This window comes from Molothrus aeneus, chromosome 14 (assembly GCF_037042795.1).
Source record: "Molothrus aeneus isolate 106 chromosome 14, BPBGC_Maene_1.0, whole genome shotgun sequence".
Taxonomy (NCBI): domain Eukaryota; kingdom Metazoa; phylum Chordata; class Aves; order Passeriformes; family Icteridae; genus Molothrus; species Molothrus aeneus.
This window is the reverse complement of record NC_089659.1, coordinates 2,613,729-2,899,277: the sequence shown is the minus strand read 5'-3', so window position 1 is coordinate 2,899,277 and position 285,549 is coordinate 2,613,729. Positions and strand designations below refer to the sequence as shown.

General features: G+C 45.0%; 7 protein-coding genes and 1 non-coding gene across 10 annotated transcripts; 3 read left to right on the top strand and 5 right to left on the bottom strand.

Moving 5' to 3' along the window:
* Positions 1-47,209: 47,209 nt before the first annotated feature.
* On the bottom strand, positions 47,210-108,182 carry AMOT (angiomotin). Of its 2 annotated transcripts, none has more exons than XM_066559238.1 (13): positions 108,089-108,182; positions 83,013-83,178; positions 80,698-81,616; positions 73,585-74,041; positions 72,046-72,190; positions 70,624-70,716; positions 67,951-68,096; positions 58,316-58,465; positions 56,639-56,829; positions 54,628-54,750; positions 53,764-53,996; positions 52,785-53,009; positions 47,210-51,809 (listed from the first exon to the last, which is right to left on the bottom strand). In XM_066559238.1, the coding sequence occupies exons 3-13, from the start codon at positions 81,567-81,569 to the stop codon at positions 51,709-51,711; spliced, it is 2,736 nt and encodes a 911-aa protein (XP_066415335.1). In that variant the 5' UTR covers positions 81,570-81,616; positions 83,013-83,178; positions 108,089-108,182; the 3' UTR covers positions 47,210-51,708. The 2 variants fall into 2 exon arrangements, with proteins under 2 accessions (XP_066415335.1, XP_066415334.1); XM_066559237.1 differs by lacking the exon at positions 108,089-108,182 and adding an exon at positions 96,338-96,852.
* Positions 108,183-111,235: 3,053 nt separating this feature from the next.
* PGK1 (phosphoglycerate kinase 1) lies at positions 111,236-122,989 on the bottom strand. The gene is made up of 11 exons (XM_066559589.1): positions 122,854-122,989; positions 120,317-120,367; positions 119,297-119,452; positions 119,036-119,180; positions 116,898-117,001; positions 116,074-116,193; positions 115,330-115,444; positions 114,870-115,049; positions 114,141-114,318; positions 113,866-113,964; positions 111,236-111,701 (listed from the first exon to the last, which is right to left on the bottom strand). Exons 1-11 carry the CDS (start codon positions 122,916-122,918, stop codon positions 111,661-111,663), a joined length of 1,254 nt encoding a protein of 417 aa, XP_066415686.1. The 5' UTR covers positions 122,919-122,989; the 3' UTR covers positions 111,236-111,660.
* A 6,126-nt stretch (positions 122,990-129,115) lies between these two features.
* On the bottom strand, positions 129,116-161,166 carry ATP7A (ATPase copper transporting alpha). Its single transcript, XM_066559346.1, has 23 exons — positions 161,130-161,166; positions 154,934-155,100; positions 151,959-152,448; positions 150,079-150,810; positions 149,143-149,349; positions 148,063-148,226; positions 147,278-147,439; positions 146,572-146,648; positions 146,157-146,382; positions 144,994-145,227; positions 144,246-144,337; positions 143,681-143,808; positions 143,382-143,536; positions 142,946-143,080; positions 140,994-141,188; positions 138,504-138,686; positions 137,379-137,592; positions 136,570-136,716; positions 135,975-136,117; positions 135,472-135,675; positions 134,848-134,965; positions 133,811-133,913; positions 129,116-132,465 (listed from the first exon to the last, which is right to left on the bottom strand). The coding sequence occupies exons 2-23, from the start codon at positions 155,039-155,041 to the stop codon at positions 132,189-132,191; spliced, it is 4,494 nt and encodes a 1,497-aa protein (XP_066415443.1). The 5' UTR covers positions 155,042-155,100; positions 161,130-161,166; the 3' UTR covers positions 129,116-132,188.
* An 811-nt stretch (positions 161,167-161,977) lies between these two features.
* Positions 161,978-164,569, bottom strand: COX7B (cytochrome c oxidase subunit 7B). The gene is made up of 3 exons (XM_066559494.1): positions 164,440-164,569; positions 162,718-162,842; positions 161,978-162,177 (listed from the first exon to the last, which is right to left on the bottom strand). Exons 1-3 carry the CDS (start codon positions 164,474-164,476, stop codon positions 162,103-162,105), a joined length of 237 nt encoding a protein of 78 aa, XP_066415591.1. The 5' UTR covers positions 164,477-164,569; the 3' UTR covers positions 161,978-162,102.
* A 187-nt stretch (positions 164,570-164,756) lies between these two features.
* On the top strand, positions 164,757-164,873 carry TRNAL-CAA (transfer RNA leucine (anticodon CAA)). The gene is made up of 2 exons: positions 164,757-164,794; positions 164,828-164,873. It is a non-coding gene; the product is annotated as a tRNA-Leu (tRNA).
* A 2,594-nt stretch (positions 164,874-167,467) lies between these two features.
* On the top strand, positions 167,468-178,567 carry MAGT1 (magnesium transporter 1). The gene is given in 12 exon segments (XM_066559675.1): positions 167,468-167,500; positions 167,502-167,581; positions 167,583-167,700; positions 168,819-168,988; positions 169,819-169,936; positions 170,878-171,018; positions 172,102-172,242; positions 172,581-172,670; positions 173,872-173,935; positions 175,537-175,611; positions 176,024-176,114; positions 177,099-178,567. Coding segments are annotated over 12 exon segments (1,137 nt in total). The 3' UTR covers positions 177,115-178,567.
* A 5,184-nt stretch (positions 178,568-183,751) lies between these two features.
* On the top strand, positions 183,752-254,150 carry ATRX (ATRX chromatin remodeler). 2 transcript variants are annotated; one of them, XM_066559688.1, is made up of 35 exons: positions 183,752-183,859; positions 194,867-194,979; positions 198,260-198,315; positions 199,176-199,228; positions 200,762-200,886; positions 202,084-202,203; positions 205,208-205,317; positions 207,313-207,380; positions 208,358-211,311; positions 214,481-214,559; positions 220,484-220,614; positions 221,114-221,326; positions 222,850-222,943; positions 223,472-223,580; positions 224,199-224,378; positions 224,734-224,875; positions 225,267-225,376; positions 227,267-227,413; positions 227,616-227,793; positions 232,710-232,847; positions 233,483-233,658; positions 234,813-234,930; positions 235,495-235,625; positions 235,918-236,006; positions 236,170-236,339; positions 237,183-237,336; positions 237,643-237,746; positions 239,232-239,340; positions 240,303-240,480; positions 242,230-242,424; positions 247,009-247,158; positions 249,192-249,314; positions 249,856-249,951; positions 250,430-250,558; positions 251,294-254,150. In XM_066559688.1, the coding sequence occupies exons 1-35, from the start codon at positions 183,840-183,842 to the stop codon at positions 251,570-251,572; spliced, it is 7,341 nt and encodes a 2,446-aa protein (XP_066415785.1). In that variant the 5' UTR covers positions 183,752-183,839; the 3' UTR covers positions 251,573-254,150. The 2 variants fall into 2 exon arrangements, with proteins under 2 accessions (XP_066415785.1, XP_066415784.1); XM_066559687.1 differs by having other exon boundaries at positions 221,111-221,326.
* A 4,727-nt stretch (positions 254,151-258,877) lies between these two features.
* Positions 258,878-270,038, bottom strand: FGF16 (fibroblast growth factor 16). The gene is made up of 3 exons (XM_066559588.1): positions 269,762-270,038; positions 263,505-263,608; positions 258,878-259,896 (listed from the first exon to the last, which is right to left on the bottom strand). Exons 1-3 carry the CDS (start codon positions 270,036-270,038, stop codon positions 259,651-259,653), a joined length of 627 nt encoding a protein of 208 aa, XP_066415685.1. The 3' UTR covers positions 258,878-259,650.
* Between the last annotated feature and the right edge of the window lie 15,511 nt (positions 270,039-285,549).

Below are 285,549 nucleotides of genomic sequence, written 5' to 3'. Positions count from 1 at the left end.
TGGGGAGGGAGCTGGGAGTGCTGCTCTGGTGGTCAGAGGTGCATCAGGCACACATGGGCTCTTTAATTGACTGCATAAATAACAATACAGAGGATCTGGGAATGCAAACAGCCCAGCTGTGATTTGTGCCTCCCACAGAGCCCATTCCCACCAACCCACCCCTCCCCAGACTCCTCTTTCAAAGGTGGCACAGTCCAAAACCCTCACTTGCCAAAAAAAGTTTGAAACTGGCAGGAGCCTCTCTCAAATCCCTTCTCCACAGCTGAATTCCCATATCCTCCTGCAAGTGCCTCATGTGCTGTGAACGTTTTATTGGCTCATTCCCTGGAGCAACCTACACAGGCTCCTGCCCATCCCTGCTGGCTCCTGCCCTGGGGAAATGAGCCTGGAAACTCAGGAGAACCCTGCCAGGCTCCCACTCCAGCCCCAACAGCGATGTGCTGTCCACTTAAACAGAGAAAGGTGAACTTCCATGTGAGCAGAATGGGAAAATAACAGAAAATTGCAAGGAATTTTTTTTTTCATTTATTTTTTAATTTTTTTTCTTTTTAATTTTTTCGGGGTTTTTTGGGGGAGGGCGTGTTGGGGGTTTTTTTGTTTGGTTTTTTTTGGGTTTTTTTTTTTGTGTGTGTGTATGTGTTTTGGTTTGATTTGGGTTTTTTAGTTAGTTTGTTTGTTGTTAGTTTTGTGGTTTGGGGGTTTTTTTTTTGCTTAGAATACATTTCCAGGTGATACTGATTTCTCTCTCAGATTTTCTCTTGCTGGACCATCCTGGCTTGCTGGACATGCTGCTTGAGCAGCTTCTTCTCAGGGCTGATGCAAACCCAAACCCCCCCAGACCATCCTCTCCCTCCCTGGGCAGGGAGGCAGGCTCAGCAGCAGAATTCAGTAACATGAGGATTTTCAGCCACACCGAGGTGATTGCAGCCAGAAGGACCAGAGCAGAGATTTAATCAGGGCAATGTGCTTTTAATTTGGGAGTTTTCTTTCCCTCTTTGTAACAGGCCCACAGAACAGCTTGGGAAGAGGAATAATTAATACATGAGGCCTGAGAGCAGCCTGGGTAGCAACTGCAAAAATTTCATAGAAAGCCAGGTTTAATTGTGCCTGCCAGCTCCCTTCCAGCAAAGCGCTGCCACACCAAGTGCTGTGCAGGGAAAAGGGGACATTTGCTGAGCAGCTTTGATGTTGTGGCCTTGCTCAGGCTGCCCTGGAGGGCATTTCAGAGAATCACAGGAGGGTTTGGGTTGGAAGGAACCTTAAAGACCATTTCATTCTGCCCTCTGCCATGGCAGGGACACCTCCCACTGTCCCAGGCTGCTCCAGCCCCAGTGTCCAACCTGGCCAGGGATGCAGGGGCAGCCCCAGCTGCTCTGGGCACCTGTGCCAGGGCCTCAGCACCCTCCAGGGAGGGATTTCTTGCTGATATCTGATCTGATTGATGGATTTTTTTCTCTGCTGGGGAGCCACAGAGAGCTCCAGCTTCTCTGCCTCAGTGTCTGAGATGAAAACTGGGATGAGATGTTGGGGAAGCATCCATGGGGCCTGAACACAGAGCAGCACAGAGCTTTAAAGCACAAAGGAAATCATGACCCAAGGCCTTGCCACAGGCTTAGGGGACAAAGCTGATGTTGTTCTCTTCAGACTTTTTGAAAACTAAACAGATTTTTTTTTAGCTTTTTTTTTGTTTGTTTGGGGTTTTTTTTTCTGTGGAGCAGTGGGATTTTTTTTTTTTTTTTGATGAATATCTAGGAGGTTCTGAACTCCTTCAAAAAAATACAAAATTCCCCTTCTCCCTTTTGGCAAGTCAAAGTTGCTGAGTGCACTAAAATGAGATTCACCAACATCAGTCCTCTGATCTGTATTTTATGAAGAATAAACTCACCTTCAAAACTTTCCTGGCTCTAGGCAAACCTGTAGGAAGCAACCAAGTGAGCAATTTTTGCCTTCTGATGATTATACCATCACTGATATGATATTTTCTTAAAATTCTGGCCTGCCATAGCTACAGATTGCCCTCCCCCTGCCCCAGCAGTGCCTTTCCAGACTGTGCTGTCAGAGCCCTTAGGAAGGGATTTCCCTTTGCCCTGCCCACTCTGCATTTGCCCTGCAAATTCTGCAAGTCTCTGGAGCATTTAAATCATGAAAGAGAAGAGGGAGGCCAGGAGCTTGTTGTGCTGCACAGAGAATATTGCTTTTCTTTGCACCATTTTCTTCACATGCCAGGGAAGGCAGTTTTGCTCCCCCTCCAATCCTCGTTTTTCATAAACTCTCTGCAGCTCTGCTGGAACAGAAATCAGCTCCCAGAAGAGATTTAAAGAGTAAATGGTCCCAGATTTCCTGGCAGGAGCCTGTTACCAGCAGCAGAGCAGCCTTTCAGGGCCACGGTGCAGGGTTGCAGCTGTAACTCAGGTGAAGCAGTGGCTGTGTGTGAGCAGCCCCAGCAGCTCCATGGCTCTGTGAGCACTGGCAGGAGGCACTGCAGGAGCTGCTCTTCCCTCTGATCCCTCAGGAGAAGCAGAAGCTCCCCCCAGGTCTTTAATTAACGCCTGGATAATGAGAAAACCTCAGTGTGGAGCCATGGCAGGAGCAGAGGGCAGAGCTCACACTCATCTCCCAGGGCTGGATCCTCCCAGCAGCACCAGCCCCAGCCCTGCCTGCTCCTCACACACCACAGGAATTGGCACCAAGGAGCTCCCAGCCAGGGCATCCCCAGGGCCCTGCTGGGGCCTGGCTCAGCCTCCAAACCTCACACTGGGAGGGGAAGACCTGGGCACAGAGCACCAACTGTGCTGGCAAGCTGGGGGCAGAGAGGAAATCCAGGGAGGAAATAACATTCAGAGCTTAGTGTGGGGACATTGTCACTGTAGGACATGAAATAACACGACATGGACACGCTGCTCTTTCAAGGTAAAAAGAAGCTTTTTCATTTCTGACTCTAACATTTATAGATTTCCAAAAGTGGACAGTGAAAGTGCCACCTCTCCAATGACCTGGACAAACCAACAGTCTATCAAATTTCTTATCTTCCATAAAAGAATGCACAACAATAAGTTAATTATATAAACTGTGTGAGAAAGTTCATTACAAAAAAGTAAACATCAGAAGGCTTAGAAAATCTTAAAAAATCAAGGCAACAGACATGGTTCCAAATTTCTCTGAGCTGCCTGAGCTCAGTAACTGATTGTGACAAATGTTCCTGGGTGGCATCAGTTTTTCCCAACTTTGTGAAGCATGCCCTGCTTCAGAGAGAGACCTCATCACTCTCTGCAGCTCCTGAAAGGTGCCTGTGCTCAGCTGGGACTGGGCTCTTTCTCCAGCAGCACTGACACAACCAGAGCACACAGCACCAGGGGAAATACAGGTTGGATAGCAGGGAAAAGATTTTACAGAAAGGGGATAAAGTTCTGGACCCATTTGGTCCCATTCCCATCCTGGTCCTGTTCCCCTTCCCGATCTCATCCACCACTGGAGGTGCTGGAGTCCCCATCCCTGGGTGTGTTTAACAAAGCCTGGATGTGGCACTGGGTGCCAGAGTTTAGCTGAGATTTTGGGGCTGGGGTGGACTCAATGATCTTTAAGTTCTCTTCCAACCTTGTGATTCTGTGAATTCTGTGTGAGATGGGCATCAGAAGCCAGAGCAGGGGTGGCTATTTGAGGATTCTTCTCTGGAGAACTGGGAAATTACAACAGCAAAGGAAGTCACGGCAGAGCTCAAAAAATGCAATTTTTGAGCAAGAAGTTGTTACCTGCAAAACCCAGGTGGGCCCTTCCCTCCCCAGCACTCCCAGTGCAGTGTGCAGCCTCCTGCTGTAGCAGTGATGTGATTCTGTGTTCAAAGAGAACACAGAACCTTTTTAAAGGAGGAAATGTCTGCTTCCCTCCTTCAGGAGGAACTGGAGGTCAGTCGTGCAGGGTGACACGGTGAGGCCTGGCAGGGACAGCAGCAGATGGGGGCCATGGGCTGCCAGCTCCCCCTCTGGGCTCTCCCAGCCAAACTCCTGGTGACTCAGGAGGTTTTTTCCATTTCCTTCTGCACCTCCAGCAGTGTGAGCTGTGGGGCTAAGGGCAGTGTGATCCCCAGACCCAGACTCCAAGCAGGTTTCTCAGTTCCTAAATTCTCAGGGAGATTAGAAAGCCATTTTTGTTGTCATATTTAGGTTCATTAGTAGCCTGCCAGATAAATTTTCTCTGATCTTGCTGATGACACTTGGTTGGGCTCCAGCTCCAAGCAAACCACAACACTGCTGGTGGCTGACTGTTATTCCCAGCCAGTTGTCAGCAGGAGGAGAAAAATCATTACAGATTTTGTCACTTTCCTTTGGTCCAGATTGGAGAGACTATGATGGAAACTTTAATGTCTCATGAAAACAGAGCCATTGACTGTAAGTGGCATTTGCTGGCTTTGCCTCTCTGTGCTCTGAGCTGTTTCTGAGCAGCAAGGGCTGGAGTTGGAAGGGCTGTCTGATGGCAAACATGATCAGCCCTCACCTGGCTGGGGGGTTCCTTGGAGTTCCTAGGATTTAAACTACAAGAAAAGAGATTTAGATGGGGAAGGAATTGTTCCCTGTGAGGGTGGGGAGGCCCTGGGATCTCAGGACTTCTGCTGCTCACAGTGACCCCGAGATGAGTTAAAGTCTCTTTTCCCAGCCTGGCACTCGAAGAAGGAATCAGAGCTCTTCAGTTCTCATTCTCAAGGTTGTTTATTGTTTCTTACCTATAAAATTCTTTCTCTGGCCTGCTGAGGTCTGTCCAGCAGGTCAGACAGAGGCACTGTGCCTGCCCCCAGGGCAGTGTTATCTTTTTATACTAAAAACTCCGTGTACATTATTTACCATAACTTCCCAATACCCATCACCTATGTCAGACACTGAACTTCTACTCTAAACCAATCCAAAAGTGCCAGCATCACAGCAGAAGATGGAGGCCAAGAAGAAAAGGAGAAAGGCTGGACACGCCCAGATTCCTCCATCTTGCCCCCTGAACCTCTATTCTAAAAACCACAAAAAAATCTATTTTTCACCCCGTGACAAACTAATTATTATTCTTCTTAGGATTTTGTGGCTTGCAGATACTCATATAAGGTTGGTGATTTTTTCCATGGGTCATAATCAAGGTCACAGGGGTCTTGGGCTCTGTGCCAGGGTCTCTGAGCCCCCTGGGCAGAGGTTCTGGCACTCCAGGACAGACAGAGGGATGTCCTGAATTCCAACACTGGGACAGCTGTGGCAGGAGCTGGGGCTGCCCCTGGATCCCTGGCAGTGCCCAAGGCCAGGCTGGACAGGGCTTGGAGCAGCCTGGGACAGTGGAGGTGTCCCTGCCCAGGGCAGGGGTGGAACAAGATGAACTTTAGAGCCCCTGCCAACCCAAATCATTCCATGGTTCTATGATTTAACCATCAATGTGTGGTTGCAGGGAGACAAAATGAGAGTCAGAAATGAACAGCCCCAAAGCCTCCTGCCTTTTAATTTATTTGTGCCCGATGAGTGACTCGTTGTTAGAACCCACTCCCATTTTAAAGAGCATTTTGGCAGGTTTCCACCCCCTAATACCATATAGATAATTCTCTCACAATGTACCATAGATAATGCAATTAGCCTAGAGTTTCCATAGACATGTTTTATATTATCTACTTAAAATAATCCTGTTTCCTTGCTGTAACCTAATCTAGCTGTGACTTGGTGTGCCCTAAACAAGATATATGTTTGAAGACAAGATAGAAATAATTAACAAGGGGAGGACAGGTGCTGTACCCTTGTTTTCCCATTGAGACACCGTGGATTCAGAGGAGATTCAATGCTACCTCTGCCTTGGGTGGTACATTTGTGTGGCAGTGAATATTTTAAAGGCATTGCTGATCACAGAACCATAGAAATATGGTTTCTATCATATTTCAGAGGTTGGAAAAGCCCTCTGTGGTCGAGTCCAACCCCTGCCAGCCCAGCACTAAACCGTGTTCCTGAGCACCACATCCACACACTGAACACTTCAGGACAATGATTCAACCACCTCCCTGACCACCCTCTCAGGTGAAGAAATTTTCTTCTCCAAGCTCAGAAAGATCAGAGCAGGCTGCTGTTAGAGTGTGACTGAGCCCTTTAGCCAGTGCAGCAGCTCATGGCTTTGGGGAGAGGGCACTGGAATCTGTGCATCTTGTGAGAAACACTACTCACTTCCAAAACATTTTAAAAGTTTATTAAAGCCTTATCAAAAATACAACAGAAGACTGAACAGAGAAAATATTACAGAGCTGGGAGCAGAGGATTTTTCCCACCATGTGCTCACCCACACAGTGGAGGTTTTGTCTTTTGATCCTTTAGCCCTTCCCAAAGTTCTGTCCATCCACTCCTTCACTGCCCAGTGGTGGAGATCACTGCCTGACACCCTGATTGGAGCTCAGGTGCTGCCATAGTAACAATGCCACCCTCCCAAATGTCCCAAACCCAGGGCACCCCCTGATAACAACACAAGGGGGGGTTAAACACAACTGTAAATCTATAAAACTTCTCTTAACATATATCCATGATATTTGCCTTTTAATTGTGAGAGTGTACCATCACATTACTCATCTATCACAATCTGAAGGGTTATTCCTGCTTCAGAGGCATGCAGGACCTGCCAAAATCTGTGAGAAAAGGTGATGAACCAACGTTCATGGCCCCAACCATCACTTCTGCCCTCCCCTGGCATCCATCTGATCCTGCTGGTGTCACAGGGGTGAGCACCCTGAGGAGCATCCATCCTTGCACTGCCAGAACATCCCCAGCAGCCCCTGGGCACTGCCAGAACACAGCTTTGCCCTCAGCTCAGCTGGCACCAGGATGAGCACAGCTCCACTGCCCCCAGAGCACAGGAAGGGCCCAGTGCAAAGCCAAACTTTAACAGTTTTTAGTATTGGAATAAGATTTGATGGTGTGGTTAGCAGGTTAAATAAGGATTGATGGGGCTTAGCTGCCAAGCTGGATGTGTTTGCTATGGGAAACACACATTGCCCACATTTCATGTGCTGGAAATCTGAGTGATCATGTGAAATGTCCTGTGCCATACCCAGGAGTTTCCAAAAATGTGAAAAATTTCCCCATCTGCAACACAAAATAGGTTTGAGGGGTTTTGTTCCCATATCATCCTCCAATGATCTGTGTGCTGCAAAATGAATTTATATTTGGCTGAAAATATGGATGGGCCTTCAGTATCCATCAAAACTTCCCAGTCCAACACCTGCCCTCCTCAACCACAGGCATCCACCCTTTTCCCCCTTCCTGTCTTCAAAGCATGGGCAGGAAGTGTGGAAATTCAGATGGTTTATATGGAAAGAAAGAAAAGAAAGAAAGAAAGAAAGAAAAGGAAGGAAGGAAGGAAGGAAGGAAGGAAGGAAGGAAGGAAGGAAGGAAGGAAGGAAGGAAGGAAGGAAGGAAGGAAGGAAGGAAGGAAGGAAGGAAGGAAGGAAGGAAGGAAGGAAGGAAGGAAGGAAGGAAGGAAGGAAGGAAGGAAGGAAGGAAGGAAGGAAGGAAGGAAGGAAGGAAGGAAGGAAGGAAGGAAGGAAGGAAGGAAGGAAGGAAGGAAGGAAGGAAGGAAGGAAGGAAGGAAGGAAGGAAGGAAGGAAGGAAGGAAGGAAGGAAGGAAGGAAGGAAGGAAGGAAGGAAGGAAGGAAGGAAGGAAGGAAGGAAGGAAGGAAGGAAGGAAGGAAGGAAGGAAGGAAGGAAGGAAGGAAGGAAGAAAGAAAGAAAGAAAGAAAGAAAGAAAGAAAGAAAGAAAGAAAGAAAGAAAGAAAGAAAGAAAGAAAGAAAGAAAGAAAGAAAGAAAGAAAGAAAGAAAGAAAGAAAGAGAAAGAAAATCCCTTGTTTACATGTCAGAGCAGATTCTGCCTCCCATTTTCATGCACCCTGTGCACCCACAGCTCCTGTCCCCGAGGCAGGGACTCCTTTTTGTGCCCAGGGCACTGAGCTCTGTCAGTGAAAATCCTGGGAATGGGCACTCATTCCTCCTGCCCTGAGCCACACAACCTACAAATGAGCTTTCCTTGTAGACATGTATATTTTATAGGCAAACATTCAGCCTGCACACTCCAAACATCCTTTAGAGCTGTTGTTGCAGCTGAAAAATCTGATGGATGCAGGAGGGCTCGCAGGTATAATACAAGCAGTGGTTTTGCCACAGTTTAAAGTCAGATTAGTCAATATAAATGGAGGGCCTGGTTGTGCTTGTAGCATCAGAGATGCATCATCTGCTCAAGCTTCTGAGGGCCCTGTTCAGCCAGGCACTGGTGTGGGAACCCAGGAAATTCCTCTGGCTGCCCTGGAGGACTCGAGACCCTGACCCCTGTGCCTTTGATTTAGCCCTTGGAAAAAACAATTACCAACCTTATATGAAGAATTACAAGCCATGAAAGTTTAAATAGAATGACAGTGAAGTTATCACAGGGTGAAAAATGGATTTTTTGGGGTTTTTAGAATGGGAGTTCAGGAGGCAAGATGGAGGAATCTGGGCGTGTCCAGCCTTTCTCCTTCTTGGCCTCCATCTTCTGCTGTGATGCTGGCACTTTTGGATTGGTTTAAGGTAGAAGTTCAGTGTCTGACATAGGTGATGGGTATTGGGAAGTTATGGTAAATATTGTACATGGAGTTTTTAGTATAAAAAAGATAACACCACCCCAAGGTGGTCAGAGTGCCTCTGTCTGACCTGCTGAGGGGACCTTAGCAGGACAGGAGAAAGAATTTTATAGATAAGATACAATAAACAACCTTGAGAATGAGAACTGAAGAGCTCTGACTCCTTCTTCAAGTGCCAGGCTGGGAAAAGAGACTTTCTGACACATCTCGGGGTCACTGTGAGCAGCTAAAGTCCTGAGACACGGGAGCATGTGCTCAGCTGCAGGAACAGGAATCCCATCCCTGCACCCTGTGGGATTCCTGGCTGTGCTTAGAGATTAAATAAAAACACCTCCAAGCTGGCTTCAATACTCCATGAGCAGGGGTGGACTGGCTCTTTAAACAGGTTTGAGTTGGGAAATTATAACAGCAAAGGAACATTTCAAGATGTTGTGTTTGTGTAGAGGAGGTGAGCACCAGCCCTGCTGTCACCTCAGTGTCTCCAACAGCCACATTTATCCCCCTCAGCCTGAGCAGGCTGACAACTGCCTTGGACCTTGATTTCCACCTGAATCCATTCACTGCTTTGGCTTCCCTGGGCTGCAGTGTCCCAGTCCAAGGGCACAATTCATTCAACTCACCCTCCAAACTGGTTATCTAGCTCATGGAGATAAAAGAATATATACCATAAAAATAATTCCAGATTTAAATTCCAGATTTAAACTCCTGCATTTGTAACATTTCCCATCTCACTCTCTTTTTTTTTCCTTTTTTTTTCTTTTCTTTTTCCTTTCTTTCCTTTTGTTTTTTCTTTAAAATTACTCCATCACCACTGAACTGCAGTGTCTCCAATCCCTGTGTGGATGAGGATGCAGGAAATCCAAAGCACCTTATTAACATACAGTAATTTCCAAAGCAATAAAAGCAGACAGGTATTATGGCAGATGCTGTAAAGCAGCAGAAAAATCTAATAACAAGGAAAGGAAGAGAAAACCATACTCCAGAAAGCTTTTTCTGAGTTGAAGAAGTGTTAGGAAAATATCCACAAACACCAGAGGGTTATGTCCAAAAAGGAGACAGAGGAGTCCTTTTTATTTTATTCAAATACAGGGAGAGGCCATGGGACATTCCCCTGGGGGTCTCTCCAATTTTTGGAGGATGCAGCCTCCTTTTTATCCCAGTTTCCTGGGCACATTTCCCTTCTCTCTTTCCCCATTGGCTGAGGTACTTGAGAGGTTCAGACTTCCCAAAACACCTGATACCAGAGATTTCCCTCTAATATATAACCCTCCCTTTTCATTTTTATGAAATTTAGTGGGTTTCCTTCCCCATTGTTTCTTTCATCTTTCAATGTCTCATTTCATTTATCAGCAACCCTAAAGTTTATTTGTAAAAGCAAATATCTTTTCCCATTCATCAATCAGTGGAATCCTTCCCATTGTTTCTTTTATCTCCCAGTGCTGGTTTTATCCACCAGCAGACCCACAGATTGTTTGGAAAAACAAATCCACTATTTCTCTCAGAAGGATGATGCTAAACCCAGTGGGCAGCAGCATCTGGAGGTGGATGGGCACACGGAGAGGCTGTGGGGAAACGCTGAGAACATCCCTGTGTGAAAAACGCCAATCACTTGTTTTTAAAATTTTTAAAATTTAATAGTAATAAAATGGTTAAAAAATAGTAATACAATTAGAGTAATATTAATTTGGACAATTTGGATTAGGACAATATGAGACAGTAGAGACAAAGAGTTACGGACAGGCCGGGTACCTTTTACTGGTCAGCACAAGCCCAAAAAAGGACCCACGTTAACAAAGGATTAACCCTTAAAAACAACAGCCTGTTGTATGTTCATACACTTCATGATGCATAAATTCCATTCAAACACAGGATTCTGTCTGGGCAGTGTCAACTTCTTCCTCTGAATCCTAACAGTGCCCTCGAGGTGGGAACAAGTTCGTTTCTTCTGATAATGGAGCAATAAATTCTCTTTCTCTGAAAGATTCAGGTGTCCTGTAGCTGCTGTCGTGCTGCGAGTCCTTTCTTTAAAAAAAGTATCTTACATAGCATAGTTTCTATTTTAACATTTTTTCATAACCTAAAACTGTATTTAACACACTACTCAAGAGATTTAATGCAGCATAACTTTCTAACACAACACATATAATATTCATTTGAATATTTGCAAAAAGCCAATCATAAAATACACATTTTTCACACCTGGCACGGCTCAGTCACCACTTAATTCCTGGGGAAGGGTGGCTGGGAGAGGGTCCCGGCAGCAGGGATGTCCCGAAGGCAGGCGCTGATGGCAGGATTCATCACTGCCAGCACGCTTCATTACCCATTGCTCGTTAGTGTTTAATGGAGCCAGCAGAGGCTGCCTTGGCCCCCGGCTGCTGCTCCTGGGCGCTGGGATGGCGCTTTAAGGGTTAATTTAATGAGCCCGGCAGTGTGACAGCGCTGCCTGGCCTCACTCGTCAGGAAATCAGAGCTGGGGCGGCCCTGGCTGGGATGTGCTGAGCCCCAGAGAGGGGACAGAATCACAGGTGGGACATGCAGAGCCCAGGTGGGATGAGCAGAACCTCAGGTAGGATGAGCAGAACCCAGGTGGGATGAGCAGAATCACAGGTGGGATGTGCAGAGCCCAGGTGGGATGAGCAGAATCACAGGTGGGATGTGCAGAGCCCAGGTGGGATGAGCAGAATCACAGGTGGGACATGCAGAGCCCAGGTGGGATGAGCAGAACCTCAGGTGGGATGAGCAGAATCACAGGTGGGATGTGCAGAGCCCAGGTGGGATGAGCAGAACCTCAGGTGGGACGTGCAGAGCCCAGGTGGGATGAGCAGAAACTCAGGTGGGACATGCAGAGCCCAGGTGGGATAAGCAGAACCTCAGGTGGGATGTGCAGAGCCCAGGTGGGATGAGCAGAACCTCAGGTGGGATGTGCAGAACCTCAGGTGGGATGTGGAGAGCCCACATGGAATGAGCAGAACCTCAGGTGGGATGAGCAGAGCCCAGGTGGGATGAGCTCAGCCCAGCTGGGATGTGCAAAACATCAGGTTTGGATGTGCAGAGCCCAGGTGGGATGAGCAGAAACTCAGGTGGGATGAGCAAAACCTCAGGGGGATGTGCAGAACCCCAGGGGCATGGCAGCCCCAGGTGGGACATGAAGAACTCTGAAGCAAAGGCAGCTCCAGGTGGGATGTGCTGAGCCCCAGAGTGGTGACAGAGCCCCATGTGGGATGAGCAGAGCCCAGGTAGGATGTGCAGAATCTCAGAAAAATGACAGCCCCAAGTAGGATGCCCAGAACAATGATGGCAGAACCCAGGTGGGATGAACTCAGCCCAGCTGGGATGTGCAAAACCTCAGGTTTGGATGTGCAGAACACAGGTGGGATGTGCAGAGCCCCAGGCAGGATGAGCAGAACCTCAGGTGGGATGTGCAGAATCCAGTTGGGATGTGCAGAACCTCAGGTGGGATGTGAGGTGGGACAATGCAGAGCCCCAGGGCGATGGCAGCCCCAGGTGGGACATGAAGAACCCCCAGAAATGACAGAATCCCAGCCCAGGATGGGATGCCCAGAGCTCCAGAGTGATGGCAGAACCTCAGGTGGGATGAGCAGAGCCTGAGGGCTGTGGTAGCCCCAGGTGGGATGTGCAGAGCCCCACTGTGATGTCTCATGGCACAAAGGAGGCAAAATCTGGCCCAAAAAAGAGGGAGCAGGAGGCAGACACGGCAGCCACAGCCCCAAGGGACCAGCAGAGGGCTCATCCTGCAGGTCCCTCTGCCCCTGCATGAGGGATTGGAGGATTTGTGGCTTTTGCAAGTTCTCTCTGCTCAGGGCAGGTTTATAAGAGTGTGTATAAACATGAACACTCTGTGATGAGCAAATAATGGAAGTATCTCTGTGAAAAAGGAGAAGAAGGTACAAATGGTTGAGCAAGCAATGAGCAGTTTGAAAAAGTAAAGGCATCAGCCAAAAAATCCTGCTGCATGATGGTGTTTCAGATGCTGGTTGTCACACACAGCAACCAGCCAGGTAATTTGCTGCCTTTAGAACTGAAACAACTTCATTTTTCTTGCTTGAAATGTTATCTTGGTGCCAACTGGTCTTGTACTGCCTCTGTTGTGCACTGCCTCCCATCAACCACGCTGCTCTGCTGTGGGGAAATGTCAGCTTGAGAGATCCCACAATCTATTACTGCCCCAATTCATCCAAATTCTTCCAGCTACTTCAGTTATAGGATCAAAAAGGGCACAGAGAGCCTCAAATTTAGTATCCAAGTCACATAGCACATGTTAAAGAGCTTGGAGAGTTAAGCCTCAGCTATTCTGCTTTAATTTTTTAAATGCCAAAGCTCCCCAGAAAGCATCTTAAAGAGGAGGATACCTACTTAAATCCTAAACACTCTGATAAAAATGTTATTTAAAACATTAGGCTATGTGAAAAAGAGGCACTTGAAAGTGAATAAAACATTCAGCAAAGTAATTGTGCACACACATAAAACACTCACCCCCTGCACACTGCTGGTTTTGCATTCTAAGCTTCAAATGATGGCCCATGAATTAATGCTGGATATAATGTGAAGGTTGTGGAATGAAATAAAGCACAGTAGCAAAAAAAACCCCAAACTCTATAAAAAACCCTGCCTGCTGTCCTGAGCTGTCCAAACACACGCCCTTGTTCCACCCATGAATTGTAGTGCCTGGTATACCGTCCATCAGGGATTTAATTTCATTATTTCATCAAGGGGAGATCATAAAACCTGATTTTACAGCTACTGTAGAGAGGCTGAAAAGTGCCCAGGGAGGAGATGGAGCACACTGTTATTCCTGATTGACTCGAGCACTCAGATTGATTTGACCATGAGGGGAATGGTTATTAATATCTCCTCAGCCAGTAAATAACCAGAGTGATTTAGAGGCTGTGCTGTGGTCCAGGAAGTCACCCCCAGCTCAGCTTAACTTCTATTGATGCCTCAGGTTTGAGATTTTCTATTTTTCAGATTCTGTGCTGCTTTAGTGTGTGGGTCTGGGCTTCGTATGAGGGGATGGTGAGCTCTGTGCACAGAGCAGGGAGACAAAACAATTCCTGCTCCAGCTGGGACCAAGGACAAATGATCCAAATCTCAGCCCAGGAGCACAAACACCGTGGGCTGAGAGAGAAAAACAAGGATGGGACTGCAGGGGCTAAAGCTGGAATGGGACAATGAACTGCAAGATGCAAATGGAGCAGAACTGATCAAAGTGACAGATCCCGTGACCAGGTGGGGATTTTGTGACCATTTTGGTTCATCTTGGGTGCAGCCCTGGCTGGGCTCTTGTGCTGCCCAAGGTGCATCCATTGAGGCCTTTTAATAAATTCCTACTTTATTCTTTAGTTCTGTCCAGCCTCTGTTCTACATCAGCCTTCTCAAGGCATCAGTTCTGGTGACCCAGAGGGGACCCAAGGCACCTGGAAGCCCCTGAAGCTGAGCCAGAGGAACGTCCCAGCTGCACTTTCCAACTGGGTGAGTCACCTGGATGGCCCCAGATCTCATTTCAGAGGCATCTTCATAAAGATACTGAAATAAATGATGAAGAAAAGCCAGCCCAAACCAGCTCTGAATCCAGCTGCTGTCACACTGCTTGGGAAATGCAACTTAGGAATCTTTATTTTTAAACAAAATCAGCCATCTGATTTTTCTCTTCTCAATTTAAACCTCATGGCCATCCCTTGTGCCTTTCCTTACAGGTCCCAGCTCAGATCCCAGATTGTCTGTTCCTGCTGTGAAGGGCAGCTCTGTTGCTTTAAACTACAACTGTCCAACAGGTTTAAGCTGAACCTTTTTGCCTTTCACCTTTGAAAATATTCAGTCCAATATTAATTCAAGGTCTGGTTTTCAGGCTTCTTGTTCCCTGCTCCCCAGGGCTGGACTCCAGCAGGGGTCAGAGGGGCAGAGCTCAGCTCCCTCTCTTCTCTCAGTCTCCATAACCTCTCCATCTTTCCAGTCTGGATTTTATTCCATGCCAGCTGGCCCATGGCAGCCTGGCTGCTGCAGGGGGCAGTGAGGGAATATCCTCCTCAGGCCCACAGGGGATTTTGCCCTGCCCAGCTCTGTCAGTGCCTCAGCTCTGTCCTGGGCTCCTGCACTGAACTGAAGGAGGAGTTTCTCTGCTGGAGTGGCAGGAGAGGTTTCAGAGACCTCTGGTTTCCTTCAGGACTCTTCAGGGTGACACTGAGAAGGCAGCAGGGCCACCCCAAGCCCTTTGCTCCCAGCCAAGCCCAGGCACTGCCAGTCCCAGGGGTTCTGTGATGGTTTCTTTGACTCACAGACAGAAACTCTGCCAGAAATCCTATTGGAAAACCCAACTTTTGTGTCGAGAAGTGGAGGCTCAGGGCAGGGTTACCAACCCAGTTTTAATTGAGAGCCTCCTGATGCCAATTAAGTGACTGAGTTGGACCCTTGCTCTGAGGAGGTTCCAGTGCTGTTAATGTTTGCAAATATTTCTGTATTTCCATCAATCACTGTGAGACTTCTTGTTTCTCTCAGCCTGCCACGTGCTGGAAGCATCCCCCCAAAGGGCTGCCAGGGCAAATTCAGAACCTAATCTTGTAATGAAAAAGCTTCAAAAGGGTCTCAGGTTTGAATACATTCAAAATGAAGATAAAATTCCTGTTGGCATTTGAAGGTGCTGAGTTGATCCCTGAGCCACACTGTGCCCACAGCTCCTCCTGGAACTTCTCCTTTACCTGTGGAATCATGGAATGGTTTGGGCTGGAAGGGACCTTCAAGATCATCCCATTTCATCCTCCTACCATGGCAGGGACCTTCCACCATCCCAGGGTGCTCCAAGCCCTGCCCAGCCTGGCCTTGGGCACTGCCAGGGATCCAGGGGCAGCCACAGCTGCTCTGGGCACCTGTGCCAGGGCCTGCCCACCCTCGCAGGGGAGAATTTCTTCTTAAAACCTAATCTAAATCTGCCCTTTTCCATTCCTGCTTGTCCTGTCCCTCCATCCCTTGTGCCCAGTCCCTCTCCAGCTCTCCTGGAGCCCCTTCAGGCTCTGGAAGGGGCTCTGAGCTCTCCCTGGAGCCTTCTCCTCTCCAGGTGGGCACCCCAGAGCAGAGGGGCTCCAGCCCTGGGAGCAGCTCAGTGGGGTGCAGACCATGGGGTGTAACACTCAATGAGCCCTGAGCTCTAAACACAGATCAGGACTCCCAAAGCAAAGTTTCTTACCTGGCTTTGGGGACTGGCAGCCCAAACTGCCTCTGCTCTGAAGAGGCCAAAGCTGAAACCAAGCTGTCAAAGCATCAAACCAGCTCAGGCTCTGATGGAGGTCTCCAGCCCATCCAGCCCTGTCCATCCCAGCCCTGCTGTGGATTCTCCTGGTGGAGGAGATGTATTTTTTCCAGGAATGAACAGTATCTAAGTACTAATATCTGGCACAGCCCTTCCCTTAGCAGCAGCACTACACAAGAAGAGGGATCTGAGGAGAGCCATCAAACCCACAAGGTCTGGAGGGAAGCAGAAGAGCTCAGGTACACAAAAGCAGCCCAGGGCATGGAATGCACTGCTGCTAAGATTAAACTGTTCAGAGAAGAACAGCAAAAGATTTTCTTGTCTTTTTTTGTTGTTTTCCCCCCAGTACTATTTTAATCTGTTTGGCAGGAGAAATGTCTGCAAGGCACCTCTCACCAGTTTCTGTCTTTTACTGGTAAACATGTATGAAATGACAGATTTTCCTGTGGAAACCTCAACCCTGTGGCCACTTGGCAACTTGTAGAAAATGAGGCCAGGGGCTTGTAACAAGTGATATGCTCATCACCTTGCCTGTGCTGGGAGAGCAGGAAATACCCACCTGGCTTTGAGAGAGAATTTCTGAGATAGATGTGCTGAAGTCTGCAAGGCCCTCAGAGATCCAGCAGCAGTGCCAGGTGTGTTTGGAGCTGGGTTCTATTCCCCCCCTGAGGACAGCAGCAAAGCTGGGGCCCAAAGGTGCTTTTTCAAGATTTCCAAGTGTCTGACCTTCCTACTTCAGCACTGTTTAACATTGCACTCACATACACACACATATATAAGATTTAATCATTTTTTTCCTGGTACTCATGCAGCTGCACTATTCTGGGAATCACTTTATTGCAGCATTCAGGGGCAAATTAGTCTTGCCAATAATTGCTGAGTGATAAGTGTGTTGTGTTTTCTCCTCCTGGATGTTTCCATCTCTCCCTCCCCTGTATTTAAGCACAGAGCAGAATTTCTCCCTTGCTGCTCCTCTGCACTGAGGAGCAGAGCTGTGACTCTTGGCTGGCACTGCCAAGGGAGATGGACACACACTCTCCTCCCAAAGAGAAATGTTAAAGGGTTCCATGACCTGGGATTTGCTTGCTCTGAGATGAGCCTGGTGCCACCCAGGACATTGCTCTGGCTGCCCTGGGTGATTGGAGACCCTGGCAGGGGGCTCAGAGACCTTGGTACAGAGTCAACCTGTGCCTTTGATTATCACCCATGGAAAAAATCACCAGCTTTGTGTGAGGAGTTACAAGCCACAAGAGTTTGAGTAGAACGATAGTGAATTTGTCACAGGGGGAAAATGTAGAATTTTGGGGATTTAGAATGGGGGCTCAAGAGGCAAGGTGGAGGAATCTGGGAGTGTCCTGTCCTTCTCCTCCTTCTTCTTCTCCTCCTCCTTCTCCTCCTTTTCCTTCTTCTTCTCCTTCTTCTCCTTCTCCTCCTTCTTCTCCTTGTCCTCCATCTTCTGCTGATGGTGACACTTCTGGGTTGGTTTAGAGTAGAGACAAACTGTCTAACATAGGTGAGAGGTATTGGAAAATTATTGTAAATAAAGCACACAGAGTTTTTAGTATAAAAAGCCAACACCACCCCAAGGGCAGGGACTGTGCCCCAACCCGACCTGCTGGACAGATCTCAGCAGGTCAGAGAAAGAATGGAACAGATAAGAGAAAATAAACAGCCTTGAAACGCAGAACTGAGCAATCTCAACTTCTTCTGGGAAAAAAAAGAGACTTCCTAATCCCTGGGGAGCCATTTCAACCACAGAAACCTGAGAGCCTCCCTGCCAGCCCTGAGGAGGGTTAGCCCAGAAATGGGATGTCCCAGTCCTCAGAGTTCAACCAGGCACTTGTCCCCTGTGTGGATTCTGAGGCACCCACCCACCCCTGGAGCCGGTGCCCTCTCTCCTGGTCCCTCCACTGCTCCCACAGCTCATGGAGGTCAGCACTGGACTGTGGGGTTTGCATCCCCTGTGCCTCTGACACACTCAGGGTGCTGGGATGCCTCAGGGTTGGGTGTCTGGCCATGCCTGGCCTGGGGGATGCACAAAGTTCACAGAATCACAGAATGCCCCGAGCTGGAGGCACCCACAAGGATCACCAAAGTACACAACTCCCAAGTTCAGTGCTTCTTCCAAAATCCGAGCCATGAAAATTGGGTGACAAGGGAAACACCTTTGGTCTGTAACCAGGAGAGTGTTTGATGCCTGTGGGATGAACAAATTGATGGTTTTCTGCTCCTGAAGATGGAGCCCCAGTGCCTGGGGCAGCTGGCTCAGGGTGCAGAGCCTCTCTCCCCTCTTCTTATTCCCTCCCTAATGAAGTCAGAGCAGCTTTTCCCTTCATTCCCCCTCTCCTCCCCAGCAGGCAGGGCTGCAGAGATTCAGGTTTTATTTCTAGGTGGTTTAGACCAGAAAGCTCAATATTCCTTGGAGTCTCATCCCTCCAAATCAAACTTTGCTCCTCACCAAGGTCTCACTGCCCTCCCTGTGTGCTGTCCTGCATTGCAGGCAGTCCCATCTGTGCTCTCACTCACACCTGCAGCTGAAATGAAATGCTTCTTTGGACAGAAAACACTTTTCCCAGAGCTGGCCACAGCACCATGATAGAGCAGAGGATGTGGATGCTCTCCTGATGGACCATGGCCACTCTTCCTCAGCCTTCAGCCCTCCCTGGGGCTGGGCAGTGCTGGATGGGGACCAAACCCTCTGCTAAAGCTGCTGGAAATGCCTTTTTCAGTGTCAGGGCTCAATCTGTTGGGGAGAAAAGCTCTTTGATCCATTTTCCTGGCATTTGCAACAGAAATGCAGCACAAACCTATTCCTGTGGGAATTTTCTACTCCATGAGCTGGAGATCAGCACGACAGAGGCACCTCAGCTCTTCTTTGGGTCATAAAAATCAGGCACAATTTTGGGTCAGGAAAAGGTGTGGTGGAGCAGGCAAGACCCCCCAGCCTCTCTGTCCTGCCTGGAGGGGCCACGGGGTGCCCTGTGCTGGATTTATTATAAACCACCCCAAAAAAACCCTATTGCAGGACACAACATTTTGGCTGCAGCTCTCCCAGGAGTGGCTGGCACACCTCACCCCTCACCCATCCTTTCCAGCAGCCCTGCCTGCCTTGAGAACAGCGCCAATTTGATCCTGTTGCTTTTTAGTCTCTTGACCAACATGATTCCCAAATTACAGCCCTAGAAAAGCTTTTGGCATCCTCAGCAGGAGTGGGGGGAGTGAGGAGGAGATTGTGAGCCCAGCCCCACAGAGCTGCAAGGATTTAATGAGGAAACTGCCAAGGATGAGGTTAAACTGGGTGAGTTACTCTGAGCACTGAATTCTGGGGTCTGGGAAAGCTCATTTTTGGGCTCCATGGACTGTTTTCTCTAAAAACAACCTTTATAGTGTCTAAAAGCCTAAATATTATCAGCAGATGTATGAAACTACCCTGCCTGCTCATCAAACACAGGAAACTGATCCTTCAGGAGAAATCCACCCTCCCCAGTGCCACTCACTGCCACACCAGCATCCCCAGGGCCCCTGGGTGTATTGGGGTGAAAGGCTGTGTGCAGCCACCTCCAAAACCTGCCAGTGTCCCCTCTGAGACCCCAGCAGGGACAGCCAGGTGAGGCACTGCAGGCTTGGGGCGTCCCCCAAGGGATGCAACCCACAGGGAAGGGAGCAGTGATGGATGTGGCAAAACAAAATCCATCCCCATCGTTTATTTAAAGATGGATCCATCTCCCCCAGAGGTGGGAGGTGCCACTGGCTCCTCCTGTGTCCCTCTCCCCTGGGGGACACAGCCAAGGGTGACACTGTCCCTTCCCACCTTCCTCGCACATCCAAAATCCTCTCAGCCAACCAGGTTAACATTCCCCAGCTTCTCTCTCAGTTCCTGAATAACTAATATATTCATTAATGTTATTAATTAAACAAAATACAAGTTGTAGGTGTTTGATTTCCTTCCTGGGGGAAGGTTGCTGTTCTGTGTCATGGCTTTTCCCCCCCAGCTCTTTGTGAGTGCCCCCCTGCACATCCCTGAGGAGCTGCTCAGGTGCTTCACTGAGGGTTTAATTACCTAGAATTGAAATCTGGCCTCCTTTTCTATTTTTAACAGCGGCCCAAAATTAAGGCATGACTTAGAAAAACACCCCAAAAACCCCATTTTTGTTTCCTGCTTGAAACTGGAGGGGGATTGACTGAAACAAGCTGCTGAAGGGGGCTCAAATTTGGGATAACTCGCCTGGATGTCACTTCCTGACACATGGAGCACACACCCCTCAGCCCCAGCCCTGCTCCAGCATGGGCACTGGGGCTGCAGGACCAGCATCACTGCTCCATGGGGAGGGGAGCCCTTCCCATCACTCCTAACAGCCAAACAACTTCCAAAAAGGACTTCAGTGCTTCCTGGAGCAGAGCTGGAGCTGTGTTTCTGTGTCATCTTCTCTGGTAATTGTCACTTGTTTGGGCCTGTGGCGGCTTGGCAGCCAGGATGGGGAGGCAATAATGTAGCAGGTTATTAATTATGCTGCTTTATAAACTCTCCATCTTATCTACCAGCAGATCTTTACTCTGACAAGGAGCCTGTGCACAGGCACAGCCAGCTACAAGGTGTTATTAATTGTAGCACAGGGCTGTTTACAGAGATACAACCCCGCTCCCACCTCCCGAGGGATTCAACGAGACCTCGCCCAGAAACGGGGGTGAAAAATGGACCCAAAATGAAATTCTTCACCACGATGCTATTTTTAAGCCAGAATTGCATTTTCACTCTACAGGCACATCAGCCCCGCAGCAGGGGCGTTAGATTAAACTGCAAAATTTAAAGAAATGACACTTTAAAAATGCCCTGGAGCCAGGCAGCTCCCGGAGAGGAGATGTCTGCAGGGAGGGAGCGGCAGGGGCTGTGCTGGGATTGGAATCTCTGCTGCTCCTGCTCTGCCCAGCCCAGCTCCCAGAGCCCCCCAGCCAGGGCAAAGCCTCTCCCTCCCCTCTGTTGTGTTTGTGGGGACTCCCAATGAGGGCAGGAATGATGAATCTGACTCCATGTTCTCAGAAGGCTAATTTATTATTTTATGATACTGTATTATATTAAAGAATACTATACTGAACTATACTAAAGAATACAGAAAGGATACTTACCCAATGCCAAAAAGATAATAATGAAAACTTGTGATAATAATAAATAAAAAGATAATAATGAAAGAAAAAAAAAGATAAATAAATAAAAAAAAATAATGAAAACTCTCCTCAGAGTCTTGACACAGCTTGGCACTGATTGGCCAATGAGTGAAAACAACTCACAGCAGAATGCAATGAAACAATCACCTGTGGGTAAACAATCTCCAAACACATTCCACATGAGCAAAACACAGGAGAAGCAAATGAGATCAGAATTGTTTTCCTTTCTCTGAGGCCTCTCAGCTTCCCAGGAGAATAATCCTGGGCAAAGGGATTTTTCAGAGGACATGAATGCCACACCCCTGTGCACTGCCCAGGTAACCCTTGCAGGTCACAGAGCACCTGGAAGGGTTGGAAATTTGCTTTGTAGGTGACCATGGCTCTGGTGAGTGCCTCTGGTCAGAAGTGACCCAGCCCAGGAGCTGGCACAGCCCCTCTGGGCCATTCCCAACCCACTGCCATCGTTTTCCCAACATAAATCCACTGGGGTTTGACTTCTGCTCTCTTCCACTTGCTGCATCTTGCACAGGCTCAGAAATTTGGCTGAAATACAGGAAAGTCCTCAAGACTCAGAGAATAAAGCATTGATAAACTTCTTTGTTCTTATTAGCATTTTCCCAAGCAATGTTTTGTCCTCCCTGGCAGGAAAAGTGTCCCTATTTCCCCAAAATACCCAGGCTGCCCTCAGCCCCATCCTCCCCACCTCGAGCTGTTGTGACAACACAGACACCCATTTTTACAGAGCAGCTCACCCTTGCTGATGTCAAATGTTGTTAAAATAATCTTAGAAAGCTTCTTGATTTATGGTTACTTTTTACTGCTGGGCTTTTTTTAAAAAAAAAAAAAAAAGAAAATCAATCCTTTTGTACTTTCCCCTTTGAAATATTCCTCCAGTAAATTTCCTCCTCTGAACTGCTCTGACAGAAATCACTTCCCTGCCCTTTCTGCTTTTTAAGAAATGGGAAAATCAGAGGCAATAAATGCCAAACCTCTGAGCCTCATTGACAGAAATGGGATGGTTCCGAAAAACAAATATTATTTATAGATATCACTATTTCCTAGTTTGTTCCTGTGTTTCAGCCATGCCTCCTGAGCTGTGCTGCATCTCTGGGGTGGCATTTTTGGCCTTTTTTCTCTTGTTATTGGCAGTGACACAGGATGACATCCCATGTCCCTGTGATGCTGTGGCAGCTCCAATCCCTGTTTTTACTGGAGTGCTCCAGGGGCTGTTCAGGAATTCCCGGGCTGGGGGTCAGGCAATGGTGAGCTGGGATCCCCAGCTGCTCCAGAAGCTGCAGGGTGACCCAGAGCTTGCACCAGGCTGTGAGAGTCCAATTTCCTCTGTCCCTGTAGGAACCAGCGCTCCCAGCCCGGCTGCTGCACGCGACGAGCAGCCCTCAATCCTTTCATGCAAAGTTCACAGCAGGACACTTTTATTTTTGGATATGGCAATGAGTGAAAGTTTGGCAGAAGGAGGCAGGATTTGGATGGAGGAAATCAGACAGGGCTCCACCCCACGTCTCTCCAGCTTGGGGAATTTGGGGTTCAGCACTGTGTTTTCTTTGGGACCAAAGCCCCAGAGGAGACGTTGGTGAAAGCAACACTTAGGAGGCTTTTGGGAGAGCCATATTTTTTCCAAATCTCTCTCTAACATGTCACTGGGAAGGGACACCAAGTGACCCCACCTGGAGGGGCACCAAGGACCCCACCCTGTCCCTCCCAGCTCACACCAAGTGTGAGATCACCCCAAACCCCACCAACAAAACACCGCTGCAGGAAATGATTGCAGAACCTCAATCCAGCCAGGAGCTCTGCTGTCACCTCTACATCCATCAGATGCACCTTGTAGGAGGGGAGAAGGCCTGAGATTAGATTGCACTGCAATCTTCAAGAAAAACTGCTTTTTGATGACAGAAGTGATGAATTGCTGTCTGTTCTGGGAAGATCACATCCGTGTGTGGCACTCAGAGCTGTTCAGTGCTCTGAGGCTGAGGGTGATGAATCAGTGGAGTGGGGCCTGGAACTCATCCAAGGGAGGAAAAAATCTCTATTTTATATATATGTACACACACACACCTCCATACATGGGTATCTTGAGTCTGAAACCCATTTTCTGCTGCCCAAAGAGCAGCTGTTTTCCATTAAACAGCCCAAGGTTTCACCCAGTCCTGCTCATGCCTGTGTTTGCACCCAGGGCAGGATGTTATGAGGATGAGGAGGGAAGTTAATGATGCCCCATATAATGAGGTTTCATTAATAAATTGTTTATCCTCATTTTTCCCCAGACTGTGACTGCTCTAGGCTGGGCAGGGCTTGGAGCAACCTGGTCTGGTGGAACGTGCCCATGGCAGGGGCTTGGAACAACAGGGGCTTTAAGGCCCTTTATGATTCTGTGATTCCATCATTCTGTAATTGTATGATTTCACAAAAGCAGGTAAAAAACACACAGCCCCTTTCCCAGGCAGCGCTGTGGTTCAGACAATAATGGAGAAGAAATTGAAATCTATTAAAAGGCATCTGCTTTTAAAGATAAACCCAGCTCACTTTGCTATTTCCAAGGTGATTCTTTTATTCCCAAGCCACCAGCTGAAAACTGCTTGGAGGGAGACTGGGGGGGAAGCAGGGGAGACCATTCCTCCTCCTCTGCCCCAGCCCTGGAATCTGCCAAAGCCTGGTTTAGCAGGGTTTAGTGCTGCTCCTCATTTATGGTGGCAAGTCCAGGAGTGGCTCTGGCCACATGGGAAGGGGTCAGGATATGCAAAATCTCCTCCAGCATCACTGCAACAGGTTGTAAAATACTCACAGCACCTGCAAGCCCGGGATCTGACACAATACCAGCTTTTCTCTTCCCCAAAGAGAGGAAAAAAACAGCATCTAAAACACTCAGAGCCTGCTAAGATCTGCTGTCAGGGCCAAATGTCAGGTTTCTAAACATCTTTACAGTGGCTTTTAGTGTTGCCTGGAGATTTTAGGGTTTTTTTAAGCCTGTCTTTGATTCCTTGGACAGAAGTGATCAGGAACATCTCCTGGGAGCACACTGCAGCCCCACTGGTGGAGGAACCCCCTTCTCTGAACCTACAATGGTTTGTGCTTGGAGGGACCTTAAAGATCACCTTGTTCCACCCCTTTCCACTGTCCCAGGGTGCTCCAAGCCCTGTCCAGCCTGGCCTTGGGCACTGCCAGGGCTGGAACAGCCATTCCCTGCACTACACCAGGAAATTCAGAGCCTTTGGAATGCAGTAAATCTGGGTACAGGCTGTCTGCATAAGACAGAGGTTTGGGTGGATAATTTATAAAGGATGGTAATAAAACAGACTGCACAGTTTAGATCTTAATAAAACTGTGATGCCTTTTGTCTGATTTTATGGACAAATTTTATTAACTTAGTACCTTTGTACCAGAGAGGTCTGACAGGTTTCTTATGGCTGAGAGCTCTCCTGAGCAGCAGAAGAAGATCAGAAACATTTAGTACCCAACAGCAGGAGATCACAAACCCACCCTCCTTGCAAATCCATCCTCCTCAGGTGGGTCAGGGCTGGGATGGAACTGCAGGAGAGGGGGAATCACAGAATTATGGAATGGTTTGGGCTGGCATGGAGCTGCAGCAGAGAGGGAATCACAGAATTATGGAATGGGTTGGGTTGGGTTGGGAGGCACCTTCAGGACCATCCTGTCCCACGCCCTGCCATGGGCAGGGACACCTCCCACTGTCCCAGGCTGCTCCAAGCCCCTTCCAGCCTGGCCTTGGGCACTGCCAGGGATCCAGGGGCAGCCCCAGCTCCTCTGGAGGAGCCTCTGGCCTGGAGCCACCCCAGCTGGCAGCCAGGGCTGGCAGCACTCAGGGACAGCTGGTGCCTGGGAGCAGCAGGAATTAGGAATGGTTTGCTAACAAATCTCATTCCCAGCCATAATCAGCAGTGCTGAAGCACCCATCCCCAGCCCCCCTGTGTCCCACCCCCACAGCTCACACTGGAGAGGGGTACCCAGAAATGTGGAGGTGGGTCCTGGCTGTGTGCTGTGACAGAGGGGTATCCCTGCTGGGGGATTCATGGGGATGGGTGTGGGATGAGACCATGGCAGCCATGGCTGGGAGGCCCTCGGGGACACCCCAAACCCAGCTCTGCTTGCCCTGCCCATCCCAACCCCTCCATCCAAGGAACAAAATCCAGGTGAGAGCAACAGGTCCCAGTGTGCAGCCCTTCCTCACCCCAGCTGGTTCATGGATTGTTTATCTGCTACTAATTATCCAAATGGTTTGCATCTTCTCTAGGACTGGGCCCAGCTCTCCTTGGTGAGTGATCCACCAGCCCTTTGTGCCTGCCTCATTAAGTTAATTCAGGTGAATTTCTGAGGTGCTGATTCTGACACTTGTGTGCAAGACTTTGCACCTCCACCATGGCCTTAGGATGAGGGAAATGGCCTTGGGATGGGAGAAATGGCCTTGAGGAGCTCCTCACCAGGAACAGCCGTGGGATTTATGGTGTTTTCCTTGGAGAGTTTCATCCCCACACACAACACAGCCTTTATAGAGGTCATCAGAGTGTTTTTTCTCTGCTCTTTCCTGCAGGCAGGACAATTCAGCAGACAAGGGAGGGTGGTGGGGTTTGACTGGGATCCAGCCCCATCCCAAAGCATCCACACTGCTGAAGGACACAGCCAACATCCTCCTCCCTTTTACTCCAGGGTTAAAAAAAGGGGGGGAAGAAGGGAAGAGAGAGCAGCAGCATTCTCGTTTTGTTGCCATAGCAGCCTTCTGGATTATTTAGACTGATAGCATTTGTAAAAATTCAACAAAGGGTAAAGGATCACTTGGAAATGGGAGCAGATGTAACAGTGCGTGCCATATGCCACTGGGAAAAAAATCCCTTGGCAAAGGCAGCATCATCAGAACGAGAGCCTAACCCACATTGTGCCATGGAAAATGTCACTTTCTCTAGATTACAGGGTAGGGTATGGAGCAGAGAAAATTCTGTTCACAGGGATAATTGCTGAAAGGCGTCCCCAGCACAGCGCTGTGGGGAGCGGGGCTCGCCTCCCCTGCAGCCCTGCTCAACCTCCATGTGACACAAAGGAAAGGTTGTTAACATTAAAAATTAATTAACCCTCACACACAGCTTACTGGAAGTCACTCCTGAGAAAGCCTGTCTGCACAAGGGGGGAATTGCAGGGGGCTCTGTGAGGAGCAGAGCCCGTGGAAAGGCGCTGCCCTCGCAGCCTGAGCTCTGCTGCAGCAGCCCTGCAATGGTGACTGCTGTGCTGTGATTTCAGGGTTTGCCTCAGAACCTCGGGTCCCTCCCCTGATAATTCCCTCCCAGGTGTGTCAGTCACCTCTCCTTTCCCTCCCAGCACTGTCTGTCAGTCCTGGCATTCCAGAAGGGCATTGAGTGATTGGCAGATCCAAAGGATGCCCTCTACCCCTGGGGGGCCCTGGGCCATCCAGGTGTCCTTTGTCCCTTTGTCCCTCCCCTCCTGTCCCTGCTTGGTGGCTCCCTGCCCCTTCCCTGCCCCTCTCCCCGGGGTTAAAGGAGCAGCAGCCACGGGCTCAGGGAGTTCTGTTGGAGCTGGTGCTGCATTCAGAGGCCTGAGGGCCAGAATAAAGCTCTGGATCCAAACCCTCCATCAGAACCGACTCCTTTCCTTCACCATCACCTTAGAGCTTCTCCACAGAGGGAAACCTGAGGAACAGCCCCTGTTATGGGGGGAAGCTCCATCCCAGCACCACCAGAGCTCCTGCAGGCCTGGACTTGTCCCCACATGCCCAGCTGCAGCACCCAGCCAGGAAAGAGTGTCTGTGGGGTGAAACACCTCACACCCAGCCAGCCAAAAGTGTCTGTGGGGTGAAACACCTCACACCCAGCCAGCCAAAAGTGTCTGTGGGGTGAAACACCACACACCCAGCCAGGCAAAAGTGTCTGTGGGGTGAAACACCACACACCCAGCAGCCAAAAGTGTCTGTGGGGTGAAACACCACACACCCAGCCAGGCAAAAGTGTCTGTGGGGTGAAACACCACACACCCAGCCAGCCAAAAGTGTCTGTGGGGTGAAACACCATAGTGCCACTGTTTGGTTCAGCACCAAGGGCCAGACAAGCTCAGGCAGGTCCCATCTGGGTATATTGGTAATTATTCCAATAGCTGACGGAGCCTCTCGGAGCTCCAGATCAAAGCCAGGAGCTGCTAAAGGCTCCAGCACACCCGGAGGTGCTCAGGGGAGCTACCCTGAGCAGGGGTCAAGGCAAAAGTCCCCAGCTGCAGAGAGGGAGGGGCTGGAGGTGAGGCTGTGGGTCAGGGGGAGCTGCTCCCCAGCATCAGCCTCGTCCCACTGCTCCTGGAAAGCACAGCCAGAGCTCCTCATGAACCCAGCTAGCGCCAGAGCCCTGCCAGAAAGGCACTGGGGGATGAACAGAGGCCAGCACATCCAGGATGTGGATGGATGAGGGTGGACAGGGCTTGGAGCAACCTGGGATAGTGGAATGTGTCCCACAGAGGGATGGAATGAGATGAGTTTCAAGGTTCTTTCCAGCCCAAACTACTCTGTGATTCTCTGATAATACTTGGGAATGATGAAACCTGGCAGGGGAAAGCTCTGATCCCACCCCCAGAACCCTTCTCTGGAGCTCCCTGCAATGGAAGGCAGATTGGGAAGAGCTCCCATTGCCACTCACCCGGGACTGCATGGGGCTTAAAAGGCTCTTATTTATCAGATCCTTATTATGAGAGGGGTTATTAAATGGCCAGACCTTCCTACAGCAGCCTGGGCATCAATCCTGGCCATGCTCCCTTGCTTGCTTCTGCTGCTGCAATTTTAAAATAAATAAATAAATCAGAATGGCCACGTAATTATAGGAAATGGAGACACACATTAGGCTGGAGCAGCAGGGAATAATTATTTGCTGTCCTTCAGCACCCCAAAGCAGACAGGAGTGGAGGGGAGGCTTGCTGTGGGTAGGAGCTTCTGTTGCCCACCCTGGCACTGGCACAGGACCAAGCCCTGGCAGCCAGGAAGGGGAAGCAGACACCAGGGATGGTGTTTGGCACAGCCAGGAGAGCCAAAACCACGGGCAGAAGGGAGGGAAGTGTGACCATGTTCACAGGGGTTCTTGGATGAGGGAAGAGATGAGGATCTGACTCCATGTTTCAGAAGGCTTGATTTATTATTTTATGACATATATTACATTAAAACTATACTAAAAGAATAGAAGAAAGGTTTCATCAGAAGGCTGGCTAAGAATAGAATAGCAAAGAATGATAACAAAGCTTCTGTCTCACACACAGAGTCCAAGCCAGCTGACTGTGATTGGCCATTAATTAGAAACAACCACATGAGCCCAATCCCAGATGCACCTGATGCATTCCACAGCAGCAGATAACCATTGGTTACATTTTGTTCCTGAGGCCTCTCAGCTTCTGAGGAGGAAAAATCCTAAGGAAAGGGTTTTTCATAAAAGGTTTCTGCGGCAGGGAAGGACATGGCCAGAGGCACAGCAGGGGTGGAGATGGGGAATGGAGCAGAAATATTCCAAAGTGGAGCACACAGAGCCCCTGGGGCATCCCGAGCAGGGAGCCCCCAGCCCAAGGGCAGCGGGACACAAGGGCTGCCCCTGCAGCTCCTGTGTGTCCATGGGGCTGGGACATCGCCACAGCCAGCCTTGAGGCCAGCAAAAATCACCTCAGCTGCAATTTCCAAGGAAAAAAGGTGCTTTGTTACATTACCAGCCTGTGGAAAATGTATGTCCTGTTCCTCTCCAGAGGAGAGAGACACATAAAATTTGGGCTCGTTTTGACAAGATCTCTTCAGTGAGTGTAAATCACTCATGGGTTGATTAACTCCTCTTCTTAGGCAATTCTGCAAGTTAAATGACAAAGCTTCCTCTCCTCCTGAAGGCTTTTACTGAACTTGTAATGAATCCAGGTATACTAATGTCTTTCTTTATTATTCTTATTCTTCTTTCAGAGCCCAGGCAGCACGGCAGCGTTTCTGCCTGGGAGCTGTTTGTCATTGCACAGGACACCACTCGCTGTTTACCTTGTTTTCTCCTCAAATACCAGCAAATTAAAAAAAAGGGGGAAGAAAAGGAAAGATAATTTTGTCAACCATGACAAATGATGTCATTTTTTGATGCATATGCAAAACAGCAAATGAGGCATTTGCTGATGCTCTTCCATTTCAGACACAAAAGGGATGGGATGCTGGATGTGGCCTCTGGGAGCAGCACAGGAGGGAGGGGTGGCTGGGGTTGCCAGAACCAAAATATGATAAAAATATTGTAAATCCTCAGAAAACTCAGAAATTCCCCAGTCTGGCCACAGCCACTTCATGCCTGTGATAGCAGTGGCAGAACAATCCCTCAGGGCTGGGAGCCAGGCAGCCTTCCCTGCCCATGGGATCTTCATCTCCTGGCCCTGTCACAGCTCATCCCTGCTGAGGTGCTGAGGCACTGAGAGGAAGGTTTCAGGCTGCTCAGGAACTATTTAAATTCAGGGCATAATTACTTGAAACAGCAATTATGTGCTTGGTGAAGCTCAGAGACACCTGCCAGGTGGTGTCTGAGGGAACACTGAGCGCCCTGGGTGGCACCTGTGGCATTTGTGACCACCCTGGTGGCTGGGGAGTTTTGTTCCCCTCGTGACTGGAGGAGGAGGATGAACATCCCTGTTCCTGGCTCTGCACACCTTCATCCCCACTGCTGCACCAGGGTTCTCCCCTGGGAAGCTGCCTCCAGGATGGAGGAACTCATTTCATCTCTTGTCGCAGACATCTTCTATGGAAAATCCTTTCCTTAGGATTTTTCCTCCTGAGAAGCTGAGAGGCCTCAGGAACAAAATGTAACCAATGGTTATCTGCTGCTGTGGAATGCAACAGGTGCATCTGGGATTGGGCTCATGTTGGATGTTTGTAATTAATGGCCAATCACTGTCAGCTGGCTCGGACAGCGAGCCCAAGCCACAAACCTTTGTTATCATTCTTTGCTATTCTATTCTTAGCCAGCCTTCTGATGAGAAAATTTTCTTCTATTCTTTTAGTATAGTTTTAATGTAATATATATGATAAAATAATAAATCAAGCCTTCTGAAACATGGAGCCAGATCTTCATCTCTTACCTCATCCTCAGACCCCTGTGAACACCATCACAATATCTCAGCTTCACCTGCAGCATTCTGCTTGTGAAATCACCAGGGCACAACAAAAAAACATCTTTATGTGTGAGTTCTGCTCATGTCTCAAAGTCTGCAATGTAAAATAGAATCATTTTTAAGCCCACTTGCAGCAATGTTTCTCTCGTGCAGGGCAAAGAGCTGGGGCTGCTTCCCTGCTCCTCCTCCCTGCAGAAATTCAGAGAAAAGAGGGGGAAAATCCTGCAGCGTCCTACACCAGGCTCAGGCAGAGCAGGGATGTGCTGTTAACACAGAGGAGTGATCCTGTGAGCTGCTGGAATGTTTTCTTGGATTGACAAATAACAAATACTGATTTCTCTGGGCTCTAATAAGAGCAGGGGCTGCAGTGAGGAGGGATGGATGAGCACCCACGCTGAGAAGGGCAGCTCCTCAGCGAGGCTGGCACAGCCTCTCACACACACCTCATACAGAAAGTCCAAGTATCTCTGTGATGAGTTTGATAAATGATGGAATACATCCTCCAAAATAAACTCTGTCAAGGAAAGCTGATAGCAATAAAGGAGTTATGAGAGGAGAGGAAATTTGCCATTCAGAGAGAGATAACCTTGCGAACACTCTGTATTCCTGCCGCGGAGAGAACGGAGCCGACACGCTCCCTGCTCTCCCGCCCATCCCAAAGAACCCGAGCTTTTCCACAAGCTGTGAAAAGGATCGTGCTTTATCTGCTCCTTCCCAGGTTCAGCTGAGGTTTCAGCAGGAGCTTGCTGAACCATCAGTGCCTGCAATTAACACTTGCAGCTATTTTTAAGCGGGATCTGGGCTGGGTGTTGGAGAGCCCCCGGAGGGAGGCTCAGGCTCAGGCGCTGCTGCGGGAGGAGCATCACCCTGACCCCGCAGCTGCTCCCTGCCTCCCATCCCCACTGTGGAACCTCTGGAAACCTCTAACCTCAGCCTAGCCCTTAGGGGGACCCTGCTGGCGACCCTAAACCAGGGCTCAGTGTGGTCCCCACTCCCTGCTGAGGGCACGGCCAAGCGCTGCTGCCCCTGAACCTCATCACCAAACACAGCTTGGGACATCCAGAGGCTGGAAAATTGTCCAAAAAAAGCTCCCAGTGTTATTTGGGCTGCAGGGCAGCCAGCCTGGAAGGAAGGGGCTGGAGCCTGAGGGCTCTGCTGCAGGCTGGGGCTGGGGAAGGCTTTGGGCTGTGCAGAGCTGAGCTCTCCTAGCAGGGGCTTTGTGTGCAGGATTGCTGAGGGAGGCAGGGAGAAACTGTCCCAAGGGTGAGATGCTGGTTGATTTTGTAGCAGAGCAAACCCAGTGCGGCTTCAGGGAGCTCTGCAGCTTTACTCCAGGTCCCTCAGCCAGGACATGCTGGCAATGCAGGTACAAGGTGTCCCCTCATGACATGGCAGACCCTTTCCCTAAGCAGGAACAACAGGCAGGACCTGGAAGGTGTGGGTTGTTAAATCTGGAAGTGAATCCACAACCCAAAGCCACCCCTGGGTACCCCAAGGTGCCATGGGGCTGATGGTGAACACAAAACCAGAGGTGATGTCCAGTGCTGTACCCAGGCTGAGGGTGTGAGGAACATTTTATTATTCATTATATTATTCAGTTCCTGCAGTGACCCAAGTGTGGATGGTAGGTCATGCTGGGGATCACTCACAGCCACAACAATGACATTTTTTTGTCTCTTTATTTTTTTCAGGCTCTGCAGAGCCAGTGACCACTCACCCTGCCCCAAAGGGCACTTGCTGGAAAACCACAGGCCTAGCAGGAACAAATAAAAGAGCTTTCAATACAGTTTTCTTTTTGGCAGAAACTCAGGAGAAGCTCCACTGTGAGTGGAAGGAGGCAGGATGGGAGGCATGGAATGGGAGGAAGGTCTCAGAGCTGCCATGGGCATCACTGTCCCACAGGAAAGCTGCGGGCACCACCTCCAACTAATTTAATTTGTGGAGGGATGGGGCTATATTTGTATTTGTGGCAGTATTTCACACCCCTTTGGTGGCAAGAAGGGGCTCCCTCTCCTCCCTCAGCAGCCTCACTCCCTGGCAGCCACAATCCAATGATTCTCCTTTTTAATCTGCCTGGGAGAAGGGGGATAATTAGTAACGAAGAACACGTGCTAAGAACATGCAATTATAACCATTGGGTTATAATTTATGTCTTATCCTTCTGTGCAAAGTAATTAATATAGTAAAAGATTATTTATACCTAAGTGAGTAGAAGGCAAAGTTAGCTCTGCTCAGCAATGGACCCAGCTGAACAGCCTTGCCCAAAAGTGGCTGGGGGCTGGAAACCCAGGGAGAGGCAGAGAAATTCCTGAAGGAACAGGAACTTTTTGGGAAAGCCTCCTCTTCTGGGCACCTTACAGTGGAGGGATAGCGGGACCTGGCTCTGCCTTTCCTCTGCAGCTCCTCTGTGGGGCTGCCCTGCTGAGGTTCTGGGCTTTATTTTGGGATTGAGATTTACTAAAGAATAATTTAGAGTCTTTTCTCCCCAGCCAGTATCCAGATGTCCATGTTTTCTGGCCAGGGAAACAAGGAGCAAGCAAGGTGAGGGCTGGCCCATCCAGCAGGGAGGAGCAGGGCAGAGAGGGGACAGCAGGGACAGCAGGGACAGGGGGTGCCAGCCAGCCACCAGTGCCACTGGGAAGGGAAACTGGGACCAGGAACCAGCTCTGAATGCAGTCATGCCCATGCAGCAGTCCGAGCCAATTAGCAGGGACTGATTTGTTTCTGAGGATGCCCAAGCACTCAGGGCCCTGCACTTTAATGAGTTTCTCCCCTCAGCTCTGGCCTGCAGCTGGTCCCCACCAGAGTCAGTTCAACATGTACATTTTTATTAAAAATCACTGCAAACTCCTGCCAGGTCACAGAAATAGGGACCATTAACCCTCAGAGTCCCTGAAACATGCCCAGGGAGCCCTGGGATGAGGTTTCCCTGAGGTTTCCCTGAGGTTTCCCTGCCCTGTCCCTGCTGCCTCTGGAGCTCCAAGCCCAAGGGGCAGAGGGGGGAGGCAGCAGGGATGAACAAAGCCCCTCCCCTGGCAGGACCCCCTCAGTCCAGGCTCAGAGGCAAATTTTGTGTGCCTGGGCTCTGTTTCCATGGCAATTTGCTTGGGAGCACCACTGCAGAGGGAGCATCCCCAGGGGATGGCCTGGGAGCAGAATGGGCTGCAGGGCTGGGCAAGGCTGGGGCTGCTGGGGGACTTGGGCATGGAGAATGTGGGGAAGGAGCAGAAACTTGGACTCCCACTTTAATTCTTTACTTCAATTCAGCTTCCAAACTGCTGCTTTTCTCCTGTGCTGGTGGGGTTTACAGCCCCCTGGCCACTCCACCTCTCTCCTGTGTCCCACCTGGCCCTGGAGGAGCTGTTTCAGCCAGTAAGTCCCAAAATAAAGGACCAAACGCTGCTGCCAGCCCATGACAGGGACAAACCAGCCAGGCAGGAGACTGAGGACATTGGCTTGGCCACCAAAACAGCTGAGGGGGTTCACCACTGTCATTACCTATGTCTGTGCAAGGCAAAACCTGGATGCAAAATCAAGGTGTGCCAAGCAGAGCTCAGCAGCAGAGCCAGGTTTTAGAGCCAGCAGAGCACCCAGCAGTGATGCAGCTGTGAGGAAAGAGCCTCCAGCTGAACTGTACTCAGGTGAATTCCCTCAGTCCAAGGGGTGTAAGAGCCTGAATGAGGGATGTGGGACTCCAGGGGCTCTCCAAAATGCAGTTTATTCCATCCAAGAGGTTACTGCAGTCCAGGGTTGTGGGTGACAGAGCTGTGCCCACAGCTGTCAGCTCCAGCTGCAGGCAGCCCTGGACACCCTTTGGTTTAGGTTACAATGCATTTTATACTTTGCTGAGCATCTTAATACAGCAGAACCAATCTATACCTTAACTATTATCTATAGCCTATCATAACTACTGTAATTACCATATTCATGTTACTGTTCTCCAATCACTCAAAGTTAGTACATTACTTTTAGTGTAATATAATGTAAGTTAGTACATTAGTAAGTACATTAGTACTTACTAATTAGTTAGTACTAATTAGTTAGTACATTAGTACTTACTTCTTTTTATACTAAAAACTACGTGGACATTATTTACCATAAAAGTAATGTGCTAACGTACATGTAATGTATGTTAGTACATTACTTTTAGTGTAATGTGTAATGTAATCTAGTTTAAGCTAGAAGATGTTTTTCAGTTTTCTTGCAGTGGAAAATTCTGAGACCTTTTTCTACCTGCAGCTTTGCTGCCTTGTTTGCCTGTGCTCTCTTTCTGCTTGGTAAAAACATCTTCTTGTTTGGGGTGGGTTTATCCTTTGCTCTAAGCCATAAAAACCCCTTCTAACTAACACACCCTTGGTTAGCCAGTCAGACTGGCTCAGCAATTCTTTTCTTCTATATCAAAACTTGCTTCCATTTCTATTCCTTCATCAGACTCTACATTTAAAAAACTTCCTGCCAACACACATATTGTGAGACTTCCTTGTCAAGCTTCCATCCTTCCCAACATCTGGGGTTCAGCCCAGGTTTGGGAGTGGCTCAGGTGCTCCTGTCCTGCCCTCCAGCAGCTCCAGCTGCTCCCTGACCCCCCAGGCCCCTCTGGCACAGGGGTTCTGCCAGCCCAGGTGGGATAAAGCAGAACAGAGGGACACCAGGCTGTGTGCTGGGTCTGTGCTGGGTGACCAGGGGAGCTCAGGGTCCCCTGCAGGCAGCAGGTCCCTCGTGGCCTGGCTGTGCAGGAGCCTCCCCAGCCATGGGATGCTGCTGCTGGAGCCACCTTGGAGCAGGGGGCACTGTCAGAGCCTGAGCTCTGCTTTCTGCTGCTGGACCAGCCCTGAGCATTTCACCCCAGAGAAAAACCAGGCATGAGAAAGCAAAAAATAACTTGGGGCAGGTGGCTGAGGAGCAGATAGGCTTTGCTTTCTTTTTTTCTGTCCCAGCTTCCAAGCAATTTGCAAGAAGCCTTTGATAGTCATTCTCCCTGCAAGAAAAACTGGCATTTTTACAGATGATTAAAGGATTATCGCTCTTTGACAGTGCTGTAGACACACAGGTGGTGTGGTGGTAGTGCAGATAAGCAGCCCTGTCCATCTGGCTGTGGCTCTGCCTTGGCTTGACCAGCCCTGGGCTGTGACATTGGACTGATGATGATGATGAGTGTGAGCATCATCACCTCCTGGAACAGCACTTGCCCCTCAGCTTTGTCCATGGTGGCACACAGTTTGTGCCCTTGGCACCAGCTCCTCACACACAGAGCCCACCTGGGGCACTTGTGCTTCTCCTGAAGGTCACTGCTGTGAGTCAGGGTGATTTCTTCTCCCTCCAGGCCTCCTGAAATCCATGAAGCTCATTCAGCAGGGAGAGGGGAGCAAAAGGATGTGCCAAACACCAGCAGAGAGTATTTTGAATTCTTTCATCTCTGTAAAGATGGGGGATTCAGCAGCAGGCTCTCGGGGCCCTGGCTGGTGCTGGCCTTTGCTGCTCTGGGGTGCCCTGGGATTTGAGGAGACACAGCCACTCCCTTCTCCCTTCAGCAAGGAGAGAGGAGGCACTGAAATCCACCCAGCTCTGGGCAGTGCCTCTGCCCAGCTGCTGCCCTGGCTCCAGTGCTTCTCTCCAATTCTGGTGGCCATGGGGGTTCTTGTCAGCAGATGCTCCTCTCTGCTGCCTGCAGAAATGTGCTGTAAAGCACTGTAATGAAAAATGGATAGAGAGGGGCCTCCAAACACTGCTCTGCCAGCAAACACCTGCTCTGGGGTTCCTTCTGCAGCCTCATTTCAGAGGAAGCACGAGAGACAGAGAGCATCAGCCCCTTGAAGGACCCTCCAGTGCCCCAGGAGCAGACCTGGGCTGGGTTCTGCTGCTTTACAGTGAGCTCAGCACAGGGCAAGGTGAAACCTGGGGTGTGAAACCCCATTTTCATTCACAGCCCTGCCAGGAAGGTTATCAATCTGCTTTGCCCTGGAATAGCCCCGTGGTGCAGCCTGTGGGTGCCCCCAGGGTGAGGGGGGAGTGAATAACTCAGAACTCAGTGGTGCTCCTGCTGAGCAGCATCTTCCTGTCCATCATCCCCAGCTGGGCTTTTCCCATGTGGAAACTGGGCCAGAGCAATCAGCAAGCCTGGGATGAGGGGAGGGGAAGCAGAAGCAGCTGATGTGCCCAGCACAGCCTGTCCCTCCTGGTGATCAACACCATTGATAAACACTTGGAGCATTGACCCAGAGGTCTCAGGGCCTCTCGCTGCTCACAGTGACCCTGAGAAATGTTAGAAAATCTCTTTTCCCAGCCTGGCACTTGAAGAAGGAGTCAGAGCTCTTCTGTTCTCGGTCTCAAGGTTGTTTATTGTGTCTTATCTATAAAATTCTTTCTCCTGTCCTACCGAGGTTCATTCAGCAGGTCAGACAAAGGCACTTTCTGCCTCCCCCGGGGCAGTGTTATCTTTTCATACTAAAAACTCCATGTACATTATTTACCATAGCTTCCCAATACCTATCACTTATGTTAGACACTGAGCTTCTACTCTAAACCAATCCAAAAGTGCCAGCATCACATCAGAAGATGGAGACCAAGAAGGAGAAGGGCTGGACACACCCAGATTCCTCCATCTTGCCCCCTGAAGCCCCATTCTGCTCTGGCCCCAGTGGAGCTGCTGCCCTCTGCAGAGCCCCCAGAGCCCCCCTGCAGGACCCAGAGCCAGCAGCTGTGGGCTGGGCTGTGCCCAGGTTGGGCAGAGCAGCCCATCTCAGACAGGGTTTGGTACCCAGCCACAGCCTCTGCTCTGCATCCTCTGCTCTGACCAACACATCCCTGTGCCCAAACATTCAGAAAAACACTGGGAAGGGAAGGATTTGGGAGCACAGCCCCAGCTGGGAATGCTGGTGGCACGGTGCCCTCACAGCTCTGCTGGTTGTCCTCCTGCCAGAGGCACTGAGAGCTCCAGGAGGATTCTCCAAGGCCAGTGGCTGCAGATGGGAGGGCAAAAGCCAAGCAGCACTCAGAGCTGACAGCTCTGCATCTGGCTTCTGCTCTGAAGGAAGTAACTAACAGGAATAATCACCCAGGAGCAGCAGCACACCCGGGAGGGAGCAGGGGTTGTCATTGCTGGACAGGGGGATGGTGCCACCTTCTGCAGGGGCAGCAACAGCAAAAGGCAGATTCATGCAAAATAACCAAAAAAGGAGAGAAAAAGAGGTTCCAGGCAGAGCCTGGGGAGTTTCCCTCCATGCCAGGCACTGGGCAGATTTTTCAGAAGAGATTAAATAATTCAGTGGTGGCCTGGCAGGGAAGCAGCACCGTCATGTTCTGAGTCTTTCGCCTTGCAGAGCAGATGATGAGCAAGATAAGGGAGAGGAAAAGTTCCCCTGTGGGATTGCTGGCTGTCCCCATCACTGGGACCCCTGGGAGGGAGCACAGCCAGACCTGGCACTGTCACCTCCTGTCCCATGGGCTCTGCAGCACGGGGGCACCTCCCACTGCACCAGCCTCGCCGTGTGGTCACAAAACTCCTCCTCACCTGGCTGACACCTGCAACACCCACTAGGGAGCAGGAAAATCCTAATAAAATTCAATGAAAGCACTCAAGGCACTCCTGGGAGCTTGCAGGTACCCCCAGTAGGGTGTGCTCCCCAAATGCCACCCCCTGGGGGACAGCATCAGGTACCAGCAGCAGACCCAGGATCCTGAGTGGGGACATGGAGCCTCTTGAGGCCCAGTGGGGAGTGGCAGCCACTCTGCCTCCTCAGCCTTGCCAGCAGACCTGCAGATGGATGTTAAAGGCATTTAAGTTTTAATTTTTTATGGTGCCTGACAGTTTATTTTTTAATTAAAGCTGTGCCTGTGTGGAAATAGCTGGAGCTGTTGCTCCTGTGGCTGAACTGCCCTGGCAGATGCTCGTGGTTGTGTTTCACCCACAGGTTTGGGAGAAGGAGCAGGATGGCCTCTGGGGGCACAGCCCTTTCCTGGTTATTTCAATAAAAATGCTCAGGGTGCCATCTGTGCTTCCTAAGAAAGAAGAACTGAAGAAACTCCTCCAGGTTCCATCACCTCCAAGGTACCAGACACAACAATTCATTAAAACCCATCCTTTGCACTTAAAAATGACATTACACACGGTGCAGCCCTGCAATGGCCTTTCTAGTGCTTCTGAGGGGAAGGAGGATGAAAAATCAGCCCAGGATGAAAAATGCTGCCCATTTCTAGGAAAGAGGAACAGAAAAGCTCCTGGTTTGGGTGCCCAGCACAAGGCTGGAGCAGTCACCCCTTGCTTTGCCTTTCACACCAGCCCTGCTCTCAGCCAGTCGCTAAAACCAGGCATGAAACAGACTTAATTACGTTAGCAAATGGCTCCCAGGAAATAATTAACTCTTTTATGGGAGTGACCTCATTAGGCACCATTAAAGCGGGCAGAGAGGAGCCATCTGGTGCCTCTGACATCACGGCTCCAGCCGGGGCTGGGATGCAGCCACGTCCTCCCGGGGTCACCCAGGGGTGATGGTCCTGTCCCTACAGCTGATCCCAACACCCGTCTGTGCTGAGGGACACCTGGTGACAGCACAGGCACAGCGCAGCCGTGCCAGGGAGTCCGGGAGATGCGAGTCCTGCACGGACCTGCAGCACCGCAGGGAAGGTGGAGGAACACAGATCCTGAAGGAGTCAGGGCTGCCTCGGCTGGGAACACATCTAAATCAATAACCAGGCAGCCCAGCATAAATGGAGATCATTAATTACCTCTTACTTCATTATTTATTATTGCAGGGATTTATCATTTTCTATCATGATTCATTATTTTCTGCTTGCTCCCTTCTGCAGCTCCTCATCCCTGGTGCTGAGTCAACTCCAGCCCTGGGCAAATGTCTCACCAGGGAAAAGCAGCCCTGCAAAGCTACTGGGAAAGCTGCTTGGTGTCCAGCATGCCTGCAGCTCATCCTGTTCCTGAGGCAGGGAAAGGGAGCAGCTCCTTTTTCTGCATGTGCTGCACCCTTGTCACTGTTAGGTCAGACGTGGCATCCACGCGTGATCAGGGTCCAAGAATAAAAAAGATTTTTATTCTGTGTGTTCTCCAGCTTATATACTCTTCACAAAGCGTGATCTTAAGTCATTAACTACATCACAATAACTTATTCTATTCATTGGTGCAAAACAATTAATGTCAATATAATTGGCAAAAGTTCTACAAAAATTTTAAAAAGCACGTATACACATCTACTTATGCACATAGTCTAGCTTACAAATATTTTCATGTGTCTTTTCTAATCTGTTTCCATGCTGACAGCCTTGTCTTCTTGCTTGCTATGGATACACTCAAAAATCATCAATTGTTATTTCTTTATTAACTCAGCTTTGCTTGCAGGCCAGCTCCATACACCCTTACCTGCCCATAGCTCTGGTGGGGGTGGGAAGAGGGGCAGAAAAGAGCCCAGGCACCTTCCTCACAAAATATGAATCCGTGGAAAAGTTGTTGAAACTGAAGGAGGGTGTTGGTTTTCTTAGCTTTACAGAGATGGGGCAACTGAGAGGCATTTTAAAAGATTTTATTTTAATTTTCAAAACCTAACAAAAAGCTCACACAACTTATACATCTATATATGAACACTAAAATAAAACCTAATAACTTAAAAAAGATATTATTTTTTAAAATTAAAATAAGAACAATTTTCAAGAAATTTCAAAATACAACCTTGCAAAAAACCTAAGTATTTTTAAAATTAAAACTATAAAAATACTATAAAAATACTACTAAAAATACTATAAAATTATAACAAAGCCACGTAAAGAAAACATATATATAAGTAATATTAAAATAATAACATTATATAACAAAAATTAACTAACTAAAAAACATCTATGAAATATTATAACCAAAAATAAATTAACTTCTGATGGAATGGCATTGAGTGTTACATCTCTTGTGTCTCACTATTCATCGAGACTGATAATAGAATAAAACCTTTTAAAACACCTCTCAGTTGCCCCATCTCTGTAAAAGCTGGGAAAACCAAGAGGTGGGCAGTGGGATGGGATGGGATGGGATGGGGCTGTAGGATGGGATGGGGCTGCAGGATGAGCCAGGGCAGTGGGATGAGTCAGGGCTGGTGCTCGGCTGGAGCCAGGATGAGGCAGCAGACGGAGCAGACCCAGGGCCTTGGTGCCCCTGCCTGGCTCCCCCAGCAGCCCAGGAATCCGCAGGTGGAAATCAGGCAGCAGCAGTGCCTAAGCGTGAGCATGAGGAAGCACAGCTGGAAAGTGACTCTTGTCTTTCCCCACCTCCCACCAGCGAGGCTGAAGTCTGTGATTATGTTTTACCAGAGAAAGCAGCAATATTTGCCCTGTTACCTGCCTGGCAGCTGCAGTGAGAGGCCCCGGGGCTGGGAGATCTCCTCTGAGCACAATAAATTCCATTTTCTGCACCCATCGCCGGGGACAGCCAGGGACAGACGAGATTTGCAGTTTCCCGGCTGGAAGCTGCTCCAGTCTCAGGTTCCACAGCAGGGCCCCGCTGGTCCCTGTCCCCCACGGCCCCACAGGTGGGGTTGGCCAAATCTGGGGTGCCCTGGGCTCAGTCCTCCTTGGCACCCACGGCAACAAGGCAGCCTGCCAAGTCCTCCTTACCTGGCCAGTCACTCTGCACTTAAAAATACACTTTCAAGTTTAGTTACAATGAGAAAATCCTTTCTAGCCAGCTGGGAATAAATTGGGTGACTTGATTGTTTTTCTCCAGGTGTGTTTGTCCCCCATGAGACACAGGAGCTGATGCCAGGGTTAGTGGCCCGTCCTGTTTGTCGCTCCCAAAGCCCCGTGTCGGGAGCAGGGAGGTGGGGAGCAGGGACAGAGCCCCAGGGAGCCCCAGGGAGCAGGACAGGAGGGACGCTGACAAATGGACCGGGCTCAGAGCATCTGCAGGCGGCAGAAGCCGGGCTGGCTCCAGCGAGCTGCGGGAGGAGGCTCGGCAGGGCTGGGAGCGATTGCCATCTAGAGGCTCTGGGGAGAGCAGTGTCCGACCCGACAGGCCCCAGAGGCACAGCCCGAGCCCTCAGCACCGGCCCGGGGCTGACACCGGGGGTGCTCCAGGACCGGAGGTGGCCGTGATGTCCCCGGAGGCCCCCGGGCCTGCCCGGTAACGCTGGGGTGGCTGCGCCGGGCCAGAGCACGGAGGAAAAGCTGATGGTGGCTGGGATAGAACCATGGAATGGTAGAGTTGGAAGGGGACCTTAAAGGTAACCTAGTCCCAAGCCCCTGCCATGGCAGGAACACCTTCCCCTGTCCCAGGCTGCTCCAAGCCCTGTCCAGTCCAGCCTGGGGCACTGCCAGGGATCCAGGGGCAGCCACAGCTGCTCTGGGCACCTATGCCAGGGCCTGCCCACCCTCCCAGGGTGATTTTCCTCCTAATATCTAAGCTATATTTCTCCTTTTTTAATTTTTACCCATTCCTCCTTGTCCTGTCACTGCAGGACGATGGGGGCCCAGAGAAAGGAGAAGCTGGCATGAGCCAGGAGATGTGGGCACAGCCTGGGGCACCCTCAGGGCTGTCCTGTGCCTGTTCCCAGGCCATGGGCACCTGCCCAGTTTTAACCTCTCTGCCCAGGGATGGGTGTGGGCTCTGCTTCTGAGATGGTGAAGTGCAAAGATACTCCAAAACGGATCAGCTCACAAAGATGCTGTCCCCAGATCCACATAATTTCACTATTACATTGCTCGTGAAGGTTTTTTTTGTGTCACTGTGGCAAAGCTCATCTGTCCTCTCGCAGTGTGTGCAACCCCCCTCCTCAGGTTTTGATGTGCTCAGCAAGTCATCGGTGTGGGGTGGGTTTGATTTGATTTTTTTTTTTTTTTTTTTTTAAGTTAATGACATTTGAGGCTTCTCTGCTCCTTGGTGTCCGCACAGAGCCCCCAGGGCAGCGCTGCCTTTCCTGCCTCCTCCAGAGCAGCGCTTTGCAGCTGTGGAACCAACGAGGCGCCGAGTGCTTTCAGGAGCACAGATGAATTTAATAAAGGTCTGGGCGAGTCCGTGAAACCGCGGCTGCCTTGTGGCACCTGCAGCCCCGGGGCTGCTTCCCTTATCTCTCCCTTATCGTTCCCTTATCGATCTGTTTATCTGCGGGGCTGGGAGCGCCCGCAGCAGTGTGGACACCGATGGCGCTGTTTGGGTGAGAAATGGGATTTGCCTCTCTTCCACTGCTCTCTGAAGCATGAAATGCTCATTTTTAAAAAAGCACGGATGTCTGGGAGAGTCAGTTCCTTCCTTTATGTTGCCTGCTGTGCTGAGCTGCAGGTGGAACTGTTCCCAAAAGCCCAAATCCTGCTGTTTAACTTCTGTGTTTTGCTTGAAACTCTCGAGGAAAAATGCTGCTTTCCAAAATCCCATTCTTGCCTTCCTTCATGTTCAAAAGCAAAGTGAGAAAGGTGCATTGGGCACAGGCTCCAGCCCTGCCCCGTGGCTGGAGGGGCTCAGGGTGACCTATCCTGGTTCACTCAGGTCTCCCTGAAGGGCTGCACTCTGGAAAATGTGATTTTCTTGCCAGTCCAGTGCCTGAGAGCTGGGTGGTGCCCTAACTACCTAAACTGAGAAATTTCGGTTTTTAGAGAATAATTAAAATCTCTCATGCAATATATGTGTTTTAAGAATCCATTAGCAAAGGGAGGATTTAACGCAAGTTTCTATCAACAGTAAACCATGGTTGAAATTTGCCGTTTCTCTTTTCTGTGTCCTGCTGGGTGTTGAGTTTTCTTTGGTAGCACATCCTTACCTGTCAGTCTCTTGCTCAGGCAGAGCTGAGTCAGACCTCAGCTCACAAGCCCACGTTTAGAGTTGTCCCCAGTGCCCCTGGTTTAGAATTATAACAAATAAATACATGTGTTAGCATCAAAACCTTTTCCTACACATGGTAGATTCAAGCCTGGTTTGCTCAGCCACTCCATAAAGAGCTTTGTTTTCCCATCCAGCCTGGGGTATCTTTTTTTTTTAATTTTTTTTTGAAGACTCAGCAGCAGCAGCATTTGAGGGTTAAACCACCAAAAAACCCCCCGTGAGTGGAGCTGGCATGGCTGCTTATCCTCACTCCTCCTGGTGCTTGAAATGGAGCAGAAATCTAGGTTTCATTATCCCAGCAGGCTGTGGGAAGGGTTAAATTTGGATTTTTGTGATGTGGGGTGTCACTCAGCAGCCTTGGTTTGGGCTGTGAGAGGGGGAGAGCAGCCCCTGCCCACTGTGTCTGTACAGGCAAAACTGTTTCACTCTGCAGGTCAAACTGAGTTTGATTTGCAGCACCTGGCTGTGCCAGCTGGGCATCTCCAGCTCCTATTGCTTATTTTCTCAGCTTTAACCTTCATTTTCTCCTCACAAGTTGTTCACAGTTGCCACTAATGCAATTTCTTTAATTTAAATTGATATTAGAAACAAATTCTGCCCTGTGAGGAGGCCCTGGCACAGGGTGCCCAGAGAAGCTGTGGATCCCTGGCAGTGTCCCAGGCTGGGTTGGACAGAGCTTGGAGCAGTCTGGGACAGTGGAAGGTGTCCCTGCCCAGGGCAGGGGGGTTTGGAACAAGATTCCTTCCAACCCAAACCATTCTGTGATTTTATGATTTGGGGACCAGTGGAAGTTTCAGGTTCTCCTTCCAAGGACTTAGTCTGGCAGTGAAAGATTTCCCATCAGAAATCGTTTAGAGAGTGCAGGATTATGGCTTGTCCAGACTTTGGGGTTTTAAGTGCTGAAGAGTTCCAGGTTTGCCATTTCTTAGCAGCAGGGACAGCAATTTCTGCCCCACTCCACATCCCATCTCTGAGCCAAGCAAGGCCCACACTGGGATGGCTCAGAGGGCACCAGAGGCTCAGAAAAAAAGGAAAACAGAAGGATTGGGAATTGCTTAATTAGAAACAGTTTTCTCCTTTAATGTTCTGCAATTACTTTGAGGTCAGGAGAATTATTAGTAATATTAATGGCTGTATTTCCAGAGAACTAAAGTTAATAGTACCCTAATTGGGCTGTACCGTCCAGCACTAATTGCTGAGGGCCAGCAGGCAGCTCATTAAGTCTTCCAGCCCTTCTCCCTTGGCAAATCTCATTCCTCCTGAGTCCACATCCCAGATAATGTGGCTGCAGAGGGTTAAAGTGTGGGGATAAGTGCACCAGACCAAGAGGCTGAGGACTCTGCCTCTGCTTTCAGCCTCCCAGCCATGCCAGTGACATCTCAGGCCTCTTGCCTTTGGTTTGTGTCCCCAGGTGGGCAGGGACAGGTGTTTGCTGCTGGAGGTGGCCCCAAGTGCAGATGTTTTGGCTCTGAACAGGCTGGGATCTCATCCCACCCCTGCCATGGGCAGGGACACCTTCCCCTGTCCCAGGCTGCTCCAACCCTGTCCAGCCTGGCCTTGGGCACTGCCAGGGATCCAGGGGCAGCCCCAGCTGCTCTGGGCACCTGTGCCAGGGCCTGCCCACCCTCACAGGGGAGAATTTCTTCCCAATATCCCCTCTAAACCTCCACTCTGTCACTTTGAAGCCATTTCCCCTTGTTCTATCACCACATTCCCTGATCCAAAGTCCCTCTCTGTAGCCATGATATTTTCTGAAAAATCCTTTCCTTAGGATTTTTCCTCCTGAAAAGCTGAGAGGCCTCAGGAACAAAATGTAACCAATGGTTATCTGCTGCTGTGGAATGCAACAGGTGCATCTGGGATTGGCTCATGTTGGATGTTTGTAATTAATGGCCAATCACAGTCAGCTGGCTTGGACTCTGTCTGAGACACAAGCTTTTGTTATTCATTCTTTCTTTTTCTATTCTTTGCTAGCCTTCTGATAAAATCCTTTCTATTCTTTTAGTGTAGTTTTAATATAATATACATCATAAAATAATAAATCAGCCTTCTGAACCATGGAGTCAGATCCTCATCTCTCCCCTCATCCTCAGACCCTGTGAACACCTCTCCAGCTCTTTTGGTCTCTTTTAGGTACTGCAGGGCTGGGTGCTCCAGCAGGGAAATGCTGGTGCTTCCCACAGGAGGACAGGACAGGGATTTTCCTCCTGCCAAAGGGGATGGATGTGCAGACAGGGATATTGTGGCTGTGAATGAACATGACCCAGGCATCATCCTGTCCTTTGGGGTGACCGGCAAAGGAAAAGCAACCAAAATACACTCAAAATACTGAAATAAAGAACTGAAAAGCTGCAGACAGGAGGGGTTCTTTCTTATTTTTGAGTTTTGAAATGCAGCAACAGGAAACAGAAGGGTAGAGACACAATGAAGTTCCAAACCCGCCCATTTATGTTTGAAAAACATGACTAGGGAGGAAAAGAAAATTTCATCAGGTACAATTAGGTTCTCAAAATTACCAGTTTTTATAAATTGCATGTATTCATGTGTGTTTATATATATATAAAAGCCTAAAATTTAAAAGATTAGTGCCCCTTCTGGCAAGGCATCAATGACAATTTTCCTCTCCCATTTACCTCCACAGTACAAAGTGAAGATTATCTCATTCCAACGTCACTGTACATAAATAGCATTGTAAAAGCACTTTTACAGGGCCAGTGTTTTGCTGCCATTTTATATTATTCTTCCTAACAGAATTCAGATAAATGCTCCAAAATACATAAAGTGCTCCAATTTTGCCTTGGGGAGCAGGAAGGGGAGGCACAGAGTTGTTGCTGGGAAAGGTCCTGTGGCACTATGGAATTTTGCTTTTCTCTGGAGGTGTTTAACAGCAATAACAGGCAAGACTTTTCAATAAATAGAATAATGCAGCCCTTGGGAATGTGCTGTACTCACTGTGCACTGTTTTAGCTTCTAACTCCCTCCTCCCACCCATGGGGCTGGCGTGGAATCAACCACTACACTGAGTGAGGATTTGGAGCAAAGGAGCTTTTTCACCTAAAGGCTGGAGCCAATGGAGAGGGGGGAAAAAAACCCCAACTAACCAAACCTAAACCACCAGCCTTTTCATTTTTATTCCCTTTTAAGCCCCAGCTCTTGGCAGGCTGAATAGCAGATAATGGGATTGAAGGAGGTGCCTTTCCCTTGCAGGTGTTCAGCAGATGCAGCAGCAGAACAGGGATGGCCTCTGGGAGGGGTTTAAGGGCTGGTCAGCAGGAGAGGTGAGGGCACGTGGAATCCCAGTGAAATCCCAAATCCTCCCTGCATGGCTCCTGGCTGCTCCCCACAGAGCAGGGGGTGGATCTTTGCTGCCCACATGGGCTTGTGAAATGCCCAACTACTCCTCTCACACCCCTGTGCAGATGGGCCACACTTGTGTTATTAAATAAAGCAGCTATTAGCCAGCTCCTGGAGCTGGGGGGTTTTGTCTGGCCAGGTTGGGGTTTTTTGGGGGGTTTTTATGGGTTTTTTTGGGTGGTTGTTGTTGGCTTTTTGTTGGTTTTTTGGGTTTGGTTTGAGGGTTTTTGTGGGTTTTGTTTTGTTTTTTGTTTTTGTTTTGAGTTTTTTGGGGGTTATTTTTGTCTTTTTCTTTCTGCTCTGGCACACCAGAGAGATTTATAGAAACAACATCAAAAGGCCTGAGAGTGGAGGGGATGGATGTGCTGAGCTGACCACTGGCCCCAGGATTTGTCAGGCTGGTATTTATTACAGCCAGGGAGGTGACAGCTATGTTAAGATCAAACTCAAAAGTCAACAGTGAAATTGCATCAAGGCTGACAACTTTCAAGCAGCTTCCCAGTAATCCCTGCTCCTTCCCTCCGACAGCACCGGGAGAGGGGAGAGATAAATTAGGAGGCAGCAAAATGCAGCAAGAATTCAGGAACAAAAGGCACAAGGGTCTAGTGCAGGCTGTGATGTGGGGAATACTCCCAGGGCTGAAGGCTGCTCGTGTGCTGATGCCCTCAGATGTCTGGAAAAGGGACCAGCATCAAAGGAGAGGTGGCTCTCACCGCAGCTCCAAGTGCTGCTAATCTGCTGTTAAAAGGTGTGAGCTGTGGGCAGCTGCGGGGCTGGCCAGAGGGAAAAATAATTCGGGATGCTTAAGGGAATGACAATGACTTTATCGTGTAAAATCTCCGATTAGGAGTTGAAAACCCAAAAACAGAGGCCAGGCAGTAGTGAGGAGGAGGGAAGGTGAAGATTGTTTTTGTTTTGTATTCCATAAGCTTCTCATACCAAACAAATTTACTGCAAAACAAGAAAATCAGTGGAAAAAAGCTGAAAACACAGGATCCATTCTTTAAAAATACACGGATACACAACATTTACAAGACTTCTTAGTGCATATTTACACTGACTATTTTGTTTTCTTTCTAGAATTAAAGCTGCCATAAACCTTCAAAGACTTAAGGGCTGTTTCAACAGCTGAATTACAAAACAGCCCAGTTACAAATTACAAAATAAACTTGGATGGTTTAAATAAAGGGGGAAAAAATAAACCACGTGCCTCATTTCAATATAGATTGATATAGGAAAGATCATTCTCTTGACACACTGTCTATGGTTGTGAAATGGTAAACTTTAGTATTTTAATTCATGCTTTGATATTTTGGGTCCCAAAGAGAAGCAGCTGACTGGGCCCCTGTTAGACCACAACCCTGCTGGGAGGGAAACTTCTCAAAGCCATTTGCCCCCCAAAAACCCTGCAAGATGATGGTGGTGGAAACCAAACTCTAAAACCAACTTAGAAGAAGATCTTTTTGAAAAGAAATGTATTTTCTTCATAAATACAGTACAATTACATTTTACAATGTCTTTTTACTTCCTAGACATAAAACCACTAACTTTTACAAAAGAGTCCCTATACAAATACATGAAAAGAGACCCTCCCCCCCTCCCAGCCCCTGGCACAGAGCACAGCCAGGGCAGCAGGGTGAATCCAGGATAAGCTGTGCCAGCCCTGGGGAGGGGAAGCTCAGCTACCCCGGGCTGCTCCTGCCCTGGGCACTCCGGGTTTGGGTTTGTCTGCTGTGAATTTGGGTTTGCCTGGTGAGAATTTGGGTTTGCCTGGTGAGAATTTGGGTTTGTCTGGTGTGCAGAGCCTTGGTCAGGGGGTGTCACACGTGTCCCACACACTGCTGGCCCCTGGAGCAGGAGGTGGCCTTAGAAATGGGCCTGGATAAAACTCTGAGAGTGTCCCCCAGCTCTGAGAGTGTCCCCCCAACTCAGGCAGCCCCAAAAACCACAGCAAAGGCCATGCTCAGCTTCCAGCACAGCCCACACGGGCAGAACTTCAGCCCGGCACACGTGGTGACCTCAGTGTCCCCCTGCAGACTCCTCACACATCCCCTTGAGTCCCCAGACATTAAATCCCTGCTCTAACCCCCCCAGGAGCTGCCAGGTAGGAGCTGTTGAATTTGATAACAACCTTGGGCCAGGTGGAACAAAAGTCTCTGGATCTCAGGCAGTTCCCCGAGCAGTGAAACCACAAAGGAACTGCCCAAGGGAAGGACTTGGGAGTTTGGCCTTTCTGTAAGCAGTGAAAGGAAAGAGGAAAAATAACTAAACTTCATTTTCTTGTTTTGCTCTACAAAGAATATGTGGCTTTCTTTATAAAAGCTACAATTCTGCTTCTAATACCCGAGTTTAAGAAAAACTCTTAGTCTAAAATTTTGGTTTGCAAAGGTCGTTGCAATCATTGTTAAAAACCACTTTCTACTAGAAATAAGCTCTACAGAAGGCAAAGGAACTAGGTGTGCAGTTTGTCTCCTTAAAGCAGGTTCTGTTTTAAAAACAAAATAAGAATCTGTACAGAGACTGAAGACTATAGTACACATCCATCTTCCTCAAAGCAAGCAGCTCGTTTACATTCACATCAGGATGGCTCTGAGGAAGCTCCAGGGGAAGAATACATTCCTGATGGCTCCCAAGAAAACAACCTCCAGCTTCCACAGCAAAGTTTTGGGGTTTTGCTTTTTTGGAAGAAATTGAAATTACAAAATAGGGCAAAGAGCCCGACCTAAGCAGTGTGAAACGGCACCATCTTCCAAAATTACTTCAATGGGGAAGGAACTGCCAAGGCTGCTGCAATCCTGATGGTTCAGGCTGTCAGAGACAGCCTGGCTTCCATTTCTGGAGGAGATAGTTGCTGTATTTTATTCACAAAAAGCTATCATGTCCTTTTTTGATTTGTAAAAATAAAATGCAGTGGCCCTCCACTTGAAAACAGTGAGCTGCAGGGAGGATAAACCAATTAGTTTCACCTGAACAGCCAATACTGATTGGGGAAAATCAGTTTTCTGAAAGAGGTTTTATCTGTAAAATATCCAAAATTTCCCAGACATTTTAGAATTTATGTGAATCAAGAGAGTTGTAACTGTTTATTTAGAGCCCTACAGTCATAAAACTTCTTTCCAGATGCTGAAATGTATTTGTAATGATGGAATATTACTTTTCCTGACTCTAAAGGAAGAGAAAAGCATTCAAACAGTTCTCCCCCACCTCACACTGCCACTCAATGGCATTTGATTTCCCTTGCTCATTTTAAGCCAAACTTACAAAATATAATATAGATACTTATGCTGAAATGTCAGAAAGGTGGACACCTTGAGCTAATGAGAAAAGCTGAATTTTTAACAACTGTGGAGGAGGAAGAGAAATCAAATCATCCAGGGTGGGCATTACTTCATAAACTGTGATGGAATTAAGCCAAGAGAAATAAAAGCAAGACATTGTCAGGGATGAGAATGAAGTGGTGGTGGACAGAGTGCCTGGAAAAGAGTGGGGAATGGCTCAGAGGGAAGGGAGGTCTGGACCTGTCAGGACAGACCTTGTCCCACAGGACAGACAGAGCCTGGCAGTGCCTGGCTGATGGAAGGGGTTTGTGCCTGGCCACAGCATCTCCCAGCCCACCCCTGGCCACCTCTGCCTTCTGCAGGACTGGGAATGTGGCCTGAAGATCCCTGACCAGCAGCAAAGCTGCCAGAAACAATGGGAAGGGTTTTCCTTGGATTTGAAGTGATTATTATCAGAAGGAAAGCTCAGGGCTGAGCTTTAGGCACCTCCTCTGCCCTCCCACTGAGGAACTCCTGTGATCCCTGGTGGGCTGGTGAGGCCATTTCACTTGAACACCACAGCAGCAGGGTCAAACAGGAATTAAAGACATTCACTAACTCTGTGATAATTAATTGCTGGATTTCCTTATTTCTGGGGTGAAATTATCTGAAATGAAAATTTTGCTACTCTAATGCTGCACAGAAAGCTGAAACTAGCCAGGTTCCCAGTGTGTGACCACTGGCTAATGAAATATTTTAATTTTCAAGTACAAAAAAAGAGTAGGTTTTAACAGAAATTAATATTGAAGTGTTTTAATAAAATGCAAAGACAGTAACAAAAAAAAATACTCATGTACTTCTATTGGTCTTAATATCTCCTTATAGTTTCTGTAACCAAAGCACTGCTGCATCTGTGCTAGTTCCCAAAAATCTGGAAGTGAATCTCATGACTTAAATATGGAACTTTCTTCTGTAATGCCTCTGGGACTTTCTTTAAACTGCTCTCTCCACTCAGATGAATTAAAGAAGTATTTTGAAAGGAGAGAATCTGCCATCTGAACCTTTACACAGAGCTTCTCTTTAAAGCTCTACCTCTGAGGCTTTGCTATGTGAAAAAGAATCCAGTCTCTCCAGAAAGGAGGGATATACAAACTTGAAGGGCATTTGAAATATAGAAAAGTCTGCTACAGAGAAAAATCTCCACAGATGCAGTAGATTAAGTTGTTATATCTACAACAGGGCTTCCCATTTGAGCTATGGTAAATTTGAAGTAGTTTCACTAAAGCCAATGGAATTATGATGTCAGAAATCTGATCTAACAGATCAGGGCTGGGCCTGTAAATTCTCCTTATTAATTTATGTAAAACACAAATGCAATATATTATTTACTATCCACTGTAAAAATTATTGAAAAAGTACTTAAGTATAAAAGTGTGGCAAATCTTGCAAAAGGAACTACAAATATGAAATGTGACATTAATCACCAGAGTAGTTTGTTTTGATAATGAAATAATTAAAAAAGGAATTTGGGAAGTAAAAAAAAAAAAAATGTTACCACACTGAAAATGGAGATCTTTTCAGCCTATGAACATGAAACACCTACTCTGAGAGAAAAGAGGAAGTGAAAGGGAAATCTCCCTTGATCACAGCTCAGACTTGTCAAAGCTCCCCAGAACACCTGTATCCCAACACCCTTAAGGGATGCTCACAACCACGTCCCTGGTTCTGATCATTTTAAGGCCATTCAGCTCACCTCACTACATTCAAGCTAGACATGTATCAGCACCTGTGAGAGCAGGTACTTCTGCTTAAGAGACTTTCAAAACACTGAAATGAAATATCAGATGTAGTGTACTTAAGCTCTAGTTTTTTTTCTCCAGATGTTACCAGATCCAGTATTTAAAAAATAGAAGGGGAAACTTTCAAAGAACAAGTGTTACGGGTTTTTTATAATTTAGAACAAATTATAAATTAACCTGTCCAAACTTTTGAGACATAATATACAAGAGCAAACAGCTGAGTGTTCTTTTATTACTCAGGTACTACATTTTTTTTTTCCCAATAAAAATGTCTTTTAAAAATTTCTTGCTACTGTTATCCCAGCTCAGATCCTGGTACAGCCTTTCAGATGAGGTATTCTACCATCTCTCCATCTGGGAGGTCCTGCCCCACAGTCTGAACAGGGGCTTTTCTTTCAAGAGTGCTGGAGTGGAAGAGTGGCCCATCTATGTGATGAGGAAAAACAAGAGACAATTAAAGGTGTAACTTCAATGAGGTTAAAAATGTGACATTAACATTTTAAGTCATCTTGTATCATTGGCTAAAGACAGCTAATAACTTATTTAGTTTTAAAAAATTCAATTCCCACGTATGCAGCCAGACAAATAAAGCAATTTTATCAAATTCCTTTTGGGTACCTCCCACTGATACACAAATCCACACAAAACTGGAATGACTGCATGTAAACCAATGCAGTCAGGGTGGATTTTCACCACCAGACCTGTTCTCCCTCAATACCCATTAAACAGCACAGCATGGGCAGGAGGCAGAGCCCAGCCAAACACTCTCTGCCATGAAGAACAACAGCATTGTAATGTGTCTGTAAGGAGAAGAGGCAAGGTTGTGTAATCTGCATTGATTTGGCAGAGTGGGCTGGAAAATGAGCAGCTCCTGCCAGCTGGGAGCTCTGTGGGAAGCAAATTCAGCTCCTGGGACAGTCACTGTCAACTGGATCTCCAAGGCTGAAGCTGCTCCTGTGACTGGGATGGTACCAAGACAGCTTTATTGTGATAGCTCCCTCTCCTCCTTCTCCCTACCCCTCTCTGAGTCCACCTGGCTTTGGATGCTCCCTCAATGCAATAGCCAGTTTGAACAGCCCATTTTCATGTGTTTAAACCCCACATCCTACTCACAACTTACTTCAGAGCAGACACTGACTCAGAGACTGCCCAGGGATTTGCACCTCCCCGTTCTCAATTCTCAAATCTTGCTGCACCTCCATGCCCAGCGTGCCCACGCTTATGCTGCCACTCCTCAGGCTTTTCTTTTATTCCTTCAGTGTGTTTGAGACCACTCAATCACACTTGTCCTCACAAAAACTAACCCCAGTTGGCCTGGAGGGAGGAAGGGAGGTCAGGGCTGCCCCAGAGATGGTGGGTGGGTGGCAGGGTGCCCCTGGCACTGGGGCTGAGCTCTGTTACCTGTTTTCTCTGCGCTGTAGCTCAGGTTGGTGCTGGGGAGTCGTGCTGGGGTGGGAGCTGCAGGGGAAGGAGCAGCTTTGCCCTGCTCACTGCCCCTGTCTGTCTGGGTGCTGCAGTCTCTGCTGCCTGTCTTGGAGTGGGCTGACAGCAGTGGTGTGGAGGGCAGGACAGGAGAGGGGGTGGAGGGGATGGATTCAGAGCGATATTCTGTTCCCAGCAGAACACCTGTGTGGGAAAAGGGAAGGAAATGTCACAGTCACAGCAAAATAACTGGTATCAGCTCTGCAGCACTCTGCACTGATTGCTCCAGGAGCTGGAAAGTGTTCCCTTCCTCAAGAGGCAGCACTGGTTTGCCTTTGCACAGCACCTTCCTCTCCTGGGTGCTGAAGTACCTGAGCAATAGCAGTGTCCCCATGTTGCTGCTTGCAGCTGGGCACTACTCTACACACTCTGCAACAGGTCCTCATTTACATTTCAGGGGGTTTTACTCTCAGTTCTGAGCCTGACTTCTCCCAGGGAAAAAAAAATCACCTGGGATTTGCTTTGTTACAGCTCCATTTCTCAGAACAATGCTGTTGAGCCATTCCAGATAGGAGTCATGTTGGTGCAGGCACAACACTACAGGATAGAAATCCTGATTAAAATCTCTGCTCCAATTCAAGGAGACTTTACACCATCATCCAGCTGAAAGCAAGTGCTTGGGAACCCTGAAAACTGTATCCCAGACATCCCTAAAGTCAGGTGGCAAATTGGGAATAAAGGCTGACATATTTAATGGCAAAGCCTGAGTATCAGAAGTCACTAATTGCCAGAAGTGATTAAAATAAGCAGCTCTTTCCAATGTGTCCTATCTTGCAGCCAGCTTTACTGCAGGCCAGGCCAGCTGCTCTATCTGTCCAACACACCCTCCTGTGCTGCTCCTGCCTCCCCTCCAAGCACTGGCTCTGAATCAGAATTGCCACTGGTAGCTGGAAATTACCCAGGCTGCCCTTCCAGCTCTTGTCCTCCCTCTTCTCCTCCAGGATGGGGGTGCTGCTCAGGGTTGAGGAGTGGGACAGCAAGCCTGAGCCAGCATTGGAGATGGACATGAGGGACTTGGCAGGTCTCATGGAGGAGAGCTGCTCTGTCTTGCCAGGCTCCTTGCGGGAACGCTGCTGCAGCACTTTGATCATGGCATCCTTCTCGATGATCTGGGCGTGCAGGGTCTTAATCCTTTGGGGCAAAGAAAAAGGACAGTTTAAGAGTCTCCCATCCCCCTGGATTGAGGCCTCAGTGTCCCCATGGCTGTGATTAGGGCTCCCTAGGCACTTGGAGAGTGGAGGGAGGATGCCAGGAGATTGTCCTGGGCACTGGCTGCTCTCTGGCCCACAGAGCAGATCATGTGAGAGAGTGGGATACACCCACCCACCTCTGGATGCTGGAAACTGCTCTAAACAGCCATGGAAGGAGCTCTGAAACAAACCTGAGAATAACACGAGACCAACAGAAAGAATTAACACATTTTGGGGAGTCTGCACTGGGGGCCTAACCCCAGGGAAAACAGCTCTGTGAGCCTGTTAAAGGGTGGCTGGAGCCTGGGGTCTGATGAAGATGCCCTGAAGAGAGAAGAGGAACAAGCTAGATGCAAAAAAATCTAAGACAAGACTTTTTTGCATTAGCCCTCAGTATCAAGACAGGTTTTGGATTGCTGTGTTTATACTTCCTTGGCCAAATGAGTGTCTGGCATTTGCAATGGCTGCTGCTGGTGAAGACACAAGAATTTCTGGTTCTGAGGCGTCTACCCAGGCAGTTCATCTCAAATCCCTGTCCCAGAGAAGCCAGACAGGACCAAAGTGCACTTCACCTTCCCTCCATGTCGAGACATCTCCTGTTGGCCAGCAGGATCTCCTCCTCCTCCTTCTGGATTCGAGCTTCCAGGGAGGTGTCGTAGCTGGGGTTGGGCGAGTGGTTGATCACCGTGGTGTCCCTGGAACAAGCAGCACAGCACATGAAGGACCTGACAGCACATGAAGGACCTGCTAAGTTTGCTGCTTTCCACCCTGCAGCACAAAAGTACTGCTCAAATGGAACAAACATGGGTATCCACTTCTTTTTTTTTGAGTTTAAACTGGCTCAATGTCTTCCAAAAATCCAACTCCTAATTTTGTCTGTGTCCTAGTGAAAAGGGATTACAAAAATATGCAGATCATTACAACAACAACCTCCTGTCCATTTTGGGACAGTGCCTCACCTAAACTGAGTGCACTACTCTGAAGTGATCAAGGAGGCAAATCCAAGGACAGAAGGAGGGGAAAGGAACACCAGGCACTTTTCTTCAACTTCAGATTAAAAGCTTTTTCCCTTCCCCTTCCAACAGTATCATACAGGGGATGTGAATATCAAAGGGAACAAGGCATGGAAGTTTCTTAAGCAATCTTAAGCAGCTTGATCCAAAAAATCTGGAATAAGGTGAAAAGAATGCTAGGCTGATTCCATATAAGGGCTAATGTTAACACTGTGATAGTTGGTCAGTCCACTAACCAAATAATGAGTATTTCATGCTACTTGTGAATGTGGCAGGGCATGAGAAGATCCTTCACCAAAGAAACCCAACCTGACCCAGCTCCTGCCTGGGTTCTAAAGCATCCTTCCTGCAACCTCAGCTTCCCAAGGGATGCCAGCTTCCACTGGTAAAGGAAAGGGAAAGAAATCTGGACAGTGTTGATGAGGTTGCCAATGGAATTAGTGGAATCTAGATGGAAATGGAAAAGCAGAGGCTCTTTCCTGACTGGACAACATTCTTGTTCATTTAGTGAAACCTGAGCAGGCCTAACACATCCCCTCCCAGCCCATGATAAACAATAGACCAGGCCCCAACTTATCAGCCCAGGCTGAAAATATAACATGGCCTCTAAGCACAAGCAGCAGCTGGAGCCTTTAGGGAATCTCTGGGGAGGTGGAAAACAGTGCACAAGAAGCATCAATACCTAAAATAACAGCTTCCTTCTGGAGCAAGATAAGATAAGTCTTTAAACACTAACACAGCAGATCTGCAGCTTCACCCCTGTAATTCCAGTGTGATCTTACAAGCTGGGAAGCCAGTTGTGATAACATCCCTATCTGGATTTGGCTCATGAAACAATCTACAAGAAAATCTGCTGTCCAGAACCATAAACTAGTGAGCAATGAAGTGACATGCAAGCAAGGCCTAATGCTAAGGAGATGCACCCCAGTAACAGCTCTTGTTTACCAACCAGCTGAGGCACTTGGCCTATTCACAGCCATAATAAGTGTTTCTGTACAGTTGTCTTGGAATGGGAGCTTGTTACCAAATTTCAGACACCCTTCCCACCCCCACAAGCAGTGCTTTCCATACACAGCAGAAATGTTTTGAGCAGAATTTCCTAGTAGATGCTTCTGGTTAGTAACCAGACAATACCACAAAGTAATTTGCAAAAACATTCTGGAGAACAAGGAAGCCATTCAGGGTGAATGATGTGAATCACCAAGCTCACCCCATCTCACATGACTTCAGCAAGGACTGATTCCTGTTTTAAAAATTAAAAAAAAAAAAACCCAAGCCTCTTCTCCTTTGAATCAACAGCATCTAGGAATGGCTCAGAACAATTTTAGTCTGGAAAATGGATCCTGCATGGGGAGGAATCTTCCCCTGGAAAAACATTTCTAATTGCTGGCAATTGCACAGCTCCCAGGAAGAGCAGCCAAGCTCCACTTGCTTGCAGAGCTCTGAGGAGCTGTTCAGACCACAGGATGAGCAATCACAAGAGGATGGCATGACAACATTCCCGGGTGGGAAATATGACATTCAGCTGGAAAAAGAAAATAATCCCAGTCCTGTGAAAAGTCCCATTTACCTCTGAGCAGCCACAGTCGCAGCTGCATCCAAAGCAAACTGTCTCATCACACTTTCCTCCAGGTATTTCTGTTCCCACTTGGTCATGTCAGCTTCCAGAGCCAGGATCCTCTCCTCCTTCTCACGCAGGAGCTCCATCAGCGCTGTGGCGTTGTACTCAGAGACGTTGGCAGCCTGAGATGTGCCCTGACGCTGATCCCCAGGAGGAAGAGAACAAAGCAAACAAAAACAGGAGTCTCAGGATGCAGCTGTAAGGATCAGGGTTGGCTGCTTTGCTTTTTGTCACTGGTTTGACACAAGAACCCCCCAGAGGGAAATGCAGTGGCTTTATGCTGTGTTGGGCAGGTTAACAAGAAAATACCTGAGATGCAAAATACTCCTACCAAGGCCTTTTTTCCCCAAAAGTATCTTTTTTTCCAAAGCTGTATATTTGGGCCTTTCCAAAGTCCCAAATATGCATCCCAGAGCTGGACTGTGCTACAGAGGTGTGATGTGCACAGCCTTTCCATAATGCCTGGTGTAACACAGACTGACTCCCAAGTGTTCAGCAAGGCACTGACTAGTGTCATCCCTTCAAAAAATATAATCCAAAATATTTTTAAAGCATTTGATTACTACATTAATATGATCAGTGTATAGCTGGGGACTGAAATAATTCAGTTCTAAAGCAAGATTTGGAAGGCAGGCAGTGTTCCCTTTTAAAGTAAGGAAACGTGGAGATTTGCTCAGATAATAGTTCAATGAATAAAACTTGCAGTTTTATATGGAAGTGTCATGTGGGATTAACAAGACATTTGACTTAAAAAATAAAATAAATAGTTTAAAGGAATAGGAATAGGGCAGACTAACTATTTTATTCTGAGCTCAGAATTTTAACCATGACAGGAAAACAATTTTGGTGTTGACTTGGGCTCGATGTAAAAAGCTGTGGGGTTTAGAGTACCTGATCTTCCAAAAAGTGTAACAGAAAAGTTTATCAAATTACTGTAACTCCTACTAAAACCTATGCAAAACCCCAATATTTAAATATCTATTCCTATGCAGAGATGGAAGTTAGGGGATAAAAGTAAGCTGAAAATAAATGTGATTTAGAACACAGGCCTGCATCCTATTTCCAGTAAAATTCAGACACCTGACAGTTCATCTGTATTTAACATAGGCTAAAGTTAATGCAATTCTTAACACATCTGCACAATCTACTTCTCATTCATTCTTTTCATTGAAAAAGACTCATAATAATACTGCAATACAGTCTATATGAAACTCCCATCTATTTCCATCAACTGCATTTGTAGAATTGGCTTTACTAGTTTAGTCTTGTGTGCTTTTTCAAATTCAAAAGGTTTTTGAAGGGCCTCTTTTCAGGCCAGTTGTTAATGAATTTTATGTAAAATCACAAACTGTGAACAAGAATTTTTAAATCATTTCAAGTAACATAACCATGGTATTTAAAGGTACAGCAGCATGTAGCTATGAGGCTGATCTCAGGATGGATCCCCTATTGCTCCTTATCTAAATTCTCTGATTGAAACAGAATTAAATCAGGTAAAAGCAATACAATAGCCAGGAAATCCATGAATCTAACTAGTGAAAAAGAAGTTTTTTAAGAACAGAAGATTAAAAATTGCAGTGCCTTTCTCCTGTGTGTGGGGCAGGAGCCCAGCAGGGCCAGGGGTACCTGCTGCATGCGGAGAGATTCCAGCTCCCTCTCCAGGCGGGTGCGCAGCCGGTGCTCCAGCTGCTCCCTCTTCTCACACGCTGCCTGCAGCTGAACCAAGGCCTGCTGCATCTTCTCCACCTTCTCAACATAGACCTGCTTCTTCTTCAGCTGAAACAAAGCAGGAAAAGGCAGCATAAACAATGGGAATGAGCGAGGGAACTTCGGGCTTTGCCAGCAGCCGGGAAGAAAATGTCCAGGTGACTTCCAGCACCTGAAGGGAACCCACAGGAGAGAGACAGGACAAGGGGAAATGGCTTCACATGGCCAGAGGGCAGGCTTAGAGGGGATATTGGGAGGAATTCTCCCCTGGGAGGGTGGGCAGGCCCTGGCACAGGTGCCCAGAGCAGCTGTGGCTGCCCCTGGATCCCTGGGAGTCCCCAAGGCCCAAGGCTGGACAGGGCTTGGAGCAGCCTGGGACAGTGGAGGGTGTCCCTGCCATGGCAGAGGGTTGGAACTGGATGATCTTGAAGGTCCCTTCCAGCCCAAACCATACCATGATTCATGGCAGATTCCATGCTGTCAGGGGGCCCTGGCCTCCTGCTCTGGCCTGGCCACTCAGGAGGATGTTACAGCTCTGTCCCAGCTCTGCTTTCCTGCTGGGTGTTTTTGTCCTTTTTGTCCTCAGTGACCCCATGGTAACGATGGGGAAACAGAAGAAATTATCTGTGGCAAATGTTTGACAGCAGCAATGGACTAGAAAGGGCACCAGGGACTGAAACTGAGTTTGAGTGACTTGACACACGTTTCCAAGGTAACTGCAGCAGTGTTTAGAGCTGATCCCCAAGTTGGGAACACTCTCAGTGCAGAATTGAAAATTGCTGGCAGCATTTTTACAAGATTAAGCAGAAACTGAATCAAAATTTGTAGCATCCTATTGCTTTCCAATCACAATAAAATATTAGGATCAAAGCACGCACCAGCCATGGCCCAGGCTCTCCCCATGCCAGGTTTATCCAGATTTATCCCAGCAGTCTGGACATTCTTCTTGGCCTGAGAGGCCCTGCTCTGTTCCTGCCATTGCCCTTTCATCCTCCTCCACTGTTCATCCTGCAAACCAAGCTGCCACCCTGCCTCACAAGAAGCAACAAAAAGTACCACACTGAGCCCCCAGTAACTGTCTTAGCAAGGTTAATCCGCAGTTCACACAGAATAAAAACTAAAATATTACTTAAAAATAAAACAAAATATATCCAGGGCCCAGATCTATTCAAATATAGGGAATACTGCACACCTGTGGGCATTATTTTCTGTTTAGGAAAAGATTAACAACTGCAATTAGCTGGCTCTGTGCAGCAAATCTGGGCCACTGCTTTTGTAGCTCTGATTGTCATAAACCCTGAAATACAAAAATAGCAGGAAGAAGGCAACTTTTCCCAACAGTCAGAGCCAAAGTTCTAGACAAGCACCACAATGCAAAACACAGACTCCCTTATGTGAGTTCAAAGAGCTGCTCTACAGCTTGATGGAAGAAAAGTCCACTGAGGGATATTAAAGACAAAAGACACCACTTTTGGCTCAGGAAGTCCTTCTTGGAAGCGGAAAGTATTCTGGGAAAGTATCAGGGCTGGCTGGCCCCATGCTGACAGTGCTCCCTAGGAATCTGCTCTCAGCCTCAGCACACACAGGATACTTTGATCTGAACAACTCGAGCTGTTCTTACATCACACCTTTGCTCCAAAAAGGTCTTATCATGTGTTTCTTAAAAAATTTGCCCTTTTCTCACTCCTCTTCCTTCAGGCAATGCAAAGAGCAAAGACAGAAAAATCTCCCAACAGTATTAATCTCAGACATAGTATCCTTTTCTTCTCTCCATAAAGTCAGCAGGCATCTAATCTCACAGCGTGAATGCTGCTGCCTTAGAGGATTTTCCCCAAACAAGAATTTTATAATAAAAGTTACAACAAACAGTGAGCAATCCAGCCAAAGGACTTCCCACCAGTGCACGTACAGTAGAAAGGTATTTTTATTCTTTGATTGCTCAAGATTTCAAGCTTGTTTGGAATGGGAGGGATGAGAACATTTAAATGTAACTTAATAGTCCACTGCTGCTCTGCAGAAAAATCAATAAATGTGTTATACTTAATACATCTTTTTATTGCAGATCATAGTACTTGACAACACCAATTTAAAGTTTGTCAGACTCCACTAAAGTGTGGATTAATGCATCAGTTTTAAACTTAGATTAACAGCAGCTCAAAGTAGCAAAAAGTTATAAATATAGGGTCAGCAGCAGAACCCAGAAATGGGGAGCACTCAGTATCTTGGGTTTTGACCTGGACAAGAGTGAGGAACAACTTGATAAACTCACTAGCAGTGAAACACCATACATTGAGCTGAAAAATAATCTCTTCAAAAGCAGCTCTCCTCCCTCTAACTTCTTTATAAAAGAAGTTAAGGATGAGGTGATGGACATTTGGTCTCATTACCTATGCCAAAGCATTTCAATTCCTTAGCAGCTTTTTAACACACAGGTAAAATCCTGCAAAAGCAGCAACCAACAACATTTTACAGTTTCACAATTAAGAAACCTGAGTATGCATATGTGTGGATTAACACTCTGGCCTGCATTCAAAGAATACCAAGAGCCCAGCCAAAAAGCAGAATTAGGACACAGAAATTCCACTGAAACATCCACTTTGAACGTTCTCCCATCAGCCAAACCTGCAGGTGAAAAGTTGCAACACAAGCTGTTGCCCAAGCTCCCAGCACTGCCTGCACACGCCTGACTCAGGCACCAGCCCCAGCGTCAGGCACAGCTTGTTCAGTGGCTTTGCAGAAAGACATTTTATTTATCCCTTCACAAGGTGCACTTCATCTTCCAGCATCAGGAAGAATTAGGAATGTTGGAAGATTTAGGGATAGTGTGTGTGTTCTTTTCAACAGCTTAAAACCAGAATTAATTCACAAATTCTTCAAATGATTTTCAGGTTTTTGGAACCCAGGTGTTCAGTAAGCTTTAAAGGCATGGGATGTGCTCCAGACAACTCAACTTTCCTGATGTCTTTTGTCAGAATTATCCTTTCTCTATAAGTTAATCTCACTTCATGCACTTGCTGCCCTCAATGAAGTCACTGCATATTCTTGCACTCTCATTCATTTCCAGCTCTGCCACTCTGCTACTGCAAGTATTTGTGAGAAAAATTTACTTTTCTGTGAACCAGGATTCTCCAGAAGTGGTAGAAGGGAAATTTAAATTTATACATTTTTGGTTTTCATCTCTCAGAGTGGATCTAACTCTCATTGTAAAGAGGATCAGGAATGATTCTTCCAAGCACAGAGGGATTTCATTACCAGAAATCAAGAATATGATCTTGTTTTCCTAAGACAGGAATTGGAAACAATTTCCTGAGAATTGCCAAGGTGCTGAAGACATAACTAAGATGGGAAGAAGGAAAAAAGGCAGCGAGCTGAGGCTTGTTCTTGGTCATTTGCCATGGATTCCCCACCCTCCCTCTCCCAGCAAAGAACCAAAATTGGCTGCTCAGTGCCAAGGGCCACAGCAACATCTACCAGGGCAGGGATGGCATCAAAGGACACAGGAATTCTCTCCTCTGCATCAGGCCTTGCAGAGAACACGTGCTCCAGATAAGAGTTCATTCCTGAAGCTTTACAAGGATGCAGTCACACCCTTTGGGATGTAATTTTAAATAAATTTGACAAGATAGTAATTTTCCTTTTGATGGTACAGCATTTAACTAAGAAGCAAGCTCATGTTCACTTAATGTATCATAACTGCTTTGCCTCCAAGGGTGCTCTGAAAATGCAGAGCATTTTGCTAATGAGAATATCTTTATTTTAACACCTATTTACGATGTAAGATCTCAAATAACCTCAGTGCATGTCTGGAAGCACAGCAGGATGACTGTATCCACTCCCAGCATTTCCTTCAGCACAATTTCAATAATGTCCTTATCATCTCCAGGTCAATCTCTGACTGCTTTGGAAAATGTCCTAACCAAGCATCAGAGGTCAGGCTGTAATTCTAACTAAACCAATGTAAACAGGAGTAGCCACTATCCAGCTGCCATTTAATACAAAGTTTATGTAAATTCTGCAACAGGACTGAGGACAAGAAAAATAAAGATGACCATGACTGACCTGGGCTCTGCAGAAATCCAGGGCACAAAAAGCAAAGCAATGCAGGGAATATCCCTGAAAGATTCCCTGGTTGCCTGATCAAGTATTTCCAGCTCCATTTAACTTCCCCTCTCCCTTGGCATGTCCTTGCACGGTCTAAAATCAATGGCCAAAGACAAGTTTTCCTCTCAGAAACAGGGGATATTTGATTATTACTACAACTACCCAGCAGAAAAGGAATTAACAACATCCTAAAAGCCAAACAAATCCTGCTCCTCACTTATTTAGGCTTTGACAAACCATGCAATGCCTTCCAGGGATCCCAGGTCCTTGCAGAAGGAAGGCTCTGAGGAGGGCACAGAGGTTCATGGAAAGGGAGCAGGGGCACACAGGAATGAGGAATTTTCAGTCAAGGCACAAAGGAGGCTGTAACATCCTCCAACTGGAGCTGCCTGTGCAGGACAAACACAGCCCTGGACACAGCAGGTGAGGGGGAAGGATCTTCTTTGAGGAAACAGATTCATTGCTTCCAGATGAGTTACTCAGCAAAGATTTTTTTTTTTTCTGGGGAAGAAGAGAAGACTTCCTGCACTGATTCAGAACTCTCCCAGGCATTTTGTCAAACCCAGCCATTACCCTCTTCATCTTGGACAGCTCCTATTTCAGCAGATTGGTAACACTCATCAGCATCCGCTTGTCTCCCACCCACTATTTCTGATGTCTTCAAAGTCCTTTGTTTAATATATTCAGGGTGTTTTCATAACACCCTGAATATATTAAAGGTGAATATTTACCTATTAAATAGGTAAATATTCACCTTTAAAGGTGAATAAAGCTGAATCCATTCAGATGCAGCTGAAAATGTGTTTCCCCACAAGAATTTGCCTGCTATGGCAGAAATGTAGTTAAAAAAAAAAAGAAAAAAAAAAAAAAGAAAAATCCAGCAAGCACGTTTACATCACCTCACCCTCTTGCAGTTGGAATATATTCCTCTAGGATGCCTTTGAACCCTCAGTTTGTTTGAATTCAGGCCCAACAAGGCGCCAGTGGCCTGAGCAAGAATTCCTGCTGAAACAATTTGGTAACACTATCCCGTGCTAGGGAACAGTGCTTGTGGCATGGCAATGGCACAATGTCCTCGGCCTGTTTGTTTGTGTTAAAATAAAGTTCTAACTCTCAAAGCCACCGCTGGAAAATCACTAACAGGCAGAACATGTGAGACAGTGACATGGCAATAAAAAGGCAGCTCTGTCACAAGAATGCAGCTCATTAGAGGGAAGCAGTTACAGGGAGAACAGGGAGGTTTCTCTCCTCAGCACCCAATCCATCCAGGAGTGACAAGCCATCCAAAACTTGTCCCTTTCAGAAGTAACTCTTTCCTGAAAGGATTATTAGGTAGCTCTCAGTGAGAGTCTATGTGAAACAAAGCTGTGGAGACCAGGAATATCTTTTTATAGACCCAGGGAAGTGACTGGAAAAAACTAGAGCAGGCATCAAGCAGACAGCTCTCCTTTGGGTCTCCTCCCTACAAGCCAGGGCTCTGTTCTGAAAGTATCTCAGGCACAGCATAAAAAGTACAATAGATGTCATTGGGAAATGTATTTTTGCATTTCCACCCAGAGAGAACCCTCAGTGTTATCAGAAATAGAGCATTTTTTCTCTCCACAACAGCACAGTGAGAAATGAACACATTATCTCAGCTGGTATCTGCTCAATTTGGAATTGTGATGGCTGAAGGATCTTAGAACTTCTAAACACAAGCAATTTTAGAAAAGATATTTCATTCAAACTTGTCCCCTGCCTTATCCCCCAGTTTCTACCCATTAGAGAGGTGGTCTGTCTCCTCTTCCCACTGCAAGGTGTGTGTCTGAGGATGGCAAAGAGCAGATATTTTTATCTTCCTGGTGCTTGTCATTATTCTTCAAAGCTGTCTCCTTGAGGCACTCGGTAAAAAAGTGATTTGTAAAGCAGTGGAGCAAAGGAGTACAAGTTACACTACTATCAAAAACCCACAAACTTTTCTTAAGTTGAAATGTGGTCTTCCATGGTATAAATTAAATAGGGTAAGCAGAAATGACCAATTTGAGGGAAAAAAAAAATAAATAAAACCAGTAGCACTTGTAGCCTCTGCACTCAGCAGTTGTGGTTAGATAAAGTATTTGGCACCAAACTCCCTCCTGCAAGATCCCAAGTCTGGTAAGGACTGGCAGCAAGTCAGCATTGACTCAGTCAGGTGGGTCAGGATGGTCCTTTCTGCAAAGCCAGCAGAGCAAAGCCCAGCTTAACTGCTCCAGGCTGTCAAGGTGGATGTGAGCAGATGGGGTTAAATCCTGTGTGAGCAGCCACAACCCTGCTGCCATCCCACTTGAAACCCTCACAAATGCTCCAAAATCAGAATTTTTCATTACTTTAGCTCCAAATATTAGCACTAACTCTTTCTGACTGTGATATACATTTTTAAGCCAACTTTCATTTTACCTCAAATATGTTCAATTTATGTCAAATGTATTACATGTAATGAAAATAATCTGCAGTTTTGATTTCAGAAACCACAGACCAATACTTCACTAGAAACAATTTTAGTAAGCTGCTGATTTATGCAAAACTGTGGAACATTTACTAAAGGGAAGAACAAAAATAGAGAAGTGAAAATAGGGGTTAATAACTGTGTATCTTTATGGAGAGTAGAGAAGTAGTAAAGTTTAAACATTATATATAAAACATATACATACTTAGCAATTCTGTTCGTAGACACATTTAAGTTTGCTTTAAATATTTATGATCACTCACCCTATTTTGCACCTTGCAGAAATAAACCCCACACTATCAAAAACTTTAATGGCAGCTTGTTCTAAATTTGAAGAGCCATTTCACCCCTGCTAACAGGAGAAGCATTCTGTGAATGTCTACTTTTGCATCCAACTGCTGCACACTGCACTTCAGTATCTCCAAGATCACTTCTTTCTCCATCACATTTAACATCCCATTATCTCTCCTTTCACTCTAACTTGGATGCTAAAATCCAGCATATATAAAAACCCTCAAAGCTCCACAGGTGTAGACAAATGTCTACATTTTACAGATTTTGTCCAGACTGGCAATTCAAGCCAAGGGATTTGAAAAGAATCTAAAGCTCCAATTCCAATGCAACATTTAAAATCAGTTACAGTCACTTATAGCTTATAGCTCTCCCTAGAATGGAAATATTCATTTATAAAGGATCTGGTGCACACAAGGCAAGGTTACTCTGCTTAATAGGAAGTCAAAATGGAAAGGGTGAAAAGAAAAGGTGAAAACTTACATTACAGGAGGCAACAACTGAAATATGCATCCCCCCCCTCAGGCCCTGAGCCAGAGTAGCTGCCAAACCTGAGCCTAAGAAACTCCACCCTCTGCTGCAGGACCAGTTTGGAAATTCCTCACACTCACAGGGACTAGTCACTCAGATTAACCTGGCCAGAATAAAGAAATAATCCACTAATTGTTCATATCTCTTGGCCACTGAATGCCACTAACTCAGAATGGTGTTTCCAGCTTCTTCTAAAGGTGCCCTGAGCTCTGAGCAGCTCCTTGGCTGCCTTTGGGGATTACCAAACAACCTGGGGATTGGAGAACTTTCCACAGTTCAACACTAATGAGGCAAGAAATGTGTTGTAATCCTAAGTATTTCATTAAAGAGTGATTTGGGAAACCTGCAAAAGTGACTCTTTACCATTTGTTTCCCCTTATTCTCTCTCACCTCTAGGAAAAAGCAGAGTTAATTCCTGCTCCCTCACTGAGACACTTCCATATTTATCTACAGCAGGAAGGGTGGCACTTCCTGCACACCCTGGGATTCGAGCAAAGGTTGGATGCATGTGACCACAAGCCCTCATGCAGATCATTTCACCCTGGATCTGCCTGTGTGTGCTTTTTAAGCTATCATGCAATTTAGCCCAGAGTGACTTCCCTATTTCACTATTCTACCTAGGCAGAAATACTTTGCCACAGCACTGAACCCAATTCTTCTAGTGAAACAAGAGCAGTCTTTAGACTTTGGAAAATAAAACATATAATTATTATTACCCCTCAAGGCTTCAACTTTACTGTGAGGGAGCCAAAAAGAGTGCCTACACAGAGGTTCAACCCAGCCAAGTGCTGTGTGTGCTGGCCCAGCTGATCAGAGCACCTCATCCACATTGACTCCAAGCATTTTCCAGGGAAACCACAAGGATGTCCCATGTACTTGGAGTTAGTGACCCATCAGACTTTTAAATAAGGTGCTGAAATTTGAATGAAAGCCAAAGAGCTCCAATACATTGCAGAATCAATGAGAGAATAGTTTGAGAGCTAAGGAGAGCCATGGCAGATGTAAATTACCCTATAACCTAATGCTCCCTCTCCCCTGAGTGAGTGCAAGTCAGCCATGGCAGGCTAAAAGAGGTTATGACAGCAGATAAACCCACAAGAACATCCTGAATGGCAGAGCAGGTCCAGAGGAGATCCAGAGGGACTGAGGGAAGGTTTCCATGGAGAGATTAAAGGAAGGGCAAAAATAAAGGACACCAGGGAGAGACACAGGAAGGTTCAGGGCAGGGCTATTGAGGCAAATCCAGAGCTCAGAGAAGAGGAGGCTAAAACTCAGGAATGAGCTACGCCTGTACCTGGGAGAGGAGGATATCCACTTAGTATTTGATCATTCCTCCTCTGTTGGCACAATGGGATCCTGAAGGGAGAGAGAAGTAAAAGCAGACAAGGGGAGGGTTTGAGGAATGTCTCTGAAAGCAGCAAAATTCAGGTGGACATAGGCACAGTGCCCAGCTGAGTGCTGGTAGCCAGGGAGATGGCAGGGTTGGAGAACAAATCTGCAGTGAGGAAGTGTGCTTGGTCAGGAGATTTCCTCCTGAGACTCTCCATGGAGGAAGAGTAGGAGTAAAGGAAGCAGAGGCTGGAGTGGGAAATGGGGCCTTTGAGAGGAGAGCGGGAGGAAAGGACGGACATCGTGACGCAGGAGGGACAAAGGTGAGAGCCACGAGTGGCAGGGACAAGGCTGCAAAAGAAACTGCTGTGAAAGCTGCCCAGCTAAGCAGCTCAAATGTATTATCCCCTCTTGGGAGGAAAGGCAGAGAAAACAACTAAGGTCATGCCCAGCTTATTACAAATGCTGGGCACACACGGTGATCTGCACTGTCCCCACACCTGGCAAAGGGACAAGCCACATTCATCTGATATTACTTGAAAGTCCATCCAGATCTGAATTTCTGCCAAGTTCAGCAGGTTTCCAGGGCTGAGATTCCACTTCCAGCCCACTTTTACAAGTTAAAACCAAAAGAAAACAAAATATGGCTGCTTAGACAGAAGCATTTCCAAGGAAATAGAGATTTGTGGCTTATCTGTTTAGCTAGTCAACACAAAGCTAAGCCGATAGAAACAGCTTGGAAGAAAGCAGATTTCCTTATAACTTCCACAAGACAATTCCCACAGCCACTTTTGCTGGCACACAAGCTACCCTGACTCCTCTTTCTCAGCATTCTTACCTCCTCCTCCAGTTTCACCACCTTGGCCTGAGCGTTGTTCAGGGCCTGGTCTCGGATCTCGATGTGTCTCCGCTGGTCCTCGTTGGTGGAGCGGGCAGCAGCCAGCTCTATTTCCAGTTTCTCTTTTTCCCTCTGTGTTTCCTTGTCTATGGATAAAAAAGTGATAGTTGTCAATGCACAGCACTGGTCTCTGCCCAGTTTTCAGGAGCCTTTCACTCCAGAGGTGAAGGGAAGATTGCAATGGGACTTCTCACAAGAAAGAGAATGCAAATCTAGTGCTAAGAGGGAAAAGAAAAGGACATGGCTTTCAAGGAAGAGAAGGACCTGCAATCCTGAAAAACAAGTAGAGTACCTTCAAGCAACAATGTGCCACAAAGATAGTGAGAAGGAACAGAAGGTGCATCACTGAGTACAGTTACTCAGGTAATTTGCTGTGATTATACAGATGGTTAGTGAAACTTGGCACCTCCTCATCTCTGAGCTTTCAGCAGTGGAAAACAAACTGAGTAATTTTAATATCTCAGGCTGGGGAGAGAGATAGCAGACTGGTGCTCCTGAAAAACTTGTGTTCCTTTTTTCCACACTGACCCCCCAAACTGGAAGGGGGTTCTGTCCTTTCTCAGAGGAATACCTTCAGAGGAGTCAGAAAACAAATCACAAATCAGCAGTAAGAACTCCTCAGTCCTCCTCTACTGCCTGTAAAAATGACCCTCTGGGCCAGAAGTGAGGCACATACATCTGTTCTGTCCCTTCCCAGAGCAGACCTGCCACCCCAAACACAGCAGCTCATCCTTTTCTGCTGCTCTCCAGGAAGAGCTGGAGCAGCAATGCTGAGTGTTGCAGGAACAGGGCACTGCCTTCATAAAAACATAGATAGGATAAAAATAATTGGAGACTGGAGAAATTATCACAAAGGGTGTAAGGCAAAGCCACAACACAGAGCTGATGTCCTCTGTGTATGTTGCCATTCCCAGCTCAAGCCAACCAGCTCCAAAGATAACATTAACCCACTTGCTGCATACACAACCACAGAATACTCCCTGGAGTGATCTACACCCAGCACTGATGACACCAGAGAAACTGCATTCCAGAAACCAATATCCCACGACAAAGGAATGAGGACAAGGAGTGGAAGGCTTGAAAAACAGGAACGAGGTGCTGGGTGTTAGGACAGACTGCATATGGAGCACACAGGCCCATTTGTGCAAGCATGTGCATAACTATATTTACAGGACCACAATTACTCCTTTTCTTCTGCCAGCAAAGAGCCAGGAGCAAAGCTTTAGCAACACAGAGTAGCTAAAGATTCCCTTCTGCCAGGGAATCAACACAGCCCACACACTGGTTGCAAAACAAACCTGTCCACCAACAGCACCCAGAGCTCTGCAGAGCAAAGCCTGAGCCAGCCCAGGGCCAGCCCAGGACATAAGGACAAATGTCATCATCACATGATGGGGTTTTTTTTGCCCATCTTCTCCCAGCATTTCTCCTCCACCCAGGAATGAGTTGCTGCCAGTGTGAGCACATTGCACTGTACTGCAGAGACTGAGCTGCATTGAGACAGGGTGGCACTGTGCCAGCAGGTATCAGTCAGTGCTACCAGGCTGTTTGTTAATCTGGAAATGCTTGCAGAGAGGCTTTTGGAGGTTTTGTTGCACACTTTTCTCCAAATGAGAACTGCTTCACTTGACAAGTCCCTTCAGCACCCCTAGAAATGCTGGGACTGATTAAATGCAGGACTGTGGCTTCCAGGTTCATCCAAAAGGAGAGGCCACACAGCTTTGACCTCCCCAGTTTCTGGGTGCACCTGTGAACCTCAATGTCCACCAGCAGAAGGAGAAACTAAACTCCCAGACTTCCCAGTACCACCAGGAGTTTGGAATTCACTCCCTGACAGCCATTTGCTTGCAAGGCAAACCACAAGGAATAAGCAAAAGATGACACAAGAGAGGGACACCAGAATCTGTCAGGGTAGCTGCAGTGTCTATTACACCACAGAAAAACTCTGTTTTGCAATTTTATTGCACTACCTTTTTATATAACAATTGGAGAAAAGTGAGCATTGTCAGAAGGGTGGAGCACACTGTGGGATGAGAGAAAAGTTGGCCCAACGCCGTCAGCCTCAAGACATTTCAGAACAAAGGAAAAGCAGCATTTCACACCCGTCATTTTGGTTTGCCTTGTGATAAATCCACTGCTGTGGACAGAATTCCTGACCCTCACCCAGCCCAGCAGACTGCAGGAGTGTTCATCCCCATTATTTTTGCTCAACAGGATAGGGCAGTGGCAAATTAAAGAGGAAGGAGATAGGAGACCTAGCAGGCTCCTCTCCTGCTGGCCTTAACTCATGCCAGGACTCCTGTTGGCTTGGGAAGGTTTCATTTCAAAGCTTTCAAGGAATAAAACAGATGGATAAAATATGTAAATTATGGGGTAAACACTAATTTTATGGTTTAACTGAAAATGACCTATGCTCCAATATCTCTAATAAATCCCATCAGATGGACTTTAGATACTGACAGAAAAGGAATTCTTGGATCCCTCCTCCTTTCTCCACTGCCAGCTTTGGGCTGCCACTGCCCTGATTTCTGTGCTGATCATTAACCTGCTGCACTGGCCTCCCTCCCAGGTGACTGCAGCTTTCCACTGACCCACAAAGGCTGTGAAACTCACTTTGTGCAAAGAGCTGGGAGATGGTTTTCCGATTGTCTTCAGAGCCCTCAAACTCCTTCTCTGCCAGCTGCTTGTTGGCTGTCTCCATGCGTTCTGCAAAAAAAATCAATACAAGCAAAAGAAATAATTAACAACTTTCAAGCATTAAATTACATCTGCTCAGGGCATTCCTGATGCTGGGGGAATGGATCTGCTAATTCTACAGCCTATCAGAAGTTGGCACTCACTTTTGAAATGTTTTTAATTATGTCCTTAAGGAAATACACTCAATGAAACAAAAAAGGTTAAAGTTCCAAAGAAATTATTTTAAACTTCTATAACACAGAAGTTTATTTTTTCAATTTATACCTTTATTTTTTCCACACAAATAAATCCCACCATGCAATTAAAAGATCTCTTATAACTCTCCACTAAATCTTAACAGGAGATTAAATTACTGTTGTCCAATTACCTGACTTGAGGGAATAGTGTAAAACCCTAAAAACAGCTTAACAGCTCTGCTGCTCCAAGCTGCTAAAAACTTGTATCAGTCTGTGAAAATTAGAATGAAATGTTTATGCTGTGTTTTATTATGAATAAGATTATTTAAAGCAGGCTTTTGTGGACAGTACTGGGAAATGTATGGGTTTACTCCCTGGATGCAAACAATTTCTGTGAGTCTTAGTAAAAGACATGAGGCAGTGAGAGCATGCAGGACAATCAGAAGCCTTTCTTAAAAAAAATTAAACTTACAGTTTAAACAACTGTTTGTGCACCTTCAAAAAATCTCAAATTGCAGATGATTTCCACCTTCCAAACTAATGCTTAAACTTTTCCCCCCAGTAAGGTCAAATACCACTCAACAGCACTCTGCTGCCAGCCATGGGGCTGCCTCAGCCTCTTAGCAAGAACCAGACACCAAAAACAGTTCACTCTGGAAGAGGAAGGGAGATCCAAAAAACCAGATGCCTACACTGATAAGGAATGACAAGACCTTCAGGAAGAACAGACACTCTGCAGTTTGTATGTCAGTGCAAAAAGGGTCACTGGACAGGAAATAAAGTGAACGTGCCTGGGGTGGGATTAGGCAGTCAGCAAAACCTCTTTCCATTTGTGTAAACTGAACAAATTGTACAAATTGTCTCTAGGATATAAGACATGAGAGAATTCCAGGCTTGCATCTGGTTTATGGTATTTGGCTTATCACATGTTTCTTGTCAATGAGAAACAGGCTGGAAATGAAAGACTGCAGCCCTCTCCTAAACCTGTCTTTTCCATTCCTCCAGCAAGTGCTTAAAATCTCTGACTACTGAATGCACCTGAGTATTCTGTCATATTCCAGTCATGTCAGACACTGAATTCTGCAGCAAAACTCTGTCCTGCCAAGTAAGTATAACAATAAAAACCCCCAGCATTGAAGAACAGAAGTTTTACTTCAATTACCTCTTAGATCCCTGTTGAAATCATGAAGCCTACGAATTTCTCCTTCCAGTTTGTTTCTCATGGCTTTTTCCAGGGCATCCCGCTTAGAGGATGATTTCTCTAGGTTTTTGTAGGCCTCTGAAACTTGCTGAATTTCTGTTTCCAGCTGCAGTGGAAGAGAAAACAAGCACTTACTATTTTCCACTAACAAATTTCATTGTCTCAGACAGGAGATTACTTTGTCTCAAGTGTTCTTTATTGAGGGAAACCTACACTTACACACTAAGTAAAAGGAAGTCTCAGGTCTGTGATGAATCCCTCTATAGAAAGAATACCAGTGGCTGAATAATTCTGCAATAAAATATGCTTTATCCTTCCTTTAGGATATGCTTTATCCTTTAATGTAAAGCTTCTCTGATCATCCAGAGCAGGTGATTCTCTCCTAACTCTCCTTGCTGGGCATGATTTGCTATGGAAGTGTGGATCCAAACCATAGCAAACCCCATCAGCACTGTCTACAGCAAGTGATCAACAGGGAGGTGGAGGGAAGTGCATTTGTATCCTTCTGTCATTATCAGGAAGCTGTCAAACAATTCTCTCAAGTATTTCCTGGCCAGAAACATTCCAAAAAAATACAACCAAACGAACACATGTCCCTGATAAGAGGTAACATGGGGAATAATGAGTGTGGAAAGCCACACTGGTCACCTGAACTCAAGGACAAGCAGCCACACATTCCCCCAAACACAGCTCAGTGCAAAGAGTACAGCAAGGCCCACAAAGTCCTAAATTGCTAAGCAGTATCAGCTTTTCCACAGCTGCAAGGCAAAAGCAAAGCTGACCTGCTGCCCAGCTTTAAACCACTGGTCATCAAGAAGTTATTTCTGTGAGACAGCATGAAAATACCTCCACACATGCACGTTAATGATGGGTCTCACTGGGGTATTTCCTTTTAAATGTCTTAGCATCATTTATTCTGCTTGTTCCAGAAAGCCAAAGGTGGCAAATAGCTGGGTCCAAATCAAGACATTAAGTTTTCATGGAAATTGTGTGGTGTTGAGAGAGAGACAAAAGGAGTGTTAGTCCCAGTCCTGCAGTCCAAATGTCTTTAGTGTAGCCATAGCAGCACTACTTGCCCTGCACACTGTGGTGCCAACCCGTTTTGTAGCCATGTCCCCTGTGCCTCCTTGAGTGGCTGTGGTCTCCTGCCACCCCAAGCAGGCCCTTCCTGCAGCTCTGAAGTCTTTTTGGGAAAATGAAAACTGCTGCTATCCTGGACAAGCCTTAACTTAGCCAAGCAGTCAGCCCCTTCAGCAGCAGAGGAGGAGGATGTGCTTCTGAGCATGGTCAATGAACTGTTAGCAGAAAACTGAAGGCTTTGATTCCATCTTCTGCCAATACTTCAAAGGCACAGGATACAGACTAATCAATCTGCATACCAAAGACTCTAAAGTACCTCATCAATCCCTTCAGCAAAGGAATCCAACACTTGCAGGTTAAATGATTCAATCAGGGACTAGACTAGAGACAGAAGAATGCCTGAATTGCACAACCACCCACCTTCTGCAGCCGGGCCACCTTCTCATAGCAGCCATCCAGCTCCTGCCGCAGGGACCGGTTCTCCTCGGACAGGATTTCCACCATTTGCTGGGCCCTGGACACGATGGCAAAAGGATCCACTTGCACCTGCTGGTAGGGGGAAGGGATCTGCTGGGCTCTCATGGAGTAGGAGTCTCCTTGCTGCTGCTGCTGCTGCTGGGGGCCCAGGAAGGGCTGGCATAGTCGGTACAGATCCCCCTGCTGCACTGGGTTGGACAGGAAAGGCTGCTGGGGCCGGGGCAGAATGCCAGGATCTGCCTGGCTGGGAGTCAGAGGTTGCTGGTGCTGGGATGGGGACAGCCTAGAGGGTGGTGGAGACTGGAGCAAAGTCAAAGATCCCAGGGATGTCAAGGAAGAAGTTGGGCTGTGGTGGTGAGGTGGTCTCTGTTGTAACTGCAGCTGCACATCTGGGTTCTGCCTGGAAAACAGAGAGCACAGGCTCCATCACAGTCATGCAGAGCAAGGTGCACAAACCAGGGACAAGGTGTGTAGCTCCCATGCACAGGTCTTCCCATACAAAAGGCTCAAGTGAGGCTTTCTTCCATTTTAGAAGTCTGTTTTTAAAAAGCATTTCAAAATCAAATCTTTAGCAGAAAATTTATTCTAAGGGCATGAAGGTGTTTCCTAGAAACTAATTTTTTACAGAAGTACTAAGAGAAAGTTCATCAACAATTACTGGCCAAAATTATTTTTGTAACTTTTCTCCACACTTTGTGGATAGAACTGCTCAACTAAGGACTGCTAGGAACAGGCTCTTTTGTTCTGGCCTTAAATTTGCCATCTGCCATCAAGAAAACAATTAATTTTCTTCTGCAAGCCAGGATAGAGAGTTGAAAGCATTGCTAAGCTTGATGCTAGTATTCCAGCATCACTGATCTGAGCTTTCTGAAATATCAATCAATAAACTGCAGCTTGGCTAAATGAGACAAATAAAGGATCTGAAAACCAGTCTAAGAATCAGAAGCAGCACTTCATTCCAACCTGCCCTGTCCTTTGCAGTAGGTGTGCTTACTGCTCCTAACAATAACCTCTGCAGGCTATCAGAGACACATCTAACAATCTATAACCTGCCTGAGTCCACCACAGAACTAAATCCAAGCTACACCCTCTCACATTTCCCAGGCTCTGGAGATCCCCAGCTCAACTCCTGCTGCATCAGCCAAGTAAGAAGAGTGTGTGGATTTATCATGCTTGGATGACCTCAGGAGGCAGGATTTGCTTTCTCCTCCAAAAACATTCAACCTTTAACTTCTCTGGATGTTCTTGATTCTAACAGTTGAAATCCCTCCCTCTCCATGCTGCAGCCAGTCTCTTCTTGAGCATGGAGCTCAGGCCAGGGCAGACCCAGCCTGGCAGCTCAGCGTGTCCTGCTGCTCTGACAAAACTCCCACCCTTTGGGATGCCCTTCAGCCCTGCAGCTGGAAAAGCACACATTGCTGTTCCACCTGGCCAGAGCTGCTACAGAGTACCCCCCTGGCTGCCTGTGCTCCCAGGAGGGACTCCTGCCCTGCAGAGGATGGACAGGCAGCTCACAGCATGCCCACAGCACCAGGAACTGACAGCAGCGAGCAGGAAGCTGAGCTGGGAGCTCAAGGGTTACACACAACAATTCTGAGCCCCAGTGCAAACACTCAGCACCAGCCTTCCTGCTCTCCAAGAAAGAAGGAATCACTCCTTGCACCCACCACTCACATCTGGGCTTTACTCACATCTGGCAGCAGCACAGGGGAGTTCAGCAGCTCTCAGCCCAGCACAGGGTTCACTATTTCAGCATCATGCCCTTCATGTCTCATTGCCCTGCTTCCCTGCAGAGAAACCTCCAAGTTCCCGTTCAAATTCCTTAATGGGGAAACAAATCTAGCCTTTGTTAACTAAGAAAAAACAAAGAATCACTACTCTAGCTACTGTTTCTCTCCTTCTACATTCAGGTGACTGTGGTCCCTGCCAGCAGCATCATTTCAGGAGCTGTATTTCCCCAGAAATGATCATTTGCAGCATGAGGATTTCAGGGGTCATGCAGAAGAGTGATGTGCAATTAATTTCCTCAGGAATGTTCCGTTTAGTAGCAGCAATTTGGTTCTTCTCCTCCCAGGGGGGCAGCTCTACTTATTGTTGCACTGATTTCATTAACTTCATTTGCCAGTTCTCATAATGAAGAATGAGGCAAAACCATCACAGGCCATGCTCAAGGTCACCTGGTTTGTCTCAGGTGGTTTCCTGCTGCTTTCTCAGCTCACCCAGTTGTGTGCAGAGTTAAAACTTTGCATCCTCACAAACCACTCATCTCCCTGAGTTTACTCCTTACCGATCACCACAGCTCTGCTTTGATGTTGTAATCAATTAGGGAATAACCTTGCTGTGACATTTCATCTGTGATGACCTACAGTGTTAGATCAAAAAGAAATACGTCGCCAGTCTGCCTCATGAGTGCAAAAAAACCAATTTTCAACCTACAAAACACTCTTTTCCAGTCTGAAAACAACCTGGAGCAGTTACTCAGGGAGACTGGTGTCAGTGAGTTAATCTTAAAAGCCTCATGAGGACGATTTAGATGCCAGTGTTAACATTTTGAGCTATTTGACTAAAAACATCTTGTTATTCTGTCAACAGAGACCCAGTGGCAGAACCTTGCCATCCTAAGCACCAATGAGATGAACAAAATAATGGTCAAAGAAACACAACAGCAGCACTTTCATTCTGAAGGGCCAGTGGAACTGACGTGCCTTGTAATGATCCTTTTTTTTTAAACCTATTGTAAAGAGCAACTCTAGGAAATCATGGCTGAGCATTTCTAAACAGGATACATTTCCAAGAATTCCAGCATTTTGGCACTCACATCCAAAGCCTCTCATAGTTTTGAAATTATACCAATCTTGTGGGCTCAAGCTAGAACATGACAGCTCGGAGCCTCAAGTTCTATGGCATTACCAACAGCATTAGGGCTTCCAAAATGTCACAAATGCATTTATATTCCCAGCAGAATGAGACAGCACAGCTGGGTTAATACATCCTAAAAAATTATATTTAAAAAATATCATCTTTTAAAAAATTGCATTAAAAAGTCCTAGTAACCTCACAGTGACACCAGACTTTTAAAGATCTTGCATGCAAACTTTTACATGCACATTCAAAGAACTTTTTGGCATTCCCACTACTTACAATTTTGTCTTATAAAATACTTACATACATTTTGTGGGTAAAAAATACCTGGCTCTGGGATTTCTTTATATTAGCAAGAGAAATGAAGAATTTATTTCTCTGGTAAAGCAATTTTGGGTTGAGAGAGTTAGAAAGGCAAACGAACACAATTTGGATTTTTCAAGATTTTTATGCTACACTGCAAAATGTAAAGGTAAAAATGACTATTTGTGTCACTTAACAGTATTGCTGATAAAATAGTAGCAGAAAATTCCCTTCATGAGAGAATGAGTCCTCAGATAACCCCGCAATAGCAACCACAATTTTATCTGAACCAACCACTTCAGAAAAAATGTAGACTCTCAAAACACATATACAACAAAATTACACAATCTCCTTCCATTTGCCTCAGTGTCACAGAGACATGAAAAAACCAAATGCAGGAGGAAAACAAAATTCAGAGCAATTATCCCCACAAGTGTTTGGGTTTGAAAGCATAACTTTAAGGGCCACTTCTCTGTGCACCACGCAGGAATTTCTGCTCTCTGGCACGGAACCCCACACAGGCCAAGTACAAACGTGGATTTATGGCTCTGCAAGCAGCAGGGTGAGCTGAGCTTTTGGGGCAGGAAGGCAGAGCCAGGGAGCGAGGGCAGCTCTGCAGCCATGGGATGCTCAGGCTGCCAGGACAGAGGGACACACACAAGGTCTGTGGCACAGCAGCACAGTGGGCAAGGCCAAGAATGAAGGGACCAGGAAAGATCTCTGGCTCGTTAAGGTTTTTTCTAATGCCTTCCCAGCCTCTCCTGCCTGTTTCATGTTCAAGAAGCTCCAGTTCCCCTCCTGCACCGAGCAGGAAATGCTGCCCGCGGGAGGGAGCAGGCTCCACTCCATTACACAGCCGAAATCAAACCCAGGAATTTTTGTTCTGCTGCCCAGTCACACCTGATTAGCCCCCACTTTGATGCTGCTCAGGGGAACGCAGTGCACACGGTGATTTGCTAATTATGGGACAAATTCTGCAGACCTCCCTCTCAAAAACTTTCTGTGAAGTCGATGGGATTAATCACCACAGCAGGAGCTCAGTCACTTGGGCTCCAGACAGAGGATGGCGCTTGGATCAGAGAGACAAGGAGCTTCCTCTGCACCTAGAAATGTATCAGACAGGGGCTTCCTCTGCACCTAGAAATGCATCAGGCAGGGGCTTCTCTGCACCTAGAAATGCATCAGGCAGGGGCTTCTCTGCACCTAGAAATGCATCAGACAGGGGCTTCCTCTGCACCCAAACCTACATCAGACAGGAGCTTCTCTGCACCCAAAAATGCATCAGACAGGAGCCTCCTCTGCACCCAAACCTACATCAGACAGGAGCTTCCTCTGCACCCAAAAATGTATCAGACAGGGGCTTCCTCTGCACCTAGAAATGCATGAGGCAGGGGCTTCCTCTGCACCCAAAAATGCATCACACAGGAGCTTCCTCTGCACCCAAAGCTGCTCCAGCCCTCGCTGTGCTGCCACAGGAGCAGCCCCAGGACATGGAACCCAAGGCACCCATGCTCTGCTCCTAGACTGGAGAGTTGTTTTCACAACCAATGCTCAAGTGTAGCTGAAGTATTAGGGAGAGAACTCAATGGAGCTTCATATGTGGCCAGCCCTCTTCTAAACTTTCTGTAAAATTTCCAAATAACAGCAGAGATGCCTCCGGCATGCCCGGTATTTACATTAAACCAACATCATTACCAACATACACTGTTCCCAAACTTACACCGCCCAGGAGCAGGTGAGGCAAACTGTTTGCAGACTGGTTTAAACTTACCACACAGCCCATTCCTTTCCCAGACTGGGGAGGGTGAAGCATGAGAATGCTGTGAATTCCCCAATGTTTATCTTGCTCAACGAGTTTTATTTAACCGCATCATTAGGTCACCCTCAAATTCCCCCGAACAATGAGGGGAAAAACCCGCAGAAAAGGGTGTGGCTTCGGGAGCACAGAGAAGGGGCTTTGTTTCCTTGACGCACAATTCAAAAAATGCACACATTTACCAACCCAAATGAATCCCGATAAAGGCTGAGCCGCGGTGCAGGAAAACTGGAGACTGCAAGGACGCTCCTGGAGAGAGGCAAAAGCTCTCCCCGGAGCTGTTTGCCTTTAAAATCCCCACACCATCACCCAGCTGCACCTTTAGCAACACAGAAGGTTTCTTGTCTAAATGACAGTTTCTCTTACAGCATGTGGGAGAGGGAGGGGAATAGAGGACTCGCTGCCTTCCTTTGCTACGCTGCTCTGTAATTTATGGATTAGTCTTGCAATTGTTCTACTGCTCCAGCATTTGCCTGCAAAGGAAACCTCTCCTCTGTGCAGCTATTTAGGTTAAAAAGTAACCTCATTAGATTCCCAGTGCTTTGAAGACAAATTTCAGTTGCTTCCCCTACTGGAAACCTTGCCAGCTGAACCTTTCTCCTCCCCCTCCTTCCCCCCACCATGTTCTTTCAAAGCAGCCAGGATCCATCCAATACAGACAAAAATCACCCTGTCTAGAGGAGCTGACTGTTGGCGTGTTTTCAAATACCTCTCCCTTGAACAGCAAGCAGGCTACATCTCACTGCATATAATATAAGGAGTATTTCTGATGCAGCAGAACCACTGAGGAGCTCTTTCCCTGCCCCGTGTGCACAGAGGTTTGAGGCCTTTGAATTTGCAAAAACATTTGCAACGAGCTTCTACAATCATTACCCCCCCTAAACCCTTTACTTCCCCTTTTCCTGGCCTCTTTATTATTTATTTAGCCAGATCAAAGGGCCTTTTCATCAGGCTTGTATGCTGCTGAAGTCATTTCAGATCACAAACAATGGTGGACAAACTGAAAATAGCTCCTCATAGGGCTAGGGAGGTTCTGAGCAGATTCAAACTCCCTAAAGCTCAGACTCTGCTCCCAAATACTGACTGGTTTCTTCATGCTCCCCTCAAAATGTGCAAATACAAATTCACAGAGACCTCTCCATTTACATCCTCCCATTGCTCCTCTGAATTACCATTTTAGCTTCAAAATGAGGCCAAAATCATTACAGCAGATCCCACCTGGTGTCAGGCAGGGATGAGATGGTATGGGAATAGGTAAAGTGAAGCTGGGGTTTTAGCCCACCTTAATAAAACTTCATCTTCCCACACGGACATCAGTGTTTGGCTCAAGCCAAATCCAGCTCCTTATCTAGAGGGAACCAGAACAGGCTGAGATTTCAAATGATGAAGAAAAATGGCAAAAGCTGAATAAGCAAGCCTGGGATGAGGCACAAAGCATATTCCATTTTCGTCTCCTACACTTCAGTCCACTGAAAATAAAATTCTGAAAACTCTACAGGACTCTCAGAGGTGATTTTTGCTACCTGCACCATTATTGCTTTCATTCATTTTCTCCTTTCCTACGTGATGCACTTTTAAGAAAAATCTTTTGTCTGGCTGATGTAATTAAAGAACAACTTAAGTCTTGCAATAAGTATCTGCAAGTTTCTACAATGAATCACACCATAACTTTGGCTTTTGTAGCAAAGCTTTTGTGAGGCTCTGGAGCCTCAGCATTGAACTTCCCCATACCATAAAATCAAGCTGGCTTGTTTTGGATCCTTTTTTTTTTTGTAAAAAAGCATCAGGCCTCTAGTCAGCTACTGAAGCAGGTAGCAGTCCTTCCAAACAGTCTGCAGCTGAACACAACACGTCATCTCACCCATTTAATGAAAATGGGGTCTTTGTGCCTCAGGAGTTTTATACTGTCATTCCCTACGTGGCTGTTTTAGTTTTACATTGTCATTCATGGACTGAGTTTTATATTGTCATTCCCTACGTGGCTGTTTTAGTTTTACATTGTCATTCATGGACTGAGTTTTATATTGTCATTCCCTACATGGCTGTCACAGGGCTTGTTTCAAGGTCTCTCTTACCTGACTGAGCCATACTCAGGGGGATGCTGATACCTCATCATAGGCCCATCAGATCTTCCCTGCTGGCTCACGCGATGGTCACTATAGAAATGCCCCGAGTCCTGAGGCTTGCAGTTCATAGACGGGGTGGACACGTTTTTGTAAGGGTACTCTGGGGGAGGCCCCCGCTGCTCCATTCCTTTGATGCTGGGCTGGGAAGGGGGCTGCACCGAGTTCTTGTAGAACTCATTGGAGCCAGAATTTTTGTAAGGGTCGCTGGACTGCTGGGGAGAGAGCGGGGACAGCGGGGACAGCGGCGCGCTGGTGACGGGCGCGTGGGCCTTGACCCCGCTGGTGGCCAGGGACAGCTGCATCAGCCGCTCGCTCAGGGAGCGCACGTGGCCCTGCTTGAGGTCCTTCAGTCCCTCGTCCTGGTGCACCTTCCCCGGGCTCACCCGCTGCACCGTGGGCCTCCCCTCAGTCCTCATCTTCTGGTTGGTGACGCCCGTGACGTAGAAGGCGGCCCCGACGCTGGCGTGCGGCTGGCCCCGGAAATACTGCGACTGCACCTTGGCCTCCTCGTAGGTCGGGAGGTCCTCGCTGTTCTGGAGGCGTGGTGAGAGCTGCTTCTCCATGATGCTGTTGTCCACCTGTATCTCCTGGCCCTGGGGCTCCTGGCGGGCAGCATGAGTGACCAGCTGGTGCTCCTGGGAGCTCAGCCCTTCGTTCTGAGAGGCCGGGCTGCCGGTGCTGCTGAAAGGGGGGGCATTGCCTGTGGCTTGCTGGTGTAAGGCCAGAAGGTTGCGGTTGTCATTGGGGTTCCCGTATCGGAGCTGCTCCTGCAGCAGGCGCTGTAAGACTGTCGTAGCTGCTTGCTCTTCTGAATTCCTCATCTCAAACTGTGGTGCCTTTTGGGTGGAATGTAAAAGCTGCCCTTGACCTAAGGAAAGGAGACACGGTTATTAGCGCCTGAGCGGATCGAGGGAGAGATATTCAGGAGCAACGGCTTGAAATACAGAAAAAAAGCAGGTTAGATTACCAAAGGTTCCCATAACAATGGGGGTCATCAAGGACCGTGGAGACCTAAGAAGGACGTGCATGCCCAGGGGGCAAAGCCTCAGAAAGGTGATGAAAGGTGACTTGAAAGTTTATAGGCAAATCAATCCGCTGCAAGCTGTAGGGATGCGTGCCAAATACCTCAGACAGCATCTCGGGCAAAAAGGAGACGTGGAATTCACAGGATGATGGTAAAAATGCCTGAAACCTGTTTGCTTTATACTTGGGAGTTACCAACAGTGAAATACACTTCCCATATTTGTAGGCAGACAAGGATTGAAGTGTGAAATCAGCAACTCGTCGGTTTCAAGGGAAAGAAAAAAACAAAAAAGAGGCCCATTGAGATAGAATATGGTTCAAAAGAAGTAAAGAAATCTCTCGGCTTGGATAAAGCAATTCATTAATATCTAGTTAGCCAGCAGGTTTTTAGAGTTATGAAACGCCCAGAGTGAGATCAGCACCTCTTCTCCCTGCTGCAGAAAACCCCAGGCACGGTGCAAGTGAGGACTCGGGAACTTCCTGCTGTACAAAGGCAACCAAATGCTCACACATCTAAATATCCTCAGCGGAATGCATGCAAATGCAAGGGGAGGAAAAAGAGATGCCTGATCTAAGGAACAGAAAAAGACCTCTGAGTGGCAGGAAAAAACACTGTGTCCCAATGAGAGAAACACAAAGAGCCAATGTCAGGCACATCCTAAGTACAGATTAAGCCAGTGACCAACAGCAATTGCATTTTGCTCAGTCTCCCAGTGGAATCAGGAGTGTGTCATGGAAACTCAGGCCCACTGGCCTTGCCTGAGTTGAAATATCAAAAATTAATGATACCTTTGAGACATGTAACTGAAAGCAGAGCTCTTTTTGAGCTAGAACAGCTCAGAATAGAGTTCAGCCTCACTCGCTGGCCAAGCTGCAGCTCTGCCCTGACAGCAGAACACGTGTTGGTGTTCTAGCATTTTCTTTTGTCTCCTTTTTTCTGTATTACATTGTCCCTTAGCAGAAGGTAACTTGTTCCCAACAGTTTGTTCTGTGGCAGAACCAGGAGCCTGAAGGGTCTGCTTTGTGCTGCATCTCCACAACCTCCCCGTTTGCTCCCTCAGACCAGCCAACCCCTGCAACACAAGGACTCCCACTGAGCACACAAAAGCCTCCTGCAAATCTTAATGAAGAGAAAGTTAAAATCCACCTCATTCCAGGCTGCCCACCACGGCAGGAATTCAGGCCCTGTGAGCCGACCTGGAATGTGACTCCTTTGAAATGCTGTTTGAAGTGGCACATACCTTTGTCCTTCACTTGCAGTTCCCTGGGAAGGAGAAGCAGTTCTGCCACATGGGGGGACACACTCAGCCTTCCTCCTGCAAACCCAAGATCTCCACTCAGAGATGGCTTCAGGCTCCTCTTCAGCAGGCCAGATCACTTGATACTCTCCTCGCTCCCAAAATAATTCTGAGAAAAGCATTGAAAACATTTTAATCAGTAGATGAGACCCTCGAAATAATAAACCTTGGCCCACATTTCAGATTTTCCTTTTGTAGCTTCTTGTTTTCTCCCAGAGCCCAACAATTTTGATCCCTTTAGGATGAATGAACCCCCGTGTCCCCAGCAATCTACTCCAGCTGCTGCTTTAATCATGACCATTTCTGCTCCAAGATTAAATGTTGCCAAGTAATGCTTTGTCCCATCTGTGCCTCCAAGTGAAACAGTGATTAAAACCTGCTAATTCTTTAACTCCATTGTTTTATTTTTTGCTCAGAATGAAAGCTGCAGCACAGATGAGGATGCCCTGTGCTTATGGCTCCTTTGCCAGTGGTGCTGAGTATTTCAAACTGTGTCAGCAGAAATCCTCTGCTGGATGGTGACACTGTGAAATGCTTGATAAACTTCAACACACTGTGCCTCAGAAATGACTGTGAGAATGATCAGTTTGTGAATATTAGCTTTATTTTACAGACTGGGAGAGTCAGGGGAAGAAAAGGACACTGACAAGAGTTTATGCCAGAAATACATTGCAGAGCACAGCTCTAATTCCCAAAACACTCTTTAATTACGTTACTTTTTTCCTTCAGAATATGAAGCAGTAAAGAAACTTTAACCATTGAGAGGAGGAGAATACAGAACAATTTGTATTTAGGCACATTACAAGAAGCAGTCACTGAAGGTGTCCTAAAGAAAAAGCAATGCAAAAGATGTGGAACGTGTTTGTGCACTCAGTGTGTTCATACTTTAAGGAAAGGCAATGAAAACAGAACTAGTGAAACTAAAAATATTCATTGATACGTATAATTTAACTTAATTTCCTGGAATGTTGCAAAAAATAAAGTGAACAGATGTAGTGAAGGAATGCAGACGTGGATACTTCTGTCTCTGACTTATTACAGCACAAATCCACACCCAACAAAAACTATCTCAGATCTGCAAGTTAAATACTTGAGGTGTCAACAGCAATTTCAAGGCACATGAACAATATCTAAGGAGAGAACAAGGCAGTGTTGTGTGGTGTGGTACTTCAAGATGGTGGTTGAAAAAAGCAGCTAATGTCAAATTCTTAAGTGGTGACTTAGCTTGAGAGGGATATATTGAAAACAGCTGCCAGCAAATATGCAGTAAAGAACCTTTAAAGCAGGCATTAAAGATAGCAGATAACTAGAGCAATTTCTAGCCTCTTTTCCCAGTGTTGCACAACAGAAGTTAAGGATTCCTCATCCCCCTCACACCAGAATCATCACTGACTCTTCTTTTTGTAATTTTTTCTTAAACCAAGCTGCCCTGAGCAACCCTCTTTATTAGAGTATAAAAAGGCTTTTATTATGCAATATGATGCTGCCTTTCCACCCAAAGATTTCTTTTGTCTCAACTGGAAAAATCTAAGGAGGTGGTGGGGGGGAATTGTTTATTTTTTTAATACAAAGATACAATCCAGCTTGAGATTCTGCCTCTCTGCCTTAAAGATTTTTTTTCAACAGACAAATCCAATCTGTGCATGCTTAACTCCTTCAAATGCTCCAGGAACCATTGCACACACAGAGCTTCTCTCCTCAGCACTACCAGCTCATTCTGCTGAGCTGATGGAGGGAGGGCACAGTTCACACTGAAAACATTTGCTAGAACTGAATACTACTAATTTTAGTGTGGGTGTAAACTAGAAATCAACCTGGAAACCCAAAGTAAAAGGTGGGCTGAGATTCAATATGAAGATATTCTGGCCAACAAATCTGCTTTCTTTAAATACCAACTGGTAGCCTATTTTTTCCAGTTTTATCCCATTATTTTTAATTAACAAAGAAAATCTTGTGCAACTAACTTGGGTGGCAGCATTCCTGGGATCTGCTTTCTGAGCAGGCTGAAAACTCCTGGCAGAACCAGTGAGTTAACTTTTCTATTAACAAAACACAAAAATGAACAGTACAATTGGTGCTGAAGCCCATGTGTTATTTATTTGGACACCAAACTCTATTTTCTTGTCAGGCTCTTCCAGCAATTTCGGTTTTCACTGTGCCAAAGATGGAAATTAGTGAGATGCACTGGAAAAGTTGTTATATGATAGAGCTGGAAGGAAATCGGGAAGGTTCTGTAGATACTTTAAACAGACATATTTGGGGGTTTAGCCTACAACTATTATGATTGATAGGGCTGAAATCAGACTGCCAACAACTCTGCCAAACTGTATGGATTGGATGGTGCACTCTCCATAGCCACAAAGCCTAGAAACACCTTTTCCAGTGGAAAATCCAGGTTTAGATCAAGTCTCATCCAAGCAACCACAGTGAGATTTCCCAGGCTGAATCAATTTTGCAATTTGCTCCCAAGCATTGCAGCTCTGTCATCTTACACCTCATTCTAAACTCTGGTCTGAAATTACTGCTGGTAATTTGAGGGAAAAGCTCTGGAGGAAACATCAGAACCTAGAACTGGTAGAACTAAGACAGGAATTGCAAATAATGCTTCACCATGCTGAGATCAAGAATGGGCACAAAATGGGGGTAGTGTAGGTACTATTTAAGAAAGAAAAGCCTCATGTTTGCAGGGCATTGTGTAAAAACCCAGTAGCTGAGGCTTCTGACTTAAACATCATGTAATTATGCACAGGAACCTTGCCAGTCCCTCGTGAGGAAGGAAGATTAATGAAGAATTTAAAATGATAATACTGCCAGGCTGTAGGGAACCAAAGCAGCACATTTCTGTACAGCATGCAAATATTTTCCAGCATTATAAAAATAAACAAGCTTAGACAAGTGAGCGACTCACCACTGTTTGATGAGTGGCTCTAATGCTATAGCTCAATTAACCTGCATGGAGCAATAATAACCTCACAAGCAAAGAGAAGCATCTTTCTTTAGCTTGTGAAACCAAGAGGAATGCAAGAGTCCCTGTGAGGACAGCCTGTGCATACTTGCCCAGAATTACTGCTTAGTTAAGGAGCTAATTAGCTTACACATCAGGTGGGATGGGAACAGGTTCACCACCTCATCAGGGCTGCACTACAGTTAAACACTTTCAGTTTTACTCCTAAGTTTTGTGTCACTCACACCTGAAACAATCCAGTGTCAGACTTCAAACTCCAGCAGCAAATTCTGCAAAGCAATTTTGTGGTTTCTTAAAGGATGTGCTCGTGATACTGCCCATCCTGGCTGGCAGCAGGGGATGGGATGCTACCAGGAAGATGAAGTTTTTGGCTGGTTTTTAGGTGCTGGGCTCTCTTCAGACAGACCTGCACTCTGTAATAGAGGAGGGGACAGGAAACAGTGTGGAAAGGAGCAGCTGTGAGGTCCCTGGGCAATACTCCCATGCTGAGTCACCCCTGGGTAATGGAAACACTCTGCTGCTCCATGGCCCACGCAAACCCCAGCAGGCTGATCCCTGATCCTGCAGAATTCACTCAACCTGTGTCCTTGGAGCCGTGGCTGTTCTGCACCAGGGCTCACTCTGCACTGGCTGGGAGCATCAGGGACTCAGAGGCAAGGTCCCACAGTATTTAATGAACAGTGGATGTTATCACTGCTTTCTTCCAGTCCCTACCCAACAAGGGGGAGGAGGAGAAGGGAGAGAATACACACCAAGCTAGTCCTGGAGAATAAAGGTTCCCAACGTCTGGCGCCAACACCCAGACCTGCAAGGCAGCACCCAACAAGTCCCAGCGTTGTGAGATCACTTTAGCACCTGCTCCTAACCAGGAGGAGTTCCAGACTCCAACCATAAACACCTCCCCAGCTCCCATTCAACCCTCCTGGCCCTGCCTGCCTCCATCTGCTGCCCCTGGCTCAGGTGATCCCGCAGGGTGGCACCCAGCAGGTGCATGGAGTGCTGCCAGCATTACTCATCTTCATTCCAGAAGGGCAGAGTCACCGGGCAAACAAGAAAAACTTCCTTCTTTTAACGAAAAACAAGAACAATGTCACCCGGAGGGGGGCAAATAAGATGCATACCCATTGTATTAGATCATCGTGCTACAGGAGGGAAAGGCCAGGAGAACAACCAAAGACTGGTCCTGGTTTTAACAACTCTCCCAGCCAAACTGAGTCCACCTGAGCAAGGATTAGACTGTCCCTAATCCTGCCCCTCAAACACGTCACTGGCACAGGGAAGCCTGGCAGGCCTGAACAAAAGGCAGCAAGTTGCTTGGCCTGGCTGGACATAAATAAGTCATGACATCAACATGGGAAGATCCCCTCTAAATTACATCTCCATGGAAAAAACTGACAAGACCTTACTTGACCTTTGAATTACTGCTCCCCTCACTAAAAAGTATCAATTTCTTTACAGGGAAGTTCTTATAATCTTCACCAACATAATTTAGGCTTTATATTACAAAGGAAAAAAAAAGAATAAACACTTGCAAAGCCCAGTATAAATAGGAATGTGTAGTTGCTTTTAAGCATTTTGAAAAGAATGCTTTGGGATTTCAAGTTCCTCCCTAAAATTTTAAAAGTGACAGGAGCCGGACGATTTATTCTGAATATATCAGTTTAATAGGAAAACCAGCTGTTTTAATTGAGAATATTTCTACATGAAGACATCACACCACCCAATTACTTACACTGTTATGCAGCACTACCTAACACTGCTCACACATCTGCACAGTCACAACCCTTTAGGGGCAGGTACTGCCATTTCTGCATCATTCATGAAACAAAAATTCCAGCACAGGCAACGGAAGCTCTGCTACCAACTCCAGAAAGGCCAAGATCTCACCTTTTAGATGTCTTCTTGCTAAAACCAGCTCAAGCTCACGCAGCTTCAGCCACACCAGGTCTCATTTCAGAGGGCTGCCTCCCAGCACAGAGCATGCAAGATTCATCTGCCTCAAACTTCAGCAATTTCCAGTTATTATCCCTGCAGAACTGGGGAATTGCTGCAGTTTGAATTCAACATCAAGCTTTGTTTTGTGTTTTGAGAATGCTCCACTTGTGGCTGCTGCTGGCACTCAGGCAGCGCCCTGCTTCTGTCGTCAGCAGCCCCTGTCCCACAACCATCCCAACTATGCCTCAGCACCAGTTTCATTGCATTGTGTGGTTTCTCCATTCCTCCCCTGATTTAGTCCAGGCCTCTCCTCGGGGCTCTCAGATAATGAAAACCATGTGAGAGTAAAATGTAATCTTCAAACACGCAAACCAGTTTCATGTGCATTATCAGAAGGGAGCAAAATGTTGACAGTGCATCATTTGTCCCTACAGATAGGATCAGACTCTTTTAATTGCTGCTGAGATTAAAAAAAAAAAAAAAGAAAAAGATTGGAATCACCATCTACATTAAAAATAAAGTCAAAATTCGAAGCTAAAAGCTTAAGCAGTCCTGAAAACAATGGAAATATGATCCTCAAAGAGATATATGCATTTTGTGCCACCTTAAGGTAGTTTTTCCTTATATGTCAGTTGTGACATCCTGAAAATTTATATCATAAGTTGACACAAATAAAAAAACGTAGGTGGAGGAGGATGCAGAGAAGAAAACAACCACTATGGCCTAACTTTAGCATGGAATTTTCTGGCTTTTTCTACCAATACCACAATTTCAACTATTTTAAGGCCCCATATGGAGGAGCTCTTCTTATTTCAGAATGCTGTTTCACAGAATTTAAAGGGACTAACCACAGAATCCAGAAATCAGCAGGAATGCCCCCTCCTTTGGTCTCAGGTCTGCTTTTTGTTTCCTTTAGAAAAAGAAACAGCTAAAATACAGATAAATTGCCAGTTATCAGCCAGAGATGGTGTGGCCCAAGGAAGGGCACAAACCCAGTGCAGTACTGGGACAGCCCAACACCACTGAGAGTTCTCAGTGGGTGCCATGGGTTAAAAATATGAATTAAAACCAAAACCCTACAGAAGATCCAGCCCACTGCATTTTTAGACAGCAAGGATGTTATAAAAGTGGTTTTGGTGTTGGTCTTTTATCATAACCACCTGGGCTTTTCATGTGCACCTTGTAAAAAACCTTTAATTACCTATAAGATGATTAATTGAGCCTCACCACCACACTGGGAGGAAGATATTACTCCATTCATTTTAGCACAGTGGTGACTGGCTAAGCCTTGGCCTATACTGATGTGTTTGTTGCCACAACTGTGTCACTCAGGGAATTGATTTCTTTTAATGTGAGTATTCCAGCAACCACTCTAAAACAGATGCAGTTACAGTAGGAAATAATTGGTTTTAGGTGTATTGCTTAGGAAACCTCGTGCAAACCACACCACCACGACTTCTGCCTTGTTAATAGAAAGTTCATCACTGCTAGGAAGATTTTCTGTAGTAGCAGCAAGCACAGATCCTGCCTAAATGGATCAGGGATGTTGGCACCCCAGGACTTGTGCAAACAGAAGGCAGAGGAACCCTCTGAGTGTTTTCTACAGCTGGAGAAGATACTTCTGCAAAGGATCCTCAGCAGCTGCAGAAAAATAGTTAAAGATTTAGAGCCCAAATGAACAAAATGAACTTGACTGAGTGCACAGAAAGCAGAGGTAACACACAGCTCCTGGAGCACAAATCCAAGGGGATTAACCCTCCCTGCTCCCCCTGAGAGCTCAGTCAATGCCAGCAGGGCTTGTGCAGGAAATGCACTCAGCTCTCCCCTGCCTGAGGAATGCAGTGCCAGGGCCTCTCCAGGCAGGAAAAGCTGCTGTCCTGGGCTCCCAAGGGAACACATCCTGCAGTTTGCCTCCCCCCAACACCACCCTCGGCCCTGCCCTCCATCCCAGCCTTTGGAGAGTGCCCCATGGAAGCTCCCCTCAAACCCCTGAGCAGCAGGGGATGGGCCCAGCAGTGTCCCACGCACAGTTCCTATTGCCAGCCCTGCTCCCCAAATCAGAAATCCACTGGGCTTTCAGCACATGCTAAATCCACTCTTCCCCCCAGCAGTGCTAAGCTTTTTTTATAACTTTTTCTTTTCTAAAGAAGATCCAAGTGCTCCACACCCAATCCCAGCTCGACAAGAGCAAAAGCTGCTCTTTCTCATGTAACTTTGGAGTGCTCTTTTGTGCCTGCTCTCCACAGATCCCTGATCTTACCCAAAGGAAGGGTGGAACAGGCTATGTAATGGCTCTTGGTCTCTTCAACCTTCATCATTTACAGTAAAAAGTGCTCCAAATTTGTTTTTACCCAGCACAAATATCAGCACTCAGCTGGGATGACTCCAGAAAATTCCAGATTACCACCTCCACAGGCTATCCCAGGGTCCCAGACTGCTCTGGGTTGGAAGGAACATTAAAACCCATCTTGTTCCAACCCCCCAGCACAGGCAGGGATGCCATCTCACACTGGTTTTAAGTTCTGGCTCTCCAAAAATACAGAGGAGGTTTCAGCTTTGTTTCTTTTCAAAAAGACAATGGGAAAACAAGGAAGATATATTTTCCCAAGCCCCACAACAAGACAGGCTAGCCCCAGTATGAAGCAATCAAATTTGTTTCAGCTGAATACAGAACCACCCAAATTAGAACAGCAGGAAAAGTCCACCAAACCCTGATGGGAACAAAGTCACTGAAATGTGGAATTACTTTCCTTGAGGGTTACAGTAAATAATCCTAATATATTAAGTAATTCTTTCAAAAAACAAGTTCTGTAGAGACACAAAACATTTTAAGAAAATATTACTGTGACACAACTCTTAGACAAGGTCTTACAAATGCTAATTAATTCATTAAACAAAATCCTAAACTGGCTTAATTCATAAACATTCATATAAGAGAACTGTTCAACAACATCTTGGTCTACAATTGGACACTGTAAGTGCTTTGCTAATACAAATAAGCCTTTAAAAACCAATTTTATTGGATCAGAGAACTTTTCTGTCATTTACACAAGGTCTGGTTCTGTACTGTGACCAATACTGATGAGCCTTAGCCCAACAGTGGTTACCAAGGAAAATGACCAAAGACCTCTCCAAACTCCCCAGGAATTTCAAACATTTCGTATTAAAAAAAAAAAAAAAAAAAAGTTATTTTAAGCTGAGACACAACCAAACTAGACAAGAGTCATTCTCAGAGAGGACGAGAAAGTAAAAAGCAGCAAGTCTGAATGGCAGCATTTATCTGAGAAGCCCTTCTGCAGGACCAGGAATGCAGAGTGCCTGCCAGGACCAGAGGAGACACTCAGCCCTTGGGAACAGGAGGGAGCCCTCACTTCTCCAGGGCCAGCCAAGCCCTGTGGGAGCTGCCCAGGACAAGGATGACACATCCAGCATCAGGGACCCACAGCTCCATCCCAGGGAGACTCCAACACACGTTCCTCATGCACCTAGGCTGAGCTCCTCACACAAACCTCTCCACTCTGCTAAGGCAGGATTTCAAAGCTTTGAGGGGTTTGTTTCCACAGGCCTTTGAATTCTGTTCTCAGGGTTTGGTTTTTTTTTTAATTCATATTTCATTTTCTATTCCTATTCACTCCTCATGCACCAAGCTCTTGCTGACATCAAATGCCTGGTTTGCCCTGAGTGGCCATTTATACACAGGTATGTTTTAAATCTATTCTTACTTTTAAAATGACATCCAAGTGTCCATGTAAACACAAATTCCATCAACCATGAAAAATTCCTTTCACTTACAGGCAAAGTAGGCAAGTAAGAAAAGACTATATCGCATGTTTAAAAAATTATTGCTCCTAGGAACAACTTCACACTATTTTTCCCCAAAGCTGTTGGATCTTTTTCCTGTCCTGAAGAAAACATTTCAAGGCTGCTCTGGAGAGCCAGGTAATATGCAAGATTTGGATATTTGCTGACTTTAGAGTTCTCATACAGCCCATTCCTTTCACATGGACACAGTTCCAGTATCAGATCTGTCCAAAGCATGGACCAAATGCTTTTGGAAAGGCTGAAGGTATGGCCATGGAGGCTGCAGCATGAAGTTCTTCCAGTGGCCAGCACTACATTCCAGAGCTGCTTGGGAATGTACTCTCTCCTGTATAAAAGGGTTTAACAATTGCTGCAGCCAAACTGGACTCACAGGGCAGGTAGGTGCCTGCTCTTTCATAAAAGACAATGATTTAAGTCTACAATATGATGCTGCTGCCACATATGGGGCACGTGCAGAGAGAAAATCAGGTAGCAGGGTATGTAGAAGCCTAACCTAGAAAGTACCTACTCATCAGAAAGTAAGAAAAGCAAAGAATTCCTGAAAGGAATGAGCTTAGAGAAATGGGTTGTGGCCCAGATTCAACACAATGGACTAAATCACTTTGACAAATCCTCCAGTGCTTCCTGCAAGTGTATAAGCCCAGCAACAGGCAGTTTGGAACACTTCTATGAGGAACCAAGTCCTCTTGTATTTCAGTGGACAGAAGAGGAGAAAGAGAGCCTGGACCTGATTGCCAATCCTGAAGAATGGCTGTTCTCACACTTTTATAAACACTTGGTCTCCATGGAAGGGGGACACCTAGCAGCAAACATTGGCAACCAAGGACATTCCACTCCCACTATATTGTCCACAATAGCAAGAAGGGGAAAAAATCCATAAGGCTGCTTTGATTAGGAACCCTTTGAGAGGACATCTTCAAAAGTGAGTGTCTGAAAATACCTTGAAATGTGGGAATGTGCAACAACAGCCAGATAGGGGAAAACAGGCATCTTACTTTATTCGGAAAGCATTTACACTTCAGCCCAAAGTGGGAACATCCATTAATCCAAGAATCTTTTGCCAAGAACAAGGTCATCATTTTCTTTTTAATTCACAACAGAGCCCAGCACACAACATATTCTGCACCAAACAGAGAATCTCATCATTTACAGGTGTTTGGAGCCAGGTTTTAGTTTAATGCATACTCTGAACTTGTAAGAACTTTATTATACTGGGTTTTGTCTTCCCTGCAGGTCAGAGGTCTGCAGCTCTTTAAAAGCCACTAGTAAGAATGAAACAAAAAGTGCACAAGGAGCTCTGCCCCACAAGGGGGGTGAAAACACACAAATTCTTTCACTGCCAGAAGTATTTATACATTAACACACTCTTGGACTGTTGATAATTCTAAAACTGAAGACCTATTCCTGCGTACACATTAATACAACAATCATTAATACAACAATCTAAACCAAGTTCATATTTTACTCCACATTAAGAAAATTAAGCTTTAATGAGCTCAAATGTTCCTTGAGCTATTTGCTCATTGCAGTGACAGTGAGCCCCAGCCATGGAGCAAGGCATCATTGTGCTGAGCCCTAGGGAGAATTAAATGGTGCAAGTTGTTCTATCAAAATAACCACCAAAAAAAATTATAAATCACATTACACTCAACTGGAAACAAAAGGAAGGGCAAGAAGTGGGAGAAGCATTTATGCTCTGAGAACTTGGGGGTTGCAAATTCTCCATTTCACTGTCATGGTTAGGAAAATGTGGCAGCAAAGCAATGCAACCTTATTTCTAAATAAACAAAAAGATTGGTCAGTCTGCTGATGCAAGACAGACTAAAGAGAACAAGAGAACTATTAAATTATCTCCACTTCTGGGATTCTGGCTATTCTTTTGCAAAGTGAATGGCTTATGCTAATCAGGATGCATCTGAAATGCATCATTCAAGCCTTCTTGTGCAAATACAGTTCTTATTTATCCCAAAAGATCCCCACCAGCTGGCAATGTTTGCATACAATGTTAAACCCAACCTCAAGAGCCCATGCATTATGAGTAATTTTACACTTTAAAATATTAGTTCCCTTCAGAGTTCTCCAAAACCGTGCATCCCACGAGAAGAATTTTAGTGGAATTCAGCAATAATACACTATGTTACCATCCAACTTCCTCCAGCACAAAGAAGTTACAAGTTTTCTGTTGTTGGTTTTTTTTCCCTCCTAACAGTGCTTTTCCTCCAGAATATCTTTGGGGAAGGAACAAAGGGATTTGCACCAATCCCTTCTACATGAATCAAATATTTATGCTATACCCTCTTGAAGCACTTTCATCTAGTAACCTATGGAATGTGATCTCCTGACCTCAACACTCAGGCACGTCTAAATCAGCTGCCCTTTGAGCTGTATTAGAGGCCACAGAGAATTTTTATACATTTGTATCAGGCATATGAAAACCTTGTGGCCCAGCTGTGGCACTCTATGCCACAAAGCATTAGTCCAAAGTGTGCTCTGGGAAAGGGGAATGCTTTGCTTGTCCCACCTTTATGGCACAATCTGATGGTTTGTGTCACCAGGAGCAGGGTGATGAACCACGCTATCAGCACATGACCCAGCCAGCACAACTGGAATTCAAGTGTCATGGCAAACTCCAAGATCACAGCCCACCACATGGCCCCTCTGCCCAGCTCCCTTCTGCCTCCAGCCCCCTCCCCAGGGCAGTCAGCACTGCCTGCAAAACCAAATCCAAAAGAATCCAAAAGGCAAAGCACTTGTGGGATGAGCAGGCAGGCACCCCATTCCCTCCATCTGGAAATCCCACCCTTTCCTCAAGAAAAATAAACCATTCTACGTTGTCTTTCTGGCTCGCGGGAATCTTTGAAGGATGGGGTTATGTTGCAAATAAGTGTCCTGGAAGTAAAAGAGAGGGAGACCAGGTGTCCCAGATGAACCTGCAACTTCAACTACAGCACAAATTTTTCCAGGGTCAGCCTGTGACCCTGCTCCCTCGAGGAGCACTCACTGAGGTAACCCTGGTGAAAGTCTGACCCAGAGATTTAACAGGGTCATGGGCCTGATGGTAGGGATCATGTTTTCACAGCAGCCCTGAAAAACCAACGTGATGCTGCCCATGGCTCACACAGGAGCAGCACGAGGGCGTAGGGAAAACTCCAGAACACAGCTCCAGTGTTCCTACCCCGATGTGGCAGAAAAGGCTCAGTGCCCTGAAACAGTCAAGCAGAAAAACGTGAGACAGCAGCCAAAACCGAGCCCCTGTCCTCTGCCCCAGGAGGGATCCTGGTCAGCCACTTGCCCCACTGGCTGCTGCACCTCAGCAGAGACTGAGGCACCCCCAGGTCTGAGGCTCCAGCAGCTCACAGCACCCTGCCTTGCTGCCCCACCTATTCCACCTTCTTTTCCCACACAAATCCCTCCAGGGAAGAGGAAGGGAAAAAAAAAAAACCCTTAAAAAAAGAAAGAGGAACAGGGAGTAGGACAGACCAATATGTAGCATTTCCTGTATCATCCACAGGAAAAACCCACGCAGCGGGGAAGAGCTCAATGTCAAGGCTGGTTTCACCACATGAACAGGCAGTTCCTCCTGCTGGGGGATGCTGTGTGATTCCACAGGGAACAATACAATCTTCCCTGACACAAGGAGTCCCACTAGCAGCCACACAAAATTCCACAGGTCCTTCCCCCTTGCAGAAATGCCTCCTAGCAAAGAAGGAAGGAGGAATGTGGGTATAGAGCTGGGGGAGAAGGAAAATGAGACATTCACTGTGGTATTATCAGTTGTAAACCAGGACACACTCAGCACTTGGCCCCCCTACAGAAAGGAGTATTCTGCAAAATATGTTTCCCTGCACAGAGACTGGGCCTCCATCCAGTTATTATGTGCACATGTCCCTGCTGCATTTTCAGTCTTACTTCGGGAAGAAAAAAAATCTCAAAACAAAGAAAACATCCCCTCATATTCACTGTGCGCAGTGCCAAGCGTGCTCCTGACCATGTTCAATAATCTGTTCAGGCTGCTAATTATGGGTGCAACACTTTTGCACCTCGTGACACAGCAGTAAAGCACTTAATGTAAAACAAATTCCAGTGTGAAACAAGAAATCAGCCCATCCTGGCAGCCCTGTTTGCACGTGTGATACAGAAATGCACAGAGATGCTCCTCTGTGCAGCACGACCAGCAAAGACAATCTCAACACGTGGATTACAAGCACAATGACTGCAATTATTTTCTCAAAAGAAAGGAGCACCACAAGAAACGGCTGCTTTCAAACACAGCCTGACACAAACCCACTTCAGCGACTTCCACCGTGTTTTACTCAATCCAATTACACACAAGTACATCACTATTCGTTTTGGCAATTTACTACCACTGGTGAAATAGGTGGATGAGCGTATTTTGTTCTTTTTTTTCTTTTGCAAGATGAAAAGCAAACTTTACAGGAGAGAGAAGTGATGGACAAAAGCTGACAGAGAAGAGAGCCAGTCTAACTCCCAGGTTAAGGCTGGAGAAAGAATGCAGAGTCCCTTGCAGCATAAGCACATCTCTTACCTACTGATCTGCTGAAGACAAAAGGGTTTTCTTCTTTTCAGAAACTGGACACTTGTAGCTCGTTGGGTCAGTCACACAAAGCTTCCCTGCTGCCAAAGGTATTCTTTTTCCTCTCGGGTTTTTGTTGTTGTTGTTTGGTTTTTTACCCCAGAGAGTAAAGGGCAGAACAGTGGATTCAGCAGGGGCAAAGGGTGGAATTCGAGATTTAACGGGCTGGAGAACTGCAGAGCTCTCTCCAAAAGATGCTGTATTTCAAGGCGCTTTCATTTGCAAATCCTTCTTCATCCTCAGTGTCAATAAAACTGGAGGAGGGGGAGTAAACTTTTTTAACCGCAGAAATAAATCGGACTCCACAGTACGGGGAATGTGATACGAACTGGATTTGTGGCTCGACTTTTTATTAAAAATAAATATACTTTCAGAACAGGCAATCGAGCTGGAAGGGGGGTAAAAAAAAAAATCCCCGAGTCAGCCAGGACCTGCCCGCGGTCGCTGGGAGGAGGATAGCGGTACCTCAGAGCGGCAGAATAAACACAAAGAGGGGAAAGTCCGCGTCCGGCGGTGGCAGCTGGGCTGTCAGTGGCAGCGCCGCCCGGGGCAGTAGCAGCGCCCGCGGCCCCGGCAGCGAAGGGCGGCCCGCGGCATCGCGCCCGGCCGGGCTGGGCTGGGCTGGGCTGGGCTGGGCTGGGCTGCGCTCGCTGCTCCTCCGGTTACCTGTGCGCGGCGGCGGAGCGGGGCCGGGCCGGGCGGCACGGAGCGGGCAGTACGGGCGGCACGGGCTGCTGGGCTCCCTCCTCCGCCTCCTTCCGCTGCTGAGGGCGCGGGCGGCCCGCGGGAGCGCTGGGCCGGGGCGGGCAGGAAGCGCCGCCGCCCCCGGGCCCGCCCCGCCCGCCCGCGGCACCGCCCCCGCTCCGCTCCGCCCGCCCGCGGCCGCTGCTGCTGCTATTGTGTGCGGACACACGGACACACGGAGCGGCCCGACCGCGGGGGGGCAGCGCTGCGGGTCCTGGCCCCGCACACGCACCCCAACAAGCCCACCCTGTGCCCGGAGCGGCGTCCAAACGCTCCTGGAGCTCTTGGGGCTGTGACAATCCCCTCCCCGGCCTGGCTGGTGATGCTGTGCCCGGTGCCCCCCAGGACAGCCCTGGTCCCTCTGCAAGAGGAGCCACTTGGGCAGCTGTGGAAGCACCTACAGGAGTCAGCCCCACCAAACCAACCTGCCAAGCCACTGGACTGAAATGGGTTTATAGCAGCGTAGACCAGCCCAGGACTCACCCCCCTCCGGGAGCTCTTGGGGCTGTGCCCGTTCTCTGGGGAGCCTGGGCAGTGCCCCAGCACCCACCGGGGCAAGAACCTTCCCCGAATTCCCAACCTAAGGCTCCCTGACACAGCCCCAGCCGTTCCCTGGGCTCCTGTCCGTGCTCACAGAGAGAGAGATCGGAGCTGCCCCTCCAGTGCCCCTGGGAGGATGTTAAAGACACAACGAGGTTGAACACACCAAGTGACCTCGGCCAGTCTTCACAAGAGTTTCCATCTAGACCTTTCCCTGTCCTCGTGGCCTCCTTTGTACACTCTTCTAAAAGCTTCAAATCTTTTTTTATATCGTGGCACCCAAAACAGCTCAAAACATCCGAGGTGAGAACACCACGGTGCAGAGCACAGCACAGCACAGCAGGACAATCCCCTCCCTGGCCTGGCTGGTGATGCTGTGCCCGGTGCCCCCCAGGACAGCCCTGGTCCCTCTGCAGGAGGAGCCACCTGAGCAGCTGTGGAAGCACCTACAGGAGTCAGCCCCACCAAACCAACCTGCCAAGCCACTGGACTGAAATGGGTTTATAGCAGCGTACACCAGCCCAGGACTCACCCCCCTTTTTGCTGGCCAAATGCTGAAAATAAATGAAAGCAAGGCAAGAACTGATCATGACCAACCGCATATAGGCAGGGTATTAAAGGAGATCCCTGAATATAATGTTCTACTTAAAACCAAAATGTGTATCAAGTGATTTCCAAAGCTTAGGCTATCCAAATAGGCAATATCCACAGACCTCTACTACTCTGCCACAGCTGGAAATAATGGTCAGTGTGAAAAGGTGAGACTGAAGACATTTCAGTTCTCCTCAAATACAATTCTGATTTTGCTGTGTTTCAGCACTTTATCACATGATAAAAGATGGTGGCCACATTCAGAGGTGGCTTTTGCTGAAGGCTTTAGTGCCTGGAATCAATGTGTGGAATTTCAACTCCTAAAACAGTTTATCTTTAAACATTCCACAACCTTTACAGCAAAGCATGGACTCACCACCTTTGTGCATGTGACCCCATTCAAAAGCCCGTAAAAGGATCCCAAAATGCTGCTAAAAAGGAATACTTAAGGCAGTCTTGTTTTGGAAGATCTAACAGAGGATTAGTAATGGCAGTAACACAGTCAGCTCTGCAGTGGAACCAGTCTTTGCACCAGAGAGGCAAAGCTCTTGTTCTGAAATGGGCTAAGCAACACCAACTTCTCCTCACCCCATCCCTGTAATCAGGGCAAAGCCCCAGTCTAAACAAGGCCCAGAGATAACAAACTGGTCCTTCAGTAGGGACTTATTTGTGTACAAACAATCTACTCTGCCTTTCTCACAATCCACCTCCTCCAGCTTTTGCATAGGGAGCACTGGAATCCTCCCCCAGCGAGGCCATTCCTGTCCTGAACTCCAGAGGAGGACAATCTCCCAGTGACAGCTTCCACTTGGCTCCTGGTCATTACCTCGTAATTTCAAAAAAAGAGCGAAACAGAAAACTGAATGCAGCTGTCACGGTGTGTCCACAGCTGATTTAATGCATAAAGCCTGATCATGCAAATATGAAGCCCACTAAGCAGTACCAATTTGGTAAGGTTTGAGGCTAAGATGCCACCAGTTTCCAAAAAAAAACCTGAAAGTGCAAAAACTGGCCACACGTCAAATCCTTGCACTGTGAAATTTGGCCTTCATGTGAGGAGAGATGGCACGATTCAGCCATTTACCTTTTAATCACTCTGAGCAAATAAATCCTTTCCAACATTCCCAAATGTTAACATTGAAAAGAAAGACTTGGCCAAAAATTCAGGAAGTCAAATTACAGAAATCCCAAATGCAGTATCTATAAACATCTATTTTTTTCCCCCCTCTTAACCAACATTCATTCACTGGAATGTTTTAATGGAAGAAATGCAGAAACACATGTAAACAGCTCATTAACATCCCATAACCTTACAGTTTGAAACGCCAAAGGAAAAAAAACAGGCAGTGGAGAAGCAGCTACTGAAGGCAACATTTGCTGGATGCTGTGGGGCAGCGTTGTAAGGGAAATTAGCACAGCTAGAGCGAGGGAAAGAGTTATAAACTGTGCTTCAGTCACACATCCTGTCTCCCTCCCACATGCTCAAAGAAAATATGGGAGTAAAGAGAGGAGGCAGAGTCATCAGGAAAGCACAAGCATTGCTTCATGCAGGCACTGGGGAGCAGCGAGCCTTGCCCGAGGCGTGTTAACCTCGGCTCCTCTGCTGCCTATTCCAGGAGCACTGCTCGTGTTCAACCCACACAAGTGGAGATACCAGCCTTATCGGGACTGCAAAAGAACAAAGCTGCATCAAATCCAAACTCTCTTCCTTCAAGCACTCTCCCCCTGTATCCTCCCTTCACCCAGCTCCCCGCCCAGGCCGGTGCTCAGGAGCTCCAGAACGCATCTGAACGGCTGCCAGCGGAGGAAGCGAGCAGTTTCCATACACACATCACGCCACAATGTGGGAATTCAGGAAACAACACAAGAAAGGGGTTCCTAATAACTGTTCCAGCGTGCTCGGGCCAATTTATGCAATCACACAAAGGTCACGGTGGTTGTGCTAAAAAGCACAAAAGATAAGCACTACAACAGCAACGAATTCAAAGTAGGAGAATAAATCTCAGGCTTAGGAAAACCTAGAGTTGCTCCACCTACAATTTTTTGAGAGGTTGTCCTTCACATTCTTTAAAATTCCTCCATCTTAAAGTTCCTCGCTCCAGGAACGGCTGTAACTCAGGCGCCCTTTGTCCGCAGCAGCTGGAGCTCAGGAAGCTGCTGATATTATCCCTCCTGTACAGACACAGCTCAGCTCAGCATCCACTCAGCACACTGCACAGGGCCCTCAATTCATTTCCCTGCATCTCTGATCTTGGGCCAGTTTAACAGAGCTTTTCTTCTTGCACATAAAAATAAAGTGTTAGCAGGGCTCAGAAGCGGCATTTAGCTCTTGGGGCCAGACAGGACGTCCCCACCAAAGTGAGGGGTTCTTTGTCTATAAAATACATTATTGGGCAAAATAATGACCCTACAGTAAACAGACAGTAATACAAAGAAACAGGAAAAAACCTAAGAAGAGGAACTGAGGATGTTTGCCAGGAATGTGAGCAGGAGCAAGGAACAGGAATTTCTGAAAAGGGAGAGTGTATTTCTTGTCATAGAAGACAAAGACAGAATCCCAGAATGTTTTTGGTTGGAAGGGACCTTAAAGCTCACCTCATTCCACCCCCTGCCTTGGGCAGGGATACCTTCCACCATCCCAAGTTGCTCCAAGCCCTGTCCAGCCTGGCCTTGGACACTGCCAGGTGTGTTTGACAGATACTCATCGAATAAAAGGAAGTAAGCGAACCAACACCACATGTTTGGGAATACAGATCAAAACAAGACTAAAAGATTTCAAAGCCTTGTAAAAATCACAAGAAATGTGTGGAGAAAGCACCAAGGTACCAGAAGGTTGAGTGGTTGGTCCAAAGTCAGGCTGGGAGTTCAGTCTGCACTTGCAGAGGCCTTGCCTTGCTGCCCACATGTAGTGAGCTCAGACATGCAGTACTGCAGCTTTTGCTGCTCTTTCACCACCTGGTTTTAGCACCCAGCACCTTCAGGCTGGCCATGGCCATCTTTGAGTCATTTGCAGAGGATTTGGTGCTGCTGCCACATGCAGCCCTGAGCTGCACCAAGGCCTGGAAGGCACCCTTGGGTCCTGTGTTGGGTATGGCCGGAGAGCAAGTACGATTTATGAATGGAAAGGGAATCAGACAGATGAGGGATCGAGGCATGAACTACATGAGTTATTATTCACCAAGATGGCAAGAACAGCTATTCACAGATCAAGAGCACCAGAAATTACCACCACCAAACTTGACATGCGTGGAATTGCTAGAAAAGTTCTATTCTCAAAACACACAAGCAGGAACAGTTATACACTACTTATTCCTCTGGCCTTCACTAAGTAACTGCTGTGTCTTTCTATACAAGTGTATTATTTTACCAATTCTACACAATAAACTTTGATGGCCACATAACTTCTGGGAGGGAAGTAACCGATACAGAAACCTCTGCAAAGCCAACTTCATGTCCTGTCTCTCCTGTGATTTACACTGTAACACAGCCCCAGCTCATCTAAGATTTTTCATGCTGCTGCGTGTGAAGAGTTTTAAAAGTCTGTCAGTCTGGGAGGTGCCTCTAATGGATTGTAACTCAAGTGCAGCGTGGTTCCTGGGGTGAAGAAAAGGCCTGCAAGGAAGGGGGAGAAAAGGACCAGCTTACCACAGTGAAACGTAATATAGAGGTCAGCAGTGACATGTCACCCGTGAGGTGATTGATCAGGTACCACCTGTAAGGAGAATTATTCTAACTGCTGAACCTTGGCCCCTCTCTGGGCAGAACTGCAGAAGAGAGCTGTGTATCCAGGAGAGTGGTAAACAACTCCCAACTATGGAAAAACAAATGTTGCAGCTTTGCCCTAAACACATTCACACCTCAGTGCCCTGCAGTTAAATGTAGTTTGGGCAAAATAAGGTTAGTCTGGACAAAGTGATTTCCTTACAAAACACTGTTCTTCTCCCAAAGATGGACCTGTAAGCCTTTAGCTGATGTCTATTATATGTTAACAAATTTAATGTAGGAAAGTTGACCACTCCCTTGCTTCTCTGCACTCTCACCTCTCAAATCTCCTTAAAAAGAGATGTGTCTTTAAAATCTGCTGGAATTAATTGAAAGATTCCCTCAACTTCCAGTGGATTTGGAGCAGAGTGAACTGTAAGAGTAAGGCATGGAGGCACTGAACTTCAGCTTAGTATTTGTGTGCTCTCAAGGACTAAAGATTGTGTGAAATTACAAGTGAACAAGATGTAGCAGATTCTGCAGCAAAAACCAGACTTGCTAATCCTGATATTTTAATGACCATAAAGCTAAGAGGGGACAACCATGGCTGATTTGATACCAAAAAACCCAACCTCTTCAAAGCCTCCAGGCCTTAAAATGGTGCAGCTGTATTGATAAATACCACAGGCATGGGGGACAGGGGTTGCTCTTTGATTTAAAGCTCTTGCAACTCATTTTTAATGCTGAAGTCAGAAGCAGACTCAAAAGTGAGAAATTAAAGAGGCTCAACCAACAGCAATCTCTGGCTGGGAGAAACCTTGCAGTGCCTGGGAAGGGTAGAGGCATGGTCCCAGTGAAACACTGAGTGCCATGTGCAAGCAAGAGCTCTGCTAATTGCAGGAGCAGAACCATCTTCCCCTGCTACAGAGAAGCTGTACTGTAACCAGCTTGTTCTGAACACGAAATTAAAGATGAGAAATGAAAGGAGAAAAATATGTTAGGTACAAAAAACATATTGAAATAAAATAGATTCATTTCTCTTAAACAACTTCTTCAAAAAGTGCCAATTAGAATTTTCATGAATACATAGATGTGCTCCTAAAAGCAATCTTTTCCCTGTAGTAAGCTACAAAAGACTGATAATTAGAGAGAGCAAGATATCAAGTTACAGGTAATTGATTAACATTTCATTTTCATGTAAATGAAAAACTAAAAATAGAATTATGGAAAAAAGTCTGATTAGATTTTACCATCATTTTCAAAAGCTGCTGCCACATTCTGGAAGAGCACCAGCACTCTCTGCTGGTGATCTTTGTTCAACAGTTATCAAGAGAAAAATGAGGGATGAAAGTGCATTATGTTCTTGATATGAAATGCCATTTTTGTTTTAAATTGATGATTAATTAGGTCCCTAACAATTTAGCAAACAGCAACTCTAGGAGCTACCTATGCTTTTGGAAACAACACAGTCATTACTAAGAACTGCATTTACTCTGGGCAATCATCACTCACTGGAATAAATGTCTGTCTCAAATAAACATCTGATGGAAATGCTTCTCTCAGCAGAAAGCACTTCTCTGGTGCTGCCACACAAAGACAAGCTGGTGTGAGAATTCCCATAATGCCAAATCCCTTGGCTCCACCCTGACTTTCCATCAAATTTTGGGCTATGCCAAGATAAACAGCTCTCCTTAAAAAAGTCTTAGCCCAGCTCCAACACCTTCCCCAACGGGAGCCACAGTGGGAATGCTGTGTTTTCATCAAAGCAAACCTGCTCCCAGCCCTGCCTCTGTTCCACCCTTTGCCAGGAAGCTGGAAAAGCTTTGATTCCCTCTCCCCAGGATGCACCCAAGCCATGTCTCCTGGGCTGCCTCACACACCTGAGCCAGAGCTTGCACAGGGACAAAGAGGCAGCAAAAACCTCAGCGCCAGCTGCCCCAGCTGCCAAACTGTGCTCGGATCAGGCATCAGGAAGAAGGGTTAAAAATTGGCAAGTTGAATCCATGTGCAGCTCATGGAAGTGTGGGAAACAAAAGAGACAATGTTAAGGACAGAGTATTCACTAGCAAAGGGCTCAAGTTTCTTGGCTTCTGCCATCTGCTTCCCAAAGGCCATTTTTCAAGGTAGCTTTTTGTTCTTCACTGTTGAATGTAGCTGTGGAAAGACATCCTGCTCCTTCTTAGCTAATGAACTAAAGCTCAGTGCACGTTCAATGGCTTAAAATATTTTGGTTTTGTAATTCCCTGGGGACAAGAAGGGAATGCAATGTCAGAGGTGGGGTTTTTCTCCTGGGATTTGGATCAAATTTTTACCTGACACAGCTGACCCAAAAACCTCAGACACCTCCATAAATATTCATTTACACTATAGTTGTTAAATACATAAAGAAATTCCGTGTTAACAAAAAAAATACACAAGACTTCACAATGCTGTATATATCTGGATATTATGTGTAGAGATATACAGCCCTTTTGACTATATTCCTTTATGAAGTAAAAACTGGGAAGAACAGCTCCTGCATTAGAGAAACAGCTCACAGCCCTAAAAAGAACACACTCTGTGGTAAAAATAAGTGAGTTTTAACATAGTTGTAAGTCAAAGTCAGAAATAATTGTTCTAATGCATTCTGCTCCTGACAGATCTCAAATTTAGAAGAGCTTCACATTTGCTGAGAGTCCCAAGGAACTTTTAAAGCATTCAGGGATCACTGACACTTGGCAGAGTGGGACAGAGTGACAGCCAAATGCCAAGCACAGCTCTGAAACACTGCATGAGGAACAGACATTCCTGCCTAAGGGGGCAGAGCAAGTTTCCCACTGCAGAGAAGGACAAGAGTTTTCAAAGCTGAAGTTTTCTGCCCTTCAAGGAATTTAATGTTGTGCACATGACAGGATCCAGCCAGAGACAAGTGACCTACAAGGGATGAGAAGATGCTCAAAGCCTCGAGAACCTGAGCACCTAGAGGACATTAACATGATTACTTTTTTAATATTATTAACTATACATGCCAGGCTGCTCTTAAATATTTCCTTCCCACATTCCTACCCACACCTTTACCTTTGTGCCATAGGAATTCTGTGTTCAGCTCTGCCCCTTGATCATTAATGCAGACTCCTGAGTTTCAGACTTCAAAGCAAGGCAGGATTAAGAGTCACAGGACTGGGACAGCATCAAACCCTCCCTGTGCAGGAACCTCCACAAACACCTCCTGGGTGGCAGGACTGGGAAATCCAGGGATTTACACCTGTGGAGCTTCCCACAGGTGAAGTTAATAAAGGAGCCCAACAGTGCCTCATCTCCTTCCAAACACTGGAAAATGAAAGAAAATGGGAATTTCTCCTGGGGTTAGAGAAAGAAAGATGTGAGTGCTCTACAAATGTGCAAGGGCAGAAACCAAAGGCTTCATTGTGTGGAAATGCACTTCTCCAGGAAAGCTCTTCTCTTCTCCCTCTCCTCAGTAGCACACGAGAATGTTCTCAGGGAATCCATCATCACCCACAACCCTGGTGGTGGTTGTTTTTATTCCTGACTTTTCTATTTTCCCCCCTAACCCTCCCTCATTCTGCTGCTCAAAATGTCTGCATTCCCAGTTTCCTCATCTCTGCAGGTGCAGCTCATCCCAGTAGCACCAGCATTCCTGGGAGCTCCAGCCATGCCTCACTCTCAGAGCTTCCAGCAATGAGACTGACAACACAACACAAATGAAGACATTGCAGCACAAATATATCAAGATACAGGTCTGCCCAAGACCCTGAGGAACTTTAGGACTCATTTCAATGTAACTTGCAATCAGCATCCCTTTGAGTTACATTTGAAAATTACACCAACTTGGCCAAGATTAAGCTACATCAGGCTTAGGCAGAAAGGCAGTCTGGGCTTTTTCAGCTTTATTTGTAGCTGCTCTTATATCACCAACTTACAACACCAGACTAACACAGGTGCAGTTCCTTTAGTGGTTGAAAGCTGCTAGAGATCACCAGACTCAGGAATTTTCACTGACTGCATGGTCTACACCTGCTCTGAGTTAGACACTGCAATGCTACAGTGGGAGAAGCTGTTGTAGAGACACTCACTGCCCCCATCAGCCTCACCATCCCTCATGAACACTGGGCTCAAGTGATGGTAAGTGGTGTTACAGAGCAAAGATTTACTTGCTGAGAAGGTGAACTGCAAAGCCAAACTCAGAAATTTCTCTGCCTAACGAGAAGGTTGCAATTAGGTCATTGCTGAGAGCTGGGTAAGCACAGATCAGAGCAAAAACATTCCCACAGAATAACTCAGATGTGACAGCAGGTACTTGGAATGAGAACAAGGACTTCATCCACGTAGTCCTGCTGCTGAGTTATGTGGATAAACAGTGATCCTGATGGAGCCAGCCCCCAGCAGGACAGCAGGTGTCAGGATACACAGACCTAGCTCAGCACAAGCAAACCAAATTCCCAAACAGAAAAGCCCATGTCCAACTTTTGAAATTTGACAAAGAGCTCAGAGCAAGTTTCAGGTGAGAATTCTGTTTAGGACATGGATGAACTGGGTCCAGGCCACAGCCTTTTTTTGTATCTTCTGGACTCCAGTTTGAGCAATGCTTCTTATTTCTGCTAAAATACTCCATCAGTTCTATGCCCAACCCTGCTCAGGCTGGATATTTTGGTAAACACAAGACCTTTATTCAAATGCCAAGGAACTTCAACAGAACACTCTCCAAGCTGCTTTTTGGTCACTGAGACTCCCTCCCTTGGATCCTGCACATGGAATTACCTGTCCCAGGAGCACACAGGTCAGGAGAGGGGAGATTTGTGCATTAATGGGATACTGTTCTGATCAGGGAGATTAGGTTACAAGGCCATGCCTTGTAACACACTGCCTTCTTCAGTGTGGCACTTCAGTTTACAACTGGGGATTTCTGCTAATTAGATTGTACTTTTAATTATTTATGGCCTGTATTATCTGTAAAAGCTGCCCAAAACCTAAGCCTTAATAAGGATAATTGGAATAATCATATTTTTCCCTCTTCTGTAAAGCACCTTGAGCCTTACTGATGAGAAATGCAAGGATGTGATTAGATGCTTAATGAAAAAATATCATTAGAAAGTGGAATAAAAATGAAAAATGAACTAAAATGGAATTTTCTATTTTATACTGCATTGGGGCTGAATTAAGAATCATTTATCAGAGGTGTGATGCTGAAAATTTTAACCTGAAAACAGAGTGGAGATCTTCTTTATCCATATTATGATGGGAGAGTGCAGGTGAGGATGCCAGAGTTGGGGTGTGGATGTTGTGAGAAGTCTGAAATTTCAGCTTCAAATTATTTCAGCCCCCAGGAGTCTGAAATATGGAAGTGCTGGGCTCTCCCACCTGGTGCAGCCAGCCCTTGGCTGGTGCCAGCACCCAGAAAAGCAATGGGTGTTCAACATCACCACAGCTCCTGTGTCCACCACAGCTCTTCCACAATGAAGATTTGGCTTTCCAGCCCTCACCTTCCGCAAAAAGTATCCGGGAATTGAGGCAGAAGGGGTTTGACCAGCTCAGACCATGTGGCAGAAGTCACGGTGAATATTTATGGCCCTGCCTGACTCAGTCTGTGAATGAAATCCACAATGCCCGTACTGGGGACCGCCGAACCAAGGCACGGACGCAAAGCTTTTAACCCTTTCGGGATTACCACCCTCCAAATTTGCTCTCCCGGAGATCAAAGCAGGAGGATTTGGAGATATTTCTGTTAAATTCAGAGCTGAGGCAGGTGCGGGAGGAGAAGGGCAGAGCAGGGACCATCCCTGGCGGCAGGGGAAGAGCCCGAGGGTGACAAAACATCCCCGGCCCCACCTGGGCCTGACAGCGGAGCCGGGGAGGGGCCGGACAGAGGAGCAGGGACGGCTCCCCCAGCCCCCGAGCCCCGCCGCCTCCCCACAGCCACCACCGGCGCGGGCTGAGCCCCGGCACCGCCCCACACCGCCCGGGGAAGGAGGAGGAGATGCCCGTGAGGGCAGCGGGAACACCCGGCAGCCCTGCTCCGCCTCGGGGGGCCCGTCCCGGGCGGTGCTCGAGGGGACAGCGCCGGCCTTTCCCCGCGCCGGCCGCCGGCCTCGCCCCGCGGCCGCGCCCTCACCCGCGCAGCGCCCTTACCCCGCGGGCGCCGGGCCCTGCGGCCGCCCGCACATCCATCCCGGGCCGGCAGGGCGCTGGGCCACGCCGGGGAGCTCCGGCAAGGGCCCCCCGCCGATGCCGTGGGGAACTTTCAGCAGGCGGCTGCAACTACGGCGCCCGGCATCCCCCGGCGGGCCGGCGAGCGGTGCCGGCCGGGAGCTGTAGTTCCGCACGGGCGGGGGAGCCGCCGGCGCCTGCGGGCAGCGCGCCTCGGCCGAGGGGAATCGCGGCACCAGCAGGGCTGGAAAAGCTCTCTGAGAGCAGCGAGCCCAGCGTGTGAGCGATCCCCAGCTTGTCAGCCAGCCCAGAGCGCTGGGGGTCCCCTCCAGTCCTTCCCTGGACACCTCCAGGGAGGGGAGTCCACCTCCTCCCTGGGCAGTTCCAGTGTTTAACAACCTTTTCCGTGACGAAATTCTTCCCAATATCCAACCTGAACCTCCCCTGTCCTGTCACTTGTTGCTTGGGAGCAGCCCATTGCAATGTTTAACAACCTTTTCTATGAGAAATTCTTCCTGATGACCAGCCTGAGCCTCCCCTGACACAACTGGAGGGCGTTCCCTCTGCTCCTGTCCCTGGGAGCACAGCCCGACTCCCCTGGCTGTCCCCTCCTGTCAGGAGCTTTGCAGAGCCACAAGGTCCCTCCTGAGCCTCCTTTTCTCCAGGCTGAGCCCTTTCCCAGCTCGCTCAGCCCCTCCCGGGGCTCCAGCTCTTTCCCCAGCTCCGTTCCCTGCCCTGGACACGCTCCAGCCCCTCCATGTCCTTCCTGAAGTGAAGGGCTCAGAACTGACCTCAGCACTGGAGGAGTGGCCTCAGCACTGCCCACTCCGGGGACAGGCACTGTCCTGGTCCTGCTGCCACCCCATGGCTGGGACAGGCCAGGTGCCCGTGGCCTCTTGCCCACCTGGGCACACCTGGCTCATGTTCAGCTGCTGTTGAGCAGCACCCCCAGGGCCTTTCCCACCAGGCACTTTCCAGCCCCTCTGCACCAGTCTGGAGTGTTCCATGGGGTTGGTGTGGCCAAAGGATTTAAGTTCTTTACATTTTATTTCACCTGGCTCTTAGTATCAGCTCCCTAAACCTGCTGTATCTATTACCTCCATCACATCATGAGCTTTCTGCAACAGCTTTGCTTCTAAACTTTCTTCCACCATGTTTCCGATAGGGACCATTCCTCGCCCCAGAAACTCTCAACAAAAGCAATAAAAATGTAAAAAGCCAACCTGTCAAAGAAGTATTAGCAGGCAAAACTTAAAGAAAGACCCTGGAAACTGTGTCAGTGAAATACTCAGCTGCTGGCCATCAAGGGTTCAGCTCATATGGTCTCATGTTTACATGCTTCGTCCATTTTTATCTACAATTTATTTTTATTTAAAGCTGAGTATCTCTCTGGCCCTGCTGTGCCATGTTTCCTGTGTTGAACACAGTACACAAAACAAGCCATATAGAAACAAAAGGATATTTTAGAGATGTGAGGAGGAAGCACCCAAATTCAGGTGGAAAAATGGTTTTAAGCAGAGACATCTGTGTGTACAGAGCGTTATTACTGCTTGCTGTATTTAATTACAGATAGCTTTGTTTTGTTGCTTTTGATGGAGAGAGGAAAAAGCCAGCAGAGGTAGTGGCCACACACCAACCTTCCACTGTAAACACCCAGAAAGGAGGGCTGGGGGAAAGGCTGTTATTGCTCCATGGGAGTCCAGCAGCACAGGGGCACAAGAGTGACACAAAAATGGGCTGTGCTGTCACGAGGTCTTGTTTGCCAGAGCCAGACAACGAGGATCTATTACAAGACATGGTGGAATGTTTGTTTTTGTAGTACTGGATTTCCAAAATCCATGCTCTTTTTGTGGCTGACAAGCCCCCTCCTTTCTTTGCCTCGTTCCTGCAGCTGTCGGAGGTCTGCACCCCTGCCTGGAAAACATGAGCACAGCACAGCAAAAATGTGCATCATTCATGTGCCATCAGACAATGCTTGGGAGAGTTACAAAGGAGGGGAGGAAGAGGAGAAGGAGACCACAGTGCTGCAGTAATTTGCATTATTTCTACTTTCTTTGCAAGAGTCACTTTTAGCTTTAAACTGTAACAGCTATACATTTCATAGCAGCTTTACCACACTTCAGCATTATTGGGTTTTAATTCACAGCCCCTCATGACTAAGTAAAATTTGGCAGAGTGTCTCTGTTCTAACACATACTTTCATTTTGTTTTGGTAGTATTTCATATTAGGAATGAACTAAAAAGCAGAATTTGTGCTGTGACCTGTTGCTTACCTCAGGGATTCCCTCCATGGTTCATCCTTAATGCTTTGTGCTGTGCAAAAGCTCCTGAGAGCACCACTGGGATTTCAGTGGGAACCAGACCAGGCCCTGGCTGCCCCACACCACTCACCCTTCGTGGGTCCAGCAGGAAAAGCCAGCAGCAGTTCAGCTGGAGCAGAGCCTCTCCTCAGAGCACGGCTGGGACTGCTGCCATAACCCAAAGCTGAGCCTGGACAAGTCCCAGGTTTGGTTCTGTGCTCACATTCGGGCCCTGCAGTGAGCACAGGAGCCAGCACAGGGCAGCCCACGTGGAAATCCAGCTCCAGGCACTGGAAGCACCTTGCTGTGCCTCTGCTGACAGTACCTGCAACTCCCACATGTGCTGAAGCCACACACAAACCTCAGTGTCCAACTGTGCAGTTTCACCATGCTACTTTCAGTGGACCACAAACTGGAACAGAGGCACATTGCAATTCTGTTCGCCAGGGACTTCATCTGTACCTGTCTCAGTCTTCAAAATTCTCCCTGTATTGACAGTGAATACATTAGTTGCCCACCATGAGGCAAGTTCTCTAGATGACAAGCAGTTGAACTTGCCTTTTTCTTACTTGCACATTCAAAATTTCATCTTATTTTATTATGAGGGGCATTGAAGTCTTAAGAGCACATCTGTGGCAATTTACTTCCTTACCAAGTTCACTTTGATGATGACTGGGTGCTTATAGAACCACTGGACAAACACAAAAGGAGATTTAGAAATATTGCAATTAGAGCAAATAGGAAAAATAGCTTAGATTCCAGATGCTAGAAGGTATTTTAATGCAGACCATTCTAAAAATCTGAAATAAGGACAACATACAAACTGGGAGCACTTGAAATATGTTTATTCAGCAGCTAATACAACCAACCTCCAAAAAACTGGAGTCCCCTCTGGTTTCTGAACCGTGTCAAGTGATGAAAATGCCTTTAGGATGGAAGCTGGACAGTGCACTCCTTTCTGAGATATACGTCTAACAGGGATTAATCTCTTTGAAAAGGCAAAATATAAATATGTACACTCTAAATTCACAACAACAGCTTCAACTACTTTAATTCAAGTGGGGTAACAGTGGACAAACCCACATCATGTAAACTGCAGTCAGGAAAATCTCTGCTCTCTGCTGCTCCCTCCTGCTCCCAGGTCCCGTTCTGGTTTACATTCTGGGATCTGCCTCTGGCAGAGCTGGAACACGGAAGCGCTGAAGTGCTGGATCTCAGGGGCTGTGCACGGGACTGGGCCTGGGGCTCTGCTCTCTACACATTGCTCAAGGCATCCACACCAGGGAGAACCTTTCCTGGGGGCAGAAAGAACACAGCAGCAGGGTTAAGGACCTCTCAAACAACTCTGCAACGTTCAAAGAGATATAATGTTAAAAAGTGAATCAGGAATTATACTCTTGAAAATGGAAGAGTTTGGCTCCATGTTGACTGTGGTGGTGTTCACAGAGGTCTCAGGAAGAGGGAAGAGATGAGAATCTGACTCTATGTTTCAGAAGGCTTGATTTATTATTTTGTGATATATATTATATTAAAACTATATTAAAAGAATAGAATATAGGATTTCATCAGAAGGCTGGCTAAGAATAGAAAAGGAATGATAACAAAAGGTTGTGACTCTCAGAGAGTCTGAGCCAGCTGACTGTGATTGGCCATTAATTAGAAACAACCAACATGGACCAATCCCAGATGCACCTGTTGCATTCCACAGCAGCAGATCATTATTGTTTCTCTTTTCCTCTGAGGCTTCTCAGGAGAAAAATCCTGGCAAAGGGATTTTTCAGAAAATATCATAGCTACAGTTGACCATGGTGGTTCCATGGACCTGCTCCACACAGTGAATCCACCCAGAGCACAGCTGTACTCAGATGTCAGCAGAGATTCCTAACACAGCCCAGCCATCAACCCTCAATCAACAGTAATGGCACATTTCTGTCCAAGGCTCTGCTGGGGCCAGATCCAAACACCCAAAATCCTTTTCCATTAAATTTGATGGCAAACAGATTTTGGATTGGATTTAGAGTTGCTGCATACTTTCTTAAATCCCTAGTGGCAAGTAAATAGAATTCTGGGGAAGTGTGGTGGATATTTTAAGAATGAATTAAGAGAAGAAGCCTCCTATGAGTCTCAGGTCATTAAAATAACTAAAACACTCAGGTTGAGACATTTACAGATCTCTTTCCAACTGAAGGAATCAAATAATATTCTCATCTTCTTTGAGTACAAGAGCCTGGATTAATAAAGTGCAATGTTTTCTAAAGCATTTTTAGCTTTTTGTCATACTTTAATATAATGAACAGACACCACTCTGGTTTTGCCTTTCCTCACAAAAACAACCTTCTAATGCTCAAGCTGTGCAGCAGGACTGAATTGTAACACTGTTCACAACTCACTAGTTTGCTGAGTTTTCAGGGATTTTTTCCCCTTTCTTCATCTTCAGAAGCTTTTCTAATTAGCCAGACTTCCGTTACATTTAAAAGATCACACACACAAACCCATATTTTGGGCCAAAACTTAGACAAGTTCGTGCTTTTGAATACACAGTGTTTCCTTCGAGCCATCTGCATTCTTTCCCTTCCCCATCACTCCCTAGGCAACAGAAACAAAAGCTCTGTCTCCCATCTTACTCCTGCAAGCAGCAGCTGCAAGGCAGTTTATTGAAGTTTCTCCTCTCCAGAGGAGCTGACAGCATTGGATAATTTACACACACTGGGAAACGGCAAATTACCAGAGGAAATGAGAAGTCGTTTAGAGAACAATGGAACTCGTTACAAGAATCCCTTCAATCCTCACCATTTTGAATTCCAAGCACCCTCGTGCAGGTTTGTCGCTGAGCACTAGAGGGCTCCCCAAAACCAAGGGAATTCCAAACAGGAAGAAAAGCCTTGGCAAGAATTCCAGACTGTTCTGATGAGGTTCCCCTATCAGAAACCGGGCATTTTCAACAGGCTGGTTGGTATGTCCTGAGGGATCAGTGATAAAATCCAGCCCACTCTTTTTTCTATCCCAGTATTTTTGCTTTCTGGGAGAAGCATGCTGTGCTGTCTGCAGGAATATTCCATTTTCCTTCCTCTCTTCCTCTGTGAGGGCTACAGAACAGAAGAGGAGCTTGTAGCTCCAAAGCTACATGTAACTAACTCCACATGGTGGCACAAAAAAGACATTCCTCTGTGTTCTGGTTTGATAAGGTAGTGAGCTTTTTGGGAGCTTGTGGTTAAAATAATTAGTGTTGAGATTTGAATATTGGCATTTGGTGTGGCTACTGAGGACATGGATATGGTTTTGAGAATATAGGGGGTTAAAAGTAGAGAACTTTTAGGGGAATGTTTTTTTGGTTTTGGTTGGTGAAAGAGGTTACTGTCAAACCATGACACTGTTGTTGTGCTTTCCTGATAAGTCATAATGGTTAAGCACCCAGAACTCCACATTTACTCAAACAAATAAAGATAAAAGAGGATTTACCCTCTAGCAGCTCCAGGCTGGCTCCACCTCCTGTGCTGACATGGCTGACTTTATCCTCAGTGTTCCACTTAGCACAGCAAGTAGCTGTATCTCCACCACCTGGAGCACAAACAGAATCCATGAGACACAAGAAATTCAATTTTGTCCAACTGAAGGCCCAAGCTGAAGGACAGAGGAGAACTTGAGGAAAATAATTTGAGCAGTATTTTTATTACGGTGCTGGCCATCACGAGCTTTCTCCATGCATTTAGAAACAGAAGAACACAACTACTTACCAATAATGGTGATGCAGCCTTTTCCAGTAACTTCTACCACTTTGTCCATCAGGGCTTTGGTTCCTTTGGAAAACTTGTCCCACTCAAAGACTCCCACTGGACCATTCCACACGATTTGCTTGGCCCTTCCCACAACTTCAACAAACTTCTTCACACTCTCAGGGCCACAGTCCAGGCCCTAAGGGAAGTGAGAGAAGTCACTCTCAGAATCACTGCTGAGCCCCAGCTCAAATCACCCATGGCCAGCCAGAAGCTTCCTCCCCACCCCAGACAAGAAACAAGAATTTCTCTCTATTCACAGACAGATTTGCCAGCAGCTGCTGCAGGAGGGGGGACTCTGGGGGGGTTTTATCTTCCTAACACTTCTTAATCTTCCAGTAAGTCAATTTTAAATCAATGTCAGATTCTCGAAGCCTTAATTAGAAAACTTTTCCAACCCTACTTAAATTCTAGTCAAATAAAAGGGATTTTTACTGCATTCAGATCTGCATGTTGGGCAAGGAATTTTGCTGTTTTAATCCAAATCTCACAGAAGCTACTTTAGACTTAAAACTTCAGAACAAACAACAGGGCTTCAATTTCATTAAACCAACAAACTCTACACAGCTTGCCTGCCCTCAGAAACATTTGCCAAGGCTCACAATTACTCTTTCTACTCCTTTAAGAGGTGTCCTACCCACACTATTCCTTCCTGCTCCCCCTGTCAGTCCCTTTCCCATTCAGACCTACCATCCAGCCAGCAGGAATGCCTGAAGCCACTGTGGCCTCCCCAGTCTGCGCATTCTCATCAAATTTGTCAGCAGTGATGAAGTCAACAGGCAGAGTGATCTTCACACCATTCTTCTCTGCCTTGGCCATCAGGTCCTTGACAATTTTTGATCCCTCTTCATCAAACAGAGAGTTGCCAATCTAAATTTAAGAGAAGTGTTTGTTTAGGTCCTGGTCATTACAGAAGAGAACATCAGCACCCAAACTGCTCAGACAGCAATTCTGGAAAGATTGTTTTCTTAAAGCACATGGAGAGACATGGCAGCAATCTGAGTTTTGCAAAGAGATTCTCAAGTAATTTCTCAGTGCTCCCTACTCTTGCAGAGAGCCAAGAGAGCCAGTAAGGTGCATTCAGAACATGGAAGGTGCATTCAGACCACATTCCCCACTAGAAGCAGACATGGAATTGTTCTCCTTGTACCTCCATGTTGTTGAGCACTTTGAGGAAGGTGAATGCCATTCCACCACCAATGATCATCTCATTGACCTTATCCAGCATGTTATTGATCAGCTGGATCTTATCCTGAACTTTGGCTCTGTAAGAGAGAAAAGAAAAAAGAATTAATAATGAATATTGTGTCTTTGGTATATCAAGGCTGTTCTAGAGAATGATCCAAGAAAAGAATTGTTTGGAATAGGCAAAAAGAGAATTTTCCAAGTTAGCAGGCCAGCATTAAAATTCAACTTACTAGAGCATTATCCAGCCCTCCATTTCTTCTTTTCTATTTAAATATCAACCTCATTAGCCCTTTAGAGCCTGATTTCCCCTGACTGCCCAGCAGAGCCCCTGCAGCCCCAGCAGGGCCTGTTGCATAATGAGAGGCCGTGTCAATTTACAGAGCCTGAGCACTCCTGTACCCTGAACTGGGGGGAAAGGTCACGGACAATGTCTGGGCCATCACATGGCTCTAACTGCTCTCCTGGCTCATCTGGGCAAAAAACTGCTGGGGACTGTCTTGATTTGGGGAGCAACAATAAACAGCCAGACTGGATCATCACAGGAGCAGAGGTATCAGTCAGCTCCTCTCTAATCCACATCTCACATCCCAGGAGTCAGCTACAAACCTGAACTGCAGGTACACTTGAAAGGAAAGCACTTGCTTAAATAACATGTCATTTGTTAGGGCAGTTAGAGAAATACAGTCACAGTGTTCTTGAGCCTTACCCTCCAAGAATTGCCAAGAAGGGTCTCTCTGGACTCTCTAGGGCCTTGGCAAAATAATCCAGTTCTTTCTTCATCAGGAAGCCAGCAGCCTTCTGAGGCAGATTGACACCGACCATGGAGCTGCAGAATTAAAGTAAAAAGTGAGGAAAGGAAAAATCTCCTTTCCTTTTTCCATGACACATGGGGGTGTAGAAACACCCCCATGTCTCACAGCATTACAAAGCCAACTCTTGAGTCAGCTGCAGCAATGAGAACAGCTACTACCTGCATGAAAACACACACAGGCTTTGTTTTCCTAGTTTGATAAGACAGTTGTGCATGCTTCATTTCTGACATTGGTTCTGCACAGAAATATTGATTTGCAAGACATTTATCATCTCAACTAGTGATCCAACAAACCAGAGGACAAATCAGAATAGCCAAGAGCAGGGATTTCTTCTTCCAAGAGGATCACTACAGTCTGCAAGTACACATATCCAAACACACTCCATGAAATACTAATTTTGGAGTGATTAATCTTTTGGAAAAGAGGGCTGCTGTGATTGCAGGACAATTTATACAAGCCCTAAGCAAGTCATCATTAGATCTTCAAAGTCTAAAAAAGTCAATGCAAGTCTAAAGCTCTTGTTTCAAGAGACAAACCTGAAAGAGCATACACTGGTAACAACTACCTCCAGTAAATCCACTACTGAGGAACAAACACAGCACAATGACAGTGGGGTAGCCCAAAAGGAAGTTAACACTCCTCAGGAGCAGTATTTGATGTGTTTCCACAGCAGATACTGTTCTGCAGTTCTGCCTGTGGAAGGGAAATGGGGACCCACCTGTGAGCTCGGTGTGCAGTGCCAAAAGCATCATTGACATAGACATCTCCCAGTTTGGAGAGAGAGGCTCTGAAAGCCTCCACTTTGGCAGGCTCAGCCTTGATCTAAAAAAAGAGAAACAAGGACAAGTTTGTACCCTGAGACTTTGACTCTGAGCTCAAAGTCAGCTATTTGACTGAAACCCAAAGCAGAGGTCAGCCAGAGGAACTCATCAGTTCATCCAGTGGGTCACTGTCTTCATTTGCTTTTTCCCAGACCAGCAGAAGCAACAAAAAAGTTTAAATGGTTTAAATTCCACCTTAAACTCCCCATGACTGCTATTGCTGAAGACTCTTCCCACTTCTGAACTGCAGCACCACAAACCTTTCAGTCCCTCTCCAACAGACTGTGTTGTGTGGTGAACACAGGTAGCACAGGAAGGGTGTGGAGAGACAAGGCAGTGCTGAGATCAGGCACCACAAATTCATGCTCACTCACAGAACAAAGCAAGCATAATCTCCAAGAGACACAAGTACAAGGTTGAGCTCCTGAAGGACTGATTTAGCAACTGCATTGAGGATTAACCAATGAACAGTCTGATAAAAGGCTGGCACACTACAGCAGGCCACAGTGATAGCAGCCAATGCTGGAAATGCAGCTAAGTGTAGTATGTAGTGGGTAAGAACAGGTGTATTTCTGTGAAAAAACTCCTCTAAGCATCCTACTAAATCCTCACAGGATGGCTTATGCAGGTCAGCTCTCCCTGCCAGCATGAAGAGACAGCAGAGCCCACTGGGGCAGCAGGTGACTGCTCAGGGGTAGCTGGCAGCCACTTGGGGCAGGGAGCAGCCCAGACTGGAGTCAGGCCAGCCCTGCCAAGGGCTCTCCTGCTTGGTCAGCTCAGCACCCCAGGGAGGCCTCTGCCAGCACCACGTGTGACACCACAGGGACAATGGCAGGAAGGCACTCCAAGAGATGGCAGCAGGGCTCAGCACAGCTTTGGGGACCCTTTTTAGCAGAGCCTGAGCAGGAGACAAGTGCAAGGGACCACAGAGATTCTGCAACAATGCTGCCAACTGCTCCTTCACTCAGCAAACTGCCTGGCTGCACAGAGAGTAAGTGCTCAGTTGGAACCAGCACCATCTGTGAGCAGAACACAGGAGGCTCTGACAGAAGGAACCACTACCACTGCATCTACTTTGGAAAAACACAGCTTAAGCAGCAGTCAGCAACCTGCAATCCTGTCCTGCATCACTGTTTCCATAGCACTGCCTCTCACCTCTGTTAGGAGAGGCAGCTCTGACACTGGCACCTCTCCCCTGATGTGCTCAGTGCAGTGTGTGCTTCCATATGCACATACCCACCTAAATCACCTGGGAACTACAGAAACACACAAAACCAAGGGATTGTCTCCCAGAGAAAATGAAATTCTTGCCCCACTCTTCTCCCTGCCACTATACCTGCAGTTCTAGCAGTGAATAATGCCAGATTTGCTCAATTTTCCCCACCATCTGCACAGGCTCACCAACTCTGTGCTGTGTTCATAAGCTACAGGAGTCCTGTGTCAGCCCATAAAGGGCAGCACTCCATGTCAGCATTCCCTCCAAGCACTGGATCTCTGTGAGCCAGCAGGGTCACCATCGCTAAGAAAAGCAGCTGTCTGGAGCAAGCACTCTGCTGACCTTCAACAAAATGTCAGAGGTGCAAGGCAGCCTGGTTCTAGAGAACTGCTCTGAAGAGTAGACAGGCTTAGAGCAGGGTTTGATAATCCCTGTGCTGCAGAAATATTAACCATGTAACCTGAAAAGGAAGCATCATTCTTATGGGCCTGGTGGCAACAAACTGTCTCCAAATTGGTTTTCATTTTAGACACCCAATACTGAAGCCTAACAAGCAGCAGTTTCTTGCACAGCTCTATTTTGTTTCTTTCTCCTTTTTTGACAGAGTCACCTACAGCCTTTCACTTGAGCTGTTTCATCTTGGAAATTCACTGTACTCCACTCAAAGCTTCTGCACAACAGTGGGACACACTGAACTAAAGATCTCTGACATCCTGTTAAGAGCAGGTTCACAATCAGTGCTTTAGAGAGGCTGCTGGCTCCTTGTCAATCTGCAGCAAGGAGCAGGTAAGACCAGAGCAGGCACACATGGAGTTTCACCTTGTTCCCTGAAGCATCCTTGCCTTTGCCTTCCTCCTCAACGTGGAATCTGAGGTTCTCCAGCAGGATGACAGAGCCAGCAGCAGGATTGGCACAGGCATTCTCCACCTCAGCACCAACACAGTCCTTCAGGAACAACACCTCCCTGCAAACACAAGACACACACTGTAACCCCACCAGTGATTTCCTGGTGGAAAGAAAAACATCCAGGTCTCCTGGCAGGGAGGGCCTGGTGCACACCAGGCTGTTTTTCCACTTTACCTGCCCAGGAGTGCCTTCAGCTCCACAGCTACTGGGGCCAGGGAGAACTTGTCAGGCATGGGGACACCGTCCGGGCGACCCAGGTGGCTCATGAGAACCACGGACTTGGCCCCATGGTCCAAGCAGTGCTTGATGGTAGGAACAGCTGCCTTGATTCTGTAACAGCACACAACAACTCATTAATAAGCACTCCATTAGTTTACCAGGCAAGCAGATTAGTAGCACTTCCACATGAGCCCTGGGAGCTGTCCCTCAAAAATGACAAAAGAAACAGAGCACAAGAGCTGGACAGAACAATTCCTTAAAAAAGCATCAACAAAATTCTCCTTCCCAGCCTGTTTGCATGCATTTCACTGTTATCTTCCAAGCAATGTAGGACATGGAATTAAAATGCATTTTGTAATCTAAGTTCTGCTGATTGCTCAGTTAAGAAATGCCAGGACACAGCTGAACAGTACCAGGCTCCCTGGGTTACTCTGGGATCCTGCACCAGTAGAGAAATGAGGAGCAGTGAGAACACTGTGGTGAGCAAAGCTGGCACCTCCTGCAAGTGGCACACAGGCAGGGCAAGACAGCTGGCATCACTGTTTGGAAACTCCAGGGTTTTGTGTGCTGCACAGCAACAATTATTCTAACAAAGACTCCAAGTTACCACAGCCCCAGGGTAAGCAGGAGGCACAGAGACTTCTGGATAGTAAGAGAGACAATTTTCACACACGGCCTAAGGGATGTGGCTGTGAAATGGCAACAGTTTAAGAAGTTTAAGTTAATCTCTAAAATAAGAGATTTTTTCCCATATGCTCTCCACAGCAGCCACAGTGAGTATCAGCCTTGTATTTAAGTGTAGTTTGCTAGCAACTGCAGGGGGTTTAATTAAAAATTGTTGGACTTTCTCTGACACCTTTAATATTCTGGTATGAGCAATAACAGATTAATCATGGTAATGCTCCAGGTACTGGGGCAAAGTCAGCGACACAGTAGACTTTGGGGCCTCCATTTGAGATGAAAATTACAGCTCACCTCTGATTGTTAGTTATTTTGTGATCCTTCATTGGAACATTGAAGTCAACCCTAAAAAAAAAATCAGAAGCAAAATTTAATATTCAACAGATTTATTTTTTTACTTATTTAATTAATTTTAAATATTCAACAAATGAGTGAGGAAACCTGCCAGTAAAGGTGCTGGCTAAAAAAACAGCGTTACAATTAGAGTTAGATGTTCACCTCGGCCCTGCTGACAAGTTCTGTTCTGAAATCAATGTGTTACCAGCCATTTCTGCTTGTGATAACATCACAAATGGAGAACAACCACTACTAGAATGACTCAGGAAAGCTGGGACAGCAACACATCCTAATGCTCAGGACCAGAGCAGCAGTAATGCTGAGCAGGAAATAAACCCAAACACAACTTTTAATTTTTAAACAATATGATTTCAGATCCCAACAGAGGAACATCCAAAGGAAAGGAAATGAACCTCGACTAGTGACCTTGTGTCCTCAAATGAGGCTTCAGAAATGCTTGGCTGGACTACTGTGGCCAGCAGGCAGTTGAAGGAAGCTTTAACTTCTGTCCTCTGCAGCTCTAATCTCCCTGCTGTGGCTTATCACATTCTCCCTGGAAGACCTGACTTGGATCTTGAGGTGACTTCCTGAGCCGTGCCAGCTGGAGCGCTGGCAGGGAGGAGTTCCAGGGCCCTTTCTCCTGGCATCCCTCGTGCCCATGTGCAGGAAGCCGCGTTGCGTAACCGCGGAGGCAGAAATTGCTCACTGAGCCACGGGAGGGAACAGCCATGGCTGGAGCAGAGAGCAGAGTGTGCATCCTTCATCCTTCCGTACGTGAAAAGCACCGCGTTCAGCAAGCTGCGTGAATGCATCCCCCTGCAGCCCACTCAGCACGTCAAACAAACGGGAAGGAAAGACAAAAGCTGCCAGCAAAACAGGAGTAGCTGAGCAGAAAGAAATTGAACTGGCAGCCCCACAGCACAGTGGTCGAGTTCTAGAAGGGGCAAAGAAAAGCACCATTATCCTAAAGGAGAGAATAAAAGGACAGTTTGCTTTACAGAGCCATCAAAACTACAAAAGAAAGGTCCAGCTCAGCCTTCTTCCCCCCTGCAGACCATTGAAATCTGAGCTCCCTGAGCCCTCTCCCCTCCCCATTCTCAACTTTTCCTGAAGCTTCGGCACCGAAGCTAAGCAGGATGTGAGTAAGCCAAAATTACGATGAACACGAGGAGAAAAAGAAGAGGTATCGATTTTAGTACTACTGAGAGCACGTGGTGACTCGTTTCAGGAGACACGGAGCCTGGCAGCTCACCTGCTGTGTTTGGGTAGTCCCTCACGGAACAGCAAAATTAATTAATTAGCATTAATTAACAGAGATTTTGAGCGGGCGAACCCAGCCCACCGCCTGCCAATGCACGGCTGCTCTCTGTAACATGACTCAGAAATGGAAAAAACCAATCAGATGGCCAAAAAAATAGTCAGGTACAGACTTCTACAGAGAGATCTTTTGTTGTATCAGACTTAGAAAGTGCACGGAAATCCGGAGCAAGCTTCTTCAGTACTTGCTACATGGGCTGGTTTCTGGTAATAAAATTAGGGAACTAGTTCAAAACAAGGCTGAAGAGACAAGGAGTAAAAAGAGCAAGTTGTCTGTCAGACTGCGAATAAGAGGAGCTGTATTTTTGCTATCCCTGCCTACTCACAGAGCAGATAACACGCACACGGTAACCACGTTATAGTGACCTTGAACAAACTACCCCATAATTAAAGCATTTCGAGCAGGACATATCACGATGTACCTTCGTGCCCTTATCTCCCAAGACTTGGCAACAATTTTAACATTACGCTTTCAGGCACTGATGCTTTATAAATAAGCAAGGACTGCCTATTTTAGGGTTTCAGACCAGGATGTGCAGAAAACCTGCGGTGACGCCCCAGCCAGGGAAGTGTCCAAGGCCAGGCTAGAAGAGGTTTGGAGCAACCTTTCTAAGCAAAAGGTGTTCTTGCCCTCGGCATGGGGATGGAAAGAGATGGGCTTTAAGGTCCCTCCCAACCCAAGCCATTCTGTGATCCCATTCCTGCTAAGAAATTAATTATTATTGGTATTTGGACAGCTGAGCAGAGCCGTATCTTCACTTTTTTATTGCAATGCTTTTTGAATTTGCATTAAGGAAAAAAAATTAACTGGGAAATAAGCGGTTTTGGGGTAGCTCTCTGGAATAAAAGCACAGCAGGCTGGCTGGATTTGCCCTCCGGCCTCCTGTGGCCGACACACGTGCGAGAGAGCGGGGGGTGATCCAGGGCGGCGGAGCCGGGCCGGGATTTACACCCTGCCCGGCCGCCACGTACCCGCAGGGAAGCCGGGCCGGCTCCACGATGATGCAGGAGCCTCTCCAACACCCAGCGAGCGAAAAAGAATGAAATTAAAACCGCACAAATCGACACGCGCCAGGCTCGGGCAAGGGGCTGCTACCGGGGGGCACCGGCTCGGCCCCAGCGTGCAGCATAGAGCAGGGCGGCCCTCAGGGGACGGACATTCCCCCGCAACGCCTCACCTCATGACGACGCGCTTTCCCTTCACGTCCACCTTGTCGAGGGTGAGTTTGTTGGAGAGAGACATGTTTGCTGCCGACCGCAATCACTCCGCTCCCGCTCAACCCGCTCCGCTTCGCCGCCTCCGCGTTCTGCCGCAGCGCCGCCCGCGCCGCCACCACCCAGCGCGCCTGGCCCCGCCCCTCCCACCAGCGATTGGTCCGTGCTATCCTCTCTGTATTTCTATTGGTCAAACCTCCTGTCCATCAGTGGACATCCCGCCTCTCGGAGGCGGGGCTGCGGCGCCGGCCCCGGTCACGTCCCACACGCAGCCGCCGCTCTCTGAGGGTACTGGGAGAGTGTGGGGTTCTGCCCCTGAGCACCAAATTTACGGTTCCGGACCTTATCTGAGGCAAAATCACCCATAAATGGTCTCTAAACGTGTGTCGGCTGGTACGAATCCTTCAGGTGAAGGGCAGGCACTTTACGGCTGAGCCATAGGCCTGGGGCAGGCCACGCGTCGACTGTAAAGGGTGAGACAAAACCCGGGATATTTTTAAGTGACCTACATAAATACTTCTCAAGACAAGCGGGGACAAAACAACTGTTTGAAGGGATACACCTTGCAGCAGCATGGTTTAGTAGAATCACAGGATGGTTTGGGCTAGGAGAGGCCTTAAATATAATTTCATTCCACGCCCTGCCATGGGCAGGGACACCTTCCGCTATCCCAGGCTGCTCCAAGCCCCATCCAGCCTGGCCTTGGACACTTCCAGGGATCCAGGGGCAGCCACAGCTGCTCTGGGTACCATGTGCCAGGGCCTGCCCACCCTCACAGGGAAGATTTTTTTTTTTTTCCTAAAACCTAATCTCAACCTACTCTCCTTCAGTTTGAGTCCATTCCCCCTTGTCCTGTCACTCCAGGCCCTTGTCAATAGTCTTTCTCCCTCTTTCTAGTAGGTTCCCTTCAGGTACTGGAAGGCCACGAAACCTTCATTTTTCCAGGCTGAACAATCCCAGGTCTCTCAACCTTTCCTCACAGGAGTATTATTCCATCCCTCTGATCATCTTGGTGCCTCCTCTGGACTTGTTCCGTGTCCTTCCTGTGCCGGGACCCCAGAGCTGGAGGCAATCCTAACCCTGCCCTCTGCCAGGTGACAGCCATTCCCTGTGCTGTCACTCCATGCCTTCATAGCAGGTTCTGGGTGCAGCCCAGAATCACCTGCCCCAACATACGTGCAGCCTTTAACGCAGTGCACTGGGCTGTGCATTGGGTGACAATAGCACAGGGCAATGCCCTGTACTGGGTGAAAAAGGAGCTCATGCTCTTTTGTGTTTTGCCCATAGGATAGGCCTTTCTGTTGCTGATAGGGCCATTTTTTTGCCATGCTCACAAAAATGTACAGATACCGCTGAGAAAGTGGTGGTGACAAAATCAGTTCTCTGCTGACAGGATGGTGCTGGAGGGAGTCAAGAGAAGGGCAACAGAGCTGGGGAAGGGTCTGGAGAGTCAGTCCTATGAGGAGCAGCTGAGGGAGCTGGGAAGGGGGCTCAGCATGGAGAAAAGGGGGATCGGGGGGGACTTTGTGGCTCTGCACAATTCCCTGACAGGAGGGGACAGCCAGGGGGGTCGGGCTCTGCTCCCAGGGAACAGGGACAGGAGCAGAGGGAACGGCCTCAGGCTGGGCCAGGGGAGGGTCAGGCTGGACATCAGGAAGAATTTCTCATGGAAAGGTTGTTAAACATTGCAATGGGCTGCCCAGGGAGGTGTAGAGTCACCATCCTGGAGGTGTTCAAGGAAGGAGTGGATGTGGCTCTCAGTGCTCTGGTCTCATTGATAAGGTGGTGATCGGTCAAAGATCAGATCCAGCAGTGTCAGAGGTCTTTTCCAACCTAAAAGATTCTGATTCAAATGAGCATGCACTGACAAGAAATGAAACACCAAGGTACCTAGAGAGCCAGACTAATGCACTGCTCTCACATGGGTGAAAACACCCAGCCTGAGGCAGAAGGGTGGGAGTCTCCTGCTGCAAGACTCAGGAAAGCCTGGATGGGCCTCCCAGACATGTTAAAGGTGTTGGTCCCAACAGCAATAAACTCTGAAATACACAAGTGGGAACAAACTGAGGTGACATGAGATCTCCTGTGAGCTGGTCACCAATTAGGATGGAGGAGACCAGGAACATCCCTTTAGTTTGTCAGTGTGTGCCACTGTAGTTTATCTCATATTGCTGTAAATCTACAATTGAGGGTCAAATTAAATTAGGCCCAGTAATGGTCTCAATGTTGACTGCAGAGTAAATCTGGGGGTACCCAGGGGTCCCTCCTGTGATGTAGCAAATCAGACCCAACCTTGCAGCCACCATGTGGGTCCTTGTAACCCAGAGCCCCTGGACAGTGCTCGCAGTGTCCCCTGTGGGCAGGGACATCTGGAAGTGTCACTGTGAACCCAGCCTTCACCAAGGCCTGAGAGTCAAATCCTGACATGGTCCTGAGCCCAGCCTGCCCTCAGGAGCTGGGATCCCCTGCTCCAAGCACAGCTGGCCAGAGCCACTTCAACTGCCCAGGAGCACAAGGGAGAGCAGGTGAACAACCTTAGAAGCACTCCAGGGAGGAGAGAAGGGAGGGCTTCTCTGGGTCCACAGGAGCTGTAACTATTTAACTGTTCTGAAATGAATCCCTCTCTTTCTTCCTGTACTACTTCATGCTGCGCTGCTTTCTCCGAAGGCAAAGGTTAAATTCTTCAATGGTGACTCAGAAAGGAAAGCTCTTCCCAGCTGCAGCCCACAGCCCTGCTGCCTTCCCTGGGAAATGGCTTCATTCATTAGGACAAGGCTTTCGTTTCAAAAGCGCTCCTGTCACCTCCTAGGGGTAAAAAAGTGTGAAGCAGGAATGTCTCAGTATGTGGTGGCACGAACACAGTAACCTGGGCACCCACAGTGATTTAGGACAGCTGTGTCGCACAGCTGAGGGACAAGGGACAGCAGGACACTGCTGAATCCCCAGGTAGACAGGACATTCAGCAAGAAAGGACCAAGCAAGCCATAAATAAAAATGACCAAGAGGACTCTGCTCCACAGGACCAATTCCACTATATCCCATAGGTTAGGAGAGTATTGGATAAGAAGTCTGGAGCAATCTTGGTGCACTTATAAAGATCATTGTTCTGGCAGAAGTGCAGCTCAGTCTGTGTTGTCTGGTTTTATCCTTGTTTGCTTTTTCTCCTTTATTTTTTTTTTGGTGTGAAGAACATGAGATAGAGGAATAGGGAGGATGTCACATGAGAACTTGAGGTGGCAGAACACAATTACAGGTGGGAAATGGCCCAGGCACGAGAATTTGTGTCTTATAAAAGGAGTTAGAAAGAACATGAGAGAAATACAGACACACATTCAAAGCTCACTTCCATGCTTGAGTCACCTCTCTGTCCTTCCCTCCTGTTGTGAAATATTTAGAATATACTGCAAATATTTAAAGAAAAAAAAGCCGATGCAAACAGTTGAACCCCTGCACTTTTAAATTAACCAGTGCAGCAAAACCAGGAGGGCAAAGGGCTGGTAATGCCAAACCCAAGGAGCTGGGGTTCGACCTGTGGCCATCCTAGGAAGTCATTCCTAGGAATATGAAGCAGCAGCTGTACTTTAGACCTGCACATCCCTCTCCTGCATGATCCTGCTTCATTTATCCAACAGGAACAGGACTGGGCAAGTTTAGGCAGACCAAAGGCTCTGGTGCCCTGGGGTGTGTTTGTGAGGCCAATAATCTGCATCTCCCTCCGTGTCCCGTGACCCAGGCTGCAGAAACTTCCTGCTTTTGGAACCACCCACTGCAGTTTAACCTCCCCTGAAAAACAGGCTGCAGCACAGGGTCTGAGAGCTCTGATCTCCTTGCAGGGAGAGACGGTCAATATCCCAGCACAGGGATTGGGTAGGAAAGAGAAAGAGCAGCCAGTCTGGAAAAGCTGCCTGAAAACCAGGCACAGTGCTCAGGGAATAAGGGCAGACATCTCCTGGCTGCTCCCTCACCCGGCCAATGCCTGCAAATGTCATTCCCAACACCTGCAGGGACAAAGGGCTTCAGGCTGTCCGTGCATGAAATTGAACGAGGGGTTAATGAAAAAATGCTGAAGAATCCTGTGTGTGTCTCTTTTTCCTGCACCTGAGTTTGTGTGTGTGTACAGCATTCCATTTCTCCTTAACAAAATTATTTAGAGATGTGTTTAATGGGATAGAGACAAGCCAGTCTTACCTGGTCAGCAGTTTTCCTTCATGACCAAGAAGACATGGTACAAATTCACAGCTACTACTTAAATTGTCCAGTCAACTGGGAGGAAAAAACCCTCACATTGCCCATAGCACAGCTCTGCTATCAAGGCAGATGCTGAATTTGGAATCAGATCTGACCTTAGGAAGGGAGGGCCACAGTCCATAACGGCATGGATTTGCACTTGTGTGGAACCTTCCAGAACCTTCCCACACATGTGCAAATTTAGTTACTAGATCAGGGTAAAGAAATCCAGTGGCAGAAGGTCCGGTTAATTGTGGTTACTGTGCCACCCTGGTTTTAGAGCACTTTGTGGAGATGTAGTGCCAATAAAGCAGAGGCTGAGGTGAGGTGGAATTCCCCTCTCAGTGCTGTCAGGAGTCGGGGGAAGCAAGGAAGGATTTGCTGATTTGTTTATGCATTTACAAGGTACAAAAGGAATCCCTGCCTTGCTTATTTCCTTCTCTCTTCCTATAACAGCCAGGGCTCAGCCATTCCTCCTCCTCTGATTTAGACTCTCCAGCAAACCCTCTTCATGGATGGATGGCTGAGTGTTCCTTTGCTTTCTCCCTGTTCCCACTGCTCTGCAGAGATGTGATCTAAAAATGTTACTTAAGAAGGGAAAAAAAAAAAAGAAAAAAAGAGCATCCTAAAAGATGATGAAAGATGATGTAGCCAGCCTGAACTGAAAGCATCAAATATCCATGCAGGAACTGCACTCTGGGAAAATGGAAAATGGATTCCCTAAGCCTGCAAAGGTGATGTTTGAGGCAGCAGCTGCAGAGGCTCCAGTGTTAACCCTGGCTGTGGCAGGCTGCAGGAACACAGCACTGCTCTGTCTCTCTAGTGCCAAAGACAGTTTTACATTAACATGAATGCTACCATTATCTCCAGTATAATTTTCTATCAGAGCCCTTAAAGGTGGCATTTGTTGCACTGATTTTTACAATGTAGAGTGAACCTCAGACATGATTTACCCCTTTTTGAACAAAGCAGTGCTATGGAATGGGAGAGCTCTGCTCAGCCCTCACACGTGCTCACTGCCACCAAGGGAGGGGAGGCTCTACCAAACTGAGCTCAAGAAAAACCAAAATCAGGAGCTTGTAACAGAATTGACTCTGGGACAGCTCATGGTTTCACTTAGGAAACATCATTGACTTGTCAGGTTTCAGGAAAGGAGAGACATTTTAAATTCCAGGAGAATCTTAATTTTTAGTTCTATGTTAAGGTTCTATATTAAGTTCTATATTAAGATTTCTTGAATCACAATGAAGGGTGTTGGCCAGACAAATGCAGAGATTTTTGTACAACAGCTTAGTCCATAGGATTTGGGGCCTCATGGCTACTTCATGAGGTTTTTCTTTATTTTTAATTCAGTCAGGGTTAAAACAAAAGTTCAATTTAAAACGAGAATGTTCACACACTGCCTTAACTCAAAATAAATCAAGGCCTAAATTAAATAGTTCCAAATACTTTGGTTACTACTTTTGTGCAACAAACCTGCATTTTCCAAACCAGTGCTAAAATTGTGGGTTTCCATACCTGATGGGGCATACTAGGCCTGAGACAGCCTAAGAGGATGAAATTACAGGGTTGGATCTTAAGGAAAAGCAAAATTGAACTGGACTTGCTTAGTAAAACCAGTGACAGAACCAGGGTTAATTGGCACAAACCAAACCAGGGGAAATTTCATCCCAACACAAGAAACCCCATTTTTACTGTAAGGGTGAGTGGAAACACCTGCCCAAAGGGGCGGAGATGTTACAAACCTCAGTCCTGGGCTCTGCCTGTGTGAGCTGCAGCAGCCTCTGCTCTTTCCCCATCTGCTGACACAGGGATGCTCCTACACGAGATTATTCCACAATTTCCCAACTTGCACCAGCCCCACTTGCCCCCAGCTCAGTGTTTGCTCAAGGTTGTGTTTAGCAGAGCTGGCACTACACCTAAACCCCAATCCTTGGCCTTTTGCTGAGACAGCTACAAATATTTAAAGGGGATGAAAGAACATGCTTTAAGCCAGGCTTTGGATGCTACATTTTTATTACAGAGCTTATAATTGCCATAAGAATGATGGAGGCACAGTCTTAAAAGAATAGGAAACATGAGACAACATGTTCTGAGATGCAAAGAACTGTAACAGCCCTACATTAACATTCCAACCAGCATTCACTTCTCCATTCTTCATCCCCAAAACTGAATAACCAAAGTTCTCCAGTTTAAAACATTTTGTTGGAAGTTCTAAGCAAAAAAATAAGCATAGTTTTGAATAAATAAAAGTTCTTGCTTCCATTGTGTTCTGGCAACTTCATATTCTTTTCTTTTTTTGTATAAAATTTCAAGCGTTTTAAACTCTTTTAAAAGTAAATTTGGTAAGACTCAAAGAGTAACTTTTAAAGCCTGGAGCATATGTACTTTTTTATTAAATAGAGCACAAGTTTATAAATAGCTAGACACAGAAAACAATAAAATAGACAAAGGAGTAATACAATATTGTTTGTAACTGAGTGTTTCCAAGTGATAGTTTAAATTTCTGAATCCAAACTGTCTCCAACAGAAGCAACCTATTTACACATTAAAACATTTACATTTGGGAAAACACTGAGCTCCCACACACGATTCCACTTGCACTGTACATTCAAACAGAAAGGGATTTTGGTTCTTCAACGTAAAGCACCTTTTGTAATATTCTAATCACAAAATAAACATCCTAGAAGTCATTACCTCACCCTTGGGGAGTGCTGGACAGAAAACTTGCTTTCAGAAAATCTGAGTTTATCACAACCACCTTGCCCCCACCCTGGGTTCAGTTATTTCCTCTCCCCAGAGCCTGATCCTCTGGCTGTCCCTACAAGCTGCTCTCACATCCCTCCCAGCCAGCAGCTGCTGTTCCTCACTCCCTGAATATCATCCTGCACCTCTTTAAGTGTCCTGGTTTGGAAAAAGAGCCTTATTTTGCTGTACCTGGATCAAACACTGAATTGCACAGAAAACGATAAAGCCTAGAAAAAACACCTGTGTTGGGAAAAGGCTGGAGGTAAAGCTGTAAACATTCAACCTACACAGCATTTGGACAATGAAAGGAAAGTGCTCTAAAAATATATCTGGAAATTGTTTAACAAGTTTTAATGCTGCTTTATTTACTAACCAGCAATTCAGCCCTGAATTATCTCCCTGTTTCCTGCAGTGGGAGGGGATGTTGCATTTCCAAGCCATCCATTCCCCAGCCAGCACTGAAACTCCCATCTGAAGGAGTGGCTGAGGCCACCCCCAGCACAGACAGAAATATGGAAACACCTCCCTTGCACCTGCACAAGCCTGCCAGGAACACAGAGAAGGAGGGTGCATAAACAGGACAACTGAAATCTTGGCATGATTGTGAAGCACTAAACCCATCCTCACACATCAAACAGCTCTGGACAACAATCTGCTTTGTAAGAACAGCTCTGCTGCTGCAAACTGAGAACAAAACCTCATGGAATGGCTGTGCAGTGATAGATCTCAGCATGTAACACCACCACATATTACATACAAGTGTAATCCAATTTATAAAAATACTCTGTACTCATGTAGAGATATTAAGAGCCCAAATCCTGCTACAGAAATATTTTTCTTCTTGAACCAGCAGCACATGGTACTGCTCCCCTCACTGCAATACAGGTACCCTGATTTCCTCACAACACATCCCCCAGCACAGCCCTTCTGCTCTCACACAGCAGGATTTTTCTGGGGGTTCTCAGATAAAATGCAAGAGCTGTTTACTCAGGACTTTTGACATACACAATCTATGCCCTGACATCAGGCTTTGAGTTCAAAAGCAGAACATTAAAGAGAATCTCTTTGTCTCCTCCAAACTGAGTATTTCTCCTCTACAAGCACAACTGGTACACATTCACATCATGGACTGCACTTAATAATGAAATTCACCATTCTTGAACCCAGCAATTCCTACCAATGACTGCCTCAGAAGGGGATGGGGACAGCAAGGTTCAGTGAGTAACAAACAGGTAACAGCTACTGCTGATGAGCATCTCTTTCTCACTGAGGATATTTCTGATATCAATGATTTCATGATCAAGAGCTGCATTTTGATACGGCAGTTCAGCAACAAATGACAACTGTCTGAAATCATGATGCCTGGATCTGCACAGAACAAACAGAGGGGGTTTGGAACAACCAGTGCAGTGATGCTGGGCCATTTCTAGAATAGACACTTCACAAGCAAAGCCTGAACTGTAAGGACTTTAAAGGCAGTCTGTGACAAACTCCCCTGGTTCATTGAGTAGTGCCAGTAGATCCTGGTGGTGAGCACTGCTCCTTCCTAAAGCTGACCACTTTGGCTAAAACCAGCTCACACTGATATTGCATTCAGGTGTTGCAGGAGTTTTTGGCTTAGGAGAGGTTGGGAATGAGCAAACCTCCCAACCCCAAACCTTCATGAAGGCAGGCAGTCTCAGGGCAGGACGTGCAGAGCTCAGTGTGGGGGTGGCCCCAACCCTCCCTGTTTGCTGCCACGCAGGAATCTGGATCCCATGGACATGATTTGAAGCCTGGAGTGTGAAAAGCTGGAACCAGATGTTGACAACAAGAAGAGGCATTTGAGAGGATCCAAATCTGGCAGAAGGTAGGCTGTGGGAGTGAGACGGTTCTGAAGTAAGGCACATCTCTCTGCAAACAGAACCTTCAGGATTTTGCAGATGCAAATTCACAATTTTTTCACACAGTACTGAACTCCACTATGCATAAAATAGCCTGGTATAAGGCTGGGAAATCAGTTTCTGCTTCCTTCGTTTCCTTAATTGTATTTTGACAATTTGCCAAAATAAATGCTATACTGCAAGCTCCATGGAATGGGAACACAGCCCTGTTTGTGAGCATCAACAGCCCTGCACCAGATATTTTTGGTAAGTCTAGATAAAAAACCACAAAAGACTCTGGAAAGTCACTGCCAAAACTACCTCTACACTGAAGAAGAAATGCATCCAGAAGACCTCCACAAGGATCAGGACGTGCACAGACCTCACGAGAGCTGTTTTGGTTGTGTTTTTTGCTTCAGGGTATTTTTGTTTGGCCTCAGCGGGGTGGGAGGAGCGAGTCTTTATAAGGCTGTGTCATCATCTTCCCCGAAGTCCCCCACGAGCAGCGAGTGCTTGTCCGGCTCGCTGAGGACGACGCTGTTCACGGAGCGCTTGTCGGAGAGCAGGGAGTTGATGGAGGCCCTGCTGTAGGTGATGATTCGATCCATCAGGCTCAGCCTGGGCGAGCCCGGCCCGCTCTCCTCGAGCCCCACGTGCACGCTGATCTCTGAGGGGCTCCTGTGCCTCAGCTGCCCGCGGGCACGGAACTCCAGCTTCTCAGAGCTCGGCTTCTGGTACCTGAGGAAGGAAAAACCAAATCTATTGTTGCATTGTGACTTCAGGATTTACCTCAGAACCTCTGATCCCTCCCCTGATAATTCCCTCCCAGGTGTGTCAGTCACCTCTCCTTCCCCTCCCTTGCCCCCTGCCTGTCTGTCAGTCCTGGCATTCCAGAAGGGTGTTGAGTGATGGGCAGATCCAAAGGATGCCCTCTGCCCCTGGGGGCCCTTGGGCCATCCAGGTGTCCTTTGTCCCTTTGTCCCTCCCCTCCTGTCCCTGCTTGGTGGCTCCCTGCCCCTTCCCTGCCCCTCTCCCCGGGGTTCAAAGGAGCAGCAGCCACGGGCTCAGGGAGTTCTATTGGAGCTGGTGCTGCATTCAGAGGCCTGAGGGCCAGAATAAAGCTCTGGATCCAAACCCTCCATCAGAACCGACTCCTTTCCTTCACCATCACCTTAGAGCTTCTCCACAGAGGGAAACCTGAGCCCCTGCATGCCTGGAATTCTCTCCACGTGCCCAGCTGCAGCACACAGCCAGCCAAAGGTGTCTCTGGGGTGAAACACCACAGTGCTGCTGTTTGGTCAAGCAGCAAGGGCCAGACAAGCTCAGGCACATCCTGTCTGGCTCTATTGGTAATACTCCAATAATATATCAATACTTCTGAAGCTGAAGTACAATGAAATATGAACTGATTATGCACAAGTCAGAGGCATTTAGAATTTGACCAGCAAGATTTCTCACTAACACACAAAGGCATTAAGTGTCACAGTCATATTTTCTGAAAAATCTCTTTGCCCAGGATTTTCTCCTGGGAAGCTGAGAAGCCTCAGAGAAAAAGGAAAACAAATTATAATTTCATTTGCTTCTCTTATGTTGTGCTCACGTGTGTTTGGAGATTGTTTCATTGGTTTCATGTGAATTGTTTGGACTCATTGGTCAATCAGTGTCAAGCTGTGTCAGGGCTCTGTAAAGAGTCATGAGTTTCCATTATTTTTTTAGCATTCTGTAAGTATCCTTTCTGTATTCTTTAGTACAGTATAGTATTCTTTAATAAAATATAGTATCATAAAATAATAAATTATCCTTCTAAGAACACGGAGTCAGATTCATCATTCCTTCCTGCCACGGGGCACCCCACAAATACAGTAATTAACGGATTTCCCATTTTGAACACTTCTGGTTTGTACATCACTTCCCATTAGAAATTACATTTCTAAACAACTGCTGTCTGCTTCACACAGACTTGTGAACTGCTCTTCAAAAGCCTTCAAAATCTCTCACAGTCCCACATTTATTTTCTGTCTCTCCAAATGAAAGACCTGAGCTTCAAATGCAAGTTACAAACCACAAGACTGTTCCTACTCACATCTTCAAGAGCAAAGAAGAAAGCACAACAGAGACTGAGGAGGCAGCCATGGCTGCAGATCCCATCCAGGGCTGCAGAACCAAACCAATGGGCAGGAAGACACCTAGAAAATTACATCAGCAGTAAGTTCAGAGCAGGAACACTGCATTATTCATATATTAATAGATACAATTTCACACAGACTGTCCAGTTAGAGTTGTTTTTTAATGTGTTAGTAAATGGGATTTTAGTTTAAATGACCAAGACGGATTTGTGTTTTATCCCAACTAGAACCCCAGCCTGAAACTCAGAGGTGGCATGTCCTGCCCACCCTGCAATGAAACTGCTGTTCACAGGATCAGGCTCTTCCAATAAACCTTTTATCTTGAAGCTATTCTGATGTGCTGAGCACATCCATAGTGTGGGAGGAGGACAGCTCACTGATGCCTTGAGAAGGCTGAGCTGGAACAGAGGCCAGACAGAGTTAAAGAGTAAGGCAGGAATTTATTCAAAGGCCTCCAAGGATCCACCTTGGGCAGCACAAGAGCCCAGCCAGGGTCACACCCAAGATGAACCAAAATGGTCACAAAAATCCCTGACTGGTCACAGGGTCTCTCACTTTTATAAGTTCTGATCCATTTGCATATTGGAGTTAATTGCCCAATTATAGCTTTAGGTTATGAAGTCCCATCCTTCCTGTTTTTCTCTCTTCAATTCAATGTTGTTAATGCTTTTTGGGTCTGAAATTTGGATCATTTGTCCTTGGTCCCAAGCTAGAAAAAGAATTGTTTTGTCTCCTTACTCTGTGAAGAGAGCTCACCAACACTTAATGTGAAGCTCAGAACTCCACACTAAAACAGCAATGAATCTGAAAAATATAAAAGCTAAACCCTGAGGCATCATCACAGATACTCCACTGCAACGTCCCCAGGCAGAGAAATCTGCCCTTACTGACAGCCAGAAATAAAGACAATGGAAACTCTCCCACCCAAGAGTAAATCACTGCAATCTTCCACTCAGTGAGACCAATCCCATCAGTGCAGGCAGCACTCACACACCTGCAGCTATAGGAACTCCAATGAGATTATAAATTAGGGCAAAGACAAAGTTGATCCGGATCCTCTTCACAGTTTTCCTGGACAAATCTATGCTTGCTACCACATCCATCAGGTCATCCTGCAAGGGAAAATGTTCATTGGAGCACTCAGAGAGACAAAGCACACAGGTGGTGTCTTCAGCTGTGTTAGAGCTCACTACAGAGCACTGGATGGAGCAGGCTAAGCACAGTGAGCCCTCTGGAGACTGCTCAGGCCAATCCATCACAATCCAAGTCATGTCCACAGCCCCTCCCAGCACAGCTCCAAACACTGGCCACAGTCTGCCAGGGAGCAGCTGGTGTGTAGGAAGGTGCCTGTAACCCTGGAGGTGCCAGGGTGAGTTACCCAAATGCAGTCTATGTTTGCCAAAGGACAGGTCACTTTGTCTTCCTTTGCCACTCTCAAACTTTAATTACCCCAAAATGTGCAGTACCCAGTAAACGTGGAAGGGGGATAATCACTGCACTAAACACAGTGAAGACAATCTCTGCTCCAGTTCTCCAGCTGATGGAGACTGTGCACCCCTGCACACCCAACACACCCTGGGCCCTCTGACCCCTCCTACCTTTAACTCTGCTTTCTTACCCTGATGAGAACCACATCAGCTGCCTCGATGGCCACATCGGTGCCCGTGCCAATGGCAATGCCCACGCTGGCCATGGCCAGGGCTGGGGAATCATTGATCCCATCTCCAACCATGGCCACCCTCTTCCCTTCATCCTGCAGCTGCTTCACTTTGGCCACTTTGTGTGAGGGGAGAACCTCTGCAAACACTTTGGTGATGCCAACCTGAACAGAGAGAGAGAGAGGACACAGCTTTTCCAGCAGCTCTCAAAGCTCCTGCCTGGAATGATGTGGCCAGGAAGAGTGAAACCCATTCCATCACTCATGAACTAAAGAGCAAACCCAGCTGATGATATGAGAACAGCTCTGAATTTACAGTTGATGTTACTTCCATTCAAAAACTTCTTGCAATCTTGATTCCAGATTTCTTAAAACGACCATCTTTCACAGCAGAGCAGCCACCAGCAATATGAAGATGCCACACCACCCTTCCTGCTGAAAGCAGCCCCAGGCCACCAGCCCACCTGGGAGGCGATGGACCGGGCTGTTTTGCTGTTGTCACCGGTCATGAGGACAACTTCTAAGCCCATGCTCTTCAAAGTGTACACTGCTAGCTCAGCCTCTGGCTTCACAGTATCTGCAATAGCTATCAAGCCACAGAGCACTCCTGAAAACAGAAAGGAAGTGTTTGTAATGAAGACCTTTATCAATTGAGATAAACTAACTTCCTCCAGTAAGTCCAGTTCCAGAACCAGTTCATACTGACAGTGAAAAGTGGGATGATAAGAGGTATTAAGGCAGCAAGATAGAACATAGACTGTCCAACCACAATACCACAATAAAATAAAAATTCCTTTTTTCTCTCCTTCTTCCCCTTTTCCTTTCTTTGAAGTCTCTGCATTGTATTTTTATGCCCAACTGTCCTGTCAGCTAAGAAGTGCAGGAAGAGCCTTTCCCACAAGAAAGTGCTGTAAAACTGATTAATTATCTCTTTTCACCCCATTACTCTGCTTCAGCTGTAGCTGCTATGACATCACTACTTATTAATCTCTACTTATGTGATGTTTCATGTGGTTTTAGTGGCAATCAAAGTGAACAGAGCAGCAGCCCTGAGCTCACCATCCACAGCTGCCAGGACAGCCGTGCGGCCTCTCCGCTCGTGCTCCATCATGGCTTTGTCCACCTCACTTCTCACCACGAGGCCATTCCTGGTCATCCATTCCCTGTTCCCAATGAGAACTGAGTATTTCTGAGGGGTCACAGTAGCTGAAGGAAGAAAACACAGTGTGGATAAACACCATGTGGAAAACCAGGGAGCTTCTCTGCAGCTGACTCCAGCCAGGCTCTCCCAGTGTGCACTGGAACAGCACTGCAGGGAAGCCAAACAGAAATACAGAATTCCTCAGTACTTTCTGCCCTGCCATCTCTTCATGTGACCTTCACAAGAGACACAACATTTCTTCAGTCCTGGGGAGTCAGCCCATGTCAGAGGGCAAAAACCACAGGTCAAAGGACAGTAAAGAACCAAGACACTTTCTCAGTGCTTCTGATTTCTATGAAGAGCCCAATGGAGTTGAAAGACCTAACAGTGAGCTGTTCTTGAGTGAAAACTGACCAGTTATGCAAATACACATAATTTTGGCTAGCAAATGGTAACTTGGGATGAAGCAAAGTAAAGCCAGAGAGAGCTGACAGACAACTCCTGTCTGATTTTCCAGTTCCATATTCAACATGGAACTCGAAACTGTATTTAACTTAAATGTCCTGAATGATGTGTGAGCACGAAATAAACTAATGAGCAACAATTTAATGTGTGCCTTGATGTCAGCCCAGTTCCGCAAGGTGGAAATAAATGACCTCATTCCTAAGGATCCTAGACACAGAAACAAAAATTGCCCATTTTATTCTCAAACCCAGAATTAACTTACTTGGCAGTTCAGCATCAATGATCAAAGGAGACTGCACAGATTCGTCTGCATTCTCCTCAATTTTCACAAGTGTCACATTTTTAACATTTTTTTCTTCAACCATCCTGTTTTTTCTGTAGAGTAATGCTTCAATATTGGTGACTTTGCAACTAATGCCACAGCCAGGAACTACCTGAAAATCTGTACATGTCCCAAGGGTTTCTGAGTTCAGCTCCTAGAAAAAAAGGATGGAAACTGCTGAAGTTTTTAAATACATAAAAGCACAATGCAATTATAAAGCCCACAAAATTAAACTGCAGTTGAACAAAGAGGAGGTGTGAAATAATCATCAAAATCTAGGTCTGAATGGTGCCTCTAATATGGTGTGATTTATGTGGCTTCACAATTTTCAGCTTTCCCAATTAAACACAGCTGTCAGAACCAGGACATCCCTCTGGCTGTCCTGGATGGCTCCAGCCCCTGCCAGGGGGCTCAGAGACCTTGGCACAGAGCCCAAGACACACCTGGGACTTTGATTTTCACCCATGGAGCAAATTACCACCTTTATATGAAGAATTACAAATCAAGAGAGTTTAAGTAGAATAATAGTTTGTCATGGGGTGGAAAATAGATTTTTGGGGTTTTTAGAATGAGAGCTCAGGATCCCAAGATGGAGGAATCTAGGTGTACCCTGTCCTTTCTTCTTCTTGGCCTCCATGTTCTGGGTGATGCTGGCACTTTTGGATTGGTTTAAGGTAGAAGCTCACTGTCTGACATAGGTGATAGGTATTGGGAAGTGATGGTAAATAATGTACACAGAGTTTTTAGAATAAAAAGATAACACTGCCCTGCCCAGTGTGCGTCTGTCTGACCTGCTGGACAGACCTCAGCAGGCCAGAGAAAGAATTTTATAGATAAGAAATAATAAACAACCTTGAGAACGAGAACAGAAGAATCCTGATTCCATCTTTGACTGCCAGGCTGGGAAAAGAGACTTTCTAACCCACCTTGGGGTCACTGTGAGCAGCAGAGATTGAGACACAGCAACTACTCAAGCTGCATGAACAGCCTTGTGGCATTGAGGAAACCCTGCCAGAGAGGCTCTTGCCCAGGAGAGCAGGCTGTGTGTGGGAGCCCCTCCAGTACCTTCTTGCAGTACTTGGTGATGGCAGCTCCCAGGGGGTGCTCGCTGCTGCTCTCCGCTGTCCCCACGATTGCCAGCATTTTGTGACGAGGGAGGAGGTGCCCCTCCACCAGGAACTTCACCTGCATCACCTCTGGAGTGCCGTGGGTGATGGTCCCTGTTTTGTCAAACACAACCACCTTCACCTGCAGGAAAGCAGGAAGATTTCACTCAATGAACCGAGCATGGAGGTGCACATTCCTTGGAAAAGCACCCACTTGAACCAAATCCTGAACACAGAGCCACGACCTGACCGGGAACACCCCGAGCTGGACAGGACCCACCAGGACTGGAGGACTGTGTCTGGGATGGGCTGTTGGGCTCTAACTCTGGCTAGCTGTGGACCCAGTCCACAAGATCCTACACAGACCAAAGCAAAGGACTGGAAGTGCCCTTCCCTACATGAGAACCTCCATGGTACATTTATTTCCAAGGTGGGCAAGAGGCCGTGGAGCCAGGGCAGGAGACTTTTATACCCAGGGGTGTGACCGCGTTCACAGGGGTCCCAGGATGAGGGAAGAGACGAGGATCTGACTCCATGGTTCAGAAGGCTTGATTTATTACTTTGTGATATATATTACATTAAAACTATACTAAAAGAATAGAAGAAAGGATTTCATCAGAAGGCTGGCTAAGAACAGAAAAAGAATGATAACAAAGGCTTGTGTCTGGGACAGAGTCCAAGCCAGCTGACTGTGATTGGCCATTAATTAGAAACAACCACATGAGCCCAATCCCAGATGCACCTGTTGCATTCCACAGCAGCAGATAACCATTGGTTACATTTTGTTCCTGAGGCCTCTCAGCTTCTCAGGAGAAAAAATCCTTGGCTTTTCTTCACCTTGAGAGCAGCAGTGTGTGCACTCACGTTGTTTTGTGTCCCATAGTGACACCACGTGATATAACAAACTATTCAGTGCAATATAAAGACTACTCTGTACAAATCTCCAATAACCCAGTGCAAAACAACAACTAAATAAACTTTTTAGTGTCACAGACATGTTTTATGAAAAATCCTTTCCTTAGGATTTTTCCTCCTGAGAAGCTGAGAGGGCTCAGGAACAAAATGTAACCAATGGTTATCTGCTGCTGTGGAGTGCAACAGGTGCATCTGGGATTGGGCTCGTGTGGTTGTTTCTAATTAATGGCCAATCACAGTCCAGCTGTATCAGACTCTCTGGTCAAACACAGGATTTTGTTATCATTCCATTCCTTCCTTGCAAGCCTTCTGATGAAATCCTTTCTTCTATTCTTTTAGTATAGTTTTAACATCATTATATATATCATAAAATAATAAATCAAGCCTTCTGAAACATGCAGTCAGATCCTCCATCACCTCCCTTCAAGCCATAGCATACTATGGAGCACCCTACTCCATTGCCAATGGAATCTACAGCTCAACTTTCTTGGTTGCTACTGGATTCCACAGCCTGCACATAAATTATCAGCTCTACATTCCTGCTAGTGTGCCTCTTACACCCAATTAAATACCACTCACATCAAATCACCACTTCAGGTTTGAAGCAGCCACCTGATACTGACACTTTGTAGATGTCGTGTGATTATTCCTCTGTATTTCCATCTACTGATGAGGATCTTACTCTTCTAGTGTACTAACTACAATTGACTTCCAATCCTTAGACTCTGGATTAAACCCAGAGAAGAGTAATTGTAGGAGCATCAGGGGGTAGAACGGTCAGGATGGATGGAGACAGAGATCTCTGCAGCCAGGTCTGGAACTTGGGGTTCATTGCAAAGGGCCTGGGTGCAGGGCCCTGCTGGGAGCTGCCAGGCACAGCTCAGAGCAGGACTGAGGGGAGAGAGGGGGAGAGAGGATGAGAGGGTGAGAGAGTAAAGGCATAAGAGAGCGAGGTTCCCATTACAATACAATAAATCTTCTTCTGTGTTGAACATTCTAATTCTCACTAACCAATCTAGTACAAGATACAAATCCTATAGCATTTACATACAGCCTATAAGAATCATTACATTCCCATCCTGTGTTACATTTTAAACCCTACAAACTCCTCTTTGGGCCCCTTCTGCCAAGCTGGCAGGGTCTGCTCTGACCCTTGGGCCTGTCTGCAAGCAGAGGGTGTTGTTCCATCAAAAGGGGATCACCTTCAGCTGGCCATGCCATTGTTTTCCAGTTGTTCAGTAACTGAGGGATCTCAAAGCTTGCTTTCATTTCAATCTCGCTCATAGTTTCCATATTCTCAAAATCTTTTGCCAGACAATCATATTTATAAGGTTTTCCTGTTTCATCTTCCCCAACAAGTAATAAACATAGTCCTATTCATACTGGCCCTATCCCTAAGCATCCTCTTAACTCCTCTCATCCGGGGACCCCAGTGAACACCACCACAATTTACTGCAATACAACACTGGACATTCCATCATCACCTCCAAAGAGCTGGCAAAACCCCCAGCCCGGGCAGCCTTGGGGCCCTCACCTTGTGTGCCATCTCCAGGGGCTCCCCTCCCTTGATGAGGATGCCGTTCTGGGCACCCACACCCGTGCCCACCATGACAGCAGTGGGGGTGGCCAGGCCCAGCGAGCAGGGACAGGCGATGCACAGCACCGTGATGGAGGCCTGGAAGGCGAAGCGGATGATCACCTCTGCTGCTGAAATGCTCTTGGTGTAGCCCTGGGCATGGGGGGAGATGGTCAGGGAGAAATCAAACAACTGGAACAGCACATTTGGCTATGCAGTGTCTTGGGAGGGGAGTGGGTCAGGGGGAAATCAAACAAGAACAACACATTTGGCTATGCAGTGTCTTGGGAGGGGAGTGGCTCAGGGAGAAATCAAACAACAGGAACTACACATTTGGCTATGCAGTGTATTGGAGGTTGGAAACATCTGCTAATGTATCCGCTGAGTATTAATACTCAAAGTATGCAAAACCTAAGGTGAATGATTAAATTAACGATTAATTAACCAACGTGTGTGTTCTGTACTATGTCACCATGGTATTTTATGAAAAATCCCTTTGTCTTAGGATTTTTCTCCTGAGAAGCTGAGAAGCCTCAGAAAAGAAATGTAAACAATGATTTTCTGATTGCTTGGAATGTGCTTTGGAGGTTGCTGACCAACAGGTGCATCTTTGATTGGTTCCATGTGAATTGTTTTAACCTAATGACCAATCCCAGTCCAGCTGTGTTGGACTCTCTGGTCAGTCACAGGTTTTTATTATTCATTCCTTTCGAGCCTTCTGATGTCTCCTTTCTCTTTCTTTAGTATAGTTTTAATATATGATTTTCTTTTAATATAAGATCAAAAAAGAATAAATCTGCCTTCTAAAAACTTGGGAGTCAAATTCTCATCTCTCACCTCGTCCTGAAGACCCTCACAACACTGCAACATAGTGCACCTACCCACTGATAGCTGCATCTACCCACTGGAGCTGGGGGTGCTCAGCCTGGAGAAAAGGAGACTCAGGGGTGCCCCCATCACTCTGCACAGCTCCTGAAAGGGGCCTGTGCTCAGCTGGGGCTGGGCTCTTTCTCCAGCAGCACTGACACAACCAGAGCACACAGCCTCGAGCTGCACCAGGGGAATACAGGTTGGATAGCAGGAAAAGGCTTTTACAAAAAGGGCGATAAAGTTCTGGAATGGCTGCCCAGGGAGGTGGTGGAGTCCCCATCCCTGGGGGTGTTTAACAAAGCCTGGATGTGGCACTGGGTGCCAGGGTTTAGTTGAGGGGTTGGGGCTGGGTTGGACTCAATGATCTTTAAAGTCTCTTCCAAACCCAAGATTCTGTGAATTCTCCTCAAATGTTTTATTTTTAGGACATTTCCTTAAACAAGACACCACATGCTACAACTCTTTAATGATGCACTGTAATAAAAGATACTGTATCAAAGATATATATACACACTAAGGTGCAAAGAAAGCAGATATGAAGATGGCTTTCCTGGAAATGGAGAAATTCTCATCAGAAATAGTTTTGAAACAAGAAACCCTGTGACCTAAGCAATGCTTAAGTCCAAGCTGGGATCCTGACCCTCCTCTGGAATTTGTAACCAAGATGAAATCCACTGATTGCCAAGATGAATTTGCACAGAGCTACATATATAATTGGAGCTTGTGACAGGAGGGACTTCTTTTTCCCACAGAGGAGGGATGGATGGTGGGAAATTTTTGATGTTTAATATTTCTTTTAATTAACTTTTTTTTAAATCCTAACCTACAAGATTTGATTAATTACTGTGGATTCTCTTCAAGTATAACTGGAGGAATGATACAATATAAAAAACTATATAATGTAAAAAATGTCATAACAAGAGCAGTAATAGTCATCAACTGCTTGCAAGGGTAATCCAGAGAGGGAACCACTGCAGTCTAATAGAATTGTAAAGCTGTTTGTTAAATATTTCAGAAGGTGTTTAAAGAAATTTACTTACCAGAAAGTATTTTTCCACTATTTCAAAATCCACAAACCCAATTATAATCCAGGCAAAAAGGGTAACCACAGAGACAGCCACAATAAAAGGAACGAAGTAGCCACTAAGTTTGTCTGCAAATTGCTGGATGGGAGCCTGGCAAGGAGAAACATCACTCAGCACCACCATGTTTGTGTCTGAAGGCACAGAAGAGAAGAATCACAGCTGCTGCTTGCAGCACACTTGGCTTGCCACACTTGGTAATTACAGATTTACTTAATAAGAGGATGAGACTTGGCTCAGTAGACAGGATCAGAGATCATCCTTACTCAGCAAGAAACTTCATTATGCATCTGCAATTCAAATCCAAGCAGCCTCAGCCACCCTGCAGTGATTTGCTGTGCTGGTGCCTGCATGAGACAGCAAACCTCAAGTGTTAAATTGGGTGATGCTCTACCTTAGAGGTCTGGGCCTCCTCCACGAGTTTCACGATCTGGGACAGGGTGGTGTCAGCTCCCACGTGGGTGGCAGAGATGAGCAGGGACCCGTTCTGATTGATGGAGCCTGCAATGACTGTGCTGCCAGGCTTCTTGGTCACAGGCATGGCCTCACCTGAGGAAGGGCAGAACAGACACAGCACTGCTGAAAAAGGCACCTTTGGGACAGTGCCAACTCCTAACACATCAGCTTCAACCTCCCCTCTGGAGATTTGTTTAAAGGAAAAGAGTTTTACCCTTGGAAAAAGCAAATGCTGACCTGTGATGAGAGACTCATCCACCATGGAGTGTCCTTCCATGACACGGCCATCCACTGGGAATTTGCCTCCTGGGACCACTTTGACAATGTCCCCTCGCTGAACCAGCTCCACATCCACCTGCTCCTCACTGCAAGGGTGCAAAGCTTTCAGAAGGGACTACAGCTGCAGTGACCCAAGCAAAGGAGTTGGCACTACACACAGAGCACAACCCCACTGGCTGGCATTAGTGCATACGAAAATTAGCACCAGCAAGTCATAGTGCTCTTTGAAATGGCCTATTTTATCAGAATTTTATTTACTTTCCAGTTAAGAAAATCTACTTCATCTATTTAAGAAAATCCACTTTATCTATTTAGTTTTCTGTCTTATCACAGAAAAAAATAGCAATAAACCAATAAACCAAAGCAGAGCAGTGTTAATTCTGCATTTTAATATTTTTATCTGCCAGCAAATCTGAAGTTATTTCCTTCATAGTTCTATAGAATAGTAATTTTTTTTCTGTGAATTAAGCATATTAACAACAAAAAAGGAACAACAGAAAAAGCAAATGATAAAGCAAGATACCTTAAAAGAACGTTATCAGGGCCCAAGGTAACAATAGTAGCTTCAGTAGCTTGTAATGAAATTAGTCTTGCCAGTGCTTCTGAGGTTTTACCCTAGAATAATAATTTTCATATTTTTCTGACTCTACTATTGAAAAAAAAAAGCTGGGTAAATGACAACTGTGTATGTTGCAATTTACCCTTTTAACAAAACATTTTCTGCAAACAGTCTGATATTCGAACTTTTATTAGTTCAGTTATTAGAGATGATTTTATGACACAGAAGGTTAAAAGAACCCAGCAAAGCTTTTGCATGGGCTGTTTTCTGTGGTGGTGTTCACAGGGGTCCCAGGACAAGGGAAGAGACCAAAATCTTGACTCAATGTTTCAGAAGGCTGATTTATTATTTTATGATATATATTATATTAAAAGAAAATGATATATTAAAACTATACTAAAAGAATAGAAGAAAGGATTTCATCAGAAGGCTAGCAAGGAAAAAAGTGGAATGATAACAAAAGATTGTGACTCTCAGAGAGTCTGAGCCAGCTGTGCTTGGCCATTAATTAGAAACAACCACATGAGCCCAATCCCAGATGCACCTGTTGCATTCCACAGCAGCAGATAACCATTGGTTACATTTTGTTCCTGAGGCCTCTCAGCTTCTCAGGAGAAAAAATCCTAAGGAAAGGCTCTTTCAGAAAAGATCATGGCTACAGTTTCCCCAGGGTTCTGAGGTGGCTCCCAGTGCCCTGCTGCTGTTTGCTCACCTTGGCCACGTGCTCCAGCCAGCGGCCCAGCGAGATGAACACGAACAGCATCGGGGGCGTGTCGAAGAAGGTCACAGGGTTCACTTTGGCCCTCTCAGCCATTGCCACCAGGAGGATGATGAAGGAGTAGAGGAAGGCAATGGATGTTGCCAGCACCACGAGCACGTCCATGTTGGCTGTGTTGTGCCTCAGTGCTCGGGAGGCCTGGATGTAGAAGTGCCACCCCCCGAACACCTGCAATGGCATTTCACACATCTCCAGCACACAGCAGCAGCTTTTCCAGTTTATTTGTGCTATTTTCACCTTTCTCTGAACATAATCCCAGCTCTAGTCAGGGCTGTGGTCTTCCCACAGCACTCTCAGGTATTCCCAGTGCCCTCCCAGTGGGATTCAGGAGATGCCTCAGATGCACAGCTGCTGGAGTTGTGCATGCTGAGAATTTTCAACTTTCTATGCTGAAGGGCACAGATCCTTGGAGAAGGCTTCCAAAATTGATTGACAGCACTGGGATTGTGGGTGTGTAGTTTGAATAGAAGTGTGTAACATCACAGGGTGGAAAACTTAGGAGTTTAAGGTTTTAGAATGTAGCAATACATATGGAGCAAGATGGAGGTTTTAGGGCAGTGGCTAGTTGTTCTCCGTCACCATCCCCTCCATGGGTTTGGGTGGTATTTTGTAATTGGACAGAAAAGTCCACATTGTAGACTTCAGGTGAGCAGTTATTGAGTCAAAAGTGAAAATAATTTAGGTATCATTTCTTAATTGGATAGTTTAGCCTTAAAAGACCTTGCAACAAAAGATTGTTAGCCATTTTTGTGCCTTGTTAGTGAAGAACTGCAGAACTCACTGCTGTGAGACTGTAACACAGATAAGAAATAAAAACACCTGAGTCTGAACACAAAATACCATCTCCAGTGCCTCCAATCCCCACCTAGACAGAGGAAGAAAAAGGAGCCAGGAACCAGCAGAGCAGCTCCCCACAGCCTGCCCTGCCCCTGGAGTCCCCAGCACCCATTATTTTGGCAACAGCAGAAGCACCTAAGAATCTCAGAAGCATTTTGCATCAGCACAATTGCATCCACTTTTCAAACTTAATTTCTTCATCACCTTCCAATTTGAGCATTTAAGCCCAACAAAGCAGGAGTTGGCATAACCCCACTCACCTGTACAGGGACACAGAGTAAAAATGACAGGAAATTCATGACAGACAGTCCTGGCAGGAGCTGGTACTCCAGGGCCATGGAGGAGTGGAGGGCCTCCATCTCCTCACTGCTCATGTTGTGGTGTGCGTGAGCATGCGAGAGCTGGCTGTCCATCACCATCATGTAAATCATCAGCCCCATCACAGGGATGCAGAAAACCAGGCTCACCACAAAAGACCTTTTCCACCTCAGATTTAAAAAAACAAAAAGAAAAAAAATAAAGAAAAAACCATTTGTATTGCTGGAGTGCTGGAGAATATTTAAGTAGTAAGTCTGCACAGTCACAGAAAAAAACTGTTGATGGTTTTAAATTGATGGTTGAGTAATGAAGAATAAAAGATGTTTATGGAATCTTAGTGTGTTCAGGAATACTTACTGCCTGATTTCCTGCTTGTGATCCAGATGACTGGCAGATCTATCCTTTTTGACTAAGGAAGTAGTAAAACCTAAATCCTAAGGGAAAAAAGCACAATAATAAAAAAGAGAACAGTCAGTTCTAAAATGCACTTTGTGCTCAGTTATTGCCAAATTACTGATGGTGCCAGTCTTACCTTTGATTAACTTTATTAACATTTCTGGTATAAAGTGTTTTTATTGTTTAGTTCCTGTTGTCTGTTACTATTGTTTAGTTACTTTTCAAGTAGAGAAAGGCAATCTGATGTAGAAATTAACCTTTCTGGAACAAAATACTGTTCTAAAATGTGGCTTTCCAAAATGGTTGTTCCTAAAGCACAGAAATTGAGAATCTGAAGGAGAAGGCTGAGAAACTTATTTCACTTCTCACCTGCAACAGTACTTTATTTTTAAATAAATGTTCTTGATTTTTATACCCTATAGCTGGTATCTGCAAGTCTACCATGACCTGGCTTTCACAGTATTTATTTTTAAAAATTAGGCAAAGTTGTAACAGAGCATTTTTAAGCCAGAACACACAAATTAGCTGCAGGAAACAACACTAAGAAGAAAGAAGATGGAAGGAGAGAGAGCTATTTTTTTGCTTCAACAGCCTTTCCTTCTATTTCTGGGGTGTGTAAATATCCCACTGGATATTTCAGGAGACTTGGTGCCTACATGAAACTCACCTTTATCACTTGTATGACATCTCGAGGACCAATGGCCTCAGGGTCATATTTGATGTGGGCTTTGTTGGTGGCAAGAGCTACAGAGCAGTACAGGACACCATTGGTCTTCATGAGGGTGGATTCTATCTTGTGCACACAGGAGGCACAGGTCATCCCTCTCACCTGGAAAATAAAGGTTCCTTCCTGTTACAAAGCACAGGTTACCTGGCAAATGCACCTTAGCAAGTAGGAAAAGTCATTGTGACTATGCTGCATTATTTATTGCTTTGATCTGGGGTGTGAGCACTGTAGAATCACAAAACAGTTTGGGCTGGAAGGGACCCTAAAGACCATCCAGTTCCAACCCCTGCCATGGGCAGGGACACCTCCCACAGGATCATGTTGCTCAGAGCCCCCTCCAACCCTTCCAGAGGAAGCACAGCACAGGGACAAGGTTATTAAGCCCTGCCAAAGCTCTGTTGGATGTTCAGTCTCAGAGCTGGGGGACACTGAGCTACACTCAGCTTCAAAAAGTAAAAACAAATAAAGAGTAAATTCTAGCAACAGGAAGAGCAAACAGAAAAATACAGGAATATTTCTCTGCATTTTCAGTGTAGTAGTAAGCCAGCACAGTTTGCAGGACAGATAATATCTGTGATACACACCTGATGTACCATTACATTTAATTTTTTATAAATTAACCTCTATTACACTATTCAGCTCTAGGCAGTGGGCACTAACACAGGCACATCCAACAGATAAAAGCACTAAAAGCTGAAGGTGTTTAGGTTTACTGATCAGCTTACAACAAGCTCCAGAATTCCATCTCCTTCCCCACAGTTTTCCATCACGGTGGCTCCAAAGCCCAGCTCCCGGATGAGCTCTGCAATGGCTGCAGGGTGAATGACAGCAGGGTTGTACCTCACTTCTGCCTTCCCTGCCATCAGGGCAACAAGGATCGAGTGGATTCCTAGCAAACAAAGTGTGTGAGTGGCAGATCAGGCTTAGGAAACATCCTGCATGTATTATAACATGAGGGCACAACACAATTTATTGAAATTGGGAAAGCGTCCTTGTTGTATACAAAGAGAAACATCCTCATGTTTGGAAGCTACATCAGCACCTCAGTGCAGCTGTGACAGATAAAGCATCACTCCACATGAGCAGCATGCCTTTAACAGTCTCATTACAAACATTCTGTCCATGCTGTATGAAAAAATGTCTATTTTTCCTTAAAAGAAGTTATTCTAAATCACAGTGCTGCATTCTCTGATCTGCATTTACCATTTCCTGCAGCCTTTTTTAAGGAGAACCTGCATGAGAAAGGGCAGATCTTACAGTGCAATCCTACTGGGCACTGAGAGGATTTCCATCCATCCATTTTCTAGGATGAAAAAAATTAAAATCCAGGCTGACTTGAAACCTGTCCATCTTCATTATGATAATTAAACACAGTCTGCATTAATGACTCTGTTACATCAGTCATACAGCCATTTGTTCCTGCAAATATAATCACAGACAGCAGTGCCCTGACTTGCAGAGCTAAAATTAACCTGTGTCCCTTCTCACAGCTCCCTAAAGCTCACATCTGCCTCTGCCTTTCAGCTGCACACCTGGGAACCTCCCTCCAGCAGGAAAGAGCTGTTCTATCTTCAAAAGAATCCCCTATTTGATCCCAATATTCTCCGGAGCTGCTGCTTTTGCAACAGCAGAGTCAGGAGCACATCCACAAAGCAGCAAGGACGTCCCTGCTCCCACCCTATGGGCCAGAGGTGAGGAGGAACACCTCTCCTGACAACCCACCCCTTAAAAACACTGCAAAAGCCAGAAGGACCCTCCAAACAAGTTGTTGGAAATGTAACAGAGCACGCTGACAGACATCTCACCATCCTCCTGTCTCAGATTCCTCTCGATGTTGGCCACGCACGAGGCACACGTCATTCCTGTCACCTGCACGTAGCACTTGGAGATGGTCTTGCTCTCCTGCCTGCCAGGGTGGGCTGGGGGCACTTTGGAGGGTGCCTCAGGCTTGTGAGAGTCCAGCTGTGCTTCAGGGCAGGGCTGAGCTTTGGCCACAGGGAGCTCTGCCTTTGCTGCAAAGGAGACAGTTTGTGCCAGCGTGAGCAGCCAGTGCAGGGAGGGATGATGCTGTGACACACTGCTGCTCCCTGGGACTGGAAATGGAAACTGTGGCTGGGCACACCTTGTCAGCCTGACCCACCCACCCCTCTGTAGTTCAGAGTCAGCAAAAGAAAACAAGACAAAGGTGGGCGACTGATTAACTTACTGGTTTGCTACTGCTTTACTTTGCCTTTCCTCATTGTCTTTGTTCTGTTGCACATCCTTTGTCCTCTCCTGTAGCTGGAAGCAAAACCTCTGCACTGCAACCTTAATTTCACACAGTTTCACTGACTTCACCTGGAGCACAAAGCTGAACTTGTAAGCACATGCATGTTCCATAAGCAAAACCAATGTTTTTAACTTAGGGGCTCTGAAACTACAGCAATTCAGGGAATGCTGTTTGTGCAGGAACAGGGTGAAAAGGATTAAATGTGAGTACCCAACCACTTCTGCAGCTATTGACATAAAATAGCATTCATCTGACATATTTATATTGCCAGACATCTCAATCATTTGAATCAATCTGATGTGTTAAAAGACATGCACATTATCTTTAATGATCTCATCTGCAGTGAAGATACAAAGCTTCTCTTAGCAAGCACAAAGTGTTATGGCAGCTGCTAAATTTCATCTTGGGTGGTACCAAATCCTAAACATAACTGTACAACCCTTGTAAATGTAAAAGTTTCACATGTCATTACCTGGAAAGGATGCATCAAATCCCATATCCTCTATTGAGGACCTCAAGTCCTCTGGGCTTGTTTGCAGTGGGTCATATTCTATAGTTCCAGTTCCATTTGGGAGAGAGACATGAACAGATTTCACACCTGCCTTCTGGGACAGCACTCCCTCGATGGACTGCACACAGGAGCTGCAAGTCATGCCCTCAATATTGATCACAACAACTTGAGTGAGGGGCTGGCTGGGATCCTTGGAGGCAGGGTGAGATTTCAGTGGAGACGCCAGTGTGGGGAAAAGTGCCAGGTTCTCATGCTCCTCAGGAAGGCTGACTCTGAACCTCTCTGGAGACACATTCTCCACAGCTTTCCTCAGCTTCTCAATGCTAATCAAGCTTGGGTGGTAGTTGATAGTAGCAGATTGGTTCTCTAAAGAAACCACGACGCTCGTCACGGCCGGCAGCGCCGACACGGTGCTCTGGATGTTGAGGACACAGGAATTGCAGTGCATCCCCTCCACTCTGAACACAACTGTCTTGGTGCCAGTCCCACTGGAGTTTTCTCTCTGTGATGCCTCAGAGCTCCTGGGCTGAGCATTCCTCAGCCTCTCCAGGTCAATCCCACTGAGCTTCAGGGGTCTAGGCTGCTTTTTGAAGGCTGCTGTGAAACCTGCTGCTTCAATTTGCTGCTTTATTTCTTCTGCTGTGATTAGAGGAGGCTGGTAGACAACAACAGCTTCCTTATTGTCCAGGGACACTGGAAATAAATCAATAAAATAAGTGAGTGTCACTGCCCTAAGCATAATAACCACATCACAGGATCTTGTCAAAGCTTTCCAGCAACACTTTAAATGGTCAGAAATGTAACTGCAACAGAAAGGAGATTTCATTGATTTCATTGGTCAAACAACTTAGTTCTTTAACCAGGTTTTGTCTAGTGCTACAACAATTTTCAACTCCTCCTCAAATTCTTCCTCTTTCCCCAGGATTTTCATAAATGGCATCACTGCTTCTCACTGAACTTATCCTTGTTTTAGGGTCTATGGCAATACACTTATCCCAAAGCTAACTCTATCAGTAAGCTGGTCTTGCCTTTTGCCTTTTAGATTTTTAATTGGACAGAAAATATGAACTGTTACTAATTGCAATTTCAAAAAGGCATCTGTTATTAGATATTTCTATAACTGGTAATAAAATTATGGAACACAAATACTTCAGGCTGCCTACCAAATGCAAAATAAACACTGAACACCACCACCTATGTAACAGGCAGATCCTTCCCACAATGGGGCTCCTTTCTTCATTTCTAGTCTGTCACAGACATGTTTTCTGAAAAATCCTTTCCTTAGGATTTTTCCTCCTGAGAAGCTGAGAGGCCTCAAGAACAAAATGTGAACAACGGTTATCTGCTGCTGTGGAATGCAACAGGTGCATCTGGGATTAGGCTCATGTGGTTGTTTCTAATAAATGGCCAATCACAGTCAGCTGACTTGGACTCTCTGAGAGACAGCAGCTTTTGTTGTCATTCTTTTTCTGTTCTTAGCCAGCCTTCTGATGAAATCCTTTCTTCTATTCTTTTAGTATAGTTTTAATATAATATATATCACAAAATAATAAATCAGCCTTCTGAAACAGGGAGTCAACATTCTCATCTCTTCCCTCATCCTAAGACCCCTGTGAACATGGTCACTCTAGTCCACATTAAAAACATAATTAAATCCCCAGTCCCACAAAGAGTCACTGTCACACTCAGCTATCTCATCTAAAACCTGCAATGCCATCAGAGGGCAAACAGCATGGCCAACCTCAATTTACATAAAAACTCACTAAAGTTGTACCTCTAATCTGTTGAATTCCTTGCAATTTGCCAGCTTCAATTTCCATAAAAACACACTAAGGTTTTACCTCTAATCCTCTGAACTCCCTGCAGTTTGCCAAGCTTCCCCTCGATGGTGCTGGTGCAGGAGTGACAGGTCATGCCATCGACCTTGAGGCGCAGCACAGCGCTGCTGGCCTGGGACCAGCTGGAGTCCTCCCACGTTCCAGGGGTCAACTCTGGCACAGAGATGCTCAAATCTGCTCCTGGGACCATCTGGGGAATGTGCCTGCCATTGGTGATGGAAGGGATGAAAGTCACCACTGCAGTTCTTTGATCAGAGGACAGTTTCACATCCAGGATCCCTTTGTGGCTCTGCAGCGTGGCACAGATCTGCCTGGGTGTTAGGGCTGACTGGGCAGGCAGGCTGAGGAAAACTGTGTCAGGTAGAACAGGTTGTGGGCTTGAATCAGCCAGGGTTGCATCAAACCCCATGTCACAGATGGCTTCCTGCAGAGTCACTGGGGTTTGCAGCTTGGAGTCGTAGATGATGACGGCATTCTTGTCCTCCAGAGAGACCTGGAGGGGATAAACAAAGCAAGTGAGGAAACTGCTCCACAGCTGGGAGAGACTGCACCACACTGCAAACTGCTCTGGCTTGCAAGGATTAGCAACACTCCTCCAGTACAACTTTCACTGCTCACCTCAGAGAGCAAAGGCACACTGAGTGACTCCTGCTCTCCTGTGCACCAACAGGGCTGGAGAGAGCAAATCCCAGCCCCACTATCCAGAGTCTGTCTGGCCACTTCTACTTGCAACACCCAGACAGCACCAACCACCTAATGAAACTTCCAGAGCCAAATTCACTTCAATTAGGATGATTAACCCAATTGAACCCTTGGAGCAAAGCAGCCCACAGAAGAAATTGGAATCAGTTAGCAGTAATTCTAATGCACTTAGGAGTAACTGCCCCCGGGCTACAAGGATGGCAGAAAACACTCTTTGAAAAAACCCACAGTTTTAAGCAGCAGTGAAAGGAGCCCAGCATTTCCAGGCAATGGAGGCACAGGCTGGTAACTTGCTGTGACCAAAAACCTGCATTAGACTTCCCCAGAACTCACTTTAGACACCTGATATGTGACAAACATTAAAGATGTTCTTCCTCTCTCTGTACATTTTGGTGATCCAGAGACATTGTCATTGGTAATGACTTTTCCCATCTGATGGTACACACAGCCTCAATTTAATTTGCTCCCAACAGATGATGTATCAAACACAATAACTGCAGTTTCCAAAAGGAAAAAGCAATGCCTGCCAGAGGCCCAACACATTACCAATTCAATTCTATCTTTCCTCTGGGCAAAGGTACAACCTAAAGACCACAGCCATGATTAAATTCTATCAGTTAAATCATTTTAAGAACCACCTTTCCTCGTTTCTGTTCCAATTATGAGCCTTAGCAGAATTAGCAACATGGACATTTAAGGGTTTCATTGCAGAATAACCTAAAAGCAGCTGTTTGTCTGTATTAGTCATCTAACATTCATGTCCCTTGCTGACCTAATTCATAATCACTACATAAATCCCTGTTTTATTATTCCCAGAGAATTTTCTGAATCAACTGATCTGCTTAGAGTGAAGCTCTGATGCTGTAAAAAGGATAATTACTAAATAGGACCTCAAAGTTTCTTAAGAATCCTGCTCTACTCAGACTAAGGTTTTGCAGTGTATCTTTTGAAATAGCATTCAGCTTTGGGATAAGGTATTTACCTAAAAACCTAAACACAAAAGCTTTAATACTGTCCTTTTAAAAACCTACTTCATTCCTTTTGTAAGAGACACTGGGGCTGCATATACCCTTTATACACTTTGTATAAATCTCCCCATCCCATCCAAAGCCACCTGTGTATTCTCAGAAATTCCCTGAGAAAACACAAGGCTGACAAAATGACATCTTTTGCCAGAATAAGGAAGAAGAGAAGATTCTGAAATCAGATTTTTTGGGGATATTATTTTACAGGCTGCTTTTAGCCTTTACCTGGGCTCCTGCTTGCAGACACCCAGTGATTTATCTGGCCATGCACAGGGGGCTGTTCAGAGCTGTCACAGCACAAACTCACATCAAAGCTCCTCTACAGCTGAAGGAAGATGAAAAATGATCTGTCTTGTAAATTTTGCTGCTTTTCCCCAAAATTTCTGTACACAAACACCTATTTCAGGCCACAAGGAACTGCTCTGAGCTGTGCAGGACCTGCTCTGCAGGGGAAGTGCATGACAATAGGTCCTGCAAAACCAGCTCCAGACAATGATCACACACACCCCAAATTAAAATTGTACCCAGTTCTGGGAAGTGTTCACCTAAGGTATCCCCATAAAACAGATGTTAACTGCTGATAAAACCAGGAAAATATTATTTTCTTTGGAGTAAAGTCAACAAGTACAGAATGTAGGAGGATGCTTTCAGAACACAGACACTACATAAATAAACTTCTCGAATTTTCTGTGATTAGAACTGTTCTTTCTACTACAGGCTGGCTTACAAAATTCATAGAAGTCTGTCAGCTTTTAAATTACTTCCATTATTAAAACTACTGTAAAATTATGTATTCTGCAAGGATGGTCAGCTCACTCTGGAATATTCTACAGTCCAATATTTAGCCCATGACAGAAGAAAGCAACATTGTTAGTCTATCTCCTCTGAGCTAAGAAAAAAGTTAAAACTAAGTCAGGCAAAGAAAGCTTGAATTAGGACAAACCCTGATCTTTTTTTTCCCATTACTTCACAATACTGAGTTAATTGTAAAGCAGATAATCAATTAAGAGTAACAATAACTTAACTCCCTCTGCAGTGAAGCCAGCTCCTGTTTTTCTCTTATTTACCAGAAATACACCAATGCACCTCCAGCATCAAAACACACAAAATCCAACCATCCAAATACACCAACACCTCCAACCTGCCAAGAAATGCAGAGAATAAACTCTCCTTACATTATTTTCCTGTCTCAGAGCACAATTTCTCATGGTTTCTCATCCAAACCCTTGCTAGAAGCAATGTTAGACTCACTTGAATGTTGTGGATGCCATTCATCTTCCCAAGGTGCTGCTCAATGCTCTGGGCACAGGAGCTGCAGGTCATCCCCTCCACGCCGATGGCCACAGACTTGGCCTCCATGGTGAATTCTACTCAGCTCTGCTCATTGCTGGTGGCTCAAACCATCAGGACATCAGTTCCTAAAGAATTTCACAGAGATTGAAATAAAACAGATGTACTGGAAGGAGTCCCCGTGGCAGGGCTGGAGTGAGAGGAGTTTCCAGGTCGCCTCCAATCCAAACCATTCTGGGATTCTAGGGGTTAACAGAGGACCTCCTTCACCACATGTGACTCTGGTAGATGTCACAACCTGAGCAGGTATCAACAGAATGGAAAACTCCATGTATTTATTCCCATGAATTCTCAAAACAGGAAAGAGTTCAGACATTTATTATTAAATTTGGGACACACAGGAGATCATTTAATTACATGCAGCAAGCTGTGGTTCACTGGTGTGAGATATTAAATTATAGGGGGAAGCAGAGAGAGAGGGGGACAGCAGCTCTTGGAATGCTGAAACAAGAGGATGGCACATCAGACACAGCTGGTAACTCTGCTTTTCCACATTCTCTCTCATATATTGCCCTCTGTTTGCAAAAACAAGTGATGCTGAAGTTAGCCCAGGCAGCAAATCCAGCTTTTTGCAACACCTCATTCAGAAAGGTCTCATTTCTACTCCTCTGAAGAGTTTAATTACTATATTTGCTCATAAAAACAAGCCCAGAAAAAAAAAATCTGAACCTAAATGAAATGTGCAGAAATAAGAGCTAATGGAAAGGACTTCTTCTGCCCAATGCACAAACTGTTAAGTGACAGAGAGGGAAAGAGGGGACAAGAAAATCTCCAGATTTTTTGTTAATATGTTGAAAAAAGTAATGCAAGGTTTTATTGACAGAGAGGTCAGTGACCAGGGAAATGATCACAGTTAATGTTTGGCAGCAATGGAAGCAGCAGTAAAATCTGATGAGTAACTGAGGAGCTGAAGTGAAGCACAAGTTTAACTTGTTTTCTTACCCTGAGGACTTATCTTGGAAAACTCAATTACATTGATGTTTAGTAAAATAAATTTTTCCTGCTCCATGGTGACATTTTCAGACTGTTCTCTGTTACAGAAGGCCCAGAGGGCTCTGCTTTCACTTTCAGACATGACACAAACCATGTAAGAATACAAGGAAGTTTCATCATTGAAACCAGTTTACCTCCCTGATGTACAAAATGAAATGCTGAACTTAATTAACAAGCACTGAGAGAAGTAGAAAACTGGGAATAGTGACTTTTCCAACAGATTAAATACATCTCATCCCTGCTAAGAACAGAAATAAGACAACTCTACCTGAGGAGCTATTACAGATCTCACTTGTCCCCTGCTCTTACAAGAGCTGAGTTATTGGAAACACTCAACACTTGTGTGTGAATAGCCACACGTTATAGAAATGCAGAACTGTCACATGAATTATCAACCAACAAGATAATTTTTTTAATAAAGTATATTTTAAGCAAATCTCATACAGCAGCTCCTTTCTCAGGCTGATCAGCACACTCAGAGGTCCAAAATACTGAAAACCCACTCATTTACCTAAGGAAACTGCTGCTGTGCTGCCACCCCATGGAAATGTGATGCTCTGTGCCCCCCAGCTGTCCCCAGGGAATGCCCAGGGCACACCCAGCAAACAAGGACAGCTCTGTAACCCCACAGGCAGGGACACACCAACATTCCCACCAGCCTGAAACACAAAGCAAGTTGCAAAAAGCACTTGGAACGTGCAGGGAACTTTGTGAGCACAACCAGGCACGTGGGACTAAAATCAGACAGCCCAGACAGAACCAATCTGCCCTCCAGTAAGGTTTGGAGATTAAATTAAAAATTTCATTGAATTTAAAAGCATTTCAGGTACATGACCAACTTGAACTGCCCTGATACTGTACTTTGAAAACAAAAATAAAGGAAGGGCACACTTTGGCTGGGAGCTGATGTCTAAAATAACCAAAGGCTGGCAAGATGCTGCCTTGGAGGAGAGCTGGGTACAGCTGTGACAGAGAAAACCTGCTGAGCTCCTGCCTGCCCTCCTGGGCTTTGCTTTAAGAGACCCAAGCTGCAAGTACAATAATATCCATTTTTCCAACGCCAGGATACAATGTTAAAGGTTCTCTGTCAGACAACCAGCAGCCACACTCACAGTACACTGAATAAACACTGATTACAGTAACCAGCAGCTCTGCCACCAAACACCCACCAACGCATTCAAAACCCAACTGTTGAAATATGCAAAAATAACATGAAACTTCTTTTCACATCCATTATTATTACAGTTTGTATGGACAAAGCGTTTCCTCCATTTTCTCAGTCTGTTTCCTTGCCCTTCTGGTGTTTATCCATAAACACAGCAGAGAAAGCCCTTTCCTGGAAGAGCCAAAACTAAAACAAAAACCATAAAGGCATAAGAAAAAAACCCTAAAATTCATTTTTCCTTTTTTACCCCTCAAGAAAGTACTGAAGCATGAAGACTGAAACCAGAACTTCCCTCACTAGAATTTATCTGTTGGACAAACTGACTCTTCATTTTGTTCTCTGATCTTCCATTAAGAAGGACCCAGATCTCTCTGACACGAGCATCACCCACAGCTCCCTGCTGGTGGGGAAGACAACCAATGTGAATTTTATTTGCCTTGTTGCAGGTTGCTAACAGTTTTTATACTAATTTTAAAACCAGGTTGTTCTCTAAAAGATGAGACATGTCCAAATCTAATGGTCTCTCCAATCAGTCACATTATTATTATTAACACTGAATTTTTAATGAGCTGTTTCTCATTCACTGGTTTCTGTACAGCCTTGCTGAAATTTCCAAAAGCCAAACTGTCTGGGTTTCCAGTGCCCCTGAAGCTTCAAAGAGTTCTTGTTCTCAGAATGAAATACAGGGTTATACACAGTGACTCTAAATAGACCAATCCTTTTTTCCTCCTCTTGCAAAATTCCCAGGAGAACCAGTTAAATCTAAATTTCATCTCAGGCTGCATTCTATTCTACCTTGTCATATTCATTTCATTTCTGATGCTCTGCCTCCCTTACAAGTGCTTCAAGGTTCAAAGAATTTGGCTGAAACTTGAATGAAATATTTGTTATATTTCCTCCTGAAGTCCATGACTAAGCAGACTGAAAATACCTGTTATACCAATGAATTAGGACTAGATGCACACAAAAGGTAGACAAATATTCACAATTTAATCCCAGTTCTCCTCATTTGGCTTAACATTTTCCCAAGAAAATAGAAGTCAAAATATCTGCAGCAATCCATATATTCCACATCAATGGCTTGTGCAAGTTAGCATGGACACATCCTTTTAATGATAACTTATTTTCTTACAGAGAAAAGACTTGAAGCTGAGGTCCTGAAAAGACCTGAGATGCTAAGTTATGGATTAAAAAGGATTTAGAGAAAAAATAATGCTTTTATTCTTAACCAATTGCTCCATCTATAAAACACCTTTACCATCAATTAGTAAAGAATTTCAGGATTTGACAATACAAAGAAATGGCAGTTCCTTTTATGAGCTAGCAGCTCTGTGTTTAGTTCCATTTTCTTGAAGGAAGTCAGTTAGTGCTTCTATGAAGTAAATGAAGCAACAGAAAGAGGTGATTTCTACTTCCAACAGAAATTTCTCCCTATGGAAAGGAAAATTCAATAGTGATCAAGCACAAAGTGACTGAGACACTCATTCATCTCTCTAAATAGTTTTTTGATGTAATACCAGTCACTGTAACTAAAATATCTGAAGAAATGAGGCTTGATGAGGTCAAAGTTAAGTAATTCATAAACCCACACTATAAAAAAAAATTTAAAAAAATGAGCAATGCAAAGAGGAAGTTACAAGACCAGTAAAAACTCAAGAATCTCATTTAACCCTAAAAAGGCATTTTGGAGCTTCTAATATCTGAGCACAGCCAGGCATGACAGAGCAGCAGAGCTGTGTGCCCCACAGACACACTTTGTGCCAGTTCTGGGATTAGCAGGGGTACAGCCAGGGAAGACAGAGGCTTCTGGTTACCTGCACAGCTCCAGTTTTCACCAGTTTATAATCACCTTGAATTTACAGCTGCTGGAGTCAAAAGAGGTCACAGCTTGGCAAATACCACACAAATGCCAGCAACAGAATTTCACAGGTTTAATTACAGCCTTTGGATTTTATTAAATTTCTAAACAGCCAAGTGCTACTTAGCTTCTCTATTTATGGCAGCAGAAAGCTAAATTACTTTTTACATTAAATGGAGAAAAGGTGCCTGTCCCTCAGTGTCTGCAGAGACCTAAGGAAAAGAGCAAAGGGCAGGAGAGGGAAAAAACTGCATCATCTCACCCTTGGGCTTGAAAAGTGCTCCAGGAGATGGGTCCAACAGGGAAGAAGAAGGTTTATAGGGTTCATGGGCAAACAGAGCCACTGGAAAGGGTGACTGGGTAGGAGATATGGATGATAGGCCCATGGGTAGGTGAGGCTTAATCACTGAGAGAGAAACTGTGCATCTGCAATAAATGGCACAGCTACGTGACACTTGCAATAGGTTGTAATTCACATTGCTCAAGACTTTAACAAGCCTTGCTTGGTCAGCGGAGCATGGAAATTGCTCTCAGGGAATTCATTTCAATACCAACTGCATGGGGAAGAAAAAAGCACACATTGCAAACATTCTGCTTCATTTCTAATGAGTTTTACAGTATCTGAGACACATTCTTAGCAAATCCTTTAACTCGTTCTTGGCTTTCCACAACCTCCTGAAGTCAGATTTTTGGAGAACGTGAATGTTTCCTTGGAAGAATCATAGGAAATATTATGAGTAGAATATAATTTACAACCCCTTGTTATGTAAGCATAGCAAGGTCAATGGGGGCTTCCTCAGCCTTGAGCTTAGTCTCAAAGTACTCAGCAGAACAATATGAAACGCATTATATAATAAAAATGAGAAGAGTAAGACAGCAAACTACATATAATGTTAGCTTTTGCTTCCCTGCTTTGCCACCTGGCAAGGAAAAAAAGCTTCAGGAATTCTCTCTACTAAGAAAATGCATTATAATTATTAAATTCTAGTCCAGCTGTGTTTGTGCTCACACAGGGCATTCTCATACACACCAAATCCCACACTACCAAACCTCTGCCTATCTACATCCACACAATTCAACAAGTGTTTAAGTACAGAAACTCAAACTCTGCTGACTGCACAAAAGACCTTAAGATCTTAATTTTACATTACTTACATACAATTTGCAGAACACGAACACAAGGAGGCAACAGTTGTGTTGTTCTTGCTCATTTTTTCAAGATTTCACCCTAAAGCATCATCAACAACTACTTACCCTTTTCTAGAATTCCCACACTATGCTTTTCATTAGGAAAAGGTGCTTGTGCACAGAGCGCTGCCATCATAAGGTGGCATAAGGTGATATGAGAATAAACACTAAGTAAGGAGTTTCAGAGGGCCCAGCTGAGCAGCTCAGGATTGGAACAGCAGCTCAGTGACTCATGAGCTCCGAGACTTTCTCTGGCCAGTGACAGGAGCACAGGAGGGACTTTTCCAAGGGAGCGCAGACCAGGGCCCGAATCGTGGCTGCTCCCGGCCGAGCACAGCCCGCGGGTCCCGCTGCAGCCCCGGGAGCGGAGCCGGGCTCGGCCCCGCTGCTCCCCGGGGCAGCGGCTGAGCGGGAGCCGCCGTGCCAGCCCCGGGGCTGCCTGGACACGGAGATGCCGCCGAGGCGCTCTAGGGGTGAAGTCCCGGGACACCCCAGGTTGAGGGCACCCTCACACACCAGGCGGGTTTTGGGGCCCCAGCCCGGACCCTCCCGTCCCGTCCGGGGCACGCAGCCCGGCACCGCCACAGCCGCCCGCACCCCCTCCCCGCCGGGGACACGGTGACAACGGCCCGGGGGCAGCCCCGGAGCCGGGGGAAAGCGGGAGCCCTCAAGGCGCGTTCGCACGGGTCTGCGCCACTGAGGGAAGCGGGAACCCCCCGAGGGTCCGCACTGCCGGGGACAGCCCCGAGGCGGGTCCGCCCTGCCGGAGGGAAACAACCAAGGAGGGGCCCACGTTGCGTCCGCACCGACGGAGGGAAACAAGCAAGGCAGGGTCCCGGGCGCGGGTCCGCGCTGCCGGAGGCAGGGGAGCCCCGAGCGGGGCCCGCACTCACCGAGACCGCGGGCTCCAAGCGCCGCTCCCGGCCCGGCACCGCCGCGCTCTTCCCCCGCCGCGCCACGTGACCGCCCTGCTCGGGCCCGCCCACTGCCACGTGACCGCCCGCTCGACTCCGCCCACCGCCACGTGACGCAAGCGGACACGTGACGCTGGCGGGAAAAGGCGGGGCCGCGGTCGCTGCCACCGCTGTCACCATATCGCGACAGGAGCCCGCCCGCCGCGCAGCCACCGCAACTGGGTGCGCTTCAGGTCCCTCCCAAACCAAACCAGCCTGCGATCGCTGATCATCAAACACCAGCATGCCCCGGTAACTGTTCTTCTCCCACCTCATTTCTCTGCTTACTTCTACTGTAAACAGAAGGTAAATGCAGACACAGGGCTGGAACCACCCCAAATCTGGGTCCCTTCCAGCCCAAATCATTCTGGGATTCCCTAAGGATTCATTAGGAAAGTCCCATTGATCCTGGGATACTGCCTGCTCCTGTGGAGCCTCTCCAACCTCAAAACTGACTTGAATTTCTTCACAACTCTCAGGAGTCTCAGGAGGAGCAGCCTACTGGCAGAGGGATTCAAGCCATTAAAATCCTTTTGTGGACAAAAAGGGATCTCGACTTTGTTTTTACAAGTCAGATGTAAAGGGATGTGTGCTCTGCAGTGGGAATGCAGTGAGGTTGGTTCACACACACACCTGGCTAAATGAAAACTCAAAGTTCTGGACTTGTCCTTTATCCACCAGTGATCTCTACAGCAACAACTGGGACTATGTAAAATTCCTTGGAGTTTTTACACTATTTCTTACACTTCAGCAGAAGCAGAGCACAGAGAAAACCTGGAAGAGCCAGACAGGTTTCTAGGTACGTTTATTAGACCAGGAATGCCACTGTCCAAGTGGTAATCAGGGAACAAATGCCACTACATGACCATTTTCTCAATGAAACTCTAGACCAGTTCATTAGAAGCAGAGGCTGTTACCCTCTCCATTCACTTGGAGTGACTCTGCCAACAGGTGAAATGCCCCACTCAACATTCAGCGCTGTGAACACCTGTAAAGGGACAAAACCCAAGATTATTAACTCTGAAATCAAAGAAACCTTTGGACATAGGGTTATTTTTATTGTTTTCAGCTCAGATTTCTTGTTATTAGAACATGACATCTCATTAATTTTCTAATTTAAAAAGTGGAATATATTTATATTGAATAGTATTTCAATGTTTCAGTTTTCTCTTTCAAAATATCCAACTGTAGAAGAAAGAATCTGGAATGTAACACCCCACCACCATGTTGGTATTTTCATCTAAAAGTTTTGCTGCTGTACCTGTAGAGGTTTGAAATCCCAAGTAAAATTGAGAACACTTGTGTTTCTGATACATTTTCAAATCAGGCAATAGATTGATGCAGAAATTTGAGTAACAACTCCAAATCAAGCTGGCAATTAAAATAACTTTCCCCTCTATCACATCACTATTTGCTTATGCAAGAAGCTCCTCAATTCTGACCACTGAATTTATTTCCAACAGGCAGAACTGACACTTTTTAAGTCTGCAGCTCAAGTCACAAGGGAGTGGTGACAAAACCAACTTACATAGCTCCAGACAGCAGTGAACACGGAGGCTCCCCCGAGGAGCACCATGGTTCCATATTTATCGTGGAAGGTGGGCTCGTGCTTGCGATGAGCTCCTCTGACTGCAGTGTGCTGGATGCCACGAGCTGAGCATGTCAACAAGTACAGAAATCAACTCAAATACATCCTCAAACCATTCCCAGTCCTCATCTCCCACCAACAGAGAGACAAGTGTTAGTGTTGAAAGACTAAAAATGCTGGAAAAATATTCGTTTGGATTTAGAACTGTGGAATTAGTCCAAAACACAGGATATACATAAATACTTTCATTTTTCTCAGCTCTCTCAATTTCTCTCTAGAAAGTTATTCCTTAAGTCTAATTCCAGTAAAAGAAATGCCCTAAGGTAACTTTTTCTTTAATATGTTTTATTTAGTATTACTGTTTCTCTAATCATATATTTTGTTTAGTGCTTAGCATTTTTAGATTTCTACATGCAAATATCTATCCTGGCAGCACATGTACCCAAGCAATATCAGGATGAAGCTCACCATCAAATTATGGGGAAATTCCTGCCTCATTCCCTCGGGATGTTTTTTTTTTTTGAAGGGAGGGGAGGAAGGAAACTGAAATAACCCATAGGCATGAGATAAATAATAGAGAAAAATATACAAAGTGATATCTCCGAACGATGTACATTATAAGTGTACACTAATTAAAGAGAAGGCAACAGTGAAAAATCAGAACAACAGCTACAAAAGACAGATTGCCCATTAGTCGTGTACAAAGCATTTAATGAGAGGGTGATGTGTGCATAAAGATATTACAAAATAAAACCTTTCAGTCTCAGATCAACGGTTTGCATTTTTATCCAACCGTGCTTAGAGAAGTTGATTGATGGTGGTACCCATGTTACTACATCCCTCTTATGCTCTGTAAGGCTGCACAAGACGGTTTTTTTAACATAAAAAAGCCTGAGTATCTAGGAGATACATTTATTTTAGTTGCCCGCACCTCGGGATGAGCCCATGGTGCTGCAGGAGCAGAGAACAGACCCTGCTGGGTCCGTATCACTGAAGGGCCAACTCTAACCTTGAGCTTAAGGGCTGGGTATTGACTGCCCCTTGTCACTGCACGCTACCAGGCCAGAATATGCCTTTAGTACCAGGGAAAGAAAGCACCAAGGAATGTGCCTTTAGTACTAGGGAAAGAAAGCACCAAGGAATGTGCCTTTAGTACTAGGGAAAGAAAGCACCAAGGAATGTGCCTTTAGTACCAGGGAAAGAAAGCACCAAGGAATGTGCCTTTAGTACTAGGGAAAGAAAGCACCAAGGAATGTGCCTTTAGTACCAGGGAAAGAAAGCACCAAGGACGAACTGAACAGACCCTGCTGGGTCCGTATCACTGAAGGGCCAACTCTAACCTTGAGGTTAAGGGCTGGGTATTGACTGCCCCTTGTCACCGCACGCTACCAGGCCAGAATGTGCCTTTAGTACTAGGGAGACAAAGCACCAAGGAAAGCAGTCCTAAGCCAAAAAGCAACTAGGAGATTAAAAAAAGCTGAAAGTAATAAAAAAAGCGGGAGGCGAAGGACGCCAGAGCTGTCCGCAGTCCCTGAGGTGCCCTCACGACCGTCCCCGGTGCACAGCGAGTCGGGGCTGAGGGACAGCCCGCACAGGGAAGGACACAAACCGGGAAGACTCCTGAGGAACCCCCCACACCCCGAGAGCCGCCCCTGCGCTTACCGACGAGGCTCTGCGCGGCCCTGGCCACCGGGAACATGATGAGAGCCGAGCGCGTACCCTTGACGCCGGTGAAGAACAAAATGGTCGCGGCGGAAGTGGCGGCGCGGCGGGGGCCTGTGGGTAACGCCGGGCTCCTCCTCACTGCGGCGGAGCTCCGCGGCCGGGCTGGGCCGAGCTGAGCTGGTCGTTCCCTGGCTGCTTTCCTGCACCCCCTGGGTACAGTCGGGCTCTCTGTGATGAGGCGGGAGATACAGAGAAACGAGTAGCGGCAGTGATGACAGTGCTAAGTAAGTCCCAGAAAGAGCTATACTCGCAGTGTCAGGATGGCCGAGTGGTCTAAGGCGCCAGACTCAAGGCGTTCCGCGCCTTCCCGCGGCGGGGTTGGGTGTTCTGGTCTCCGTATGGAGGCGTGGGTTCGAATCCCACTTCTGACACCACTTTTTTTTTCCCCCCCTCGTTGTGCGCGTTAATTTAAATTTGCGAAAGCGCCAAATTGAAAAAAATCTGGGATTTCCGTGCAAACAGAAATCAGAAATAATTTAAAAATAAAACCTGAAAAGTGATGTGAAATACAAAGCTGTGTTTCATGTCAGGTACGTACAGGCAACTTGTGTATTTGTGATTGTGATATGTGTGGAAACCGACCATAAGACAGTTATAAAGACGAATTCTAATAAATACCTGAGGAAGTAAAGCATAGAAGAAGGCCTTTGAACCTATCCTTTGTTCGCAATTAACCTTTATAAGTCTTAAGTTGATTTAGGAGCATTTGAATTAAAGCTTTAAGGATGTTGCTTTTTGACAGGAACTTTCTGCTTATAGCTAAGCCTAAAAGAGTTTTGCAATAATAACCTTTTGAAGTATAATTTTAAAATATTGCTTGTAGTAAGGATCTTCGAAACTATAGCTTTAGAATATATATAAAGGAAACATGCTTATCTCATGCCTCAACAAAACAGTGAAAAGCAGCTTGGGAAAGGAAGATGAACATCAACTCAAGGGTTAATAGTTTTGACCAAGGGAAGCTGGACATCACTGTTGTGAGATTTAAAGTCCTTGCAATCAAAAGGTGGACCCACATCTGGAATCTGGACCTCACCAGATGGGAGACTCCTTCCTTCTTTCGGAAACCAGACCCCCACCATCTGGGGATGCTCCTTTCCTGATACATCCTGAGAAAACTAAATCACAGTAGTGTATAGAATTGTGACGTAAAAATTGGGAATAGAAACTGCTGTTGAGTAAAAATTGGGAATAGAAACTGCTGAGAAAGCTGATGAGTACCCCTATAAATACCTGTAAGCCTCAAATATCGGTGTGCAGTTGGAGGGAAAACTTCCCCCACTGTACCCAGCGCTGTATTGCTCATACTTTACCAGATTAATTAATAAATTGGTTGCTGCTTGAATATTGGCCTAGTCAAGCTTCTCATTTATAACAGTGAGTAAATCCTCATCCCTCCCTGGGGATTCTGCATCAGAGTTTTAACCCAGCACACACCCACTGAGGCATTTCCCTGTGCATTTGGATTTTAACAATATTTGTAACACAGAATCCAGCAATTTATAGTGTGTGTGTATAACATGGAGCATGTATCTGAGGCAAGAGGGAGAACTTCATTACACTGAGGATGGCAGAGCACTGGAACAGCTGCCTAGGCAAGGTGTGGAATCCCCCTCTTTGGAGACACTCCAAACCCATCTGCAAGCATTTGTGTTGTTTCAAAATGTGGAGTATGTAAAATTTTTTTAAGAAAGGATGTTCTTTGATGTTTGATCTTTGTGTACTTTCTAGCCTAATCAACAAGGAAGGAGATTTAATCCGTGAAACAGCAGGTATCAAGCTCTAAGTTATAGTAGAGGAAATGTATATATTGTACTTGAAGTATTGTATGTAAAACCTAGTTCTGCAAGTAAAAGAAAAGGGGGAAATACAGTAGAGGAAATGTTTTGTATTTGAATATCTGTACAGAGGCTTTGCCCCAAGGCCCCGGTTGTCCTTGATGGGCTGCAGCTGTGATGTCCTTAACTGGGCTGCAGCTGTGACCAATGAAGATAGCTGGGATAAAAGGGGGTGGGTTAGGCAGTCAGGGAGAGCCTTGAACTGAGAGAGAGAATAAGATGCAGAAGGAGTCTGTGCTGTGAAGATCTGCAGCCATAAGAACAAACCAAGGAGGTATGGACTATAGAAATCTGATAACAACAGTATGGGACTCTAGAAATAGAACAACAACACTAAGTGATGTCCAGATGTTGGAAAAAAATTCTTTTTGGTAGAACTACCCTGTTAAGGTTTAGGGCTTGACATGTTTCAATTATCTCAGGCTTACGGGAGTTTAACAAAGCTTGGGAAGGAGGATGTGCCACTGATTGCAGACACAAAGAATGCAGAATTTATGGCCCACAAGGACATTTTGCAGCACTCCCACAATAAGGAAGACGCTAACAAAACCAATTCAGCAACTGGGCTGAAATCAGTTCCAACTGGTGAAAGGGAATTCCAGCAGGGGCAGATCACGACCACCAACCCACCGACCAAAAGAAGAAAAAGTCACGCTAGTGAGTATGGGAAGCAAAGAAAAGCATTGACCAACAGAAGATAGAATACTAATTAATAAGAGAACCACATTACTTGTACCCAGTGAACACAAAGTCCTCCATTTGTTAAAACCTATAACAGCAAAAAGTTTTGAGAGTTGGCGTGCTTGATTTGTGGAACACCACTGAGCACTCAAGGAGAGCACAACTCTGATATGAATCAATCTCTCTCTGTGTGTAATTATTGGCTTGTTGCATACCGGGTAGCGAATTCGGAATCTTAGCGGGCAACACGGTGTCACCTGCCAGGAGCCCCTGTCTCGGGTGAGCTGCAGAGGTGCCTTCGAGCCGCAGGGCGATGCGGCTCTGATTCGGCTGAGGGACCCCCACAGCTGCCATCACCACCTGGGCTCCTGCCACACTTTCCCCCCTCAGGGCCCGCTCCGCCCCTCCCTCAGGGCTCGCCCCACCCACCTCTCGTGGCTCCACCAATGGCACGGCTCCAGCTCGCCGCGCTCCCACAGGCTCAGCCAATCGGAGGCAAGCAGGGGCTCTGGAGCCGGCGTCTCCACCAATCGGCGTCTGCTGGGCGGGGCCTCGCAGCCGGCGGGGCGGGCGAAGCGGGGTGGCCATGGCGGCGCTGCCGGTGCCGCTGCTGGCGCTGGTGCTGCTGTTGCTGGCGGGATGTGGCGGGCCCGGCGCCGCGGGACAGAGGCGGAAGGAGGTGAGACTCGCCCGGAGCCCCCGCGCTGCGCCGGGACGGGTTGTCGCTGAGCGGGATGAGGGCAGGACCGGCCAGGGCCCGGCGGGGTGGCCGGGCCTCACCTCATCCCGGGTCCCCGCCCTGAGGTTCGGCCGGCTCTGAGGGGATCTCGCAGGGAGGGAAGGTCCTCGAATCCAGGTTCTTCATTCTTTTTAGGAGCACTGTACCAGTATTGTCTTCCTAGTGTAGGGGATTTGCGGGGGGCAGAATGAGTGGTCTTTGGTTGCAGTCGCTAAGGTGCAACTTAATTCCACGCACTTGACCTGCAGGGTTTAGAAAAATCCTTCTATATAAATGTGTATACTTCTGTCAGTTGTAAGTCAGAGAATAATAATTTATTATTATTATTGTCGTGGCTAGATTCTTGGGGCTGTCCTGTGCGCGGTCAAGAGTTGGACTTTGATGCTCCTACTGGCTCCCTTCCAATTCAGGATATATATTATGATGATTTCCTCTAACATATTTATCTGAAGAAGAGTGTTAATGAGTAGAGAAGTGCTTTGTGATAAATGTAACATTTGTGAGTTTGTCAAACTAATGCCTCTTCTTATGATGTTATAGTATTGATTGTTTCCTTTTTAAGGAATATTTTAGTGTTGAGCACTCCTGAATTTTTCAAATATATTCTGAATTATGGTTCTTTTTTTCCACCAATGCTGAAAATGAGAGGTTGAGATTGGTTCCATCTTAGGTGGAACAATTTTTGAAAGCTGAAAACAGTTTGATGCTTAGTATAGCAGAAAGGCTGTGGAGGGGATGGAGGTGGTTGGCACACCTAAAGAAATCCTACAGCTACTGTGAGGAGGGGCTGCTGAGCTCAGGGTCTTCACCAACATGGTCATGCTGAGTGCTTAAAGCTCTGTGTGTTACTGGGTGGTTGAAGTTAATGAATTATGTGAACATGACTGTCAAAAGCTTCTCTAGCCTTGCAGAATCTTACTGAGGTATCACATCACCTGCGTGGGGTTATGAAAAGCAGTGCAGATATTTGTTGCATCAAATTAAAACATTCTAAGATGTACTGTGAGAACTGGAAAATAAAAAAAACAACCCAACAACTGCTCTGACTTGATTTTCAGATGGTGTTGTCAGAAAAAGTGAACCAGCTGATGGAGTGGGCCAGCAAGAGATCCGTGATCCGAATGAACGGGGACAAATTCCGGCGCCTCGTGAAGGCCCCTCCCAGGAACTACTCAGTGATTGTGATGTTCACTGCCCTTCAGCCTCACAGGCAGTGTGTTGTGTGCAAGTATGAGCTCCTTTAGTCCTAAATTAGAACTTGAAAGTCACCTGATGCTTTGTAGGACTCTAAATTTAAGGACAGGGTTGCACTTTGACACAGGTGGGAGGAATAAACTTGGGCAAGTTACAGTAGGATTGGCTTTGCAATTTAGTGTGTGGGAATATGTGTGCAATATGTTTGTGAGGAAACATAAACCTCTGATTTATCTCCCTCCTAATATAATCCCTGCTTTGCAGCAACAGTATTTACTCTGGAGAAAGACACAGTGAAAGCTCAACTTTTCAGGCATAAACTGCTGAAGAAATATTTGTAGAATTATTGCTGGCCACGGAGCTTAAATGTTGTTCTTAATTAATATATTGTTTGGCAGTTATTTACAATTCCAGTATCCTGGATCCTTAACCATATTAGAGCTTTTCTGTATTAATTTGGAGATGGCAGAGGTCTGTAAGGGTGATTTTTATACCTTGAAATTATTGGTTTCCCACCCTCTGACTTGGAAGAAAGGGCACAGCTGGCCACATTTGGGTGCTCTGTGGACTGGCAAGTCATGAACAGCTGAGTTCCAGTTCACCTTTCAGTTAGAAATTGCCTCAGCTTGTGTTTGTAGACTCAACAAATCTTGCACTTCCATTTAAAAAAGCAGGTGCCAAATGCTTCCCCTGATGGTAGATGAGTGTCTGTCCTTAAATGATTTCATTAACACTTAAACTTTCTTTTGAACCCTAGAATTTTAATGGGGTGGGTGTGGGAGGCACCCATGGATGGGGTGGGCTGCTTCACAACTTGCACCACAAACCCATGACACAGCCTCTCTCACTTGCTGTGCTTTCCAGGCAAGCTGATGAGGAATACCAGATCCTGGCAAACTCCTGGAGGTATTCCAGTGCATTTACCAACAAGATTTTTTTTGCTATGGTAGATTTTGACGAAGGCTCAGACGTCTTTCAGATGGTAATGTCTTTTTCTGTTTTTAGTTTGGGTTTTGGGAAAGAAGGTAAAAATGTTAAATAATTTAGTGTAACAGTGAACAAAGGAATGAAAAGTTAAAAGCTGTCACTCTCGAAAGAAAGATGGCCTGAGCATGTTGGTAAGAATATTAACAGAACTGACAGATGTGGAATAGGTATAAGGAGCAAATTGGTTTCTTTGACTTTTTTTCCCTGGGTTTGTCTCCTGTAATAACTTATGGTGTAATTCTTAATGGAATTCTTCTGTGGTAAGTGAAGAGGCAAGATAGAAGGCACTGATGTCCTTAGGAGCAGCTATTACAATTTTTAGATTAGTAGAGAATGATAAATTAGTCTTTTGGTATTTCTTTTCAAGTACCCAGCCATTTTTCTCTTCTATTATCATTGTGTGACCACATTTTTTTTTGTTCTCCAGCTGTGAGAACATTCCATGTACACTTGGAATTGTAGGTCACATTAATAGTTCATTATAGTCTTGCAGATGTTAACTTTTTTTCAAGAGGTACTAATCTCTATTTAACAGCCACACAGTTTAGGCAGTGATACTTTATTAAATGGAAGCTTTTGAACTGGAAAGTTGAAGAGAGATGCCTTTTTATTACTCTTGTTAATTTTCTCCTTAGTGTTACATTAAAAATGCATTCATCAAGCTATGGCCTTCCTAGAACGCCATATTTTAGAATCATATATTGTTATTTTGCAGGTTTCTCTATCAAAAGTAGTATTTGGAGAAGAAGCAGATGCAAAAAATGTGCATGAAATACAGAAATGCAAGCTGTGTGCTGCCTACTGTTTTTCTTTAAAAGTCACAGCCATTAAATCAAAGAGCTAACTTTTCTGATTCAGTAACAACATTGCAAGCCAGAAATGGCATAGAATTGTGTCACTAAATAATCCTTTCCTCTGTGAACTCTCTCCCTGCAGCTGAACATGAACTCTGCCCCCACTTTCATTAACTTCCCTGCCAAGGGGAAGCCCAAGCGGGGGGACACCTACGAGCTGCAGGTGCGCGGCTTCGCGGCGGAGCAGCTGGCACGCTGGGTGGCCGACAGGACAGACGTCCATGTGAGTGCAGACACCTGGGCAGGGCCAGGGCCCCCCTTGCGTGTGCGGGGCCAGGGCCCCCCTTGCGTGTGCGGGGCCAGCACCCCCTTCCCTCAGCACCCCCTTCCCTCAGCACCCCTTTCCCTCAGCACCCTCTGTGCAGGGCCAGGGCCCCTTCCCTCAGCATCGCCTGTGCAGGGCCAGGACCCCTTCCCTCAGCATCGCCTGTGCAGGGCCAGGACCCCTTCCCTCAGCATCGCCTGTGCAGGGCCAGGACCCCCTTCCCTCAGCACCCTCTGTGCAGGGCCAGGGCCCCTTCCCTCAGCATTGCCTGTGCAGGGCCAGGACCCCCTTCCCTCAGCACTCCCTGTGCGGGGCCAGGACCCCCTTCCCTGTGCAGGGCCAGCACCCCCTTCCCTCAGCACCCCCTGTGCAGGGCCAGCACCCCTTCCCTCAGCACCCCATGTGCAAAGCCAGCACCCCCTTCCCTCAGCACCCCCTGTGCAGGGCCAGCACCCCTTCCCTCAGCACCCCATGTGCAAAGCCAGCACCCCTTTCCCTCAGCACCCCATGTGCAAAGCCAGCACCCCTTTCCCTCAGCACCCCATGTGCAAAGCCAGCACCCCCTTCCCTCAGCACCCCATGTGCAAAGCCAGCACCCCCTTTCCCTCAGCACCCCCTGTGCAGGGCCAGCTGGGGATCATCACTTGTGCTCTGTGCCTCCTGAGCTACTCTAAAGAGCTCATCTACAAAATCTAGTTCAGACTCACGACTGCATCTTTGAATTTCCTTGCAGTCTCTGTGCTGGTACTTTGTGTAATGCTGTATTTGAGAAGATGGTAACACTCATGTCCTTCCTTCTCGCTCTCTGTTCCTGTGGAAGGAAAACAATCTCTAAATTATTGAAGAGGGTAAAGTTGTGTAAAACTGAAGTTACGGTATTGGTGGAAGAAGCATTGCTTACATCCTGAGTCGGATTTATTACCTAGAAAACCTGTGTGCTGTAGTTTTTTCCACTCAGTGTGTTGTGGGTTTTTTCAGCAGGAGTGCAGGTATCATGTCTAATCCTACTGAGAGAAAATAATTCCCCTGTCCTCTGTTCAGATCCGTGTGATAAGGCCACCAAACTATGCTGGACCCTTGATGCTGGGGTTGCTGCTGGCTGTCATTGGAGGCCTCGTGTATTTGAGGGGCAGCAATCTGGATTTTCTCTACAACAAAACTGGCTGGGCCTTTGCTGCTCTGGTGAGTCACCATGACTTTTGTTTCCCTGTAACACTGACTTTTGTAGCAGTTCAAGTTTTCAAAAGCTTCTGTACTCCAAAATTCTTAAAACTGGTAGAGGAAGAGGAAAATGAGGTATGGTTAGTTTTGCTTTTTCACAGATTGATAAAATTATACGATCTTAAGTCCCTTCAGCTCACTGAATGCTTGATTAGATGCCTTTTGCACAAAGATAAAGTGGGACAATCCTTAGCCTGTGTTCCAAACCAGTACATTTTGGTATGAAGTGAAAAGATGTCAGGTTAAATTAAAAATAAAAGAGAATCCTTATTAAACAGCATTTCTTCTTTTCTTTTCAGTGCTTTGTGTTAGCAATGACATCAGGCCAGATGTGGAACCACATCAGAGGCCCCCCCTATGCTCATAAGAATCCCCATACAGGACAAGTGGTGAGTGTGGCCTTCTCTTTCTTGTCTGCATTTCTATTGAATTTCTGCAGAATAAGGCTGATACTAACAGACAAACCAGAGTGCAAATTCTGCTTTTGGCTTCTCTCTTTGTGAGTGAGACCAACCTCTCCTTCAGTGGGCAAGGCAGATCAACCTGTCTTGCACGTGTGTGGTGTCTCCAGTGGTGAAGGGATGTGATAGTTCTAAATTGCTTACAGCACAACAAAGGTATTTTTAGGTTCAGTCTTAGATGCTAAAATTGCTGAACCTGGCAATTATGTTTTAACCTGGTCTTGTTAACACACACTCATCTAATGACTTCCATGTAAAACCATCTTTCCTCAAGATTCTTGAGGTAAATTAATATCTAGTGACCTCAGATGTCACCTTCTTGGGAAGAATTTCTTTAATATTATTTGAAATATGCTGCTCTGTTCATAACATAGAGTGAGATGCATTGTGAAAGTAGTCACAGTGTTCTGAGAGCATTGCATCTGCTCAGGTGCTTACACATCACAGAGTGGCTTTTCTCATGTTTTTACTCAGGGAATTAATTTGATGAAATGTCCTTTTGTGCCTGGTTAGATGGGTCAGGCCCTTTGTATTCTTCTGGAGAAAATGGATGCAACTTTTTTTTCCTACGTAGATACGACATTATAGCCACAATAGGGTGTCCCATAGGGATTAAAAAAATGTATTTTTTCACAAATTTCAATTTTTCTGTTAACCTAGAAGTGGAAAACATTCCAGATGCTTGATTCTGGAGCCAGGTGAGTCAGGTTCACACACAGATTGAGGGGATTGCCCCTAAGCTGAGCAGCAGTGTACTCAACCTAAGAATCTCAGTCAGGGAATGGATCAGATTTGGATCCCATTAGGATGCAGGAGGAACTAATCTTGTGGTGTTTTGCTCAGCTGGACTGAGAATCTGGACCACAAAGGTTGTAGCTGCACTTGAACTTGCTGTAATCTGAATGAGGCTGATTGGGCAGGGTAATAGAAGAAGGATCTTTGCTTCTGTTGCAGCTCCCCCAAAAATCAGTGCTCAACAGCTGAAATTGTTCATGCTCCAAGTTCTGCTCTCTCCTGAAGAAAAAAAAAAAAACAATGTAAAGCCCAGTTCCAGCTCTGTAGCTGTTGTTAATCATGTCAAAGTTGTCTCCAGTCTTTTCTAAATTGAATTACTCTTTGTCTCTTACAGAATTATATCCATGGAAGCAGCCAAGCCCAGTTTGTGGCAGAAACACATATAGTTCTGCTCTTCAGTATCCTTCCTGGGAGAGGCTTCTGGTTTGTGACAGATTTTTGGTCAGCAAATGCTGCTGCCTTTTCTGTGGTGCTTTGTCATGGCTTTAATTGCCACCTAACACTGCTGCAGAAGCTTGTAAAACCTTTCTGCACTGCCAACTTTGCTTTTCCTGTGCCTCTGATCTTTAAGTTGAATGGAAAAATATTTACTGCTTCTCACCTTCTTGTTTAAGTACCAGGCTGAATACATCACTAAAATTGTGTATCTCTGTGGAATCAGAAGATTCTCCAGGATACTCCCTGTTCTTCTGTGCTTGTCTCTTTTCAATGTCACTTATTTCTTGCTTTGGAGTTGAATTCATTCCTCTATCACTGATCTTTTATTTCTTTGTTTACCTTCTTATTATCTTACCATTTGTTCCTACTAATGATGCAGGATTTTGTCATGCTGTCAAGAAAGGCAAGTGAAAATTTTCAGATTGAGAGCTTTTACTTTTCTCATTTGTACAAAAAATGCTTCTTTGGGGTCTTAAGAATACTTTAAAATTCAAAGTTCTGTTTTTCTATTCCCACATGTATGTTTTTGATCCACCATTTCTAACTTTGGTAATTTCTGGAGCTTTTCTTCTGTGTCTTGTTACCTGTATCAGCATTCCTTTATTTTTTATTCAGGACCTTATCTTGTATATAATTTTTAAAATTTAAAACATGCACTTGGATGAAAACTTCTGATCTTTTTCTATTACTGTATTTTTGATCCCCTTAGTCAAATTCAAAGTAGAAACTTTTTGTTGATATTTATTTGTGTTATTGCTATCCATCAGATCCAACCCACCCATTGCTGGAGACATTTTAAATGATTACATTTGGTGAGGTTTCTGTGGGTTCAAGTCCCTTTCCTCCTGTGCTGGAGATGGGCTGTGTCTGAAATGGAAAGATCCCTGATGGTCCTAATGCAGTCCATGATAAGAATTTTTCCTTTCAGGAGGACACTTGGGACTAGCCATTAGTAGTGAATGGAATGAAATCTTTGGGAATTCTGTCTTTCATTCCACTGGATTCACTCCTTTCCTTTGCAAGGACTCATTCTTGGCAAATATCAGGCCTTTTGTGCTGTCTGTGCTTCTTTAATTTTACAATCCTTATTTTTTTTTAATTTGAAGAATTAGAAAAGAAATATTGCCACTTGAAAGACAGCCTTGGATGTTGGATTAAATACTGCATGTGTTTTATTTGTTCTCTTGGCTGAGTGAATGCAGAAGCTGAATTCTTTTGGGGATTTTCCAGTGGAGAACAGCAGTAGGAGTGGACCAAGCTCTCTGAGAAGGAATGCTGCTACATTACAAGCTGAGATAATAAATGCATGTTTTTCACTTTGCCTGAAGACTTTCCAGTTTATATTTTAAGCTTTGCATTTATTTTCTCTTAAAAGCTGATATTATGAATGTCTTTCAGTTGTTCTTTTTTTCCCCCATAGTTACTGATTTGGCTGGGAAGTGTTTGACTTTTGCAGTGAGTTTTAATGCCCAGGTATGGTGTGGGGGCTGAATTTAGGGGATTAGGAGTGTTGTTTTGAGTCTCTTGTACTTTGTTGGTTACCCTTAAACAGCATTTGTAGATGGTGGAGTTACTTTGGGAATGGTCCTTCTCCACGAAGCTGCTACTTCTGACATGGATGTGGGGAAAAGGAAAAGTAAGTACTGACAGTTTGCTCTCTGAGCATATCAGTGAGGGTGTTTGATACACCATTTAACAGAAATGCTTTTGCACTGGGGGCTTTTGTTCACTCCCCAGCTCTAAGCTGACAGAATCATTTGGATGTTTGACAGTTTTTGGAGTTGCTTAGCAAGCTGCAAGATAAATCCTTTTGGCAGATGGAGAGAGATAAAGATGCTTTGCAGTGTTTTGCTAGTAGGGAGGATAAAGGACTTCTTCTCAAACCATTTATGTAAAATTGGTGTTAATTTTGTATTTCTCAATGACACGAGTAGAGCCCTCATCTGACTAAATCTGTAAACATTGCAGAAGGCTTTGGAAACCTGAGTCACTGAGGTGTTTGCAGGGCAGCTGTCCCATCTCAGCCTCTCCCTGTGCATCTCTTGCAGTTATGTGCATTGCTGGCATTGGCTTGGTGGTGCTGTTCTTCAGCTGGCTGCTGTCTGTCTTCAGATCCAAGTACCACGGCTACCCCTACAGGTATGGCAGCCTGGGCCCTGCAGCCCTGCTCTCCTGGCTTTGGGGTGCAGCTGCACCACTGCTGCCTCATTTAGCAGGAAATACTCCTCTAAAAATGCTCCACTGCTTTCTCAGAGTAGTGATATTGGTTGATAAAGTCAGCAGAAATGAGAGTGTGTAATGGAGATCATGATTTTTGAGTCTATCATGAGCAAAGATTGTGGAACTCTACATTTCACACCATTGCATGTTATAAAATACTTAAATTTTCAGAATGATATCTCAGCCAGTTTATACTGCCAACAAATGTATTTTTCCCCCTATTTTTCTCTCTTCCATATTTATACATCTTCATTATTAATCCTTCTTTGTGAGAACAGGGAGGGTGCTTGATGCTTTAAAGCTTTCTTCATTTGGGGATTGCTTGTGTAAGGAGTCCAGTACTGTTAGTTGACCACTTCTATGTCTGTCTGACTGGGACAGACACACACACACACATCTTAGGTGTGTTTTGTACCTTTTATGCATTTTGAAGCAATAAGTACCTGTTAAAGCACCAGTTTCTAATGATTTCACCATCTGCAATGAGCTGAATTTGTCTATAAAGCTAAACCCACTGACAGATATTATGCCTTCTCTATGAGAAATGTGTTCTCATTTAAAAATACCTAAATAATAAAACCTGATATTTTATGAAGGCTTTTCTCAAGAGTAAAAGACAGCTGAAATTACTCCCTGTTTAATAACTATCAGCTTTTATTCTGGTTTCTGCAATGGTCTTAGGTACTCCTGCTGACTTTATTGAAGGGAAGATGTGGTTGGCTTTGGTTTTGAGTTATTAGAAACTCCTTTTTAAGTGATTTTTTATTTACAACTTTTGTTGTAGCAGCATCAGGCCCGTTTCTCACTCTGATTTTCTTGGCATTTATAAAAGCTGAGTGGAATGTTGCACACCTTTGCTTCTTAGAAAATGAAGAAGAATGTTTGTTATTTTGCTCTTTGCAGTTTCCTAATGAGCTAAAGGATTCCAGTCTGTAACATCAGGAAGGTGGTGGCTCTGAACTTGGATGTGGTGGAATGAGGAGCTCAACGTGTGTGGTTTGTGCTACCTCTGCTTACACTGAGACAGTTGAACACTGAACCAAAGACAATGTAGTGCCTTAAATACAGCAAACAGTTTGCTCTGAAGGACACAGAGTTAAGATGCAATCTCTCTCATAAGCTTTACATCTTCTTAAGCAGCTCTACTTCTAGCAAAATTCAGAACATAATGCTTAAAACTACATTTCCATGGACTAACTAGAAATGGTACTTTCAGTTCACTTGGATAATCTGTTTACCATGGGGTTTTTTTTCCCTTGAATTATCACCTTATTTCCTGTTTGTGCATAGCAGGTGACAGCAGCTTCTCTGTCATGCCTTTTCATGGTTGAGGAAACAGCTTCATGTACCTGGAAATCTTTTCCTTCAGCCTGTGTGCAACCCTTGGAGCATGCTCCAGGTTCCAGTGTGCAATGTGCAAATCCTAGAGCTGTGTCTCATTTTTGAGAAGAGTTCTCAACTGCTGTATGATGCAAGAGGTTGTTTCACACATGAAGGGGGAGTTTTCACCATGTTGAACAGTTATTAATTAGTTAAATCTTTCTTTGCCAAATGCTGAAACTGCGATGTTTAAGTTGTAAACTTTGACTCAAAGCTGAAAAAAGAATTCTTAGACTGGCCAACACTCACTCTCTTAAAAATATGAACCAGAAGTACAAATGTAACTATCTATGTGTTGCATGAATTCAGAGTTGCTACATGGCCTTCAGATTACTGCCTAGAGCCCTGGCAAACCAACAGATGCCAGATTTCTGGTCACCATGTGAGTTCTTGCATTCTCCACTTGTTTTCTCCACATTTTTATCCTTTGGGCAGAGGTGTCTGCTCCCAGGACAAGCTCTGTTATCCCAGGACACATTTGATAGCCTTACAATTGAATGCATGTGCTGCTTGCTCTCCCCTTTTGTTCTCTCATCTCACAAAGATCCTTTGCCTTAAGAATTCTTGAGTGGAAGACATTGTGCCTCAGCAAGAACTGTTGTGCAATTCAGCAGTTGTACTACAGGAAATCTTTGCAGCCTGATTCAGTAACACTTCCTTCCGTAGGCTCTGCTGGCCTTAGAGGTTCATAGGCAGAGAGACTTTTGTCTCCTGCTTCTTTTGTCTCCTCTCTCAAAGGGTGACAGAATCTGGATGTTTGAAATTGAATCTCAGAAGGGATTGTATCACTCCAAGCAGAATGTTATTCTTATGCAGTTTTGCTCAATTAATACACATCTCAAGTGCCTTAACGTTGCTAATTTTGTTGTTTGATGTTTCAACTGGTTGAGATGCATTTTTTATGCCATACAGAACGATGAGCCTTAGTGGAATGGATAAATTGTGTGCCTGACTGGATTTTGGACAAGTTTCAATAAAACTTTTTAGTTTAATCCATGCTCCTGTGTCTTTTGAACTTTGACATAAAACAAGCCAACCTCTTTTCTTCCACTGTTGTTTCAACATGTTAATCACAGCCTGTCTGTATAGAGAGTAACCTGAATATGGGTGAGTAGACTGGATTAGTAGCCTCTATGTGTTTATGAGCAGAATTACATCCCAGAATGTCAGCACTAGAGAGATGCTCATGTAGCCAGCTGATAGTACAAAGATTACATGATTTTGGCTTGTCTTTGACAGCTGTCATGCTGTGAAAATCTTGGATTCCTGGAGTTCTAGACAGATCAACTCCTGGTGTTTCTGGAGGTGGATTCTTGTTAGCATTGTAAATTTGCCTGGAACAACTCAGCACTGCTGTGGCTTGTTTTCCTGCCCAGCTGGTAAAATGCTTCCCATAAACTTTTTCACTTATAATTTATTCTGTCCTTCTAAAACCATTCAGATCCATATTGCCTAAGTTTAAACAGTCACACCTCATGCAGGTGAATGCTGAATTCATGTTCACCTTCCACTTGAGGTGGCCACAATGTTGAGAGTTTGGGATTTTCCTCTTTGTTTCCCCATGCTGAGATGAAAATGCTCTTTTTTTACAACAGTTTTTCTGCTCTCCAGGCTGAAACTGAAGTGCAAGGAGGAGGAAACAGGTGTGGTAGTGGAGCAGAAGATGGAGTGCTTGCAAGGAGCAGTGGCAGCTTTAGAGAGGATGAATTCTGGCAAGGTTTGACTTGTGCAGCAGTTGGCTCTGGTTGGTACCCAGGGTGATCCTTGGTGCCAGGGGCACTGGCACCTCACTGCCTGGTTAATGCAGCACAGCTGGGGCCAGCAGAACAAAGGTGGCCAAGGCAACACATTCAGGATGTTCTGTGGGGAAAGTGGGAACTGCTGAGGACACCTCCTTTAGAAAGGGAATCATTAAATAGCTCAGGAGTGCCCTGAAAGCTCACTGTGAGAGAACACTTGTGATAAAGGGAGGAGATTGAGTATTCTGCAGCTGAAAATGGACTCTGTGGTTTTGGTAATGGGGCTGGCCTCAGTGAATGCTGCTTTTTTGCTGCTTTTCAGAAGGAGCTGTGGTGTATTGAGAAGATATTTTGGAATAATGGCTAGAAATAATTTAGGGAGCTCTCTGCACTAAGAGCAAGGCAAGATAGTAAATTTAAATGGATTAACCTGTGTAATGGTTTGCATTATGTACAATTTACTGGATGTTCCTGTCTTCAGACCATTCCAGTGTTCAGCACAGAATGTGATTTTCATGAGGCCCTGGCACAGGGTGCCCAGAGCAGCTGGGGCTGCCCCTGGATCCCTGGAAGTGTCTAAGGCCAGGTTGGACAGGGCTTGGAGCAGCCTGGGACAGTGGAAGGTGTCCCTGCCATGGCAGGGATGAGCTTTAATGTCCCTTCCAACAGAAACCATTGTGGAATTCTGTGATAGTGGTCCCTAGTGGTCATTCCTGCAGCTGAGCCTTTTAGAGCAGCTCCATGAGCTCTTCAGGGCCAGAACTGCCCTGTCCTCCAGCAAGGCTGAAATGTGCCCAGCTCTGCCTCTGCTGTGCTCTTGGTGCTCATGCAAATAACCTCAATTAATGCCCTGCTGGTGATGGCCATGAGGGTAAGAACAAATCCAGCCTCTGGGCAGGCAGGGGCTGCCCATCCATGCCTGGGGACTGTGATGAGATGATGGCTGGCAGGGGATTTCAGGGGGAAAATGTGGGTGCTTCTATGGTCACAACCACTGGGAGCGTCAGCAAATGTACAGCCAGGTTTGTTCTGAGCCCTCAACATAAAAGCATAGCAGGGATTTTTTGATTCCCAGCAAATCAAAGTTGGAGTTTTAGAAGTACTGAAGAAAGTCAGCTTAACCTTCAAAACATTTGGAACATCCAGAGAAAATCAGATGTGTGAATGGCTTCTGCTTGTTTGAGTGTGGTGCCCATGACATCAGATGATGCCAAATCCTGGAATCTTGTAGCCACACTTGGTTGGGAGAGAAGAACAGTCTGTAGTGTTCCTCCAGGGGCTGTTGGCAGTGCTTTGTGGTAGTTTGTTCTAAAAAATACCCATTCTACAATAGAAAAAAACTAGAATCAGATAATTTAAGAAGTTAAAGTTATTATTTAAGAAGTTAAAATGCTTTCATCTGCTGTGAGGAATAATTCTCACAAAGGATTTGAGAAAGTACTGGCACTTGGTTTCTGTGTTGGACCTTGGTGTTTGCTATTTTCTCATGCTGGAAAAGTTTAATTCTCAACTACAAACCACTGCTCAAGTGACTCCACACCATTCCTTTGGACTTTCCTAAGGGGAATAGAGCAACAGCAACACAAAGAACAAACCCAAGCCCTTGAGTGAGCATCACCTGTTTTCAGTTTTATCATGCTTTTTGTCTGAGAAATAGAGAGTTTCATTGCACATAACCTGTTCCAATTAATGCCTCAGATCTTGAGCATTCCTTCAGAATTAATTTAAACATAGCCTTTTATTGGTCTGGATTAATTGTGCCACTTTTATCACAGATAATAATATGAAAGAGATGTATATGTAGTTTGTATTTCTAGGTCAGGAGCACATCAAGTTATTAAAATATCCTCTTGTCAATTGATAGCTATACAAGTCTTTCAGCTATGTTCCTTAAAAGTAGGGTACTATGTACTTAAGAGCACTAATTGCTATCCTAATGAAGAGGAACAATGGGTGTGATGAGACTCTGCAGTGGTTTGTCCTGCAAGCTGAGCTCTGACTCCTGGCTCAGCCAGGCTGGTGGAGCAGGGGAAGGGTCCTGGTCCTGGGGAAATTACCTGGGTGCAGGTCTGCTGGATGGGAGGTGTTTCCCTGCAGATGCACTCAGTGTCTGCCTGCTCACAGATTTCAGTCTACAAAAAGAGTCTGTGCTTCTCCAATCTGTTTTTTGACAGCTTCATGATAATCCCAGGTTTTGTCTTCCAGAGTAATTGCTGGGAGATGGGAGCATTTCCATTTTTACTTTATCTTGACCTTTTCTCACAGTAGGAATCCTTTTACATCTGTGACTTCAGATAGAAGTTATGAACTGGAGGCAATTAAATTTGGGTTTTTCAACTGCTCTCAAATACCTTCCCCAAGGAAACAGTGAAAGAATAAAATATTACAGAGCAATAGTAATAAATCTATGCTATTCTAAATCAGTGGGATATTAGTTGGTAATGCTGACAAAATCCCTTGAGGAGGAAAATGAATGTTTTGTGTTCTTATTTTAATCACACAGTTGGGATCCTAATGCAGAGCTCAGAATGGGTAATGCTTCCTGTTTCCTTCATCTCTCTGGTGGCAGAGCACCTAGAATGGCTTTTTGCAGTTTTTAGTGGAATTTGTGGCAGTTGGTTAATATAGATTTTTTTTCTCCTAAAATCAAATGAGAAGGCAGGTGATGCTTTGGTCTTCTCCAACATGAGACAGAGTTTGGTAGCAAAGCTGCTGCTAAATCTGCTCTCTGCTATGACTGAATTCAGCAGATACAGGGTGCAGCTCTTGGCTAAAATGTTACATTTAAAACAAATAGTGTTTAGACCTGTTTGGAGAATTTCCCTGGGAGATGTGTAAGCTTGGATGTGCTGAAGTGTGAAAGTGCTGTTGATTCTATTATCACAGAATGAAATGGGTGTTAGGGGTGATTTGCTTGGGTATTTTCTCATGTTTCATACATTGCTTTATGAAACCAGGTGAGTAGGTATGGTTTTTTTCTTTAGTTTCTCCAGAAAAAGATATTAATTTTTCAAAACTGTTTTTCTTTTCAGCAAGTGGCTTATTCTTGTCACCTGTTTCAGATTCTGTGTGATACTGGGCTTGGCTTTGGTGAGCCTGGTGAAGCCTGCTGAGTTCAGTCGTCTTCTCACAAAAGCCTGCAACAACTTTCCTTTGAAGAAGGCTGCATTCCAGTCCTCCTCCTTTCACAACTTCTAACATCTGACAGGAGTGTAGAAGCTGCTAGTACCAGCAGGCAAAGTTGTCCTGGCACACTTAGGTGTAGCTGCCAGTGATGCATTTCCTTATCTGAGAGTTTTCTGATCAAAAAGGAGAAGTTGTCGCCAAGCTGGGCTGAAGCTGCCCTGGGCAGGGTTCCTGGGTGCTGCTCACCTTCAGCCTGTGTGTGGTTTATGTTATCCCTGTCCTGCTGTCTTTGTGCTTGGGGAACTCTGCTCCCAAGCTTGCTTGTGGGCTTGGAGCTCCTGGGCTGGTTCCTGCAGAGGCTCAGGGTCCTGCTGCTGATCCCCATGGAGGAGGAGGAGGGTCAGGATGGTGAACCCTGGACAGGCTGAGGGTCGTTCTGGTGATCCACAAATCAGGAGGATCACTCTGGTGATCCTGTTGAAGGAAGAGGGTTGTTTTGGTGATCCCTGCAGAGGAGGAGGGCTGTTCGGGGGATCCTCATGGAGCACGAGGGTGTTTGTGGTGCTGTTGGTAGGAGTTTGGGCACGTGCTCCGTGTTACTGTTGGCAAGGGTGATGTGTCTGAACGCTGTAATTCACCTGCCGTGGTTACCTCAAGGCAGCAGAGTGGCCCAAGGCCACGGTTCCCCTGCAATGAGGTGGCTCCTATCCCAGTGTGACACAGGCTCCTGTCCTGTCCCCAGTGGAACACGGGCTCCTGTCCTGTCCCCGGTGTGACACAGGCTCCTGTCCTGTCCCCGGTGTAACACGGGCTCCTGTCCTGTCCCCGGTGTAACACGGGCTGCTGTCCTGTCCCCAGTGTAACACGGGCTCCTGTCCTGTCCCCAGTGTAACACGGGCTCCTGTCCTGTCCCTGGTGTGACACGGGCTCCTGTCCTGTCCCCGGTGTGACACGGGCTGCTGTCCCCGCTGTCCACCCCCGGCAGTGTCAGCGCTGGGCTCCCGCCGCCATGGCCGCAGCCGCGCGCTGGGGCCCCCTCCCGGGCACAGGTGTCAGTGCACTTTGTTACGAAATGATGTCACGGGCTTCGGTCCATGACGCCAACGTGACGTCAGCCCCGCCCCAGCCAATCAGCGCGGGGAAGGTTGGGATGGTGACGTAAACTGCCCTAGCAACAGTCGGCGCGGCGCCGCCCAATCAGAAAATAGCTGTGGGCGGCCGTGAGCCAATGGGAGGCGGCGGAGGAGGACGGCGGCAGGAGGCAGGTCCCCTCGGGCTCCCTCCGATAAGATGGCGGCGGCGCTGGCGATGGCGGCGGCCGTGGCTTTGTCTGCGCCCAGCGCCTGAGCGCGGCCCCGGCCCGGGCGGCCGCTCCGCTCCGAGCAGCGGCGGCGGAGTCATGACCGCAGAGCCCGTGAGGTACGGCCGGGCCGGGCGGCTCCGCGGCGGCCGCTCGGGGTGGGGCGGGGCCGGGCCCGGCGCGGCGCAGCCCTGGCGGGACGGGCGGGAGGCGGGATGGCGGCGGGCGGGCAGCGCCGCGCTCGGCCTGGGCGGCGGGGCCGGGCCCGGCGCGGAGGGCGGGAGGGACCGCGCCGTGCGGCGGGAAGGCCCCGGAGGCGGCCCCCGCCCCACGTGCGAGCGCGGCGGGAGCTGCGCCGGGCCCCCGCCCGCGCCTCACGCCCGGCAGCGGCCGCGGGGCCGCTCCGTCTGTCTGTCCGTCCGGCAGCGGGGCCGATGCGGAACGGCAGCAACCGACAGGCGCCCGGGAAGTCGGGCTGAGCGAGAGGCGCCATGTTAAAGTGTTAATAAATAGTTGTCTTTGTGCGCTTTCGGTTTTGTCCGGATCCTCGGGGCTCCGAGCCCCGCCGTCCATCACCCCCAGACACCGCGTGCCTGAGGCGCTGCACCGGCCATGAGGGGCTGAGGCTTGGCCCTCACGCTTGACCCGCACACGGCTGCAAACCCTGACAGGGAAACATCGCTGTGTGTGCCTCCAGTGCTCGGCACTCTGGCTTTACGGCTGAGCCTTGGGGAAAGTTTTTTCTGGGGTCATTTATGTGTATCTTCACCTCCCGCCTTGTTTTGAGTAGTTCCTAACAACTGTGTCATTTTAGATAAAAGTTGAAGGGATAGTGGTTTTTCTCCTCTTCTGCATTGCTTGTTTTTGAAGCCTTAACACTTCCAATTAGGAATCTAGAAGAAAGAGGTTTTTGATGATTATCATCACTGTTGATGTTGATCACATGCTGATGTAGGTCATGAGCGTTGCAAATACACATTATTTGGTGCATGACTTCCCAGCAGTTAGCAGTTTCTTCTGCATGTATTTTTTTCCTTATTTTGTAAGACAGAGATGGTCCATCTCTCATCCTTTCTCCTCACTTGCACTTTCTCCCCTCGGTGTTCTTAAGGTGCTTTGACAGTTTAAACAGCTTCTTTTGTTGGAGTGTTTCTTTTGTTGTGTAGACTGAAGTGCTAATTAGGGGATTTTCTCCTTTTTCTTCTCCAGCCCTTGAAATCAAGCATGGAGTTTTAATTTTGTAGAACAAAAAAGATCTGAGTTCCTAATATTTATGGTCTGATTTTCAGTCACCATTAGTATTTTATATTCTGAAAAACTCTCTTCCATTTGGACTACTTCGCTTTTTGTTTTATTGTGATTGTCATTTTTTGTTCCCTGTTGTCCATAATCTTGTTTGGTTTCTTTTGAACCACTTGTTCCTGGTCTGTAATATACAGGGTTCTTATATTTTTTCCTTTCCATATTCCATATGTTGTTATTAGTGCCACAATTAGTGTTGCTAGCAAGGGGCTGCTTTGGAGGAAGAGGATACAGAAGCTCATACATTTTCCATGGAATTCTTAGATTACCTGCAGAGAGAATGGGATTATTTCAGATTATTGGTGATCTTGCAAATCAAAAAGCATGGGCAGAACAGATCTGAGATTGTGTGCAGTCCTTGGGTGGGATCTGCCCACAGAGCAAGCAGCCCTGTGACACACAGCTTTTACGTAGATGGGAATAACAATTTTTTGATGCTCCAAACTTTCCTTCTGTTCATGAGCTCAGTTCTCATTCAGTTTGAATGTTTGTTACAATTCCCATCCCTATAGAGCTCATCTGGAGCAGTTTGTGACTCACCAGGTCTGTGCCAGGAGCTGGGCATGGCACTGCAGTGTCACACGTGGCACTGGCTATTGCATGGGCTTTGCCTTGTTGTCCAGTCCAGTTCTTCCTAAAATTGGAGGTGGAGAGAAGGAAATGAAGAAGAAAAACACACCCTGTCTTCCTCTTTTGTTCCCATTTGCCACAAGTGCTGTTGGCTGTCAGCTGCCTGAGTCTGTGTCACCTCACCCTCTGCTCTCTGCAGGTTGTCCATGTCAGAGGTGTGCAGGGATAAAGGACTGGGAGATTGCTCTTAAAATTCTTGGGAAGATGTGCAAAAAACGGAATATGGATGGAAAATCTATTCCCAGCACTTGTAGAACATTGATTTACAGTGTTTCAGAGGAAAATCACCAATCCATACTAGTCTGCTCCCAGAGAAGTTTTACATTTTTGTTACAAGAGTACTTTTATTCAATATTAAGATTCTAGGAGTCTCCCATGTTCCAAATGGGAAATTTAGAATTATGAAAACTGGACTAACCTCCTAAGAAACTTTTCAAAAGTGCTGCCTCTGTAAATATTTATAAAGATGCCTTAATAACTTTTCCCCCAAAAAACTTTTTTTTTTTCTTGTCCTTCCTTTTCAAGGGGAGGAATCTTTGTCACAGTTACCTAACCTGTTCCTACCAGTTCTTACATTGTACAACATAAGCACAGCAATAGGAAAAGAAAACAAGTTTTGAATTTTCCTTACTATCTGGTAGTCAGTGAATGTAGTTTGTTTTTTTAAAGTTAGCAAAATAGGCTTAGTTCTTGGTTTTTTTTTCTATTCAGACTTTTCACCTCATGTTGTGATATTGGTCACTTGGTTTTAAAGTTTTATATTAAAAATTGTCTGCATTTTTGAATCAGCTGAATGTCTTTGTTCTGAGTGATATTGCAGGGTTGTTTGAGGTGTGTTACTTGATGCCACAATGATATAATTGGAAGTAAGTCAACACCAATCTTCTGTATTCCCCAAAGGGACAGTGAAAGTTCTCTGTCTTCCACACTGTTCTGGAATGGGCATGGGCAGATTCTTCAGCTCTTCCTGAAGAAGAGCAAAACTGTGTCATCTTCAGTGCCAGCTGTGCCCCAGAACCAGGATCTGCAGCACTGAAATGAAATTCTCTGGGAGAGGAACTTACTGCAGAGACTTTGTTATTTATGGTTTTGTTCAGTACTGTCTGTTAGGGCTTTGCAAATTTTTTATCAGGGTCTTTATAGGGCTTAACTGAAGATATATATTAATTTTCTAGGAAACAGTTTGGTGCATCAGACCGGTGTGTAATACAAATTCTGCAGCAGGATGACCTTAACATTGTGGGGATTTGGAATTCTCAGTTTTCTGTTATAGATTAACTCCTTGTACCCTCTGCTTGAAGGGTGGAAAAGAGACTGCTTCTTATGTGCCTATACCACACCAAGAGAAAATATCAAAGTAATGCTGAAATGTGCTGTGTTCATCATAAAAACAAATGTCTGCAGCCTGTGACCAAGTACATTTTAAACTGGATTACCAGAAGTGTCTTTTCTAAAGGGAAAGCCTAAGGATAGTGCTGAACCTCATGAAATCCCATTTTGTACTGCTGGAGCTCAGGTCGTGCCTGCAGGTGATTTGGAGACATGGATGAGTTCATGGATGGGTCAGTGGCAGGTTGTTCCCTTGCTGTGGCAGCAGGAGAAAGAAGAAATGGTAGAAATTTAATAGCAAATATAATGGAAGGGTTTAAGTTGACTTTAAAAGAGGTGAAGTGTCCTGATTTATTTACTAAAGGAGGAGCATAAAGCTTTCACAGTCTGTGATGAGATGTGGTTGTCACTCAGGGTGGGTGATGGATTGATTTGTGCTGGGGTTTTTTGTTAGAAAAGGAGTGAAACCTTGAAAAAATCAAGAAGTTGATGACACAGGTTGCTGCCCAATGTCAGCTGCAGTGCCATTGAAGCAGTTCATTTGCAAGTCCAAAAGCTGCATAGTTGTAGAAATTTCTATCTGAGTGGGTCCAACTGTAGGTTTTAATAGGTTCAGCCTAGAAGCTTTGTTGGGCAAATGCATCTGTCATGTAAAGCAAGACTAAAAAGAGGCAATAAATTTGAGACTGAGGTGGCTTTTGTCTTGTCAGATGAAAACCTGTGCTTGGGATGAGCTACAACCCTCAAAGCTGTGGCAGCTGTGATTGGGACTATGTGGGAGAATGAAGGGCCAGGTTTTGATTCTCAGCAGAGTTGGTACTGAAGGAAGTTTGGTTGAGAACCTGTGATCAGCTCCAGGGAGCAGAAGGCAAATGAAGCAAAAGGCATTTTTGGGGTTAGGGGTCCCTGATGCTCTTGGTCATGGGACCTTCCCCTTCCCCTCCCCTTTCCTTTTAAATACAGCTCGGTTTGTGTGTTATATGTGCTAGACTGAATCAACAGAGAAAGGTGTGCACTTCACATGATTTTTGTCTCATAAAGGTGAAGATGTCTCATAAAGGTGATTCCTTTCCTGAATCAACAGAGAAAGGTGTGCACTTCACATGATTTTTGTCTCATAAAGGTGAAGATGTTGTGTTTAGGTTTTCAAGTGGCAGCTTCAGTCTTTCTCAGCTTGCAGGGTATTTCACCATTGAAGTTACACTTCAGTGTGGCATTGAAACCACCCTAACAATGAGATTGTTTGTCTTGCTTTCACCTTGTGGATTTGTGATGATGTTGCTTGTTTGGGTTTTTTGAAGATGTCATTAAAGAAACAAGTTATAAACAAAGTTTTTGTTTTCACTCCTTAGTGAATGAAGTGTGATAGCTCACAGCACGTGAACAGAAAGAAATTGTGTAAGCTTCCTTGAACAGAATAAAGGGTCTCTAAGTGACTTTGAACTGTTGCTTTCTCATTCCCCTTGTGTGTCTGGAGGAAGATAATTCTGTTTACTTGTCTGAACCTGTTATGCTGTATTGAAGCTCCAAAATTACTTCATCCACATCATCGAGTGTCTTCAACTGCACCAGGTATCACTTGATTAACCCCCTGTGGATTAAAAGTCAGTTCTAAACAGAGTAAAAGAGTGAGTGTGTGTTAACAAAGTGTTGGGTACAGAATCTCTGATGAAGTGCTGGGTGCCTCCATCTCTTTCCAGTCAGAGCTGTAGTGTTCAGGTATTTTCTGATGTGTCTGATCTGGTCAGTTCAGTGTGGGACAGTTCCTCCTGACACAAGAGCAGTGCTGTGATCATGGTCATACCCAGGCAGCTCACCCAGCAAGACTGTGGGGCCTCCAGCTGTGGCTGGGCACTGTCCTGGGTGGCCTCCTGCTCCTGCCTGTGCTGTGCTGGGTGCTGGGCTGGGGGATCTCCAGAGTGGAGATGTGGTGTGGGGAGCACTGGGTGTGCATGGCATCAGGTGTCTGCAGGGGGGAGGGTTTGTGTCCTTGGGCAGCAGAGCTGCTTCATGCCAGCACAACCAGATTGTGAGAATCCTGAGTGTGAAACCTCACTTGCTTTGGCAGAATTGGTGTGCCACTGTAAGTAAGGTCCAAAATATGAATCTGATCTAGGACTTACAGTGTCATTTTGCTTTGGCCTGCAGAAAACCATTGTTGAGTTAAACAACAAACACTGGGATGAAGTGCTGTGTTTTCCCACCATTATAAAATCATATTTTACTTGTCCAAGTAATATAATGGCAGGCTGATTTTATTTTCTGGTTTTATATTTTTTTCTGACGGAAGTAGGTTTCTTAGGACATGGCAGGTATGGTGTGTTCACTTCATTTTTTAAATTGGGATTAGAAAATAAAACAACTCCTACCGGACATTTTTTCCTCTTTCACTCTTTTCCACAACTTTAAGCTATTTCATTCATGTGTGTTCAGCCACAATATTGACATATATTATGTGAAACAACAATGTAGGCTCTACCCTTGTAGCTGAACTCTTTGAATTGGGCTAATTCTAACCCTTTTCCTTCTCATCATGAAAAACTTCTATGAAGATTAGCAGGTGACAGAATACTGGCCTGATTATATCAAGGCTTAGGAGTAGTCTGTCTTCTCACCATCCTAAATAAAATACTGAGAGTTTTGCTGTGGGTTGTTGGATTTCTGCTGTTCACACAGGGATACAGTCTGAAGCAGAGGATGGCAGTCTGCAGACCAGCGGTTTAAAAGTACATCTGGTTTTATTTTGCTTTAATTATTTTTCCTAAGGATTGTTTAATTTTGTCTGCTTAATAGTTGTTCTGTGGTGTTTCAGTTTCAAAAGTGAAAAATGACCGAGACTTAATCTGAAGCAACTGTAAACATGAATTGAAAAAACTCGTGCCTGGAACTATGTGGAAAGTTTAAACATAGAAAAATCTTAGACAAGTGTTGAATTTAAGCAAGACATATGGTTAAAAAAAGCATCTTTATCAACATTGGGGTAGATAAAAGCTGGAAAGGACTCCTGTGCCACTTTCAGGAGCCACTGAAATGCACACGAGGGACACTTGTTTAGAATGTTAGTTGGGAGGTGTTTGTTTAAAGAAAATGCAGCTTTCACATTACTGTTCCAGATGTTGGCAATACCTGGGACATTCCCCACTTCCACTTTTAACATGTCTTAGGAAAGCAAACAGAAACTGAGTGCAAGAATGAGGGTTTTAGTGCAGTTTCAGAGGACAGCCAATGTGCCTGGGTTTGCTGCTGAAGTGGTCAGTGCTGCTCCTTCCACCTCCCTGGTTGTGAATTTCCATCACCTCTCCTGCCTTCAGAAGAAATGTGATCGTGTGAATGTGTGGCAGGTTGGATCCCTGGTTATGAATTTCCATCACCTCTCCTGCCTTCAGAAGAAATGTGATCATGTGAATGTGTGGCAGGTTGGATCCCTGGTTATGAATTTCCATCACCTCTCCTGCCTTCAGAAGAAATGTGATCATGTGAATGTGTGGCAGGTTGGATCCAGATGAGCACTGTTTGTTAACATTTTGTTTGTCCAGGGTGATGTGGTTTGCTTTGGGGAAGGACAGTCAGCAGCTGGCACAGGGGTGAGGTCCTGGTGGGTTCCCACTGTGTCACTGCCCCTCCTCAGCTGGGCAGGGGAGGGAGGGGACAATGAAAAGTTCAAGTTCAGATTGAGATAAGGACAGGGACATCACCCAGCAAGTGCCATCACAGGCAAAACAGACTCTGCTTGGGGAAATCAGCTGAATTTATTGCCAGTCAAATCAGAGTACAGTAATGAGAAATAAATCCCCAGTGTTAAAATGCCTTCTCCCCATCCCTTCCTTTCTCCCAGGTTCAACTTTTCTTCATTCTCTGCCTCCTCCTGGTGAGCAGGGCAGGGAGTGGGGCCCCTCCCATGGGAGATGGCTCTCCATGGACTTCTCCCATGTGGGTCCTTCCCATGGGCTGCAACCCTTCCTGAACTGCTCCAGCGTGGTCCTTTCCCATCCCACAGGGCTCAGGAAGGGGCTGCTCCAGCACAGGGTTCCTGTGGGCTCACAGCCTCCTCTGGCATCACCCTGAGCACCTGTGGGGTCCTCCTGATACCTTGGGAGCTCCTGGAGCAGAGGCTGGACAGAGTTAAAGGAATAAAGCAGGGATTTATTAAAAGGTCTTCACAGGATTCACCTTGGGCAGCACAAGAGCCCAGCCAGGGCTACACCCAAGCTGGATGAGGCTCATGAGTTCTCACACTTTTATCAGTTTTGGTCCATATCCATTTTGGGGTTAATTGTCCAATTCCAGCTCCAGGTGATGCAGTCCCACCCTCCCAGTTTGCTCTCCTCAATTCTCTGTTGTTTGCACTTTCTGGGCCTGGAGCTGCAATGGTGTCCTTGGTTCTGGGGCTGGAAAAGGATTGTTCTGTGTGCCTGAGCTGTGAGGAGAACTTGCTAACATTTTGTATGGAGTTCAGAGTTATATCCTAATGCAGTACAGAGTTTGGAAAATACGAAAACTAAAATGCAAGGCATCACTCCATGGGCTGCAGCTGGGTCTCTGCTCTGACCCTGAATTCCTTCTCCCCTGGCCCCAGTGTCTGCAGGGCTGCTGCTGGCACATCCTGGCTCCTCTCTCCCAGCTGCTGTTTTGCAGCAGGTTTTCCCCCTCCCAAATACACAATGCCAGAGGCACTATGGGCACTGCTGATGGGCTCAGCCCTGGCCAGCAGCGTGTCCCTCTTGGAGCAGGCTGGTGTTGGCTCAGCTGGACATGGGGGAAGCTTTTGGCACCTCTGCACTGAAGTTTGTCACCTTTGTAGCCCCCCACTACCAAAACCTGGCCACACAAACCTGGTACAGGTAAGGACATCCAGGGCACAGCACTCAACAGCCACTTGGAATGGAGTGTGTTATGTCTAGATTGTGACACAACCTGTCTGGCTCTTTGTTTATTCGAATTATTTATGGACTCATTTATAGGTAATTTGTCTGCTCTGGATGTTTTGTTACTATATAAGGGCCAGGCATTTCTTCTTTGCTTTAACAGCACTTGCTCTGAATGTAGGTAAGGAATGGTACGTTCCAAGGTAGCTCCCAAGGTCACAAATCAGGTTCATGGCCAAACCAATAATAGCAGGGCTCCTTCCCTTTCAGTCCTGTTTTAATTAGGCTGAACAGTGGTGAAATAGCTCTACAGTGGTGGGGAAGCCATTTGCTTAGAAAACTCAAGTGTGAACACACTAATAAATAAAATAGTGCAGGGACTGTCTGTGTAGATGAGCCTGTTTGCCTCAGTAGTGCTTCAGAGATGGTTCTACATTTTTAGGCTCCTGTGTTTATTAAAACCACACATTTATAGGTTGTGATGATTTTAATAGTGACTGGGTCTGCTGCAAAGAATAAGCAGTAGAAGCTTTAAACTTCTAAAGTTTTATTTCTTCTAAAATTTTCCAGTAGAAGCTTTAAACAAAAATAATAGATTATTATTTCTCAAGTATAAATGAATGACATAAAATCGCTTTGGTACAAAACCAGATGAAGCCTTGCCCTAAATTAACATTTCATAAGTGTAACACCTTTACTTAGATTTGACCTGGTATTCCTTAACAAAGGCTTATGGTACAAAATGATGAATAATCAAGAGCAAAAGCAAGTTCAGAAGACTTTTTAGTTTTAGTTTGTTTATTATCTTTTGTGATTTGTTGTCAGCAAGAACACTTTGCTCTGAAAATGATAATTTCACGTTAGTTAGGATAAGAGTTAGTGAATGGGAGTAGATAATGTTCCCAGTATTAGTCACAAAGACACATGCATACCATTCTGAATTCATTCTCTATTGACAATAGTAATACTGAACTCATCTCTAGCTCCCATTTTCTTTCTAAAATGCTGTTACCAAAACAAGTTATTTATAAACTAAATGAGCAGAATTCCACATGTGTGGCTTTTTTGTTGTTGTTGTTTTTACTACCAGAAATGTACTTTCTTGTGGCCTTTCTAAATGTGCTTTATTTCTTCAGACCATCTGGAATGGATATAAAATCTCTTTATATGCTTTTACTATCAAATAATTCTGAACAACTCTAATTTTTTTTTTCACTTAATGCAAGTAAATTGTCATTAAATCTCCTTTCTAAAGGAGAGCGTGCAAGCTGTTAAGACTGCAGTGTACCATTATCATCTTCTGTAATGTTTTCCAAGTATGCCTTCCATCCCTGAGAAAAAGGGAAGCCCAAGATCAGGGAGCTGGCAGTTGTATAGCAGCATGAGTCCAGTAATTAGAGGGAAAGACTTTTGGACAGATTGAGAGAAAAATTTTAAGGTACTCTTGAGAGTTCAAGAGCTTTGTTCTGCTCTTTTTGGCTTGCTCCAGTGATTGATGGTGCATATGTAGTCTCAAAAGAAAAGTGCTCTTCACTCATGCAGAAAATCTTTTCATTGCAAAGTGCTATTTTGTTTTATTTTGAGTACCTCAGGTGATTTAAAGAAATAGCAGATGATTTTTTTTAAATGGATGGTTTATGCTGTTTTCTGTGGTTATTTTCACTGGTTGGAATAGTCAGTGGCACTGATGTGAGGATGTTCACTCACAGCTCAGGAGAGCACTCAGCTGCGTGTCCTTTGGATAAAATGAGATTTTTTTTTAGCAATAACAAATTGAAAGTCAGAAGTTAATAAATTGATGTGTTCAGAGAAACAGTAGTGATGGTAAAGGTGACTGCTCAGGTTGAGTATTCACAAGTTCTTAGGACCAATAAAACAGGCACAGAAAATGTAATTTCTTCTTGCTATTAGAAGACTATTTTGAAATTCATGGGGAAACAAACAGTGGGAAGGGTGGGAAGCCTTTATCCTTCATCTGGGCTCACTTCTGCTGGGGATAGGGCAGGTCAGGAGTGGGAGAAGCATCTGGAGCAGCAGATAAGGGATGGTGAGTCAGGGCAGATCAGCTGCAGATTCCAGAGGGCTGATAAGGAGGGCAGGGAGCAAACAGCTCCTGGCACCTCCTGAGCAGGGCCTGAACACCTTTGGCCTCAGTCAGGGGGCTGGAAAAGCCTTTCCTGGGAAATGGCTGGAGTTTGGGAGAAATAAACCATGTGAAATGCCGGGGGTAGCACGGAGGTTATGAAATGGAGCAGCTGTTTAAGGCAGGCCTGGCACCGAGATGCTGCTTTGTGCTGTGGTCAGTAAATGTACTCAGAATTGTCCTGGGGTCTGAAAGTGTCTAGAAAGCTGCCAGGGGATTATTGTTTATGAATGAATCAGCAGCACTCTAACAAACTGATCAAGGAATGATCTGGTCCTGCCTGGTTGTTTCTTGACCAAATGAACACCACACAGGATATATGTGGATGGTAGGTTTAATAAAGGGTTTGCATCAGCAAACTTTCATATCCAATGGACCTGTCACGTTCACTGGCATATTCAGTGGACCTGTTTGTGGCTAAGTTAGCAGGTGAAACTCTTCTGTTAGTTCTAGTTGGGTTTTTATCCCAAAGGTGACAGTTTTAAAGATAAAATAAAGATTTTATCATTCTTACCTGTCTGGTTTCTGACAAGTAGAATATTAATTTTTTGCTGTCTTCATGTCATGGCAGCATTACCACTCAGACTTGCTTGGATTTTTCAACAATTGTATTGAATATACTTGTATATAAACAGTGAAAATGCCTTCAAATAGACTTTATATGCTGTTTGTCAATAAGGCTGCACCTATTATTTAGAAAAATTCAATTTTTTTAATTGCTCTGATGTACTCATACAGAAACAAATGCTTACATCTCTTGTGGATGTGTATTAATTGAGATTAAACATAAGCTTTCAAGCTTGATAAATTGGAGTGAGATGTGTAGGTAACTCTGAATATTACTTGTATTTTAACAGTGAAAGCAAGTTGAATACTTTGGTACAGAAACTCCATGACTTCTTGGCTCACTCATCAGAAGAATCTGAGGACGCAAACTCTCCTCCAGCATTATCTAAAAACAAAAGTATAGGTAAAAAGACATTTTATGTTCATTTTCAGTGTATATGTGACTCTAAAGTCAAATAACTTGATGTTGTTATTTCACTATCTCACACTTCACTGGGGTGATTATACCAAGTCTTAATGTGATTTAAGTGGTGCTAGCTTGATAAATGCACAATAGGCCTTTGATACAGTATTTATTTCAGTTCTGAATCTTTCTAAAGGTGAAAAAATCTAATCCTCTGGTAATTTGCCTTCTCTGAAACATGAGATATCAGACACAGGTATTTGCTGTGCTAGGAGTTCCTTGTTCAGTGTTCCTGAATTTATAAATGCAGTGGTTTTCCTGCTGTAGTAATGCTTTTGCAGTCCTTGTAGGTGTGGGAGAAGTTCTGGAGATTATGCTTTTACAGTAATTGAAAAAGACTTTTTACATATAATCTAGAGACATTTGGAAAGAAAATAATACTTAAAAAAAAACAAAACTAGAGTCCTACACTTGGTCCAAATTGGAAATTTTTATTTCTAAGTTAGAAATAGGCAACAAAGTTTAAACACTTCCATGACAGTGATTAAAACTGAAATTATTTCATGTTAGTACTGAATAAAATCTGTTTCCAAATTTAACTGGTTAAATTTGTTTATTAGTTTCACTTGGACTGGATACAGGTGCAGAACCTTTCAATCTCTAGTGCTTAATTAGCTAAAAGTTGTGTTGATGTGGAGTGCAGGAGAGGAGTGTGCTGGCTGTAGTAGAGTTTATTTTCAAACTCCTGTTGGCTTAAGTAATATCTTCCATGGGCTTTCTGGCATGCAGTTTTTATCTTTTAATGTTTTGTTTAGAGAGAGAGTCTGCTGCCTGTGGCACTCACCTCCTCATGTCAGCATCAAACTGAACTGTTAGCACAGGAAAAAGAAACTGCTCATGTGGTGCTTCAGCAGAACAGTAAAATAAACTCTGATGTAGATGCATCTCAAAGTGAAATTTTTCTGAGGAGCACACTGGGAAAAAGAATTCTCCCTTTATCCTCTGCAGTTAAAAATTAGCATTTGGTTCCTTGCTGTAAAACACAGATTGTCTTTGAAATGGAGACACTTGCAAATTTCATAGCAAACATATTTTAGTGTTGGTTTTGAGATCTAAAAGAACATTAAAGTTGAAGAGTCAGGATTAAACAATTAAATATTAGGAAATGCCAGAATTTACTGTGCAAATTTCCTTCCCTTCCCAATGTTCTCTTCATTAAGACAAAAATGTCTTTAGCAACTGTGCTTGCTTTTTTTTTTTTTTTAATCCAGAGGGTGCTCATTATGAGCAGAAGTTATGGATGTGACTGGGGCCAAATCAGATTTATTTAGTAATAGATCTTGTTTTGTTCCAGCATTTGGAGGATATGTGAACTGTTGGGTAGAGTGATGTGAGGAGGGATGTGTCCGTGTTCACAGGGTCTGAGGCTGAGGGGAGAGATGAGGATCTGACTCCATGGTTCAGAAAGCTGATTTATTATTTTATGATATATATTATATTAAAACGAATATATATATACTAAAAGAATAGAAGAAAGGATTTCATCACAAGGCTGACTAAGAATAGAAAAAGAAGGAATGATAACAAAGGCTTGTGACTGGGACAGAGAGTCTGAGCCAGTGGTGATTGGCCATTAATTAGAAACAACCCCATGAGCCCAATCCCAGATGCCCCTGTTGCATTCCACAGCAGCAGATAACCATTGTTTGCATTTTGTTCCTGAGGCCTCTCAGCTGCTCAGGAGGAAAAATCCAAAGGAAAGGATTTTTCAGAAAAGATCATGGCCACAGAGGGAGATGATGATGATGAAGGTGGTTGTGTGTGGCCCAGGAAGGCTGGCTGTTAGAAATCACTTGGCTATTAGCTGATATTATTCATCCCCATAACTTTTGTGCCTGCCACACACAGAGGTCAGTTAAAACAGGAAGCAATACTTGCTTCATAGCCTCAATAATGTTCTTTATCCCCTCTGCACTGGAACTGGATGTCTCCCTCCTTCCCACTGCATGGCTGCCAGCAGCAGAGAGCTCAGCAGAGCCAGAGCCAGCCTGCTCTTGTTGCAAGAGTGGAGCAGCAATCCCAGGGGAATCTGTGCTCCCTGACAGCCCTGGAGGGGCTGGGCAGGAGCAGCCAGGTCAGCACTGAGCTGCAGCCATGGGGCTCTGCAGTGGGCACAGGGAGAAACTGGCCCTGCAGCACGTTCAGCTGCTGCTGGAATAGCACACGAGCATCAGGCTGGCAGTGTGAGTGCAGAGTCTGCACTCACTGGGGCTGCCAGAGCAGGGAAAGCTCTGCCAAGCTCTCCAAGCTGGTATTTTCCATGGGTTTATCACTTGGGCAAAGTTGGTCAGGAGCAGAAATGTCACCCTCCTTGCACATCTCAGGTTCCTCCTTCACAATAGGGAATGCCTGTAATATTCCAGAGAAGTTTCAGGCCAAAAACATTGTCTGCTTCCATTTTGTATTTCCTCCTTCACATGTGGAAATGGTTGGATGATTTTCCCTGCAATTCACTCAGTTCTGCAGAGGTCAAATATCCAGCATTGAATTCTCCAAGTGATTCAGTTTTTTCAAAGTATAGAAATAAATTGGTGTTCCCAAAACTGAAGTTTAAGGATAGAGAAGTTGCAGTACTTGTAGTCTTCTGTTAAAAATCACAAATAATCCTGATAAGTATCCTGTAATTATACTTCCTGCTCAGTAGCATCTGTTAAAATCCTGCTGTTCCTAAACTTTTGGAGCAATTTCATACAAGAATCATTCACTCACTGAACTCCAAACTTTCCCTTCCATTTCCAAGACTGGTGGATTGGAGTAGGTGCCAATAGGTTGCAAATCTTTAGGCTTTATATTCCACAGTTCCCAAGCTTAAGAAATAGGAATTCTCACCAGAACTTGGTTCAAACAGGATTTTTGTCTGTGGTTCTATGATTCCAGATTTAATACTTTGTTTCTTATGTCAAGATGTGTGAGAGAAAATACCTGTAGGTAAATTCTTAGAGATCAGCAGAAATGCTCCAATGATATTATTTCTGCATGCAGTTGCACTTGCAGTGCTTCAGTATTTCTTCACCAGCAGCAAGGCTCCAGGGACTGAACTGAAAGGGATTTCTGAATTACTTCTGTAAAATGTATGCCACACCATGGAATGTCTTTTCTGTTGTGCACCAGTCACATTTAACTCTGTCCAGGTGAAACATAAACGATGCTGTGATGTGCAGTGTGAAGAACTTGTGATGTTCCTTGCATTTCAATGGACTCCTTGAATTTCTGTCCACAGGTAAAAGTAGAGAACCTAAAGGAAGTCCAGCTTCAATGGAGAACAACAGGGACGAGGTAGGAATAAAAATGCTTTTGAATTCTAGTTGCATGTCTAGTGCCCAGTGGCTGAGTTCACTCTGTTGCTTTTGCAATAAATACTTCAACAATACTGTCAGAAGCACCAGTAATATCATCCCCCTTCACCCTGTTACTCAGATCACAGTTGTTCTTTAGGCAAAGATGTTTCCTTTTGAAAAAAATTAAAATGGGCACACTGGATCTGTGCTAAACTGAGCAGGAATTTTTCATGTGTTTCTTACTTCTGTCTGTTCTCCTGTTGGAGACATTCTGGTGGACAAGATCTTAACATTTTAGAGAAAACACAAGTGCCAGTGTCAGGCCTTAGTTTGCCTTTACTGCTGAAAATTCAGGTATTTTCAACTGCCCAGCCCTAGTTGTGATCTGAGAGCAAAAACAATGAAAGGATCAGTTTTGCTCTGAAGGCAGCCAGTGCTTTCTGGCACAACAGGCACACACCAAGAGTCTGTTCTGCTGGCAGTCTGTGGCTGCAGGCTGCTGCCACTGCTGAGTGCCAGAGCCCTCTGCAAGGATGTGTTGGACAGGGGATGGTTTCTTCACCCACCAAGAGGAGCATTCCCAAACCTGTGTGAGCTGCTGACTTCTGACCTGAAACTCCAGAGATTCAGTTGAACTGAACTGGCATGACTGTTGAAATTGTCACTTGTACTTACTGCTTCTCCTTATTTTAAAATTATTTAAAAATAAAAATTATTTTTAAATTCTTTAAAATAATTTTTAAATTTTTAAGGGCACTGGTGATTTCTGAGTTGTTTCTAGTTAATGCAAGAAATTGCTTTTTGACAGTTCCCTTGGATATAAATGTACTGACTTTTACCTTTTTTTCTTGTTTCTAGGGAAGTAGTTCTTCAGAAAGAACCAAATCCTTAGGATCATCCCGTTCCAAAAGGTTGGTTTGGAAAATAAAAACAAATAAATTAGTTTTTGGGTGTGGGAAGCTATAGAAAAGTGGCTGCAGTGTCAAATATTTTTGGTAAAAATCCATGAAGTTATGGAGTGCTGGTAAAACAAATGCCTCACAGTGCACTTAAAATTCAAACCATTTCTCAGGATGAAAGGTTAAGATGCTAAAGCTTGATTATTATTTACAAAGACAAGATTATTATCTTCAGGACAAAGGAGTTTATACAAGAATTCCTTCAGTCTTGCTATTTGTACATGTAGGATTTTTCCCAAAATGTAATTTGGGTCATACAGAAAAAAATATTTTATGTGCTTCACTATTGGGAGAGTGCAGCATCAGACTGTGCTGTTGAGTTGTCCTGTGCAGAAACTGCCATTTGCTGTGCCCCTGCTTTTTCTTTTTCCTTCTTTGATCTAAAAAGTATGGAGTGAATTGTTTACCAACTGCTTGAACCTACAGGAAACAAATTATTTGTGTCCCAAGTAAGAGCAGACTTAGTCCAGTCCAATTCCTCCTCACCTGCTCTCAGCTGGTGCTCACTCAAACCCTGTCCTCTGTGATTTTTATTAAATCCAGTGAACAGTGCAGGGAGTTGAGCTTTCAACAGCTGCCTTAGTGCTGCTCTTTAGAAGCCTGTATCTCTTTTCTCTCTCCTTTTAATCAAAGTTGCTTTATTTTACCATGTCTGCTGGAATGGATACTCTTCAGTCTCCTTTTTATGTTTGTCTTGATGCCATATTTGCAAGTGTGATTTTATATTTGGCTTTAGTTTCTCCCTCATGAGTGTCCTGCTGAACTCTTTTAATGTTTATACTTCCTTAGTCCTGTGTTTTGCTTCCTCTCTTATCACTAAAGGAATTTTCACTCATCCATTTACCATATTCTACCTTATATTGACAAAACCAGTATCCTGCAGTAGTTCATGCATTGCCTTCAGACTATTGAAAAATTTGCTCCATATTTTGTATTATTTTCTCCCCATCCTGACGTAGGAAATTCACCAGTTTGAATTGTTTGTGTGGAATTCTGTCAGCTGATCCTTTTGTTCAGTAGTCAGCTTTTTCATTTCTTTCTGCATTTCCTTCATTATCTTGCAAGCATCTCTTCTGCCAAGGTGCTTTTTGTAATGTGCTAATATCTGTGTGTTCTCTTTGTGCTGCCTGTTAAACCTGGAATGATGGATAAAATTCATGAGCAGACATTCACCTCTGTTTCATTTAGACTTCTTTCCTGGAATTGTGACTTTCATAAAAATACATCACACCTTGATTTTACAACAAAAAGATTTTATTAGTATATACTTCTATTTCACATGAGAGGGGAGAAATCCTATTCCAAACCAGAAAATTATCCTTCAGTTGTATAGTAATAATTTGGAGCATCCCAGCTCATAATGGCTTTAATTAATTTTAAAATAACTAGTTTTTCACAGTTCCTATGGTGTTTTGCCTGCCAAGTTTACCTGAATTGCAGTTTGTACTGTTTGTCAGAGCATGGGGTTTTTTTCTGTCTATGCAGGAAACCTACAGTTGTAACAAAATATGTTGGGTCAGATGATGAACAAATTGCAGATGAAACTGTAAATGAAGATATTTCAAATGAGAACTCAGAGAATGATGTAGATATGCAAAGCTTGCCTAAAGGTAGGTCATGTCTTTTATTTATTTTTTTTTTTTTGCTTCTGAATTCAGCAAATTAGCCAAGATTATGATGCAGCATAAATAATTGACTAGAATGCACATGATTCAGTAAAATGCCTCTTGAAGGTCCTGTTGGTTTTCTGCCCACAAAATGAGGAACCTGAGCACTTTCAGTTTGGGACCCAGCAGATTTTAATCTGGGGGTGCACAAGGATGTGTGCTGGTGGCTTAATTTCAAGTGCCTGCTGACATCTGTATAAAACCATCACAAAACAGGGGAAATGATTGATTCTGTTGTTTTGCAAGAGTCTCAAGCTCTGGCACTTGGAGGTCTTCTTTTACTGTTCTGTCTTTGGGGTTATTAGTAATTAGATCAACAAAAGCAAAACTAACTCTGGGGGAAAAATGCCATTATTGGATCTATTTTTAAGCACATTTTTTAGAAGCAGTTAATACTGTAGGCCTGCATCCCTCTTAGCTGCAGTGTCAGTTGGATTATTCTCCTCCATTTCTTACCTGTGGAAGTTGCAGGAAAAATTGCTGCTCTTCACTGTGTGAGGAGCAGTATTGAGAGCAGTCCCTCTAAAGTGATTTTTTCAGAATATTAGATTATTTTCAGTGTCCTCACCACAAAATTGGGCTCTTAATAGGAAAGGTTTTTTTTTTCCTTCACATAATTTTGATTAGTACTTTCTTTAAATGAAAATGTCAGATTTTGAATATTGTTAAAGACAAAGCAGGTTTTATTCTATTGCTTTTTTGTGTATTTCATACTGAAATCAATGGAGATGAGGGAAACTGAATACAAGGGGCAAAGAGAGAAGAACATAGGGTGTTGAGGGGTTTCAATGATGTCCTTTATTGGGAGCAAGTTCCTGTCCTGCACCCCCAGCAGTGTGACAGTCCTGTCATGCATGTGCCACAGCAGAGCACAAAGAGCAGAATTTGCTCCTCAGCCCATTCAGTCCTTGGCTTCTGTCCTACAGCTACAACACAGATGTAGTTTGAAATGTGTGGTGTTGGTTTTGGGGTTTTGTTTTTGGTTGTTTTTTTCTTTCTGTGAACATCTGTGCATTCGAAACTATGTTGAGTTTTAGTCAACAGATTGCACTTTTTTTTTTTGTTGGCTTTATTAATCAGAACTTTTGCACTTCACTTGGATGTGTAATGGTTTCCAATTTCTAAATAAAATTATTCTAGGTACAGTGGTTGTACAGCCTGAGCCAGTGCTGAATGAAGACAAAGATGATTTTAAAGGGCCTGAATTTAGAAGCAGAAATACCGTTAAAATGAAACCTGAAGCTCCCAAAAAGCGTGGAGGTAAATACAATTTAAAACATCTGTTGAAACGGGTTTAAATTGTTGCTTATGACCACATTTGGTACATCTAAAAATTGTCCATATTTCTGATAAATGATCCTAAAAATACCTCCACTCTTCTGGCTTTTTGTTCATTAAGGATTTTAGCTGGTAGAAATTAGCCTCCATTGCTGCCCCTGCAATGCAGCAGTGAAAGCTAAGATTAGTTCCCATTAAACTCCTTATTTTCAATAGGTATAGGATGCTTCATTAGGTGCAGTTGCTTGGTTGCAATCAGGTGTTCCAGGTATTCCTTTTTTAAAGGAATTGGAGCACCATTGATACAGGAATGTTCACTGACTGACCAGGAAAGCAAGCATGTTTGAGCAGGGACATGTATGAGCAGATTATCCATCAGTGAGCTTAGAAAAATCCTAAAGCCTCAAACAATACAAAGACTTCTTTCTTTTGCTTTGAAATTGTGGGAAATTCCCTACCAGTGGGCCCTTCTGAGGATTACCTTTGAAAAGCTACTGTGTCAGCTGGTTTTCCATAGCTGCTGCTAAAAGTGAGAAGTAAGGTAGATTACAATACTAAAAGAAATTAATTTCTCTTTTTTTTTCCCCAAAAGCAAAGAGGAGGAGGGAGGATTATGTATAACATAGCCAATAAGAAAGTGGATATTTTTGTTAACCCTGCTGCAATATCTTAGCTCACACACCTCCAGCAGCACCTCACACACACAAACAGCTCTTGCACACACTCTTCATCCTTCCCATTTTATCATTTGAGATCCTTGCTCTCCTTTAAAATAATTCATGGAGTGCTGTTTCTGTGGGTGAAGGGGAGGGAAGTGTGACTGTGGAAATGTGCTTGTGCTTACACCTGGCCTTGTGTGGTGTCAGTGACATTTGGAGCATTGATGTTTTCTCTAAATTACAACTTCAAAAGTTGGTTCTGTTTTATTCATGCAAGATGTCCTGTTCATATAAGAATGCTTTTTCCATTTGTGCTTCAAACAATTCTGCATATGGTCCAGCAGAACTCTTCAGGGGTACAGTGTTAAAAAGATGAGACACTTGTCCTTGAGCTTTGTGGCCTGTGTCTGACAGTTTGGATCACCTGCCCTTCCAGCTGTTTTAATCTCCATCCCTAGGGAATTTGCAGGCCTTCCTTTGTGTATCTGGACTGGTTACTCATGTACTATGCCTGACACATATATTTTATAAATATTTGCATTCCTAGTAGGAATTATATATACTGTGTGTATTAGAAATAGAGGTAGAAGCAGAAATCTGGCCTTTCTAGCATGCAAATGCTCTTACCTAAGACTGTAAGAGGCATTGTGTTATTATTTTCAAGTTTTGTGTCTGCAGTGTGGTTGTGGTTGTATTTTTGCTAATAAATTTTGTTAGGAATATTCTTAACCAAGTAGTTTATCAGTATTAATGAATTAGTGGTAGTTTAATTTCTTTGGATCATCATCATTTGTAGTAGTAACATGGTTTACAAGGGTTTGCCTCATAAATTCTCTCTTTTCCTGGTGCCAGTTTGCAGGTTTGAGGAAGGAGGCTGCAGTGCATCCCTTTGGTTGTGGAAAAGAGGGAAGAGGTTCAGGGCTTGGCAGGGAATATCATGTTCTCCCTGGGCTGGCTGGGCCCCTCAGTGATTCCTGCTGCAGTTTAAGGACTCTGCTGTGTGTCAGCCTTGGTTCTGTGCTGCAGAATGGGGGATTCTTTCCTGAGGAGAGTGATGGGATGGATGGGTTCATCCATGGTCACAGCAGTGTTTAAAAGTGGGGTTTGAGCTGGTTTGGAGCTCCTGAGAGGGCTTTGCAGGTGCCCAGGCTCTGCAGGGTGTGCAGTCAGGAATGGCTGGAGGGTGCAAGCACATCCTGTATCCAGAATTTCACTGAGTTAGGATCAGCTGTTTCACTGCCCCCTGAGCCATCTGAGGCTGTGCTTCAGCAGCAGATTGCTGGGAGCTTGGACTGTGTCTTGAGAATATTTTTCAGTTCCTTAACACGCTGGTGTGTTGGAGCTTGGTTCTGATTCTGGGGTAGTGATTATTTAATTAAAAAAAGAAAAAAATCAGAGTCTGTACTCAGATTGCATTCATTAAATTCAACTGTTTGAGTTAATTTCCTTATTAATTTAATCACTGAGCATGACAGCAAAGGACAAGTCACAGTTCAGTGACCTCTTATCAAACCTGTATCTGCTTGATCCAAATTGGCCTTCTGGAAGTGCAGAACTTTCACCAATGATTTTCTTCCTTTTTCTGCTGTTGAAAACAAAACAAAACAAAAAAATCTTTGAGTATTAATTAAGAGTCTGACATGGAGTGACCTGCCAGGCCCAAGTTCACCCCTTCTGAAGTGAAATTGGGGGTTGGCATTTAAAAATAAAAGAAAGCTTTTTTGAGTTGTGCACACACCATGGGAGCAATCAGCAACATGGGGAGAACATGTGGATTATGGCAAAAGTGTAGTTTCAGAAAAACCCAAAAACCACTGTCAGGAAGGGAACAAAATGTGAGAAAAGGTTTTTCAGTCACTATTACAGGGATTACTTGCATTTTCTATGAGTTTTCTGTGTTTTTCTTTGAGAAGCTAAAACTGTTTGTGAAAGAAATGTCATAATGTGAACATGAATTGCAGTGGTGTTTGTTGAACTAAGATGAAATGGGGAAGGTTATCCAGAATATCAGAGCTGCTATGAAAGAATTCTAGTGATTACTCTAATTTAGGTGTGTTTTCATGAGGTGACCAGTTAACCCAACTTAAACCTCTCAAAGGGAAAGAATTGCACCTTGACCCCAAGTGCAGCACAGAAATCAGGGGAAAATTCAGTCTTAAAGTGGCAAATGGTTACAGAAAGATTTCTCTGGTGCTGGGTGGTGCAGAAACAAAGGCCTATGAAAAACCTTACAGGCCAGAATATTGCAAGAAAATGCAATAGATATCTACAGATTTCTTAAATGAGAATGGAAACAATTGATGTGTTGTTTGTAATCCTCTCCATAGAGGAAGGACTCCATGGAATTGTGAGCTGTACAGCTTGTGGGCAGCAGGTGAACCATTTTCAAAAGGATTCAATCTATAGACACCCTACACTCAAAGTGCTTATTTGTAAGGTATGTGGTAAACAATTCTGTTTATTTTTGTTTCATAATGTCATATTAGTTGGTTTGGGTGGGATTTTTGTGGGAGCAATTCCTGTTCATTAGTTGACAACGTTTTCAGTCATTAGCTGTTACAATTAAGGAAACTAAAAGGAGGGAAAAAAAGCAAATATACTTATGAGTTCATTTTCCTTTTTTCTTACATCCCAATTAAACTGGTGGTGGTTTCTTTGTTATTTACTTTATAGCTTTAAGGGTATAATCTTAGTGAATTTTTAATGTAAAACGATCTGTCTGAAATTTCTGCCTACTCATAATGTATTTTAAGAACAGATCCAAGTCTGCATCTCCTGCTAAAGCATTCCATGTAAAACAGAACTGAAATAAGGAGCAGAAAAGCAGCTTCAAAGCCATCTCTATTTCTGCCAGCTTCTGGACTGGTTTAAGTTCTGGCAGCTTTGCAGTGATGGTTTAGTCCATAATCTGAGTCTTCAGCTCCGTGGCTTCCTGGTGGCTCCACACAGGCCCTGAATTGGCAGCAGAGGGAAGAGGTGGGACAGGGCAGGAAGGAAATGTCCCTGCCTCCTGCTGGGGAGACCTCTGCTGACTTCCAGAGAGCTCCAGAGATCTCTCTTGGCATATTTCTCTAGTGATGGAGATTTTGTATTTATAAGATATTGCTAAAGAGAAACAGTTCTGTGTTACAATGTACAGGGAGCATTTCCCTGATCTTCCTCCTCCTCTTCCTCCCCAGTTCCTCATTAGTGTTACAGACTCAGCCATGCCCATCTAGGCTGGTTCTTCTCTGCATTCTGGCTTGTTTCTTTTACAGAATGTGTTTTACAAAAATCAGCTCACAAGGTGACCTTTTCCACCTCCATTGGGGTGTTCCTGCCCTCCTGCAGTGTGACCAGTGACCTGGGTCATTTTTGTAACCTGGTCAGGCTCTTGGGCTCAACAGGAGCTCTTGATTGGGAGCTCTGCTCACTGAATTACATCAGGGCTTGTTCCCCTTGATTTTCTCTGGTTTCCCTGAATTGAGCATGGCCTTTTGTGAATGTGAGAGGGAGGAGTGGAAGCCCCTCATCTCCAGCTTTTCCATTATTTCTGTGCCTAGTTCTGCCCTTATTTTTCTCCCACTTAGGTTAAAGTCTCAGACCTGAGAAACTGTTTTCCTTTGACTGTGAATGTTCCATCAAGTGTCTAAACATCAGATTTTACTGGGGTTTTATTTTGATTTTTGGTTGTTTGATGTGCAAGTCTGTGCCAGATAATGGGGCATCATCATTGTCAGTTCAGGGATGAAGCCTCTTCTGCATTCTGAATTGTATTAATGCCTGTTTAAAGTAGAGCTACAGGTCTGGAGAGCATTTTTCAGTAACAGCTGGGAAAAAAATAACACCAAACCCTCAAAATTCAGTGTCAGCAATTCAGCAGCTCCTAGTTGAGTACTCCTAGCTAGTACTCCTAGCTGAGTCATTTGTATTTTTTTATTACCATTACCAAATTTGCAAATGAAGATGCTTTGTTTGCACCTGGAAATTGAACTATTGGATGTTAACATCATGATAAATGCTGAAGACTTTTTAATCTAAAGCTTTATGGCATCACATGGTAACATAAGGAGCATCCAGCTGAAAAATGTAATTGATGTGGGATTAATTGTGTCAGGGAGGATGTGGTGCTGATTTACCTAGGAAATAGATGGAAGAAACATTCAGACTGGAGAGAAGTATTCAACTGATGCTCTAAAATACACAAATATGCATCCATTAACAAAAGCCTGTTAAATTTTCAAACAAACCTTGAGCCATCTAAATAAGTCATGATTTGGGACCACGGAAGATGTTTTTTAGATTAAAACAAATGTAAAAGACTTAGAATACTGAGGACCTTGCAGCTGCTGCTTTTGCTGGCTTGCTTCTAATGCATGCTGAAATCTAATGAACTGCTGAAGCCCAGTTGAGATTTAATAAAGAATTCCTTGTCCTCTCTCTTTCTTTACAGACTTGCTACAAATATTACATGAGTGATGACATCAGTCGTGATTCAGATGGGATGGATGAACAGTGTAGGTAAGTGTGCAAAAACTGCAGTGTGTGCAAAAACTGCACTGTATACAAAAACTGCAGTGTGTGCAAAAGCTGCAGTGTGTGCAAAATGGGAGAGTGTACAAAAGCTGCAGTGTGTGCAAAATGGGAAAGTGTACAAAAGCTGCAGTGTGTGCAAAATGGGAAAGTGTACAAAAACTGAAGTAACATCCACAGCTCTACTGATTTGGGGCTCTTTTTTCTTGCTCTTGTGACATTATTGACAAGTAAAGACAAGTACATAAGAGCTGAATCAACAATTACTTGGCAACAAGAAATACTGAACCTTAGGATTTTTTAACTGCTTGTTTTAGTAATGAAGAGGAAAACATTTTTAAAGAAATCTAACAACAAACTCTTGTGGGACATCACATTTCTAGTTAAATAACATGCCAGCTTCCTAGCACCTTAAAGATGGGGCTAGAATCTGACATTCTAAACTTCATGAGCCAAAGAAATTCAGTTCTCCAGATGCATCTCCTGTTTTTGAAATATCAAAGAACTTCTCTGTCCTTATGTGAAATATCTAAATGGGTAATTCAGTAAAACTTATGCAGTCTGTGGTTTCTATGAGCTTATTGTCCACCACTTTTCAGTCTTTGTGTACTGCAGTAGTAATATATGAGTTAAGGCTACAAAGTCTGAAGCTTATTAATTTTGCTGTAAAATAAATCACAGATTTTCAGAAGAAACAGGGAAAAGAAGTTTTAAATAATTTTTTCTCTTTTTTAAAGAAATCAGTGCTAAAATTCTGTTTAAAAATTACTGACCATATCAGCTTTATGAGCTGTTAATCTAAAACACGAATTTTCTGACTTTGCAATTCTCCAGTGAGCTTTTCAGTAACAGTTTCGAGTAATGGATATCTGTTCATCACCTGAATTTTTAAATATGTGAACTTAATAATGTATCACCTTGTTGGTGTGGAGACAAAACTCTTGACTTTCTCAATCTCATTGCAGGTGGTGTGCTGAAGGTGGAAATTTGATTTGCTGTGACTTTTGCCATAACGCCTTCTGTAAAAAGTGCATTTTGCGCAACCTGGGCCGAAAGGAGCTCTCGACTATCCTGGATGAAAACAACCAGTGGCACTGCTATATTTGCCATCCAGAGCCTTTGTTGGACTTGGTCACTGCATGTGACAGTGTCTTTGAAAATTTAGAACAGTTACTTCAACAAAACAAAAAAAAGATGAAAGTTGAAAATGAAAAAAGTAAAATATATGACCACACAGTCAAGTTTTCTCCAAAGAAAAATAATGCAAATTGTAATGGGGAAGAAAAAAAATTAGATAATTCATATTCAGGTTCACTAACATATTCTTATAAAGCACTAATGGTGCCAAAAGACTTGCTTAAGAAAACAAAAAAACTGATTGAAACTACAACAAATCTGAATTCTAGCTTTGTAAGCTTTTTGAAAAATGCTGCAGAAAATGTAGAAATAAGCCCAACTGTGCAACTGTGCCAGCTGAAAGCTTTTAAATCTGTGCTGAGTGACATGAAAAAAGCTCATCTGTCACTAGAAGAAGGCCTGAACTTGGAGATTCAAGCATTGAATGTTAAAATCAAAGATAAAAATACCAAAGAGAAAAAAACCGAGGTTAGATCAGAAAAAAATGAGGTGAAAAAAGATGAAGGAAAGGAACATGTGGCATTAAAAGATGATGACGCCGCACAGACACAGAAAAAAGTCGTGTCAGAGCGGCCTGACAATGAGCCCATGGATCAAAGTGGTCCCTCAGTGGAGCAGACAGATAACAAGGCAGCTCCTGGGGAAGAGAAAAAGTCTGGCAGAAATGAAGAACCGCAGTATGAGCCCAACAGTACAGAGGCTTTAGACATGGATATCGTGTCCATCCCCTCATCCGTTCCTGAAGATATTTTTGAGACTCTGGAATCTGCTATGGAGATTCAGATGCCATCAGATGAGCAGGACAGTGGAAACACAGCAGCAGATCATGAGGCTCCAAATTCAAATACAAAAGCGAACGCTCCTGTGAAAGATACCAAAGGTGGTACCAAGCTAAAATCCTCGGCTAAAGGAACAAAAGAACTGATTGTAAAATTGACTCCTGTTTCCCTTTCAGAGTCCACAGCTAAAGCTGAAGATCAAGACAACAGCCTAGAAAAGGACAGTAAAGATGCTGATGCATCTAAAGATGCTGATGCATCTATAGACATTGATGAATCTAAAGAGGTTGATGAATCTCAACCTGGGGCAGCAAACTCTGATTCTGGCAAACAAAACCACAGTGGTGGCAGCGAGCCCTCCACAGAGAACGACACCGTGCCCGCGGAGGACTCGGATCTTCGGAGGTCACCACGCGTCAAAACCACCCCCCTGAGGCGCCCCACGGACATCAGCCCCCTGACATCCAACTCAGAAGAGGACAGCAACGACACGAGCAATGAAAAACAGAAGAGGAAAGCGTCCAAGCAACCCAGGAGGAAAAGCGATAAAAGAAATACTTCTGACAGCGCTGCTGATGGTCCCAGTCCTAACAAAGTTTCCAAATCCAAAAAGCCATATGACTTAGATCACAGCTCAGACTCTGATGAGGTGCCAGCTGTCCTTAAAGAAGCGGGCATGATGAGTCGCAGCTCCTCAGACAGTGAGAGCAACAATGAAGCACCAGCAAAGAATCAAAAGACTTCAGATTTACAGAAGAGTCCACCAGTAAAGGATGAAAATGGGAAACGAAAAAGGAAGAGTTCCAGTTCCGGTTCAGATTTAGATGCTAAAAGAGGCAAATCGGCTAAAAATGCTGCTGCCGCTAAAAAGAAACGACAAAACTACTCTGATTCTTCAAACTATGATTCTGAGTTGGAAAAAGAGATACAAATGTTGAGTAAAATTGAGGCTGCAAAGAAATCAAAAAAATTCTCAAGAAAAGATGATAGTTATGATTCCTCTGAAGAAGAGCAGAGGAAAAAAGTAAGCAGTAAGAGGAAGGTAAATCTGAAGAAGAAGAGAGGTAAATCTGAAGAAGAAGATGATGATGGTGAGAAGTCTTCTCCAGAGAAGGAAATGAATCACTCTCCTAAAGATAAAAAAACGGGTAAGAGGTCAGCTGCTAAGGACAAGCTAAGCAGAGACTCAAAAGAAAAATCTTCAAAGGGAAAACGTGATGAGTCATCTGATGCTGAGAAGTCTTCACTGGAAAAAGAGGAGAGTCCTGAAGTTAAGAAGAAGAAGGATTTGAAAAAGAAAAAGGCACAGGATGATTCTTCTTCTGAGAGTACTGAGAAATCAGCAAAGAAAGAGCACAAGTTGGAGTCTTCAAAAGACAGACTGAAGAACAAAAAAGGATCAGAAAGCAAAGCAAAGAAATCTGAAAAATTAAAAAAGAAAGGTTTCAAGAAAGAACAAGACGATTCTTCTTCTGATCTTGATAAGTCATCTCCGGAGAAAGGAAGTAGCAATTCTTCTGAAAATGACAAAATGAAAAAGGAACCCGTGTTTACAGAAAAGAGAAAATTGAGAGAGAGAGTAGCTAAAAGAGTACACATTGATTTATCCTCTGATACTGAGAAATCTCCCCAAAAAGAGGAGAGTTCTGATGATGATGCCATGCGGCGTAAAAAACGAACTGAAACGAAAGAAAAGAGGAAAATAAGCCACAAAAAGAAGATTTCCAAGAAAGAACAGAATGACTCATCCTCTTCTGATGAGGAGTCTTATGAAGACACTAAGAAAAAGGTTAAAAGAGGATCAGTAAAAGAAAGTAAAAAGAGCAACTTAAAAAAGAAAGTGGCAAAAAAGAAGGTGGTTGTCACTTCCTCTTCCCCGTCTGATAAGGAGGAAAACGATGATCAGAATTCCACAGGCGACGGAAGCAGCGACGAGCAGAAGATCAGGCCTGTGACTGAAAGCTTGATGCTGTCTGCTGATGCAGGATTTTGTCAGTCATCAGGTGTGCCAAAGTTGTTCATTTGGGTGACATTTAATAATCTAGAAGCAAAAAACCCTCATCAGTTGGTAATTATGCATTTAAGTGTTTGCAGCCTGGTGGGTTTTCTGATACGGATTTAGGAGCACCTGTAAAGTTCCCTTCCAGCCAAACTATCCTGTGGCTGTGAGAGTCCACATTTCAGTTTGTGCAGCTTGTACCTTGAGGAAAAAAATGATGTCACTGTAAATGGAGGTGCTTTGGAAGCTCCAGGCAGTATTTACAGCAGGTACTGCCTTGCACTCCAGCTTTCCAAAGACTGGCCCTTGCCTCACCTGCCACGTAGCAGAAGCTGGTTGGAAGGAGTAGATAGTGTGAACTCACATTTATCACCTCCTGTCTGTGCACTGGAGGTGATGCTGGAGACCTGTGGAGTTGTAATATACATTTAAAAATCAAGTATATTATTTTTATGCCTCACAAGAGCCATGTAGGCTTAGAACTTAGAGATCTGCCATTGTTTTCATATGTTGTGTCTCTGTGCAGATAATACTGGGACTTGTAAGGCTTTTCTGTGAGTGCTGCCTTATCAGTGTTTTCCCCAGTGATGTCACAGCTGGGGGAGATTGCAGATAATTCATGGTTTGCATATGGTCACTGCCACAGCCATTAAAACTCTCCTACAGACAGATAATCGATGGCACTCAGTGACAGTTTTCAGCACCACTGGACCATCAGTGAAAAATGCCTTAAAAATTGAGTTGTTCATGTACAGTTCATGGGCTTGGCATTGAAATGGCCCAAGAAGAGAAAGGTGGTTTTAATTTATCAGCAGGTGTCTGAGGCATTGGGAGCTGTTTCATTTGCAGATCACAGGGGGAAGATTGGGTCATTATTGGAGAGATGGATAGCAGGGTACAAACTGAGCAACTCTCTCATTATTGGAGAGATGGATAGCAGGGTACAAACTGAGCAACTCTCTCATTATTGGAGAGATGGATAGCAGGGTACAAACTGAGCAACTCTCTCATTATTGGAGAGATGGATAGCAGGGTACAAACTGAGCAACTCTCTCATTATTGGAGAGATGGATAGCAGGGTACAAACTGAGAAACTTTCTCTTTATTGGAGAGATGGATAGCAGGGTACAAACTGAGAAACTTTCTCTTTATTGGAGAGATGGATAGCAGGGTACAAACTGAGCAAGGTTGTGGTGTGGCATGATTGACAGGAGAGTTAGACTGGAGAGAGAACTGGCTTGGTTTAGACTGCAGACAGAGTGCTAAAAATGGGGTATCTGAATTCCTGTCTGCAAATCACCTCATGGGCAGTTTTAGGGGGGGCTGAGCTGGATGTGTGCCCAAAGGATGAGAGGCAGTGGACACAGCATTTATCAAGGAAAACTGATAGAGATACTGGAGTATTCTCACACTGAGCAGGGTCAAAGCTTGGAACTGGTTGCCCTCTTGAACTTCAGAATCTTTGTCCTTGGAAATGCTCAAAACTTGACTGGCCAAGATCCTGAAGTAACTGACCTGACTTTGGAGTTAGCTTTGCTTTGAGGATGGAGTTGGAGTAGAGCATGTCCAGATGTCTCTTTCAGCTTCAGTTGTCATTTGATTTTGTGAAATTCTGCCTATGTTAGTGTATTTTCAGAGAAGAATGGGGCTTTTGTCTGCAGTTTGCTTTTGGTTTAATAGCTGGATTAATAAAATAGTCTGTTCTGTGTGTGAATAAGCTGTAGATTGTAGATCTGTGTGTTGTAGATTGATCATTGAATGAGACTTAGGATCTGGTTTAACCAACAGGATACTTTTAATTATCTCCATGAGGCACTTTCTGAGATCACCTTGGAGTGTGCCCCAAACTAGCTGCAAGCCTAGTTTTAGTCCAGTCCTCCAGTCCCCACAGGTAGAAAATAAACAGAAATTGTGAATGAGGGGATCTCAGCTCATTGGGATTGTGAGGTTTCTTTCCCTTAATTTCACTACCTAGCAGATTTGTCTGACTTGCCTGCAAGATGAAAAAGAGAGAAAGCAAAGGGAGAGGCCTGGGAATGTGCTAGAAACAATGCAGATTTCTCAGTCCAGCCAGGAGAGTGCAGAGGATCTCCAGGGCAGGATTCCCACTGTGCTGTTCCTTCTCTGTCACGTGTCCCCCACTGTTGGTCTTGATGTCCTTTGTACATGAGACAGTGCCATGTAGTGCAGCTGAGTTTGGATGTGTGCAGTAAGAACAGCATGTGGAATTCTCCAAATACAACTTTCCACACACTCAGATAGTGTGAAAGCAGAAATAGGAAGGGTTGGTGTTCTCCAGTACTTCCCTCCTGGCAGCAGGGCAACCCACGGGCTTGGGATGCAGTTTTGTCCCGTGTTTGTTTGTGCCTTCTTTTCACTTTGCACAAACTCACTCATGGAGCCTCTGACAGAGCAAATAACTTCTAAGGGAACTAATTTCTGATTCCTGAGTAGAGTATTTAGTCTCTTATGTTTTGGTGTAAAATCTCAAATTTGCAGTATGTAATTAGGAACAAGTTGCAGGTAGTAGTGAGCAAAACTGAAAAAACAAGATTTGTTGCCATGATACTTTCTGAAAAATCCCTTTGCCAGGATTTTTCTCCTGAGAAGCTGAGAAGCCTCAGAGGAAAAGAAAAACAATAATGATCTGCTGCTGTGGAATGCAACAGGTGCATCTGGGATTGTTTCTAATTAATGGCCAATCACAGTCAGCTGGCTCAGACTCTCTGAGAGTCACGAGCTTTTGTTATCATTCCTTTTCTATTCTTAGCCAGCCTTCTGATGAAATCCTTTCTTCTATTCTTTTAGTATAGTTTTAGTATATAATTTTCTTTTAATATAATATATATCATATATTATATATAATATATATTATATATAATATTTATATTTGATATAATATATATCATAAAATAATAAATCAGCCTTCTGAAACACAGAGTCAAGATTCTTGTCTCTTCCCTCATCCTGAGACCCCTGTAAAACCACCACAAAGATTTATTTTTATTTGTAAGACAGGTAAATGGTAGAAAAGTGGTATCACCAAGCTGTTTTCAAATGGGGATTGTTGATAGAAATGCAGTTCATATATTGTATTGTTTATTGTGCTGTCATATCTTGTTTATTGTTGTATTTACACTTATTAAATGTTTTTTGTTGGGCTTCTCTTTCAGGAGATGAGGGAGATGCTCTATCAAGGACTATCCCAATGGAGGAGGAGGAAGATGATGATGATGACGACCCTGAGAATAGGTATGATACCCTCCATAAGGACATAAAAACGATTAGAGCACAGCCTAGGCGTGGGCGCGAGCCGGCGCAACGGAGGAGCAAGCAGGTGGTAAAAAGCACGGCTGCCTGCCCGGTAAAGACTCGCTCACAGGCCTCCTGCAAGTGTGAACACGGGGCCAGAAAACAGAGGCCCAGAGCCAGGAATGCAAAGCAAACGTTTAGAAGTGGTAGAGCCAGGTATGCAAAGCCAATGTCTAGAGGTGGTAGCTGACACGCCTGGCTGGGGGCGTTCCCAAAGCGCTGCAGCGCGGTCCCGCTGGGGATGGGGATCTTGCAGGCAGGGCAGAAGCTGCTGCTGCTGCTGCTGCTAAATGTGAATTTCAGCTAGTTGTGGGGCGTAGAAGGGGACAGTTTGCATCTGTGCAGTATGCAGTTCTGCAATATTTTCAGAATGAATTTGGTTATTACCGTTGCTTAATATGCTTTTCTAATTGAAACGCCTTTTCTCAATAAAGAGACAGCACAAATGTTGGGAAAACCATATTAGATATTTTCAGCTGTTAATTTAACTGACTTTTAATCCACTAAAAAGTACCTGAAGTGACTAATGTGAGTTAAGGCCATGATTCTACAAGCACTGTGCATAGGCTCAATTGGTATCAAAGAGACTAATTATATATTTTAAGTCTTTGCATAGATATTTTCAGAATTGTGGCTTATATGTATTGCTTCAGTTTGGAATTTAATAAAAAAGAATCACTGTAAGATACAGTTAGCTGAGACATGTCATATTTTACCAGTACCATTGTAGCTATCAAAATCAGCCTGGCTAGAAATGTAAAAGCTTCATTTCCTAAATGCACAACATGAAGTGTCACTCAACTCGAGCCACAGGTTCTTTTTGGAAGTTACTGTAGTTAGACTGAAGAGCTGCTCAACGAATTTTTATACAGTGTTTCAGAAACTGATTTTTTTTTGTTGTTTTGGCCATGTAGCATGTGTGGGACCAGTTGCTGGTGGAGTCTTTTTCTGCTTCTGAGCCTTACTAGTTTAGAATATGGAATCCTTGTTTCATAGAGTTGTATGTTTTGACATGTGGCTGAAGTAAATTTTACAAACACTGTTTTCTATCCTTTACGGACCTCAGTTTGGCATCACAATGCTGCTGCTGAATTAGTTCTTGTGTGTTTTCAGTCCTCAAATTTAACCCAGTAATTCAGCTCTTTAAAGAAAGATGCTTTGTAGGGACTTGACAGCACAGGGTCATAAGCAGAACATGTAAACTTTGGTATTACAAGATTTTTTTAAAATCATGCTTTAATTTCAGTCCTGGTTTAATTCATTTTTTTCTTTTTCTTTTTTCTTTTTTTCTGTTGTTGTGAGTTTCTGGTTGATAACTAAACCAATACACTTTTGTCAGAAGTACACTATTTACTGCTCAAACGTTTCTGACAGAACTCAATCATGATTTAGTTTAAGAGCTATATTGGGAAATAAATGAACCTAATGGATAACAAACAGTAATATAAATTCGGGCTTTAAAAATCAGTTTCTGTACTTTATTTTAAAGCTGCCTCTTTGTTAAGTTTTTATTTAGGGGACCTTTTGAACATCTATATATGAGATGGGGAGGTATTTTGTCAATAAACAATGTTGTCAACCTTCAGACATGTTAACTGGTAATGCAGTCTGACTTTACCTTCATCATGTGTTGTACTTGGCACCACAATCAGAGCTATAAACTGTAAAAAGATGGAACAAATCTCGAGAAGTTCAAAACTTCTTCTTCTGTTTACTCAACACAAAGTGTTTAAATAGTTTACCTACTGATTCAGAAAAGTTGCCTATTTTCTTCCAGGCCAAAGAGGGTACCTAGTACCTGCTGGGTGTTTGTAGTGTGGGAACTCTCCTGTTTGCAAGTCTTTAGTTTAGATGTTCTGTTATTTGCATACCTGAGGATGTGCATGACATGAATATTAATAGCCTTGAAATCATCTTTTTGCCAAAATGCAATATCCAAGTGGGTCATACTATGCTATACAGTGCTGTATGCTTTCATCTTCTGTTGTGTAACTATTATTGGTCCTTCTGATCTTTTAAATGGTACTGTTTGATATGTTTGCAGTAGTTCTGTTTATTAAGAAGTTAATAGTGTATTAAATGCAGAATGCCTTTAAGTATTTGATGGTTACAATAAATTTTTGTAAAACGTTTTTCTTGTCCAAGCATTTAATTTAATCCAACTCTGACAGCTTGAAAATCAGCCTCTCCCAACAAAGACAGCACAGTATTTAGAAAAAGGTGTTTGGCAGTTTTCACTCATTTTTTTTTAGACATGTATGACATTTCATCCAAATATTAATATCTTAAAATATATTTTAAAGGGTTTTGAGTTTTCTAGTAGTATCCTGAAGGCCCATTTAAGCCAGTAGTGCTCTAGCTGGAATTCTGGTGGCTTTTATTAGCCACATCCCACCATGCTCCCCCACCCAAGGGCTTCTTTCAGGCAACCTTATTTCTACATATAATTGGTAGGTATTTATGAACACTCAGTGTGAGTTGATGTGATCTAATTGATAATCAAACATCACAATCGTGAACTAAAATTTAAAATCAAGACTTTAAAATCGAAATCTCACCAAGATTTTGAACAATCCCATTGTATTGGCACTGTACAATTCTTGAACAAGAATGGTGCAAATTACCATGGGGGCTTAACTCCACACTATGAGAGGCTGCACCTCCTGTTCCAGTTCTGCTGCAAGGTCTGAAGGAGCTTTTAAAGCAGTCCTGCAGTGTAACCAAGCAACCCCTGGGTAATTTCCAGTCTGTCTCTTGTGAAAACTCTTTTAGCACGACTTAAAAAAATCCATAGTAATCAATTCATTGTTTAGAAATGTGTTCTGCTGGGGCTGTTCTTACAAATGGGAAGTATCTTTAAATCCCAGTTGATACAAAACTGTGCATATGTGCTGTTATTTTATTCTAGAGTTGGTTTTGTGTGTCCTGGTTGAGGCTGCAGCTCCAGTCTGTGAGGCACTGGATAAATGTGTGCTGGGAGAGTCCCTTCATACAAATGTCACCATAAGTTTAGAGAAGATGGAGTGGGGCAACACGACATGCTCAAGGTCTCAGTAGATCAGTGCAGGAAAGAGTAAAATGCAGGGATTTTTAAATATTATTTTATTTTTTGCTTTCTTTTTTACTGCCTGAAACCCTGTGCTGGAGGTCATAGAGCTCTCTGTGCCTCTTAATTGAATCCATTGCTGGTGCTCAACTGTTACATCTGAATGGCCAAGAATCTTTTATGTCCTTGACCTGAGGAAATGATACAGTCCCTTTTGATTTCCATGGTTTTCTCTGGAAGAATATAAGTGAGGGAATTTTCACACTATCATAGCTTGTTTTTCTTGCTGCTATTCATGCAAATACTAAAATGTTAAAGCTACCATGTGAAGTTTCTTAGCTGAGAAACCTGGTGACTTTAAATGGGTTTTATCATAAAATAGAAATGTGATGTGTTATCCTGGTCAACATCTGTTGTGGTTTAATTTAAACCCAGCTTCAGGAGTCCTGTACTCAGTTTATAATAATTCATGTAAACCATTTGTTACATCAGTCATTTGTCAAAATGCATTTTCAAGGCCTAATCTCTTTGGGTCCCATGTTGCTTACACTTATCATTCCTATCCACTGTGTAGTTAATTAAAAATGGGCTTCTTTTAAATCCTGAACATCTTAATAATGTCTCACTTTTTTGGCCTAAATACATACCAGTAAATGCATTGAAGAAAATGCAGCTTTTCTCACCAACAAACAGTCCCATCTCAATTTGGTTACAAGTGGTTAAGTCTTTATCCTAGATAAAAAACAGAACTTATTTTCTATCATAGCAATAACTTCTTAATCAGTATTATAAATAATTAGAAACTAATCAGTTTACCCAATCTGGTTGTTGGTTATGCTGGTGATTAATAGGAAAATGAGAACATTGTCTCTTTAGGGATGGTGGATTTTGTGCATGGTCTTTTTAGCTGTTAGATACATTTGCTGTTTCTTATAGCTCTTAAAAAATTAGATACTTCATTAAAGAACAAATTAAAATGAAGGTTTTGTTTTGCTAAGAACCAAAGTCAGCCTTTTAAAGGTGACTTGTGTAGAGGTAAGTATTGCCATCCACAAGCTGTGTTCACTTTGCTAATGCACTTGCCAAAATAAGTCAAAGGCAGGACTTTCAGGATTCAATTTCAATGTTTTTATCAGATCTTTTCGTTTTTCCTCTTCCAAAACTCTGGGTTTTTATTAAACAAGAAGAGTAGCCAGACCACTGCTCTCTGCATTTTCTGGAGTAGGAATCCAGGTTAATAATTTAGGTTAAAAGCTGTTAAAGGGAAACCAGCCATTCCAAGCAGTTTCATTTTGAAGCAAAAATTCTGACCATTGAGAGATGGAAGAAATATAATCTGAGTTTCTTCTATGAGGAGCTGTTTATTTCTGCTGCTGTTACGCATGGTCTGCGGGGTTTTTAAAAAATCAACAATCACCCAAACCCTCAATCCCTTTTCCAAATATCCTCTGGGAGGACCTAATGCAAAAAGCATTTGGAAGAGGATGTTACTTATCTGTGGACTTTAGTAATTTCTTTGGGCTCATGCTGTGATTTCTTGATAGATGTGGAATTAAAGTTCTCCAAGGGTACTGCTTGGTAAAGTTTTAATCAGCTTTTTCTTCTCAAGAGAGAAGGGGAGGGAGTGTTTTGGCTGCTGATGGATGGTCTGACGCACTGAACAACCTGCAATGTTTATTCAACTATTTTGCTTCCATCTTTTAATAATAACTGAATATAAATTAGTGCGAGAGTGCTTTTAAAAACTGCACTGTTGCTCAAAAATTAGGAAATACTGTGTGGAGTGTCAGGAAAGATAGTTTGGGAAGAGTCCCTTTGAAAAATGATTGTGTTTTAGGGACACATTGCAGGCTGGAAAATGAAATCCTGATTGTTAAAAGCCCATTTTCTAGTGCTCCATAGAAGCAACAGCTCAGTTTTCTGTTGTATAGGAAGTTTTGTGTGAGAGATCCCTGTTCCTTTGCCATTCCCAGGTGAAGGCTGGATTGTGGTTCAGTTCCATGGCTTTGAGCTGTTGTTGTGACTGGTGTGAGAGCTTTCCCATCCTGAGCTATGTACACACAGCATGCATTAATTCTCCCAAAAGGAGAGAACAGAAAGCACACATTTCATTGAAAATGGATGAATTAAAACTGTAGTATTCCTGATATTTATATGAGGAAGACCTGGTTTATTTTTTTTCCCCTGGAAGTACAAGTACTGTAAGTCCACTGTTCTCCTGTGCTTTTTACATACCTGCCTTGGATAGACTCAGAAGATTTTTATGTTGCAAGTGCTTGTAAAGAAATAATTTTTCCATAGTCACTTGTGTGTTAGCTGGAAACTTGTTCTGCAGTGAAACCATGGGAAGCTGAGTGGACAGTTTATGGAGCAGGAAATCAGATGATGATTTTTATCTGAAATTCAGGTCCTGTAGTGTTGGTCAGACTTTTTTGGTATAAACACAGAAGGGTTTTTGCAAGAGCTGCTGTAAGGCAAGTGCTTGTGGTTAGTTATCCAGATAGACCATGAATAAAATGAAATCTCGAAGTCTGTGCATTTTGTAACCATTTCAAGTCTGCTGTAAAGCAGGAAATTTCTCTTTTTAAGAAGGTTTATTACAAACCTGCTTTCTAAAAGCAAGTCAACACATTACATGAATGTGAGATTTTTGCTGATAGATCCTGTCTTGCCACAATGACTTTTCATCACATGTCTTTTTTTTTTTGTTCAGCTTTCAGCCCTTTTTTTGAAGTTCTGAATGGTGTAGGGTTACACTTGTCATTCACAGATTTACCTGAACAATGGAATAAATAGTGTTTTCTGTTTTACTTCAAAGAATTGCCAAGAAAATGCTTTTAGAAGAAATCAAAGCCAATCTTTCCTCTGATGAGGATACGTCTTCAGATGAGCAGCCCGAGGAAGGAAAGAAGAAACCTGCAAAGCAAACTGAGAACACAGGAGATGATGGTAAGCACCAAAAAGCATCTGGGAAAAAGTGCTGCTGTGGCACCTGTCATGATTTCAAGGGTCACTTGGGAAAATGATTGTTAAAGTTTTCAGGAAAAAATATTCCTGATTTTGATATGTAGTTACCACGTAGAGGACAATGTATGTGGTCATGAGGATTATCATCTCTTTTAGTCTTCTCTATGTTTATTTTTTTGTTATAGTCTGGGTTTTGTAAGCAATTAAGAAGTCCTAGGGGTTTGTAAAGGGGTTATTACCTATACAGAGCAGTAAGTCCTGCAAGTGCACAGGAGAGATTTGGCTAACACAGCCATTGGAACAGGCATTCCAAGCATTCAGGCAGTGGGGAATACTAAACATTGAAGGAAAATGGTATGTTGGTGCTTGTAATTCCCTGGAAAAGCACAGGATTTAGCCTAAATTAATTCAGATTTTCATTCTTGTAAGATAAGAAAGTGACTGGTATGCATGTGGTACTGACTCCTCTGTGTGACAGGAGAAAAGGAAAAGGAAGACAAGAAGTCAGAAAAGGAAGAAGCTAATTCTGAGGATTCAGATTCAGAGGAGGAAGAAACATCCAAGAAGCCCAGATACAGACACAGGCTGCTGAGGCAGAAGCTCACTGTGAGTGATGGGGAGTCTGGAGAAGAAAAGAAGGTGGTGAAACCAAAAGACAAAAAAGAAGGGGGGAAGCGCAGAAATAGAAGGAAAGGTACATAATCCACATCTTTTTTTGGTCATAAAAAGTACTTGCCTCTGTAAAATAAATCCAGAGCTTGTTAGACTGGAGATCTCAACCTTTGTGATTTTAAAATCCCTGTCTAAGCTTCCTTGTGTATGAAATCTAGCATTCCCTTATCTTTGTTTGATAAATGGTTTTCTTTGAAATGTCAAACACAAGTGCAGCTCTCTCCACTTGCTGTATCCTCTGAATTGGATTAATCCTGTGGAATCTTAGAATATCCATCCTAAACAGCAGAGGCAAGGCCAGGATGTCTGAATTTGGGCAAATCAGTCTTGTCCTTTATGTAATTCCTCTCTTGGAGAGGCAGTAGTGCCTGAGGAACGTGTCCATGCTGGAATGGCAGTGGAGCAGGCTGGAGCTGAGCAGCAGATGGCACTGTGAAATGAGTCTGGCCTGGCCCTGCATTGTTGCAGGCAGGAACAAAGAACCTGTGGGTGTTTCCTGGCCAGGAAAGGTGCACTGGGCTTCCCTGATCTGGGTTGCACTAATGCCAGCCAGATTTTGTGGTCTTCCACTAAATAAAAGATGCAATGTGATTTGTTTAGCATTTTCCTCCATGAAAACTCTCGTTTTTATCTGTTTGGAAATTGATGTTTTTCCTCTCTTATAGGATTAAAGCTCTACCTACAGCATTTCATACAGGAGGAATAACTGTAAATTACCTATGAATTAATGTGCAAGTAAGAGGCAGCTTAGGGTTCTTCAGTGCAAGCCTTTGAAGTTGACTGCCCTCAAACACAACAATATATTTGATTTCAGTTTGCCCTTTTTAGCCCTATGTTATTAATGTTACCATTCCCCATATATGTGAAACAACTCATGTTTTAAGCCTTGTCATTCATAAAACAATTAAACTTTCCACTGTGTTCAAGGTTAGGCTGAAATTCTGTGTTAAATACCACACTGGTGTCTTCATTACCTAAAAATGCCAGGAATAGCTCCTCAAAGTGTCTGGGAGAGTCTTGCTAATGCTGCTCTTTTAGGTGTATTTTAATTGCTTTTTGAGGCAGTTTTGAGCTTGCAGTACCTGAAGAAATGCCAAGCCATAAATGTAGTGATGCAATTTTATATTTTGTGTGTAAGTAAGGGCCCTTTTCTCAAAGTATGGTTATGAAATGACATGTAAAGCATTTGAAGCAAAAACTTCTGTTTAACTAAAAATCACCTTTGGTTTTCTGAAGTTCCATACTGTTCCCCACAGTTCTCCATCATTTAATGCTCTCTTCCATTTGCTCCTAAAATAAATATAGATGTTCATGCATAAGGACCTCAAGGCTTGTGGCACAATAAGCCACCCACCAAGACCCAGCTAGTGCTTAAATTTTAACTTTTCCTTCTCTGTGCCCTTCTTATCTTATAAATATGGGTCCCATATTGTGTGAAATGAACCCTGGCAGTGCTTGCTGCTCTGGAGCAGTTGTTGTGCAGTGAGGAGCTGCTGGCTTTGCAGTGATACTCACCATGAAATAAATGCTGCTTTCTTTTCCAAGTGAGCAGTGATGACTCCAATGACTCAGAGTTCCACGAGTCTGCAGTGAGTGAGGAGGTCAGTGAGTCTGAGGATGACCAAAGGCCAAGGACAAGGTATGGACAAAGCTGACCTGTGCTTACCCTGTGCTCATTTTGGGTTTTAATAGTGCAGTTTGTGCAGGGAGATGGTAAAAATCAAAACACTTTGGAGCAGTTCTTAAAACCCTTGATGATATTTGTCTGTAGGAATTATAGAGCATTAATTTATTTTGCAACAAATGTGGGGATTTTGAATTTGTACCGCAGTAGGGGGATACACAACAATTTGATGAGCCAGTACCAAAAAGAATATCAAGAAATAAATGGACATTTTAATGCCAAATACATCTCTGTCAACTGATGGATCTCAGTATAAAATTAATGCTTTATGGTTCTGAGATTCTGAAGGGTTTTCTCTTTGCTGTGTGTATCCAGTGGGCTGAGCAGGAAGGAATTTATAAGTCAGATCTAACTGCACAAAAGGAGTGCATATCTTATTAATTAATGGTTAATTAATTACCTCTCCTCCTTTACCATTGTTTTTCACTGGGACAGAGGATTACTATGCTTAATCAGTAATATTGCCTTTTGCTTTTTTAATAGATCTGCCAAAAAAGCTGAGGCAGAGGAAAACCAGCGCAGCTACAAACAGAAAAAGAAACGAAGGAGGATAAAAGTTCAAGAGGATTCATCCAGTGAAAATGAGAATAAGGTGCTCTGTCATGTTTTGAAGTAATAAATAGGGATTTTCTGACTCTTCTGCTCATGGTATCTCAAACACCTTTGCACAAAATACAGTAAAAAATTAAAGCTTTTCTCAATAATGTCAGTTCAGGCTAAAATTTGTAAAATGTCACCATTATGGAGGTAAAACATTATGTTTGAACTACAGCTTTTCCTGTCTAGATCTTGATAAAAATGCATGGTATTGAAGTAAATGGAATTTTTAATCTAAATGTAGATGAGACAAATTGTAGATTCAGGCTTTGGTAGTGTTGGAGTTTCTTTTCCTGTGTGGTGCAAGTAGGGGCTGATGTGATTTAGCCTCAGTATTAAAGGAAAAAAAACTGCTTTATTAATAATAATTATTAGCTACTATCAAATGATAACAGTACTGCCTTTGCACAGCTGGGCCTATCTTTTATCTCAGAATACATTACAGTTAAGGTGGCACTTCTTTTGTCAGACTTCTGAAAAAGGCTTTTTTTTCCTATTAACTGAACTTCACCTGTGTGTGTAAGAGTTTCTGGGAGCTTGTCTAAGAATGAAGGGTTTCATGGTCTGTGCCATAATTTTCTATCTAATGTGTATTCCACTTAATTTCTAATAGAGTAACTCTGAGAATGAGGACAATGATGACTCAAAATCTCCTGGAAAAGGCAGGAAGAAGATCAGGAAGATTATTAAAGATGACAAGCTTAGAACAGAAACACAAAATGCACTTAAAGAAGAAGAGGAAAGAAGAAAACGCATCGCAGAGAGAGAACGGGAGAGAGAGAAATTGAGAGAGGTATGGTCTGGTTTCTGTGTAAAATTCTGTGAACTTGAATTCCTCATGATGTTTAACTTCAACCTCAATGTAATTTGATCAGTAATTTTTGAGAATCCCTTACATGCAGCCTTATAAGCCCCAAGTTTTGTCTGCAGTTTGACCTTGGTACGTTTTATTTGGCTGCTGTGACCTTAGAAAGTTGTTTCAGCTCCCTGCTGCTTCACTTCAGTGCCAAAATTGTGATGCAGTAAAGAATTGAAGGTTTCTCTTTAGTAAATAAATTCTTGCTTCCAGTTCTGGTAAATCTGAAGTGTCTCAAATGCTGGGTGTTTCTCTTGGGAGAATATTCCTCTGATGGCCTTTTCTGTTTCAGGTGATAGAGATTGAAGATGCCTCACCTCTGAAATGTCCCATTACAACCAAGCTGGTTTTAGATGAAGATGAAGAAACCAAAGAACCATTAGTGCAGGTTCACAGGAGTATAGTGACCAGACTGAAACCACACCAAGTAGATGGTAAGGAAAGAGTTTAAAGGAAAATTTTTTTTTTTTTTTCTCTACAGGGGCACAGCAGCTTATGCAGACAGAGTTTGAATAATAAAAAACTCCTTCTGGTAAAAGCAGAATGTGTCTTCTCATCTCCCTATCCCCAGGATCAGGCAATCTGCATCCTCACAGGAATATTTTCCAGCACAGTTGGCACATCTTCAATGAAGCTGTGAATATAATCAAGTTCAAGACAAAGATCATCCCACGTACACCCCACTGGACAGAAATGAATCAATCATTATCCTGACAGCTGCTTTCCTAGGAGTTACCATGATTTCAGTGATCCCAGCTGTCTGTCATTGGGTGAACTGTAATAAAATGAATGTTTAATCAGAAAACTTTCAATAATTTTCTTCAGGTGTTCAGTTCATGTGGGATTGCTGCTGTGAATCTGTAAAAAAAACCAAGACATCTCCTGGCTCTGGCTGCATTCTTGCTCACTGTATGGGCCTGGGGAAAACATTACAGGTAAGAAACACAATTTATTTCCAAGTGCTGTGTAGTTCTCTTGCAACTTAGAATAAGAAAATAAATACAGAAAAAATTAATACAGAAAATACAAAAAATAAATACAGAAAACTTAGAATAAGAAAATAAATACAGCTGGGAGGGGAGAGGCTTCAGGAACCTGTTTCTAAAACTGTGGAATAATCTTAAGCAGGTTGTGTTTTTTCTGTCCTCCTCATTCTTTTTTTTCCATTAAATGATTTATTTTCTTGACTGTTTTAAAATTAATTTGCTGCTGATGAAGTACAGGTTTATCAGATTTGGTTGGGTTTAATTTTTAATGCCAGACCTTGTGTAAAGTCAGATGCTGGTGGGTTTGTGGGGATTTTTTGAGTGGCACAGAGCTGAGCATGATCAGAGAACTGAGGTCACTCATGGTATGACCAGTTCAGGCAAACCCAGGCTGAGCTGTGGTTGGGGTGGTGCACAGCAGGATTTTATCTCCAGCTCCAGCATATCTGAAAATATGCTTTGTTTAGGGAAATGGGGGTGGCAGATCCGCTATTTTTACAGTCTGCAATTCTACAGAACATTTCAAAAATCACCTTTGAAAGGTGTATTTTTATATACTTGATCCTAGCTTAGCTGGTGTGGTTCTTGAGGAGTTAATCACACCTTTTAGTGGAGATTTGCAATGCTTTGCAGAACTGTTGTGTAGGGGACTTTTTCCACCTACACTTTACACACCATGGAGTCTGATGAAATACTTAGAGCAGAACGTATTTTTATAGTGATCCAGATGTGTTAATGACAGTAATTTTGGCTGTAACTCCTTGATAAATCAAAGAAAGCCATAGTTAGAAACATTTATTAGTATAAGTGATTTTGAAGGTGGTGTATGAAGCTAGGCTGGTTGTTTTTTCCATATGTGTCCATTTGCCAGTCACTGCTGTGCTCTATGCCATTTGTTTTTAGCTCTTAAAAGAGCTGAACCAGCCATGAATTCTGGCAGACTTTGCCAGCTGCAGGGCAGGATGTCAGTGGAAATCAGGGAAATCAGGAATTGGGGACTTGCTGCCCATGACTGTGGTCATGAGACTTCCTGGGAAGTTTTGTCTTAACAGAGCCACCAGCAAATCCTTTTGTTTTAAAAGCAGTTTGCTGCCCAGTGTTCCAAGCACAGTCATTTCATGTTTAGAATCCCTCTGTTAAATCAGAGTTGCCAGATACCAATATTTGAGCTTCTGGTGTTGTATCAGAAGTGGAGAGCTGGAGCTGCCATGGCATCACTAACTCTCCTCTAGTCCTGCTTTGTTTGCTGCTGCTCAAAACAGGCAGCCCAGCAGAAGCACTGAGTGACACCAGAAGGTTTTGGGGTTTTGGGTTTTTCCCAGCCTCATGGAGGTGTTGTCACCCTCAACACACAGGCTGCAGGGTGAATCCTTGGCAAGCACTGCCCCAGCCTGCTGCAGAGCTCTGTTGAGAGAATTTCCCTTGAAAAAAATGTGAGAAACTGCTTTAAGACTGAAGTTCACTTTAAAGAAACTTAACTGTGAATTTATTTTGTGTTTGGGATGAATGTTGGGAGAAAGCTTAAAACTTGCTGATGGAAGTGTTTAAATTTATGAAAATGATTGGTGAAATGTAAAGGGAGGGTTTTCTATGAAATCATTCAGCAGTTCAGGAGTATCTCAGTATGTGAAGAATGTGTGCAACCTTGGAACACAGAGTAAGGAGTGTATGAACTGGAAATACACCTGCATGAAAATGTAACCAAAAATTCAATTTGTTTAACAAAAAATATATTTAAACAAGGTTGTTGTTGGTAATTTAATTACATAATTGAATAGATAACATTTATCTTTCTTTCCTGGTGTTTATTTGGTGTTCTGCCTGGATTTTCTCTTGCAGGTAGTAAGTTTTCTCCACACAGTCTTGCTATGTGACAAACTGGATTTTCGGACAGGTCTGGTTGTGTGTCCACTCAACACTGCCTTGAACTGGCTGAATGAGTTTGAAAAATGGCAAGAAGGTTTAGAAGATGAGGAGAAGCTAGAGGTAAGAGGCTTAAAAAGAGCTCTTCATGAAATAACTGGATGATTTGCAAAATTGGGAAGCTCCACCACTTAAAACAAAGGCTAAGAAATGTGCTTTAACGATGTGAAAAATCTCCTTGCATTAATACATGAGAAGTACTGAAAATTAGACCACTGTTGAATATTTTAAGAGGAATTAAAGGGTTTTTTTTCCCCTTTGGAAGGTCTATGAGCTGGCAACTGTGAAAAGGCCCCAGGAGAGGAGCTACATGCTGCAGCACTGGCAGGATGAGGGAGGTGTGATGATCATTGGCTACGAGATGTATCGAAACCTGGCACAAGGCAGGAATGTGAAGAGTAGAAAACTTAAAGAAATATTTAATAAAGCTTTAGTCGACCCAGGTAAGTGAAAATTTATACAGCTTGTATAGTTTGGACTTCCAGGTTTATGTATATGAGCAAAGAAAATAAATGGTGTTGGTAAGATTCATCAGATTTTCTTTGCTGAGTTACAGGAATTTGTTCAGAATCTCCCCCATCTGCTTTTGTAAATAGATTTCTGTAACAGTCTTTTCTATTAAATCAAATACAAGGAATATATTCTAGAAACTTTTCCTGTTAAGTATTTTTTTTTGCTGACTTTGCTTCCTTTGTAAAGTAATTTGAGGTTTTTGTTGGGGACCCAAGGCTGTTTTAATCTGTTAATTTGTTACAGCCACAAGATGTTTTGTCCTTGATGGAAATCTACCACTAAGGAGGCAACTGCACATGAAAATAGTAGACAATGTACCTTAGAAATGTGAAAAACAAGTGTTAATGAAGTGCTAATTAAGGGAATGCAGATAAAGCAGTTAATTATTGTTTCAGTCTTGGGAAATGGATGTCTGGTTTGAGCTGAGCTGAACTTAGCAAACTTATGTCAACATGTATGGAAGCACTTGAAAATATTCCAAGTGGATATAACTGATTTCTCAGGTGGTCCCCAAAAAGAACTAAAAATTTTAGGATTAGGATGGTTCATCAAAATAGCAAAATTTCCCTACAAATTCTGAACTGGCAACTGATACCTAAAAAAATTTAGGGTTATGCAGAATGTCTTAAAAAGTGGTTTTAAAAGTTTTTACAACTTTGCTGTACTGTTGGTATTTCTCCTTGAGAATGCAGGTATGGAAGGCAAAGTAAGTGGAGCTGGGTTTTCTTGGGTTTTAATTATCTGATGGACTTGACATTGACAGTGTGTGATTGATTTTCTTCCCTCTTTCTCATTGGTAATTGTACTTGCTGAGCTTGATTTTGTGGAGTTTCCTGCTAAAGTAGGGCTGTGAATTCTGTTCTAATAGACCAAAGAGGGGAAAATACCTTCATGATTTTTGGCATTGGCCAAGTGGAATTGGCATCTCCATCTCTGCAGAGATGCTGTTGGAGCAGCTAAAACATTAATTAATTTTCTGCCAGCTTGACTAAGTCATACAATGGCTGTGGAGTCAGGGTAGCTCCAGTTCAGCAGCTGATGAACTATTTTAACTGGTTTTGTTGATACATAATGTGTTGATTCCACACACATTATTAAGCAGTGAAGGAAATGCATTTCTTTCCAATGGGATTTTGACTCCTCCTACCTAAGCTGTGTTATTAAAACCAAAAAAAAACCCAACAACAAACCAAAAAAGAGTGGGGAACCCTGTTCTGTCAGTGCTATTCTGTATCTGATTTTCTCAGGATATTGCATTTATTGGGAATATTGTCAAGGAAGTGAAAGCTAAGGGAGAAAAGGTGTGAATTGCTGTCTCAAAGTAGTGGTAACAGGACAGTAATTCTGTATTTAGTGGGTCTTGTTCTGGTACAGAACAAGATGAAATAAAATGTTATGCAGTAATTGATTTTTGTGGGTTTTTTTCCTGGTGGGAGGTGTAAGGGAGGGCAAATGTAAGGGTTGTTGCTGTGTGTGTTTGAAGTAACATTGTCCCTTCGTGGATTTGTGTTTGTGTAGGCCCAGAAATACTGGACTGTGGGATGTTAGGAGGAGACAGTGACTGGGTGTCCCATCCCATGGGTTTCCATCCTGCTGTGTTCCTGTTCTCCCTCCAGAGCTCTTCAGGCACTGGGACAGAGCCCAGAGTGTCTGGGCTTAGCTCCTAGCTTTGTGTACTTTATTGAGTTTGGAGCTGCAGCACACGGACCCTCAGAGATTTTGGATAATTCCAGATGAACATGGAGCCTCCTGTTCTGTTCTCCTCTAGGGCTGGTTGATAGAATGCAGTCAGACCATTGGGAAAGCCAACCTTGAAATAACTCCTTAATTATTTTTGTAGAATCATGGAAACTTCAAGGTTGACAAAGACCTGCAAGGTGGAGTGCAGACTCACATGCCCACTAAACTGTGCCATCATCTTCCATGTCTCCTCATTTTTGACTCCACCACCTCCCTGGGCAGTTCCTTCTATGCTTAACCACCCTTTCAGTGGAGAAATTTCCTAATATCCAGCCTGAACCTCTCCTGGCACAACTTGGGGGCATTTCATGTTGCCTCATCCCTTTCTCTGTTTTAACTAATTGCAGGAAGGCAGAAGTGTCAGTGTGTTGTTAGCCATTAAATTTTGGAGCCATTTGGATTGGCTAAATGTGCATTGCAAGATTCTCATTTGTTTCTTGCTCTCCTGGTGGGTCAGCATGGACATTGAAGGAGAAAACCATGTGCTGGCTTCTGCTGGGACTGGAAACAGGGAAACCTTGGCCTCTGAATGGGAGCACTTCCCATTCAAAAAGCTGCAAATTTGGGATTTGAGTGCTGATTTAATGAGATGTGTCTGGTGAATACTGCTGGGGTAGGACCCTGTATGGGGGAAGCTTGTGTTGCACTGTCAAGGGGAGCAGAGGGGGAAGGTTTAGCCAAAGTTTATGGGTGGAGAAGTGATTTCATTAATTAACCAGCTCAGCTATGTGGAAGAATGGCAGGATTTTATACACACACAGGGTTTCCAGCTGCCTTGTGCCACTGCTGCAGGACTGTTGGTTATTGATCATTGCTGTGCTCTGCTTGAAGAACTTCAATCACTTTATTTATTTTTAACTTGTTGCTGGTACTGTTTAACTTGGAGACTTCTCTTTAATTGACAGTTGTATAAAGTTCTTGTAGACTTCAGAGGATCAGGAGGACTGTATATATCTATATATCTCTATCTTTTATGTATTTCAATATATTGACCTGTGCAAGTACAGTAAGAAGGATGAGAAGATGAGGACGTTGAGGAAGGATTGCATGAGTAGGGCTTTTTAGCCTAGGAAAAAAATACTAAAATGTTCCACCAATAAAGAGCTAGTTAATGAAAGGAGTGTTGTCAGTTGGTTTTGACATGATCAGGAGAAAGGAAAGGGCAGAATTTATTCAGATTTGTAGCAAATTGGGTGTTACTGCACAGTGTTTTAGCAAGAGAGAGGCTGTGGAGTTTCCCACTTCTGTCAGGCCTGCCCCTTTCTCATAACCCTAATCTCAGATGCAGAAAATGATCTAAATGATCCCCTGAGGTCCCTTTAAGCTTTACATTCCTTTATCACATTTTGAGGAATGTTCTGTCCATAATGATTTGCATTTGTGTTTTGGAAGAACAAGGGAAAAACCCCACAAATGGATGAAAATCTCTGCTGCTGAACTGTGGCCAAGATGTTAGTTCAAGATATCGGTGCTGCATTGCTGCCAAACAAACCATGAATAATTGTACTGAGTTTGGGGTTTTTCATATTTTTACTGTCATTCACTTACTCTAAACAGCAGGTTTTGAGGTGGTTTTTTAACTTAATTTCTCTACCTTTATGTGAATGAATCACAGTTTTTAATGAAATGAGCCTTAGAGAAAGGATCTGTCAATGCTAGAGATGGTTACTTACAATTAAAGGAAGGCTTTGTGTGTAGCCACTCAGTGTTTTTCTTTCTGTCAGAACTGAGAAGGTACAAGAGTCATGAAATAATATGGGGAAATGTTTCTGTGGCAGGTGGGAAATTCAGAAATACATTGGCTTGGACAAGCCTGAGTGCATTTGGAATTCATATGTGGATTTTCATAATTGTCTTCTAGACTTGTTTTAAAAGTTTGGCGTTTGTTTTGTTTGGGTTTTTTTGCTTGGAAAGAAATATCTTCTTGATTCCTTTCTCTTCACATGTAAGATTCAAATCACTTTTAAATCACCTTAAAATGGAATGATTAAGGTGACTGGCACTGGTGTGTAGTAGTCAGAGGTGTAATTGATTCTCTGCAGTTGATCACTGCCCTAGAATTAACTTTATTCTTTAGAAGGCAGTTTGAATTTAGTCTGAGACAAAATATTCTCAGTAAATTATAAAAGATTAAACTGTCCTTGCTGACAAATCCTCCTTTGCTCCTCAAATATTTGCCTTTTTACTGCTGAATTGCTGAGCCCAGCTGGTGGCTTTTCTCCAAGGTGCAGCCACTTGTCATGAGCTGCTTTCAGAGCTGAGAGTGCTGGAACTGAGGTCAGGTTTAGAGCTGGTAAAACATTTATCATGAGTTACTACTTGGATCCTAGAATATCTTTTACTTCATTTTCAAGGAAAGAAATTCCAGAAATTGTGCTAAGTCTGAAAACAATTAAGAGTAAGTCTGTTCTGCCAAGTTGGGTATTATTTATCTTATTATTAGAGTTGCTTTGCATGCTGTGGGAATGTGTTGTGGTTTTGACATTCCTTGTGCAGCTCACTTAAACCAGACTGATATTTTATCTCCTGGAAGAAAGCTGAGGACATTCCTGAGGTGACTTTCAGCTGCAAGGTGACAGTTCACTTGTCTGTAATTCAGGTCAAATCTGGTTGTGTTTTATATTATCTAAGACTTCTGATTGCACTCTGTCCCCCTGGTGTTATTCTTGCCTTAATGAAAAATCCCAGTTACCTGATTTTTGGGTGTTTTGGGATTGCCCAAGTGTCAGTAGATGGCAGCCTAAAGCTGGAGAGAAGGAAGTTTCACTGAGTTTTGACAGGATGGATGGAGGTGCAGCCATGCACAACCAGCAGCAGGAATAGACCATTTTATCAGGAATGTGCTGCAAAGCTGAGTTTAATCCTTGCCATGAAGATTTTACAAGCAACAGCCTTGATTTTACCAGAGTGGCTCCTCTGAATGCTTGTGCAAAGGCAGAGTGAGAACCCAATCAGTGCTAAAAAATCTCACCAAAAAACACACAAAAAAAGTTTAAAAAAAACCCCAGAGTAACATTGGTGTAGAACAAAATTTGGATACTTGAGGCTGTCAGGTTCTTTGTGGCAATGAAATATTGTGGAGAGATTTAATATTGTTTCTTTCCAGGTCCTGATTTCGTGGTGTGTGATGAAGGACACATATTGAAAAATGAAGCATCTGCTGTCTCCAAGGCAATGAATTCTATTAAATCTAGGAGAAGAATAATTCTGACAGGAACACCACTGCAGAATAATCTTATAGAATGTGAGTAGTTGTCTTTTATTTCCTTCAGTGCACTTTTGCCTGTCAGCCATGGAAGATATATGTGGTGGTGTTTGCAGGGGTCCCAGGACGTGGGAAGAGATGAGAATCTTGACTCCATGTTGCAGAAGGCTGATTTATTATTTTATGATATATATTGTATTAAAAGAAAATGATATATTAAAACTGTACTAAAAGAATAGAAGAAAGGATTTCATCAGAAAGCTAGCAAGGAATGGAAAGGAAATGGAATGATAATAAAATCTTGTGACTGACCAGAGAGTCTGAGCCAGCTGACTGTGATTGGCCATTAATTAAAAACAACCACATGAGCCAATCCCAGATGCACCTGTTGCATCCCACAGCAGCAGATAACCATTGGTTACATTTTGTTCCTGAGGCCTCTCAGCTTCTCAGGAGGAAAAATCCTAAGGAAAGGATTTTCCATAAAGCATGTCTGTGACAGATATATTCAGTTTGACTGCAAGAAAAGGATTTGAAGCCGTGCAGCTGCCTGCTAAATTTCTAAAATTCACTGAGACCCGTATTTAGCTGTGGCACATTTCTTTCCTGTTTGCATGACTCCCACCAGTGTGTTTTCCATTTGGAAGCACTCAAGTGTGCCCTGTTTCTCCTAGATCACTGCATGGTTAACTTCATCAAGGAGAACTTGCTGGGCTCCATTAAGGAGTTCCGGAACCGGTTCATCAATCCCATCCAGAACGGGCAGTGCGCAGACTCCACCCCCGTGGATGTCAGGGTGATGAAGAAACGTGCTCACATCCTCTATGAGATGTTGGCTGGCTGTGTTCAGGTGACAACACTTTGTTCCTAACTCATCATTTCACTCCAAGGAAACAGGGGAGTTCTTTTGTCTCACTCAGAAATCACCCAAGTCCTGTCAACTTCTGATTTGAGAGCTCCATAAATCTTTTAACTGAAATATTTTCACTATTTTGCAGGATATTTGCAGGAAAAAATATTTCACAATATTTTGCAGGATTGTTAGATCCCTGCATTATTTATGACTAGAAAAACTTCATAGTTTTTCTCCAAATGTCAATGTATTCTAAAATACAACTATAAGAGGATACAGCTATTTCCTGCTGGGAGACAAGAACATTTTGTGGTAGAGTAGGACATTAGTTGCTCTGAAATATTCCATTTTAATTCCATATGCACATTTAAAAACTGCCCTAAAGTCTGCACAGAAAGTTGCTAGTCCTAATTTGTCAGTTATTTCTGAACATGTATTTTTTCTGATCTGCAAGAATCAGAACAAGGGAAAACAAGAGAGAAGGAAAATTATTCAGGAATAGTTTTGTCAGTTATTTCTGAATATGTATTTTTTCTGATCTGCAAGAATCAGAACAAGGGAAAACAAGAGAGAAGGGAAATTATTCAGGAATCGTTTGTCAGTTTTGTCAATTATTTGTGAATATGTATTTTTTCTGATCTGCAAGAATCAGAATAACTGAAAACAAAAGAGAAGGTTCAAAAGGGTGAAGAACTTGTTACTTTATAGACCTTAGATAAAACAAGCTTTGGATGGAGCCCACATGGATTTTCTCCAGCCCTGTGCACAGCAGATGCTGTCCATAGAGAGTGGAGAGACAGAGTAGTGTCAGAGTCAAAAAAAAACCCAAACAGAAGTAAAATCTGGTTTTAGCATTCTTAAAAAAAGCCCCAAATGTTTCCAGAGCAGCTCCTGGTGTTGCAGTGAACTTTGCAAGGACTTGGAACTGGGCATGGGCTTAGCAGGTCATAGACTTTGGCAGGTGGGTTCCTGCTGCAGGGCCTCAGTAAATTATATTTCTGGGCTGATTTTGCCCCTCTGGGGCTGAAAGCACCAGGATCAGCATCCCTGATCCCCCAGTGCTTTGTCCTTTGGGATGCCCCAATGCTCCTGAAGCTCTCAGGAGTCACTGCCATGTTTCTGTGACTGAAGCAGTGTCTGTGAACTTGCAGAGGAAGGATTACACAGCCTTAACCAAGTTCCTGCCCCCCAAGTACGAGTACGTGCTGGAGGTGAGGATGACCCCCATCCAGTGCAAGCTCTACCAGTATTACCTGGATCATCTGACAGGTATGTGCCTGCAGCCCTGATGGCATTTCATAAGGGGCATTTTGCCACAGTTGCTAGGTGAAAATCAACTTTCTGAACTTTGTTCTGTGCACTAAAGTGCTTGGACAACCAAAAAAAATAAGTTTTTTTTTGTAGTAGAATACTGCAGCGTTACAGGCCATTAAAGGCGGCTCAGGTTTTATTAGTTAGATTCATTGACACCTAAATGCAAATGTTATTTTGTGTTTGCCACCTTGGGCTGCTTTTACAAAACCTAAATAGACAAGTCTGTCTTTTTAAGAGAATTTGTGTACATTCCTGTACTGGGGAGCAATGTGCTTTTATGTAAAAAATGTAATAATGTTTCTCATTATCAAGAAAAAGGAGAAAATCTAATTTTGACAACTTTAACTGGGAGAAAAAATGGCTGTGAGTGAGTAATTTGAGCCCTTTTACAAGAGATGTTGCAGGATGATGTGCAGCTGGAAAGAACACTCAGATGTGCTCTGCTGGGCTCTTCAAAGGGGAGCAGAGTGTGGCCAACTCACTTCAGGGCTCACTCTAAAACCTGAACTTTATTGTCAGGTGTAGGTGGTGGCAATGAAGGTGGAAGAGGCAAAGCTGGAGCTAAACTATTCCAGGATTTCCAGATGTTGAGCAGAATCTGGACTCACCCTTGGTGTTTGCAGCTGGACTATATTAGCAAAGAAAATAAGGTAAATTAGATATATCAAAATACTCTCACTTGAGAACTTTCCAAACAAGCTCTGCCAAACTCTAGGTAAAGTTTTGTCAAATTAATGGAAATCTTTGTTGCTGTGGGGTCATTTTGCTGCTGGTTTTGTCATATTTTTCTTGCTGGGTATGTTGTCATTCTTAAAACATTTTGCAAGGCCAGGCCTTTGTAGAACTTACCATTGTTCAAATGAAGAGTGAGCAGATGGCTAAAGGTTTAATAAAAGGTTCTGGGTGAACATGGTTAATAACTTCTGTTTTTTCTTTTTTGAGGGCTATTTTGATGAAGACAGCATGGATGACTTCATAGCCTCAGATTCAGATGAAACTTCCATGAGCTTAAGTTCTGATGATTATGCAAAGTAATTGACCTTTTATTTCGTTTGTTGGTGTTGTTTCCCTTATAGAACTGAAGTGATTTCTATAAAGTGAATGTTCATTTTGTATTTTATGTGTCTCTTAGAATATGTTTTCTTTTAGTGAGATTTAAAAAAAATAATGGGGTGTTTCATGTTGCTTTTTTAGGAAAAAAAAATCCAAGGGGAAAAAGGTGTCAAAAGAGTGTAGCTCGAGTGGAAGTGGCAGTGACAATGATGTTGAAGTCATTAAAGTCTGGAATTCAAGATCTCGTGGAGGTGGGGAAGGAAATGTAGAAGATCTTACAAACAACCCAGCATCAACAAAGTCAGATGAAGGTGAGGATAACACAGAGTGCTGAAAATGTGAGGCAGCTTCGTTTTGCAAAAGGCAATTTGAGAGGGCTGTCAGGAGTTCTGCTCTGTGAAGAATGGCAAATTCCTCAATTCACAGTTACAGCTCCTGCTGCTTCTCATTGTGTATTTATCCTGGAAAAACAAGAGCCAGCAGCTTAGGACTCGGAGCTTTTGAGGCAGGGAAGCTGCAGAGTGAAATTTTTAAATTTAGAAGTACAAAATTATATAACCTGGAAGATTAATGGAAAGATTAGGAAATATATGTCATAATTTGTTGCATCTGGAATTTGAATTGGATGCTGAGCAAGCAGATCCAGTGCAGCAGGAACACAAGACCTCTTTAAAGTTGTTATTCAAACTTCTTACAGCTGCACACTTAATTTTTGGGTTTTTTTCCTGTAATAATCTAGCTTTTGTCTTGCATCTGGTATCACAGAGATAATTTTATGTTATTTCATGTGGGTCTAATCTCTTTCCCTAAGTAATTTAAAATCTTTTGGGAGAGTTCAGGTGAGAAATTTTTTTTTGCCTTCATCCCAGTGACAACATCTTGTAAATGTGTAAGGGGTGGAGGGTGTTGTATGTAAAACATTTACACACAGAGATTAAATGTGCTAAAGGAATTACATTATAGGCTGGCTGAGTTCCTGTCTCTGCATCCCTTAAATATTTAACTCTTGTAATTGCTTATAGTGCAAATGCTGCTTTTTCTTTGTCTCTTTAACTCTTTTCATGCCAGTTAAGTCCGATAATGAGGGAACAATTCAGAGCATTTCAATGAAGACCACGTTCTCATGTTTATTTCTTTTTCTTTGTTTTTTATAGGCAAAGCTACATCCTCTTCCAATCCTGGTAGCCCAGCTCCAGACTGGTACAAAGATTTTGTCACTGATGCAGATGCTGAGGTGTTGGAACATTCTGGGAAAATGGTGCTGCTCTTTGAAATTCTCCGAATGGCAGAGGAGCTGGGAGACAAAGTGTAAGTTCTGGACAGGTCATTGAAAACTTCAGGAATATATTACATTATAGTCATATATATTTCTAATATATGGGTCTGACAGTGTTCCCCATCCATCCACTCTTCATTCTGCTGTTTTCTGAAGCAGCCAAGCATGGTACACTCCTTTTTGTCAGGGATCTTCCCTCACCTGCACGTGCCCCACTGAAATCTTGCTCTCTTTGTCTCAAAGGTTGTATCAGAGGGAGAAGGGGACAAAAATGAAGCAGTGCAACAATTAAAACAACTCCAGAGATGAATTCTGTGTTTCCCTGTTTCTTTTTTCAGCCTAGTGTTCAGCCAGTCCCTGATATCTCTGGATTTGATAGAGGATTTCCTGGAGCTGGCTAACAGGGAGAAATCTGATAGAGATCAGCCTCCTATCTACAAAGGTGAGTGTCTCCTTCAGCAGCTGCAGTGCTCACAGCTCTTTCCCAAGCCTCTGCTCAGTGCCCATGGAGTGGTTTGAAATCAGTGTTTCCATGAGGATGTTTCCTGCTCTGAGCTGCCCCTGAGGCTGCCAGGGTTATTGGGCTCCCATTGGGAACTCTGATTTCACTCTCTGTCATCCAGGCTTAGCAGATTAAATGTTCACATCTGAGAGAAGGCATTTTGTTAAATTCTGCACAAAAATGATGTTAAATTCTGGTGTGTGGCAAATCCTTCCTCCTGGGAGAGAGAGTGAAGGGAAGTGAGGCTGCTTTAAAGCAGTGTGGAAAATGTGGAAAATATGAATTTAGGTTTTATATGCACAGCAGCAGGTTGGCTTATGGGTTTCATAGGGAGCAAATATTGAATTGATTATTATCCTAGTGATGCTCACATGGCATGGAATGCCTCACTGAGATGTTCCCAGAGCTCTTGAGGGTGCTGTTCCTCCTTTCCCAGAGTTTCATTCCCAGCACATGTGGATTGAAGAATTCCTTCCAGTCTGCCCTTCCTTCCCAGTCTGTCACCAACTCTTCCATGTGTTTGCACTTGAGATAAGGGACAAGTGGCTCAGTGATGGTGACTGGAGATCTCCAGGATGTGTCTCTCACAGATTTATTGTTCCTGCCTGTTACTTCCTATTCTGAATTTTGTCATCTCACACATTCATTACAAGGTGTCTTTTTGAGGAGTTGTGCCTTTATTCTGAGATTTTAAAGAGGTTGGGGGTTTCCATGGGTGGTAGCTCTGGCCAGCAAAATTAGATCATGGCAAGGTTCAGCTTTCCTGACAGAACTCACCAGTCTGCCTCTCACAATGGATTTAATTGAGCAGTATTGCTCCCAAAACCATTCTTTTATTTATGATTGATGGCTCAGGGATATTAATTTTGTACAAATACCTTGATGGCCAGAGAAGATGGAAGATGACTGAGAGAAGAAAATCCTCCATCAGCTGTAGTTATTTTTCCCCCAGTCTGACAAGAAGCTGCTGTAACTCACAGGGCAATGAAACCCAAAGATTTTGCTGGATTTCAGTTCCAAAATGAGTTTGACCTTTGAAATCTCCTTTGGAGCATTGACTTCTCAGTGCTGGTTGAGTGGGAGGCTGACACTGGTGCTGTAATGTGAACCTGCCTGGATCCATTGGAGAAGTGCAATTACAGCACCTAAAGATGAGATGTAACAGCATCTTTGGGACTTCTAAAATTAACTTTAGCTCCAAGTTAAGGCATAGCTCTGCAAATTTATAAATACAGCTAGAAAGTGTGAAAAATAAGAGGACTTCCCCCCCCCACAAAAAAAAAAAAAAATCAGATATTTTCAAAGAATTAAATTTAACCTCAGAACTATTTTTTATTATAAATTTCTCTCTTTAAATTCCAGTTGGTTACTAATCTGGTTATTTACACCATCAGCATTTTCCTAACTTGGCTGTTGCATTTGCAGGTGAAGGAAAATGGTTCAGAAATATTGATTATTATCGCTTGGATGGCTCAACCACAGCTCAGTCCAGAAAGAAATGGGCTGAGGAGTTTAATGATGAAACTAATGTGAGGTGAGATCTCTCCTGAGATAAATATGCTTTATTTTCCCCTTTTTCTTTCTTTTGTTCCCCAGTTATTATTACTTTTATCAGCCTAATGACCTCAGGAGCAGGCAGACGGTGATCAGAGCTCACACAGGAGCCCTGCAGGAATGTGTCACTGACTTCAGATTTTCCTTGCTCTTTCCATTGTCCAATTGTACAGTTTTCAGATTGTAACCAATTTAAATCACAGACAGTGTTTTTATTGCAAGCACTTAAAGGATACAAGGACCTAGGAAGGCTGTGCAGTCCCTGGGCCACTCAGGAGCAAATTAATTCTTTCAGCTGCCTCCAGAATTGGCTCCCAGCCCTCCACTGCTCCTCCAAAATGGGACTTGGAAGTCTGATTTAGATAGAGAGGTACAGACTTGTATTTGAATGAAGTTAGATTTGCTTAAAAAATAAAGAATGTAATCATGGTGCAGTCATTTATAATGTGCAGGGGAAAAAAATTAAGAAGTGAACAAATCCAGTGTTAATACTTTTAAATAGTTTATTGTGTCAGGTGTTTGTCAAGAGCTGGTTCCAAGGTGAACCTGAGATTTTTCTGAATCTCAGAAAACCCAGATACATCAAAGAGACAGTGTCATTGGAGAGTTACCCTGAAAGTTTGCAGGCCAGGAAAGAGTTTCTGTGGCATGGAATCTGCCTGTTTAAAATTAGGGTTTAATTTGATATAACTAATTTCATTAGAGCTTGAAAATGCAAACCCCAAAGTTTTTTTCTTCTCCACCAGTTTTTCTTAACAGCTCATTTGCAAAAGGCCTTGATGTGTATTTTTGGGAGTGCATGTTTTGCTAAAAGTGTTGTTCTTGTAAAATATGCATGTTTTATGCTTAATACATTATTTTAATGGAAGTTTTGGAGTTATTTCAGTGTATGAACAGTTATTTTCCAAAATACTCCAATTTTGCCACTCTTCTCTGTTCCAGAGGCCGCTTGTTTATCATCTCCACCAAAGCAGGTTCCCTGGGAATAAACCTGGTGGCTGCTAACAGAGTCATCATCTTTGATGCCTCCTGGAACCCCTCCTACGACATCCAGAGCATCTTCAGGGTCTATCGCTTCGGGCAGAACAAGCCTGTGTTCGTCTACAGGTTTTTGGCTCAGGTACTTTTCTGGCTGCACTTTTTGTGCTCTTTGATCCTGCAATGAAATTTGGGAGCTGGGACTGTGGGTTCTGTGCCTGTTTGGGCTGTGTGGGGCTCTGTAGTGACCCAAGTTGATCCAGTCATATTCCAGCTCTGATCTGGAGCAGGGTTTGGCCACTGAAGCAGCTCATGAAGGAAAGAGTGGTAAAATAAATGACATTATTTCCTGTGATGTAGCCACAGCTCTCTGCAAAGAGAGCAGCAGGCACAACTTCCTAAGGATATTTCCTGAGAATCACAGTGAGGAACCTCAGAGAAAGGTTCTTATCTCTATTCTTATCTCTATTCTCTGCCCCTGTTGTTTTGCACATGTGGAGTGTGTTAGGAAAATTATTTACCTGAAGGGAGTTCTTAATTCAGTTCTAGTGATGGTTGTTTATATTAATTGGCCTGTCAGGTCCAAGCTGTTGTATCTGTCAGAGACAGTCATGGGTTTTTCAGTAGTATTCTTTTAGTATCTCTTTAATATAGTAAAGTATAATGTAATACAGTTTTAATAAAGCAATTGTTCAGCATCCTAAATCATAGAGTCAAATGCCAATCATTCCCTGCATCAGGAGCTCCCTGTGAGGTTCCCCTTGTCTGACAGTTCATTTACCCAAATTCTGGAATTCCAGCAGTGATTCACATGTCCAGACCCGACTCAGAGCAGGAGTCTCAGCCTTTTTAATTTGCCCACCAATAAAATCTCTGACTGGAGCAGTCCCTGCAGAGGATGGTGGTGGTGCTGTTAGGGAATAGCCCTGCCCAGGGCAGCTCCTTCTGCAGACCCTGATGGTCCCAAGGGCAGTGAAACCACATGGATACAAGTGAATTTTTATAAAAAGGCATCCAGTCTTACTTCAAAACTCCTATCACACCCTGCAGATGTTAAAGATGGGTAATATATAAAATGTATTAAATCTATAAATATAAATAAAAATGACTCAGATGGACACTGATCTGTGTTTCATGTAAGGCCACTGTTTCTGCTGGGCAGTGCCTCTTCAGCTTCTGCTTCCTCAGGTGTGACAGAGGAGCCTGGAGCCCTTTCCCAGGAGCTTCACCCTTGATCCAGTCACTCTTTCCATCCCAGCTGAAGCAGATCCTTGTCTGGGACATGTTACTGTCACAAATGGGGTTTTTCTTCAGGCTTCAGTTTATTTTTGTAGTTTTCTCTGTGCACTTTTGAACTGTTGATATCCTTTTTAAATTATGCTCTTCAGAACAGGCTGTGCTGTTCTCGTCCTTCTCAGTCATCTTTTTTTTCCAAAAATAAGTGATTTTCCTTTTCTTCATCAAAGATCTGATTTTTTTTTGTACACAGCTGTGGTGAATTAGGCTTGACTGCCTCCCTTGCCCTCTCCCCTCCACCACAGTGATATGGTATCTGTTTTCCTTTTCACAGGCTGCTCAAAGCAGCAGAATAAGGTACATGCTGTGAAAATTGCCATTTTTTGGTCAAAATCCTACTTTGGGGAAATGAAGCAAAACTGGATCTCTTAAAAACACCACTAAAAGACCAATTTTCTTCCTCTAGTCACCAGCTAGATGACATCTGTCCCATGCACAATTCCTGCTGGGAATGAGGTTGTTTTTTTTTTTTTCCTTTTATTGCTCAGCAAACAAACAGCTTGAAAGTGGTAGAAAGACAGAAACAAGGCATAGTTTGGGCTTTTTTACACCTGTGTGCATTGCTGTGGGTGAGCAGTGGGTGTTGTGTGCCCAGGGAACCATGGAGGACAAGATCTACGACCGGCAGGTGACGAAGCAGTCGCTGTCCTTCAGGGTGGTGGACCAGCAGCAGGTGGAGAGACACTTCACCATGAACGAGCTCACTGAGCTCTACACCTTTGAGCCAGACCTGCTGGATGACCCCAACTCCGAGAAGAAGAAGAAGAGGGACACCCCCATGCTGCCAAAAGTGAGTGCTGGCCATCAGCAGGAATTTTGTGCTGTAAAAACAACCTGGGTGTGTTGAAACGTGTTGCAGGTTTGTGGTGTGGAGTGGTGGTGGCTGCTTGGAGTGGAGGTGGAGAGCAGGAAACACAATAAAATCCATCATTAATACAACAAACCCTTAATGAGCTGGGTGAGGAGCTTCCTCTCAATGTAATGGGCACTGTGAGAGAAAGATACTCATGAAAAGACCCAGCTTGTCTGGGTGAGGAGTTTCCCCTCAGTGTAATGGACACTGTGAGGGAGATACTCATTAGAAGACCCAACTTTTAAGTCACAACAAACAAACAAAGACACTTTTCCCCACATTTTGAATGAATAGAGGTTTTACTGCATGAAACTGTGGAAAATTCAAATTAGCATCTGAGTGGGTGCTGGTGAAACCCAGCACAAGCTCAGTTTGTGAGGGGTGGCACTGGAGGTAAGAGTCATTTTATCCATGTTTCCCTTTGCCAGAACTTTCTGGGTTTTAGTTCCCTTTTAACTTCCTTTAGTAGAGATAAGGTAGAGATAAGAGTTGCACTTAGGTAAGAATAAACTTTAGGGGAAAGAGTAACTGGTTCTATTATTTTATTCTTTTTCTCCAGGTCAGTTTGTATTTAAGATTAGGCTGTGGGTTAATATTTCCTTTATAGTCTCTGTGTTTGTGGCCTGTTCATCCTTTGGCTCTTGTGGAATTCTCTGCTTCTTGGCATTTGGAGCACATCAGGGAGTAGCCATGAACTGGTCATGAACTGGTTAAATTTCTGTGGTTTGGTCACTCTGCAGTGTCTGGGCATTATATTATATAATTAATAGTATTTTATCTTTTTTTACATTCTTAGTTATTTCATACTTTGTGCATTTGTACCCTCCACAAACAGACCCAATACAGCACCATTCACTGATGCTGCTTCTTATTTTAAAAAATGTAAAAATAACTCCAAAACTTGTGAATCAACTGAATCTGTTACCTTGAAACATTGATCAATCCAATGCAATAATTATATTTTGAAGGTTTCTGGTTTTATATTACAAAATAAATCAGTTAATTAATGTGTTTGTAAACTCAAAACTTGCTCCATCACTCAGATTTATGTATTAAGTTTATATTAATGCCATCAGCAGGGTAAGGTTTGTGCAAGTCAAGTTGAATGTGAGCTTTTGACCATTTCCTGCCTGTAAATAGAGCAAATCTGGGGACTGGACTTGTTTTGTGTTGTCTCATGGTTTTAGCAGATGACATTTTGTCCTTTTGAAGATGTGCATCTCAGTACATGCAGTGTGCAAATTTCTAATTCCATTTTGTTTGGTGGCTAAAAAGGCTGGAAATAATCAAGTAAATTCATCTGTGCAAGGTTCCTCAGCCATGAACTCAGTTAACTATTCCTAATTTCAGTGGGATTTTAGCAAAGCTTCATCATTCAGCTGGGTTATTAATCTCCTTAACAATTAATTTAACAACACACAGCATTTTTTTAAGTTGATTAAAAAAATGTGTTGATAGGAACACATTTTATTGTAACATCAAGTAATTACACAGCATTTAGAGACAAGAATTCTCTTTAAGATCCTGTAACATGAGGGAAGGGTAAAAATGCCACTTTTTGTGCTTTTACATTATTTTAGAGTGCAAGGGGAGAGCAGAGTCCTCAGAACATGGGGACAAGGAGGTTTGAAAATCCAACTTTTAGAACTGCCCCTTTCTGGAGGGAACTGTGGACAGGAATCAGGGGAAATGTGTTCCATCTTTTCTCCAATCATCTGAGCATAAATGTGGAAAAACCTGTGGGGATAATTGGTTTTCTTCTCAGAAACCTGCCTGGCTTCAGGGCATCCCACAGTGGGAAGGGTCTGCAGGAATCCTTGAGCAAGGATTCCTGTGGGATGAGGAGGAAAATTCAGAGCTGAGTGTTGGGGTGCTTCTGACTCCTTTTTCACTTCTTGGATGGAAGAAAAAACCAAATCTTTAATTTTTGTGTTTCAAATGGGATGGGAGAATTCATATTGTTTTAAAAGTCAGCAAGTGGAGAAACAAATGCTGCTTGGTTTTAAACTAGATCCTTGAGAATTTTGGCTTTACAACATCCAGCTTTGAGTGCAAGAGCAGTTTTCTTGGAAAGTGCTCTTAAGGGGGAGAAGGTATTGAATGCTTTTCTTTTGTGTAAAAATGGCAGTGCAGATGTGCAGTCTGTTGTTTTCCTGGAAGATGATTCAAGTTTCATGTCCACTTTTAATTGGAGCAGCAGTTTTCTGCCCTCTGTGCTCTAACAAGACCTTGGGGTGTGGAGATTCTCAAGGAGGAAATGCCTGTGGTGCTCCAGCCCCAACTGCAGAGCCCTCAGCCCTCAGAAACAGCTTCTGGATACTCGGGCTTAGCAGAATATTTATGATACCAATGTGGTTCACATCAATTATTTACTCTTAATTTCCATTGTTTGATTTCACTCATCCCCTATCCCTGCCCAGCTGGAAAGGGCTGCTTTGGAATTTCAGTCCCAAAAAGGCTGCATGATCACTTGGTCACCTTTGCTGTATTGAAGTATAGAAATAAGGATATATTTCTGTAATTATATAGAAATATAATTGTAATTTCCAGAATGGTTCAGTACAGTCCATGAGCTGGACAAAGGCAGTGTTGGGGCACTGGGTGTCCCCCAGAACTGGCCCTGCTGTTCCCATTCCCCATTCAGGGAATTAGACTTGAAGGCACTTTTTTATTGATGTGAAATGAAAACTTGGCTCAGCTGAGGTCATGTAATGCAGGTTGGAAAAGCAGATTAAAATCAGTTCAGGTTCAGTGGATATGGATATCAGTGGTTTATACTACCTCAGGACAGACACATGTGGTTTACTGGGCTTCCATACTCAGGGACAGCTCTGTGAATTTTGATCTCAGGATTAGAAGAATTTGCTTCTTATTTAATGTTTTTAATTTTTATTTTTAGCTTTAGTATTAAATATCCAGCTGGTTGAGAAAAACCTGTGAATTACAACATAACTTGCACTCCTTCATGGAAGATTTCCTTTCTAATACAGTGATCTCTCAGTAGCATTTATTTTCCATCAGGATTTTAAAAAGACAAATGTCTTTTTTAAAATTCAAACCCCTTTTTCAGTCTCTCTTAATATTTTCATTCAAATTCAAACCCCCTTTTTCAGTCTCTCTTCATATTTTCATTCATCACCAGGATTTCATCCTAAAGCTTACAAACCAATCATAATCATTATTCTATCAACAAGCTAAACAAATGTAAAGAAATTATTATTGTGATGGTTTTTTATGTGTAAGGTGGATTTATTTTTTTTTATTGTAAGATTGAACTAAGTGCATCCCTGTTTTCAAGCTCCTATCATTAAAGTCAACACAAAACAAAGTTCAGGCCAAGCAAAGCCCAGTTGGATGTAGGTGAAAGCTCATCTGGGGGGCTGTGCAGGCTGGGTTGAATTCCAGGGCTGTTCCCAGGGCAGTTCTGCACCTCCAGGAGCCTCCTCTGGGCTTTGTGTGCCCCCCATCCCTGGGGGGACAGCACCAGCACCCAGAGCCCCCTGCTCTGCTCCCTGCAGGGTGCAAACCCCAATTGTGATGAAATTCACACCAAACAGGAGAAGGGTGGGACAAGGAGCAGCTCACTGATAATTGGTTATTGTAATTAACTTTTCAACACACAGAAACAAACAGCTTGGTGGAGCTGCTGGGACAGAAGCCCTGCTCAGGACTTCCACACTCAGTTCCCAGAGTGGCTGCAAAAATCTGTTTGTTCGTGGGTGCTTTTTTCAGTCATTGCTCAGCTGAGATGATGAAATACCAGGGTGGGGTGGGCTGGGTTCCTGCTTGTCCAAACCTGGCACAGTGAGGGCAGGGCCTGGAGGGGCTCAGATTCCTCCTGGACTGCAAATCCTCTCAGGAGTGGTTCAGTGATGCTTTCAGATTAGCAATTTTAGCCTGAATGCTGAGGTGTGCTGGGGCTTCCTTAATTCATGCAGCTCATCAGGCACACAAGTCATGTAAAAAACCCTGTTCAAGAATGACCTTAGGAGAGGAGCTCCTGAGGTGCAGCAGGAGCAGTTCTTCATAGTTCTGTAGGAATCTTCACCTTCTGCAGCATCACCTTGCCTGGCAGACAAAAAGGTTTGACTTCAAAAGCTGAAGATGTTGGACCCAAAGTAGTGCTCAGTGTTTGAAAGCTGTAGAGCTGCAGTTTCTGTGTAACAAATGCAGATGTTTCTGTATCATAAATGCAGATGTTTCTGTATCATAAATGCAGATGTATTGATGGGTCCTGTCTGTTGTCCAGCCATAGCAAAGGAAAAGCCACTGAGAACATTCCATTCTCTTTAGGTGCATTTATTGTTGTGGAATCTGAGTGCATTCCTGTGGTTTATTAAGTGACTGCACTGTCATTTCTACAACAGATTGTTAATCCATTGCTCTCCCTCTGAGGAAAATTGTACTTTTAAATGATTTTCCAGTTTCATTGTGCTGTGGAGTGCTGATAGCTGTGTGTAGGAGGGGGGACACAGGGCAGAGCTGCTGAGTGACTCCTCCTCCATGCCCTGATTTGAACAGGACACCATCCTGGCAGAGCTGCTCCAGATCAACAAGGAGTACATCGTGGGGTACCACGAGCACGATTCCCTCCTGGACCATAAGGAGGAGGAGGAACTCACTGAAGAAGAGAGGAAGGCAGCCTGGGCAGAATATGAAGCAGAAAAGAAGGTAAAGCTGTTTAATCTGGTTTATGTACATGAAAAGAACCTTTCCAGGTTTAGAGTCCCAATAACCTTTTCAGTTTGTCTTTGGATAATTACATATTGTTATAGACCAAGAAATAAATATGTAAAGCAAATATTGACATAGGAGAAATGGAGATACTGTGTCTTTTTTGCTCCTTCAGTGCTGGTTCTTTCTGTGTGTTTGCTTTGCTACTTTAATTACAAGTTCCTTTCACAGCTGCATTTTTTTTCTAATTAAAACTCAACTGATGTCCTGTGTAATGCCTCTTTTCCCATGTGAGGGTGTCCCTGTCAGGGGCTCTGTGTGACAGTGTTACCTTCCTGAGCTAATGCACACATTGCCATATAAACCAGTGCTTGATAATACAACAGAAATCAGTGAAATTGCAGTAAGGTGGAACCCTGTTCCCATTTTGTTGCCCTGTGCCCTGTTATTGTATCAGATACAGTTGGTGGTGATTTATCCTCACCAGCTGGGTGTGTGAGGTGCACCTAAGCTCTTTGTGTTCCTAAGAAAAAAGCTGTGCCTTTACCCTTGGCAGGGCCATAAGGAAGTTAATGAGATGCCACCAAGGTTGACATTTTCAATCAGATTTGTTGGTGGTAGCCCAAATTACCTTTTGAATTTCAGTGGGCCAGGCACCCTCAAAAGCCTTCCACTGAAAGTACAAAAAGTGGGTGTAAAAATTGCCACTGACCACCTTGAATGAACTGATCAAAAGGTTTGGGGAGGGAAAAGAAATAGGGAGATAAAGAGTAAAATCTGAAGTTGCCCTGTGAGAAATCCAAATTGGCAATGAGCTTTACATTCCTGAATAAATTTTTACTTTGTCAGAATTTCATTACAGGCTGGTCAAACTCTACATTAAGTAGTGAGTTTTCAATGTAAAAAACTATTTTAACCAATTAAAGCTGTACTACTACTACTGTAATATAAGTGGTCATTTATATATCAAATATTGACAGCCTAAACCCAGAGATTATTCAAGACTGGAGCTTGGGTTCCTCTGTGACTGTAATGGGGTTTTGAGCTGAGCTTTGGAAACCTCCATGCTCAGTGATCAGGGCCTGTGGCTGTCCCTAGGGCTCTCTGGCTGTGTGGTTATTGCAGAATTATCAGTGACCAGTGCAGAATTATCAGGATGGTTATTGCAGAATTATCAGTGTGTTTAATGCAGAATTATCAGTGATCAGTGCAGAATTATTAGTGTGGTTAATGCAGAATTATCAGTGTGTTTAATGCAGAATTATCAGTGTGGTTAATGCAGAATTATCAGTGTGGTTATTGCAGAATTATCAGGGTGGTTATTGCAGAATTATCAGTGTGGTTAATGCAGAATTATCAGTGTGGTTATTGCAGAGTTATCAGTGATCAGTGCAGAATTATCAGGGTGGTTATTGCAGAATTATCAGGGTGGTTATTGCAGAATTATCAGGGTGGTTAGTGCAGAATTATCATTCTGCATTATGCAGAATTATAATGCAGAATGCATTATATATATTATATATATATATATATAATATATATAATGCATTAATCATAATAATGCATTATGCAGATAATTGCATAATGCAGAATTATCATTCTGCTGACCAGAGCAGAATTATCAGTGTGTATTGCAGAATTATCAGTGTGTATTGCAGAATTATCAGTGACCAGTGCAGAATTATCAGTGTGGTTAATGCAGAGTTATCAGTGACCAGTGCAGAATTATCAGTGACCAGTGCAGAATTATCAGTGTGGTTAATGCAGAATTATCAGGGTGGTTATTGCAGAGTTATCAGTGACCAGTGCAGAATTATCAGGGTGGTTATTGCAGAATTATCAGTGTGTTTAATGCAGAATTATCAGGGTGGTTATTGCAGAATTATTAGTGTGGTTAATGCAGAATTATCAGGGTGGTTATTGCAGAGTTATCAGGGTGGTTATTGCAGAATTATCAGTGTGTTTAATGCAGAATTATCAGGGTGGTTATTGCAGAGCTATCAGTGACCGGTGCCCTCTGTGTTTTCCAGGGCATGACCATGCGTTTCAACATGCCCACAGGGACCAACCCAATGCCCACAAATTTCAGCTCTCAGACATATATTCCTTACAATTTGGGTGCTCTGTCTGCAATGAGTAACCAACAGCTGGAGGTAAGGAGCACTGCATGCCTGTGTTGCTGCAGGGGTTTTCTCTCACAAATTGTGGATAGTGTCAGTCTGAAATATTTTTATATTTTTGGATGTTTGGAGGTGGGGGGGATTGCATGTAGCCTTACTGAAGTTTAACTTGCATGTATTTAAACCTATACCTGGGCAGATTGTCAGGATTCTGGAGCATCACCTGCATTCTTTGCAGATTTTAGTTACCACTTTTGAAATTGTAACATCTTCAAGTCTGTATGGTAGAAAATTTACCTGGGTTTTTACCATTCTCATGCTGGTCTGAAAACCTGTGGGTACAAAAATAGGTTTTTACAAATGCTGTCTACCAGTTGGAAGGTTTATACATGTTGTTCAACTCCTCTGTGCTAAAATTCAAATAGGTGGCAGCTTAGACTCATTGACTTGTGCAAATTGAGAGCAGAGAGGTAACTGAAGTCTAGGTATGTACAAGAGGAGGATAAAGAAGGCTGGGGAAGAAAAGTGTTTGTTGTTTCTGTGCTTTATAACTGATGTTGTGGTGTTTTCTCAGGACCTCATTAATCAAGGAAGAGAGAAGGTAGTGGAAGCAACCAACAGTGTGGCTGCAGCAAGAATCCAGCCCCTTGAAGACATCATTTCAGCCATAGTGAGTGCAGTGGAGAACCCTGGGCTTAGATCAGGAGTGGGGAACATTAAACATTATCAAACAAAGATATTGCTACTGCAAATGGTCATCCAGCTAATGAATTGCATTATTAATGAGCATCATTTCCAGCTGGGAGTGACCTTTATCCCAGCAGTTACCCTTGGTGGTGTGCAGCTGGCACAGAGCTGTGCAGGAGTGGCACTTTAGATCCATAAATATTTGCCATACTCTGAAAATGCTGTTTTTTCTAGAAATCAGAACAGCCATTACAGGCAGTAGTTATTGTATTTTGTGGACTGCTAATTGCCAGTTAGAAGAACTAATAACTCCAGGTTGTGGTTCTGGTGAAGCAGTTCTGCACTCACTGGAAGCTGGGCTGGTTTAACTCTTGGTGCAACTGTTAACGTGACACAGGGCCTCAGTTACTGTCAGCTTTTGTTCAAACCACCAGTGCCAAGAAGGTGTTTTTGCTTTCCAGTGGAAAGAAAACTTAACCCTGACGGAGAGCCAGGTGCAGGCCCTGGCCCTGAACAGACAGGCGAGCCAGGAGCTGGACGTGAAGCGCCGAGAAGCCATTTACAACGACGTGCTCGGGAAACAGCAGATGGTAAAACATGCTGCATTCATTTACCTACTGGCAGAGTCTGAATGAGGATCTTGTGTGTGTTCATTCCTGAGCTACAAGTGTATGTTTAGGCACATAAATATCCCTACAGAGTGGTCAGCAGTGTGCTGGAGTTCATTGCTTGGCCTCAGTGAGGGAGAGGTTCATGAAAAAGCCACTCGCCAGGTTTTGGAGCTGAAGGGCTTTGCTAGGAGGTCATGAGGTGTAAAGAGAAATCTGATTCCCAGAGCTCAGCCAGCCACTTAGGAAACACATCTTAGAAAGTGTTGGTAATGTTGTTTTAGCTTAGAATTACTTTGCAGAATCTGAAAGTTGCCCAGATGATGTCAGAGGGAAGAGTTTTTCTCTCAGGCAAACAAACTCTGACAGTGCACAGGCGGGACTTTCAAAGGGAAGATGAATGGTACCTGACAAATGATGATGTAACTTATACCTGGGAATAATTTCACAGTAGAGTACATGTTGCCATGGCAACTCACCTAAATGCTGCCTGCAACACAATAGCCAAGTCTTCAGGAGAACTGAGCCCTAAATGCTGTTACTAAATGGTTTCTCCAGTAATGGGCTGCTGAATGCCATCACATTAGGGATGGTGATAACAATGGGGCTTTTTCCCCCAGCCATGCTGTCCCTAACAAATTGATTTCAGCTCTGAACCTGATCCTGGGAGCAGGGGGACGGGTGGTGCACTCAGGCAGCTCTGCTTTCCCTCCACAGTTGATCGGGTGCGTGCAGAGGATCCTGATGAACAGGCGGCTCCAGCACCAGTACAACCAGCAGCAGCAGCAGCAGATGTCCTACCAGCAAGCAGCCATGGGCCACCTCATGATGCCAAAGCCTCCAAATTTAATCATGAATCCTTCCAGCTACCCAGCCATAGATGTGAGAGGAATGTATCAGTCAGTGTCTGGTGGGATGCAGCCACCACCCCTACAACGAGCACCACCCCCAATGAGAGGCAAAAATCCAGGGCCTTCCCAAGGGAAATCAATGTGATTTTGCACTAAAAGCCTAAAGGATTGTTAAAATCAGAGAAAGAACTTTTATTTTTTTAGGAATCAATGGCCTAACAGAACTCAACTGTAAAAAAAAAAATTAAAAAGAAGAGTTTGGTTGCTCCCCTTAAATACCATGTTCCATATTACTGTTTCAGCTTTGTTTAAATAGGTCACAATGTTTTTCCCTGTTGTCAGTGATGTTGCCTAGAATCTTCTTACATATGTTGAGTACAGGAGATAACAAGTTGTTTTCAGTGAAAACAAGTCCTCCCCTTACAGTAGCATCTCCACAGGTTTCCTGTCTAAACTCCTACGCTTGCTTTTCATGGCTGCAAAGCTTTGGGAAGCTTAGGAAGGACTGCAGGTCTGTAAGTTCAGTCTGACATATGTAAATTGAAAACAGCTGAGTTCTTGATTAGAGTTGATTCCTCAAATTATGGAATACTTTTCTGCTTACCCATTTCTTTCTATTAGTGGGAACCTTGTAACAGAAATAGTTTAGTTTCCTTCACAGGTCATCTGTGCTGAATGGAACAGGAGCTGAAAATGCTCCCTGAAACAGAACTGAGTGCAATATTTGTAACTACTACTGCTCTGAGACACAGGGAACTGTGCATCCAGCCTTAAACATGACTGGGCCTTCCCCAGTCTGCTGCCATTTCTTATTTTCAGTTCCATGTGATGGAATAACAGCTGATGGTCTGGGAGTGGAGATGCTTTTCCTTCACAGGCTGATCCACCCCTGCTGTGGAGTCCAGCACAAAGCACATTTCTGAAACCCCTTCCTGCTGGTGCTACTGTCTCCTCCATTGCCGGCAATGGGGGATGGGCCAACACACCCAATTCCTGTCTTTTGGGGTAAAATGGTGGTGGTGGCCAGGGTCAGGTGGCCTGTCAGAGAGCCCCCTGTCAGAGAGCCCCCTTTAGCATGGCACAGCCATTGCCCATTGGAAATCCATACAGAGAAAGTGCTGCAGCAACTTCTGGAGCTGCCAGAAGCGTGAAATGACTTCACTGACAGAGATGGGGTCATGCACTCCTCTCCATCCCTTCAGTTGTGTGAAAACATGGGTTAGGACACAAAGAGCTTGATTTTGCTTTTGTTTCTGTTCTTTCTGGTTTGGGGTTTTTTTAATGTAGGCCAGAGATAAATTTCAGGTTTATTCTATACCATTATCACTCTCTTTGCCCACACTTGTGCTTGTCAGGTTCTTATTAAATACAAATAGGGCTTTCCTTTGCATAGACTTTGGGTGATTCTTACCCCACAAAAACCCCACTGATCATCTGGGGACACAAGTGAGTGGCAGGAACATGGAGGTGGTGGTGTGTGGACAGCACAGGGCTCTGGAGACAGATGGAGGCGGTGGCTCCACATTGTGCTGGACTCTTCTGATGCTGGTGTGAACTAAAATCATTTTGGTTTCTGAGAAGTCTCTTGCAAGAGTCTGAGTTCTTGCCCTGAATGGACAAGTTTTGCAGATGTTCCACGATGTTTTGGTGTGTGACTCACACTTGGTTTGTGACGTGGACAGAGGTTGGTTGGGCTGCTGCAAGCCCAGCTGAGAACTTTCTGTCTTGGACTCTTTGATGACAAGATACCACAAAAGACCCTCAGTGTGTTCTAGTGCTCTGCCAGCTCTGCAGTTAACTCTGATCTGGGGGAGGGAGCAAAGAGAGACATGTTGGCACTAGAAGAGACAAAAGTGAGATGTTGAGACAAACATTTGAAGGCAAATGTACTCTGGGTGACTGTCACCGATATTCCTACGTGTTGTGAATAAGAGAAGTACTTTCTACCAAACCTGGGAATGTTAAGTGGAGTTTTACAGTAACTCAAAGACTTAAATGTGGAAGTTTTAGGCAACATTGAAAGGCACATTTTATTTCATCCTGGACAAACCTATGGATAACAGAAGACTAATGCACAAGAAGGAATACAAGATAAGCATTGAAGTAAAACCTGGACCACCTTGCTTACGTTTCTCACTCGACATTTTAGCTGCATAACAACGTGCTTTGAGTATAACATCAGGCTTTAACCAGTACTTAAAGACAGAACATACATCAGTAAGATAATAAAAGGCTCATTTTTATATTTGTTTTAGATGTTTTAACTAGATAAAAATGGCTTAAGATGACAAATAAAAATGTTGCTTGTAATACAGTTTTGCCTGCTGAATTATCCACATTTTGTAACCTGTTTATTCCTTTGGATGTAAAGCGTTTTTGCTTAGTATTGTGATATTGTATATGTTTTGTCCCAGTTGTATAGTAATGTTTCAGTCCATCAACCAGCTTTGGCTGCTGAAATCATACAGCTGTGAAGACTTGCCTTTGTTTCTATTAGATGGCTTTTCAGTTCTGTATTAAATATCTTAAGTACTATAGAAAAGGTGTCCCCTCTTCCTATAAGGCTGTTTTGTAATATATATAAGGACTGGAAATGTGTTTTTAAAAAAGAAGAAGCATTCAAGTATGACGATATACTATGTGTTTTCACCATTCAAAGTGCTGTTTTAGTAGTTGAAACTTAAACTATTTAATATCTCATTTAATAAAGTGACCAAAATACATCAACGTGCCCTGTGCTACATTCACAGTCCAGTGTTAACTCCACAGGGATTCAGCCTGGGAATGTGTCTTTGGAGAACTGTGCTGTGAGTTGAAGCTCCTGACTGTTTTTACAATGACTTTAGTGGATATAGACATTGATTTCATTTAGGGAAAATAGCTGTGGTCCAGACTTTCCAATTACTATATTAATAGCAGCTTCTGCCAGTCTGTCTGTTAAAAATGAAATGAGTTGTCCAGCAGTGAGATGGTTAAAAGTGAGGTGAAGTTCTGCTTAGTCAAATCAGAATAAGGTACTGCTGTATTTTAGCCTGGTAGTTGTACTTCTCCCTTCCTTAGTTATTAAATCCCCCTTTCCTATGCAGAGGAAAGTGCAATAATTGTGTTTAAAGGTGCCCTCTGCTCCTTCCCTGGCACTGCTGAGGCTGCCCAGGGGCATGGCCAGTCTTGGTGAAGCTGAGGGAGGGGAATGGTGTCTGAGGTGAAAATACTGGAGTTGTGCTCCAAGGGGCCCTGTGGGCAGCTTGTTTTTAAATATCCCTGGGACTTTGAACTTGGCTGAACACTGATGGGAGGCAGTGGGCAGCTCAGGCTGGATGTGGCTGTCTGTGTTAGGCTGGGAAGTGTCCTGGGACGAGTCCCATGTCCAGAATGTTGGGCTGAGGCGTCCCAACACTGACCAGCCCTGTTGCTGTGTCAGCTGTGCCCAGCCTGAGCAGCTTTTGCCTTTATCTTAGAAGCAGAACCACTTTCCACACAGTAAATGAAACTAAATTCATCTGTTCAAGCAAAAAATAGTTTTGAAGTTGGATAGATTTTCTATGTTTATGGAAAGCCAAATGTCCTAAATGTTCCCAGCTGGAGGAGTCTGGAAAAAAGCTGGTGTTGCAGCACCAGCACCAGTAACCACGTGGTGTCTGAACTTCCAGACCTGCTCAGGTGTCAAATAACCCCCTGTGCACCCTCTGTGCTGTGGAACCCACCCTGGGGATGTTGGCTGGGACAGAGCACCAGAATCATTCCAAATGTGGCTCTGGGAAAGCTGTGCTGCTGTGGAGGGTCTGGACAAGCTCCTGCCTGCTGTGTGTGGCTGGGATGAGTGGGATGAGTTCATCCTGTGTGTGACCCTTTCATGCAGCCACAGCTCCTGTTCCTGCTTTCCCCAGGGGTGGCTTGGGGGTCACTGGAGGAGAGTTGGAAGGGGCTGTGGCCCCAGTGGGGAAACTGCCCTGGAGAAGGGCAGGGGCTCAGGGGAGGTGGGCACAGGGGGAGGTGGGGTCACCCTTGGGTCTGTGCTCAGCCACTTCCAAGGTCTGATCTCAAACACCACCCTGGCCTTGTGTGCACAAAACCTGCTTGAGAATGAGCGAGACAGGAACTGGTACCTGAGGCACCCCTCAAAGCCCGATCCAGGCACTCCAGCTGCTTCGGGAATTCGGTGCTGCTCATTTCCCTGGGTTCTCCCCATGCCCACAAGAAGCAGCAGTGGAGGACACGAGCCCTGGCCGTGTCTGGTGTGGTGACCTGCCCTGCCTGGTGGCATCTTGGTGCCAGACACTTCCTAGCACAGTGAGGGAAGAGCCTGAGAATCCCTGGAATTCACTTCCCAGGGCTCCTGCTCACCCCCAGTGCAGGTGTGAGGTGACAGCCTTGGTGTTCTCCATGATGAGAATTCAGCAGCTCGGGGCAGTTTTGGAAGAAGCAATGACCAGCACTGATCCAAGGGGTGCAGAGGTCTTTGTCTCCACATCAACACAAACTTCAGCCCTTGTCCTTCAGGAATGCTCCATCCCTGGGTGTCCTTCCAGAACCATCTCAGCCAAGTCTGGCAGCAGCAGCACATCTCTGGATGTCCAGCCAGGTGGGACAGCACCATGGCACCTTCATTGCCTTCCAGCAGTTTCTGGATCTTCTGTATTTTTTCTGAGTTTCTGGATTCCCTCTGCAGTTTTGGGCTCTCCATCACTCTCCACAGGAGGTGAGTCTTTGGGGCCTTCTCTCCTTTTCCCCTTTGGAGAAAGGAGCCCCAAGCCATGCATTCCACCCACAGGCAGCAGGGTCTCCATGGGGATGGATGTCCTGAGGGCACATGGATGTTGGCACTTGTATGTCAGCCTCCATCCAATCCATCCCTGTGCCCTGGCTCATGAGCCAAAGGCAGGGAGAAAGGCAATTACTGCTGTGCTTGGCTCCACATTGGCCTCTCCCAGGCAGCTCCCCCCTGTTTCTGCACCCTCCATAGTGAGACTGCAGCGTTTCCCACCTCTTTGCTGGATCCTCCTCCCTCCTGCTCTGCACAGCTGTCCCAGATAAAGTTTCACAGAGCAGGCCCACCCCTCCTGGGTGGAAGGAGAAGGGTTGAAGAGATGCCTTTGTCCTTGCTGTGCTGTTTCCAGACCCACAGCCCTCCCTGCACCAGCCTTTGCCTCTCCTTTGAGAGAAGTTTTCCAGTTGGCTGTTGTGACTTTGAATTCCATGGAATCTACATGAGCTGAGACCCCAAACACTGTTTCCTTTTGCTGACTTGGAAGATTCTGTTAGCTTCAAGCAACCCAAATGTGTTTTCCTCTCAAACTTTCCTAGCAAGGTCCATCTGCCAGCCCTGTAACACCTCCAGGCCAAAGGAGCAGTTGGCATCTTCAGGTGAGGTAACAGCTGGACCAGGGTGACAGGATGGGCTGGAGAGATGAGGGTGTCCACACAAACCCACTGTGCATCACAGCCCCCTCCTGTGCCACTCAAAATGCACCCCACGTCTGTGGTGGTTCCCTCTGCTGCTGTTCAGCTCCCAGCTCACTCAGGTCACTCTCATCTTCAGCTGCTTTGCTGAACCAGAACCAAACAATGCAAATTCCTGTGAAAGAACCATTTGGGTGGGATTTAGCAGTGCTGAATTCCCCATTTAATGAAGGCCCCACACAGAACAGGACAGGACACCAGCCTTTACCAAGGGTTTCTAGTAAATTCTTTGTGGATTTTGCTTTTTGCAAGTATGAGTTTTTTGAACCCAGATCCTGAGAAGGTGTTTTACAGCATCCCTGGTACCTGTGTGTCCCTTTGTGGCAGGAGGCTCTGCTGCAGCAGCTCTTTGAGTTGGGTATCAGAAGAACAAGTCCAGCATTGCCCCCATGGGCCAAATCATCTCCCTTTGGAGTTGGTAAAAAATGTACTTGGCATTGCTGAGATCAGGTTTTGACCTTCGTTTTGAAAAGGAGCAGGATCTTAACCACCAGATTTATCTTCAAGCACAACAAAAAGCCCTGGCTGGAGGGAGCAGGATCATTCCAGGGGGCAAGCAAGGCTCCAGGGCTGAGGGATTTCCCTTGATGCAGGGGAAGGTCAAAAGTGCACCTGAGGACGCGTCTCGTGAGCGCTGGAGCTCCCGACACGGCAGCCGGGGATGAGATGTTTCGGCAGTGACTCAGAGGAAGAAGCTAAATAAACTCTTTTTATTTCAAACACGGGATTAAATTCCTTCATGTCTGGATCATTGAAGGTAAAGCTCCTGTAATCTCCTCATTGCCAACCCCAGCCTGTTGTCTGATGGCTGCTGGACCCGCTGGGACAGCGAAGGGACATGGAGGTGGCAGAGAGGGTGAGAGACAGTCGGGAGCAGAGCTGGCCTCTAGAGCTGCTGCTCCATTAGTGATGTAGCTCACGAGGAAGCTGGTGTGGATCATCTCTAGGTCAGTGAAAATGTCCAGGGAATTCACAGGCTGAAGATGAAGGAGCTGAGGCGCTACTATGACTGTTTTGCAAGGAGGAGGTTAAGAAACAGCACTCTGGACAAGGCAGTTGTGATAAGGAAAAGCCAGAGCCAGCACAGCTGTAGTTGTTCAGGTTTTTGCACACTCCAGAGAACCCTGTTTGCTGTCAGCCTCTCCTCGTACTGCAAAGTGCCTGTGCCTCTGCAGCCACACACTCCTGCTCCCACCATGCCAAAATCCCTCTCTGCTGACCACAGGGGACAGAACATGAGCTGGCATCATTGCTGGAAGCCTTCCCTGCAGGTCTGTGACATCCCAAGCAGGCAGCAAGGGCAGATGTGGCACAAGTGTCACTTGAGGGCCTGTGCTGGCACAGCCAAGCCTCCCCCATGAGTGTCCCTGGCCTGGCCTGACTGGAGGAGGGCTGTGCTCCCTGGCACTGTCAGGCACCAGCTGGGAATATGGGGCTGGCTCAGGGTTGCCAAATGTCATCAGGCTTGCTGAGCCCAGCTGGAGGCAGAGGAAAGGTGACAGGACTGTGGGGCCAGGCAGCTTCTGCAGAGGAAAATGCCACACAGCCATGAACATCCCCAGAGCACTGCCTGCAGCAGGGGGTCACCCTCATCCACGGTTATTGCCTAAAAGTGACGGGGTTTGGAATTGCTGTTGTTGCTATTTCTCCACGGATTTTTCATGGTGCTGCAGGTAAATCTCATGCAAGATGTGCTGGTTTTATTGCAGGACTGATGGGTCCATCCAAAACACAGCAGATGCTCCAAATGTCTGTCCTCTTGCTTTTGAGCAGGACAGTAAATCCACAGGGATGCCTCACGCCCCAAGGAGACCGAGCTGGTGCTTCCCAGACCTGTGATTTGATGTCATCTTCCTGCAGGAATCTGGGGCTTAGGTAATTGATCTTTACTGCACAAAGCCCTTTCAGAGGTGGATTTATTGTTCATATTGCTGGGGAAATACCAGGTTAGTTGTTGAAGAGTGCCAAAAAAAAGGGCTGGCAAGAAATCTATAATATAAAGACAATTTTATTGCCGATAAGCTCTTAAAACTCATTTTTTTTTTCCTGTTTCAGTAGGACCTTATTCTTCCTGATGAAAATCTGGTCATAGCATCTCTCATTAAAAATAAAATTATTTTGAAATAAATAAATATATAAAATAAATATCATATACATTTTATAAATAGTTTTGTCCTTATGCACAGTATCCATGCTTACATCTGAATAATGTTCCTTGCCCCATTCCCACCCCAACAGCAGGAAGAACCCCACAAATCAGGACCAGTCCATGGAGCATCATCCATGTAGCAAACTCCCAGGCTGCTTAAGCAGGGCACCACTCAAAGGCTTTTCCTTAGCAGGGAACTATCCCAGCTCAGCAGCAACATCTGCAGCAGTTCTGTGGTCTTTGTTTTCTTTTCTTCTCTTCATTTTTAGGTTGTTTTGGGGCTTTCTTTTCCCCAGTGATCAGGTTTGCTCACCTGCTCGTTCCTTTAAGCAACCATAACATTGAATATTCAGCCTCTCTTGTAGCAACCGGGTAACGAAAGTGAACGAAAATGGAAGATTAAATGTAGGGTTCCCTCCCTTCCCCTACCCCCGCCCCATAAATAACCCAGGTTCGATATACACTGGAAACAAGGAGGAACAGCAGTGTCTGAATTCAATGTAAGTGCTTCCCTAGGTCATCTACTCTTACAGGAATGATGGAATGACTATTAAAAGAGTGCTCTGGGAAAAAGCTCGGGAGCCCAAGTATGTACACTGCCACTGCAGGAACCATCACCTGTAGTGGAAGAGGTCTCTGTACATGGCAGGGATTTTGGCAGGGTCCACAGGCCGGGGTAAGAAGTGGGTGAACTTCTGGTGTCTCTTAGTCCTGTACCCCTCGCGGGGGGAGCCGTCCTTGTTGAGGGCCACGTAGTACTGGCGCTCCGAGTCGGGGTGCTTGTACAGCGTGGACGCGTACGTGTTGTACCAGTTCTCCTCAAACTGCTCGCGGAAAACACACTCCCGGCTCAGCTTCTTCTGCCGTGGGGAAACAGAGACACACTTGTGTCAAAAAGGTACAGGAGAAAACATTGCCACCATTCCTTCCTTTGTTTTTCTAGCGTTTTCCCCATTGCCTTATCCTGGCTACTCTGAGGATGAGGACTGTGTTGCTGGGGATGACTCCCCTGGATGAGAGCTGGAAATGGGCACAAGTCAAGAGCCAAGGACTTCTGGAGTTGGAGGAGGAAGGAGACAAAAGCAGGAGAAGGTGGGCATGGATTTTGCAAAGGTGTTCTATGAGTAAATCAGACAGGCACACAACAAAGCTCCAAACCTGTCCAGGTGTGAGTTTGAGCTTGCTGGGGTGGTCATGGACACATCCCCCTGTAGCAGCCCCCTCCAAGGTACCACACAGCCCAAATCCCCTCTTTTGGGTGAGAGAAGCACCAGGCAGCACATCAGAAAGGTTCTAAACAGGAAAACAGGAGCAAGCACTGCTTTGGAAGTTGAGGGCACAGAGGTGGATGCACTGAGATGGGAATGAAAGCATTGCTCAGGATTTCCTCTCCTGGAGTGGCAGTGAGCTGTGATGGGAGGCTGTGACAAGAGCAGAGGGATGTGGGATGTCAGACCCCAGGGAACATTTAGGGGGGTGATAGGTGATGTGATGAGGGTGTGTGGCTGGTGCATCCCATGCTGGCATGGGGGTACAGATGGCACTGGTGTCACCACAGCCACAGCCAGCCTTCCCATCCAGCCCTTACAGCTGGGAGCTCTTGGCAGTGGCTGTTTGATGATGGACCTTTGGTTCATGTCCAGCGCTCCTTCCCTCTCCTTCCCATCTCCATGTGCCAGCTACAGGGATGTGCCTGGCTGCAGAGGGGAGCAAGGCTGTCCCTCTGCCCCACAAGGACACAGGTGGCTTTGCCAGCCCTGCTGTGCTGTCACAGAGGGTCCAGCCATCCTATCCCATCCCACAGGGGTACTGCCAGGGTGACTGGGAGCCCTTTCAGCTGAAGGGCAGCCTGCAAATGTAGAGTGCTCTAATATTACAGCCACTGTCCCTCCACTGTAAACTATCTGGGCAGGGAATGTGTCCCCTCTGAGGCACACTGAGTGCTCAGTAAATGTTACTGCTTGCAGTAGATGTGTTTTGTAACACAATCCAGGAGCTCACCTGTGCTCAGAACCTGTTTTCAATGTTTTGCTGCTAATTAAATAAAACCTGAGGTGAGCTGTGAGCCCTCCAAAAGTCCTAGGCCACAGCCTTGGCCATCTGAGACCCAGGGAACCGCGGGCTTCTCTTCCCAGCTCTGTCAATAAATACAGGCTGGGTTTTTTCCCTCCTCTCAGGTGCCATCTACTTGGAATATGTTGGAACCTGATGACTGGCTGAACTCTGGCAGCTGCTCTGCCCCCATTCCCCCGTGCTGCACTGGGCACTTTGGAGTACAGTGCTTGTGGAAAATGTTTGGCGAGTCTGGGGTGATTCTGCAAGGTGTGATTTATTCCTTTCCAAGCCCTGGGAAGTCCCCACTGAACCTGACACCACACAGGCAGCAGGCAAGGTGCTGCCCATGACTTTAGCTGCCCTAAGTATTAGTGGCATTCCTGAAATCCTTGGGGAGCTTTACAGCAATGCTGGCACGAGGCAAACAGGGACAGGAGGAAAAGCTCTGTGTCCTGAGGGGACTCCACGTGTCGCTGTGGGGATGGCTGGCCCTGGCTGCATCAACACAGGCATCAGGCAAAATTGGCACAGAGGGAAATAATAAACTTGCTGAAAATTTAAAAATACCGCTGTACTGTGATCTCCCAAAATACCATTGTAATGCTAATGCTGTTGTCAGGCGCTGTTTTATGGACCTTTAATTAAGAATACTGTAGTGGCTTTTGAGTTCCAAAAGCCATCATTGTACAACCCACGTGTCCCAGATTTTCAAACTCCAGGGTTATTTGGGGACCTGGCTCGTGACGCCGGCAGTTTGGAGCAGCCTTTTGAGTGTGTCCCTGCAGCGTCCTGCCTGGTGCACAAGATCCCAGAATGGTTTGGGTTGGAAACAACCCTAAAGATCACCTCATTACAGACCCCTGCCATGGGCAGGGACAGCTCCCACGACTGTCTTCAGGTCAATTCTGTTTCCAGATTCAGTGCTGTAAAATGTTACCCTATTTTTGTTTCTGTGTTGTAACATGAACACAGGATCTAGAATTTAATTAACCCATCATGAAACTCGATTCACAATCAGAGCTGCAAGGTTTGAAGGCAAAGAGGGGGGGATGCATGGGCTCATGTTCTCCAGCAGGCACGAGTGAAAACTGAAACCCCAGGAGCTGCTGAGCAGCCTTAGAGTTTGACAGGAGAGGTGCTGCTCTAACCCTGCTTTCTGAAGTGTGCTTCAGGAGATTTTGTGCTTTATGGAATCCTGCTGATTTTTCTTTTCTCTATTTTGCACATTTTTAATTTAACCACTCTCTCTGCATTTAACTGCTGTGCTGGGCAGAAGCTGTTACAGAAATGAGGTGGGAAAAGAACAGTTATTGGTGCATGCAGTATTTGATGATCAGAGAATCACAGAGTGGTTTGGGCTGGAAGGGACCTTAAAGCTCATCCCTGCCCTGGGCAGAGACACCTTCCACTATCCCACACTGCTCCAAGCCCCATCCAGCCTGGCCTTGGACACTGCAAGGGATGGGGCAGCCACAGCTTCTCTGGACAACTATCTCATATTAACATCAGCAGCTGTGTCTTAAATGGTGGAAGGGTCTGTGGCAGTCTCAGGTGGAAATGGGACAAGGAAAAATGATCTAAACTTGTGGTTTGCCAGTCAAATGTTTTCTTACAGCTTCTGTGTATGCAGAGTACATGAGTTTTAACTTGTACACTGAAGCTTATCTGATGGTGAGAGGAAGTGCTGCCTTCTGCTTTGGTTTAAAACCAGTTTATTTGATTTAATTTTATTTTTACTGTGATCCACCCTTAATTGAGCTAAATAATTAGGAACTGAGTTAACCTGTAGGAAGCACCTCTGCCCAGCTGTTAAAACCTGGCATTTTGACTGTAAGTCATAACACTTAACGAGTTTACACTTGGGGTTTTTAGTCAAAATATGGAAAATTTTAGCCTGAAAATGGCACTTCTAGGAAATCATGACCAGCAGCCCTAAACTCCTAAAAGGAGTTACAGAGAATTTTACAATAACACTCAGGATACAATTTCAGCTTCTGTTGGTTAAAGAGCCATAATACAGAGACAAGACCTGCAGATAGGTGCAGACCTGACCATGAGAGGTGAATACAACTGATGTGTTACTCAGGCTGGGAAAACACATTAACAAACATGGCTTTTTGCTAAATGTCCCCCTGCCTTTACCTGGCCACTGCCACACCATTTCTGAAAGGCAAAACCTCAGTGTGGTGTCTGGGGGCTGGGCACCACTGGGGGCTCCCACAGCAGGAGTGAATCCTCCCTCAAACCCCATTTCCTATATATCATTTATGTTAAAACAGCAGTGACATCAAGGGTAGGATGGAGATAACTGGCACCCAAGGACGTGGAGGGCCTGTGCCAGAGCAGCTTTGTGGCACAGCTGAGGCCACAGGCTCCAGTGGGGCAGGGTGGAATCAGCCCAGCCTGAACTTACCGACCCATAGAGCTCGCCTCTCTCATTCATGCCGAGGTAGAGTCCAGAGTCCACCCCACGGATGCTCACCAGCCCCACTGCCAGGCTAATAAACTCCAAAATCCCTAAAAAAGAAAAAAAAACCTGCAAATCATACAGAGGAAAAAAAACCAACACCAGGCTCCAGCAACAAAAACAAACCAGCCATTCCCAGTAACAATAGAGTTCTTAACTCTATAGTCCCATCTGTGTGCAATCTTCTGATTTCCAGTCTGGGCTTCTCCCCAGCATTGTGAATTTGAGTTGCCTAAGAGGGATTGTCTTTGCTAATGAGAAAAGCTTTGCAAGGTTTTGCTGGTTTGGGTTTGGATTTTTTTCATAATTATCACCAAGAAGACAGATGTAGAAACTTGGGCCTGGCCACATGCAATGTCAGAAGCCTGTTACCATGCTAGGTTTTATTCTTCACCAAAACAAGTGTTGTTTTGTTTTCTAGAATAAGATGATTGTCCTACAGGTTTCAAAGTCATGGGTTCAGTAAGAAGAAGTGAAAAGCACTAGAAGAGATGTTTGTGAGGACTATCTTCATCCTGGCACTCCAGTGGGATACTTGGCAACCCAAAATGTATATACAAGCCATAGGGATAAAACCCAGCTTCACAGCACACAGGTTAAAAACACGTCTTCCTCTGCAGCCTTTGGAGTCAGGGAAGTGCCAGTCCATTCTCCATCACCCCCTGCCACTGTTTCTGCCAGAACCCCCTCCTGCCCCCTGTGTCCTGCTGCCTGTGCCAGCCTCCTGCCTCTCCCCAGTCCAGCAGCATCTGTCCCAGCCATCCCTAGCCCTGCAACAGCAACTGTTTTACCCATGGGCTGCAGCCTGCTATGATGGTGGCAGCCCCATTTCCTCTGGAAAGAAACAGGGTCTGGCTGCTGCACCCCCACAGCTGCAGCTGTTTCAGTGGGGGAAAGACTTGTAACAGGAGAACCTTTGGTGAAGCACTTAAAAACAAACAGCCCCTACCCAACACCACAAGTGGTGGGGACCTTCAATCTCCCCAGGAAGCCTTCCTGAAAGGAGTGGTGGGACTGTGTTATTATGGATTTCACACACTACCTATGTAGAGGTCAGGATTAATTAGCTGGGAGTCAGAAGGAAGAGGCTTTTCCTCATCTCATCTGATGTTCCATTGACTGGGGGGGAAAGTTGCTCTAACCTTTAGCGTGGCTCCAGCTCTCCTAATTTAGCTCCCAAAACATCCAGCCTTGGGCAATTGATGCTCTGATCAAGTTACCTCCCAGAGCTCCTCTTAAAAGTATTGCCTTGGTTTTAAGGCAACGCGTGACAAGCGGCCACCTGAGCCAGCTGACTTCAGTGGCAGCCACAGCTCTGGGTCACCCCACAGCCTGGGGCATGGATGTGACAACTCTCAGATGACACTGCATCACTGCCTAAATACAGGACAGCGCCGACGGCCATGGACACCCCTGACCCACTTTGTGCAGTGCAGACTCATCCTCAGGTGCTGGCAGCCAAGCTGGCTGCAGGAATTCCTCCCTACCCTCAGGCCTGTCCTCCTTCTCCCCTGCCTGCTCTGGGGCTTGTACATCTAACCCAGCTAGGGGACACGAAATATGGACTTGGGAGTGGCAAGGCCTGGAGGCAAACAGGGAAGCAAACACCACAAAACACACTTTATGGACCAGAGCAGACATTTTACAGGCTGAAATATACCCAGCTACACATCCTTGCCTGCAGAAACATCAGGAAGAGGCAGCATAGGCAAGGAAGGCAGCCTTTCCAAGCCAGACAGACACAGACCCTGGCTCTGCTCTTCTCAGTAGCTGTTGTGGTTTCTTAGATGAAAATAATCCCAAACAGGGAGGAGAGAGGTGCAGGATGAGGGGTGGTTTCCACCCTTCACTGCCCACCAGTTCTGACATGAGGGAGTTACTGAACTGCTGAGTGCTTTTTCCCATCTGCAGACCAGAAATTAGCTCAGCCACTCTTTGAAAAAGAGGGAGTGAGGAAAGATGGACAACTACAGGGAGTGTAAAAAGTAAAGCAGGAGTACACAGATACACCCAGGAATGGGGGAGTGTTTCCCAGGCTGGAGACAAAGGAATATTCAAGTGAAACATGTCAAGTAACTGGAGAATGGTAGGTGGACCTTCCTGTAGGTATAGATGCAGTCCTTAACATCAGCACTTTTTTTGTCTCCTGTCACTTCTGAGAAGCAGGAAAATATTGCTGGTTCCACTGAGAAATTGAGGGATGTCTAAGGCAGGGGAACCCAGATCTTTTCTTGACTATGCCCACACTCATACAAAGCACACTCCTGCTCTGTATGAGGCACATCAATCCAGGTCTCCAAAGACCTGGGAAGGACCAAGCCAGGAGCAGCATCAGCATCTTCCTGCTCTGAGCAGGAATGAGACATCCCTCACCTGGTGCAGGCTGGGAATTTCAAATGAAATTTCTTCCAAGATGTGCCCATGACAATCTCTTCTGACAACATCCCTTGTAGTGTTCCTCTTTTCTGATCTCTGAGTGGCACTTGGAGACATGCATGGAAGATGACTGTGTTGAAAGAGCATTAAGAACGTAACTTGAGCCCACAAAAGTCAGGAGACAGAGTGAAGGCTGAAAATATGTGGGCGGATATCCATCCTGTCCTTAACTCACTCCAATTGTAGACAAAATTGCAGCTTCGTACATCTGATCCCCAGCAGCACAGGGAGTGGCCACTGGGGCCAGCTCAAGAATTCTCTTTCCAATTGTAGCGGTGTGTTTTTGTGGTAGAACATGCTTTTGTTTTTTTCTTTTGCTTTCTTTTTTTCTTTCCCCCAGGACTTGCCTCTTTTTTTTCCTCACTTTGATTATTCATTCTCTTTGTTCCTTGAGTCTTTCCAGATAAGACTTGGAGAGATTTGATTAAGACCCTGACTGGATTCATTTACCACTAAAGCACTGAATAATCTCCTGAGCTTTGCCATGGCCAGACCCACACACTCTCGCCTTACTCTAAACCATCCCTCAAAGAACAATTCTGCTCCTTGCACCTGTCTCTTCTTACATGACTGTATTCAGGAGCTGGGGTACAGAAACATCAGATGTTGTATTAATGGCTACAAACCTAAAGCTTTGGCTAAAAACCTCAACAACTGTTCAGCAACAGGTGCACGATGGTCTGAATGTCAAAATTACAGCCAAAATTTCTCTGGGGGTCTCAGCAGCTTCTCTAGGAATCTGTGTAACATATCCATGAGCAGGTTTGTACCCCAGAAGAGCTTTGTTTTCTGCCTTTATTCATCTGCAGTGCAACCTCAAGGCCTCTTTCCCTCCTCCACTGCAGTGAGTAGCACTGCTGGGTTCACTTCTTTAATGCTGCTGTAAAAGAGATGTGAGGCAGAAAAGGAGCAGTTCCTCCTGGAAGTGATTTTCCCAGTAAATTTCTCTCAGTTTCATTCTGAGAAGGATTGTCATGGGGTACTAATGTCAGTCCAGACCCCCTCCAGATTTTGATCGTCCTTTATTTCTTTGTAGAGGAAGGTTCTGGGTAGATGCAGTGAGAGAGATAGATTTTGGAAAACACTTTATCCTTTTGGGGGTGACCTTGCCAGAGCTGCCAGTTGAGAGAGTGAATTTGGGCACTTCTGTAGTGCAAGAATGAGCTTTCTTCCAAGAAATCTAGAGGGTTTTTCCACATCTTGCATTAAAGCTCCTCTAGGAAAAATAAGCTGCACTCCATTGTTCTTGCAAGAATCTGTGTTTTTAGAAGTATAAAATATCACATTCCAGTAGACAGGTGTGATTTAGGAAAGCTCCAGTCCTTGACAGATAAGAGGCAGTAATTCCAGTGATTGCTCAGGCAGTGTGGGTGGATGATGCCAGCACCTCCCCGTGTCCTACAGTCACACCCCCAAACGCTGTGGTACAAAAGAATCTCTCCTTTTAACCCTCACTGTTGGGACCTTGGGACTGTTCTGCATGAGGGGGCTTTGGCTATTTCCCTCTCTGAAAGATGTGGATGCCTCGCACATCTGGTAGCTTTTGGGATGGCTGTGCATGGGAGGGTGCAGATACTGCCTGTCCTTTCCTGAATCCCTTCCAAGTGAAGTGATGGGGATGCCAAGTCTGGTTCTACCCAACATCCCACCTGCAGCTGGACACGTGCCTGGGCTGTGGCATCACAGCCATCCATGGAGCAACTTAATGATCTGCTCATGGTACCAGCAAGCACATTCCAGCCACGTGGGCTTGATCCTGGATTTCTAAGTATTTCTCCAGGTGCTTCAAGATTTAAGGCAGCTTTAAAGTGCTTCCCTGAACCCCTTGTCCACCTCTGCACCCCTCACCACAGCTTTGAAGTCCCAGAATCGCTCAGGCTGCCTATTCCTGTTAGAAGTTACTTCTTTCTGACTGTTGCATGCAAAATTTAGGAATGCATCGATACATGACATCCTAATATGAACCATACCAGTAACATTGGAATTTAAATATTCATGGCTACTGAACACAGATGGTGAATACTGTGTGCCAATACATTATTGCTTTGAGTCTCTGCTGAAGCAAGGCTTAGTCCAACTTGATCTGAACGCAAGGATTCCAGTCTAATCCTTTGGGGCTTTGTCTTGCAATTACAACAAATAACTATTTATTTTACACCGCCTCTGGGAAAACCCTGAAGCAGAAAACTATAATATCTGAAGTCTGGTCTAGTTTACGGAGCTGGATGTGGACTGCTAAAACACTTAGGGAATGCCAATGTTTCGATTTATTGAAATCACTGTGCAACTTAAACTTCAGCGTGCAAAATCCATGAGAAGTTTTAGCATGTCTAACATGTTTTTTCCAAGTTGGAAAATATACTTGCTTTACTCAATCTTTATAAAAAATGGATCTGAAACAAACGCTGCCATTTGAAACTGGCTGTTTAGTTCTACAAAGGTAAGGAAAAAGAACTGATAGACTAGAAACACTACGTGGCATCTTGAACTAAAACCAACCAGATGCAATGGGTTTGCTTTCAACTCTTTGAACGTGGAAACCCATCGTGTATTACAGCATGAAAGGTTAAAAGATGGGTGTTTTCAGGAGGTAATTAAAGAACGCTTGCCCCACAAGCATATTAATTAGTACCTGACTCTGACCCGCGGGTTATGACTTTCTTGTTGATTTAGGCAGGGACATGCCATGCACACACCTGGTGTTTATGGAAAGATAAGCTTCCCCAATTGTTCCAAAAACCTGCCTTACACCTCCAACAATAGCAGCGGCAGCACTTCCCGGAGTATCAGAACTGACTGCTTGCAAACAAGTAAAGGCAAAAAAAGAATTCCTTTCACCGAGGAGTTAAATCACTTGAAAACTATAAAAAGTCTTGCGAGCACGTCTTGCAACCTGTTGACAACATAGCTGAGATCACTGGCATGGGACTTGTTGATAGCTTATACAGACACCTGCACTAGATGCTGGAGTAGCGGGAATTTCTCTTACTGTGCTCAAACTGACTGCACTCTTTCGCCTGTGGCTTGGGATGCATTTTTTGAAGATTACATATAGTCTCATTAGAGATCACTGCTCTTGTATGCCACTGATACAGGCACGGCATTCTTCCAGCTGTATCCCGGGCAGCAAGGTAAATCCACGGTGCTCTGCCTATTGTTCCATCTTCTTTCTTTCCGAGGTCCCTTAAGTGTTTTTCCCTCTTCAGCTTCCCCCTTTCCTTTCCAACAACCTTTCCAAACCCAGCTCCCGAACCCCTCCAGCCAACAGATCTCTGCCCACTTTGGGGAGACGCTCTTCTAATCAAAGTCATGCATGTAAAAGAAAGCAGCTCACAAATATCTGCAGACGCCAGAAAGGAGGAGTTGTTAAAAAAAAAAAAAAAAAAAGAAACAACTAAAAAAAGCAAAAAAGCGAGGAATTTCTTTTTCCAACTTAGGAATTTCCAAGAAATTCCAACGAGGAACGTCTCTGTTTTGTCTCCCTCACCACTAACTTCAGAGGCAGAGCTAAAGCTGGTCACCGTCCTCTTTTTTTCTTTACTATTTTTTTTTTTTTTTAGTTTTTCTTGCAAAGGCACGTTTTAGTGCACCTGCAGAAAGGCTGAGCGCCGGGAGAGTAGGAAATTGGAAATAAAAACTCCCGCATTGCTGGGGAGTGAGCGCATTTGTTTAGGAGGCCAATTATATCCGTCCCGGGATGATTTATATTAGCGGGGTAATTAGCTGTGCGCGCGGGGCACCTGCTCGGGCACCCCCCGGCCCCTTACCGAAGCGGCTGTGGTCCTGCCGGGTGCCCTGCACCGTGCCGTTGGGGAAGATCTCCAGGTGGAAGCCGGTGCGGCAGTAGAGCTGCCGCCGCCGCAGGATGCCCTTGAGGTGAGCGAAGTCGGTGGGGGAGCCCCGCTGCAGCCGCCCCTCGATCTGCCCCAGGCGCTCGTTGAGGAAGCCGGGGGAGTCGGCGAGGGGCAGCCCGGCGCCCAGCGCGGGGGGAAAGCCGTGCAGGTCGGGGTCCAGCGCGCCCAGGAAGCCACCCACCTCGGCCATGGGCGCGGAGCGGAGCGGCCCCGGGGGCGCGGGCAGAGCGGCCGCTCAGAGCGCGGGCTGCGGCCGCCCGGCCCCGCGCTGCCGGCCCCGGCCCGGCCCCGCGCCGCCCGCGCCTCCCATCGCTGGATCCAGTGTCCCGCCGTCGGATGCGAACTGCACTTTATATACGTACACACTCCCCTTACATTGACATATTGGATATTTAAATGCAAGCCACACCTCACTGGCATCCCCTTTGGCTATTGCTTCCCTCCCCCCCCTTCTCTGATGCATTTGGCTTTTTTTTTTCCCTTTAAAAAAAAAAAAGGGAAAAAAATGAAGAAAAAAAAAAAAAAGAGCCCGCTTCACTCCCTCTTTTATTATGAAAAAAATGGCAGGAAAAAGCTACACATCGCAGTGAGGCGTAACAGCTCTTGGCAGGTCCCCGCCAGCCGACGATGAAATCATGGAGCCCCCGCACGCACCCTCTCCCGCACCGCCGGCAGCCCCGGCCCCGCTCCCGGCCCTGCCCGGCCCCGCAGCCGCGACCCCAGACCCCGCACGGGCCGGCTCGGTCGGAGCCCCCGGGTGGGTCGGTGGCCCCGGGGCTGTCGGAAGCCCCAGGTCCGTCGGTGCCGCCACCGCCTCAGCCCCGAGCGTGCCCCCCACCCGCCACCCCCCGGAACGGACACGGTGGAAAAAAACAACACGTGAGGAGAGGGTCGAGACGCGTTTTTCAGCCGAACGTGTAAAAACGGAATGCGATCTTTCTGAAAGCCGATCCCACGGGCTATACGGCCGGGTTACAGCCGCCGGGAGGAGAGGGAGCCCGCGGCGGGGCCGGGCACTGCTGCTCGCTCTCCCTCCCCACCTTCCCCATGTTGGAAACAGGTGTTTCCGCGCTCTCCTGGCCCGCCGACACCGTATCTGTGCCGGCAGCTGCGGCCGCGCTGCAGACAGACGGAGCCGGGCGGGGCGGAGCGGAGCGGAGCGGGGGAACCGGCGGGAAGCGGGCACAGACGGGCCGGGAGGGACCGAGGGCAGGGAGCGCCCCCGCCCTGCCCGGCAGGCGGCGCTGCTGCTCGCGCCGCGCCGCCCCGGGGCGCTGGGCCCAGCGCGGGTGCTGAGGGGGCCCAGGTGGGCCCGGGGCTGCGATTGTCGTGTTCCTCGAGCAGGGTGCCGCCCGCGCCCTCTGCCGTGCCCCGCCAGGGGACGGAGACCCCACAAATAAACAACCATTGCAAGCACCCAAAACTGCCCTCAAGCCACCAGCCCGCTCTGCTGCAGCGGCTCCCCCGGGTGGCATCAGCGTGCAGAGCTGAGGCATCGGTGATATCCACCTCAGCGGGTCCCCCCCCCACAGGTATCCTCTCAGACAGTCTCTCCCCTCAACAGGTCCCCCTCATCTCAGCGGGCTTTTCCCCTTATCTGGTCTCTTACTTCAGCAGATCTCTCTGAGGTGTCTCTCTCCCCTTAGTGGGTCTCTTCCCCCAGAAAGTCTTCTCTCAGAAGTTCTCTTCTATCAGTAGGTCTCTCCTCAGCAAGTCTATCACATGGCTGAAGAGAATTTAGCAGGTCTGTCACTTGAGAAAGTCTCTCCCTTCCAGTGGATTTTCCTTCAGGGGGTTCCTGCCTCAGTGGGTCTATCCCCTCATCAAGCCTCTTCCCTCAGAAAGTCTATCCCATGGCAGATCTTAACCCTTAGCAGGTTCTTCCCCTCAGAGAGTGTCTGCCCTGCTGTGGATATGCTCTCAGTGAGTTCCCGCCATAGTGGGTCCCTCCCCTCAGAGAGTATCTTCGTACTGTGGATTCTCCCTCAGAGGGTCCCTGCCATGGTGAGTCTCTCCCCTCTGAAATGGTCTCCACCCCAGTGTGTTCCCCCCATTGTGAGTCTCCCCTCAGTGCATCTCTTCCCTCGGCAAGTCTATCCCATGGTCAATAGACCATCCCCACAATGGGTGTTTCCCTCACAAGTAGATTCCTGCTCAGGGGGTTCCCGCCATGGCAGGTCTCTCCCCTCAAAGAGTGTTTCCCACACCATGGATGTGCTCTTACCCCACCATTGTGGGTCTCTCCTGAGATCCTCTCCCCCCTTAGCCGGTCTCTTCCTCAGCAAGTCTATCCCATGGTGAGTCTCCCCACAATGTGTCTCTCCCCTCACAGTAGATTCCCCCTCAGAGGGTTCCTGCCATGCTGGCTCTCTCCCCCTCAGGCGGGTTCCCGCCATAGTGGCTCTGTCCCCCTCAGGCGGGTTGCCACCATAGTGGCTCTCTCCCCCTCAGGCGGGTTGCTGCCATGGTGGCTCTGTCCCCCTCAGCTGGGTTCCCGCCATGGTGGCTCTCTCCCTCTCAGGCGGGTTCCCACCATGGTGGCTCTCTCCCCCTCAGGCGGGTTCCCGCCATGTTGGCTCTCTCCCCCTCAGGCGGGTTCCCGCCATGCTGGCTCTCTCCCCCTCAGGCGGGTTCCCGCCATGGTGGCTCTCTCCCCCTCAGGCGGGTTCCCGCCATGGTGGCTCTCTCCCCCTCAGGCGGGTTCCCGCCATGGTGGCTCTCTCCCCCTCAGGCGGGTTCCCGCCATGGTGGCTCTCTCCCCCTCAGCTGGGTTCCCACCATGGTGGGTCTCCCCTCAGCAGGTTTCTTCCCCTCCGTAAGGTGCTGCTCCCACATCACCCCAGAGGGAGGGATAAAATGGTCCCTGCTTGCAGTCCTTTCCCCCAGCCCCAGGCAGTGTTCTCTTGTGAAGACATGAAGGAAATTGTGATCCAGCGATGTGACACACCTGCCCATGTGTCTGCAGTGGGTGAGGAGTCTGGTTTTTAAATGGGGTTTTGGGGTGGTTTTCCTGTCAGAGCTGTGGCTATAAAAGGGGTGTTGATGCAGAATTTGACACATGAAGCCTTAAAAAACTTACGTTTTTTATAGAAGTCTAGGCGGTTTCAGAGGTAGTAAAATCCACTGAAATGAGTTTGTTGACTATTTGTTTATCATGTTTGGTTACATGGAGATACCACTGTCTGAGGAGTTCAAGCATCCCACTGCAAAAATTATGGTTTTATTGCTGTAGTATCTATATGAAGACTCAGGTGTGATGAGGGAACTGAAGGAAATAAATTGTGCTTCGGTGAAAATGACAGAGGTCCAAGATGGGGAGGGGCCAGACACAGCTGACAGGATACCCCAAACCTGGAATTACTGTTAATCCTGTAAAGGCTATGAATTTAATGCATAAGATTAATTTTAAGTGAATGATCCTACTACAATCAAAGACACTTTTTTGTGAAACCTGGTTTTGCTGATGTAAGTGTGAGGTTTGCCTGTGGATCCATAGCAAATTCATGGTTTTGAATCCTTATTTCTGCACATGTCTGAGGGCTGATCCCAGGGGGATTAGGAAGAAGGAAGACCAAGTTCCCGCAGTGCAGGACTGGCCAAACTCTGCAGAGGCCTCTGCCACTGACTTCAATCTCCTCTGGATCTGTCTACAATATCCTTAAACCCAAATCCACACAAGCACTTAGTGGAACACTTAGGAAACTGAAAAAGGTAACAGAGTTGAATTACACTACAGTAAAATCCAAGATAAAGTAAAAATCCACAAACCTTCGTGCTTAACTAATGTATAACAAAAGCAGCACAATCCCCCATCCAAGCTGACATTCCTCACTTAACTCTCCTGATTATGCTCAGCTTTTGAAGTGTCCACGATACATTTTATTGAGAAATCCTACATGCTGGTACAACATGTTCTATTTAGGCACAACAGGATGTGGAGAAGGTAGCTTTCTCATCTTTTTTTTTTTTTTTTTTTTTTTCCTTTTTGTCTTTAATTTCCTGGTTTATTTATGTTTTTACTAAGCTGAGGAAAAAAGCAGAGATTTGTGCCCTGTGTTTTTGAAGAGAAAGAGGGATGTATTTTAAGTACTGAAAGCTAGAATGACTCCTCCAAAAGCAGAAACAAGTTCAGTGATTTTTTTATCTATGACATAGAACACAGTTCTGTAGTCAGTAATTTCTTAAAGGAGGACAAAAACTTATGTACAGTTTGTGTCACAGAACATAGAGTGTTACAAAATTAACTTTCTGCTCTGCTTTGTTTCAGTTGCTTTTCAGTTCCCCCAAGTTTATTCTTTGATTACAGTTTGTATTGCCCACCTTGGGAACTAAAATGGCTACTGCCAAACTGCTCTGTCTTTCAGTTTTCAGAAGAATTAGCAATGATTTTTATGCCCAGTTTGCTAAAACAGACCTTGCAGACTCCTTCTACATGCTGTAGAAGTGCATTTAGTGAGGTAGTAAAAATATTAATGGCATTTACTGTCTCAGAGTAATTTCTGTCCATGGAGAGTAGCCACATTTGGTGCCTGGCTATAAAATCAAAGGAAGAGCAGGACTGGGATCCCAACAGTAAATTAATTAGAAAAGAGTAAGATAAATAACTGCAATGAGCCAACCCAGTATCTGAGCTACTAGATACTGCATATCCTCTGCCTGGGGCTATTCCATTTGGTACAGAAAAGATCAAGACAGCTGAAATAATTTGAAGTAGCAATGGCCATGAATGCAAAAACAGACGTGGTGAAGAATATCTGAGGATAAAGAAACAACAGAGCCTTGAGCTTTAATAAATAATACTTCTGCTTCCTCAGCACTTCCCACCTTGGGATCTTAAAACAATCTATGTACACTAATTAATTAAGACTCACAACCAAGGTCACTGTGCAGCTCCTTTTCCCTGGACGGTCTCCTTTTCCACTAAGAGATGTTGTCCAAAGGATATTGATGGCTTTCTGTATTTGTTTGGGATTTTGGATGCAGAGCAGCCCTGCTGGAGCAGGAGCTCTGACCAGGTTTCTGTATATCCAGAAACCAGACATGTTCACCGTGAGCCTTTCTGCCTTTGTGGTGTGGTGACCATCTGTGCTGCACATGCAAGGAATGTCTGAGCTCTCCGGGCAGATAAACAGGGCAATCTCCTTTGTGAGGGGGTGAATAAACAAATTTTCTTAAGGGGAGCAGAGGATGGTTTATTGGTTTTTAGCTTTGATTGGTTTGACTTAAGCTACTATTATTATTATCATTTTTGTAGTACCACTTCCAGGCCACAGACCCTGTTTGTGCTGGATACTGCATTAACAAGCATGTAACAAACCTGAGTGCTTGACCTGAGGCATCTCCCTGCTCTCCCTTGTGGAAGGATTCCTACTGGAAGCCAACAGAATCTCCAGCAAGGTATAGAACTCAGTGTAAAAGTATGGGGTTTTCACACATTTGGAAGGATAAAGCTCTGAACTTGCCTACCTGGGTCTTGGAATCAGATGCCTAAAGAAATGATGTGACTTTCAAAAGAGGAAGTACCTAGCTCTTCCAGTTATTGATAGTTTGGTGTCAAACATGGGTCTGTTTGTTTTAATTATCCCAGTATGGATTAACAGTAAAAAGCAGAACTGTTCTGGCTCAATTCTGGCTCATGAAAACTCCTGTTTGGAGAGGATTGTTGCAACTGAGATCTGCAGTCTTTAGGGGAACAAGTCAGGGACAAATATGTGCAAATGAGCATCATGTGTAAAATGAACAGGGGAGCTTTGCTGACCCTCAGGTAGGTTTTGCCATGGTTCTGTCCCTCTTGAAAATTGCAGGTTCCTTGGCATGGCTAAGGACAGGTTTGAATCCTGACTCAAATTATTCATGTTAACACATCTCCAAGTGCTGGATGCTGACTGAGGAATGGGGAAGGCTCCTTTTTTGGGGCAAAGTGGTGCATAATACTGTTGTCTCCACTTGTAACTTTTTTTCTGGGGATTTGAGCTAGAATTACAGGACCACTGAGTCATTAGGCCTAACAGCTGACATTTGGAGCTGGTTCTCAATTGCAGTTTGCCTCTTTTGCTGTAATTAGGGAATAAAAAGGAGGTTAACACTGCAACTCCTCTCTGGAAAATACAGAACACATGAAATTAAATACAAGAACTGGTTCTGGTCCTCCTCAAATAAAAAGGGCTGTCTTTTAAAATGTTACTCTTGTAAGTGTGCACCTTTTAACTGTAGCAGCTTCTTATGGAATTGTCCGTGGCCACGGTGGGATGTGTGTTCATATTTGCATTAGTGAGTATTAGTCAAATACAAAAAAGAGTCACAGCAAAGTTCTGTCTAGCCCCATATCCTGCCTCTTGATAATGGCTAATAACTTGTATAGGGAAAACAGGACAAGTATAGAGTGATACTTCCTTTGGTAAACCCTCCCAGCTTCCAGTGGTTTCTGGTTTAGAGACCTTCCTGAGCTGGAGGCTGCAGCTGTATCATTGTTTTTGATATTCCTTGATGGACCTTTTTCCATAAAATTGTCTAATCTTTTTTTTTAAAACCCACTTGTATTTTTGGCTGCCATAACATCCCGTGGCAATGAGTTCCACAACATCATTAGGCATTGTGTGAAAATGAACTTCCTTTTGTTTGCTTTTGAACCCGCTTGCTCACTGCCAGTTTGAGTTGGTGCCCTATTATTTCTGTTAAGAATACTTTAAAATAATCATTGCTGTTTACCTTTTCTGTGCTGTAACAGCTTGTCTAGAACTTGACTGTTATTTTGTTTTCCAGGTTGAAAGGCTCTGGCTTGCTTAAGATTTCCTTGTGCTAAGGCTTTCTAACACCTCATGTGCAGCTTTGGTACATTATGCTTCTTGCCCTTTCTGTGGCTTTGTATTTCCCCAGTTACTAGAACTGTGCTCAGTATTGAAGAGATGGGCATACTGTGGGTTTATTCAGAGGAATAATACCATTTTCTGCTTTGTTCTCATTATTCTAAAAATTCTTAACAGGATAGTTTTCCCCAGATGCTTACAGCTGACACTGTACTGGTCTTTTTGGACAATGATTCATTTCTCCAAGATTTCTTTCATTATTGGTAATAGAGGATTTAAAGTATGGCAAGAATGGCTTTTTCCTCATCCATTATTTTTATCCATGGACTTAGAATTAAATTTACTATTTTAACACCCACTGGCTTTATATCATTAGCCACCTACCCACAGCATTTCCAGATCATTTATGGATTGTGAAGCAGCAGGAGACACATCACAGACCCTATTCTGAGTCTATAGGGAGCTCCAACATTCCTGACGTCAAACATTTATTCCTCTTGGTTATGATCACCAGTTATGTCACTTATTCTCTCATTCTCGTTCATGACCTGGATTTCATACCAAAGTTAATGGCCTGGCAATTTCCCATGGGATACCTGTGGGGATCATCAGTTAATCCTCATATCATTGTGTTATTTTCATCTGTGCTGCTGCCTTAAATTCATTCTCCTTGTGAAAGATGCCTGAATGGAACATGAATACAAAGATTCATTGAGTTTTCTTGCTATCACCTTTTCACCTGGGACTGTCTTTTCAATGCCTTAGGCAACTCTTGGTGCTGGGACTGTTCAGACCAAGGCACAGATTTCCACAGTGGAACAGAGTCTGTAATTTTCTGTGGTCAAGTTGCTTTGGGACTGTTGGCCCAGTATCTCTGTATCTGTCTTTAGGGATGACACTGGTTCTCTCACTGGAGACTAAAACTGAAATATATTGGTGTGTGAGGTGGAGTTAGGAATCTGAACTCAGGGTTATTCTAGAAGCAGATGATTGGATGGGACATCCTAAAATAAAGAATAGAGGGACAAAAAAGGGAAAAATAAAGTAAAACCAAAAATACTGTCTCCTACTTCTGTTGAAAGGCTCCAGTTTGTGCATTTTTGGTGACTGAGGCTTTCCAGCTTTACTCTGTTCATGTGAATAACATTACTCAAGTTCCTTTGTACAGTACTGGGTTAATTTGTATAGCATGCTTATAAAAAGACACGTAAAAACTTGAAAAACATAAATAACTTGATTTGATAATTATTCTGTAATTATTCTTTTCATTATATTAATTCAGTATACCTTACAAAATTTGTTCTTTTCTCTAATGAATGGGATAATTAAAATGCAGCGTTAAAAAAGCATGTAGGTACTTTGCAAACTTGGTTAGAGAAATTATAATTCCACAATCAAGCAACCAACTGCCCCACAAATCATGATGCTTCATCACTGAATCTCTGTGGAGAGAAGAATGAATGGGCTGAGAAAAACACTGTAAAGGTGAATTGTGATGAGTTCTGCAAACAGACAAAGGACAGAGACAACACAGTAAAGAGAGCACAGATCTGCTTGCATCCCAAGACACCCACAGAAATGTTTGTTTTCAGGAGAGCCACTTGAGTTTCATAACATGAGCTTCCTGAAAATCTGTCCTGAGAAATCAAGAGTTAACAGAACCCAGTTTCTATAGCCTTAACCTTTCATAAATGCAGTATTTAGTAATCACAGTTCTGGTAGATTGAGTTTCATGTGAGATCTCAAAATATTTATTTTACAGCATCCTTTGCTGTGTTTGTGCAGCGTTGCTGTTGCCTTTCTCCAGATGGGAACATGTAGGAATGCAGGAGCCAGGTGCTTTGCTCAAGGACATGAGGATCTGTCTTGAGTGCAGTTAACTGGTGCCTGCCTGGCACTGTGTTAGCTGTGCTTTGCTCTGAGCAGTCACCTGGATTGTGTTTACTTCCCTTAGCATTCCTTAACTCCATGTCCTGCAGGGAAGTTACCCTGAGGAGGTGTAGGGTCCTGAGCAACAAGCACAAGTCTGGATTCTCAAACCTCTCCTTTAATAGCATGGCTTATTTATGGCCTTGATAAAATTTGGAGGAAAAGATGAGGGGCATCTTCTCATGCAGCAGTGTTGGGAAATCCTGTTGCTAAAGTTTTCTAAAAGATTAGAAATTTCTTACATATCTCCCTCAGCATTAAATTAGTCAAAATATGAAAATTCAAATATCCTTCTCAAAACTTGGGAGCATCAGTACGGCAATGACTTTGAAGATCATGCTGGGGCTTTGGTTTAGTGTAGTTGGAGTCTGGTTCTGTCATTAGAAAAATCAGAATCAAATGAAAAAATTAAAATAACACTTCTGCAGCTTCCTTTGTAAACAAATCTGAAACCTTAAGGCCAGGAGAAGAACACTGTGGCTACCAACTGGTATAACTCATCCTAAGCTTCATAGAAGGAAATGATAGATCTCAGATATATACTGCCTCACAGGAATATTGTAATGAAATCCAGACAGCTTCAAGGGAAAAACACAACCTATTGATTTTATTCCAAGGGAAGAGAGAGAAAAAGAACAGATGTGTGGAGTCTTCTGTCCACTCGCTGCAATCTGTAGGGCCGACTTAGCCATTGTTTCTTCTCATGCTTCTTTCTGTAGAAATGCCTTGGTTTAGGCACCAAATGATTCAATTTGGGATAGTAGAGAGGAAGGGAAACAAGGACCTCACGCAAGAACTGACCTAAACTCTGAGGAGGTTTGTATAATCTAATTTGCAATAAAATGGTATTTACAATGTTATCAGACAAAGCTTAGCAGTGTTAAGTTAAACAGCATATAATGTGATTAGTGGGGGAGTCATGCCCATGATGTCATACACATTCTCTGGACTCTCGGAATGGGCAGATAATGTCTCAGGCATTTATTCTCTTGTGACACACACGAAAAGCTCCGTAAAGCTTTGGGGGATGGGAAGGAAATGCTCGGCGCGGCGCGTGGAGCTCGCAGCACCAGAGAGGCTTCTCCCTTTGGCGCAGAGCTCGACCTGTGGTTGCACCCTGCCAGCACAGTGCTGTGTAGTGGTTAAACCAGGCCTTTGGGAATAGTTTAGAAGCTTGAAATTCTATTCTTGACTCTGCCGCAGACTTGGGTTCTGACCGCTAAATCTTCTTTGCCTCTGGTAACTCCATTTTTAACTAGCAAAGGTAGTCAGCCGTGTCTGTGGAGTGCCCGGAGTGAGGAGCTGTATGGAGATGGAAACCACTGGCATTCTGTTCATTATGCAGAACAAATACAGCTAGACCACAAAGAGCTTTGCTGTAGATAACAGCGAGCAATTTCACAGCTAGTAATGGCCCATTCAGAGAAAATTAAATCTTTATCTTTCTGTCTCTCCAAGGCATGCAAAATGGTATTTAAAATTTTGTCTAGTCTAATTCATACGGATAGGCAATATAAATCTCACCTATAGGTTCACAGCAAATGTAATCTAGACTGTGTTTATTTTAATGTTTTGCTTTAAAAAACTCTTGCTAAAAGCTGCTGAATCAGGCAGAGCTCCCTTTAAACTTTCAAGTTATTTTAGTGGTTGTGAAAGGACAGGTTCTGGAACATTTAAGAGTATTTTACTCCCCAAGTCCACCAGGGACAATAAGCCCATATCACTTCGTGCATGTTAATGTTTTATAGAAACACAAAAATTGCATAAACATTTTTTCTGCCATGGTGTGAAGGCTGCATAAACTGTTTAACTCTGCTGCAGAGATTGACTAGGTAGTATTCCTGTTTTCAGTGATGCAAGGAATTAATACGGACTAGACATGAGGTGAAATGAGAGTTGCAGATGTGCAGAATGAGATGGGGGCTGCAGAGCTGAAAAAACTTGAAGGAAGGAGATGGACAGGAGGGAGCTTGGAAACTATGGCTCATGCAATGTCAACTCTATTATGTGTTAAAATCAACTGCAGCACTTGCAGGATCCCCATCTTTTATCAGAACAAGTAGTGATTGTCTTGGCTGTAACATTCATGTCAGTTTATGGCATTGGTGTGGATTTGTTGAGAAATGCATACAAGGATTTTATTTGACTGCAGAGGGATGCCATCAAGAATAAATCTTTGTTGTTCAGAAAGGGGAAGCCAAGCTTTTGTCTCTATGGCTGATAAATGAGGAACAGGGGCCAAGTGTAATATGAACAGAGCATTGGCCAGTCTGGTCAGACATGTGGGATGTACTAACAACAACAGGGAATGAAAGCAAAGCCTGCAGGTAGACACCTTTTAAATAATCAAGGCTGACAGTTTTACTACAGTAGCACTGTTTAACACTTTGTAGGTATGTGCTGCATCACAGATGCTGCTTATATTAAATAGTCTGCAAGTATTACACAGCTTGTTTAGAGGATAACTTTTATATCAGGCATTTTTATGTTTGTTAATGTAATTACAAATGAAATATCCCATTGTTGCCGATTCTATTGCCAATGGATGACTCTGAATGATGTACCAGAAAGACACTTTAGATGGCCTAGATTCAACTCACAGAGGACTGGGCATCCCAGTTATTTGTCAAACACAGAACATTTCCAGGAATGGGTGTTTCTGACACTCCTTATTAAAGCCATGTACAAATAGTTCTTGGATACCTGAGTCATCAGAGAAGCTGTGTTGAGGCAGATTGCACACAGTGCCTTGAACCTTGAGGGCTGGATTATGGGCATGCTGCACTATCATGTCCTGGCCCGTGCCTCAGTTTACCTATCTGTAAAAAGTGGGTGTGATGCTGTGTATAGAAACTGGCCTAGGAAAAGTATTTTGAATTGCTAGTGACAAACACCAATTAGGGATATACACAGTCCTTAAGGCAAAAGACTTCACAAACTGTAGAGCCTGAAATCTCAGTAAGCAAAATGCCTTCCTCCCAGCTCTCACAGGAAGCAAGTTAATTGGGAGGCCAATAACTATAATGAGGCAGAACCTGGGGTTTTGCATGTGTATAGCAAAATCCTCCCCTTGGGGCCAGATTCCTGTTCCATATTATGAAAGCAGTAAAAGGTCCCCTCAGCAGGTGCTGTGTAAAGGCATTTCAGCTTTGCCTTTGCAGTGCAGGAATTGCCAAGCTATTGCTTCCCTGAGTCTCCAAATGAATTCCCCGAGTCAATGTGGAACAGCTGTGTGAGAGATACAGCCTTGAGAAAAGAGGTGGCAAAGGAACACAACAAATGGGGATTTAATCAAATAGCACATGGCTGTGAAACAGCATCGGTGTCTTTTGGCTCAGCTTTCCTCTGGGTAAGGGAGAAACTCTCAAAGCTCAGAGAGGCAAGGTGTGATCACTGTGTGCTGTTGAGGGCCTTTTGTGTGGTGAGAGTGGGCCAGTGGCACTGGCTGGGTTCGTTCTGCAGTGAGGAGCAGCATGGCTTACCTGCAAGGATGCCCAAGAACTGGAGAAAGAGCTTTCTTTTTTTCCACCTGCCTGAGTGTGGCTGCTGCCTCTGCAGAGGTTTCCCAGAGCACCCAGGCTTTAGGCATTGGAGCCAGGAAGTGAAGTGAGACAAGTCTGGGTGGGTGGAAGCAATTCTTGTGCCCAGTTAGGGCAGGGAAGCTTTTCCTTCACATATGATTGTGGAAGTAGCTGTTTCCTTCCTTATTGAAGCCTTCTAAAATGTGGTTTGCACAAAAAAAAAGAGTTCTCTCAACTGAAAAAAATATTTTGCTAAGGGCCACAAATTATGAGACTTACTGTTTTTCACTTGAAATTATTTTATTTAATAATCTTTGAAAGGAAAGTTTGTTGTGTGTCAAGTCTACCTACCTGAATTCCCAGAGTGCTTCATAAGAGCTTTTTGGAAATCCATCTGCTCTGTCAAATACTGACTGTGCCTGTTGGAGTGATTGCTAAGTTATAAGTGTTATGTCTGAAATATAAAGCAGACAGGGGATAAAGGAAAATGAAGCAGAGTTTGTAACAAGCAGAATATAGCTGGCTAATTACTGTGGCAGGATAACGTCTTAGAAAAAAACACCATTATGAAACTCATTTTTTTCTTGTTTCCATGACATAGAATTTGCTTGAAATCTTTTGCTTTTGAGTGTGTGTGCACTTTCCAAAGTGATCAGAGCTAAATGGCAGCATCTGTCAGAGAAGATAAATGACCTACCAGCAAATCCTCTCAGTTAAAAGGAAGACAAAAATCTATGGAGTAGGGGAATGAGTTTTAAATTAGCCATTTCACTTAACTTTGCCCTAATGAAGGGCTAATCTTTGGACCCCTGCAAAACAAATGAGAGCATCTCGTTAGATCCAACGGAAACTGGTCATTGAAAAGGCTTTTGCCTTCTGAACCTAATTGGAAGCAAAGTAATTCCTTTGATAGCTGTCTTCATTGAACAGTATCTTTCCTTTTTCCTGATTTATATACAGTAAATTAAAGACTCTGTTAATTACAAACACATTTGCCTGTTTGTAGATTGACAACTAAATATGCTTGGGTGAAGCTGGGTAGCACAAAGGTCTGCAGTGCCAGTTCTTCAGGGGCTGTCTAAGCAGAGCCTCCTGCAGAAGACAGAAAGGGAGCTGCTCTTAAAAATCCTTTCCTGGATATTGAGGCAGCCATGTGCTCAGGTTTAAACAGGCTGTGGGCCACTGTGGAAATTAGCTAAATTTACACAAGCTAAAACCTGATCTGGGATTTCAAAAATATTCTATTTATTGAATTAGCTTGCTCTTCTATTTTTGTACGTAATGGCAAAATAAGGAGTTTTCCTCCTAAAATCCAATGAATGATAGAAAAAACATTGGACACTTGATGGCTGTAGAAGCAGGATTGTGCCCTTAAGGCAGATGGAAGGAATGTGTCAGCCATGGCCCCTCTAAAAGTGGGACTTATCTTGATTATAGTCTTAGCTTGGTAGTAGAATATGATCTTATCACTGTGAAAGATTACATGAAGTACCAACTTGACTGGCCTTAAACCAGCTCTATTCTCAGTTACATTTTCAATTGCTGCAGCTGACATGGCGTTCTGTAAATGGAAGAGATGGCCATAAAGATGGTTTGCAGGATTTGGCCCATGTGTTCAAGTAAAAACACCATGGCTACTTCTTATGTTTTCTCTTTGACTGTATATATTTTTTCAGTTTTGTTTTTGAGAATGTCATAACTAAGCAAGACTTGGATACTCTTAATTTTACAGTACTTAGAACTGATATAAAACCTGGGAAGATAGATACCTGTCTGGTAGAAAGTCACTGAAGTCCATCTAGGTTAAAATGTGAATTTTTTTTCACCTTCAAGGAGCTATATTCTTCAGGAGATTAAATGTGTAAGACAGTCTTGAGCAGTAGGTGTTCTGGGTGCTGTAACCAGAGGCAAATTCAGGAGATATATTCATTTGCTTTCTGTGCACATGCAGTGCAATTCCTTTGGGTCTTGATCACCAGACCTTGTGCCCAAATTCAGAGATAAACACTACTTTGTAAAAATACTGTTCTCAGTGTGACTTCTCCAGGGGTTTAGTAGATGCCATGCACTAAATGAAATAAATGTCAAATGATGGAGGCCATTTGGGCATGATTGGGGGAATGGTGTGAACCCTGGCTCTGTGCAAATAAACCATCAGTAGACCTGCCAAGCCTGAGAAAACCTGTTGTATTTCTAGGGATGTATCCCAGGAACTGCATTTGGAACACTGACACCATTAGAAATGACTGTTGTGGAGGTAGTGATGAAACAAGGGAGCTCTTAGCCCTGTATCTCTGTAACAATCCTGGAAAAGAGTGCACAAAGTGAACCATGAAGAAAGCCAAGGCAGAGCTTTCCACTCCTTTCCAGATTGCAAGAGCTATTGACTCAGAACCACAGTTCCTTTAACTTGTCCTTTAACGTTCAGAAATTTCCATCTTTGTCGTGGTGCTCAGAAATCCTGGGAGCATAACCTGAAGCTCAGAGGTGTTTTCTCTGCAACAAAGCTGCAGGGGCTCTCAGGAGGTGCTGAGAGAGGTGTGAGGTTGTGGTGAAACATTCCCCTGCAACTCTGCAGGGTCTGACAGTTTTTTTGAGATGAAAGGGAATTGTGCATTGAGTACCTTAAATTCTTTCCAAGGAATCTCATAGATAGTTGGGAGTGAAGACAATCAGTCATTTCTTGGGAGAGGATTTTGGTTTTATATCCTCAATACAACATGTTGCCATAATAATAATAATAATAATAATTGTAATTATTACAGGTAGAAACAAATGCATTCAGGCTGCAGTTTTGACCCAGAATGTTTCTGCTGCTACTTTGTACTGGTATTTGCTGGTGTGAATTGTGTGGTTTTAATTTTTCTCTCAGTATTTCTCATTATGCCAAGTGGGAACAGCAAGAAATAGCACAACACCAGTCTGTGCTTATGGTGGAGCCTTTATGGCTGTTTCATAAGAGCCAAGCCTATGCTGTAGTTTTTTGTTTCTTTGAGGAGGTTTAAGTTTTGTCTAAATAAAACCTGAAGCATTTAGTTTTTCATTCATGAATTAGAAATGTGCAACATGTGTTCCACTGGCTTAAGGGAATTTGCTTTTCTTGAGCTACTGAGATAGTGTACATTTTTCATTAGATTTTTTTCTTTTTTTCCCTCCATAATTTTCCTGTTCTTGGTCTCTGCTAATCAAATCTGAATTTAATACTTGAATCCAATTCTAAACTCAGATGTTCAAAGTAGATTTGTGACTAGGCTGAAATAATTCCTTCTGGCCATGCTGAACCCACCTAATCTACTTGCAAGTTGTATTCTTGCCCTGTGTAGTGCAACATTTATGTCACCCAAGCAAGGATAATAGATCTTCACATGCTTGGCTGATTCATGTAAGCCACTGTTCAGTGAATAGGCCCTTTGGTGTGTCTTTTTTTTCCTCCTGCTTGTTTGAT

Excerpts from the sequence above, each read along its gene's own strand:
- AMOT (XM_066559238.1), bottom strand. The coding sequence starts at position 81,569 with ATGAGGAATTCAGAAGAGCAAGCAGCTACGACAGTCTTACAGCGCCTG. Across the intron at positions 54,751-56,638 it reads GCGACTGTGGCTGCTCAGAG|GGACACCACGGTGATCAACC; the intron begins GTAAATGGGACT and ends TGCTTGTTCCAG. Across the intron at positions 53,997-54,627 it reads TGTCTCGACATGGAGGGAAG|GATTAAGACCCTGCACGCCC; the intron begins GTGAAGTGCACT and ends TTTGCCCCAAAG.
- PGK1 (XM_066559589.1), bottom strand. The coding sequence starts at position 122,918 with ATGTCTCTCTCCAACAAACTCACCCTCGACAAGGTGGACGTGAAGGGA. Across the intron at positions 119,181-119,296 it reads CTGAAGGCACTCCTGGGCAG|GGAGGTGTTGTTCCTGAAGG; the intron begins GTAAAGTGGAAA and ends TTGTGTTTGCAG. Across the intron at positions 117,002-119,035 it reads AGGATGCTTCAGGGAACAAG|ATCAAGGCTGAGCCTGCCAA; the intron begins GTGAAACTCCAT and ends CTCTTTTTTTAG.
- ATP7A (XM_066559346.1), bottom strand. The coding sequence starts at position 155,041 with ATGGAGGCCAAGTCTGTGGCCATCGGCGTGGAGGGGATGACCTGCAGC. Across the intron at positions 143,537-143,680 it reads GGATGAGTCTCTCATCACAG|GTGAGGCCATGCCTGTGACC; the intron begins GTCAGCATTTGC and ends GCCCTTCCTCAG. Across the intron at positions 135,676-135,974 it reads CCCGGTCCATCGCCTCCCAG|GTTGGCATCACCAAAGTGTT; the intron begins GTGGGCTGGTGG and ends CTCTCTGTTCAG.
- COX7B (XM_066559494.1), bottom strand. The coding sequence starts at position 164,476 with ATGTTCCCGGTGGCCAGGGCCGCGCAGAGCCTCGTCG. Across the intron at positions 162,843-164,439 it reads GGCCGCGCAGAGCCTCGTCG|CTCGTGGCATCCAGCACACT; the intron begins GTAAGCGCAGGG and ends TGACATGCTCAG. Across the intron at positions 162,178-162,717 it reads TCACTGCTGTCTGGAGCTAT|GTGTTCACAGCGCTGAATGT; the intron begins GTAAGTTGGTTT and ends GTCCCTTTACAG.
- ATRX (XM_066559687.1), top strand. The coding sequence starts at position 183,840 with ATGACCGCAGAGCCCGTGAG. Across the intron at positions 198,316-199,175 it reads TGGAGAACAACAGGGACGAG|GGAAGTAGTTCTTCAGAAAG; the intron begins GTAGGAATAAAA and ends TCTTGTTTCTAG. Across the intron at positions 240,481-242,229 it reads TCTACAGGTTTTTGGCTCAG|GGAACCATGGAGGACAAGAT; the intron begins GTACTTTTCTGG and ends TTGTGTGCCCAG.
- FGF16 (XM_066559588.1), bottom strand. The coding sequence starts at position 270,038 with ATGGCCGAGGTGGGTGGCTTCCTGGGCGCGCTGGACCCCGACCTGCAC. Across the intron at positions 263,609-269,761 it reads GCAGGACCACAGCCGCTTCG|GGATTTTGGAGTTTATTAGC; the intron begins GTAAGGGGCCGG and ends TTTCTTTTTTAG. Across the intron at positions 259,897-263,504 it reads GAGGCGAGCTCTATGGGTCG|AAGAAGCTGAGCCGGGAGTG; the intron begins GTAAGTTCAGGC and ends TCCCCACGGCAG.